Raw genomic sequence first — 268,463 nt, 5'->3', positions numbered from 1 at the left:
CCCTGTGTGTGTGATTGAAAAATGGGTGGGGGACAGTCTAAGCATTCCCTCTCACCCCCTAAGGGTACCCCATCTTATTTCATGTACGTACATTATGGTCCTAAAACCTGCAGGTATTTAGAGAATTGGAATCATTACACATGTGAAAATTCATCTAAATAATGCCCACTAGAAGGTACCTTCAATCTAGATAAGATCATACATCTCAGAGGAGCTTTTAATCACCAAAAAGCCTCTGACACACAATGGGAGCAATTTGTCTATTGAGGAAAGGAACGGGTTAATTTGAAATTCAGCTTGGTCCAGAGATAAAGAGAAAGTTAATCTGTGTTCAAGGTCAAGAATCAATGCAGACCAGGCTAAGTACAAAGAAAAACTGCTTTCGGCCCCAGCTGGCTGTAAAAAAAATATAGACAGAGTCAAACCAAAGGCAATACAAGTTACAGTGCTGAGATTACATTTGCAAAGCTTAACTGTCCAGTGAGATCCAACAGTCTGCCTTTGCGACCCTGGAGCCGGCGTGGTTTGGGGATGCTGAAGAAGCCACAGGCAGCCGGCCTGGACTGGAATCACTGAAAAGACGCCCCAGGAGACCCCAGGGCATAAAAGAACTGCCCTCCCAAGAGAGGAAGCAAGTTGGAGATTGCACAGCGCCTTCTCTGAACGTTATACACAGACGTGGCCAGTCTGGATGTACGTGTGTGAGTATGAAAGTGTGCCTACTCTCAGCCGCAGTAAGTCTGAGAACCGGAGAGGGATTTAGCATTCCTCTCTCCACCCCGGTTGACCGGGAAGGGTGTCAAGTGGATCTACCCCAGTCGTAGCAGAACTGGGCAATAGAGAAGTTGGAGAAAAGGAAGAGTTGTGTACTTGATAACTAGAATTGAGCAATTAAAAGCATAGATCATGAACCAGGCAGCAACTCAAACCTACGCCCAAGGCAAGTTGCAAGCCTTGAGACAGGACTTCCAGGCAGAAAAGGAAGCACTGGCTAAGCAAGTATCGGTTCTTCAGGGACTTGTCAAAATTTAATTATTTGTGCTCAGTATATGCTGTAAGAGCAGTGTGTTTGCCACAAGAGAAAATTGAATAGTTAAACGCCAATGAGCCATGCATTTTGCCCAGGTGGCAAGTCTCATGAGGGAGGACTCGGGTAGCCTTGTGAGTAAGAATGTTTAAGGGAAGAGACCAGGAAGGGTGGGGGCTAGTTGAGAAGCCCACCCTCCTAGCTAAATTGGTAGTGAAAAAGCCAGTGCCCATGGAAGGGACAGTTCAGCGAGAAAAGCAGGATCAGGCCCAAGCGGGCAGGCAACAGATAGAGAGATTGGAAAACAGGTTGGAAACTTTGAGGGCATAGTGGAAGGAAAGGAGTAAGTAATTATAAGCATGGGGATTTCAAATCCCCAGGGTAATAATTGAAATGGTAAAATGTGTGTAAGACAGAGTCTTTGTACCAAGGTGCAAAGCTCTCCTTTCTTCTGCAGAATAAAGCAACTCTTCCTTATCCCTGTCTGGCTGTTATTGGCTCTCAGCTAGGTGGACCCGATATTTCGGTAACAGTTTCTGGCGACTCCGCCGGGACTCTCCTAGCTCGGACATTGGACTCCGGACGGCTGCGGCAAACTGGGAATGGTGCCAACGGGGTGTTTCGCCCCTTTTCTCTGCTTCACCGCAGCCCCTGGGGTTTGTGTTCCGATAAGGTGAGTCCTAATAGGATAAGGAGACACTATCTGGTTCTGGTCTGGTTCTGTTTTGGTTAACCGGTTAATGAATTTCTGTCTTATACATTTGGGGGTTAGGTGTGTGGACGGAACTGAGCCTCTCATTCGTAATTCCTCAGAGTGGAAGCCATTGTGTGCGATAAAGCTCTGAGGTCGAATTGGGATCCTTCTGTCCTGTCTGTACAGGGGATGCCCTGTAGCGGTCAGTATTAGTAGAAATTCCTGTAATAGGATCCTATTAGGCCATAATTCCCTCTGTTCTCTGTGTAATTCTCTGTTAGAGTGTCAGCAGGCAGATGGGTGGGTCTCTGGTAAAACCCTCTAAGGATAGCCCTTTGGATTATATGTTAAGTAAATGGCCTTTACCCGGTGTTCAAAAAAGAATGTCGAAGAGACGCTTGTTGCAGCTTTGCACCCAGGGTTGGCCAGCCCTGGGCACTGATTGGCCCGAATCCGGATCTTTTGACATTCCGACTTACTTAACTCCCTTGCGCCTGGTACTGGAAAACCAGGCACCGGGACAAATAAATTATTGGTTTTTGTGAGATCTGTGTTTTATAAGTTTGAGATAAATTGGTATTGTTTAAAGTTGCAAAAACCAAGAATACTTTTGCCAGACACAGGAAACTAGTGTTGTTTAATATGGTATTTAGCATTTAATCCTTAAGGTGACTTAATGCTTTACAAGATTTAAAATGTTTTAACTAAAGACCAAAGGTTGTGGCTGCAGCAGGGTAGTCAAAGCCAGAAGAATAAAAAATTTGAATTTGTTTTTGGGTAACAAAATAGCAGATAAAAGATCTGGTAAAGAGAAAGAAGGACAGTGCCCCAGGCTCTGTGTGGTCGAGCTGTCACTTTACTAGGGGTGCATGGAGATTTTGTAAGCACAAAACAAATAGTTACACCTTGTATAAAAATTGATGTGGCTAGTGTTGTGGAAATTGAATTGTGGAGAGGATGTGCATTTTCCCCAGAACATGTGCAGTGTATATTGTAGCAGAGGTAAAAGAAATGCAAATCTACCAATATAGGTTGTGTTGTCTCTTTCAGATCACTGTGTGTTTGAAAGCAAAAGTTAGAAGTAAAAGGCAATCAAAAGTCTGGGAAAGTTAATTGTGTCCTTTTTTTTTTTTAAGTAAGAATCTTTAAGCTGTGGATAGCATTGAATCTGGAAGCAAGCCAGAAAGCATCTGTATTAATGCAATTTTCTAACTAATAAGGTAGAAGCCACTGAAACCTGGGCTGCCTATGAAACAAATACAAGGAAATATGGGGTAATTCCTCTGTTTTGTCTAAAATCAACAAGAGTATGTGTATATAAAGGAAATATTTTAAGCAATGACTGACTACCCAAAAGGGGTAGACCTCTGTTCTTTTGTCTTTCAAATCATCAGAGAAAACGGATGCCAGCTGAACAGCATTCAATGTACCATGCATTTACTGGTACAATAGGAATTATTTTTGTGTTCTATGTCCTGTCTTGTGGTGTTTGTCTTGTGGCCAGAATTGTTGGGTTTAATATTTTCATAAGACAGTCTAGTTCAAAATTAAATAGAAGGGTTAAATCAAAAAGCAGATACTTGTTTTATTCAACTTGGAATACAAAGTGTTTGGATAAATCAGGAAAATGTGATATACTCAAGTCTAATACATTTGCTTAAGTAAGAAAAAAAACTTCATTGGCCAGATTTTTTTTAATTGAAAAATTGTTGTTAAAATTTGCATACCAACAGTCTTTGGAAGCAAGGACATGGAAGGTTAACCCACTCCCCATATTGCACATGGGATCCTTCTGGCTACCTCAGATTTCTAGCCAGAGGGCTGGGGAGGGAGGAAAGCTATTGGACACCAGAGGTTGTACCAAGTGAACTCCTCAAAAGTGGGTGTGCTTGTCCTGGTTTGTTGCTCCAAAGCTCTGTAATAAAGTTATTTTACTGGAAGGGTGTATATGGCATACATTGAATAATAAGACTGCCATTATACAGTACATTAATGTGTATGTGTTCATTGTTGGGAAAAGGTGTATGAGTCAAGAGTGGAAGTTTACTTTGTAGGTTAAAAAAAGCCAAAAAGGGGAGAAGAAAAAAGAACAGAACGAGTTAACTAGAAAAAATAGCTAGCAAGCTCAGTCCAAAGATAAGACGCTAGCCCCATTCAAGGACACTGCTACAGCTAAGACTTGGCTGACAACCAAGAAAAGGGGGGGCCTAAATGTGCCCAAGCAACTATGAGATCTACAAAACACTGCCAGGCATTAATAAAATGTGTTAGGTTTCTTTTCTCACAGATAAAAGAAGTGCTACCCAAAGACCCTAGTAGCCCTGCCATTCATTGAAACAAGGAGACTGAGTCTATGTAAAGATCCACCAATAAAAGACTGCTTTGGCTCCATGCTGGAAAGGCCCTTTCCAAGTCCTGTTAACCACCAACACCGCTGTGAAGTGCCAAGGACTACCTGCCTGGACCCATGCTTCTCACTGTAAAAAAAACCCTCCATTTCGGGAGGACTCTCCGACTGATAAGCCTATTTCTCCTTCTAGCTCTGCTGTGCCTTCTGGACAGCAGGAAAACGGAAAAAAAAAACCAAGGTGAAGTGCTAGTAACCTCTTCCTTGTCTACTGACAGACCTACTGTGCCTTTGAATTTTTTTAGAAGACGCAAAACCATTACAGGGTGCTGTTCTAGTAACCTCTCCCCTGTATGATGCTGAACCATAACTGTTTCAGGAAAAGAGAAGAAGGAACACTTGCTCCATTGGAACCACCAAAGTCCAGGGATTCCTACCTACAAGAGACATTAAGAACTGACCCTAGTGAAGAAACAAAGAATTATACACTGGCAGGAAGAAACTTGTGGGACCCATGCTTGGGAACGTGGTATTGATTGGATTTTGGGGTTTATTCTACAGGCTGCGCCCTGTGTTTTGGATAAGTCCTTCAGCATGTATTGCCTTCCCTAATTGGATTTTAAATTATAAGTACCAAAGGCACCTTGTTGCCATTGCCCCTGCCATCTCCTCCATTACACTATTACCCCTGTAACACATCCAAATACAGACAATGCTATATATTTGATAAAACCAATGGCCAAGGCCTTCACACTTTAGTGATTTATTTAAATATTGTTTAAAAAAATATTTTTAAGGTTCAGGATATCTCATATAAGTGAACAATTGAATGGAAAAAAATGGATCAGTGGAGATAAAAGTATATGATATCACTACCAGTGAACCCCAAGAATCTGTAATTGCAATTGATGGGTTCTATAGCGAAGTAGATATGATGGCTGTTCCTGGAATTTGCACTGTGTTAAATGAAAGAGGCCCTTATTGTTATTTGGTCACCCAATTAGTGAACAATCAAATGAATATCCAAAGAATTTGTTCTGCCACTGGAAATTTTACCTGCATAGAAATTATTCCAGTGACTAATAATGTTATCTCCGCCCTTAGTTCTATGACCCAGAAGTTGCTGACAGAGATGGTACTGAATATCACTGAGGCGGGGAAGGCATTGCAGTGGGATCTAGCATGTTCAGAAATTCAGGATTTCCTGAATGACCAGCTAATGGCCATTCGGAATAATCTAGAGCATCAGGCTTGGCCCAGTGCCCTTACAGACACATCAGGAGTACCATCTGATCTGAGGCCATGGAGACATACTTGGAAACTTTCTGGGTGGAAGTGCAGACGTTCTCAGTGCTCCTTCCAAGCATATGGACCGGTTGGGGGGGGTGTGGGCTCCCACATACCGAATCCTGCCGGGTCCATGGGGAGGATGCATGTGGGATTGGGTAATTCACCGCAACATCTGGGAAATTAGACCTCCTGGTATGCCCAATTGATTTTTAGTCAGTGCTCCTGGGATTACACCTGACATTTGAATGGAATTAGGGAGTCAATGGACATTTTGGCCGTTAAAACCCCCACAGCTTCAGTGTATCCGTAAACTGAAGCCAGGAGAAGTTGTTACTCTTCATGACTACGTTTGCTGGGAGGGTAGGGGACAAGGAACTACCCTGACAGGACACTTACTTTTTCAAGCTAATGATAGCTGTGTGTATGTTAAAGCCACCACATTGCAAGACATACATTTTAATCTCATTACCACTGCAGGCAATCATATTATTTAGGCTTGAAATTAGACGAAGGTTTCTGACCGTCAGAGGGGTAAAATTTTGGAACAGCCTTCCGAGGGAAACGGTGGGGGCAAAGGACCTCTCTGGCTTCAAGATTAGGCTTGATAAGTTTATGGAGGGAATGGTTTGATGGGATAATGTGATTTTAGTCAAATAGGCATTAACGGGCCATCGCGGGTAAAATGAGAGTCCGGCTGTAGAATCTTGCCTGTATGCTCGGGGTTCTGCTGATCGCCATATTTGGGGTCGGGAAGGAATTTTCCTCCAGGGTAGATTGGCAGAGGCCCTGGAGGTTTTTCGCCTTCCTCCGCAGCATAGGGCAGGGGTCGCAGGCTGGAAGATTCTGTTGTGGGTGAGTCAGCTTTTGTGGCCTGCATCATGCGGGAGGTCAGACTAGATGACCATATTGGTCCCTTCTGACCTTAAAGTCTATGAGTCTATGAGTCTATTTACTGGCCTGCAGATAGAATTTTCCAAGTAGCCCTTAGGTTCCAGATACCCTTTAATTGGACTAGTTTAGTACCTGATCGATTTCAAAATTTGCTTTCACTGTTACCAGAGGTTCAGAAAATCTCTGAAGTACAAGGGCAAATTCACATGCTTCAAAATATATATCAAGTTGAAAAGTTAAAAAGTATGCTTATAGAGTGTCTATTTTATGTACTAAGTATAATGTATTGTGCTTTATGACTAAAACTGTACAAAAACCCCATCATATTATTGCTATGGGAATGTTATTGCTTGTATTGCTATTAGTTAGTTTTAGGATTATGTTGTTGTTGTTGTAAAGGATGTAATAATAGTAATACCTTTCATGTCCATGCTCATCATGCATTGTCATTACATCCAATCAAAACCCCTAAGGTTGAAGCATCTGAAGTAAAATCTGAATTCCAAGATTTAATGCAAATAGAGATTTGAAAATGCTTGTTGTACTAGTAGTACAAAAGGGGGGGTTGTGGAAGCAGAGAAAGAACTGACAGGAAGGGGATTGCAATGCATGACAGTTTGTTAGCAAGAGTCAGGCTAATTGTAACCCTAATAACGCGAGATTTGTAGAAGCAAGGAATGTGTAAGGCAAGTGGGAAAGAACTGTGTAAGAAGTTGTTGCGACCTTGTGTAGATAATATGGAATGTAGACTAAAAGTCTACATTAGTGAGCAAAACAAGATATCAGAATGACCTATGTATAAACAAAATGCAGCTGTTGCTCATTATTGTCTGTAACAAAAGGTATAAATGCTTGCTGTAATTGTTTACCTGTTGAGAGACCTGTTTAGCTCTCTCCCTCTATGCAATTGATAGAGAGAAAATAAAGTATCTGACTTGCTGTACCCAAACAAAAAGTGAGAACTCTGTTATTCTCCGACAGCATGGATTGATGTCTGGTCCCTCTTAGTCCCAAGAGCGAACAACCCCCAAAACAAAGAGCACAAACAAAAGCCTTCCCCCCACCAAGATTTGAAAGTATCTTGTCCCCTTATTGGTCCTTTGGGTCAGGTGTCAGCCAGGTTACCTGAGCTTCTTAACCCTTTACAGGTGAAAGGATTTTGGAGTCTCTGGCCAGGAGGGATTTTATAGTATTGTACACAGGAGGGCTGTTACCCTTCCCTTTATAGTTATGAGAACCTCTAAGGAAGGAGATTCCACCACCTCCCTAGGTAACCCATTCCAGTGCTTCACCACCCCCCTAGTGAAAAAGTTTTTCCTAATATCCAACCTAAACCTCCCCCACTGCAACTTGAGACCATTACTCCTCATTCTGTCATCTGGTACCCCTGAGAAGAAGAGCCAAGTGCTGTCAAAAGCTGGGTTCACTCATCAACTCTAGTTCCAGGTGTTTAGCCAGTGAGTTCCAGCAGTTTAGTGTGTTCTTTAAAACTGGGCAACAAACATGGATTGCTTAATATTTTTTTTGTATTTAATTTAAATTGTTTTAATAGATTATAATAAATTTAGGCCTTAATATAGGTTGTCATTTCAAATTTAATTTTAAGTAGATTTTTTTTTAAATAAATATTTACCCACCCTGGCTCAGGCTTTGGGGAAATTTCTCAGACCTACTTCCAAAAAAATCTTAGAGCCATTGGTGTGGCCAGGGCTGTCAGGGCCATTAGTCCCATGGCTGCAGTAGTCAAATTCTGGAAAGGTTAGAGGGGGTACTGGAGAGCTCAGTTCTGCCCAGAGAAGCAGAGTAGATGACTGCTCTTGAACTTCTGAGTGTGGATCCTGCCAGAATTCATGTGAAATCATGCACAGATTCCACCCCCCCTCACCCACCCCCGATTTAAAAAAACAAAACCAAAAACATTCTTAGGTACTAATATTTGTTTGACTGGCAGAGAGCTCGGGGTGTGTGTGTAAGGTGCTGGGGACAACCAGGAGAACAGTCCCAGACTTTTTTGTGGGTAGCAAGTAGAGCGCACATTAAACCCCTTCTCTGCCCAAATGCAGGAATTTGGAAACCTGCAGGGTGACAGCCTAGATTCACCAGTCATCATTTCTATGTAGGTTCAGTTGGGAGCCCCAGTTGTTCAGTGAGGTGTGAGGGGAACGGGGGCTGTTTTACAACTTTGAGGAAAAACTGACTGGAGTCTTAGGTGGTATAACCCCTCTCTGAAAGGACCAGGGAAAGGTAGGTTATTGGGGTGTCCCCCACTCAGCATCAGGGGAGATTTGTGTGATTAGAGTCTATTCCTGCTGTGACCCAGGAACTTCTTGAAGCTAACTGGCAGAGGGCACAGGGGATGCATGGAGTTTTACAGGGATCCCCTGGGTCAGTTATATGCATAATTCACTAAAAGGAGGCATATGAGATCTCAGAGTGAGTAAGACACTGGTCATCATAACCATTGTGAAATGTAGGTAAGGATAATATGTAAGGAGCTATGTTCCTAGACTGGAAATTACAACCTTCAGGTCTGAGTTAAAGAAGGTCACTAGGAGATGACAAACACGTTGCTTTTTTCAGACAGGCAGGCAACACTCATCTATCTAATTATATGACAATTTTGTATTTTCTAGTTCACCCTGGATCCATATCTACATCCTAAACCATCTGCTAATCAAGATTAACAAATGAACAAGAAATTAAAAAATCTACAGAAAACACACAGCTGGAGGGTGTCCGGTTTATGAATCAAGATCAAAGGACTGTATGATATATCTGCAGTTGCAAAAGGACACCCTTGTATCTTTAACCTAGAAAGTAAGCTGAGAGCGGATTTGCATCTTGAATGGAAGATCACAGCCAAGCCAGGGTGTAATACGCTGGAAGGCTTTTGGGTGAGCTTTAGCTCTTAGGACATTATGTCCTATTGGTTAAATTTAGGCTGTGTGTGTTATGATTTTATCGTATCCTTTGTTTCCAATATTTATGCTTGCTATCATTTGAATCTCTGTACTTTGTTAAATAAACATAGACTTCTTTATAGAGAAAGGAAGTGTAAGTGCTGTATTAAGCAGAACCACGTTCTGCAATGTAACTGGAAAGACTGGGTGTACTGTCCCTTTGGGAACAGTGGATGTTCTGAGAGTGTCCAGTGGATCAGAGGCTGGAGTCTCCAGACAGATGCTCAGAGGACTCAGATGTTGGAATGTGTCCATCCTTAATCTGTAAAGAGAGCAGGTCTGGCAGAGGCCTGAAGGGCAGTGCTTGTGCTGCCAGAGGCTGGAGGTGTCAGGGACTAGACAAGAATTCCTTACTCTAAGCAGAGGTGAAAGTAAGCCGGTATGGGCCAGTACAGAGGACCGGTAAGAAAAGGTGCAGTCTGAGGGTATGTCTACACTACGAGAGTAGTTCGATTTTAGTTAAATCGAATATGTGGAATCGATATTACAAAGTCGAACGTGTGTGTCCACACTAAGGAAAGTAATTCGACTTTGTCAGTCCACACTAACGGGGCAAGCGTCGACATTGGAAGCGGTGCACTGTGGGCAGCTATCCCACAGTTCCCGCAGTCCCCGCTGCCCATTGGAATTCTGGGTCGAGCCGCCATTGCCTTCTGGGTAAAAAAATTTGTCGAGGGTGCTTCTGGGTAACTGTCCTCATCCGTCCGTCACTACCGCCCTCCCTCCCTCCCTGAAAGCGCCGGCGGGAAATCAGTTCGCGCACTTTTCTGTTCAGTGACAGCGCGGACGCCACAGCACTGCGAGCATGGATCCCGCTGCGACCATCGCTGCAGTTGTGGCTGTTGTCAACGCATCGCAGCTCATCATCGACCTTTCCCAGAGGCAGATAGAGAGAAATGAGGCGAGGAGGCTACGGCAGCGGGGTGAGGACCTGAACTCCGAGAGTAGCACACGCCTGTCTGAAACCACGACACCCAGTGCCGAGGACATCACGGTGGCAATGGGTCTTGTGGATACTGTGGAACGGCGATTCTGGGCCCGTGAAACAAGCACGGACTGGTGGGACCGCATAGTGCTTCAGGTCTGGGATGAATCCCAGTGGCTGCGAAACTTTCGCATGCGGAAGGGGACTTTCCTTGAACTTTGTGAGTTGCTGTCCCCTGCCCTGAAGCGCAATGACACCCAGATGCGAGCAGCCCTGACTGTCCAGAAGCGAGTGGCCATAGCCCTCTGGAAGCTTGCAACGCCGGACAGCTACCGGTCAGTCGCGAACCAGTTTGGCGTGGGCAAATCTACCGTGGGGGTTGTTGTCATGCAAGTAGCCAAGGCAATCGTGAAGGTACTGCTGTCAAAGGTAGTGACCCTGGGAAACGCGCAGGCCATCATAGATGGCTTCGCCGCGATGGGATTCCCAAACTGCGGTGGGGCTATAGATGGGACTCACATCCCTATCCTGGGACCGGACCACCAGGCCAGCCAGTACATCAACCGAAAGGGCTACTTTTCGATGGTGCTGCAAGCACTGGTGGACCATAAGGGACGTTTTACTAACATCAACGTTGGATGGCCGGGCAAGGTTCATGACGCTCGCGTGTTCAGGAACTCTGGTCTGTTTAGACGGCTGCAGGAAGGTATTTACTTCCCGGACCACAAAATAACTCTTGGGGATGTGGAGATGCCTACAGTGATCCTCGGGGACCCAGCATACCCGCTAATGCCCTGGCTCATGAAGCCTTATACTGGCGCCCTGGACACAGAAAAAGAACTGTTCAACTACCGGCTGAGCAAATGCAGAATGGTGGTGGAGTGTGCTTTTGGCCGTCTCAAGGGGAGATGGAGAAGCTTACTGACTCGCTGTGATCTCAGCGAAACCAATATCCCCATTGTTATTGCAGCTTGCTGTGTGCTCCACAATCTCTGTGAGAGCAAGGGGGAGACCTTTATGGCGGGGTGGGAGGTTGAGGCAAATCGCCTGGCTGCTGATTACTCCCAGCCAGACAGCCGGGAGATTAGAAGAGCCCAGCGGGACGCACTGTGCATCCGGGAGGCTTTGAAAGACAGTTTCCAGACTGAGCAGGGTCACCAGTGAATTTTAAGTTTGTGGACACAGAAGCTGAACTTGCCACCGTTTCTTTACCCAGTTACCGTTGACTATCCTCTCCAGTTACATACCCCCTTCACCCCCTTCCCAAAAAATAAAATCTGTTCTGTTTTGTTAATGAACACCGTTGTCTTTATTACTGTTTTCGCGGGAATGTTTTAAACCTGGGACGCAGACTGTGGCGGGGTGCGGGTTTAGTGTTGTGATGCAAATGATGCTTCTAAACTCCAGGAATGACAGGTTCCGCAGTGGTGGACTGGTTGTTTCAACAGAGCCTGCCAGCCCTCCTGGGCGGGACAGCGTGTATGTGTCGGCTATGTGACTGTCTGGCAGGGGGAGGAGGGTTACAGCTCCCCTGCTGCGCGGCTCTGTGATGCATTTGATGTGTAACTGCCCTCCCCCGCCACAAAGTCACAGAGCAACCCCCCCCCCCCCAGAACATGAAAACCACCTCCCAGATTGACCAGGGTCACTAGTCACTGCACTGGGTATGTGTCCTGATGCTGGACCTTACCCCGCCTCTGTACCCTGGTAAAGGTGACTGTCCTGTCCAATTACCAAGCCCCTTCCCCTCCTTCAGACAGACTGTCCTCCAAAAGAAAATCATGGAAACAGTAATTAACAGAAACGAATATTTTATTATGAACCACACAGGAAACGTGGGGGTTGAAACTTGCACGGGGGCTTCTGTGAGGTGTGTAGGAAAGGACTTTTGAAATTTTGGGGAATGAGAGCCTTCTAGTGCTAGAGCAGTCTGCAGGGGTTGACTGAAAGTTTTAACGGCCCTTGCCGCCCCTCCTTCTTTGTACTTTGGGTGAGGGGGGTGTGGGACTTGGTGGCGGGGGAGGGCGGTTAGAGATAGACTGCAGCGGGGCTCTGTCCTCCTGCCTCCGGTCTTGCAGAACATCCACAAGGCGCCGGAGCGTGTCCGTTTGCTCCCTCATTAGTCCAAGCAGCTTTTCAGTAGCCTGCTGGTCCTCCTGACGCCACCTCTCCTCCCGTTCCATGACTGCTCGGTGCATTTGTGACAAGTTCTCCCTCCACTGTGTCTGCTGGGCTGCCTGGGCTCGGGAGCAGCTCATTAGTTCTGAGAACATGTCCTCCCGCGTCTTCTTCTTCCTCCTCCTAATCTGCGCTAGCCTCTGGGAGTGTGCTGACAGGCTGGGTTGGGAGACAGTCGCAGATGTGTCTGTGTGAATGGGAAAAATGGAGTGAATTCCTGAGACAGATAAATGAAGTTGTGTACAAAGAACCTAGTCTTTCTCTGTGAACAAGACCATGCACTGCACCTCTCACATGCGCACTCAGGACAAGGTCGAATTTTCGGCCCTCGCCTTCAGTGCCTGGGGTCTTGCAGTGGTCTTGCAGTTATCTGAGAAGCGTGGCAGGACACCTGAACTTCTGTAGCGTGCAATCATGGTAAGCCGTAGACTTCTGGCTGCTTAACACTGTACTAGTAGCACTGGCCTCCTTTCACATTGAAAGCAATGCCAGTCTCTGCTGCCAGCAATCAGGACAGCATGAACTATGCCCCTGTCCCACCCCCTCGCGGCTGTCCCAGGGAAAGATCCCTGTATGCTGCCCCTCTCCCTCCACCGTGTGGCTGTAAAGCAGTCCCAATACTAACATTCCCCTCCCTAATTCAAAGCAGGGCGTCATGAGCGACATCACCCTGCTGAGGATCTCGGAGTCCCAGAGGGAAAGGATGCTTCGAGAAAGCCTTCAGAAACCAGGGCCGTTTGCCGCCATGTTCTGCAGGGCAATGATACCAGAGTACCTGATGGTGTCGTGGCGCGGAAACGTGTCCTACCACGGAGGGCCCAATAAGATCGCCCTACCCAGGAACCTGATGAACAGGGTGGAAATGTACCTTCATGAGACCTACGAGGAGTTCTCCTATGAGGATTTCGCCTCTAACCCCGGCCATATTGACCGGATTTTCGCGTAGGTGCACTGGGACTAAAGAGTGGAGTGTCTTGGGCAGCAGAATCATGACTTACCGGACATTGTAAAAAAAATTTTAAATACTTGGGACTAAATTGTGAAGAGCCTAAGACAGACAAATCATGAAAAACCCTTTCTTACTATTGTAAATATTCCAGTTTTTTTGCAGATTATTGTTTACATGTTTAAGCACTTTAGGAAAAAGCCATTGTTAATATTATAAATATTTCAGTTCTTGTAAAAATAAATGTTTAGATATTTAAAGCACTTACTGCTTGATCCTTCCCCTGATTCTGTCTCCGGGGTAAGTGATGGGGACGGTTGGTAGGGGATCTCGATAAGGGTGATGAAGAGCTCCTGGCTGTCGGGGAAATCAGCGGTGCCAGCGCTGTCGACTGCCTCGTCCTCTTCATCTCCTTCTTCATCTTCCCCGTCCGCTAACATGTCCGACGAGGAACCTGCCACGGACAATATCCCATCCTCAGAGTCCACGGTCAGTGGTGGGGTAGTGGTGGCGGACGCACCTAGGATGGAATGCAGTGCCTCGTAGAAACGGGATGTGTGGGGATGGGATCCGGAGCGTCCGTTTGCCTCTTTGGTTTTTTGGTAGCCTTGTCTCAGCTCCTTGATTTTCACGCGGCACTGCGTTGCATCCAGGCTGTATCCTCTCTCTGCCATGGCTTTAGAGATCTTCTCGTAGATCTTTGCATTCCGTCTTTTGGAGCGCAGCTCTGAAAGCACGGACTCATCGCCCCACACAGCGATAAGATCCAAGACTTCCCTATCAGTCCATGCTGGGGCCCTCCTTCTATTAGATTGCACGGCCATCTCTGCTGGAGAGCTCTGCATCGTTGCCAGTGCTGCTGAGCTCGCCACGATGTCCAAACAGGAACTGAGATTCAAACTGCCCAGACAGGAAAAGGAATTCAAATTTTCCCGGGGCTTTTCCTGTGTGGCTGGTCAGAGCAGCCGAGCTCGGACTGCTGTCCAGAGCGTCAACAGAGTGGTGCACTTTGGGATAGCTCCCGGAGCTATTACCGTCGATTTCCATCCACACCTAGCCTAATTCGATATGGCCATTTCGAATTTAGCGCTACTCCTCTCGTTGGGGAGGAGTACAGAAGTCGAATTTAAGAGAGCTCTATGTCGAACTAAATAGCCTCGTGGTGTGGACGGGTGCAGGGTTAATTCGATGTAACGGCGCTAAATTCGACATAAAAGCCTAGTGTAGACCAGGCCTGACTCCTCCTCCAGCCAGGCTGACGATGCTAGGCTCCTTGCTTTCCCCCTGCCTGGCTCTCAGCAGTGGCTGCAGGGGCTCCCCTCTAGCTTGCAACAGGGAGACTGGCTGAGAGGGAGAAGCAAGCCTAACCCCTGCATAAGAATAGTTTAAACTCAGCTGTTCCCTGCGCTGTTCAGCCCCTAGGGTTAGGAGCTGTTTCTGGCATCCTTGTTAATTTCACTCCGTTGCTGGAGGTCGGGGGGGGGGGGGGGGGGGGAGGGTGTGTTTGACCATGGCAGGGGCAGTTCTTTTCTGCCCCCGGGCTGAGGGGATCTCTCCCATACTAATATACACAACAAATACAAGCATTTGGCTGCACAGCTTAAATCCTCCCCACCCCCCACTCGGCAGGGGCTCTCCCCTCTAGCTGCCTGCATAAGAACATAGGGCACAATCTCAGATCTCTTTTTGTTTTGTCCTGCCTGCAGAGTGCAGAGGCTGAAATTGACAAAACTTTCTCTAAGTATCTTGTCTATTTCATGAAGGCTATTCCAGTTGTCCTTCATTCACCCCTGCCCTGCCTTCCCCTACTACTAGCCACCCACTGGTGTGCCCCCTGCACTCTTTTATGTGCCTGGGAGATTAAAAAATCCTTGATATCTGACTTGCTAGGAAATAGGGAGGATCTAGGGAAAGCGGGGCACTGGTGGGCATGGTGCAACGCAGTCCCTTGCCCCCCTGGCTCCCACCATGTGGGGGTATGGCACTCAAAAGCTAACTTTGGAACATCCACATGAATGTCTTCCTGGGAAAACAAAATCTTCTTGTCTTGCTTCACAGATCTAAATCTACTCTGATTCAGGTATGTTCTAAATGTATAGGTACAGTATGGATGGATCTCTCAAAAAAGATAGCTCTTCAGTGTAGGAGTTGGACCAACAGCCCCCCGGGGAAGGACGGACTCCATTAAGCAGCACACATTAAGCAGAAGTTCCTGAGGTGTTAGCCCAGAAACACTTGTCTCCCCCCCACCCCTTAAAAGGGCACTGGCACCTTCCCCACAGGACAGTAATACATACAGTATGTATGTGTATGAATGTGTGTGTCACAAACAATGCAGCTGCAGCCTGCCGCTGACTGCCCCAACCCCAGCAACAGGCCCCTACTATTGTATTATAGTAGTATTGGAGATCCCCTCATCCAGGGGGCAGAAAAGAACTGCCCCTGCCATGGTCACACACACCCTTTCCCCCCCCCCCCCCCCAACAACTGTGAGTGAAATTAACAAGGATGCCAGAAATGGCTCCTAAACCCGGGGGCTGAACTGCGCAGGGAAAAGCTGAGTTTAAACTGTTCTTATACAGGGGGTAGGCTTGCTTCTCCCTCTCAGCCAGTCTCCCTGCTCCCTGCTGCAAGCTAGAGGGGAGCCCCTGCAGCCGCTGCTGATTGCCAGGCAGGGGGAAAGCACGGTCTAGCATTGGCAACCTGGCTGGAGGAGGAGGGAAGACATGGAGAAAAATGTGACAGTGTTTATTTCAATATTAAAGTTTTGTTACAGACAGTATTTTTAGTAGTAGTAGCAGCTTTATTTTCTATATCTCTGTAATGCAATGGGAGGGATCCATGAAGTAGGTAGGAGAGGTGGGTTGCTTGCGATTGGACCATATGGGTAAGAAATGTAAATTACTTTCACCCCTGCCTAAACCCCAGGGCTCCCAGCTGCCTCTGCAGCTGGTAGCTCCGGGGGTGATTTAAAGGGCCCGGGGCTCCCAGCTTCAGCCGGATCCCCAAGCCCTTTAAATCCTGATTTAAAAGCCCTGGGATTTAAAGGCCCCACCTCTTCCAGTTGAGGCCCCGCCCCCTCCGCAGGACTCTGGAGTACCGGTAAGTCCTTTAAGTTACTTTCACCCCTGACTCTAAGGCAGTGGTTCTTAACCTATTTACCATTGTGGGTCACATATGTGGCCCACAATGTGTTATGGGCTGCATCCAATACTACCTCTATGGCCTACCTCACATGGGCCGCAGCTCTGTGCTGACTGGGCAGCAAGTGGCCCGTGGCCCGGAGATTGAGAACCACTGCTCTAAGGGCAGGTGGTAGGGAGGTGCCTCACAACCTTGGGTACCCCTGGGAAGTGTCACATCTGCTGCCTCCTCCATTGTGGTTCAGTTTTAGGGAAGTACCAACAGATGTTTATTGACACTATGGAATTTGTCTGTTGTTTCCGTGATGAGCTTTAGCAAGAGGCACATGCACTGCCTACTCCTCCCTCTTCTACAGCAGCTTCTCTCTCTTCAGGCCATAGTGATTAGTATCAACCTTGTGACAATTGCAGCATAGGTATGGAGCTGCTGGGTGCTGCCCTGGGGGAATGCATCTCTTTGTTACATCTGCAGTCATGTAGAGGGAGCAGACAACCTTTTATCCTTAGTAATTTACATGGAGAGAGCAGGGGGTGAAGTGGCAGCAGAAACACATTTAAAAGTTACCCTCTAGGACAGGGATCGGCAACCTACGGCACGCGTGCCAAACACGGCACGCGAGCCGATTCTGAGTGGCACGCTGCCTGCCTGGTGAGAGGAGGAGGAGGGGCAGAGGGGCCGGAAATCGCCACGCTGGGGGAAGAAGCGGGGGAGGAGGGAAGCTTGCCTGCCGCCGGACCAAGCTTCTGCCTCCTGCCCCGGCAGGGGAGAGTGGTGGTGGGGGGGGGTCCCGGCCCCCCGCCCCACTCAGCCCCCCCCCCCCACCGCTCTCCCCTGTGGGGGCAGGAGGCAGAAGTTTGGTCCTGCGGCAGCCAAGCTTCCCCCCTCCCCTGCTTCTTCCCCCAGCATGATGCATTCCGGCCCCTCCTCCTCCTCCTTCCCCTCCCTCTCCCTGCCGGCGATGGCCTTTGCAAGGGGGAGGGGGAGCGGAGCAGAGCCGAGCGGCAGCGTGCTCGCTGCTCCGTAGAGCAGGCAGAGAGAGGTAGGGATGGAGCCTGGGGGAAGGGGGTGGAACAGGGCATATCCCTCCCAGCCCCCTGCCATAAGCCGCTCAGGGCAGGGGGCTGGGAGCACCCCCACAAGCCGAGCACCCCAGCCTTCTGCCCTGCACCCCCCCACACACACACCCAGCCCTCTGCCCTGGCTTCGAGTTGCCCCCAACACCCAGCCTTCTGCCCTGCACCTCCACACACACCCCAGCCCTCTGCCCTGACCTCGAGTCACCCCCAACACCCAGCCTTCTGCCCTGCACCTCCACACACACCCCAGCCCTCTGCCCTGAACCCCCCCACCCAGCCTTCTGCCCTGCACCTCCACACACACCCCAGCCCTCTGCCCTGATCTCGAGTTGCCCACAACACCCAGCCTTCTGCCCTGCACCTCCACACACCCCAGCCCTCTGCCCTGATCTCGAGTCACCCCCAACACCCAGCCTTCTGCCCTGCACCTCCACACACCCCAGCCCTCTGCCCTGAACCCCCCCCACACCCCCAGTCTTCTGCCCTGCACCTCCACACACCCCAGCCCTCTGCCCTGACCTCGAGTCCCCCCAACACCCAGCCTTCTGCCCTGTACCCCCACACACCCCCAGCCCTCTGCCCTTATTCCTGAACCCCCCACACATCCAGCCTTCTGCCCTGCACCCCCACACCCACCAGTCTTCTGCCCTGACCCCTGAATCCCCCCACACCCCCGGCCTTCTGCCCTGAACCCCCTACATCCCCACTGCCCTCTGCCCTGACCTCTGAACCCCCCACACACACCCAGCCTTCTGCCCTGCACCCTCTGCCCTGACTCCTGAACCCCCCGCCCCAGGTCTGGGGTCCCAGCTGCCGGCCCCTTGCCAGCCGGCATCCCGGCCACAGGCCCTGCTCAGCCCGCTGCAGGCCTAGGTGAACAGAACCCCAGGCTGGAAGCGGGCTGAGCAGGCTGGCGGCGTAAGATCAGCATTTTAATTTAATTTTAAATGAAGCTTCTTAAACATTTTGAAAACCTTGTTTACTTTACATACAACAATAGTTTAGTTATATTATATAGACTTAGAGAGAGACACCTTCTAAAAAACGTTAACATGTATTACCGGCACGCGAAACCTTAAATTAAAGTGAATAAATTAAGACTCGGCACACCACTTCTGAAAGGTTGCCTACCCCTGCTCTAGGAGATTGAGCCCCTGAAATACTAGTTCTGGCTGGTTACTGCTAGAAGCAGGTGGTGACAGATGAGACAGCAATGAGAACACAGAATCATGTGCTCCTGATTATGTCACTTGTGCTAATGGAGCACTGTCTCCTGAGAGTTCAGAGGAGACCAAAAAGAGTATGAGTGGGAACAAGACACTGTCATAGGTGGAAGTACTAGCACCCTCATGCCACATTGCCTCCATTGGAACCAACATGGTTGAGTGGGATGGTCAGCTATCCAGGGTATGTTCCAAGAGTTCTGCTTTGCCACATCACACACCACAGGAAAAAGTTACCTGGAAGTCATGCAAGAAACCCAAGACTATATAAAAAAAACCCTGACGATAGCAATCCAACACAAAAAGTGGAGCCATCTACAACTACTCCACAACCCACAGAGCACTACCTCCAGGAGAAACCTTGGCACCAGTACCCACCACATGAACACTACACAACATCAATTTATCAAGTCTGCCCCTCACTGGAACTGAATTATCTGTACTCAAGGGACTGAACGTCTGCCCCACCATACAACCTGATACCATACTAACATGTGGAGAACTAGAAGAATTCATCCGCCGTCTCTGCCTCAAAGAATTCTTTCACAACAATGACACCAATCACAATTACCACATGCCCACTGACAATCATAAGAAAGGACAGTCATCTGACTTGACACTGCAGGGTGGATGAAACCACTCTTGATCATTACATTTATTGCTTCGGGGGGGGGGGGGAAAGTTGAAATCCTTAGCAAATATCACATCCACCATAATCTCTCCACCACCAAGAGGACAGCCACATAGTCCCTGAAATCTAACTACCAGAGTGATCAAACCAGCAGAGAAAGGGGGTGCCATTGTAGTCCTCAACAGTGATGACTACGTTAATGAGGCCAACAACTCCACGACACCTATAAAGAACTCGAAGACTCCACAACACAATTTACCCAGGAATTTAAGATAATAAAATCCTTCCCCAAACAACTCCAAGATAAACTCATCCCCCACAAACTCACCCAGGGATCTTCTACACCATTGGGTCAAACTTTTTTAATGGCAACCCCTTTCACATCACAAGCCTCTGAGTGCGACCCCCCCCCCAATAAATTAAACACACTTTTAAATATATTTAACACCATTATAAAATGCTGCAGGTAAGCGGGGTTTGGGGTGGAGGTTGGCAGCTCACAACCCCCCATGTAATGACCTCGTGATCCCCTCAGGGGTCCTGACCCCCAGTTTGAGAACCCCTGTTCTACACACTTCCCAAGATACACAAACAAGGGAACCCAGGCAGACTCATCATATCTGGCCACGCCACTCTTACTGAAGGAATATTGGGACTCCTAGAACCATCCTCAAATCACTCACCACACCAAGGGCCAGTTTCTTCCAGGACACAACCCACAGGCGCCGACTTTCCAAAGTGCCAGGGGATGCTCAACCCCTGGCTCTGCCCCAGGCCCCGTCCCCACTCCACTCCTTCTCCCAAGGCCCCGCCCTGCCTCTTCCTTCCCACCTCCCCCACCCCTTCCTGCCCCACTTCACCCCTTCCTCCAAGGCCCTGCCCCACCTCTTCCCACCCACTTCTTCCCCCTCCCCTGAGGGCACCGCATCCTCACTCCTCCCCCATCCCTCCCAGCCTCCTGCACACCGCAAAACAGCTGATTGCGGTGGATGGGAGGCACGGGGAGGGAGGTGGAGACCCTGATCCACGGGGCCCACCGGTGGGCGGGATGCGCTAGGGGGCGCTGATAGGAGGGCTGCCGGTAGGTGCTCAGCACCCACCATTTTTTCCCCATGGGTGCTCCAGCCCTGGAGCACCCATGAAGTCGGCGCCTATGAAACAACCAACTTCCTCCACACACTCTACAACATTAACCGCCCCCCTCAGAACATCATTCATGCCACCATGGATGTCACTTCCCCATACAACAACATCCCTCACAATGACAGCATAGCTGCCTGCCTCAAATATTTACAAGACAATGGGCAACACTCAGATATCCTCACCAAACATCACCAATCTCATTCATTTCATCAAAAAGAACAGGAGTACTTGTGGCACCTTGGAGACTAACAAATTTATTAGAGCATAAGCTTTCGTGGGCTACAACCCACTTCTTCGGATGCATATAGAGTGAAACATATGCATATATGCATCCGAAGAAGTGGGTTGTAGCCCACGAAAGCTTATGCTCTAATAAATTTGTTAGTCTCTAAGGTGCCACAAGTACTCCTGTTCTTTTTGCGGATACAGACTAACACGGCTGCTACTCTGAAACCATTCATTTCATCCTCACCAATAACAATTTTACCTTAACAACACACTTTGTTTCCCGTGGTTCGCACAGTCATGGGTACTAGGATGGCTCACCAATATGCCAACATCTTCCTGGGCCACCCTGAAGAAGAATTTCTAGACAAATGCAAAACAAAACCCAACAATATTTGCATCCTCTGGACAGACAACAAACTCGTTCATAGATTTCCACCGCAACTTCAATAATTACCACCCGTCCATTAAACTCTCTCTGGAACACTCCCACACTAGCATCAACTTCCTGGATACCATGATCAGCTTCAACAATGAAACCCTTCAGATAACTATATACACAAGAAACCCAGAGATCATCACACCTGTCTTCATAGATCCAGTAACCACCCCAAACACACCAAGACATCTGTTATCTACAGCCAGGCACTCAGATTCCACAGAATGTGCTTCAAGGGAAAAGTCTGGGATATACACCCCTAACACATTCAAAACTGCCTTCACCAAACAAGGACACTCCACCAGAGTAGATGTAATCATGGAATGGGCCACCCAAATACACCAAGAGAACTTGCTACAATACAGAAATAAACCCCCTTCTGACCAAACACCCCTAATTGTCACCTACCACTCCACACTGGAGCCTATACAGGGTATCAAACAACTACAACCCATTCTCAGTAGGGACACCATCCTGAAAGAAATCTTTCCTGAACCCCCTTCTCTGACCTTCAAACAACGCCCAACCTTTCCAAGCTCATCATCAGAAGCAAGCTCCCCACAGACCAGGACACACCACCTCAAAGTGGCACCAGACCCTGCCAGAACAGGTGAAAAACCTGCAAACATCTCTCTGCTGCTACAGTGATCAACCCTCCCCCATAACCCACTTTCCAAGATACATGGGTACAACACATGCCTATCACAACATGTTGTATACCTCATCCAGTGCACTAAATGCCTCCAATAAACTATGTAAGTGAAATCAGACAATCGCTATCCTTTTGAACAAACTCATACAGGAAAATAATGAGACAAAAACACCCCATCACCTGTGGGTGAACACTTTTCACAAAGTGATCACTCTATGTATCTGACTGATCAGTCCTCGTTTTCAAATGAAACCTGCACAACACTTTCAAAAGACGAGCCTGGGAGCTTAAATCCATAATTTTGGTATATACTAAAAATTATGGACTGAATAGAGACACTGGATTTATAGCTTATTAAAGCATTCTGTAAACCACCACCAAGGCCCCCCAACTACTTTCTCACACACCCCTCTTCCTCCCTATGACTGGAGAGGTGTTAATGGGCCACTTCACTTGAATGGTCCCTTGAATTATGTGTGAACTACTTATGGTACACAATCTGTTCCACCTTGTATTTAGCAGTAACATTCTGAGGGCAGGTCTACACTACAAACTTGTATCAGTGCAGCTTCACTGATGCAGCTGCACTGCTGTAGCGCTTTTGGTGAAGACACGCTTAAGAGATCACTACCATTGGTTTAATAACTCCACCTCCACAACATAGCACTGATTACACCGGGAGGGCGGGGGGTTAGGTCAGTATAACTACCTTGCTCAGGGGTGTGGATTTTTCACACCCCTCAGTGAGGTAGTTATAGCAAAGTGTGTAGTGTAGATCTGGCCTGAGTTAGTTTCCCAGAACTGAAGAAGAGCTCTGTATGAGCTCAAAAACTTGTCTATCTTACTAATAGGGCTTGTCTACACTGGCACTTTACAGCGCTGCAACTGTCTCACTCAGAGGTGTGAAATAACATCGCCCTGAGCGCTGCAAGTTTCAGTGCTGTAACGTGGCAGTGTAGACAGTGCTGCAGCGCTGGTAGCTACGCCCCTCATGGAGGTGGATTTTTAGAGTGCTGGGAGAGCTTTCTCCCAGCGCTGTGCTGCGACTACACAAGCCACATTAAAGCGCTGCCATGTTGCCAGTGAAGATGTGCCCTAACAGAAGTTGGTTCCATAAAAGATATTACCTCCCCCACCTTGTCTCTGTGGCATCTGGAAGGAATTTCCCCCTGCAATATGATGGGTTGTTTCCCTTTCATCCTGAGGAGTTGAGTTCATTTCTAATGCCAATATGGAAACAATATTTCAGAGTAAATACCAATCACAATATTGGTTCAGTTCCCTTCTCAATTCTCATTTGTTTGTGTCAGTTCCTAAAAACTGCAGTTTTATATTAGTAATCAGCTCACACCTTATGCTCCTGGTAGGTTTACTGGTTGCCTTCAAAGGAGTCAGGGAGGAATTTTTTAGGTGGATTTTTCCCCCTTCAGTGGAGGGAATCTACAAAACCTCCACTGCCATTGGCCCTCATTGAAAATCTCAGCAGAAAGGTCAAGATTGGGCAATGGAGAGTGAACTATCCTCATCCCTACGGATCAGGGCTAAACCCTTTGGGGAAGTGTGGGAAGCTTGCACTGCCTTTGCCTATGCTGTGCCTCTTGTGTGCACAGAAGTCAGTGTAAAGCAACCAAAAGCAGATGCTTTGACAGCTGCCTCCTCTTGTGGCTCTAACAAGAATTGCAGCAACTCTTTTAAAAGTTAACCAGACATGAAATTCCGGCCCCTTTGAAGTTAATGGGAGTTTTCCATTGACTTCACTGGACTAGGACTTCACCCCAAGACCAGGTGCAACACTAAACAAAAAACAGCCAACCAAATGCACCATAGACATAGTCAGGTGTGAGGGACACCTGCAGTGATACATGTGTGCCTGGTTAGGACTGAATTGCTGCCTGGCTAACTATACAGTTTCTGCTTACAGGGATTTTTCAGGCACGTAAACAGGAGTTCAAAAAAACATTTCAGGGCTTAAGCTGGGCTGAGAGCCTCACTCTTGAAAGAGCATTTTTTACAAAATTTGAAATATAGCTGGAGAGAAACTAGGATTGTTTATTGAAGTTAAATTCTGAAAAATATGTAAATATACAAATAAGACAGTGGCATCAGATGCCTTTGAATGGATCCTATATAGACTATGGACTCCTCCATAGTAGCCAGTTTGCCTCCACAACACATTTTTCCTTATCTCCCATAATGGAGGCCCTTGGCTCACTGAAACAGCAGCTACAGGAGGTGTAAAGAGACAGCTCTCTGGCTAGGCATCTGTGCTGTGCTGCTGTGCCTCGATCCTTATCTCAACTATGCAGGAAATCCAGACCCCAAGTGTTAGGCTGGGCACCCCAAGCACAATGGCTGGGATTTTAGTACCAGTGCAGCACTAGTTTCTTGTGGCTGGATCCTTCTGAAATGTACATGTGAATTACCGGATTGGCTATGGCAGAGCAGCTAGGTACATTTACTTACTGTCACGAGAACCTAGAGATTAGCGTTTAGATAATCAAAATCCACTTTGTAAAAAGGCCAGAAATATGGACGTAAGTAACTGTCTTGAAGAGGACCATTGCATCTTCTGAGGAAAAAACAATAAGCTCCAGTGGTCTCCTGCCTGGAGCCATCAGGTAAGAGAGCATGGCCTACCTGATCCATCTGGTCACCCTCATTGGACTATCAGAGAGTTGCTCAGGTATGCTCTCCAATACCACATGGCCCTGCAGCAAATATCTTCAGCAGCCTCAAAACCCCAGGGTACAATCCAGCCCTGAAGGTTTCTAAATGTCCTGCAGTATGACCTATGTAATGGCATGGTGCCCTCCTCTCATGAGCACCCCTCTGCTCAAGTGTGTCTGCGATCTTTAGGTAGTCACAGCCCTGGTATTGAGCTGTACCCCCAGGGCTTCTGCCCTGGAGGCAATGGTTTCATCCTTTTGGTCTATTCTGGTATCAGCTCAGCCTCTTAACAGTTCAGATCCCCTTCTTGTGGTGTATCTCTGTCCAAATGTAGGCCACATCCTCAATGGCCTATGAGGGGGGTGGGGAATCAGGCCCACCCACTACTCTAGGTTCCAGCCCAGGGACCCTACAAATAGCAGTCACATGCCACCATGTCCCTTTAACTGCACTACTTTCAGTTCCCTGGGCCACTTCTCCACAGCCCCACCCTTACCCCCAGGGCTCATCTTAAATTCAGGCCCAGCAGCCAGCCAGGAGCTCTTCCTCTCAGCCCTGGTCCCTGCTAGCATTGAGCTGTCCGTGGTGCTGCAGTTCCAGGAGCACCATATGTAGGGTTCTGCCAAATTCACAGCCATGAAAAACATGTCACAGACTGTGAAAACTGGTCTTGTGTACTTTTACCTTAAACTATACAGATTTCACGAGGGAAACCAGTGTTTCTCAAATTGGGGGTCCTGACTCAAAAGAGAGTTGCGGGGGGGAGTCACAAGGTTATTTTAGGGTGTGGTCACAGTATTGCTACCCTTACTTCTGCACTGCCTTCAGAGCTGGGTGGCCGGAGAGGCGTGGCTGCTGGCTGGGTGCCCAGCTCTGAAGACAGCACTCTGCCAGCAGCAGCACAGAAGTAAGGGTAGCAATACCATACTATGCCATCTTTACTTCTGCTCCGCTGCCTTCAGAGCTGGGCGGCCAGAGAGTGGCGGCTGCTGACTGAGAGCCCAGCTCTGCAGGCAGCAGCACAAAAGTAAGGGTGGCAATACCATGCCATACTTACTTTAAAGACAGAGCTGCTGCCAGCAGCAGCGCGGAAGTATGGCATGGTATTGCCACCCTTACTTCTGCGCTGCTGCCTTCAGAACTGGGCTCCTGGCCAGCAGCCGCCACTCTCCAGCTGCCCAGCTCAAAGGCAGCACCAGCAGCAGTGCAGAAGTAAGGTTAGCAGTACTGCAACTCCCCCCATTACAATGACCTTGTAACTAACCCCCTGCCGCCTGTAAAGAACTGAGTCATGCATGGACATGTGACTTGCCCATGTGACTCCAAACTCCATTTTGCTGTAATTTTCCACAGTAAGAACAAAGAGGTGTTCTTACACCTGGAAGAGACTATAAAAGGCAGCTGCCTCATCTCCATCTGGTCTTCCATCCTGCTTCTTGCCTCTGGAGGAACTTTGCTACAAACCGAAGCTCTGAACAAAGGACTGAATGACCCATGCCAGCTGTGGGTGTACTCCAGAGACTTGATTTAAACCTGCAGCTTATTCTATTACTGCCACAAGCCTGAACCAAGAACTTTGCCATTACTGTATGTAATTGATTCCATTTAACCAATTCTAGCTCTCATCTTTTTCCTTTTATGAATAAATCTTTAGATTTTAGATTCTAAAGGATTGGCAACAGTGTGATTTATGAGTAAGATCTAACTTGTATATTGACCTGGGTCTGGGGCTTGGTCCTTTGAGATCGGGTGAACCTTTTTTCTTTTACTGGGGTATTGGTTTTCATAACTATTTGTCCCCATAACGAGTGGCACTGGTGGTGATACTGGGAAACTGGAGTGTCTAAGGGAATTGCTTGTGTGACTGACAGTTGCCAGTGGGGTAAAACCAAAGTCTTTTCTGTTTGGCTGGTGTGGTTTGCCTTGGTGTCTCTGGGTCCCCACCCTCAGAAAAGTACCAGATTTAAGATGGATTTCAGCATCATGTGACATGGTCACATGTCCTGTGAGACCCCCAACCTCCATTTTTCCTGGGCTGGCTTACAGGAACACAGGAAGGCTTGCAAGTAAACAGCCATTTACAACCAATTGTCCTAATCAATGGGAGCCATCAAGATTCTAAACCACCATCAATGGCCCACACTTTGCATAATTACAATAGGACCCCAGAGTTATACTTTATATTTCTAGCTTCAGATACAAGAATGATACATGCATACAAATAGGAGGAATATATTCAGTAGGTTATAACTTTTGGGAGGGGGGGAGCTGATAGGGGGGCTGTAGGTGCTTGTAATGATACTGGCTTTGGTGGGACACTTCATACCCTTGATCATCTTTGTTGCACTTCTCTGAACCTTTTCCAGTTCCACTATATCTTTTTTGAGATGGGGTGATCAGAACTGGACACTATATTCAAGGTGTGGGTGATCATGGATTTGTATAGTGGCATTATGATATTTTGTCTTATTTTTATCCCTTTCATAATAGTTCCTAAGATACTGTTAGCCTTTTTGACCACTGCTGAGCATTGAGCAGAAGTTTTAAGGGAAATATCCAGAGTGCCTCCAAGATCTCTTTCTTGAGTGGTAACAACTAATTTAGAGCCCATCGTTGTATATGTACAGTTGGGATTCTTTTTTCCAACGTGCATTACTTTGCACTTTTCAATGTTGAATTTCATCTGCCATTTTGTTGCCCAGTCAAGTTTTGTAACTTTTCACGGTCTGCTTTGGACTTATCTATCTTGAATGATTTTGTATTGTCTGAGAACTTTGCCAATTCACTATTAACCCCCTTTTCCAGATCATTAATGAATATGTGAAACAGCACAGGTCCAGGACAGCTCCTTGGGGGACCCGCTCATCTGTCTAGCTCACCTTGCCCTGGGTGCAGTCATTCTGGGTGGAAGTCATCCAGGCTTCCAGCTTTCCTGGGACTAGCTTTGCAACTGGCTTCTGCTCCCTGCAATGTTCCTGGCCAGTCCCCTGACAGGTGCACCTTTGTCCCCACCATATATGGTGGTGAGAGAACCCCTCACAGGTAAAGCATGGCTCTATCTATGTGCCCTGCCGATGGGCATTTCCACAGCGGGAGGATCTGGACCTTGGGCTTTCACTGATGTATATTCCTTTTCCCCATGCCTCACGCACCCAGGGTTCCCCCTGCTGACTCATTATTTCCCAGATTTCTGTCTGAATTTCTCTCACCTCCCCCTTGTCCCAGCCTTCCCTTTCCCTCCACCATTGCTCACTCAGCTCTCTCCCCCTCCTGCTCCCCCCAACTGTCACCCCCAGCATTCCATTGCCAGATGCTCCCAGAGCTGGGGAGCTCCATCAGTTGGAGGTGCCAGCAGTGTGGTGAGAGGAGAGGTCCTGGGCACAGGATGGGGTATGGGGGAGCAGCCTGCCCTGGCCCCAAGCCCCTGGCTCCCCCATCTAGGGGGCTGGTGTTTAACTACATGGAGCTTCCTGGCTATGAGGGCTGACCTTGGTCCCACAGCCCATCGCATGGCAGCAGGGCGAGTAGGCCGAACGAGGGGCAGCACCCCCCACTCTGGGTCTGGATCTCAGCAGCCTCCCCGTGGTGAAGCCCCCAGTCAGACAGTGCGAGGCCACGCTCTCAGCGTCGCCCCCTGGCTGTGCTGAGGTGATCAGGGCTGGGCACGACACAGCCTCACTGAGCCAACGGGGCAGCACCCTTCACTTTCTAGGGGCATTCTGAGGTGGGGGAGGCGCACACAGACGATATTGCCACGTTCCTAAGCCCAAGGACCTAAATCTCCTCTCATTGACTCAGGCGTCACACCAGTGTCATCCATTAACTTTACTTTCATGGATGCACTCCTGACTCTCATTACGGGTGAATAAGCGGAGACTCAGCCCTACAGTTCCAGTATCAGTGGGCTTTACCCCACGGCTTTCGATGGGGCCAGGAGTTGACCGTAAATGATGCTGGTTTGAAAGGCCTGATCCGTGGTTTTGTAGGTCCCTGAAGCTACGGAACACAAACTAAACACATTTTCTTTTTGAAAGGGAGGTTTAATGCGGTTTCCCTGGTAACTCTGATTTCCTTGGTAACCTTGTTACTCTTTATATTAAGATGGACACACACAGTCGTGAATTGGTTTGGGGTCCTGACTGCAGCTGTGCTGTTGAGGCCCCTGATGGGAATCTCAGCTTCCCCCACCTTCCCAATAAGCTCACTAGTTGTCTCACTTTTGTTTTGAAGTTCCCTTTCGGTTGCACCCACTGCCTCTTTATTCAGAAGAAACAGGATTCCAGCACTGAGGTACCTGGCGTGTATACATCCTAAAATGACACCATGGGCAAATCCTACTCCCTCCTCTGCACCTGCAGAGGGCCCTGCTGCTGGCCTGCCCTGCATGGGCTCCCCCTGCACAGCAGGGACTGGCAGTGGGCCAGAGGCGAGGCCTGTTGTCCATCAGACATTGCTCCACCCCACCCCCCGGAGAAGGGCCACACAAGGACTATTGCAATCACAGGGCCTGCAGCTGCCACCATGGAGCAGCTTTGCTGTCACTGCAGCCTGGAGGGGAGGATTCCTGCTCCTCTGCCACTCCAGTGTCAAGCCCAGCTACTCAGGCTTAGGTGGGAGTGGGAGATGTGTGAAGAAGGACAGGGAGTGTGGCCTGAAATGAGGATTTGAGGGTCACAGAGCTCAGTTCATGCACAGACACCATCTGTTTTATTGCTGCCTGTACCTGAAGCAGTGGGAAAGAACACAGTAGAACCATGACCTTCTTGATAGAGTTCCCTGATCCTAGGACCACAGAGAGATAAACGTTAGTGCCATTAAATAGTCCAAGGCCAAGGGGAATAATCCAACATACAGTTTGCCTGGGACATCTCAGCAAAGCAAATTACAGAGGCAGGGCTGCGATTAACTCTAATTCGCTGATGGTCAGTGATCGGTGAACCTAAAAGAATCAGATTCCAGGTCTGGTTCTGAATAAAAAAATCTGAATCCAGCTTTTGGAGGCCCTGCTCTCTTAACTGTGTTATCTATCTTCCACTCCCAGCAGGCCTTGCTTCTCCTCTGCATTGTTGTAGGTCTTCTTGGAGGTGAGTCTCAGCAGCCTACTAATCCTTCCAATGCTGGAACTCATCTCCAAGGCACAACTGGGCAGCTACAGTTTGTATGGGATTTTGGAGCTCAGCTACTAGATCCCCTCTATCCTTCTATCTCTAGGAAAATGATCTTCTGGGGAGCAGACAGCTTCCCTTCCACCCCATTCTGAAGCAGCAGGGCCTGGAAATGTTCCCCCAAGTTCTGCTGCTTCCTCCTACATTTTGGCTGATACCCCAGAGTGCAGTGGGGGTTTAAGAAAGGCCTGATGTCTCAGTGTCACAGTGCTTTAAAGAGCAGTGCACAGTCAGGAGTAGCACGACCTGGGGGAGTGTTTCCCAGTCCCACCTCAGAAAACCAGGGATGGTGTGAATTGGAGCTAGGCTGTGGGCCTGCCAACTGGCCTCTGAAAGTTTGAAAGAGGATGCTCACCACTTGACTGTTCAAGTGGACTACAGCACTGAGTTTCACCCAGCCTCCACCATCTAAGAAGTGGGAAGGAGTGTAAAGAGGCCATTTTTTGGATGGATTCCTCTGAAAGGGCTATGGGGCATCCTGAGTCAATTTATTCAAATATTTAGAATGTCAAAAAACACAGATGTTTGATAGGTTCTTACTGTATGCAGTCCCCTTTGCTGTCCCCAGCAGGAGACAACAGTTTTTGCCCTTCGTCACTACTGGTGCTTGGTCGTGCATCCCCACTAGGAGACAGGAGGTCTTCTTGTTAACATTGGCCTAATGGTGTGGAAGCCTAGCGTAAATAAGAACACTTATACCATGCGTTCCACCACCCCAGAATGTTCTCTTCCCGTGAAGAGTGAGCTTATTCTGTTGAAACTTCATCCAAAATGTGCAGATATTTTCTACTAGAGATGGACCCAGGCTGAAAAGATCAGATTTCACTCCTTTCCCCAAAGTTCAAAGTTGACCAAAGTTCTGATTGGAAAACATCTCTTTTACACTGTGCTGGAATGGCTCATTTGGCTTTTCTTATACTCTCCCTTTCGGTCCCGTCTGCACTTTCTGTTTGGAAGTGACCCCCACATCTCTCTCTCTGTCTGTCTCTCTGAAGTACAGAATGAAAGTAAGCCCTGTGTCACAGACAGACCCCCTCCTGTCGAAGGAGTGGTTTCATATGGAACATTTATGTCTGTTCCATTTATGTCTGAACTCATCTAGAATGTTTGGCTTCCTCCAAAAGCAGGGGCTGCAAATTGTCTGCTATCTTGTCATTTCACCAGGGAGCATCCTCCAGGCATCATGGCTTTGTTAACTGATGCTGATAAAAAGAATATCCAACACATCTGGGCAAAGTTATTTGAGAATCCAGAAGAGAATGGCAAAACAGTTGTGATCAAGTAAGTCATGACATTCAAGGGCTTCCTGCTTATCTGGGTTTAGTTCCTGCTTTTGTTTTAATTCAAACTGTAGCGTAAAATATTCTATAAAATGTAGCTTTCTTCTGTGCTTGTTTGTGACATCTGATATCATCACTGTTGTTCCTTCTGTCTCTACTAAACATAGCTGTTGTGAGATCTTTTTTGGACCAATTTCTGTAAGTGAGAGAAACAAGCTTTTGAGCTACACAGCGCTCTTCTTCAGGGCTGGGAAAGGTACTCAAGAGAGTGCCAGTTTAATACAAAGTGGAACAGATCGTTTAGCATAAATAGAATATGTGCGAAGAGACCATTCAAGGTGAAGTGGCCTGGTAATACCCCTGCAGTCATAGGACAAAAAGGGGGGTTAATGGGATACAGATTGTTGTAATAAGCCATAAATCCAGTGACTTTATTAAGATCATGATTGTTAGTGTCTAGTAGCAGAGTTATTTGAATTTAAGCTCCCAGGCTCATCTTTTGAAAATGTTGTGCAGGTTTCCTTTGAGGATGAGGACTCATAGGTCAGATACAGAGTGACTGCTTTGTGAAAAGTGTTCTCCCACAGGTAATGTGGTGTTTTTGTCTTTTATCATTGTCTCCCTAATATTGTGGGACTGACATGGCTACAACAACACTGCATATGCCTGCTGTGAGTGTATTTATATAGTGACTGTGATTGCCCACAAGACAGACTTGCAGATAAAGGTCATAGCAGAGCACTACACATTTGGTTTTGCTTCACTGGAAACTTTTCCCCCTTCTCCTTCCTCATGAAACATCCCTCTCTGTCTCTGTGCTGCTTGAGAGTGAAGTCTTAGGGCATTACCCTGTGACGGGATGAGCAGGTCTGCTCTGCTCTCTGAGCTCCTCTCATCTTCACGTGTGGTTTTGTTTCAGTCGATAAATGAATTCCAGGTTCAGTTCAAATTCTAAGTCCATAGATTCTGAAGCTGGGCCTTTGGACTAAGGGGACGGAGATGCCTGGTGGACAGTGACAACATGCATCCTTCTTGTCTGTTTGGCATGAGGTTCAAGAGGACACATGCTCCCTCATTCTGCCTCTCCCCTTCGCTGTCTGGTCTCTGAGCTGCAGAGGGTTATTCAAACTGGAAATGTGCTTAGAAATAAGGTTCATTACAAATATAACTGCTCCTTTCATTCTGCCCTTTACAATGCTGCTGACTGTGCAGGAGTCCTTTCCCCTCCCACTACATTCACTGGGGACACACTGTTATTCCCTTTAATAGTTGCTGGTCAGATGTGTTCCAGGATAATCTGTTCTTCTAAGAGGTTTTGTTAATGAGTGTGCATCAGGTGATCTACCAAAGGTACTGAACAGCTTTGGGAGTGAATTAGCCAGTTTCTATCCTCTGTCTCTGAGGGGTGATATTGCTGCACATTTAAAAATGCTGGTCTAAGCTACTGAGCATTACTCTTTTGTAAATTCCTTGAAGCCCATCTGTTCACACTTGGACTTTTGTAATGTTGCAGCTGTCACTCTCAAGCACCCTTGGGAATTTGGCTAGCTAAAATAGCGGCTATTACAAATACAGGACAGGAGTCACACTATGAGAGGGGGCTACTTCACTCTGAAAGGGAATGATCTGGATTAAGGGGGTCCTCTTCCTTCAAATATCCTTTGTTTTTTGCCACCTGGACCTACCCCAAGTTTGTCCTTTTGGACACCCCAGTAAACAGTTAAGCAGCTGTCACGATTAAGAGAAGAGGCCATTAAATATATCAGTCTGAAAAATATATAATGAAATAAAATTATTTACTGAACCAAAATACAGGGGTTCTTTTAATGTGTATTTGACAAACTCTATAATAAGAAGCCTCAATTTAATGTTTCACCCTGGCTAGACACCATGCAATTGAACTTACTGGAGGAGTAACTAGACTAAATTCTGTGGCCTGTTTTATGCAAAGAGGTCAGATTAAATGATCTAATAGTGCCTCTGGCCTTAAAAATCTATGAAGCCTCAGCACTGGCCAAATATGTCCCCATTAACCAGAATTGCTGCTGTACTGTCCCAACTAAGAAAAGTCATCACCATTCACTGTCATTAGTACCTGGGGAGAGGGTCCAATGACCTCTTTGACCTGGTAACATAGAGCATAATGTTTCAGGGCAACAATAATTAGCACCAACCAGAAGGGATTAAGAAATCATGATGGGAACTTTTTCTGAACTTTGATATGGAACTCTCAGGAACAGGCCTTGTTGCCAGATTTCCAGTGTTTATGGTCTCAGACCTACTGATGCACCCTGGCGGCCTGAAAGTGGGAGCACCTTTGTTTTGGTGCAAAGCGGCCTTACTGTAACTGGGCACCAAGCCCCAAGACTCTGGTTCAGAGACAACCGGTATCTGCTGATAGCACGAGGGCACAGTGTAAAGGTTCAGCCGCCTCCAGAACAGCTCGAGCCCCTCCCCCTTACCCTCAGTCTGCCCTCCCAGCAAGCAGCGGCTCCTCCCTGCAGCTTCCAGCTGTGGCTCCTGCCTCTCCCCGCGGTCGCAGCTCATGGGCTCTGGAAGTTGCTGCGCAGGAAGGGGGCCCAGCCAGACCATGTGACCAAGTGGGGCTGGCAAACCCTGGCAGAAATCAGGGAGGGGGGAGGCACATGATCTGCGGGTCCCCCACACATGTCACCTTTGAATGGGAGGGAACACATTGTTGAACAGTCACATAGCAAGAAAGGTTTTTCTTGGCATGTATTTCACTGGCTGCTTTTTCCAGATTTAGATCTGGCTCTTCAAACAGTCTTTTTCTTACACTAATATCTTGTATACCCATCGCAATTTGGTCTCTTATCATTAACTCATATTGATTCTGGAAATTACATGTCTGACTTCTTATCTTTAGATCTGTTAAAAATGATTCAAAAATCTCTTCCTCCATTTGATTTCTTGAGTGAAACTGAAATATTTCAAAAATGTTTCATTTCTTGTTTGTAAACAGTATGCCTCAATTTTTTCTAAGACAAACTCATAGTCAGTTTCTTCTCTAACATTAAGCTCAAATGAATTATATAATGAAATTGCTTCAGTGCCTGCGATATTCAAAAAGATGACAATCTTTTTCTGTCTTATAAGTAGATCCCTATGCCCTCAAAAATAAATCAAATATTTGTTTAAACCTTTTCAGCATTTTGCAACATTTTTAGAAATGTAGGAACTCTTAATTGATCCATATTATTTCATTCAAACTTGTTTTTCACTGCTGAGTAACTATTACCTTAGGGTTTGTTTGTTTTTAAACTTCTTCCAGTTCTTTTTATCACTTGCTTCCCTCCTGGTCCCATGTGGTGTTTTATATTCAAGTAATCTACTAAGCTTAATAATAATTCATTGCTAGTAATTTAACAATGGTCTTTATTAGATACATAGTTAACATATAGACAGAGCATCTTAACTCCGGTCAATCTATCAGTCTAACCTAAAACCAACATCCTCCTCCCACAGTCATCTCCCATCCTGGAGATTCTCTTAAAGCCACAGCCACAGTGGGCTTGCTTTGCTAATTTGTGATTTTTCAGTCACTATTGTTTCTTCCCAATACAGACTCTTCAAAGATTATCCTGAGACAAAAGCATACTTCAAGAACATCCCGACTGAAGGCAACCTGCAGGAGGATCCGCTGGTGCGTTTCCATGGCCGGAGAGTCATGGTTGCCCTCAACCAGGTGGTTGAAAACCTGGACAATTGGAAGCAGGCCTGCAGGATTCTGGACCGTCTAGCAGTCAAGCACAAGAATGTGCACCAAGTGCCAGCAGTGAATTTCCAGGTACCGATGCACGCAGACATCAAGGCAACATGCTTTGTTTAGAGATTACAGCTATTTGTTCTGGCACAGGGGACAGATCAGTATCCCAGAGGCATAGTTATGCATGTTCACACATTCTGACATGGTGGTCAAAAAGCAGGAGGTTAGCATAGGCATGTGCAATAAGCATTAGAGTTAATAAAGCACCCATGCCATGCAAGTTCAATTGTTTGTGCGATCAAATGGAAAATGAGATCACAGAAGTTTATTACAATAATCCCCAGAGGCCTCAACCAAGATCAGGGCCTTGTTGTGCTGGACTTTGTACACAAATACAGTAATAAACAGTCCTCGCCCCAAAAAGCTTACAGTCCACACACACAAGATAAACAAAGAAGGGATAGCCCCTATGTTACAGAGAGGTAACTTGGATGATAAGTGACTTTCCCCAAATCACATCACGAGTCTGTGGCAAAGTTAGGAACTGACTCAGATCTCTGGACCCACAGCCAGATCCACACCCACATCATCCTTCCTCTCATCACAAAGTCTTTACAAAGTATTTAACTTCTAATGAAAAAATACCAGAAAAATGCACTTAAATGGGCTTAGATGCAAACACTGACACTTGGTTTGATCCCTGGCCCCAGAAGCCTAAACTAAAGAGAATGACATTGGGAAGGTGCAGATTTGGGGGAGACATCTAATGAGTCCTGCAGAGATCAGTGTTAGGTCCATCCCCCACGATGCTGAAGTGGGAGCAAAGAGCCCATAAGTACAGTTACAGGTTGTAGGTGCAGAAATACGGGCAGGACATAATAAAATGAGGTTCAGCCTCCACTGGTAGTTTTTCAAATGTTTTCATAGAATAGCCCATGTCTCAGTAAAGAGAGCATCCAATGGATGCCTCCACTCCTGTTCCTGGCTGCGGCCCACCTCCCCTCCCCTATGTAATTGTTTGACACCCCGTAACGCCCACAGCAGTAACTTACATGGAGAAAGTCAGGAGCTGTAGAGGGCTAGTAAGGTGACAGGGAGTGCAGTGTCTCCAGGTATAGAAACCCTACCACTAGCTCCAAGCACCCTACCCATAGGAAACCTAACCTACCTCAAAGTACCCTACCCATAGGAACCCTAACCCTAAGGCTGGGAGCTGTACCCATAGGAACCCTAACCTTAGCTCCTAATACCCTATGAATAGGAACCCTAACCCTAGCTCCAAGAACCCTACCCATTGGAACCCTAACCCTATGGCGGGGATCCCTATCCATAAGAACAGTAAACCTAGCTCCAAGTAACCTATCCACAGGAATGCTATCCCTAGCTCTAAGTCCCCTACCCATAGCAACCCTAACTCTAGGGTGGGGACCCTACAAACCCTAACTCTAAGTACCCTTCTCATAGGAACCCTAATCCTGGGGCGGGGAGCCCTACCCATAGGAATCCTAACCCGACCTCCAATTACCCTACCCATAGGAACCCTATCCCTAGGGCAGGGAGCTCTAGCCATAGGACCCCTAAATCTAGCTCCGCATAACCTGCCCACAGGAATCCTAACCCTAACTTCTAGTACCCTACCCATAGGAACCCTAACCCTAGGGCGGGGAGCCCTGGATGACCCTCAGCTCCATGGCTCCCTCACATCTGAGCCAATGTCTGCGCACAAGATCTGCTGCTCTACAAAAGCCACAAGAATTTAACTTTGTGACACAAACAGAGAGGTGAGAGTAGGCAGCCCTAGAGGTGAGGGGAACGGGGCAGTCAGTTTGGGCTCCTGCTCCCAAGGGATGTAAGAGGATTGACAACTGGCAGGCAGTTCTGCCTGTCACTCCAGGGTTACTGCACCACACTACTTGTTCAGAATTGGTTCCTTTCAAGCTGAAGAATTTACCAACCTTAATGCAATTCTGTGTTTGTCTCACTTGCTCTGTGTTCCTTTGACAGAGCATTTTTCAGGTGATCCTGAATGTCTGCAAAGACGTCCTGGGAAATGAATTCAGCACAGAGGTGTCCCTCTCCTGGGAGAAGCTCTTTGCTCTGCTCTCTGAACAAATAAATGCATCTTACGTAAGCACTTCCAAGTCCTGAAGTGGCCACAGTCACTCTATAGCTATGGAAGAGAGGAGACTAGTCTTTGTACTGTTCGTGTTGTTATATAGATACATGAATATATATATGGAAATAGTTCTTGATGTGATGGAATAAAGGGAGACTCAGCAACATTTTTCTTGATCAGTGTTTGATTTCAGAACACAGGAATTGCTAGACTGCAGCAGACCCAGATCCATCTAGTCAGGGTCATGTCTGACAGAGGAAGAAAGGGTGGAAGAGCCCTACAGTAGGCAGATGTGGGATAATCTGCCCTCCACTTTCACAGATTCCAAGGCCAGAAGTGATCCTAGGGCAGATCCTTTAGAAAAACATCCAGAGATTTAAAAATTGTCAGCGATGGAGAATCCCCCACGACCCTTGGTAAGTTGTTCCAATGGTTAATTACTCTCACCATTAAAAATTTACACCTTATTTCCAGTCTGAATTTGTCACTGGTCACCTGTCCATAGTGTGATTGTGTGGTCTGTAGCACACACTGACTAACACCCCATCTTGTGCTTTACCTTCTTCCCACAGCGATTCTCAAACTGTGGGTCAGGACTCCAAAGTGGGTCACAACCCCATTTTAATGTGGTCATCAGGGCTGGTGTTAGACTTGCTGGGGCCCGAGGCCCACCGCCCAGGGTGACAGGGCTCAGGCTTCAGCTCCAGCCCTGTGTGGTATGGCTCAGGTTACGGGCTGAAGCCCTTGGCCTTTGGCTTTGGCTCCTCCGCCTGCCGTCGTGGGGCTCAGGCTTTGGCCCGCCCCCTGGGGCAGTGGGGCTCGGGCGGGTTCAGGCTTTGGTCCCCCCTCCTGTGGTCGTGTAGTAATTTTTGTTGTCAAAAGGGGGTTGCCGTGCAATGAAGTTTGAGAACCACTGCCAGTTAGGACACTGATCAGTAAGTGTTCAAGATCATTTTCTAACAACTATTAGTAACTTGAAAATGGGTAGTTCCATTTTTTATGTAGACTGCCACATCCATTCCCCTTTTGCCCACTGATCCTTCCAAAATAGGTTCTAACCATTGATTTTAACATTCCAATCACGGGAATCATCCCACCAAGTATCAGAAATACCAACTAGGCCAAATTTATGCTAATAAATTAGCAATTCCAATTCCTCTCATTTGTTAACTAGGCTCCTAACATTGGTGTATAGTCAATTCAATAATTTCTTCTCTTCCTGTCCTTTGGGTCCTTAATTAGTTTTGTTCTCAACATCTCCATTTTGTGCGGAGTGCTCATATCTTCCCTCCCTTTACCCTCCCCTTTTGTTTCAGAGAACCATCGTCTGATGACACATCCCAACCTCTGAGCCTCCATCTGACAGCTTGGATGCTCAGTGGTTAACTCCACAGGAAACAGTGTGCTCCCTAGAGGTTCAAAACATTTTCTTTTTTTTGAGTAGCAGGAAGCCATCCACCAGCTATGCTTACCTCATGAAGTGGAGAATATTCTCTGTGTGGTACCAGTAGAGGGGTACTCCTTCTTTGCAGGCTTCTATACAGCTTATTCTGGGACACCTGCTCCACAGAACGGGGACAGTGCTCTCCCTCCATTCCCTGAGAGTTCACTTGGCAGCTAGTTCCACATTCTATCCTCCTGTAGAGGGAAGATCTGGTTTTTTTCATCCAATTACTACTGGATTTTTTAAAGGGTTACAAAGACTTCCCACCTCTAAGAGAGCCCCTGGTTTCATGGAGTCTAAATTTGGGTTTCAGCTATAATAGGCCTGTCTAGGGGTACTGCCCTCCAGCATGCCCCTTTGTGGCCCTACATGTGCTCCCTGTCTCAGTTTCCTTCTCCCCAAGGTGTTCTATCTCTCACAGGGTTCATGTGGTTGAGCCCTCCAGCTGGGTCACTGAGATCAATCCTTTTTCAGGGTAACAAGTCCAAACAATGGTCCCAAAGGTTATTCTGACCTTCAGGACTCCTCAGAAGCCTGTCCTCTGGGCCCTCTTCCCAGTACCTTTCAGTCTCTCTTTCTCTCCTTAAACCAGAGTCCCCAGCTCTCCTCCTTGGAGCTAGGTTGTGAGTTAGCCAGGTGCAGGGCCTCAGCCAGCTTCTTCTCAGCTGGCCCCTTCCGCCCAATTAGTCCTCAGCCTCCGAAAGTTCAGCAGGCAGCATTGTCCTGCTGGTGCCTGCCCTGCTATGAAAGGTGGGGTTGCCAGCTTTGGTAGGACGTATTCCTGGCTGTTTAATCATATAACATAATCTTTAATTAAAGATTAATCTTTAATTCCTGGAGACTCCAAGGTTGGCAACCCTAAAAGGTGTTGGGGGGTGGAGCTTCCTCTATCACTGTCTCCTAAGTCCTTGCATATCATAGAATCATAGAATATCAGGGTTGGAAGGGACCTCAGGAGGTCATCTAGTCCAACCCCCTGCTCAAAGCAGGACCAATCCCCAGACAGATTTTTACCCCAGTTCCCTAAATGGCCCCCTCAAGGATTGAACTCACAACCCTGGGTTTAGCAGGCCAATGCTCAAACCACTGAGCTATCCCTTCCCCCCAATATATATTGGACCTTTCAAAATCTTAAGGGTCACACCACGCGGTGGGAGTGGGTGACCTCTGGGCTCCACTACTCTTAATGGACTGTTCTTCCAGCCCTGCCACAGCCCACAGGCTCTGATAGTCACATGGGGCTTCTACCGGTTCATGCATTGTCAATGGCAATAAAGATACTGCTTTCCATTCCAGCTGTGCACCCTGCTCTCTTTATGTACCCAGGTGTCACTGCATGATCAATTTGGCCCTGGAGTGGGAACTCATCTAATGGCACCTGACTGTGCTGAATGAGTCGGAATAGACCCCAGGTCCCTCTCCCAGAGCTGGGCTGGCTCTGCAGGGGCAGTAGGAATAAGACAGAGCTGTCACTAACATACACAGCTATGGCTGGGAGTAGGGCCCTGTTGCAGGATAGCCAGTCCCTATGGGTAGATCAGGCCAGCGCCCGTGTGTTGGAGCAGGTGGGCCCAACTGAGCCAATTAAAGGGGGGCAGGGCTGAGAGTGAGAACAGTTTTGAACTTGCCAGCAAGTCACATTCAGACATGCCAAACCAGCAAAACAAACAATCAATCAAACAAAAAACGCAGAAATTGGGCTTAGTTTTGGTTTAACTGGCTTGTGAGTTGCTTGTTGGCTAATTTTTGGCTTGTAGCTTGTTGCTTCTTTTTTTTTTTTTTTTTTATTGGCTCCTGGCAAGCAGGGGCAAGGGAGGGGAAGCAGGGGCAACGGGGGTAAGGAGTCGGGATGCACAGCAGGCCCACCACAGTCCCAGACTGCAGGCCGGGGGGATCTAGTCACATAGGGTGTTGGGGTTCTTAGGGACTGGCTTGTTTTGGCCTTGTTTTGAAATGGGATTAGCTTGGTTTTTGGCTTATTGTGAAAGTCGGCATGTTTATTTACCACGTGAAAGTTGGCAACTGGTCAGATTGGATCAGAAATCCCTGAGACAAGGCCACAAAGTCACTCTACAGGGCAGAGCCACACTTCAGAATGGATTGTGTCACCCATTAGTGTGACTCATAGAACCACGAGAACTGGACAGCTTTGTAATGTGCCAGATACTCTATTGCTGGGTAGTAACTGCACGGGTGCTGGGTTAGTTATTAACTGCATGTTATTAACTGCACAGGAGGTGGGATTTTCTGGTTAGGTGTTTGATGCTCACGTAATTTCCTTCTTGCTGGAGCTGGCCTCACTCCAGTTCAAAGCAAAGCTGGTGGCAAAGCCCCCTCAATTCTGGAATGGAGTTCAGAACCTGGGCAGGATCCAGATCCAGCTATTACGGTTGCTCCCTCTTTCTATAATGGGCTGAAACCAAGCCCTGTGTCAGACAGCACTAACCTCCTGGAGGTTCAGACCCAGATCTGTGTCGCAGGCCCATCTCTCGCTTTGGCTGGTTGGGTTGGTACAGTATCTGTTTGGAGTCAGTTGGCACTGTTAGCGGTAGTGGTATGAGTACAAAGCAGGTTGACAGCGCCATCTGGAGGCAGCAGAGGTTTATGGCCACACTGTCATTTTGTGCATCTGTTCTGAGCTCAGCCATACTGATCTTGTCACTCCTGCCAGGGTCACAGTGCAGTGCCCACCGAAGGAAGGCTTCAGCCCTGTCCCCAAGCTCAGCATGCACACAGCTCTCATCCAGGGCAGGCTGTGTTGATATAGGTAGGGTCTGGCCCAACAATGGGTAAGATGTTAATAAATAATAATACCACCAGCTTTTCATCAGCAGACCTCAAAGTGCATTACACAAGAGCTCAGTATTATCCCTATTTTACAGATGGGGAAACCATTAACCATTGAAACAACTTACCAAAGGGGGTGGTGGATTCTCCATCTCTGGCCATTTTTAAATCGAGATTGGAGGTTTTTCTAAAAGAATCATTTATTAATATTTTCTAGGAATGATTTTGGGCCAGTTCTCCAGCCTGTGTTATGCAGGAGGTGAGACTAGATGTTCACAATGGTCCCTTCTGGCCTGGAATCTCTGAATTACACAATGGCAAAAGGAGAGAGATGGAGAAATAAAGTGGGGGGAGGAAAATAATGCACAAGGGATGGGGTAACAGCAGGAACCCACATCTCACATTCCAGGTGGTGTTCAGGATCTAGCTGAAGCTGGGGAAGGGATGGTGTCATTTGGTTCCCTTTCTGGCCTGGTCAGGATATCTGTCAGGAGCAGGACAGTGAAAGCCCAATGCTGTCATCACAGACTCCCAGGAGACAGTGGGGGTGGCTGCCTCCTTCCAGTCCACGCATCCCACCTCTCCCACTAACTGATCCCCAGAAAAAATGGGTGGCAACCTCACAGTGTCACCAACCTCACGAGAGCAAAATTCATGAGATTGACCCAAAAAGATCCAATCGCCTTTCAGAATCGGGGCCGGTGTGCGTGTGATGTGAGAATTGTCAACCTGTAATGCACACACAAATGCACAGCTCTCCGGCTGCTCAGCTCGGGACTCCACGTACCCTCCCCTCACCCCAAGACAGGGGAACTGCCAGTCATTGCCTAGCACTCTCCTGACCCAGCAGCAGCATTTCCTTGCCTCCGGCTGCTCTGGGATCCTCCCACTGCCCTACAGCCACACGTGAAGGCAGGGTCCAGGCCAGAGCAGGGCTGCGTCCTTAGCCCCAAGGCTCTTGCAGAGCTCTGCCCCTATGCCCAGCCCTGCAACTCGCAGAATCGGGACTTGGGAGAGCTCCTCCTGCCAGCTCCAAAATCCTCTGACTCACCACCAGTTCACAAGAGCTGGCAACACTACAATACACCTTCTCCTGGCTGCTCAGAGAGGCCTCCCCTTCCCCACCCCCAGGCTAGGGGAGCTGCCAACCCCTTCCAACACCATCACTGTCCTCTGCCTTCCTCTTTCCCTCCTGCCCCACACCTCTGAACACCATCAGCCTCCCCCACCCAATCTCCCTGAACAACCTCGGCTTCCCATCTCCCTGCCCTCTCAACCTCCCTTCTGCCCCCACCCCCTGTACCATCTCAGCCTCCATCCTGCCCCTCATCCCCCTGTTACCCCACAGCCTGTAGGGAAATGGTGGCATCTTGCTGGCTTCAGCCCCAGTGACAGTAATGGGAGATGGTGGACATTTTGAAATTCATGAATTGGTGCCTTTTGTCATCTTTTCATGAGTCAGGTAAAAAAAAAAAAACCCCAAAAATCGCTAGAGTAACAATAAAATCATGAGAATTGGCCTTACTGATCTCATCCTACTAACATTCACCAATCAAAACATATTCTGGAGATTTCAGCTCTAAACATTTCCTCCCATTTCTAGAATAATTCAGTTCATTGTCATGCCAACCTATGATTTTACCAGGGGCCTGGCAGACCCCTTAGCACAGCTCCTTTTATTTAAACACTCCAGTTTGTACCAGACTATTTGTCTCCCAGCTTTTGCTGACTTTCATAAACCATTTATGGAGCAGACGGAGTGAGAGGTCTGTTATCTAGGACAACTCGGAGCCCAGGCTTCCACTCAGCATTCCCGCTCTGAACCAAATCCACTTAGAAGTCGGTTCATAAATCACACTTATTTTATTTTAAAGTAGAAAAGAAAAAACACGTTCTTAATTATTTGTTAAGGTTTGTACCTTCTGTCTACTGAAACTGGGATTTACAAATTGACAAACTGACTTACAGTTTTTTACAGTTACAAGCTTTCAGATGTTTATAAAGCTAAGACCAGCCTCAAACTGCTGTTTATATGTTTTTAAGATGTTTACAATGATATAAGCTCTTATTATGTCATTGGCTGGACATCCAGAATGGAAAAAGGACCCTTCTTTGTCTTTTTGCCGCTTGCACTTTTAAAGCTGCACATTTATACAGCCCATGAAAATTCCATGCACAAGTGGTTAAACTTGCTTCCTTAGAGAAACAATTAGCCCTTCTGGCTTTTTTACCCAAGTGTATTAACCAAAGCAGTGAGCTGATGGTTTTTTGAACCAGAACCACTTTTGCATTCAAAAGCTATTTGCAACTCCTAAAGGTGATAAAAAAAATGCAGATGTATTTAATCCAGGGCAGACTCTGCCCACCTGTTTGACCACCAGAAATTGTGGCATGGTGATTTAGCCAATCATGGGGATCTAACTTGCAACACTAGCCCCATGCTCTCTCACATCCACAGACCAACAACACTGGAGCACATAAAAAAACAACACAATCAAAATCACACAAAAAAATGTTTGCTGCGGCAACAGTCCTCAGTTCATGTGGTTTGACACTCAATTCTCAGACCATGCAGCAGCAGCCCAAAATCCCACTGGCACTGTGCTAATAAGGGGGTAACACATTATTTGTTTTTACCCTTTCTGGCCTGAGCACTTAGCCAATATTTGGGGATTTGTAGAGCATTGCTGTTAGGAGTAGACCTGTCAAATGTCAGAATTTCCATTCAGTGAGAAATTCCAAAATTCTGAAAAACATTTCATGTTGTCAGCACAAACAGCAGGAGGCAGTTTCTTTGCTCACAATTCCAAATCTCTTTCCAGCCAGCACTCTGCCCAAAAAGCTCTCTCTCTCGACTTTCTCTCAAAGCCACCTTGCCAGTGCTTCTCTTGTGGTCTCCTTGGCTCGCCTGCATTTTTCTCTGGCTGCTTACTGGCTGCTTCTGACTGACACACACAGCTCCACCAAAACAGTGTTTGCATTCAGTCCCCAGGGAAAACCCCTAATCCCACATGGTTCGGCTCCTATTCCGCCTTGCCATGCTGGTCTGTGGTTTGGCTCGTGGCTTCTATTGTTTCAGTTATCATTAAACAAAAAGGCATTTAGCTGCTCCCTTCATTTAGCCTGAATGAAAGGCAGCTATCGTGACTACCAGCTTAAAGGAGGTTTGTGACTGTCCATAGATCAAAGTGACAAGGTGGGTGAGATAACATCTTTTACTGGACCAACTTTGATTGTTGAGAGAGACAAGCTCTTCTCCTTGTCTCTCGCACCAAACAGAAGTTGATCCAATGAAAGATAATACCTCACTCACCTCATCTCTCTAATATCCTGGGGACATTGTATGCAACACTGCATACAAGATCACAGACACACTCCCTGTTATAACATAACACTGGTTTAGTATAAGTCTGCATTAGCAATTTAGGGCCAGATTTTTAAAAGTATTTACATGGCTAGGGAACTGGGCACCTGGGCACTTTTAAAAATCTAGCCTTTAATCTTTAACACTGTCAAACACTTAATTCTTACTGTTTGGGGACGGGGGGTTAAATGCCTTTATATTGACCCATCAAAGTTATTACTAATCACAGAAACTGCAAACCTCAAAGAAAAGGAAAAAGGAAACACAGCTTTGGTAAAAGATGAAAAAATATGAATAACTGTCAGAGACCCGGGGGTTGGCTGGGCTCAGCCACCACCTGTCTCCCTTTGCAATGATGCCAGCAGCACGCTGCGCTCGCTCAGTAACAGAGCCTGGCCATGTCCAGCAGAAGCTGCTGAGTCAGTGTCTTTGCCAGTGGGCTGCCTCTCTCCTTGCCGATGGGAGAGCAGGTTATCTAAATGGGCAAACAAGCAGATCACCCACCCCCTTGCCTGTGTCTCCGCAGCACACCCTGGGACATGGGCTTTCACAGGCAAAGGGAGCCCCTTGGTAAACTATTGGTAGCACATCCCTGGAGAGAGACAGCTCGGAAACCCTAAACCTCCCCCACAGTGGCAGCTCTCTTCCCCCCCAATCCTCTATGTTGATCTTGCCCCTCACAGACCTGACCTGAGCACAGGAGAAGCTGGGTGGTGCCCTGTGGTGTCGGGGTCAATTTGGAGTCTTGCTGCAGCTCCCAGCCTGGCCTTTATACCATTTGGCCCTGGCTCCTCCAGAGCTCATGTGGCTGTCAGCCATGGCCTGGAGCTGCAGTGGAAAGCCTGGGGCATGGGTACAGGGGCACATTTCAAAGCCCCCAATCCCTCTGACACACAGGAGCAGCTCTGCTCTGCTGTGCCCAAGGCACCCAGGGCAGAGCTGGGATCTCATATTGGACAATCAGCAATAATATATTACAAAGAATGGACACATCATAATAATGCAGCGACCTAACCTGCCCCCATACACACTGCCCCTTACAAATACAGATACATATCTCCCTATAAACACACTGCCTGCACCACTCACACATAGTCTCTCCCCTGCTATACACACATGCGCCTTCCTTCCAAGCACAGACACATGCCCGCCTGCACACGCACATGCTTAGCTCCATGGATGCTCTTAGGTTTAATGGGAAGTTATTGGTATGACAAGCTGTTCATACAAGTGTTGGCAGAGTGTGGCCAGAGACAGAGGCCTCAGATGCCTGGCAGAGGGGATTCGACCCATCCTGGACAGGGTCACACACAATGTCTGGGGTTTGATCCCCTGGGTCCCTCTGTCGTTCCTCTCCACTGCTGCCCTGGGGGCAGGTCACTCACTCTGGAGAAGGATGCTGTCTCTGCGATCTCGCGCTGTATCTCACATTCAGGTAGTGGTTTCCTCATTACTCAGTGATGAAATGTTGTCCGTGATCCCTGACACTCTGAGGGAATCCCTCATGTCCTCGCCTCCCCCCACACATACGCTGCTCCTGTCTACACACACTCCCTTCTCCACCAGGCTCACACATACTTCCCCACAAAGCCCAGGATGTGCTGTAATGGGGGATACCAGGATGGGGTAGGATGTCAGAGGTGGATCTTTCTTGCTTTACCCTGCCTGAGTGCCATGGCGAGCTTCCTCCCCTGAGCTCAAGGCCCCGTTTTCCTGATAAAGCATCGCTTTATTACAGACTCGATTTGAGGGACGGTGTGAAGCAGGATTGGAGGGGCCTGAGGGAATCGAGGGGTGTCTCTCACTCTGGCATTACAGTTCCAGGATCTTGTCTGCCTCCCTATGAAATCTGTTCGTAGGGCTGCTGCTGTCCCTGCTCTGTGCTGGGTGCTGTGGCGGGGGGAGGGGGCGGGACTGTCCCAGCTGCAGCTCTGCCTCTGTGGAGCCAAGCCAGGATTTCACACTTGCTGTTCCCTGGGGTCCTGGCAGACTCCCCAAAGCCTCTGCAACCAGTGTGTCCAGTGCAAGCGCCAACACTTGGCTAATCCTCCTCTAGGGTGACCAGATGTCCCGATTTTATAGGGACAATCCCGATTTTTGGGTCTTTTTCTTATATAGGCTCCTATTACCCCCCACCCCATCCCGATTTTTCACACTTGCTGTCTGGTCACCCTATCCTGCTCCCATGGCTCGCAATGGGGGATGTGTCCTCACTGGGAGCAGGACGCAGCCCAGCTGTCTGCTAAGCACCGGGGGAATCTTTGCAGTGTCACGGTTTGGAGAATGTGCACAATCTTACCACCAGCCACGCCAACGTTCTCTCGCCTCTCAGGCGCCATCCTGCTGAGCACTCCCTGGAGGTGCTGAGCACCCTCTACTTCCCTTTGCCCTAGAGGGCGCTCAGCCCAGAGCAGGATCAAGTCCCTGGAGACTATCCGTTGCCAAGGGCTCCTGACCAAACCCAGAAGGCTGGGCAGTGAGCTCTTGCTGCTCCTCTATCGGCCCCTTGCAGTGGGCAAGGCGCTGCACACCCAGAAGACCAGGCACGCCCTGGCTGGCTGCACCGATAACGGGGCTCAGAGCCATGCTGAGTGTTTGTACCTCATTGCCTAGTGCTGCTGATTCAAATTCAGTTACTGCCTGTTTACTGATCTAGGCCTCACAGTGCTTCTGAATGGAGATTCAGAACCAGCATCTCTCCAGCACAACAGTGTTAGATGCTGTGACCCAGGAGCACAGAACCCCTGAGAGCAAGCATCCAGATGGAGATGCTCTGCTGGTGCCTCTTTCCTAGGCATGGTCAGGAACTCAGCATATCTCCTGGACAACAAAGCCCTCGCCATCCCGTCTGTGACCTTTCATGTTTGTCTGTAGTCTCCCTTAGTTCATGGTTTTCAGTGTCACATTTGGGAGCGCGGGAGTGGGGGCAAGTGCATGCTGCATATTGCAGGAGTGGGGACTGGGCTGTTATCAGAAGATGGAAACACTGAAAGTTACACAGTGTAGGCACTGAAAGCTAGAAAGTCATGGTAGCTTCATACACAGCACCTAAGCAATGTGCAAGGATGATGCTGGTTTGGCACATGGCTCCTACCTACCTACCTTCAAACCCCCTGACCCAGAGAATGTCAGAACTACACTTAAAACCAAAGTAACTGAAAGGGGAGCTTCCATGGAGCAGCAGCCTATAGTGGTTTCCTTTAATAGAGAAATTGAAAGAGGACATGGCTGCTTTTAGCAGATTGGGGACCCTGCTCATGCCCAGATATTTCCCCATTCCATCACAATGCCACATTCAACCTCTTTACAAAACTTCTTTACAAAAACTAGAAAGCCTGGCCACCAGGATATTGCTGGACCTACTCCCACGAAAGCTCTCTGCAAACTTTTCCCCTCCCCAGTGGAGGAGCATATAGGTTTAGCTGAAGATAAGGGAGAATAAGGAGCTGGGCTACTTTAAATGTATTTTGCAAAGTTTCTCTCTCTCAAATCTTCCCTCTCTTAAACAGCTGACCACCCTTCCCCAACACAGAGGGTCCTTCTGTCATTCCTTTGGAAGTCTGGGGTCAGTGAATTATGGGACTTAGAAAAATGGATGTTTCTTCTCCGAGATGAGCTTCTGCATCCTCCTGTTCATGAGTCTCATCTCCAGAACTCTGGTTACTTTACAGGCAGGAACCTTCATTTTTTTTAGCACATTTTAAACATTCTGGCACTTTGCTTGGTACCTTGCAAAACCAGCCGGTGGTTCCGACTTCACACTTACTTTATAGATCAGCCTCCAATCAAAGCCATGCACAGGCTTCGTTTTGCTGTTTGGACTCTGTAGGGGTTGATACAGTTAATTATTCTTCTGAATATATTATAACTTCTGAGTTTGCTGCTGCCGAGCTTTCATGGTCTGCGGACTTTGCCTAAGGACCCGAGAGTCCACAGGCAGGACACAACCATTATAAGCTCAGCATGAGAAGAAGAAGAAAAAGCAGCTGGTTATACAGCACTTTCCACTTGATGATCTGGAAGCACATGGAGTGGAAATGTTATTATTCCCATTTTAGAGACAGGGAAAACTGAAGCAAAGGACATTTTCTGATGGACATTTGCATCTCCTGTTGGGTGCAGTGGGAGCTGCTGATTTCCTGTTGCTGGATAGCAAGGCCAAGAGAGGTTAATATGTGACTTGCCCTGGGTCACACAGGCAGGGCACAGCACAGGCTTCCTATGTGCATGCAGGCAAAGATCCCTGCAGTACATGAATACTTGGATAGAAAACTAGATGGCTGACACTCAGATTCTCCATGCTCTGCTGGCTTCCAGGTTTCTTACATAGCCTCCCATTAGGTGCTTCACGCCAGGCACTGAAGTCTTATGCGCTGTGCTTACCATCATGAAGTTTGTAGGTGCGGTTCCTTATGAGCTCCTTGCTCACTGATGCAGTGCTCACAGGGTCTGGAGCTGTTGCAAGGTGCTTAAACTTTCTGCAGGCCCATCCTAACCCCTGTAAGTTCTGGGGTCCTTCCGTGCATACATACTGGAGGGTTGCCTTGTTCTCTATGACACTGCTGGGGGGCGCACCCTGCTGGGCAGTACATGAACTGCTTTCTCGAATAGCAGTTATTCATTATGCCCTTTGAACCCTGACCCTCCTTCTCTGGGCTCTCCCTTGCCTCCCTTGGGATGCAGGAGAGACCTGCTGATCCCCCTGGGCCTGTGCACTGCTCTCATGCCCACCAGCTATGCTGGAGAGAGATCCCAAGCAGAAGCCTCCGGCTCACTGAATAATGGATTTGAAATTGTACCTCTCAATAAAGGAATCTGCTGGAGCTTCATAAGACAGCTGGCTGGTTCCTGCTCGTGAAGGGGCTCACTGGCTCTGGGCACCAGTGACTGGTCTGAAGAGAACTCATTACCCCTTCCTGCGTGCCAGACACAGCCCAGGAAAAGGTGCCCTCTGACATCAGTGGGGCCAGACTAGCAGAGGGCAGCATCCCTTTCACCTCCTAAGCATAGACTTCCAAAGGCCAGGCCTGGGGACAATTCTGAGTTTGCACCCAGGCACCCTCACTGTCTGTCATGGGGTGGGCTCAGGCCATTGCCTTGGGGGGGGGGGGGGGGGGGCTTGGCAGAAGCTTTTGCTTTTTGCTCTAGCTTAAACCTTGTTCCTCCCTGTTTCCAGGCGCCACTCCCCCTTGGCCTGGAGGCTCAGGCTGGGTTTGCCTTAGGTGTGTTTGACCCCTGCCTCCTGCCTGCAATGGAAGGGCCAGGGGATTGGTGCAGGGAGCTCCTGGGCCATGCAGCTGCCCCACAGCCTTCCCCAGGGGCCTGTTCTCCCCTCTCAGCCCTCATTGGCTTCACCTGACCCCAGTGAGTCATAGTGCAGAGGCTCTAGACAGGGCACATGCTGCGCACCTGCCAGCCCACCCCCGGATGGGTTGCCTGTCCCCCCACCAGCCTGCCCCTGGGTGGGATCCCCGTCCCCCGCCAGCCCGCCCCTGGGTGGGGTCCCGGCCTCCCTGACAGCCCACCCCCGGATGGGTTGCCTGTCCCCCCACCAGCCTGCCCCTGGGTGGGGTCCCCGTCCCCTGCCAGCCCGCCCATGGGTGGGGTCCCGGCCTCCCTGACAGCCCACCCCCGGGTGGGGTCCCCGTCCCCCGCCAGCCTGCCCCCCCGTGGGGTCCAGGCCTCCCTGCCAGCCCACCCCCGGGTGGGGTCCCTATCCCTCTGCCAGCCCACCCCTGGGTGGGGTCCCAAGGGTGCAGAAAGCCAGAGAACCCGGTGCCTTGCAAGAAGGGAGAGAGCCCAGGCCCCCAGACAGCTTTTCCTAGGCCCCTCGCCATAGATGCTAGGACTAGGGGAGCTGTCGCACCCCCTGGCTTGAAGTGGTTTCCTTTATATATGGGGTTTACAGTTTGGATCAATGGCTCTCAGCGCCCCCACTATACAAATTGTTCTAGGACCCTGCCCCTCACTGTGTGGCTGCACTGGCCCCAGAAGCTCCGCAGCCCCTCCTGCCCAGCGCTGCCCAGTTCCCATGAACAACCAGCCCCAAGGAGTCCATGGGCTGGTGGGTTGCAGCTGCACCCACAGGCCGCGGGCTGAGGCACAGAGCAGGCAGGGCCCATCTCCGGTACCCTGGGGTCATTAACCAGGTGACAGGCCAAAGGAGGGCCCGATCCTGCACTCCGTGCCACTGGCTGGGCTCATGCAGACTCCGGGGGGAGGGGAGCTAAGGGGGTCCCAGGGCATGTCCTGTCCCCATGGCAGGAGTCTTGGGAAACACTCGCCAAGGCAAAGAACCTGCTTCCCAGCGGGCTCGATCCTGCCGTCCCCCCAGTCCCCTGCCGGGCCCTGCGCGGCTCCGGTACCCCAGGGCGTGGCTGCTCGGTGAAAAGCAGATCAAAACCCAGCGGCACCGCCGAGCCCGGCCCCGGCTGGGGTCAGCCAGAGGCGTGCTGGGCGGGAGCCGCGGGGCTGGGGGCTCCGGGAAAGGTGCAGAAGCTGCGCCGTGCGTACGGGGACGCTGGCTGGGAGCGCAGCAGAGACGTGGCCCTCGCAACACCCAGGTGCGGGTCCCCCGGGACTGGTGTATGGCTGCGCCAAGGGGTCCCCGCCCGGCCGCCCCGGGTGGGGTGCTGCGTCGCAGCGCTGCCGGGTGCGCCACGGGACCCACCCGCTGCTGTCACCCGGCCTAGCTGCCCCCTGCAGCCCGCACCCTCCAGCCCCGCGCGGCGCAAGGAGAGAGCAGGACAGCACACGTGGAGCGCAAGGCAGCGGCTTTTATTTCAGATCATTGGGCTGCTTGGCTGCGCACAGGGGCTGGCGGAGGCCAGCCCGGCCGAGGCCGCCGCCTAACGGTACTTGGAGGTCAGCACAGTGGCCACAGCGCTCAGGAACTTGTCCAGGGAGACGTGGACCTCGGGGGTCAAGACGCCGGGGTGGTGGATAGCCACGACCACCAGGAAGCAGTGGTTCAGAAACTGGAAGACAAGGCACGCAAGTGAGAAAAGCTGGGAACCGGCTGCACAGGAGGGGCCACCCAGCTGCTGCCCGAACCGGCCTCAGCTAGCCCTGCACCGTCCTCCCGGCCCTGTTCAGTCATGGGGCGCCCCTATAACCCAGCAGTCCGCCCCAGGGGCGGGGGCACAGGGACAGCAAGGGCTGCGGGCGCCGCATAGGAGGGAGGTTAGGGAGTGCCCCGGGGGAGGGGGGAGCAGCGGGCTCGGACCCGCGGGGAGCATTTCTCCCGGTTACTCACTTTGAAGTTGACGGGATCCACGCGCAGGTTCTGGGCGTGCATGTCGCTCAGCTTGCTGAGAGCCGAGGCGAGGTCATCGATGTGGTTCACGGCTTCCCCCAGGGCGTTCAGCACCTTCTTGCCGTGGGTCCGGACCTGGGCGGAGCCGTGGTGCAGGTCGAAGTGCGGGAAGTAGGTCTTGGTCTGGGGGTAGACGGTGAACATCCTGCAAAGAACAAGGCGGGTTAAGGGGGGGCCTGGCCGGGCGCAGGCGGGGCGCGGGGCAGGGCGCAGCGGCTGTTACCTCTCCAGGGTCTCGGCGCCATAGTCCTCCACGTGGCCGGCCACCTTGTTCCACACGGCCTTCACGTTGGCCTTGTCACACGCGTTAAGTACCATGGTTCCGGCTCCGCAGCACCAATCCCTCCAGGGTACCCGCCTGCAGCCCCGGCCACCCTTATATCTCGTCCCCGCGGCCCGCCCCACCTCCCCCATTGGTTGGCACCGGGCCTGCCAGGGGCCCGCTGAGCTGCTCTGCCTGCAGGATGCCCAGCAGGAGGCACTGGACCCCCGCGAAGAGAGCTGCTCTGCCTCCCGGGCACTTCACACACCCCTGCGCAAGAAAGAGGGGGCCTGTCCCCTGGGGGCGCACCGGGGAGAGCAAAGCGCAGGGGCAGGCGCATGTCCCTCATGCTGGGGCCACCAGTTGCCCTGGGCTCTGAAAGCCCCAGGAGCTGAACGATTCCGCGGGGAGGCGCCACACTCGGCAGCGATCTCCCCGGCCTGCTGCCTAGTGGGCTAAGGGGAGAGCTGTCCAGAGTGCTGGGCTCCTCCGCCTTAGCCGGTGCCTATGGCTGGGCATCCTGGGGTCGCCCATGGAGCCCGTTGGGGGGCTGTGCCCGTAGAGGCAGCATGAGGCGGCGGGTCTGCTTGGGTGGCCCCGGGCGCCTCCTTGAACTACAGACAAAACGAGAGAAACAATTCTCAGCAGAGAGTATCTTAGCCCACTCCCTGAATCCTACGCCGCCTTTTCCCTGCCAGTGTCTGCTGCGCCCGGCAGAGAACACGGGCTGGGGAGGGGGGGCTCACGCTGCTAAGGAGAAAGTATAAAAAGTAGCATTAGCGCTACTCAGGGGGCAGTTCCCCCACACAGTGCTCCCCATACTGCCCCCTCCTATACACTGACCCCGGAAACACATTACCCCTCCTGGCCCCTTCACACACACTGGCCCCCTGCTAATAACACAAGAATGGCCAGCCCAGTATTTTGTCTTCTGGTAGTGGCCAGTGCCAGAGGGAGTGAATAGAGCAGGGCAATTATTGAGTGATCCATCCCCTGTCCTCCACTCCTGGCCTCTGGCAGTTAGAGGTTTAGGGACACCCAGAGCATGAGGTTGCATCCATGAGCATCTTGGCTAAAAGTGGTTGATGGACCTGTCCTCCATGGAATTCTCTAATTATTTTTTGAACCCAGTTATTGCCTCGGCCTTCACAACATCCCCAGCAAAGAATTCCACGGTTTGATTGTTCCTTATGTGAAGAAGTAATTCCCTTTATTTAGTTTAAACCTGCTGCCTGTTAATTTCATTGGGTGATCCCTGTTTTATGTGTTATGTGAAGGGGTAAATCGCACTTCCTTCTTTACGTTCTCCACACCACTCATGAATTTATGGTGTTCTATCACATCCCCCCCGTTGTCTCTTTTCTAAACTGAAAAGTCCCAGGCTTTTTAATCTCTCCTCATACGGAAGCTGTTCCATATCCCTCATCATTTTTGTTGCCCTTCTCTATACTTTTTCAAATTCTATTTTTTTTAAATGAGGTGACCAGAACTGCCCGCAGTATTCAAGATGTGGGCATATCATAGATTTATATAGAGGCAATATGATCTTTTCTGTCTTATTATCTATCCCTTTGCTAATGGTTCCTAACACTGTTCGCTTTTTTGACTGCTGCTTCACATTGAGCAGTAGCTTTCAGAGAACTATCCACAATGACTCCAAGATCTCTTTCTGCAGTGGTAACAGCTAATGTAGCCCATCATTTTGTATGGATAGTTGGGATTATGTTTTCCAATGTACATTCCTTTGCACTTATTAACATCTGCCATTTTGTTCATCTACCCAGTCACCCAATTTTGTGAGATCCCTTCAGGGAGGCTGGAACAATGTATATCGTGGGGGTGCTGTGAGCCACTGAACCAAACTGTAAACCCTGTGTATGATGAAAACCACTTCAAGCAGGGGGGTGCGGCAGCACCTCCAGCCTCTATGGATCCTTTCCTAACTCTTCACAGCTAGCCTTGGACTTAACTATCTTGAGTAGTTTTGTGTCATCTGCAAACTTTGCCACTTCACTGTTTACTCCTTTTCCCAGATAGTGTATGATTCTGTTGAACAGCACTGGTCCCAGTACAGATCCCTGCCCCCCACCCCATTTACCGCTCTCCATTGTGAAAAATGACCATTTATTCCTACCCTTTGTTTCCTATCTTTTAACCAGTTGCTGATACATGAGAGGACCTTCTCTCTTATTCCACTGTGCCACCCCACACCCACTCCTCACACGCTGCTCCCTCATATAGACTTTCCCCATACACACATCGCCACACTGCCCCTTCATACACACTGCCCCTCCACATACTGTTCCCTCATACATACTCCCCCTCACACACACTGCCCCCAGGCACTGCTGCTTCATACACACTGCCCCCCACACGCTGCCCCCACAGCCCTCGACCCAGACCCTCCACACACACTGCCAACCTGATGCTGCACCATCATATATATTTTACACACATACTGCCCCTTCATATTCACTGCCCCCCACACTACCGCCTCACACACACTGCCCTGTAACACAGACTGTGCTCCTCATACACTGCTGGCTCATACATACTGCCCCCTACACGTGCCCCCCCCCACTGCCCCTTCCTACAAACTGCCCCACGCGCTGCCCCCTCATATACACTCCTTCTCCACTCACTTCCCGTCCACACACTGCCCCCCATGCTGCTCCTTCATACACACTGCCCCCACACATACTTCCCGTTCATACACACTGCCCCCCCACACTTCCAGTTCATACACACTGACCCCTCCACACACACACTGCCCCCTCACATGCTCTGCCCTTTCGTACACACTTCCCCCCCACACACCCTAACCCTACACACACACACTGCCCCCTCACACACACTGCCCTTTCGTACACAAAGCCCCCCACACCCTACCTCTCCACACACACTGCCCTTTCATACACACTGCCCCCCCACACCCTACCCCTCCAAACACACACTGCCTCCTCACACGCTCTGCCCTTTCGTACACACTGCCCCCCACGCCCTACCCCTCCACACACACACTGCCCCTTCACACACACTGCCCTTTCATACACACTGCCTCCCCACACCCTACCTCTCCACAAACACACTGCCCCTTCACACACACTGCCCTTTCATACACACTGCCTCCCCACACCCTAACCCTACACACACACACTGCCCCTTCACACACACTGCCCTTTCATACACAATGCCCCCCCACTCCCTACCTTTCCACAAACACACTGCCCCCTCACACCCTACCCCTTCACACACACACTGCCCCCTCACACACACTGCCCTTTCGTACACAATGCCCCCCCACCCTACCTTTCCACAAACACACTGCCCCCTCACACCCTACCCCTTCACACACACACTGCCCCCTCACACACACTGCCCCCCCACGCCCTACCCCTCCACACACACACTGCCCCCTCACACACTCTGCCCTTTCGTACACACTGCCCCCCCACACCCTACCCCTACACACACACACTGTCCCCTCACACACACTGCCCTTTCATACACAATGCCCCCCACACCCTACCCCTCCACACACACACTGTCCCCTCACACACACTGCCCTTTCATACACACTGCCTCCTCACACCCTAACCCTCCACACACACACTGCCCCCTCACACACTCTACCCTTCCATACACTGCCCCCTCAAACACAGCTCCTCCCCACACACTGCTCCCTCGTATGCACTGCTCCACACACTGCTTCCTCATACACACAGCCCCACAAAGAGCACCACACACACAGTGCCACTCCTACACACTGCCACCACACTGTCCCCTCATATACATGGTCCCCTCACATACATTGCCCCCCACACTGAGCCCCTCCCCACACACTATTCCCTCACACTGCCCCCCAACACTCTGCTTCTTTATACACTCTGCCCCCCACTGCTGCTCCATACAATTTCCCCCCATACACACTGCCCCCCACAATGCCCCTCTACATACTGCCACCTAATACATATTGCCCCCAAACACTGCCACTTCATACACACTGCCCCTTCAGATACATGTCCCCCCACACTGTGCCTTCATACACACTTTACACACAGACACACACACAGCCCTTTCATATACTCTGCCTCCCCAACACATGCCCCTTCATACACACTCCTCCCGCATGCTGCCCCCTCACATACACTCCCCCACACAGCCCATCCTCATGCACTGCTCCCTCATACATACTGCCCCTATGCACACAGCCCCTTCATACACACTGCCCCCCAACATTCTGCTCCTTTATACACCCAGTCCCTTCACTGCTGCACCACACACTGACCCCCATACTGTCCCCTCCTACACAGTGCCCCTCCATGTACTGTCCCCTCAGTCACTGCCCCCTTACAGTGCAGGGTCACACACCGCTCCCCCATGCTCACCATATACAAAACCCACAATCACACTTCATCTACACACAAACACACACTTACAAACACTGCCACCCCAAAAACCCTGTCCTCCATTCACACACGCATCCCCTCCCTCTCTCACAGGCTCACATACATGTTTGGTGATGATAGATAAAGAACACAAAGCATTTCCCTAGGGTTCTGGCTGAGCCAGAGCACCGAAGACTCCCAAACAAAGGGAGAGGCTGGTGTGCACACAGCACACAACTAATGTGGCACGGATTATTTTAAACGGAGATTTAATGCAGGGCATGGGTGCTAAGTGGAGAGCCTTGGGGCTTTTCTTCTAAAAAATGGAAGCCATCCTCCCTCAGTCCAGCTGTCTTGGTTGGAGCAAAAGCGGAGGCTTCAGAGCAGTCATGGTTTGACCCAGGGTAACTAGTCCTGGTTTGTCCCAGACAATCACTAGTCTGAGAACAGTTTGGCCTGCACAGTGGGTAAGATGTCTGAGTCTCTGAATTATGGGACTCAAACTTCCCATGTGGAGCAGCTCCAGTATGGGAAGTTTGGGTCCCACAATTCAGCCCGTTCTGCAGATCTAAAGGCAAGTGCTAAGTGATAGTGACAATTGAAGATAGGCCCTAATTCTGTCCCTAGAAGATAGTATGGCTCAAGGATCTCAAAGTAAAAAATTCAGCCTCCCCACTGCACACCCTCCTCCCCAGCCAAGTAGGTGAGGCATGTTAGTTCTATTTTGAAGATGAAGAAGCAGGAGGCAGAGAGAGATTAGAGAGTCAATGGGAATGTGGCTATAGACTCTAAAGTGTCCAGGACTGGGCCCTTAGTGACTTGCCCCAGGTTGCACAGAAAGTCAGAGTTAGAAGCTCTGTCTCCTGGCCCCGCCCCAGCCCCTGCTTTCACCACAAAGCCTGCTCCCGCTCTCACCTCAGCATGCCCACCAGCTGTGTACATGTTCTGGCTGATAAAAGCACACCCTGCAGCGCGGAGTGCTCCCACACTCTGACATGGCACTGGTGTTCCAGAGTCACTGCCTCTGTATTTTTCTTGTTGATTCTGCCAGTCCCTTTTGGAGTCGAGAAGCCCAAGCCCATGTGTACTTAATCTATTCTCTGCTACTATTGTCCTCCCATTCCTAGGAGTGGCCCTAGCATCTCCCAGGAGAGCTTAGTTATTCTTCTTGACCCTCTTTAGTATTGCAATAAGGACATTGTGCAGCCTCGCCTCTTATATCCACCTCTAGATCATTACTATGAGTCTAACCCTGGTCCACTGGGGCCCAAAGTTGTGGTGGGTGACAGGAGCTGGCAGTCCGGGCCAGGTCCCCACATCAGACCCAGCAGTAGGTAGAAAAAGCTGTTTCCAAGCACCCTTGGAAGTGATGGATTACAAAAACTTTGTAACTTTGTTACAAAAACAGGCCAATTCACCTTGAAAATGTTATCTACATGTGCTAAACAATCTGTTCCACTTATATTTAGCTGGGACACTCTGAGTCCCTTTCCCAGCCTGGAAGAAGAGCTCTTGGTAAGCTCAAAAATGTCTTTCTCTCACCAGCAGAAGTTGGGCCAATAAAAGGTATTACCATACCTCCCCCACCTTGTGTCTCTAAAAACGTTGGCAACGTTTTTTATTGATAAAAACACACGTTAAGAAGTAAAGATTTTATTTTCTGCCCAAAGCTGTATTGGTTTCTTTTCTTGTTTGGTTTCCTTGACTCACACTCACAGCCAATTGTCTAGAGAAAGCCCCCTGTATTGCAAGTCACCCCTCCAGCTCAAAGAGGGGTTGTTTTGCCATAGCTGCCTCACACTTTTCGCACATTCTTTTAGTTTTGCATCAAATGTGTTTGGAGGGAAATGTATGTTTTCCTCTCCCTAAGTAAAGAAGTCACATTTATTGCTCTTTGGAAAGGTGACACCACCCTCTGGAAGCAGAAAACAACAAAATAAAATAATCCCCGCAGTCCCACAGTATTGGGCATTGTTTGCTGGGCCAAGTGGTCATGCTTTCTCCTGGGCTGTAACCCCAGCTCCACTTATCTTTCCTGTGCCACTGTATTCTTTCTCATAGACCTCTGAGGTTAGGGAGGCGATTTTCTTATGACAGTGGGAAGAGTTACTACCCCCGAGTGGCCGCAGCCAGGGCATTTAGGACAGCTGTTAGTTAAACCCTTGGCCAGCGGTGCTGGGAGCCATTGAATCAAACTGTAAACCCTGTACAGGATGGAAACCACTTCAATCCGGGGGTGCAGCAGCACCCCTAGTTCCAGCACCTGTGCCCTTGGCAGGTCTCATTGAGGAGTTTATCAGACCCGGTTGTTTCACAGAATGCAGACCCCAGTGACTTACAGGCAGCGGCAGAGCTGAGTACCCCCCCCCCCCCCAATGAGACGCGGAGACAGAGCTGCGTGGTTGGCATCTTTATTGGGTCAGAGCACAGTAGGGCGCGTGGCTAACCCGCCGGAGCCGCCAGAGCCAGCCGCTCACCGGTACTTCTCGGCCAGCACCGCCGAGACGGCGGCCAGGAACTTGTCATAGGCGACGTGCACCTGCGGGGTGTACTCGTCGGCCAGGTGCACGGCCAGCACCACCTGGAAGCAGTGGGACAGCAGCTGCAAAGCAAAGCGCACCGGGTCAGCGGCAGACCAACCCTCGGCCCCAGGGAGCCCCGAGCCGGCAGTGCCTGGGACAGCCCGCACCCCCGGGAGAGAAGGGAAAGGGGGGGGGCTGATCCCGCACCCCCGGGAAAGAAGGGAAAGGGGGGGCTGATCCCGCACCCCCGGGAAAGAAGGGAAAGGGGGGGGCTGATCCCGCACCCCCGGGAACTCTCCCCGGCCCTGGCCTGTACTTGCCTTGAAGTTGACCGGGTCCACGCGCAGGTTGTAGGCGTGCAGGTTGCTGAGCTCGGAGAGCGCCTCGCTGAGGTTGTCCATGTGCCTCACGGCGTCCCCCAGGGCGGTCACCACCTTCTTGCCGTGGTGGCGGATCTGCTCCGAGTCATGGTGCAGGTCGAAGTGGGGGAAGTAGGTCTTGGTCTGGGGGTAGACGATGAACATCCTGCGGGGGAGGGAGGTCAGAGACAGTGAATCCCAAAGACCCCCACCCCGGGTGCCATGGGAGCCGCGCGCCGGCCGGCAGGGACACCCCGCGCCCTCCCGCCGGGGTGCCAGGGGAGCCCCCCGGCCGCCCTCATCAGCTCGGTCCAGCAGCGCAGCTGGGTCATTTCCAAGTCGTGCCTGCGCTGGTTTCCTCCCTGCCCCCGGCCCTACCTCTCCAGGGCCTCGGCCCCAAAGTCCTCCTGGTGCCCCAGCACCTTCTCCCAGGCGTGTTTGATCAGCTGCTTCTCGTCTGCGTTCAGCATGGCGGCGGCCGGGGGTCTGCGCTGGGCTGGCTGTCCGGGTCCGCTCGCCTCTGCCGCCCTCTTTATAGCTGTGGCAGCCGCCCTCCTTCTAGCTCCGGCTGGGCCGGCCCTGATCTTATCCGGGGCGAGGGGCGTGTGGAGGGGCAGCTATCGCCTTCCCAATGAGACCTGCCCGAGACACGGGGCACAGCCCGGCCTCCAGTCCTGGGACCCCGGAGCAGGCAAGCACATCCCGTGCCACTGTGCCTGGCAGGACAGCAAGGCAGCGGGTCTGGGAACAGCCCCACAGGCACCAAGCCCTCAGGGCAGATCCCACACAAAACATCGAAGCACTCACCGTCCCCTCCCCAACCGCCAGGCCCCCGGCTAGCGCAAGGAAACAGCAGGAGGGCTGTAAAAATCACTAAACTGTAACGTCAAAGGAAATGTTCCAAGGGGCACCCTCCTGAGCCTTTCCTATGGTGGTCAGCCAAAAACCCCAGCTTTGACTGGTCTGCATCTGGGGCAGAACACTCCCTTTGCTGCTCTGGAGCATAACAGAAACTAGCCTCTTTGCCCCCAGAGGGTAGCACACAAGAGTCTCTTAGCACAGTCCACAGGGCCCTCTTATCCTCCCCTCAGTGACACCAGGGTAAACTAGGAAGGATTCCAAGGCACTAGGGTGTAAATGAGGAGAATTTGGCCCATCTCATGCACTTTTGTTTTTCTTCACTTCCCTTGGGTAGTTCCATCCTGCTGGGAGATTTACTGCACTTGAACTTCTCAAGCTGCCCTCTATCTGCTTGTTTAGAAATTTCAATCTCTCATAGATTCCTAGACTGTAAGGCCACTAGGGACCATTTGATCATCTGCCTGACCTCTTGAATTTATCAGGTTTTAACTACCAACTGTTGGTTCTTGTTATGCCTTTCTCTGCTAGATAAAAGACCTCTAGTCAAGGAAGGCCCCATGCTGTTTTGTTACATAAGCATCTTTGGAAAAAGAAAAAACCCATAGTCTTCTAAGGAAAGACTCAATGCAAAATATGAATGTAACATGTCTACTGCTTCTCTCTACTCCCTTCACCCTTTGGGAGTCAACAGGATGTATGTCAAATTCAGTCTGTGTAGGAAGCAAAAATTCATTTTTAATTCTGTTGGCTGGGTTGGGGCTACAAAGTTAGGTCTCTCAGTTTACAGGGGTTCTGCCAGGGATGACCAAGAGAGGTGTGCACAAAGATCAAGGGAAAATGGCCTTTTCATAGTAACTAAACTGTTAGTAAATTTACAGCAGATTTTGGAATCATTTTATGAGGAATACAAGTTGCAGGGCGCTATCAAGAACATTACCATTTCTGCTCTTTCTTTATTTGGCTATTTGCCTATGCAATTACAGTAATTAAACATGCAAATTACAAATATACGATTTGTGTGTACAACAGCCTATGTAAGTTATCAGGAATTCTGGTCTCTAAAGTGTATTTGTTATGCTTCAGAGTCAACAGACCACTTGCTCAAAACTCTCAAAGCTGTTGTCTCCAACATTGGTTCACATTTGTAACATTATTTTCACAACTATAAGGGCTATTAATTGTCTTTCAATGAAAACTTTCATTCTGCAGAATCTGAAGCTGAAGAGGTTATGATGGCCAAAAGTATAACTGGGTTCAAAAAAAGAACTAGATAAGTTCATGGAGGAGAGGTCCATCAATGGCTATTAGCCAAGATGCTCAGGGATGCAACCCCATGCTTTCAGAGTGGAGAGAGGTAAATAGTGGTGTCCCCCAGGGGTCTGTACTGGGACCAGTTCTGTTCAACATATTCATTAATGATTTGGAAAAAAGGGGTAAACAGTGAGATTGCAAAATTTGCAGATGATACAAAACTACTCAAGATAGTTAAGTCCAAAGCAGACTGTGAAGAGTTACAAAGGGACCTCACAAAACTGGGTGTCTGGGCAACAAAATGGCAGATGAAATGCAATGTTGATAAATGCAAAATAATGTACATTGGAAAACGTAATCCCAGCTATACATAAAAAATGATGGGGTCTAAATGAGCTATTACCACTCAAGAAAGATCTTGGAGTTTGTGGATAGTTCTCTGAAAACCTCCACTCAATGTGCAGCAGCAGTCAAAAAAGCTACCAGAATGTTGGGAATCATTAGGAAAGGGATAGATAATAAGACAGAAAATATCAATACCTCTATATAAATCCATGGTACGCCCACATCGTGACTACTGTGTGCAGATGTGGTCATCCCATCTCAAAAAAGATATATTGGAATTGGAAAAGGTACAGAAAAGGGCAACAAAAATGGTTAGGGGTATGGAACAGCTTCTGTATGAGGAGAGATTAATAAGACTGTGACTTTTCATCTTAGAAAAGAGATGACTAACAGATGATATGATAGAGGTCTATAAAATTATGACTGGTGTGGAGAAAGTAAATAAGGAAGTGTTATTTACTCCTCATAACACAAGTACTGGGGTCACCAAATGAAATTAATAGGCAGCAAGTTTAAAACAAAGAAAAGGAAGTACTTCTTAACACAAGGCACAGTCAACTTGTGGAACTCTTTGCCAGAGGATGTTTGTGAAGGCCGAGACTATAACAGGGTTAAAAAAAGAACTAGATAATTTAATCAAGGATGGTGTCCCTATCCTTTGTTTGCCAGAATCTGGGAATGGATGATAGGGGATGGATCAGTTGATGATTACCTGTTCTGTTCATTCCCTCTGAAGCACCTGGCATTAACCACTGTTTGAAGATAGGATACTGGGCTTAATGGACCTTTGGTCTGACCCAGTAGAGCTGTTCTTATGTTCTTATGCTCTGGGCATCCCATAACCTCTGATTACCAGCAGCTGAGAAGGGAAGAGAGGGCAGGATCACTCCATAATTGCCCTGTTCTGTATATTCCCTTCAAAATTCTGGTTCAGGTTATTGTTGGAGACAATAATGGGCAAGAGTGACTATGGTCTGACCTGGTCTGGCAGCTCTTATGTTCTTATATCATGGGATCCACCAGGCCAGGCCAGGAGTTTGTCAAGCCTGGTCCAGAGGAACCACAAGCCACAAAATCAGCTGTCTTGCTTGTAGGGATTTGTGACGGGACTTGTGTGTATAAACCCCACACTGGTAGTGACAGGGCTAAGGGGAGACCAAGAGTCCAATTAGCCTATTCTGACACCTCCAGGCAATAGAAGGAATTAAGGATTAGACCCAGCTGGGAAGAAACAGTCTGAATGATTGCTATAAAGGAAGGGCCAATAGGGGAGGACTGAGAGAGAAGAGCTGCAGTAGGGATTGTATATCTTGGGTCTGGCCCTGAAGGGAGAAGGTGTTCCAGGAGGCTGTGAAGCCACTGAAAGTGACACCCTTCAGCAGCAGAGTGATGAGAAGCAAAGCTGGACCTCTAGGAAGAGAGGATCACAGGACCTGAGTCTGAGGAATCACCTGCAGAGGCCCATGGTAGGAAGCAGGTCAAAAGCAACAAGGGGTCAGAAGAGATTTCAACCACTTCCTACAGGGAGCTGGAACCCAGAGGAGTGAGTGCCCTTGCTCCCCTGCCAAACCCAGCAAACCTTGAAAGAGTGAGCCATATCTGAGGGATTGTTGACCTTTGCTCCAGGTCTGAGGATCATAAAAGGGAAACTGAGTCAGGGTGCTACAATGCTGCATCCTAATGTGAGGTGTTGCTGAGGCGCTGAGCATGCACTGTTTCAGGCCTGATGCAATTGGGATTCTTTTTATTGATTTTAATGAGAACTGGATTGGGTCCCAATGGCTTTCTTTATTTACATCTACCTCTAGGTGTGATAGTTCTTTGCATATCATGATAAAATATGGTTCTTCATCTCTGGCCTCTTCTAGTTCCAGATTACTCTGAAACTGGCACTAGTACAACAGTGAGTATTGTCACTGGACACTCCACTACTCAGGGGAGTCCACACAACTCAGCATTTCCTCAGGGTGTCACAATTAAAATCACAACAGTGGCCATAAATCTTGCCGAAATCCTGCCCTGTGCCCTGCAGCCTTGGAATATTGTATTGCTTGTCTGTATTGGGGAAGTCAGCATGTTGCCCATGGAGCTGGAAAGGAACATGGGGAAAGGGGCTGGATATGGATACAATGCCTGTCACCTCTGTCTCGGGTTCCACTCCAGCCTAGGTCAGGAGCAGGGGTGGCAGGTTTGTAGAAATTTTGATGGTGCCCAGAACCTGACCCCCTGCAAACTCTGCCCCCCCCACCTCTTTCTCCCCTCCCCCCCCCCAACCTGCCTAAGGCTCTGGGAGGGAGCTTGGGTGGGGGAAAGAGGTCGGGTGCAGGCCCTCAGCTGGAGCTGGTGATTAGAATGCAGGAGGGGTGCAGGCTCTGGGAGGGAGTTTGGGTGCAGAAGGGATGAGAGGTTGGGCATTGGGAGGGAGTTTGGGTGGGGACGGGGGTCTGGGCTGCAGGGTCTGGGATGGAGTTTGGGTGCAGGCTCCGAGCTGGGGCAGGGGGTGAGAGATTGTGATGAAGTGGGACTGTTCTTAATGTTTCCTCTGAATACTGTAGGTGTGCCTCAGTTTCCCCTATGCATTTCTTAAGTCTTTAGGTGGTGGGATAAGGGGGTGTAATTGTTGCGGAGCAAAGGGCCAGTGTGCATAAATGGCTGACACTCTGTCTTTTGGCAACTAATGGCCTGGGCCCTTCCCCCCTGCAAGGTGATAGCTAAAGGTGTTGGAGAACAAAGGAATCAGGTGACCGCCTGGCCTGGGAAAGGGACAAAGCCCAGAGGAGGAGGGGCTGGAGAGGGAGAGTTTGGGACTGGCTGGGGACGAGGAGGGAAGTGCAGACATAGGTGTCTGGCTCACTGCCCCCCAAAATGGACCCGGCTAAGGGGTCCTGTTCTCTGTGCCTACAAGCTCTTTTTTGACCGTGTTCCTGTCATCTAATATACCTCTGTTTTACTGGCTGGCTAAGAGTCATGTCTGACTGCAAAGTGGGGGTGCAGGACCCTCTGGCTTCCCCAGGACTTCGCCTGGGTGGACTCGCTGTGGGAAGCGCACGGAGGGGCAGAGGATGCTGAATACTCCAAGGTCAGACCCAGGAAGGTGAAGCTGTGTGAGCTTCTTGCCCTGAAGACCGTCTCCTCACAGAGAGGAGACTTCACCAGAGTCCTGACTGGCTTTGTAGGGAGCAGTTCCAGAGCATTGCCTGGGGACTCCGTGACAGGGGTGCAGACTCTGGGATGGAGTTTGGGTGTAGGCTCTGGGCTGGGGCAAGAGTGGGGGTGCAGGAGGAGGTGAGGGGTGCAGGCTCTGGGAGGGAGTTTGGGGATGGAAGGTGGTGAGGGCTGTGGGGCTGGGGATGAGGGGTTTGGGGTGTGGTAGGGGGCTCAGGGCTAGGGCAGAGGGGTAGTGTGTGGGGTGAGGGCTGTGGGGTTGGGGATGAGGGGTTCATGATGTGGGGGGGCTCAGGGCTGGGGCAGAGGGTTGGGGTGTGGGGGGTTGAGGGTTCTGGCTGGGGGTGCAGGATCTGGGGTGGGGCAGGGCTGGGGATGAGTTTGGGGTGCAGGCAGGCTGCCCTGGGGCTGAGGCCAGAGAGGAGGACTCCCCCCAGCCCTCTCCCTGCCGGCAGCAGTGAGCTCTAGGGGAGGGGCCCCCCTCTGCCCCCCGGCAGCACACTTACCCCGCACCACTGTCACTGCACGTGCTCCTAGGGTCCCTCTTAGGTCCAGGGAGCCCCCTCGCCTCTCCTGTGGTGGGTACTGGGGGGGAGGCTTCCATCACATGTGCCTCTCCTCCCCTGCTGCTGCCCCTCACTGTAGCCTCACTGGGGGTGGGGGATGGGGCTGCCCTTTGCCGGGGATGGGGCAGGAGCGGTGATTGTGGGCTGGGGGGAGGCCCTGTGCTGGTGGAGGGTCACACCAGAAAAGGGAAAGGTCCGAGGCAGAAGTGCAGGGTAAGGGCAGCCTGCCCTGCAACTCTGCGGCAGCAGTTGATGCCGGGAGCTGGCAGAGCAGAGTCAGCGTGGAGCTGCAGGCTCTGGGGGCCCGAGATGAATGGGGGCAGCAAGTGGGGGCTGGGGGATACTTGGGGGAGGAGCGTGGGGGTGGCAGGCAGGGCCAGGGGAGAGACCCGGCCCCAAACATTGGTGGAGCTGGGCCCCCAGGCCCTGAATATTGCTGGAGCCCGGGCACCATGGGGCCCATACAACTCGCTGCCCCTGGTCAGGAGTCTGGCTAGGCATCCTGAGAATGGGAATGTAATACAGAACCTTTCACCTTTGAGTCACCATTGACAAAGTCACTAACCTCTGGCAGCTGTTTGGTGACCTGTGTACAATGAATTAGGACTGGACATAATGGGAACTGTTGCTGGCAATCTGAGACTGAATCATGGAATCCGAATGAGAGTGGCCCATCTAGACCAGGGCAGGGTGGGATGCTGCTGCCCATCTGAAGACAGAGGACTTAATGCTCAAGACTCAGTCTGGCAGCTCCCACCAGCACTGACTTAACTTGAAATATAAATGCATAAAACAGAACCAGGCTTTGAAGTCCTGCTAGAGAACTTTCCTCTGCTTTCACACAGCATTCCAGCTACACTTGCACCACAGTGGCTTTGTCTAGCCAGGCAAATCAGCTGGGGAGGGGGTGTCTCAGAGATACTGCCAGCCTGGCTCAGCCCAGGGTCCTCTTAGCCCAGGATCTTTCCTCTGGCAATGGTCAGCACCAGAATATACAAAGATCCCTGCACTGGCAGTTCTGGTATAGCCTGCCCACACAGGAGTTTCTTCCTAGACCCTTTCATTAGAGGTTGTCTTATTTCCTGAAGTAGGAGGGTCTATGCCTTAAAATGTTGGGTTTGGGGGAATCTTATCTAATGTAACTTCTCTTTATCAAGGATGTATCTAATTATTTGTGAATCTGGGTAAGTTCTTGGCCTCAATGAGATCTCATGGTAATGAGTTCAACAGGCTAATTGTGCAAAAAACACTTCCTTGTATTGGTTTTAAATTTGCTGCCCTTCAGTTCAATGTGTAATGAGAAAAGGGTAAATAGAAGTGGTGTATGTGGATCCCAGATAATTAACCCCTTGGCATCCTATAGGGAATGTCAGAACACCTCCCATTATGAACAATGATGTGTGGCTGGAGCCAGTAAAGATTAAAGCACAGAGATCATGATGGCTAATTGGCATATTTATTGACTTTTTGTTAAGGACAAAACCCATGTGTGGGGATTCATGAAGCATGCATGATGAGGGGTGGGAACTCCACTCCTAGCTGCCATGGCCTCATACTCCAAGGAGACAGTTTATCTATACTTCTCAGTCAGCACCGAAGAAATCTGGGACAGGAACTTGTCCCATGCAGCATGGACTTCTGGGGTGAAGTCGTTGGGAAAGTGGGCAGCAACAGAGCACAGAATGCAATGGGAAAGCAGCTGCAAGAGAAAAGAACAGGAGGAAATCAAATGGAACTGCCTGAAATAACATTCCTCTGGCTGGTGAGACTCTGGCCTTTAAAGAATCAAGCAGGAATCTCCTTGCCAGTTACAGAGTCGCCTCATGTGGATATGAGCTATTGGCTGAGAAATCTGCCTTCTGGACTAGAGAAAAGTCATTGCTCCCTCTTCGCCCCCCCCCCCCCCCCAAAGGGGAATACAAAGTAACTGAATCACCCTTGCATTTATAGAAGGTCTTTCATGCAGGAACCTCAGAGCCCTTGGCCAAGAACTGTCAGTATCATAATCCCCATTTTAGAGGGGGAAGATGAGGCACAGATGTGATGTGACACACCGTATATGGCAGAACCAGGAGCAGAACCAGGTCTACTCATTCCCAGACTGGTGTGCAGACTCCTGGACCACGGCTGCACTCTCAGGATTGACTGTTCCCAGCAAAGGCAGGAGTCTTAGCAAGCACAAGAGGGAACACCCAAGGACTTCCACAGCCACTCTGATTAAAATGAAGCTGCAGCCACACTTCCAAGGCTCAGCATAATAGCTTCACCTCCGAGCTGCAAGGCTTAGTCCCTGCTGCACTCTGCACTACATGGGGAAGTATTCAGTGCTTAAGCTCCCATCAGCTGAAGTGGCCTGGGCCCACTGACTCTCTTCACCCTCTGCACTGCATGTAGGAATTCACTCACCTTGAAGTTCACCGGATCAACTCGGAGGATGTAGGCATGCAGCTCGCTAAGTGTGGCCAAGGCACCTGTAATGTTATCTATGTTCTTGACAGCCTCACCAATAGCACCCAGGACCTTGGAGCCATGGCCATGAAGCTGAGCAGAACCTTGGCTGAGATCGAAATGAGGGAAATAGGTCTTGGTCTGGGGGAAGCTTGAAAAAAGCCTGGAAGAGAACATTAGAAATGGCTTGAGCAATGGAAATTGCACTGAGCAGCTGACACTGAGAAAGGGGGCCCATGACCCTGGATAAACACTCCCTTCTGCTCTTCTAGTCCAAAGCACTAGAACTGATAAAGAATGGATTAGAGAAGATCTGCGATCCTTAGACTGTTAATGTCCTACTGTAACCTGTACTAAACCATGAGCTGAAATGGTGCTGGAATATTCAAATGTTACAGGCCACCAGTTCCACAGAAGCAGTTTGTAATCTTATTTCTTTATTTTAGGAAAAGAATATCAGACCAAATTCATCCCTGGTATAACTGCATAAATCAATGGAGTCCTACCAGGGAGGTTTCTGGCCCACAGTGAATAATCAGATTTAGTGGGAGCCTAGAGGCAAATTTAGATTTACAGGCTGAAAAGTATTTTTAAAGCATTTTAAACTTACTTTCTTTTCTTCTTTGAACTAAATAACCTAATACCTCCACACAGCCACCTGCACCTTCTGTAGTATACCTTCTTCAGCAGAACCAAGTTGTATTTCCTAATGATAGTTAGCAAAATCCATAACCTTACAGTGAATAGTCTATATACAGAGATATTTCATTGTCCAGAATCTTTGCTTTACCTACTATAAGTGGGGCTATACATCCAGAAAGGACTATAAAAAGATTTAAAATTAACTGGCTGAATAACACAAACCTGGGACTATTCTTTGTCTGAAGAAACCAAGCCTGGTTCAATCAGCTTCCAGGTTCTTTCCCTCCCTTTGTGTCAGCTTGTTTAGTTGATTAGTTTTAGATGGATTTCTACTGGAAGGGGCATAAGGTGGGTCATCCCCAAACTTCAGCTGGGTTCATTTGAAATGTTTGGGGGAAAAACATCCTCTTCACTTAACATAAACTTCACTTCACATAAAATATAATTTTCCCAGTTCTACCAATAAAAGGCTATATAGTTGTATTTACAGCAAACCCACCGTGGACCGATGAGTCCATGTGGTTTGAAGTGATATACACTTCTAGGAGATGGTTACTTCTTCTCCTACTAATCTGTTACACATCAAATGGAATGGTGAGACATGTTTCAAGCAATCTGCTTGCATGCCCTGTATATTATCCATTCTCAAGTATTGCTCAGTACTTGCCAATATAAATTGCATCATTCACATAATAAACCCCACATCCATGCCTTTTCTTTTCATGTTCAGCTCATAACAATGATCACCTTTGCATTTGGCAAGGTATTATCTGGGTATTAATGACTATGTGGAGTCACTCTCCTGAACTCTCAGCTGGCATTCATGGAAAGTGCTATACAAGTGAATAGAAAATTACATTCTTTCTTTAGAAACCATCCAGTAGGATTTGATAGCAGGAATATTATTCTCTGATAAATTCTAGAGTTTTAAAGTAATTTCTAGAGAGCTCTACCACATTCTACTAAACTTTCCATGAAGGTTATTCTCCAAGAAAAGCTGAGGTCCTCAATCATCAATGTTTAAATGATACACTTTAAAATCTGCTCACTCAAGGGTGCCCAGTAGCCAACCATCACTGTCTCTGATTTCCCCAGGCCTCTGAATTACAGGCCCAGATTCACCCCTGGCAAAAGCAAGCACAGCTCAATTATTGTCAATATTGCTAAGCCCACTTATACTAGTGGTGAATTTGGCCCACTGACTCTAATGAGAGTCTCAGGGCCTGATTCTGATCTCATTCACACAAGTTTTACACTAGAGTAAGTTCACCAGACTGAGATCAGAGACAGGCCCACAGTATCTAAGCATTGCTTACCTCTCCAGTGACTCGGTCCCAAGGGCATCAGCTTGGGCAGCGATCTTTCCCCAAATGGCAACCACTGCAGCCTTCTCAGCTTGAGTCAGAGTCATCGTTGCTGGAGCTTGTGAGATCAGCCTTCTTACAATGGAAACTCGGACAGGTCTGTGATGATTGCCTTCACAGCCTAAGTTATAAAGGGGAAGGGGAGAGCAGAACTTGGCTACTGTCCATTGTCATTGGTCACTTCTGGGACCCACCCAATGACGTGGGGCTATCTTATCTCCCTATGAAACAATGCCTTGCCCTGCTCTGGATTGTACACTGAGAGGTTTTATCAATTTCTCACATCTTAAGCAGCAATGGGATGGCCTGGGGAAATGAACTGGCCACAGGGGCACAGATGAGCAATCAAACAGTACTGGGGAATCGTAATGACAAAGTGAAAAATGTCAGGCCAAAGAGCATGGAGGGAATCATCATGTTTTACAAACACGCTAAAAGGCTTAGAGAGAGGTGACAGCCGTGACAGATCACTGCTTTCCGTATAATACATGGGACAGATCAGGATGTGCTAAATGCAGACTGTGGGTAAAATTCTGGCCATGCTGAAGTCAGTGGGAGTTCACCCTGTGTTGCTCCTGCAAAGAATTATTTACTAAATTACATAAGGACATTACTACGTAGCACTAGTTAAAAAAAATTACATCACTTTAGATCTAAAAACTTCTCATGAAAGTAGCAGTAGTAATGATACTTTGTACAAACACACACACACACACCTTGCTGAATTAAGTAGGGTTCCACAGAAACGTGTGTGTGTGTGTGTATGTGAAAATTATTATTATACACCACCTCTATATCTACAGAATGCTTCTGATCCCTAGATTTCAAAGTGTCTGAGCCATGCTGCCTTCTTGCAGTAAAATAGCAGGCACCCAGAAATCAGTTTCTGAAACCTATAATTCATTGGCCTATAGGTATCTCTCTGGAGCTCATCGCTGGAGTATTTGATTCTTCAGGTCTTTCATTCCTTGACATATAATTATTACTATTATTTATCCCTTATATTGTGGGATAGCACAGAAGGCCCCAGTCAGGACTGGGAGCCCATTGTGTTGCATGCTGTACCAACTCACAGGAGGACACGGTTCCTCCCTGGAAGAGCTCACAGTCTAAATACACAGAAACAAGCAAGGTGCGGGGGAGTGAATGAGCAAGGGGATGGCTGGCATATGTCTAGAGTCACTAGGCAGCCACGAGGGGCTGGAGGAATTGCCAGGCCCTGTGGTTAGACACAGTGTCAGAGAAATGCTCCTCTGGAGAAGATGCTGACGTGATTGCAAGAAGGAACCCCTTGTCCCAGTGCCTGTGACACAGGCTACAACAGACCCATATGCCACCAAGATGAACTTATAAAAGCAATGCACACAGCTCCCCTCACCCCACCATACTGACAGCAGGCCACAGACAAGAAACTGCCACCATCAGCCAAAATGAATGCCCTTGCACCTTGCCACAACTGCAGTGTGATGCCTCATATACACAAGCCAGCCCAACAACTGTCCTTTCCCCTAGAGGGGATTGGTGATCTGTGAAGATCAATAATTTGTGGAGGGTCAGGAGAGATGCTGTACAATCCACTCCACCTTGTCGGGACATCATGTTTCATTGGGAAACTGTCTGAACCACAAGGTCTTCGAGGAATAGATTTAAACCCAATGGCTGCTGCTTTCTGGAGAAGGTAATTCTGCCTTACAGGGGACACCTTCCAGGGAACTAGTGGTGCTTGGGCCATTTGTGTGTCTCGGAGCTTGTCCAGATTAGGGAAATCTCCACTAACCATAGAACAATAGGGTTATAAGGGCGTGATTCTCCATTAGAGGCGTCCACAGGTGTAGACACTGCACCAGTGCAAAGTGGGGCTTGCCCCAGTGCGACCTGCCCTGCAAGGGCTTGCCTGCACTACAGGCTTTTGCAGTGTGAGGCTGCACCAATGCAACCCCAGTGTGGATGCTCTGCACTGCTGTGAAACCAGAATCAAGCACCCCAGTGTAATGTGTCTACACTGGGGGTTTGTACCATTGCAGATTTCCCCAATCTAGGCAAGCCCTCAGCAGGCTCCATTTGCTCCTCTAGCCAGAGCATTCAGTCCTCCTTTAGCTGTGGTAGATGCAGAGCTGGAAGTGCTTCCCACTAACTGCTCCTGGCTGCTAGCCTCCATGACAGCTAACTGCACAGGGATGCCATGCATCATTATGCAGGGCTCCCTGCCACTGGTGAGGCAGCAGGCTCTGTGCCTATGCTGTGGCAAGCATTGCTACTCAGGCCTGTGTAGGAGCATGGGAGGCACTGCTGCTCCCAGACAGGAGCATACTATTAGCAGGTGTCTTCTGTTAATGGAGAGAGAGGCTGCCCAGCAGCAGGAGGTTTCCCTGTGTGAGTGCTGGAGCCCTAGCAACAGTGACTAGTGCAGTGAAGGCTGGTGGCTCAAGTGTTTCCATTCTGATCAGGCTGCAGTTGACCCTTGACTCTCCAAACCCTTCATTGTTGGAATGGACATTTTCTGGGCCTGGTCTCTGCCTGTGGGTTTTTGTTGTAAGTTTGAGCCCATTATAGTCACCATATTTGACATTGGGAAGGATTTTTTCCCCGGATCAGATTGGTGGAGACCCTAGGGGGTTTTCACCTTCCTCAGCAGTGTGGGGCACAGGTCACTTGCAGGTTTAAACTAGTGTAAATGGTGAATTCTCTGCAATTTGAAGTCTTTAAGCCATGAGTTGAGGAGTTCAGTAACTCAGCCACAGGTTAGGGGTCTATTATGGCCTGCAATGTGCAGGAGATCAGGCTAGATGATCATGATGGTCCCTTCTGACCTCAAAATCTATGAATCTGTAATAATAAAATCTTGCAATATTTTTTTGAACCTTCCTGGTAGGGTAGAGGCCTCATTGAGGAGAAGTGCCTTTGAGTTTTCTGAGGAGAATTGGTTTTGAATGGGCAAAGGTACAAAACTCTGAAAATTGCCCTTTGTGCTTGTGCAGTAGGCTTTGAATGAGGCTTGGCATCATCCAGATGGCTAAGTAAGCAACATCATCAAAAATGCCCTGGACCCTGCCACACACAATGTGCCCCAAGGAGGCTCTTGTGGACCCTTGGCACATTCAGTGCACACTATGTGAAGGAGATGAGCGTTTCCTAGCGGGTCATGCCAAATAAAACCTTATGTGTTAGAGGGTACATCCAGCCCGTCACCATGGAGGAGGCCTTATGTAGCAGCATACTGGGGAGGGGAGGGAAGTGAAACATGGATGAGTGGGGGAGGTGGTGGAGTTGGGGCCAGATGATTGCTGATGCATCCTCACATCTTCCCCAGTGCCCTGTGGGCTGAAGTAGAGAGGATCTGGCCCAGCTACTCAGGCTGGGCACTGGGCTCAGGACTCTGGAAGTGCTGAGCCGCACTGCATAAGTGAATAGTGCTTCCCTTGAAATTTCATTTATTACAGACCTCCTTTCTATGCTTTGTCTTTATTCCTTTCAAAATATTATATACTATGTTAAAATTAGTGCACTCCAAAGCTAGGTCCCCTTAACTCTGCCCACTTGTGCATATGGCATATGACACAGCCCTTAATTACATAATCACATACTCCAGTATCCAGGAGACCTCTGCCTCATATAGCGGGTGAGGAAGGCTGCACACAGTGCAGTTACTAAGAAAACTGGCATTAAAAACCATTTATTTTCTCCATGGAAATTAAATTCTAATTTTAAAATGTTTTTAATAATGACATTATTTGTAAATGGACACAATGTTCATGTATTTGTATCCACGAGTCCCCACTCCACTCGTTGCATGCTACAATCTGCACAGAGGGCCAAATTCTTTTCTCAGTCATAGGATTAATTCCATTTACTTCACTGCAGATGTCACTGGGAACAGAATTGGCCGAGAATGATGCAGGGCTTCTCAGGGTCCCTCCCTCATTCACTGTTCACTGTCCAACCTGAGCATCAAAGAGGCAGGGGCCCTGCAGAAATCATTGTCTGATCACATAACTAAGGACTGTACCATAATGTGCAGGCACTGAGGTCAGGTCTCCAGCGCAACTGTAACTCCGAGTATTGTGTCCATTTACAAGGAAATCTGTATGAAGCAGAGTTTAATTAAAACAAAACACAGCAGACGGTGACTGTTCCAATTAACTCCTGAACACTAGAACTGCAATGAGGCAAGACCTCCAGTCAGCAGAAAAGCAAGGACAATGCTTCATTTGTTCACCTCTCAGATTACAGGTGTGTGTATAAATTTAGGGATTTCCCTTTGTGGGGACCAAGAACTCAATTTTGCCAAAGATCCTGTGGAAGTAAAAAGTGCAGCTGAGCTGTAGAGATAATGCACACCACTTAGCGTGCTAGATCTTCAAAGCACAGTATACATATATTTTCTCCCCATGAGATTCCCACTTAATGACTTATATAAAGATTTCTAGACATGGAAACTTCAAGTAGTCAAATTAGGTATCTTTAAACACTAAGAGTAGTTTGTGTGTGCACATGCGAGTATCGACAGAAAGAATACCTTGTTATGTGTTCTATATATTTTACATATATGTTAACATATTCTTTGTATGTTAGTTCAAGTTTTTATAATTCCTGTACTCATTAATCTTGTACTTGTAAATTACTTGTGTAATCTTGTTAAGATTAGTAATGGCTGTATAATAGGCAGGCAAGAACACATAACAGTCACAGTGTGATATATTTGTGATGCAAGTGCATTGTATGGCACCAAATATATAGTTATAAACAAACAGGATTTTTTTAAGCAAGTCAGTATTGTGAAACCTACTCAGAATGAATCCTGTTTAGAGTGAAGTAGAGTTAGTTTTAGATTGTTCTGGGCATTGCAAGGTATAAATGGCAATTGGTTCCAGCAGGCCTCTCTCAGTCAAGCACTTCTGTGTTAAGAAATAAATAACAGGGTTCCCCTTGCTATTTACAACTAACTACTCCATAACCTGGGTTGGCTGGAAGGAGGTAGCACCAATTTGCAACTAATGCTCTAGTTTAACGCCAGGTGCAAGATTCTGAAAGCATTTTTTCCATCCAGTCACAGTTGCTGGAGGATCTGAGAAATAAATTGAACAAAGCCCACCTAAAGAAACACTGGAGCTGGATGTCAATTTTTAGGAAGTATAGCATTGATTTGGGGTCTCTTGTGCCTCTATGTCAGTGGTTCGCAACCTTTCCAGATTATTGTACCCCTTTCAGGAGTCTGATTTGTCTTGAGTACCCCGAGATGTCATCTCACTTAAAAACTATTTGCTTACAAAATCATACATAAAAATACAAAAAAGCATCACAGCACACTATTACTGAAAAATTGCTGACTCATTTTTAAATATTGTACTTACATTTCAGTGTATAGTATATAAAGCAATATAAACAAGTCATTGTCTGTATGAAATTTTAGTTTGTACTGACTTTGCTAGTGCTTTTTATGTAGCCTGTTGTAAAATGAGGCAAACATCTAGATGAGTTGATGTACCCCCAGAAGACCTCTGAGTACACCCAGGGGTACGCACGTACCCCTGGTTGAGAACCACTGCACTATGTCACTCAACGGGCAGGCTGACCGATAGATAGAAGTGGATCGTCTCACTTTTGCAGACAAAAGCAAGCAATGAGGCTTGGGGATCCACTTCAAAGTGAAGGTTTATCTTCCAAATGCTTTTCACCATAATCTCAGTGACCAATTAATACCAACACAGAACTGGATTTCCAATGCACCGCAGTAGGATCAGGGATAGTAATTCCTCCAGGTCCTCATCTGTGGCACTGTCAGTTGATTCCAATTCATTTCAACTCCAAATAATTTTGGGACCATTATGTTTTGAAAACCAAATCTTGAAAGTGGAAATCAAAGTGTGATGATTTTATGGTGTGGCTTCATGCTCATCCTCAAATTGCTGTGTTATGGCAGGCTCTCACCCCAGAGTTCCCTGCCTCAGCTTCCCCTTATGGACTATCAAGAAGTTCAATGAGGTTCCAATATAGTGAACAGTACCTCTTCAGGGGTCTAGTTTAATTAATCAAAGGCCAAACATGGTATGCAAACAAGCCTTCACTCCTGTATCATAACTGAATGATGGGAAAGAAAATTAGTCTGCATGCCCCCACCTGATTCCTTCCATCCAGGCTCTTCATTAGTCAGGCCCCCTCAACCCAGAATCCTCTTCTGAAGTCAGGTCTCCTGCCATCCACTGGGAAAAGGTTCCATCTCTGGATTCAGGACTGCTACAGAGATCAAACCATTACAGCTCTTCCCTAGAGGAGCACATAGCTCCCCAACAACTTAGATCCCTTGCCACTAGCTGGTAAGATCCTTTCACTGGGACTAGGACTTAGTCCCTCCTAGTCCTTTCAAGACCAGCTCACCCCAGCAGTACATCTCCTGGGTCCCCTTTCCTGGTAAACTCTCTCTAACCAACTCCCCTGCAAATTTCCTCTCCTCAGGAGCTTCTCTGATCTGAGAGCCACTGACTGAGCTTTCATAAGCCTTTATAAGGCCCAGATGTTCCTTAACTAATTAACTGCCACCCAGGCACTAGGCAGTTAACTACTCATGTGGAGCTGAGTTGGCCCATTCTCCTTAGAGGAGCCTATCTCAGGTAGATTGGGTGCCTGAGCCTCTGATGGATCAGCTACCCTGTGACAAGCTTATTAGACTTTTTGCTGTAATTTAACTACAACCTCTCCCAAATGTAAATGACAAGCATCTCTGTAATTTCTTATCTTTTAAAATTAATATTTTGCTTCACAGAAGACAAACTGGGAAATTGTAGCACAGTTAACACAGTTCAGGGCACAAAGAATGCTCTTTGGAGATAATACGCCTGCTCTTTAATCACTCTCAAACAAATATCTCACTTGGGCAATATCTACTCCTGCTACAATCTTTATCATCCGCCTCACAGAGAATGGCAAGGCAGATACAGCATTCAGCAGTGTGTCCATCCATCCCCTGGCCACCCATTTCTCTTTGTATGCAACCTCTGAGAGGGGATCCTGCAGAGCTAAATCCATATTAAGTATGTATTACTTTGTTGCTCAAAGCCTTTTTAGTCTTTGTTAAAGTAGCTGTATATAGCAAATTGATACAGAGGAGTTTTTATGAGAGGTATCCAGATGAAAATACAGGTCCTTTTCAATTGTAATCCCTGATAATGGACATTATCCTAACCCCAATTAAAATTCCTGAATATGAACTGGAAATTGTTTGGCAAACAGAGAACTGAAAATAAACATTAATGGTAAGGGGAGTAGTATCAAGTGACCTACAACAGGCAATAATGTTTTCATTAATGATCTAGAGAAAGGTATAAATTCAACAGGGATTGCGTTTGGTAAGAAAAGCTAAATCAGAGGGTCAGACCCACAGTGCACAGAAACCCAGAGAGATCATAATTGTGGAGTTTGGGCAATAAGATCAGTTCTAATGAATGCTATATCCAAGGAAAGGAAGCATCAGCAGATACTTGTCACATTTTGATAAAGGAAATTCTCCCCCATGGATTTCAGTCTGGAGTATATGAAATGAGTCCCATTGTGAGGGTCACAGGCCTTGTCCTAGGGCAGGGTATCTGGGGGCATTCTCTCCCATGGGTGACTATGTTATCTGTTGGCAAGAGGCAATGACACAGGACTTGAGGAAAGGAGCTGAGGCATGGAGAAAGAACGGGTGATGCTTCTGCTAGTGGTCCCCAACCTTTTTGTGGCCAGTAGCACATTCATGTTTTCAGAAGAGTGTGGCGGGCGCCAACAATTTTTCAAGGCTTATTTTGTATTTGTACATTAAATAATATGAAAAACATCATATTTAATATTACATAATATATGAATCCAGAGAGAAGAGAGAAGCCGCAAGGACAGAGAACACCAGCACCCGCAGCCCTGGAGTACTCTGTCCCCAGCAGGCGCGGGGCCCCGGCTTCTCTCCCCTGTTGGGCACTAGGCGGGCCCCGCGTCTGCCGGGGCAGGGCCGGCTCTAGGTTTTTTGCCGCCCCAAGCAAAAACATTTTTGGCTGCCCCCCACCCCAGCCCTGGGCTCTTCCCCCCCCCACCAGTGCCCTCCCCCACCCGCACATGGAAGGCATAGGGACTAACCCTCAAACCTTGTACCCGGAAAGGGATGGGGATCTATTAAAGAGGGTTCAGGCAGAGGAGCGGGTGTGGGAGTGCTTGGGGGCTCTACACTGGCAGAGAAGTGGAGTGTGATATACTCGCGGAGGAGGGTGGAGGAGGAGAGGGGATATCAGGAGGGTTGCGGGAAAAGAGGTGCAGGGGAAAGGGGAGGTGTGGGAGGAGAAGGCTGGGGGAGGGTACAAGGGTAGAGGTGCAGGTGAAGGGAGAGTACAAGGGGAAGGGGTTCGGCAAAGGAGTGATGGCGGGAGGTACAAGTGAAGAGGCTGCGAGCAGGATGGGGGGTGCAAGGGCTGAGAGGGGCAGGCGCTGACAGCTGCTTCCCCAGCCCCATGCAGGCAGAGCCAAGAGGACGGACACTGACCCCCAGGTGCCCGAGCTGCGGGGGTCCCTCAGCGGGGCAGTATCCCCCGCTGCCCCGCTCAGAGCCGGGCTCTGCCTCTCCCCGCCCCTGGCGCTGTGGGAGCCCGGGGCAAGAGGCGCGGGGCTGAGGCGGGGGAGGTGCACGGCGGGCTGGGTCTGGGGGCAGGAGGGGGCAGCTCCCTGGCAGCACGGGCTGCCCAGCCACTCGCCCTATCAGCATGCGAGCTGGGATCCGCGCCCCCCTGCCCAGCCCGGCGGCGCCCTGCACAGCCCACTCGGGCGGGGAAACGCTGCGCTGCCCTGGGGAGACTCAGAGCAGTAGCAGTGGCAGCAGCAGGACCCCTCCTCCCTCCCGGGCCCCGCTTCCCTCCCTCACCGGCTCCTCACACACTCCGGGAGCCCCTCTCGCTGCCGCAGCCCAGGCTCGGCTCCAGAGGACAATGCTCTGGCTCTCCAGCAGCAGGGCTCTGGCCAGGGCCGGCTCCCGGCTTTTTGCCACCCCAAGCAGCCCCGGAGTTCTCTGTCCCCTGCAGGCTTCTCTCCCCTACTGGGTGCACATAAATGCCCCAGCGGGCACTGCGTTGGGGACCACTGTGCAAGACATTAGTCAGAGAAGTACTGAAATGCTGGCCACATGGGTTTGTGTACTCTGGAAAATCAGTTATAACATATTAATTAGTACAAAGTGAAACACCTAGTGTACACTAGGGCTGGTGTGTTTAAGTTTGTATTTGCTGGCTGTGGTTAACCCCCCAGCTCAGTGTAGAGTCTACAAGGTCTTTTCCTCCAGCCTGGCGTTGCTGCACTGCTGGGTGATGGTGGGAGATGCTGCAGGGCCTGGGCCGGTGAATGGAATTGTGGTGGAGAATCAAACGACTGTTAGAGCAACGAGGGGCGTGAGCACCTGGGAGATCAGCGGGTGAACCAGAGCCAGTGGCCCGGCACGGCTGTAGGGTTCCGCAGGCTGGGCTGGGAGCTGCAGTGGCTGGCAGGTCCCAGGCTCTGAGCGGTAGGCTACGCACAGGCTGCAGAGACAGCGCCACGGGGGGTAACCCCGGGGCCCCAGGCTGCTGTGCACGGGTCTGTGCTGGGCCTGCGTGCGGCAGAGCTCCCCGTCCTGTTCTCGTGCGGGCCCGAGCAGCCCGGGACGCGGCAGAGCCGCGGGGGGAGGGGATCTCATGCCTCACACGAGCGGGCCCAGCCTCGGGGAAAGCGTCGCTCGCTTCTCGCCGGCCCGCGGCAGAGCGCGACCTCTGGACCGGAGCAGCTCGAACCGGCGGCCACTCAGCGCATGCGCGGAACCGGAAGTCCGCCAGGCATTGCTTCTTTAGGGCCCTTCTATGCTACTGAACTGAGGCGTCTCTATAGCCCGCGGCTGCCGCTCGCTCGGGGAGCTGTGAGGGAGGGGGAGTGGTGGCGCCTCCGGCTGCCTCGCGGGGAGCCGGCGCGGGGGGATGGGCGAGAGTACCAGCCCTATCAGCGTGATCCTGGTGAGCTCGGGCAGCCGCGGCAACAAGCTGCTCTTCCGCTTCCCCTTCCAGCGGGGCCCGGAGCACCCGGCCGCCCAGGCCGGTAAGTGACAGCGCGGGGCCACGTGCCGGGCGGCCGGGCGCACGAGGCTGGAGCGGGCCACTAGGCCTCGGGGCTTCGTCCTCTGGGCCTTGTCGCGCGCGCAGAGCGGCCTGAGCCCGCCCCTCCCGCTGTGTGGGATGGTCCCGCGGGTGCCGGCCTGGCAGCGCGGCCAGGAGCCGGACCCCTCCCAGACACACAAGGGCTTGCTTCCAATCCCGGTTGAAGAGCGAGGCTGGGGTTGGGCTCTGGCCCTGGGGAGTAGCCCGGCAGCGCTGAGGGGCAGGGAGCCGAGCTGGAGGGGTGAGGGGGGAGCGGCCAGGCGATGGTGGAGTTCCTGAGGCTAAGGGAAGGAAGGAGGGAGGGAGAGCAGTGGAATAAGGACAGTGGCCTTCATAACAGCAGACAAACTCGGAGAACCAGTGTGTAAGGTCCCGAAGGAAGACAACCTTAGAGGAAAATCTCAGTTCAGGAGAGGTGGGGGCAGTGTTTTCCCCAGGAATTGAAATTAGGAGGGATGTTGGATTATTTGGATGAGGGCTGACGAGGGTTGAGACTGGGAAGGCAAAAGTGGGCTGTATGGCACCACAGTAAAAACTGAAAAATGTTTCATGACCATTTTAGTAGATTTAACTCATGTTTTAAAATCATCACAAAAATTAAAGTTGGCTACTCAAGCCTACTATGAAGAACTACATCTACATCCATCTTGATTTCTTGTTGTAATTTTGCACTCATTGGTGTCTTGTGTGTCTGTTACTTCCAGTCCTTCATGATATGCTCATGATCAGGCAGAAGGCAACGTCTTTCAGAACACAAAATTCTATTCATTGAGGGAAAAGAACACTCAACTGTAGCTGTTGTGACTGGGAGTATCAAGAGATGAATCCTGGGATGAAAGAAGTAGGAAAACATAGCACAAAGGTTGGGTCGAACCACTAGTGATGATAAAAAAAAGTTGAAGTTAATTCTTCATTCGTTCGTCGTACGATATTCCACTCTGTGTTCAAAATTCTCTATTCTGTTCTCAGAGTAGCAGCCGTGTTAGTCTGTATCTGCAAAAATAACAGGAGTACTTGTGGCACCTTAGAGACTAACAAATTTATTAGAGCATAAGCTTTCGTGGGCTACAACCCATTCTGTTCTGATCACATAGCAGCCCTGTTGCTGGTAGTGCCTCATTCCACACAACTGTAAGTGCTTTATAAGACAGGCATCTGTAAAAGCTACGTGGAGGTTGAGTAGAATCCAGAAATCACTGTTGTAGATTTATAAGAATCAAGTCTGTGTACTTTTTCAGCTGGCTTAACAAGCACTTCTTGTCCTCTTCACTGAAGGAGTCAATATAAGTACTTTCATTAGTTAACTTCTAGACTGAAGTCTTTGCTTCTTCCAGTACATTTTCAATGGATATCTCTCTGATTAATCCAAGGGTAGCTTGGACAGAGATCTACTGTTGTAGCAGATGCCTGGATGACATTGTTTAATGATCCAAGTGGTTTCAACAGTAGACATACAAGAGAGAGAATTGCGATAGTCTTCTCTGAACTTAGCAACAAAAGTAGTCCACCAGCCTCGCTACTTAGATCTGTTCTATCTTGGTGGATACTTTCCAAAGCCAGTAATAATGGTTGCAGTAATTTTAAGACAACAGCCAAGAATCGCTCATGAGAAAGCCAGCAGGTTTTCCCAGGTTGGACTCATTTGAACTTCAATCCCAGTGTATCTTCTATTTGTTTCCGAGATGCTCAGTCCTTGTGGACTCTTGCTGACAAAAAGAGTATAAAAAAGCCATTAAATTTGTGGCTTTAATGTCTTTTGAAGATTCTGCAGCTTGTACTAGCGCTACTTGGAGTAGATGGCCTCTGCAGCGTGTATAGGAGAGATTAGGGTTACACTTTTTTCTAGCAAAGCTTGTACTCCACTATGTCTTCCAGAGAAGTTTGTAGCTCCATCAAATGCACAAGCAGCCATCTATTTGGGGTTCAGTTTACAAGCATTTAACTCTTCTAAGATGTCACAGATGCAGCTGATTCGTCTTCTATAACCTGAACATCTAGAATGCATCTACTGGCCTACCACAGACATCAAGATAACATACGTAATGACTTAATACTTGATGCCTATTTGCCTCGGTGCATTCATCATCCATGTATGCACATATTTTGAATATGGTGAGAGAGTTCTTCACTTTTTCAACTGCTGAGTCTTTCACTGTTCACTGCATGCTTCTAGAGAGTCAGCTGAGTTTTTTGCAGAAAGATAGTGAGCATTTACCAGTTTTATTCAAAACCAGTGTCCAACTTCAAGATTAACAAGTGACAATGCACTTAACATTGGCCTCCAGTTTGTAGTGTGTGGTATCTCTTGCTTAAATAGAAAGTATGATGCAACAGCTATGTTGGTTCACATAAACTGAATTAAAACAACGAGGAGTCCTTGTGGCACCTTAGAGACTAACACATTTATTTGGGCATAAGCTTTCGTGTGCTAAAACCCACTTCATCAGATGCATGGAGTGGAAAATACAGTAGGCAGGTATAAATACACAGCACATGAAACTGAGTTGTGTCTCCAGCATTCTTAACAGCCTCATTAAGTTCTTTTAAAATTGGCTTTGATAGTGACTGGCTTATAAGGCTTTCTGCATGTTGATGCAGTCCAGAGGCATGGTGTTTTGGAGCCTTTTCATAAAGATTGTCAGTATTGGCTTAGCTCAGGGGTGGCCAACCTGTGGCTCCGGAGCTGCATGCGGCTCTTCAGAGGTTAATATTTGGCTCCTTACCTAGGCACTGATTCTGGGGCTGGAGCTATGGATGCTAACTTTCCAATGTGCTGGGGGGTGCTCACTGCTCAACCCCCTGCTCTGCCTCAAGCCCTGCCCCCACTCCACTCCTTCCCCTGAACCTTGCATGCCCTCGCTCCTCCCCCTTTCCCCCTATAGCCTCCTGCGTAGGCGCTGATTGGTGTGGGCTGCCGGAAGGCACTGGGGAGCAGATGGGGGGCTGCTGACATATTACTGTGGCTCTTTGGCAATGTACATTGGTAAATTCTGGCTCCTTCTCAGTTTCAGGTTGGCCACCCCTGGCTTAGCTGATCAGTCTGGCAAACCAAGTTCCTCCACTTTTACTATATAAATCCATGATATGCCCACATCTTGAATACTGCATGCAGTTCTGGTCACCTCATCTCAAAAAAGATATATTGGAATTGGAAAAGGTACAGAGAAGGGCAACAAAAATGATTAGGAGTATGGAACAGATTCCATATGAGGAAAGATTAAAAAGACTGGGACTTTTCAGCTTGGAAAAGAGACGGTTAAGAGGGGATATGATAGAGGCTTCTAAAATCTTGACTGGTGTGGAAAAAATGAATAAGGAAGTGTTATTTACCCCTTCACTTAACACAAGAACCAGGGGTCACCCAATGAAATTAATAGGCAGCAAGTTTAAAACAAACAAAAGGAACTATTTCTTCACACAACGCACAGTCACCCGTGGAACTTTTTGCCGGGGATGTTGTGAAGACCAAAATTACAACAGGGTTCAAAAAAGAACTAGATAAGTTCATGGAGGTTAGGTCCATCAATGGCTATTAGCCAGGATGGGCAGGGATGTAACGCCATGCTCTGAGTGTCCCTAGCCTCTGTTTGTCAGAAGCTGGGAGTGGACGACGGGATGGATCACTCGATGATTCCCTATTCTGTTCATTCACTCTGAAGCACCTGGAATAGTCACTGTCAGAAGATAGGATACTGGGATAGATGGACCATTGATCTGACCCCCTATGGCTGTTCTTACATAAAAATAATAATAAAAAAGTTTAGTACAGAAACTCCCCAAGATAATGACCTCTTGAGATAGTGATGATGTGAGATAATGACCTTGGCAAATAATGCATTTTAAAAATCTTGGCCTACTAGGAAATGTATATTTATATAAGTTTCCCAGTCACAAATCTAGCATTCTGGAGAAAAGTCACTAAAACATAGTCCAAAGCTCTGGCCGCTGTTATTTGTCGTGCCACCGTTCACTCTACCGCTCCATCCCCAATGGCCCTGCACTGTCATCTGCTGCCACCTGCCACTGTGACCTCTGCGAGTTGGTCTCTCAAGGTTCCACCCAGCTCTCAGTGATTTCAGCTCTCAGTGGGGGAGCCTCACTGCTAGTGAAGGCTGGGCTGTCTCTTCCACAGAAACACTGTCCCACAGCAGGTCTAAGCACTTAGATCTGATTATCAGTGACTTCAGCTCTAGTGGGCACTTAACAAACCAAAAGACTCTCTATGAAGCCTAATCAGCTCTATCTCTAAACAGGAGAGAGGGGCAGGTCAAATAGTATCTGTGACTCTTAGGTAGCGCCCACACCACCAAGCAAAACACCTGTGCCCCACCCTCTTCACTAGGATATGGCATCCAAACCTCTTGCTTAGGGAGTGCAGTTCAGTTGAGGGTGACCAGTGCTTAATTTGTAATGAAAGAGGTGCTGGGGCTCAAGCAAGTTTGTTACTTTCATAACTGATGTGACAAGCCCAGAGGTCCCAGGGCTATGAACTGCTGAGCCTAGAGGTGCTGTGACTCAGCCCTGGCAAGCCCTAGCACAAATTAAGCACTGAGGGAGACCCCCTCATTCAGCCAGGCTAAGTACAGTTCTGCTGCCCTTTACTCATACAATAATGATAACAACATTTCATGACCCCCACATTTAATATGTAAGTGATTTGTAACCCAACACCAGCCAAAATTGATAACTTGGGCAGCACAGCTCTGTCTGCTGGATACCCAGTCAGGGTAGGTGTGTTCATGTAAATACAGTCTAGTCCTGAAGCCTTTACATCCACCCCGGCTCATCACTAGCTGTCAGGGGAGAGCTCATTCAGACCTCACTTATAAATAATAATTTGAAATTATTAGGTAGGCCAATATAGCCGAAACAAATGTGCCGACATTGTCATAAATAACAGCTGTATGAGGAAGCTAGTCTTTATTCATACTTTTCAAACCCATTATGCTTTCTCAGGTACAAGTATTTTCTCATATACTGTATATGCTTTTAAAGTGTGTATTAATGTTTCAGTTTCAATTCAAATTTCCAGCCAACGACTAAATTGGCAACACTGCATGTAACTGGGGAGGTGTTGGGGAAATTCAGGGGGTTGTACTCCCCCTTGGGTGGGGTCTAGGGAAATCCCTGGCTGGGGATTTTTAGAGACTATTAAATTGAGCACAGCAGACTATTCCGATGTGAAGGAAAGATAGGAGGAGTAAGACTCGAGTGACCTGAAAATCAAAAAGGATTCTTACAAAAAGAGGCAACAGGGACAAATTGCTAAGGAGGAGTACGGAAGTATACTAAGCAGTGGTGTTGTAGCCATGTGGGTTCCAGTATATTAAATGGTCCCTCGAAATATGTGTTAACTATTTATGCTAAACCATCTGTTCCACCTTGTATTTAGCTGTGGTACTCTGAGTACGTTTCCCAGACCTGAAGAACTCTATGTAAGCTTGAAATATTGTCTCTCTCCGAAGTTGGGCCAGTAAAAGATATTACTTGACCCACCTTGACTCTCTCTACAAAAGAATAGCACAGAGGTAAAAACAAAATTAGGCTAAGGCACAAAAGGAATCACACCAAGCAAGGGACATAAAAGACAACAAGAAGAGCAGGAGTTCTCAAACTGGGGGTCGGGACCCCTCAGGGTTGTGAGGTTATTATATGGGGGGTCATGAGCTGTCAGCCTGTACCCCAAACCCCACTTTGCATTCAGCATTTATAATGGTGTTAAATATATAAAAAAGTGATTTTAATTTATAAGGAGGGGGGGTCACATTCAGAGGCTTGCTATATGAAAGGGGTCACCAGTACAAAAGTTTGAGAACCACTGAAGAAGAGTTTATTTAAATACATTCGGAGCAAGAGAAAGACAAAGGAAAGTGTAGGTTTGCTGCTTAGCGAAAAAGAAGAGCTAATGTGACATCAAGAAGGCTGAGGTGTTTAATACCTATACTGCTTAAGTCTTCACTAAAAAGGCTAATGGAGACCAGATACCAAACACAGAAAAGGCCTGCAGCCCCGGAGTTCTCTGTCCCCGGCAGGCGCGGGGCTGTGGCTTCTCTCCCCTGCTGGGCACTAGGCGGGCGCACATAAATGCCCTGGCGGGTGCCATGGTGCCCACGGGCACTGCGTTGGGGACCACTGAGTTAAGTTCTGGGATAATCTGTCAAAGGACATTGTGGAATCCTCATCATTGGAGGTTTTTAAAAGCAGGTTGAACAAGTGCCTGTCAGTGATTATCTAGGTTTACTTGGTTCTGCCACTGTGCAGAGTGCTGAACTTGATGATTTCTCAAGGTCCTTCCAGCCCTCCATTTCTATGATTCTATATGTTGTATGTTTTAAAGCTGCAGGTAGGAGGGCTAGAAACCAACTTTGTTGTTATTATTTGTATTGCAGTAGTGCCTAGGAATCCCAGTTTTGGAGCAGCCCCTGTTGTGCTAGGCACCCAACAGACAGAACAAAAAGACAGTAGTTCCCCTATAAAAATGGGGATAATGATACTGACCTCCTTTGTAAGGTCCTTTGGGATTTATCTACTGATATATAATTCTTTTTAAGAGCTAGGTATTATTTAGTATTTAAATGAAAGATGAGGTTCTCGCCTAATCACATGCCTCCAGGAACTGGGACTTTAAGAAAAATACCAAATATTGTGAGACTCATGATAAAATTTTAAGAGTTGGCAACACCAGGATTTCAAAAGGTTGATGGGAGAAAGACCCAGCAAAATCTCCATTCGCAAAAGTTAAACACTCTTTTTTGTTTTCTCACTTGAATAGATTATCTTTATCCAAAGGGTTCCCAGAAGCCAGTGCAATGAGCATCTGATCTATTCACACAGTTGAATGTAGCTTGGAGAAGCACATATGATGAGTTATATGTTCTAGTAGACTTAGTTCAATTTCCATTCTCTCCTTTCCCAGTTACTCATAATTCTAAAGCAATTCCTTTTTGGGCTGACATTTTGAGTGCCTGGTCTTAATATTCGATCTAAATGTAAAACATTTAAAGGCATAGTCATTTCACCTCTACCCTGATCTGATGCACAGTGTCATTGTGGCCGAAGACAAAAGTTCCCTATGACCTACCCTCAGTCTGTTACCGTAGAATGCTGCTAGTTCATGTTCAAGTTCTGTCTGAGGTAGAAGAAGGCTTCTGATTGCTTTATTCTTTCCGCCAAAGGGTAATGATGGACAGTTGCTTCCTTTTATAGATTCACAGATTCTAATGTCAGAAGGATTTGTGATAATTTAGTCTGACCTCATGTATAACACAGGCCAGAGATCTTCCCCAAAATAATTCCTAGAGCAGGTCTTCTAGAAAATCATCCAACCTTGATTTAAAAATTGTCAGGGATGGAGAATCCACTATGGCTCTTGGTAACTTGTTCCAATGGTAATGACCCCCACCGTCAGAAATTTACCTTATTCCAGTCTGTCTGTCTAGCTTCAACTTCTAGTCATTGGATCGTGTTATACTTTTCTCTACTAGATTTAAGAGCTTATTATTAAATATTTGGTCCTCATGCAGGTCCTTATAGACTGTAATCAAGTCATGCCTTAACCCTTCTCTTTGTTAAACTAAACAGACTGAGCTCCTTGAGTTTATCACCATAAGACATCTTTTCTAATCCTTTAATCCAGGGGTCGTCAACCTTTCAGCAGTGGTGTGCCGAGTCTTCATTTATACACTCTAATTTAAGGCTTCGCGTGCCGGTAATACATTTTAACATTTTTTAGAAGGTCTCTCTATAAGTCTATAATATATAACCAAACTACTGTTATATGTAAACAAGGTTTTCAAAATGTTTCAGAAGCTTTATTTAAAATTAAATTATAATGCAGATCTTATCAGTTTAGTGTGATCCTTGCCCTTGCTTTTCTTTGCTGAGTTTTCCAATGTCTGGCACGTATCTGGATACTTTAAGCTGCACACAGGCTTCTGAGTGATCACTTGTTAACCAGCTCCGAGAGGGACAGAGGACAGATTTCATGTGTGAAAATACCTGTTCACACAGGTATGTGGATCCAAATGCTGAAAGCATTGCAAACGCAATGTTCTTCAAACAGTTAAATTTCACTGGCAGGGACGTTCAGCAGGTCAGAATAGAGGCCCCATGATCTCTCTCGGTAGCGTCAAGTGCGCTCCGCAGATCCACAAACTTTGATGTCCACAATTCTGAGCTTTTTAACTGAATGAGCTGCATTTCGAAATCTTCAACACCCATCCACTGAAATACAGACAAATCCAAGTTGCTTTCATTGAACTTTTCAGGTTTAATTAGGAAAGAAAGCATTGGGCCAAATCGCTGGAAATCTTGAAATCTGTCAGAAAATTCTGATTTCAGTTCTTGCATGTACATTCCAATCTCATTGACACTGACAGTGCAATGTGTCGATAGCTCTTTTATGAGTTGGAAGTAGCGGAAAGTAGAAGTTTGAATATCCCAGGAAAAAACTGCTAGTTTCACAACAAATGCTTTTCAGGCTTCATAAAGATCCAGAACAGTTTGCCCTGCACCCTGGAGACACAGGTTGAGTTCATTTAGGTGAGCGGTGATATCAGTTAGAAACATGAGTTTACACAGCCATTTGTCATCATCCAGTTCGGGGTAGTTTTGTTCTTTTTCCGACAAAAAGGCCTTGATTGCATCAAAACAGTTTACAAAGCGCACCAAAACCTTGCCACGACTTAGCCACCGAATGTTGCTGTGAAGTGGGATGTCGTTATAAGCACTGTCTATCTCTTCTAGCAGTGCTTGAAATTGTCTGTGAGTCAAAGCAGATCGAGCAACAAGGAAATTCACAATTCGCACCACTGTATTCATCACATTATTAAGCTCTGAATTAGAAATTTTAGCACACAGGTTTTCTTGATGGATGAGACAGTGAAATTTGACTGTCGGATGGCCAATTTGATCTTCAAGTAACTTTACAAATCTCTTCTGTTTTCCGACCATGGCAGGAGCACCATCTGATTATATTTTTCTGATGTCAACTCCTCATTCTTCAAAATGGTTTACAAAACTTACCAGTATATCTTCCCCCTTTGTTGTGCCATGCAGGGGTTTTAGGCAACAAAGTTCCTCTTGGATTTCATCGGAAGCACAGTATCTTGCAACAACTGCCAAACGTGGAACGTCGTTTATATCCACGCTCTCATCAACTGCAACACTAAACACTACTGTGTCTTTCAATGCAGTCGTCTGCTTTTCCTTAATGTTTTCTGCCATTTCACTTATGCGTCTCTCAACTGTTCTGGCAGAGATGGGCAGTTCTTTTATTCTAGATATGATTGTATCTTTATTTGGCAAATCATTGAACAAAATTTCCGAACTGCTGAGAAAAACTTTTTATATATTTCCCCCATCTGTAAACGGCTTTCCGTTTTTTGCAATGCACTGTGCAATCTTGTAACTTCCTTCTGTAGCTTGATTTTTACTTACACTTAAGCTTTTAAAAACACTGCTTTGCTTCTCATAGGCTGCTACTGCCTTTTTGATTGATTCAGTCTTGTCTGCTTCATCAAGAAAGGTTTTCTCGTGCTTTGTTTCAAAATGTCGTTGAACACTTGATGTGCGACAAACACTTCCATAACAGAAAGCACAAATAGCACAGTCCTTCTTTTCAGTAAATCCAACTGCGTCTGTCCAAGCAGGCTGAAATGATCGGACATCTAGCTTCACTTTCTTAGGAGCTGCCATTTTGTCAAATGTTCCCTTCAACTCTCAGTGGCAGAAAAAAATGGCAATAGAAGGCAGGCACAAGGTCAAACGCAGTGTGGTCTGATATAAGCAATTTTAAGATGGGGGTGCTGAGCTGCACCCCCTCTTGCCTTGTGTGCAACCCTCACTGTCCCAGGCTGGGGACAGTGGGCCACAGTGGGGAGGCTGCAGAGCACTGATCCAAGGCCAGGAGCAGAGCCCAGGGTGGCCTGCTGGGACTCCAGGCCAGAAAGCAGGCTGAGCAAGGCTGGAGATCCCGACCTGGCTGGCAGGAGGTCAGCGGCTGGAACCCCAGATTGGCAGCTGAGGTGAGTGGAGCTTGCGGCTGGTAGGGCTGAGCAGGGCTGGAGGCCTGGACCCTGTCTGGCAGGGGGCCTGCGCAAGGTGAGTGGGGCTGCGGCAGGGGGGACCCCGGCTGGCAAGGGGCCAGCAGCCGGAACCCCAGAGCAGCTACTAAGCAGCTCAGCCCGCCCGCCCCTCTGGGGTTTCTGCTGCTGGCTCCTGCCAGCCAGGGTCTCCGCCTGCTGCCAGCCTGGGGTTCCTTCACCCAGGCTAGCAGCGGGTGCTGAGTGGGGCTGTGGTGGGGGGAACCCCAGCTGGCAAGGGGCCAGCAGAGGGAACCCCAGACCGGCGGCGGGCTGAGCAGCTCAGCCTGTCCCCGCTCTGGGGTTTCAGCCGCCGGCTCCTGCCAGCTGGGGTCTCAACCTGCTGCCAGCCTGGGGTTCCTTCACCCAGGCCGGCAGCGGGTGCTGAGTGGGACCGGCGGTGGGACCCTGGCTGGCAGGAGCAGGCGGCGGAAAGCCCCAGAGTGGCCGCGGGCTGAGCGTGCCGTAGGTTGCCGACCCCTGCTTTAATCATTCTATGGCTCTTCTCTGAACCCTCTCCAATTTATCAACATCCTTCTTGAACTGTGGACACAAGAACTGGATGCAGTATTCCAGCAACAGTTGCACTAGTGCCAAATACAGAGGTAAAATGACCTCTCTACTCCTACTCAAGATTTCTGTTTTTGCATCCCAGGATTGCATTAGGCCTTTCGGCCACAGTGTTGCACTGGGAGCTCGTGTTCGGCTGATTATCCACCACGATCCCAAAATCTTTTTCAGAATCCGTGTTTCTCAGGGTAGAGTCCCCCATCCTGTAAGTATGGCTTATAGTCTTTGTTCCTAGATGTATACGTTTACATTTAGCTGCATTAAAACTCATAATTTGCTTGCACCTAGTTTAGCAAACGATCCAGATTGCTCTGTATCTGTGATCTGTCCTCTTAATTATTTACCACTCCCCATTTTTTGCATCATCTGCAAACTTCATCAGTAATAATTTTGTTTTCTTCTAGATCGTTAATAAAAATGTTAAATAGCATAGGATCAAGACTTGATCCCTGCAGGTTCCCACTAGAAACACACCCTTCTTAAGAGCACTCACTTATAGTGTTCCTTTATGGGGGCTCAGCCTTGCCCTTAATTAACATCTGTTAGATCTTTAGGGAAGATTTTTCAACTCTCTAGGCTCAAATGCCAACAGTACACACAATGCCCAGCTCTGTGGCCTCCTTTTCACCCCAGCTGGACTGTTGTTTTGAAATTTCCTGGATGTAAAATGTCTGGCTTTAACTACCCCTAGGCAAGATCATGTGATGGATTTGGAAAATCTCGACAAAATCTATTCTATTTAGGCTGAAAATATGTGAGAGAGTCTCCAGTGGCTTCATATGTTCTGAGAATACTTTGATTTCCTAAAGGCTATTATACCTTGGTCTAATTTCAGTTGGGTGTAGTATGTGGGTGCTGGGTGGTGGTGGTGGTAGTGGCCTGTGATATACAGGAGGTCAGACCGCAAAGCACCTAACAAGTAACAGATAGCAAATAAAACTTTAGTTAGTATCAAAAGGTCACATATTTTACCCTTGATCTTTGTGCTAACCTTCCAATGTCATCAAAGGGCATTTAACACCCCATTGTAGGTGTTAAAATGTGATTTGCCAAGAGAGAAGATATTTAAACCCTCTTTTGCATTATTTACCAAGATCAGCTGAAAGTTGTTTGAAAACTGTTTTTGTTTTTTTCCCTTCTTGTTGAAGGCATTAGATTTAAATTTGATTTCCATTCTTGTTGATGGCATTAGATCTTTAGATTTCTTTCTCTGTGTAGGAGGACCCTCTGAAGGGCTAGTCAAGTTGCTGGCTTGTGACATCAGAAACTATGATAATTACACCTGAGCAATAGTAAGGGAAGGGAGTTAATCAAACTTTTAAAAGTTGTTTGTTTGCCGAATACACCTCTACCTCGATATAACACTGTCCTCGGGAGACAAAAAATCTTACCGCGTTATAGGTGAAACCGTGTTATATTGAACTTGCTTTGATCCACCAGAGTGTGCAGCCCTGCCCCCCCGGAGCACTGCTTTACCACGTTATATCTGAATTCGTGTTATATTGGGTCGCATTATATCGGGGTAGAGGTGTACCTATTTAATTCATATTTCTGCCAGATACTTGGGAAATAAGTTCTCTTTGTGAAAGTTTCAGCACCCCTTCATCTTCAGTTGAAGGCTGAGGACACTTCTGGTCCTGTTTCTCAGACTGTCTTGGAGCAAAAACAGAGAAGTCAAGGCTGGATGTTTCTAATATAAAAAAGGAGGGAGAAAGGGCTTTTGTTGTCTTTTTTTAAAGAGAACACTTTTGGGCCTTCCTAGTACATCCTTTAGAAAAAGGCACAAACACACATTTCTTTTTGAAGGTCACTGTTAAGCAATTCGAAATTCTTTTTTTCCATTTGCTTCAGGTAAGCCAAGGAGCCGATATGCTGTGAATAGCACTAATGACAACACAGAAGACCAAGATGGAGACTCCAGGTAAGGAAATTTCCCCTCAACCAAAAGTTTTAAAATAGAGGAGGAGAATGGCCCATTCTCCTTTCTTGCACACTAGTTGAGTAGGCAAATCCTCTTCTACTGTATGAAAGGAGATCTGCAAAGAAAAACTCAGAACTGAGTTAACCTCAGACAGATGTGCTGGATGCACCTACTAACCAGGCACTTCTCATGAGAGTCAGAGTGCTGCTGAAGGTGCTGGTTTTTGGGCAAGATGTAAATCAGACATTCTAATCCCTTCTGGTCATTAAAGAGCCCATGCCACTCTTTGAAAATAGGAGTGTTAATCCATTGGCCTTGGTCATATTTCAGTTCTACCTACCTGCATCTCCAGATGGGAGTTACAGTTGGATGCAGTGTTCTTCACTTGCTGCCTTAACTCTCATGTAGAGTTGTGCGCAAATAAACTGGTGTGTTTCCCCAGAGGTAGCTGCAGTTTTTTGTTGGATGAAGTGATGTCTCATAAGGATACTGAAATTTAAACAATGTTTTTGGGATCCTTGGATGAAAAATGCTCTGGAAGTGCTGAGTGTCCCTGTGTACTATTCAGTTTAAATTGATCTTTTAAACATTCTTCTTACTTCATGCAGAGTCTCCTGCTTTGTTCTGGTTTGTGCATACCACAAAATTTATCACTCTGGGCTGTCACAGATGTTGGTAAAGTCAGCAGGTGTCCTGAGCTCACCCTTAGCTAAGTTGGTGTTCTCTGGGGCATGTTTTTTAAATCTTACGAAATAGTTAAAGGACGGGTTCTGTCACCCTTACTCCTGCTGAGGAGAGTGTTATTTGAAATCAGTTAGACTAATTACAGTGAAAGATACTACTTATCGTGAGAGAAGTTGGCAGAATTGGACCTCAAAAGGGGAAATTTATGTCCCGATCCTGCAAAGATTTAAGCACATGCTTACTTTTACTACCACGAGTAGTCCCATTGAAATCAGTGTAACAGCTCATGGTAATGAAGTTAAGCAAGTACATAAGTCTGGGTGGCATCAGTGCTTTAGTTTTCTACAGATGAGAAAAACACAACGTGCTTGGGACTTGCAATAAATCGGTGTGTTGTCTTTTTTGGTATCTTTAAAAAGCGACAGAGTCCTGTGGCACCTTATAGACTAACAGACGTATTGGAGCATAAGCTTTCGTGGGAGCACTTATTGGCGCACGAAAGCTTATGCTCCAATACGTCTGTTAATCTATAAGGTGCCACAGGGCTCTTTTTGTTGTTTTTTTACAGATCCAGACTAACACAACTACCCCTCTGATATTTGGTATCTTTGGTGTCTTAGAACACTGCAATCTGGGATGTCCTCAGTGAATCCAGTACAAGGCAGCAGACTCCATGGGAACTAAAAACAACTTTTAAAAACTAGTATTTAGTTCTGTGCTAAACCCTCCGCACAGCCAAATTAGTGGAGCCATTCAGTATGTGTTTCTTTGGTTAACTCAGATTGCTTTTGCAAGTCACTGTTAAAAAGTTTGGCCCTAGTATTTTGTAAACTATACTTGTAAAGCAAAGGAGTGCTGTGCTGCTTTTGGCATTTCAAAAAATTCTCAGAATGCCAGGAAAAGAGGAAAGCTATTGGCTCCTACAGATAATGACCAGCATGAGACCCAAAAACAAAGCTCAGAGAACTTGTAATGCCCTTGAAGAGCTGAGTTACCAAAATCTCCTAAATCCCAGTTTTCATTGTATTGTGACCTTGTACATTATTGGTCATTGTAAGGAAAAAACACATACTTAAAGATTCAAACAATTGGAGTTACTGGAATATTGCGTTCAATTCTGGAGTCCACTTCAAATGGATGTTGAAAAATTGGAGAATGTTCAGAAAAGAGCCACCAGAATGATGTAAAGTCTGGAAAACATGCCTTTCAAATACTTATAAGCTACATACATTGAGCTCCTTTGGTCATGGTGTAGAAGTACCTACATATGGAGAAGACTTTTGGATAGTAGAGGTTCTTTAATCTAGCAGACCTGATGAAAGTGCTCTTTGTGTGCTTATGCATCTGCATTCAAATGTGCAGAGGTGGCTCCATTTTAAACCTGCTAGCTGTGACAAAGTCCTTCTCTGAAATTACACTTGAGTCTAATTCTTCCTTTGCAAAAGTCCTTCTCTGGCTCCCAGAATAATCAGTATTTTTCACATTAATCACATTTTTCACAACTTTCCTCTCACATGCTAATGGAAGGAAAGAGATAAGCTCTTGTCTACAGCTGAAGAACTGATACAACGGCTAGACTGATCCCCATCTTCAGAAATAATAGCTCATAGCAACAAGTGACTTCTTCCATCAAATTACTGCACGTGCTGTTAATGTACAACATGATTTCAAATTGTTTCCTGAAATGCACTAACTTTACTTTCTTCAAATATAAAGTCATACAAATGCCTTCTGTTTTGCATTTTTGTCTTGAAATATGATGGCCGGACAGCTCCAGTTTTCAGATCTGTATCTTTCAATAGATTGTGACTCTGATTCTGCTTCTCTTTCCCCTTATGCCATCATCTGGGGTCAAGTCATTGAGCAAGCATGCACTATCTTCGGCTGTCCATGGCAGCACTAAGATCCACCTGCTTAGGTCCCTAATCTTTGATGCGATCCATCCATCACTTCCTCAGCTTTCCACGGGGTTTGTTTACTACCATGCTGTCATCCCATTCGATCTTCGTCTGTTCCTCTTCATTCATCCTCTGCATGTGTCTGAACCAGGGAAGTCACACTTCCTGGGTTTTGTCAGCCATGTCAGACTTTGACTGCCATCCTAATGCTTTCATTTTGAAATCTGTCACTTTGTGTAACTCCTTTTATAGTGCAAAGACATCTTACCTTGAACAGCTGTAGGCATTGAATCTGCTGCCTCTTCACCACCCATGTTTCTGCATCATACAGCATTGCCGGGTGCACTATTGTTCTATAAAGTAGGGCTTTCAGTCTCAGAGGCATATGCTTGTTGTGCACAACACTTGTGTCTCAACAAACATTCAAGCTCACTGTTGAGGTACTTGAACTGGTCAATTTGTTTAATCGTACTTCATTAATCTCTACTGACCCACATGACCCTAATCTTACTCATGTTCATTTTTGTCCGATGCCTGCTTAGCTTGTCATACCACTGGTTTACTATTTTCCCTAAGTCACCTTTTAAGGATGCCCTTACTACTACATCATCTGCATATAGCAGCTTTTCATCTTTTCCCGTTGTCACCAGTTTTTGAACGGATAGTGTGAACAGCTCAGATTGAACAGACACAATGGAATAGACTACTGCTTTTCCTCAGTTAATTCTGTTCTTTTCAAAGTATATACTTTACATTTTCCTTTAAATGAAAAACCAGTGTGATACCTTTAATTGCACTCCAGTGAACATAACTCAGTTATAATCCAGCCCTTGAGCTGGGGAAAAAAATCAAATCTGCATTTAGCAGGAAAAATTTTAATTGGAGCATGAGACAAGTTGCCAGTAGTTTATAGATCGGTACATAATACAATTGCTCCTAAAGTGGAAAGAGGATAGTATTTACTTCATTAGGTTTTAGCAGTAGCAATCCCCACTGTTAGCATTAGCTTTAGTAAGAGATTTGGTGAGGCTGTGAAATAATTGTGTTTGTGGTCACAAATTAGAATAACTTGATTTTGAAGATTAGATTTGCTTTGTAATTTTATTTACTGATGGCATTACTGCAGAGAGAGTTAAGGTGGTTTAGGTGTCTGAACTCTGTATTTCCATACCTTAACATAATTGGATTTTTAAAAAATTTAGACTTATCTCTTGAATTTCCTGGGTTTGTTAATGCTTGTTTTTGAGATAATTACAGCATTCTTGTGATGCTTTCACCCACAGTTACTGATGTATATACTCTCAGCCTGAACTCTATTTTAATATAGCTTTGTCTGGGTTTTCATCTCCTTTTCAGAAGCAACTGGAGTAGCAAAAATACTTGCATTGTATTGTTAGCTTCCTGATAGAAGGCGACTATCTAGTAGGATCAGCCACCTGTAAGAACAAACTTGACCTGACAAACATATCTCCGCTTGCTTCCTCCTAGCCTTCCACTATTCCCCTCTACCCAAATAACCCAGTTAAAACACATCTCCTCTCCAAAGTGTCTTACAAACATTAAATAATAATCACAACTGGTGGAGATTTGTATTGGCTCTTTTGCACAAATGGGAAAACTGAGGTAGACCGGCCTTAAGTGACTTTCCCAAAGCCATAAGGTAAGGCTTGGTCTACACTTAAAAAGTTTTACCAGTGTGGTTATGTCAGTTAGGGAAGTGATTGTGTCTCTTCCCCCCCACCCCCCAACATAGCTGTGATGGTAAAAGTGCTAATGTAGATGCACTTTTATTGGTATAACCTATACTTAAGGCTAGTGATTTTAGGTTTTAATTGATAAAACACTCCCAATTTATCTATATCCATATACAAGTCAGTGTTTATTCAATAAATATTGCGAAAAGCCAGAAATGGTTCGCGTTGACTTCACCACTTTCCCAGTGCAGTTTGTTTATATAGGTGATGTCCCTGCTCCCTGGCTTTCATCTAAGGGCTTGTGTAGACGGACCAATAATGCAGACTGCAGATTGCGATTTCTAAAACGTATTGTGCATTAGTTGGTCTGAGTTGACCCTTCTGATGCATACTAAAATTTCCCTAGTGTGCTTTAACATAGTGTTGTTTGAAGCAATACTGTGTTAAAGCAGACTAGGATACAAACGTGCTACATGCTAAACCAGGGGTTCAACTACAAAGATACAAAGATCAAAGTAAAATACCGGTAAGTCATTTTTATACAGATCATAAAAATTAAAGTAGATCCTGTTTATACAAGAATTTTGGGAAGTACCCAAAAAAATCTTATTACGGTATCAGAGAGAGAGCTCTGGGGGGGAAAAAACATTTTTGGGGCATCTACATAAAACTCAAATTGTTAAGAATAAACCCCCAAGAATGAAATGAATGAAAATCTGAAAAACAGGAACTCTGTTTATCCTATCTGGCATAAACTATACCGGTGTAAGCACTTTTATACCAATATAACTGTAGCTACACTAGGAAAGTTTTTGCCAGTTTAACCATGGTTAAACTGTCAAAAATTTAAGTGTAGAAAAGGCCTAAATTTCTGGCATAGTAGAATTCTGGGCACCAGACTGGGAGTCAGGAATTTCTTCCCAGCTGTTACCAAGCTGATTCAGTTGGGACAACCAGCACATTCAAGGATTGCTGTGTCAGCAACAGGCTTTTGCACAAGTCGGCTCTCAAACCCTTGTAGCATTAAGCAACTACAGTTGCATGTTCCTTCCAGAGGGAAATCCACAGCTGTCTGCTGAGCTGAGGAGTCTGATACAGATAAGGCAATGCTAGTACTGTAGTACCAGGAAACCAGCACCCTCCCTCTCAGGTCCTCATACTCCTTTACCCTCCACCACATGGAGCACAGTCCTCTTGCCCCATACCTGCTGCTTCAGTCTTTGGTTCAATAGTGAGAGCTATAAAAACCCATGAGAATGTCTCCCCAGCTGTTGGGAGCATTCTCCCTATATCAAGGTTTTTCCAGTTGTCGGTCTCATGTATGTACCTTTTGTTAATACACCTATTTTAACAGCTCAGAAACTCGTTAAAGTAAGACACTGCTGAAGAGTGTACTACTGAGCTGCGCTATAACAGTGCATTCTGATGATGAGGCTATGTGGCAGGCCCTCCCCTCCTGATTGTAGGAACCAACTCCTATATGCACTCCCTTATTAGCATTTCCAGTGAGACTCTCTCACCTTCAGAAGTGCATATCTTTCCCTTCCCACTTCCTGACTGGCACCTGCTCCCCTCTGATAACTCCTCCATATACTCTCTCTCTCTTTTCTTTTGTTAAGCACCTACCTGGTACCCCTTACAGGTATTCTTAGGGGCCTCCCTTCAGTGAAGCACCTGGCTTTCCATCCATCCTTTTAGACACCCATCCCATGATTCCACTTCTCCCTCCTTTGGTGACACTTCTCCCATTTGTAGGGTGCCCCTGGTTTTCTTTGCTGTAAAGTGTCCGGCAGGAGACTGAGTTACCTTTCCAGTAGAATCAGAGTTGACATTTTGATTTCAGGTGCAGCTTTTAACATGCATAGTATAAGGCAGCCATGGCTTTATCTGGCCAAATTTTCAATTGCACCTTCCATCTTTGGAAACAATTTTATTCTTGAGAGAGAAGCATTTCTATTTGCTCTGTCCACTGGTATCTGGGAGCCAGTGCAGGAGCATCTGCTGCCATAGTGTACGAATAGCTGCAGTTGAGAGCAGAGTCAGTAAGTGCCTTCTTTTGTTCTCTGCATCAAATGGAGGGCTTCATGTCCTTTACCACAAAACCTTTTTCAGCTTACTCATCTTAAGGCTTTGATTGCTGACTGGTCCTGGGTATGAAATAAGCCAGGGATGGAACTGGCTCTGCCACTGCTGTGAATCTGGCCCGTCTCATATGGGGAGATGTGCTTATTCGGGAATAGCAGCAGTTCCATGTGCAAGACCATCCAAAGGGCCACAAATGTGCATAAAATCCTCAGTGTCCTATGTCTCATCTCTAACCTCTGAGCTACACTGCCAGTGCCTCGCAAGTTGACAAGGAGGGTTTGTGCCATATGATGCTGTGAGCAACTTTAAACAACACAGATGGGTTCTTGTAAACACCAGTAACAATCTGCTCCAGGAAACGAAGTTAAGGAATCTCTTCCTCTGAAATCAGTGTTAGTTTTTCTGCAATTTCTAGGTAAGAATATGCTAGGTAAGCATTAATTATAAAAGATGCACCAGCAATGTCCTTACCATAGGCTTGCTTTTACTCTTGCATGTAGTTATCTCTACTGTACAGAAGTTTAACCCTTAATAGTCCATCTTCATTTTTAATATTGTCACTTTTGTGTATCTTGTGTTACTTTGCCTGGTTTATTCTTTTGCTGTATTTTTTGTTTTGTGTTTATGCCCATGTTCCCATTTCAGAGAGCAATGTCCTCTAACTGATGAGCAATTGGTTTCAGGGTAAGAGCAAACATTCCAAACAATCACATCTGTCTAGAATGGCTTTCTTTTCTCACCATCCTTTAATTGTGCTTTGTTTCTGATTTCCATTTTACACTGAACACTGAGTTAATTTGAACTCTATATTAAATCACAGTGTCCGTAAGAAATGTATTGCCAAGGTTTCTTGCTAGGTGATTTGAAAAAGTCCTGCTAACACTACAGGAAGCACAAAAATGTATCGAGTGGGTGGACCCATACTGTCCTTTCTATGGGTATAGGAAAGTAAGTAATCCTGCAAGAATCCACGCCTGTGTCAATGAAGGTGCTGCAATGCCTCCAGAAAGCTCCATGGGAATTGGGTCTGGGGTCATGTATCACCAAACACACATTTCATCTTAGTATTAATTACCAAACCCTAAATCAGCTTCTTTCTGACTAGCAATTGATCACTTAGAAGTATGGTCCAATGAGTAAAGTTATTTAATTCCATGATAGCCTTACTGTATTAGTCACTGCAGAGTGACCAAGAAAGTGGAAATTGTACACACTGGGGAGAGGCTCCTTCTTCCAACCTGGAAGAGAATAATGTCTGGAGGCTGGAAAAGAGTCTGAAGAAGCTGGATTGGAGTGAGAGGGAATAAATTCCAAGGTTTCCTCACAGACAACTGCAAGTATTCAGAGCAGGAGTGATGCAAAATAGTCTGGCACTCTCTTAGCTGCATAGCCACTATGCACAGGAACCTGAGATTGCTCCCTCAAGAGCTGCAGCTGTATTGTATGCAGTTGTCTTCTTCCTAGACCAAACAATAGCAGGGAAAAGCTAAGAATCTTTCTCCCTGTTCATTTGAACACCTGGCATAAGTCAATCATGGTATAGAATCTCTTCTTGGGCTCAAATGGCTGTGTCTGTTGGAGGGTCTCTTCCACCCCACCAAAAGAAAATAAAACTACTGTTGCTACCACTGGTTCAGTTCCACAGGTGATAGCAATAGTGGCAGCCAGCTAATGCTAGTGCTCCCAGCATTAACCGCTCTATTGTCTACTGTTGATACCACTGATGGAGTTGAACTGGTGGTAGCAGTCGTGAGAGATTTCTGGTTTAAAAAAATCCCAAACCCTAGTGTAGCCAAGGCCTTTGGTTTCTGTGGTTAGATCCTGCTTGTTCTGTGCCATGGTACAATAAGGGTTTGCTCCCCTTTAGAAATCACAGGGCTTTACATGGTCGCACAAGTGCTGGATCTGTCATTGCCTAGGAGTGGAATCTCATCAGCTTCAGACAAAACTTTAGGGCTCTGTCAGTTGAAGTATCAATCCCCATTGACTTTAGGCATTTTTACAAACCTCAATAAAATCCCCAAAATGTTAATATAAATAGTAATTATAGCACTTTGGAGCCCTGGTCCTGGATCTGGATCCCACTGTGTTGTTCATACAAACCAGTCCAGGCTGGAATAATAAAAACTGATAAACGCCTCAGTCCACCTTCTCTGTAAAAGCCCAAGGAAATAGATTAGCTATGCAGTGTGTCGTCAGGGTTAACAAATCCAGTTTGTGTGACTAAGGGGGAGTGGGATCCAGAGTCAAAGACCCCTCATTCCCTTGAAGAGGCCCTGCTACAATACCAGACTCCTCTCTCTGGAACCAGAGGGCTGTGTATCTCGGGTGCTTCAGCTGATCACATCTGTGGTAGTCTCTCAGAGGGAGAAAGAAGTGTCTCTCAGGTAGGCAGTTACAAACCATTGAGGGTTTTATAGTTGAAACCAGCTCCTTGACCTCCACCTGGAAGCCAACCAGAAGCCAGTGCAGATTACAGTGTATTCTGCACCAACTTTACCTTCTGAATGGCCTGGTTGTGTAGCCCCATGTTGAACATGTTGTTGTAGCTTAATCTTGAAGTGACAAAAGCCAGTATAATCGGTCGGGGCCCCACAGTCAAGACTTTTCTCTCCAAGGACAGATAGAAAAAATTCCCACTCATCAGCACCTAGTCCTTTCTGCTCCCAAATTTGCCATCCCTTGTGGCCCAGCCCACTTTAAGATTCTCCCCAGTCCAGTGTGAACCACCTAATTAACACAGACTAGTGATGCAGGGGATTTTTCACAAATGGGCACCTGGAGCTGTAACCTTGTATTTGTTTTTAACAGAAACTGTTTTCAGGGGAGCTCGTTCTAGTCAGTTTAAGGAAACTACGGTTTTTTCCTTATTGAATTCATATGTGTTGTTGAACATACTGGTAGATACACTATTCATGAAATGATGGTTCAGTTGGCTTTGAGGCACCTGGATTAATCCATCTCCTTATGCCAATATCCCAGCTGCATTCAGTAGGAAACTGTCTCCTATAAGCTGCAATACTGTCTGTGATGAGCAGTTATGGGGTTTGAAAATGCAGTGCACACTTGCTCCCTCCAGAAGTGCAAGGGCCATCATGACCCTAGCACACCTAATGTCCAGCAGGGCAAGGGTACTCCGAAATCTCATAGCCAGAGCCATTGGGTCAGCATAGACCTTCAATAAAACCAAGAATATTCTCCTTACTAATAAAAAGAAATGACCAGTGTGCTAACTGAAAGGCAATACAGCTGCCTGTGCATGGGTGAATGTGTATATATTATATGGCTGTAAATTTTTCTCTTAATTCCTTTAATAACTCACCAAAACTAGACCAGAAAGCTTTCTTAAATGAGTAGCTTCCTTGAGCACTAAGGGCTCATTTGCTGACAAGAGATAAAGGGAGTGCAGCACACACCCGTGGTCCGCCCTTTTCTTTAGGTGATACAGTGTTATCTGGGATACTTGCATTGGGAAGGGGGATGGGGGGACATGCGCGCGTGCACACACACGCAAGCAAATGTAAGTACAGGAACTTGTTAAACTCTCCCCAGAGGGTTAGTTTAAATTTCTTCACTTTGGTTGCAGCTGGGCTGCTTCAAAGAGGGCAGTTTTGAGGAAAGACTATACAGTAATAAAACAATAAAGTTTGTACAGTCTCTTAACTGAGGGGGGAAATTTCCTACAATTGCAAAATGAAATCTGTTTTACTTTGGTCTGAGCTCCTCTGTCTCCGACAACATGGTAATGGATGCGATATAAGAACCTAAATAGATTAGAATGGTGTAAGAGCACCCACAGCACTGTCAGTGGAGTTGCAGAGGGGTTCCTTCTAATGGCTTTTTATGGCAGGGGTTTTCAGACTTTTTCATGATGAACAACATGCCTTTACAGTGAGATTCTCTTGTGGACACTTGCCCCCACATTCATAGACTACGTCCTCCCCACTCACAGTACCATTAGATTCCAGTGCTAACAGCAATTGTTTACATTGAGAAGTTTTATTAGGAAAGAGTGTACTGTATTGTTACTTCTTTTAATGCAATTGAATAGCTGGGATGAGGAGAGCCAGTACCATGTGACCAGCCAGCTGTCTGCAGACCACCAGTGGTCTGCTGATCTCAGAGTATCTCTCATGGCAATACATTTGAATCTGACTACTGGATTTAGAAGAGATGGGGGACACAGTGGGAAGAAGATTTTTATTAAAATCCAACAACCCCCCCCCTTCCCCTCCCCCACACACTTGGGTAGTTAAAGATCCTTGTCTGCTTGAGTGAAGATTATTTTGATATCTGCCTGCTTAGTCAGTTCATTAACCTGCAGCTAAATCCAGGCAATGACTAATTTGAGCGGGTTTTATCTTTTTGAAAGCAGATGACATCTAATCTTTCCCAGAGCATGTAATTAAATAAGCATGAACCTTCATTCTTTGCCTTTGATGCTTCTCATTTTATTATTCTGGTGATCTGAGACATAATCTTATGGAATTATTAATTTTCATAATTGGATGCATTCAAGGTGTTCCAGTTTAAATATGTAATTTAAAACACTCTTAAAGCTCCCACAAATGAAATAAATCTGTATTTCAGTTTGGGGAATATTTTTAAGGTGTGGTTTTTTGGTTATCATAGTAACTTGTTTCTACTTTCGAAGATTTTCAGATGTCATCCTGGCAACAATTTTGGCTACCAAATCAGATATGTGTGGCAAAAAATTTGAGCTGAAGATTGATAATGTCCGTTTTGTTGGCCACCCTACCTTGCTGCAGCATGCCCTCGGGCAGGTACGGTAAGAGAGCTGCTGGGGCACTGGGAAACATTTTTCTCCTGAGAATTGATATGGACAGAACAGCAAAAGAGTTATGAAATTTGGAATTCAAAATGTACAGCATTGCTTTGAAACTCTTGTTTTATGCCTGTGGTTTTTTGAAAGCTTTTGTCTTTGCTTATTTGCTGATGTTAATGCCAAATATGTTGTGTCTACTCTGGAAATTTTTCACAAAAAAACTTCCCAGTGGCTCAAACACAGGTGCAACTGAATCAGTGTTAATATTAAATAGAAACCCTAGCGACGATATGGCTCCAGCGGACCATATCTGTGTTTACCACTGTGCTAGTTAAATTGGCTTTTTGGCAGGTTTAACTAAACATAATGGTAAAAATTCTGGAAGCCACCTGAGCCTTGTCAACTCTATGGCTCCCGCCAGTGCTAAGGCTGGTTCTTCAGGATATGGTTTAGAACAGGGGTTCTCAATCTCTTTCTTTCTGAGGGCCCCCCCAGCATGCTATAAAACTCCATGCCCACTGTGCTACAATAACTGTTTTTCGGCATATAAAAGCCAGGCCCAGAGTTAGGGAGTAGCAAGCAGGGGAACTGCCTGGGGCCACATACCACAGGGACCCCTGCAAAGCCATATTGCTCAGGCTTTGGCTTCAGCCCCGCGTGGCAGGGCTTTGGCTTTCTGCCATGGGCCTGAGCGAGTCTAAAGCTGGCCCTGCTTGGCAGACCCCCTGAAATCAGCTCGTGGACCCCTGGTTGAGAACCACTGATTTAGAACATTTGTTTTGTTTTTGGGGTAAGGGGTGGTGAAATTTCCCAGGGTCAGCAAGGCCATATAGGCACTTATGAATTAACATCTCAACTCAGAAGTGCTTCATGCTGAAATGGAGTAGACGTTCAGCCACATGGGCCATGGAAAGGGCTTCTGCATGAGTCTGGGGAAGGATTTGCACTTTCCCTATCCCCTTTTATGGTCTCACTAATAGTGCCTAAAAGTGAATTGGGCTCTGGGAATTTCCGTGATCAGCAACGGTCTATCCATTTCTCAGTGATTTTGGCCTTGTTTACATTAGATTTACTAGATTAATGTGGCTTTCAAAAATTTCCTACTGTCACTAACTGGCTATTCTTCACCAGCATTAGTAATGGTGGGGGAATTAGTGTGAAAAATGCAGGCAGTCTGTGGCTACTGCTTTTGGTTTAAGCACCATGTTTAATAGATTTACCCTGAGTAAGGTGAGAGACCATTGGGTAAACCTTTCAAAAGTGCATAAGTGGCTTGGGAGTCTAATTTCCATTTTCAAAAGTGATCTCAGCTCTCAGGAGCCTACATCTCACTGACACTGCTAGAAACTTACGAGTCAATGAGACCTTAGGTTCCTAAATGCCGACATCACATTTGAAAATGGAATGTAGGTTCCTAAGCCATCTAGGTGCTTTTGAAAATTTTACCCACTGTGCTCAGAACACCAGCAGCCCATGCGTGCTACTGCTCCCAACATTGCCATTGCTGGTGGAGTTGAACCCATATTCATAGCAGTGACACGTTTTAAACAGAGTTCTTTACTGCAGACAAGGCCTTATGACTTTAGCCTTGAGGTATAACAGCAAACTGAGAGGCAGTATTTTGGAGGGAACTTCTAGGTGCAGTTTGCATTTATTTTTTCCAGAATCACTTTTAACCCTTCCCATCCATGCCACTAGAAATTGCTAAGCTGTGACTGCTCATACTGCTGGCAGTTTTTCTCAGATGATCCTGGGGTGAATATTCAGTGGAGACAATGTCATGTAGTGCAATGAATGGCATTAACGTTCATTATACCATATGCCAGAGTGAACACTATGTGTTGTCTAATAGTATCAGATTTGTGCATTTTCCAAGCCTGATCCTAAAGAGCCTGTTTATTAAGGTGTCAGTTGCCCAGTGTATTTGTAAGTGTAATGGCTGAAAATTAAATTGAAAAGCTACCAGAATTGCAGTTGCCTATTTGCGATGGAATGCTGCTCAAATTCTAGTCACTCTCATTCTAGTTTCATTCTAGTTACATAAAGAACATCTTGGTTTTCTATTTTTCTGAATAGAATCACATCTGGGTAGTAAAAGTTACTGAGACCTGTAAACATCTTTTTGTTATTCTATAGAAATTCTATAGAACTATTCAATTGTGTATATTTTATCACTCCTAAAGACCTTTGCATATTCATTAACACAATGTTCTAAACTGACGCAGAAATGGCAGCCAGCTCTGCTAGGTCATTCAGTTCTAAAGCTGGAATTCTCTTTTTGCAAAATTAGAAAGAGGCAAAGGTATTTCCTTCCAATCCCTTTCGATAAAAAGTAAATAAATAAAATTCTGAATTATAAAGTAGCCACAACATTTCTGGCTTGGATCTCATCAGATTTCATAAGCTGCAGTGGGTTAATATCCAGGACACTACAAGAAGTGGTGTTTGTGACTCATTAGCTGTGGCCCAGAATGCAGTGTCAGAACAATGTGCTGTTGCAAGATTCTTGTTCACGTTAGATCCTAGCCTTTTGTGGTTGTTAAAAATCATATGGCAGTCTTTTCACAATAGTTAAAGTATTTAATCCTGTGTCCCTGGTATGACTCCTGTTTGTTTAATGACATTCTGCCTCTTTAAACTCTCCCTATAGTTTATATTGGTAAAGGTACTCCTGTCTTTCTCTCCTGGTTAGAGAACATTGTGAGATCTGACCCAGCTGCCGTTTGAAGTCAATGGCAGCACTCCCTTTAACTTCAGTGGGAACAGGATTGGGCCCTAAGTTTGTAAATGCTTTGAGGCCTCTGAAAGGTGCTTAAAGGTTTCCATAGGAACATTTCTCTAAGTTCCAAGAAACCAAATAACAAGGCTTGTTGTCAAAACTGCAGTGCAAAGTGATCCCTCTCTCCTCCTGTTAACTAGAATCTTATTTGATCCTTTAGAAAACAGATGATTTCCTCTTTCCTTGTAGTTTATCTAGTTTTTTAAGAATACTGATAAATCGTCCCGTTTGTTTCCCTGAACTGTGTGTTACTTGGGGCCCAAAGTCCCTGGGAAGTGAGAGTTTTCCATACTTGTGAGGATTAGGCTTAAGCATTATGGAGCTCTCTGGGAGTACAGACGTGTCGCTTGGATCTCCTGCTCCATCTTGTGGAGACACTTGGTCAGTGGAATAATCGAGATTGAACAGCTCCTAATGAAGGAATTTCACCTGTTTTGTCTTGCTTGATTTTATTTTTTCAAACATCTATATATTTTTTTTGTTAAATGTCAAAAGCCTTTTGTTGTGATGAGAATGGTTTTGGGGAAAAGGCTTCCAAAATTCCATATGTAGGAGACAAATCTACTTTTGTTTTAGAACTGTATAATGTGTGTGCTTGAATATATACATTTCTAAAACATATATTCCCTTCAGTCCTGACAAGTGGAAATATTAAAAACATGATATAGTGGAGTACATTTTAGGAAGGGAAGGTCTGGGATTGTTTGGTTGACGACACCTAGAGGCTTTTACTTGTTATAAAAGAATCAATTTTCCATAAATTTAATTAACTATATGTAGAAATACAGTGAGTCCCTTTTGAAGGAATAAATGTACAGGCAGCCAATGGTGAAATGCAACAGGAAACTAACCTAATAAGACTAGATCTGTTAAATCAAGACCATTTTTTTTAGTAGTCGCATCTATGCTATTTTAAAACTATGTCTGAAGTACTGCCTTCACTCATTTAGATTTTTTTTAAATATATATATAATGTTTTGCAGGTATCCAAAACTGATCCATCACCAAAGAGAGAGATGCCCACCATGATTCTCTTTAATGTTGTATTTGCCTTAAGGGTAAGGACTGTTTTTACCCAAGAATGGATTCTGTATTGTTTTATAAGGACTGTTGATTCAGATGCCAGTAACATTTCAGTAACACACATTCACTGCCTTCTTTCACTATAAACCAGACTTTCTTAATTTGAAATATATATAAAAATGTAAAAACAGTACTGCACGTGACACTAAAGATGCACAGTTAAAATAAAGAAAGATCAAGCAATCATAGAAGTCAAAAGATGGAAGAGCCCTATCTGCTTTTGCAGCCAATCTCTCGGGCCAGGGAATGATTGTTTCCAACAGGACATTTTCTGTCATTCTTTTGCAGGTAAATGCAAAGGTTGAGGTCCTACTTCATAGTGAAGATCAGCCTTATTGCACATCCTGTATATTTGATGGTATACATTTAATAACAGACAGGAATCTTAAAGTATCCCTTTAACAAGAAAAACAAGAATGCAAAAGACTATGTAGGTGCAGCAAGGCCAATGTAATATTGCTGTAGAAACCGCAACTGTTACATATCCTGACTTTTAAGATGTTGTACAATTGTAATCTTGCATTATTGTTTACCTATTGATGATGTACAGACAAGAGAAAAGTTTCCTGCCTCAAAGAATTGAGCACTGTTATATTATTTAAAAGAGTAGCCTTAGATCCTACTGCTAGAGGCACAGGTATGTTTCTTCCAAGCATACCATTGCTGCCTCTGAAATGTGGAGTCATTGATGCATTTACTGTTTAGTGATAGGCATTTCCAGATGACCTTTTCTAAACACCACTGTGAACACACGCCTCACTACGCTACTGATAGGTCAGCTTCCAAAGCTCAGTATTTTTGAATAATCAGTCTCTTTTATGTTAAGCAGGCAGTCTGTTTGTAATAAATGATCAGCAGGAATGTAGCTATTATATTTTGCAGTGAAATTTTTCCACATACACACACAGAACTCAAAAACAGCTGAAGAGACTGTCCTCAAAGTAGAAACAATAATAAAAAGAAACCACATCAGACACAGTCCAAGCATGGAAAATTTCAGCCCAAGAGGATAATTTTTCAAAATTTAGGAGTGAGTGGAAACTGAGATATGAAAACTGTTTTGCAATCTTAAGTATAGCATATACTGAGTAATTCAAATTCTGAAGCAAAAGCAAAGCAAAATTTCCTTGGCTCTGTCATTTACAATACATGACAATTAGCAAATACACTTAGAAATTGAGGGATAATTAATGCACCTATCCCAAGAATCAAAGCACCAAGTTTAGGCTTCTATTTTTAGATGGAAATGGGACTTGGGAGTCCCCTTTCTGTCCCTAACACAGCTTTCTGAAATTAGTCCGGTTGTGTGTCCTTTGCTGCATCAGAGGTTTGTGGTTTCATCTGAACCTGACCTTTTGCTGAAAGTGTTGTTTGATTTGGTGACCAAAATGTGTTCTTTCCCTTCTTGTCACAGTCAGGAGAAATTCCAGGTATGGGGGAGAAGGGCCTTGAATTTCTGTAGGGAAATTACTAGCCCTCTTATAAGTCCTGTAGTGACATTTCAGAACAGCATTCTTTGGAGTCCTAAGTCATGCTGCAGGGTTTTTGAGACAAGGACCCCGGTGGACAATATTTAGGGCTATTTCCTTGAACCTGATAACATCTTAGAAGTGGAATCTTTCTATTAGTGTGAGCCAGGGGAAGGAAGGCACCAGGCAGATGTTGGGTCTCGAGTTCAAAGTGACAGGTAGTGTGTAGAGTTATTAGGCTATAGACTTGTACTGAGTCTCTCATAAGTCACAAAACCTTTTTTGACTCTCTCTTCTGGTCAAGCCTGCTGTATTGTAATTATTTACATAGTGGGGCCCATATTTAGCCCATGCATTCTGGGAGTAGGTTTGCTCAGAACCACTCATTCTGATTTTAACATTGCTGTACAATTGCTTTAGTGTTTAGAGAAGCCTGATTCAGCCACTTTAATGGCATAAAAGCTGCCATATGTGAGATCAGCATTTGATTTCCCAGCTCTGGCTTTCCCTTCCCAATCCATAAGCCTGCGTGTTGTAGAGGTAGCACATTGTTTTGTGTGTGTGTAAGTGTAATGCATGAATATGAGCTAAGAAGCCTTCTAGGAAGGATTAAGGGAGTTATACCTGAGGGAAATAAGCCTTTGTAAAGCAATTGGTTGTGATACGGCTTCTGTTTGGAACTGTGAAGTTCATGTCCTGGCCGTGGTGGCCAAAAGCAGAAATGGAGAAGAGCCTCCTACCCCTCCTTCCCCTCCCCAGTTGTTAAGAGTGCTGTCAGTGAAACAAAGATTTTTCTGTTATACTAATGTGTCCTTTGCTGTTGGCTTTTTTGTGATGACTAAGTTCTCCCTCACTAGGGGGACAGGGTTTTCTGCTTGAGTTTCACAGAGTTAATAGAGAGATGGAATTATCCCAGAATTGAATTCAGAAAATCTAAAACATATAAACATCATTCTGAAGGTGTTTTATGTTGAAAACATTGCTTATTCATTCACATGCTCTGTGCGGCAACTTGGTGATTTGTAGTGAAGCCATCGACTTTGGTATAGTTTGTATTTCTCTAGAATCTAATTTCTAATGGCCCTTGTACAGGGAACAAAAGCAGAAATTCTGGCTTTGTAATTCAGTTGGAGTTTACCTTGCCATCTTTTTAAGCAGCACTGCATTGTATTTACCAAAATGACATTCTCTTCATAAAGAACTGTCTGTGGAACATACTGCATGTAAAGCAAATGGAATTTTGCTAACATAGAGTTACTGCTGCAGATGACCCAAGTTGTGGGTGGAGGTACTCTAAGATAAAGATGAGTCCATCTGCAGCAGACAGACAGAACAGGCTAAGACCCAAATGTTATAATCAGCAGTGATCCTGCTGTGCTAAGTTTCAGCCCTACCAACATATTGTGACTCAGCAAAAATGTTGGCCTGTAAAAATGTTGACTCATGGTTTTCTAGTTTAGATGTCAGGTTATCTGCTGCCTGAACCTTAAATTCCTTTAAATGTCTTAACAGACATAAAACAGCTGCTTACTGCACCCTTCCTGGCTTAGAGCCAGTGAGCCCCACCTTATCAGCTGTCTGTGGCCGATAGGCTTTGCAGCACTTTCATTCTAGAGGGACACCTACAAATGGAATGTTTTAAATAAGCAATATTTATTAGAAGTGTGGAAACCTAAATCCAATTTCATTTTCTTTGGGATTAAAAATGTCATAGCATCTAATTAGTTCTCTAGTGATTAGCATCAAATGTTGTTGAAAATTTTAATGCCAAAAGCCCAGTCATAATGCGTAAGGTCTGAATATTGGGGCATGTGTTTTCACTATGTAGCTCTACCTAAAGTCAGAGCATTTGCATGATTCTTTGTCCCTATTCCTGTGTATGACCAGGCTTTGATTCAGGTGAAGAAAATTAAAATAATGGTGGCTGTGTGATTTGCAGTCAGGTAAATAAGCTACCAAAGGTTTGACAAAAATGAGTAAAACACCAGTGCTCCAATGTGGAGAGATTGGCTTGTGGTAAAAGCTATGTCATCCTTGTACTTCCAGTGCTTTTGTATTGGAATGTATTGATATTTTAAATTTTTCTGTAGTCTGAAGTTTCCCTCTAATGCTCTGAAGGTCTGTTCTATAATCTTTCTTTTATTAAAAGGTCCAGTAACAAATGGGAAGATACACAAGTAAAATGAGTAATCATGCCCTAGGTTATGTTCGTTGTTTTGTACATGCCAACTTGGAGATCCCTCCTCATTGTTTTCATGACTACTTCTTGGCCTAGTTACGTGTGTTTGACTTGCTTTAGTTACGGATCTCTGTCCTTCAGCTTTACTACTGTGTGAGCCAGAGAAATCTCCTTTCTTTTGACAATCGCCAGGGAGGCTGACCTCCAACCTAACTATTAAAGATAATTCATTATCTTTAATGAAAATTATTAAAAATAATTTGTCCAACAGTGCAATACTCATGTTGAGTCTAGTTGCATGTGTTTGGTAGCTACTGAATTAATGACCAGGTCTGTTCCTGTATTGCCTGTAGGCCAACGCAGATCCATCGGTGATCAACTGTTTACACAACCTCTCTCGTCGAATTGCCATAGTTCTACAGCATGAGGAGCGTCGTTGTCAGTACCTGACCAGAGAGGCCAAGCTGATCCTAGCCATTCAGGATGAAGTGTCTGCCATGTCAGAAAGTGAGTTCTGAGCTCAGGGTAATGGGGAGCTTATTTACCAAAGGGAACTTTCGACATTGGATAGTCAGTCAATTACTGGCCAATTTAATGAATAATCCACTTAAATGCAGATTACCATGGTTTGAGAATGTTAGTGTTGTACATACTTCTAGTAACAGCGAGGCAGTAGCAGGAATCCAGGAAGCTGGGTAACAAAGTGACTTAGTGAGCAAACCTTTCACATCTGGAGCCTTGAGTTTCCAACCTGATTGGGGGTCATGGGCAAAATCAGGGTCTCGTCTTAGTCCATTTTTGTACATGTATAAAAGCTGTCTCTTTACTGCTTGGCATAACTTCCAGGTTCTGCTTGAGATAAGTGACTCGGAATGTAATTGCCAGTTTATAGTGCATTTAAACAAACAAGCATGAAAGAATGAGACTAGTTCCAGTTTTGGAATGGAGTTGTTTAAAAAAGGAATACTGCAACAGTGTAAAATGTTATCCTTTTAAAGTTTACATAATTTATTACAATAATTGGATCCCATTGTTAAAGCCAAATAAAAAATGGGGCAAATCTTTGAGAGAGGTGCTTTCATTTTTGGAGGGTGGTGGTATGCTTGAAGTCATCTACAGTATTATGTGCCAGCTACTAACCCAGCAGCCAATGAAACCCTGCTCCTGAGCTGTGGTAGTATGTGCCTAAGTGTGTATTCCCACAAAGTAGGGGTTGTACTGGAAAACCCACAGAGACCTTTTGCTATAATAGTCTTTCTGATTCTCACTATGATTAAATCAGAGAGACAAGGTAGATGAGGTAATATCTTTTATTGGACCAACTTCTGTTGGTCAGAGGCAAGCTTTCAAGCTTACGCAGAGCTCTTTTGTTAAAGATATTACCTCACCCACCTTGTCTCTCTAATATCCTGGGACTGACATGACTACAACAATGCTGCATACAGCGTATGATTCAGTTGGACAAACGGGCCTTCTCAGGCCTTATCTCTGCTTTTCCCTTCCCCTTATAGTCCCTGAGGTTACCTACTCTAATCTCAAGCCCTTGAGGCACTGTCATGGTTCTTCTTTTCTCTGTAATTCCTGCTAAAGACTCCCATGTGTATCCGATCTTTGAAAGAGCTCTCTTACTGCAGAATTTCTGGTGCTTGTCATTTTGTTTTGTTCATTTGTTTTTTAAGAAAACAAAACCCAAACCCTTTTGTGTGTTAAAGGAAGATGTTTCCTTGCAGAGCTGAGAAGAGGTTTGTCACTCTTTTCTGGAGGGGTTTATTATTGCCATTTTGTGGCATGTAGTTATAAACTCAGTATAAAAAAATGTCGCTGAAAATGCTAATGCTGAAAGCCCAATCATAATGCAGCAAGGTCTCAGTGTTGGAGCATGTTTGCACTATGTGGCTTTGCCTACAGTCAGAGCTTGTGCATGATTCTTTGTCATGATTCCTATGCAAGGTGAAGTTCGGATTCAGGTGAAGAGAATTAAAATCCAGTGGTGGCTGCATGAACTGCAGCTGAAGTAAGCTATCATGGTTGACATAGCTGGTAAAGCCTCTAACGCACACTAACCAGTCTGTCAGAGCCCACAGTTGGCGTTTGCAAAGGAGCTTTAGTTTTAGTCTGATATTTTTGAAACACAAATAAAACAGTGAAAACTGCAGTTTGCAGGAGACTAAAGTATTCACTTGAGACAGCTCTTCGGGTATCCCCAGATATCTTGGTGTAGCTGTTCTTTTGCCTTTCTCATGCTTTTGAGTATAAACAAAGGGCACTCTGTGAATGGGGCCAGTTTGAATGGGGTTCTGTGGTTTTTATCATTCTGACTGCCTTTGACTCCACTTTGCCTTATCGTCTCTGAGGTCACCTGTGTTGCATAGAGATCCCCGCTCTACAAGTGAAGTAGCTCAGTTGCTTTTGTGACTAGCTCTGCTCCTGTCATTCGCTAGGGTGGGGATACAAGCGATACAGCTTTGCCCTCTGGTGCATTTGCTATCCAGATGTGGGAAAGCCCTCAGGTAATCACAAATCCAGGTTCCCATTCTGTGACCCTGTATGCCAAGCCCTCTGGCCATCCTCAAGAGGGATCTTTCTATTTCGCATGTAGTTTCCATGACCAGTGTAGATAGTAACATGGCATTGTTTCAACCTGTTATGAAGATATGTCCCTTTTTAAGGTCACTCAGTAAAATTTTCAAAAGCACCTATGTCTCATTTTCAAAAGTGACTTGGACACTTAGGAGCCTGTGGTCTCATTGAAAGTCAGTGGGATTTAGGCACTTTTGAAAGTGTTACTTGCTGTGTTGTAACCTAAGAATCCCAATTCTGTTGAGAGTGAGCCAGTTGCATGAGCTGTTACAGTTAGAGTATGGAGTGAATTTCTGGAGCTTTACTAATAAACCAGCATTAACCTCTTATTTGTGTATGCACCTGGCTTTACTTTCACAGAGGCACAACATGTATTGTCTTGCTACAAGCAAGTAGTAAAGCAAGTAAAGCAAGAAGTAAAAACATAAAGAAGTAGTTGCTCCTCAGATTAGTGAAGATGCCCATATTGCATAAAGTTGGGATTCATGGGATTCAAAAAGAAGTTTGTATCATTGTTACTTAATTAAAAAAACAACCACTGTGAAAGGTGAATGTGGATTAAACAGACTTGAATCTGTCACTGTCTAATCTCTCCACAGAATCTGCTATTACAATTGTGCAAAATTCAGATGACCGTCTGAAAGCAAGGTTTCTCTGCTTTGAAAACAGTTGAATGCTTTCTTGTTTTAATCTTTCCATAGCAGCAGAAGGTCCGCAATCACCTTTCCATCACATTCTACCCAAGTGCAAGCTGGCCAGAGACCTCAAGGAGGCTTATGACAGGTAAGAGGAATCCTCCTGATAGCCCATGCTATTCTTCTTCTTGGTGAAAAGTCTTTGACCTGTATATTATCATTAGCTCATCTGATTTTATAAGTCTCTTCCCATTAGTGATTATTGGATCACTGGAGACACCAGTTCAGAGAGGAGGTTTGCCTCTATTTTTTGTACTGCATTTGATTCAGTCTCATCCCAGTCAGTGAACATGAACAAGTATAGAGCCCAGAAAGTGAGTGGCCCTTTGGGCTTTGAAGTTAAACCAGGTGGAGACTTGTAGCAATATGGCGTTTAGTTGTTAGAGTAAATCAGAAATATTATGGAGACCAAGTTGCTATCTTGGTCTCTCCAGTAGGATATCCCAGGGATTATCTTCTTTGAGGCTTGATAGGAGTCTTTGTCATGGCTATAAGAACTGTGCTACTCTTCCTTGGCTGGCAAGAGGCCTAATGACAACTTATTTGCAAAGTATCCTATCAGCAGCATTTTGGGCAGCAGCTCTCCCAGCAAGCGCCCCAAACATACAATTTTATGCACTGCTCCATGTAACATAGTTGGCAGTTCCACAGGTTGCCCCTACCTCACTTGGTTACACTTTGCGTGCCTGGAAGCCTGAATGAATGAGGCCTTTAGCATCATATAAACTGCAACCTGTCAAAGCCTGACCAGTTAATGGTTCTGGCTGGGATTTCAAAGATGCTTAAAGGAGTTAGAAGTTCAATTCCCGTTGAATCTCAGTGGGAGTTGGGCACCCATCTCCCTTGGGCTCCTTTTGAAAATTCCAGTCTGTGTGTCTTTCTGCTCTGTCATGGCATAGCTAACCCCTTAATGCAGAGCAAAAGGCTGCATTTGGTGTGCTAGCATGTGTTGGTGACAACAGCTACCACAGCAGGGGGAGACAGAACCCTGAACTGGGGGTCTTGGCAGATAAGTAGAGCAGGAAGGTTGATTCAGTGTTTAGGGGCCAGGCTTCAATTCCTTGCTCTGCCACAGACTCCCTGGGTGACTTTGGTTAAATCACTTAATCTCTATGGACCTAAAGTTCCCCATCTGCTGAAAGGGGGTAGTAGCACTTTTCTACCTCACAGGGTTGTTGTGAGGATAAATATATTAAAGACAGATGATTAGATACTACTGTAATTGGGGCCAGAGAAGCATTTTAGATAGGAATGATTGTTAACAATTTTCTATGTTAATTGCTTTTGACCTTAAGCTTCTGGAAGAAATTCAGGCCCCTTTGAAAGAAGCTGCAGAATCTGGATTTGGTGTGAATCCTGTAAAACATACTCTGAGTTTTATTTGAAAACATTTTTCCTGGCCTGGATTTTGAATACCAAACTCTCACCCACTTCTTGTTTTTCTACCTTCCTTCTGGTTTATTTATTTGTGACTCACTGTGGGGTCTGCCCAGTAATACAGTGACATCTAGTGGCTGAGAACAGTGACTGAGAGAATTTTGAATCTAGGACCAAAACTCATGGTAAGGACAGAAAATACATAGTAGTGCCCACACAATTTTCCCAATGTGCTAGCAGCTGCCATCCATTGAGATAGAGGTGTACTGGGGCAGGGACTATCTGGGGAAGTAGGCCACTCCCTCCCAGCCCTCATCCGTGCTGTAGTGGAAACTTCTCCCACATTATCTCATGTTGACATGGAGCATTGCTCAATGGAATCTTGTCTTTAATTATTTTACCTAGCTTATTTCTGATTTGAAGGCGTTACTAGAGACTATCCCAGTTAAAGCTGGAATGAACTTGTTTGATGGTTTCCTCACCAAGTGCTATTTGCTTTATATCTTTAGAATCTGATTTTGTGGCATTGTATTGGCATAACTGTACAATTACAGTTTTTTACAACATTATATGCTATGTATCTGTTTGATTAATCTGAGGTGTGCAAAACAATTAAATAGTTATAAATCTTGATAGTAGCCAATTATTGTCTTAATTGTGTATGAATTTCTGGCAGTTTCCCTCCTGGGAAGCAGCATGGTGCAGTATATGGGGCACATGGAGTTGCGAACCAGGTTCTATTTCTGGTTCTGCCAGTGACTCACTTGGGCAAGTCACTCAAGCAAGTCAGAAACATCCACTGATTTTTGGATGTCCAATTGGAAACATCTTGGTTTTCAGCAGTGCCAAACCTCTGAGTTGACTTTAATTGGCGTTGTGGTGCTGTAACTGAGGGGAATGCAATTGTTTCAAAGTATTTTCCTACAAGGTGCTCCCCACTAGATGGCACTGGAGTATTTCAAGTCAGGTCTGACATATCCCTAGTGCTTCATTCTGTGTCATGAGACGTATACAAATCTGAACCTTTGTCACCGCTCAAAATGCATTGAATGCTCCTATCTTTTAAATTGCAGTATAAATGGGGTGGGCTGTCATGATTACAGGTAGTTATACCACTAATTCCCATGATTTCCTAATGGCTGTAGAAGAGAACCTCAGAAAGCAGGGCTTTTTAATGATTAGTTTAAAAGATTTTAATGCATTTGGGATCCTCAGACATTTTCCACACAACTCTGCCTACAACGTGAACAAAAAGCAATGGCTTGAAGGCCAAAATACCTCAGCTATAGCTCGCTTCTAAGCTGCAAACATGCACCCATCATGAAACCTAAACCCTCCCACTAGTCTAAATTTAGGTAACCGAACAGACTGTTTGCCATAGTTTAAACTGCAGCTGCAGAGAGCGTTTGCTAGGTTTACACCAGTCCACCACTTAGAGGTTTTGAAGAAGAAGAAAATATTATCTGTTTATTTAGTGGGGCTCTACTGTTTCCACCTCTCTCCAGATAGGTTTTTCATACAACAAGAGCAACCACACACTTTCAGCCTGACTGATTTCTTTTAGGGGAAGGGTGACAACCAAAGCAAGAATGAACAAAAATAGGGAAAATCTTCATGAGGGTGGTGTCTCTCTGTTAACATTTTGTTTCAACTTTGTCTCGCAAAATGTCAGATGTCCCCATAAGACAGGCAGGCTTTGTAGAAATTTCAAGGTGGAATACAGAGCAAAAGTGATCGCCATTATTTAGATACATACACCACAAATGGATTTTGAGACAGTGGGCTTGTCTAGATGGCTAGTTTAGTGTGTGGCAGGTTGGAGTGTTTCAAAGCAGAGTAGATCAGCACACTCTAGGGAACTTTTAGTGCACAGTAACAAAGTCCACATGACCAGTTAGTGCGTGACTTGCTAGTATGTTGTAGATTTACAGCCCACCTTGCAGCACACTGACTAGTCATCTAGACAAGCTTATACCCAAGAGACTACTTATACACAAACTGGTCTCCATGGTTCAGTAGAAGAGGCTACTACAAGGTCAATAGAATTATGACATCACCACATGAATAAGGCCGATGTACTAACATAGTAACAGCCATACTGCATAGCAATGCTTGATACAAAAGCCATAAATAACAGATAACAAGTAGTGTACATGCAAAGAGGGGTACGTCTTATTCAAGGCTCCAAATGGCTACTGCTTTGTATTTCAAAGAGAAGGCTACCAACACAAGCCTATAATCCCCTTCCTAGGGTACATTTTGAATAGCATCTAATAAACATGTCTATAGGACACTCTACTTATAGATGAAGTGCTGTAAAAAGGTGAGTAGATACAGATAATTATATCTTGCATATGGAGAAACAGAGATGCAGAAGTTAAGGCCAAAATTTTCATAAGTATCTATCAATTTTCGATGCCCAGTTTGGGACATCTCAGACCTGATTTTCCACAAGTGCTGAGTGCCTGTGTTGAATTTAATTGGAACTGTGGTGCTCATCACCTCTGAAAGTCATGTTCAAGGCGTCACGGTAGGCAACCAAAATTAGTGGACACTTACCGTATATAAACTATTACTCACTCTTTTTAATGTAGATAATTGAATAAATTGAATTTTGGATTCAGATGTTCTTACTTAGCCTTGGTTGACCTAATTATGTCAGTGTACACACTACAGCCTTTCTCCCACTGATGTAAGTGCCCTGCTACACCAACATCATAATTACACCTCCACAAGAGTTGTAGGGCTTATGTCGGTGTTAGGGTGACAGTGTCCTTGTAAACATTGCAGGTTACTTACATCTGCTGTTCGCTGTCATTTTTGTCAATTTCACAGCTTATGTCGACTGTGAAGTCCCTTCGTGGATCCCACCCCTAATAATTTGTTCTGTGCAGTCCATTTTTATTTTCATGTTTCCTTTGAGCATTGTAAATAGTGTGAGTGAATGTTATATCCAGAATACCTTTTGACTGTGCTGTATTTTAAGAGTTCACTCTTGATGGCATGTTACCAAATGTATGTCAATTATGGGTGAATCTGCTGGGTCTTCCTTAGCCAGGATAAACAAGTGTGTTTTAAATTTCATCCTTTAAGTCCAAGAAAAACCAGTTTGTTTGCAGTATTGTGGTGTAACTTTGGATGCTCTTTAAAGGCTTCTGGCTGCAGATTGGATGTGGGATTGAGGAATGTGTGAGAGTGGCTTCCAACTCTCAGTAGCTTCCATATCAAATTTGCTCAATTTACAAGTAATGGATTTTCTAACAACCAGGACTTCAAGTTTAGCCTGGGATCTGAGAGTAAAGCTGTGGTGTTTCTGCAGCTCAAATCATCACCAGTAATAATGATTCTGGGGTGAGATCTTAGCTAACGAGTTTGATGGTGCACAACACAGAACAGAATCCTGTTCTGCTCCACTACTGCTGTGTTATGGGGTGGCACTCTAGCTAAACCTGCGACATAGCTTCAGTTTAAAGCTGACGTTTCAGACTTATGCAAACACTACATACAGTCAGATAAATTTGAAAATTGTTATGCAAATTCATGGCTTGGGGTGGAATATTTGGTAATTTAGGCTATTGTTTACACAGCAATGTAAGCCATGGGTTAGTGGGACTTGAGTTAGCTGACCTGTGTCAGGGAACCCTGGGCTTGAGTGTCTACACTGCATTTTAACCCTAGGTTAAGAATTTTCTGACCCATGCTCAAACCTTGGGTTCTGGTGGCAACACTGCAGTGCACAGACCCGCATCAAAGTAAAGGTATCCTGAAGTGTCTAGCGCCCCACCACCTCCACCCTATGTCGACACTCTAGCCTTAGGAACATGGTGCACTGTGGGGAAACTCTTCTGCCCACCCTGTTTCCTAACAGTGGTGGTGCTATTGATGGGACTCATGTGCCCATAAGGAGCATGTAAGCACATACGCCTCATAATTAGCTCCTTTGGTGGCTGTCTCAGTAGAATGACTGCAATTTGAGAAGGCTTTATACCAGGGATCGGCAACCTTTGGCACACGGACCTCCAGGGAAAGCCCCTGGCGGGCCGGGCCGGTTTGTTTACCTGCCGCGTCCGCAGGTTCGGCCGATCACAGCTCCCACTGGCCACGGTTCGCTGCTCCAGGCCAATGGGGGCTGTGGGAAGCCGCGGCCAGCACATCCCTCGGGCCGCGCTGCTTCCCGCAGCCCCCATTGGCCTGAAGTGGCGAACCGCGGCCAGTGGCAGCTGCGATTGTCCGAACCTGCGGAAGCAGCAGGTAAACAATCTGGCCCGGCCTGCTAGGGGCTTTCCCTGATGGGCTGCGTGCCAAAGGTTGCTGATTCCTGCTTTATACTGAACTATCATCTAATCTGAGAATTGGGCTCGCCAGCTCTAGGTTGAGTCACGTTGGTAGGAAAATGCCCATGTGCACCTGTTCAGAGAATAATTAGGAAATTTATTTAAATGAAACTTTGCGATGCTTAATTTTTAAAATGGGATTTTCAGTGAAGGTGTTCTTGTTTTGTTTTATTTTTGTCTGTTTTGAAGTTTGACATAAAATGAAGGCATCAGAGGAAAAACACACACACCCTCCCAGCCTAGCCACTGCCAAGCAGTGAAGTGCACCCCAGGGCTTTGGGTGCAGTGTGTTTTTGTAATGCTTTTTGCACAGAGATAAGGGGAAATTCTGGGGCCGTTTCTATGTTAAACTTTTATTACTGGACTTGCTTCTGCTGAGAACTAGTGTCTGGCACAAAGAAAAAGCACAGCTCCAAAAACTACTAACAAAGTTATTGGACTTTGGTTTCTGGCTCTGAGAATTGAGAATTGAGAATTAACGTTCTTGTGTTCCTGTTCGTACACTTATCACTGCAAATCTCTCTGGTATACAACACTTTGATTTTAAATTTTTAAACTTAAAAAAAAAAAATTGGCCAAAAATTTCAAAAGTGTAATCTTTGGTATAAAATTTAAAACCATGGATGCTCAGCCATAGGCTAGTGGGAGCCGTAAGTTCCCTGTACGGCTGAAAGTCAGGCCACTTAGGGCTCTGAATGTAGTTAGGTAGCTAATTTTAGGCACCCACTTTTGATTAATAGTTGCTCCTGGCAATAGACTTCCTCTTCTGCTCTGCACTAGCACCCTCAGCAGAGCAGCCTGCAAACCACCAGTTCCCACTGGTCAAAAACCTGGCAACTAGCCAGCAGTCAGGGGATTAGTGTGACCCCTCTTTCACCCTGGTTGGGTAAATTTAAGTTCTTTTTCTAATTTGGTTCTTTTCCACTCTGAAATGTTTTAGAGCAAATGATCAATTCCCGAAGGGGAGCCCTCGATTGGCAGAGGTGGTGCTCCATAGATGCCATTTCCTTTTGGGTTATCTGGAAGTGAGACTTTGGCAAAGACTTTACAACTTTATTCTTAGTGTTTTTGAAAATCCAGGGGAAGGGGGACACTGCCTGCCCTTATCCAAGCCTCTTGAGGTTGATTAACTGCCTCTTTCTTGGCATGTGCAGTGCTTAGCTTGGTCAGTTTTAATAACTTTGTTGGTGAGTGTGCTTTGAACACAGCTTGTCAGAGAAATAATTTAAATATAGAACCTTTTTGAAAATATTGTGTAATGTATTTAAAAAAAAAAAAAAACTTAAATGCAATCCAGAGAGAACTGAGGTTTTTTGGGTGACCGCTGTGGTTCTGAATCCAGATAGTTCTGCAGCTAGAGACAGTGTTTTAGGGCTCCATGTCCTGAATTGATTTTCAGGTTCTGTTTTAGGAACTGTTTAATGTAAATGATGTCAACTGCTGTGGATGGGACATCAGCTTTTTTTTATGGCCTCAACTAGCACATTCGTGTCACGAGAAATGGCTTTTTGAGCAGACATGTTTTCTAATACAGAGGGTGGGGTGTCTTACCCACGTGTGCTTGTACTTGGGTGGTGGAGGAGGTAGTGAATGCCATAAAGATAAGGAGTAAATATGTCACCGTCTAAAAACAAGAACAAAGATCTGTTTGAGTGAAGTTGGCTGCCCCAAACTCCCTGCTTGCTGTGTGTCCTGCTTTCCGGGGTATTAAATAAAAGATACTTAAAGCTGCTTTCCAGCCAAACTCTGAGATCAAACTTCATTATCATTCCTGAAGTGCATATTCTCTCCACTTCAATCCTGTTCTCTTGGGTAAGCTTAAAAGTTTAGTTTTAGACGCTGTGGTTTCCTAGAATGAAGGAACTATTTAACAACAACTTTCATGATTTCCTGTGACAAGCAGGAGCAGGTCAATGGGAAACAAACCACCTAGGTGGAATCTATGGAATCAGTGTTGTGGTGACATGTTGCTCTGTAATGCCTTATGCGTAGTAAGGGAACTTCCCTCCCTCTGTATCGTGCAGTAAAATTACAATGGAAACATTGGGCCCAATTCATCATTGCCCTGTGTGCCATCCAGTCCCACCATATCTCCCCCGGGAACACCACCCACAGGGCCTCTGCATCACATTTACAGGAGATCCTCCTCCCTCCCTAGTGCATTGGTGTGGGGTGAGGGCCAGCTGGAGGAGGGAGGGAGTGTGGTTGGGGCATTCTTATGATTCTGTGACCATGCAATAGCCTATAAGAGACCAATTTAAAGCAGACCTTATGGCAGGGGTGGGCCAACTTTTTGGCCCGAGGGCCACATCTGGGTATGTAAATTGTATGGGGGGCCATGAATGCTCACAAAACTGGGGGTTGGTGTGCAGGAGGGGGTCTGGGCTCCGGCTGGGGGTGCAGGCTCTGGGGTGGGGTCAGAAATGAGGAGTTCAGGGTGTGGGAAGGGGCTCCGGGCTGGGGCAGGGAGGTGGGGGGTGTTTGTGTGTGGGCTCTGGCTAGGGGTGCGGGCACTGGGTTGGGGATGGGAGGTTGGGGGTGCAGGAGGGTGCTCCGGGCTGGGACCGAGGGGTTTGGAGGGCAGGAGGGGGATCAGGGCTGGGGCAGGGGGTTGGGGCGTGGGAGAGGGTCAGGGGTGCAGGGTCCAGGCGGCACTTACCTCAAGCAGCTCCCAGAAGCAGCAGCATGTCCCGCCTCTGTCTCCTATATGGAGCTGCGGCCAAACAGCTCTGCACGCTGCCCCGTCTGCAGGCACCACCCCTGCAGCTCCTGTTGGCCGTGGTTCCTGGCCAATGGGAGCTGCGGCAGCGGTGCTTGGGGTGGGGGCAGCGTGCAGAGCCCCCTGGCTGCCCCTACGTGTAGGAACCAGAGGGGGGACGTGCTGCTGCTTTCGGGAGCTGTGCGGAGTGGGGCAAACTCCCACCCCCGCTCCCCGTCTGGAGCACCGGAGCGGGACAAGCCCCTGATCCTGCTCCCTGGCGGGAGCTCGAGAGCCAGATTAAAACATCTGGAGGGCCAGATGCAGCCCCCGGGCCGTAGTTTGCCCACCCCTGCCTTATGGACTAGAGCAGGGGTGGGCAACTGGGGAGCAGGGTCTGGGGCTTGCCCCGCTTCAGTGCTCCAGCCGGGGGCACCAGGTCGGGGGCCGCACCACGCGGCTTGGACCCGCTCCAGCCAGGGGCGCCATAGCTTGGCCTCGCTCCAGGGCACAGGCTCTGGGGCTGCACCACGCAGCTCCTGGAAGCAGCTGCATGGCCTCGCTCCGGCACTCTAGCAGGGTCGGGGGCTGCTCCACACGTAGGAGCCGGAGAAGGGACATGCCACTGCTTCCGGGAGCCGCTTGAGGTAAGCATCACTCGGAGCCTGCACCCCTGAGCCTCTACCCATGCCCCAATCCTCTACCCCAGCCCTGATCCCCCTCCCGCTCTCCAAACCCCTCGATCCCAGAACCTTCCTGCACCCCAAACTCCTCATCTCCAGCCCCACCCCAGAGCCCACACCCCCAACCAGAGCCCTCACCGCCTCCCGCACCCCAACTCCAATTTTGTGAGCATTCATGGCCCGCCATACAATTTCTATTCCCCGATGTGGCCCCCAGGCCAAAAAGTTTGCCCACCCCTGTACTAGAGTCAAATTGGTCCCTGGCAGCTGCTGAAAGGAGGGAGGTGCAGTCTCTTCTCTTGTTCTGGCATCAGCACAGGTGAATCTGGCCCATTGCTTTTACTCGAGAGAGGCAGCAAATGCTGTATTTATTTTTTTATGTTTTTTAAGTCTTTGTACTACAGGGGTGGTGCGATTGCACATCAACAACTGGCTTGAAGTGAGTTTCTGTCTGCCTCATAAAATCCATTATGTTGCAACAAGCTTTATACCTCCTGAAGCGATTGAAAGAAGCCTGAAAGCTATTAGGTAAATATACCCTGTTCTTCAGTGCCCAAATGTTCTTGTGCCTCTCTAACACTAACATTTAACTTCTCTCCCTTTGTTCCGATTGAACCAAACGTTTTACAGCCTTACTGAAAAATGTTACAGAAAATAATGAAGATTGACTTTTTTCGTTGTGCTCCCAGTTCCTGGAAATGGACTGTGATGTGAAAATTAGAGCCCATTTTGGTTCTCTAAATGGTGATAATGAGCTGAAACCAAGCTCTGCGCCCCAACCTGTTCTCTTGTGCCTAGACTTTTTTTCCTCAGGTATTTGTGGCACTGTTGTTGACTGAACACACTCAGTGGCAATGCTGAGGTTTTAAAGTAATGCAGCAGCCAGCGTCTGCATTATTTACAATTGGAAGATCTTGTCTTAGAGGTTATTGCAAGATATTCCCCATTCAAGGTGCCATCCTTAAAAGCAAACACTTCATTTTAACCATATTCATGTTGAAGTGATTTCTTGTCCATATCACAGTTCCATGAAGTATCTAAATTCGGAAGGATTGGTATTTCCTGTAGATTGGGGGGGGGGGGGGGGGGGCGGTCCCATTTTTGTTTCCCGCTGTTCTATGGAGGTTTAGCTGCAAAAGTCACTGGCTGCGTTACTTTCATTTTTAGTGCCCAGTTCTGATCAGCAGTACACAGTGAGGTGTGTGCATTTCATCCCTGCTCCCTTGGGACCACAATCTGTCCACCTGTCTGGCTAGCTTTTAGGCTTTCCAAATGGTGATAGAGGCTTAAGACTCTTTTTGACAGAAGGCAGCTTGTCTTGACATAAACGAGAATGAACTAACTGTGAACATAGTCCTTAGCTATAGCTATCACAGTATCAGATGGTCTATTTTGCCAGTAGCTTGACCACATGCTCCAGCTCTGTGCCATAGTGAGGGGTAGCTGATCCTTCAAGAAAGAAGCAATTACAGATGACCGTGTTCTTTCTACAGGCCTTACCATGCCTTATTACTACTGAATGATGAGAAATCGTTGCTTAATGAGCTCCCATTGGACTGTTCCCCGGCCCTGGTGAGAGTGATTAAAACTACCTCTGCTGTGAAGAATCTGCAGCAGCTGGCTCAGGATGCTGACCTGGCATTACTACAGGTACAAGGAGCTGACAGTTTTAATTGAAGCTGTTTCAATTCACTTGGCATTTTCCTTCTTTGTGTCTGTGGTGTTTCTATAGTATCCTTTATATGTGCATAGAATGCTCGTCTTAGCGCTAGGGAGAGGATTGGAGAAAGGCATCAGCCCCTCCTGGTGGAGGGAGAAGTTGGTTAGCCCTCGTGCTGTAGCCGATTCAGAATGAACTTTAACTTGGCCTCTAGTAATTCAATCCCCTACACTTTCTTACATTGCTCTTTACTTTGTAAGTATACATTTTAAATGTTGGTGCAACCTAACCTTGCCCAGTCATGGAATATCTGTTACTGTTGCACCTGGGTCTGCTAATTCACAGTGCTGGATTTGGGTTTCCTCCTTCCTGAGAGAGCAGAAATGCTACTTGCTGCTTCAGCATTGTTTAGCTATTCAACCATCTTATACATGTTTAATAATAATAATAATAATGTGCTAACTCCCAAACACCACAATCGGATTGGGCTCCATTGTACAAGGTGCTGTACAAACACACAATAAATCAGTCCTTGCCCCCAAAGATCTGACTGTCTAAAAGTAAAATGGTAAGATGGAACAAATAAGTGGGCTGGGGGTGAGGGGCAGGGAGCAGGGGAGACAGTATAACAGGGTGAGTTCAGCAACACTCAATTCAGTTTAGTGTCTGGACCATGGTTTGGTGGTGGCCTGGGTTTCCACCCTGTGGGAAATGTCAGCTTATTCTTAAATTGTGCTGCTGGGAGGAGAGAATGTCTTAGCCCTGAAACAGGGGCTGCAACAGTACAAAAATGACAGAGTTTATAAGATAGAAACTGAAAAATGTCTACCTGTCTGAGAGGCTGAATTTCTAATGTGTGTCATGTTTTCCTGCTTATCCAACCTTCAGGGAATCTGTCTTCACAAGAATTGCCAGGCTCAATCAGACCTGTGGTGCATATAGTCCAGTATCCTGTCGCTGACAGCAGCCAGACCAGATAGAATCATAGAAATGTCCAACTGGAAGGGACCTCAAGTCCCACCCTCCTGCTGAGGCAGAATATGTAGACCATCCCTGTCTAACCTGCTCCCCTTATTGTGACAGGTTGGATCACAGAAACCCCCTTGGGAACTGCCAACTGATGTGCCAAGATTACTTCTGCCCCTGCTTTCCCTGCCAGATCGGGACTCCAGCACCCTGTCTTGCTGAGACAGACACGCCAGTCTGCTCCAACACAGACCCAGAGTCTGAACCACATGTCCCAAAGCTGCAGACTTAACTGAAAGCAACTTACAGAAGTGTTCCTGTCTTTAACACTCAGATGCCCAATTCCCAATGGGGTCTAAATAAATCTGTTTTACCCTGTATAAAGGTTATACAGGGTAAACTCATAAATTGTTCGCCCTCTATACCACTGATAGAGAGATGCACAGCTGTTTGCCCCCCCCCCCCCCAGGTATTAATACATACTCTGGGTTAATTAATAAGTAAAAAGTGATTTTATTAAATACAGAAAGTAGGTTTTAAGTGGTTCCAAGTAGTAGCAGACAGAACAAAGTGAATTACCAAGCAAAATAAAACAAAACACGCAAGTCTGAGTGTAGTACAATAATAAAACTGAATACAGATAAAATCTCACCCTCAGAGATGTTTCAATACGTTTTTTTCACATACTAGATGTCTTCCTATTCTGGGCACAATCCTTTCCCCTGGTACGGCCCTTGTTCCAGCTCAGGTGGTAGCTAGGGGATTTCTCATGATGGCTCCTCCCCTCTTTGTTCTGTTCCACCCACTTAATATATCTTTTGCATAAGGCGGGAATCCTTTGTCCCTCTCTGGGTTCCCACCCCCTCCTTCTCAATGGAAAAGCACGAGGTTAAAGATGGATTCCAGTTCAGATGACTTGATCACATGTCATTGTAAGACTTCATTACCCACTTGCCAGCACACACGTATCCAGGAAGACTTACAAGTAAAACAGAGCCATCTACAGTCAATTGTCCTGGTTGATGGGAGCCATCAAGATTCCAAACCACAATTAATGGCCCGCACTTTGCATAATTACAATAGGCCCTCAGAGTTATATTTCATACTTCTAGTTTCAGATACAAGAGTGATACATTTATACAAATAGGATGACCACACTCAGTAGATTATAAGCTTTGTAATGATATCTTACAAGAGAGCTTTTGCATGAAGCATATTTCAGTTACATTATATTCAAACTCATTAGCATATTTTCATAAAATCATATAGAGTGCAACGTCACACTTATATTACCCAAAGTCCATTTTCTAGACCTCAAGAGCCAGGAGCCCCTGGTCCCCGGTCCCCCTATTGAGCTCACTAGCTTGTTAACTTGATAGCTTTGTCTGCCGTACATGTAAATGTACTTTCATTGTTCTTTGCCAGTTATCAAGCTAGTCAGGCAGGTAAATACACATTCCTTTGCCTAGGGCAGGCTGGCTTTATGCATTGCCTCCCAAATACATTTTAGGAACACATTTCCAGCACACGCATACGACTCTTTGTACATAATATGTATGTACATCACAAAGTGATTTTTGGGACCAGCATGTCACCAATTTACATATGATACATGACACCTTTTAGATACATATTATGACAAAAGTATGTTGAGGGGTAATGAGTGTGTGAGGTCTGATATGAGTTAAATATGGTGGGCTCTCTGCCAGTTAGCACTGAGGGGCTCCTAGAGTCATACCTCCCCTCTTACAGTGCTGCAGGATGGTCAGCCACAGGCTGAACTGTAAGCAGTGGATCAGAATCCTCTTTCCTGGACAGACCATCTACGACTATATTTTCTTTCCCTTTTAATGTGCACAATTTCCATGTATTCTTGGAGCATCTCTACTCCTTCGCAGCAGTTTGGAATTGGTGTCCTTGGTTCTGTGTAACCAAACTGATGGAGAGTGGTCAGTTAGAACCCTGAATTTTCTGTTAGAGAAAGGGCCTTAATTGCATGATAACCCATACAATGGCATACCACTCTTTTCTATGACAGAGTAATTCTGTTTGGTGGGTGCCGATTTTTTTACTCAAGAAAGCAGTGGACTGCTTTTTGCTACTTTCCCCTGACTGCATTAGAACTGAATCTAAATCAATGTCTGATGCATTCATGCGCATTTTGTCAAAATCTGGACTGGCCACAACAGGCTTTTCTGACAAGATTTTCTTTATCAAAACTCTCTTGACAAGCTTTTGTCCACAGCACTCTGTTTGGCTTTGTCTTCTTGCAGAAGTTTGTGATAGCGGACATAATGTCAATGAACTCATGCATAAATCGGCAGTAATAGTTAACCATGCCTATGAAAGATTGGATCTGCTTTTTGGTCTGGGGCGAATAGCTTCTACTTTCAAGGGATCAGGAGAGATTTGGCCACCATCTTACACAGTGTCCCAAATAAGGAACGTTTGCTGCTCCTATTTTACATTTAAAGGCCTTCACAGTAAGACTTGCATCTCTGAGTTTTGAAAGTACAGCCCTCCAGTGTCTCTTGTGAAGTGACCAAGAGTAGCTGAACATCGCTATGTTATCATGTGAAGTCTTGTAATCTGTTTAGCACTTGGTTGACAAGCCTCTGAAAAGTGGCTCCTGCATTAATTAATCCAAAAGATAACATTTTGAACTCATGAAGTTCAAACCCATATCAGTAATAAAAGTAGATTTCTTCTATGTGTCGTTGTCCAAAGGAATCTGCCAGTACCCTTTTACCAGATCAGTTGTGCTAAGAGATACTTTGGGCAAAGCAAAATATAATATTTTATCAATTCTGGGCATAGGATAGGCATCAGAAACTGTGACAGTATGAAGTTTTCCATAATCAACACAAAACCTTACAGTCTTATTTGTCTTAGGAACCAACACAGGAGATGCCCAGGGACTGTCAGACTCTTTAATTACTCCCATATCCTGAATACTCTGTGTTGCTTTATGGATTTGCTTGTGCACTTTCCCAGTGGTTCAGTATGCCCTGCTAGGTGCAGGTTGGGGATCCACAGAGTCAGTCTTGTGGACCATTTTATGAGTCATCATTGGCATGTTAGAAAATATCTGCTTGTGTTTTTGCAGCCAAGATTTCTACCCTCTCTGTCTGTTAGCTCTTTGCATATCTTAGTGCTTTCAAATGATGAGTCATTGGGGCATTCAGACACTAGATCAATGAAGTGTCAAGTCTGACTGACTCCCTTTCATCACAACAAAGCATATTCACAATTGCTTCTGTATTGTGATAGATTTTAAGTCTATTCACATGCACTGTCTGTGGGCAACCTTGCTGTGGGGTCTTTTTACACTGTACATGACTTAATTTTCTCTCTCCACAACCCATAAGGGCCCCTCCCATGAGTTTTGCATTTTGCTCCCTTTTTACAGAGAACAATTTTAGTAGTATTATCAACCCCGCACCTCAAAACAGCACAACTTCAAGCATTCTTATCATACTATGCTGTTTGTGTGGTCTGGCAATCCATGAGGTTAGTTTGAACCACGTCCAGCATGTCTTTTAACTCCTTTCTGAACTTTTGTACATATTCAATCGCTGGTTCTCCTTCTGGTTCAGTACCCCTCTCCCAGAAGGGCCTGATAAGATCTAGGTGTTCTGTCACTTTTCTCTTATACAAGAGATGAAATAGGGAAAACCCTGTGGACTCTTGGGGCACCTCCCTAAAGACAAATAACGTGGTAATTTTTCATCCCAAGCCCCTTGCCCTTTTGTTTGCATACATTCCCAGCATAGATTTCAGTGTTCCTATGAACCTTTCAACCAAACTGTTTGTCTGTCTCTGGGTGATATGGGGCAGCCTTCAGCTGTTTTAAATCAAACATCCTCCACAATGCACTGAATAGTTGGGATGTGAGATTTTACCCACAATCTGACAAAATCTCCTTAGGAAAACCTACTTGGCTGAAAATAGTGAAATGGGCTCTTGCCACTATGTCAACCTCTAAGTTAAAGCAATTGCTTCTGGATACCTAGTGGCATAATCCATTTTCATCAAAATGTTTTCCCCTTTGGGTTGGCTGGGGCAAAGGGCTCACAATATTTGTTGGCACCCTAAGAAATGCCTCCTTGATTACAAGTGAGGGTTGCAGGGGAGCTTTGTAAAACTGTACTGGCCTCTTCTGATCCTAGCACAAGTCACAAGACCTGCAATAGTCTCTCACCTCATTCTGAATATCTGGTCAATAAAAATTCCTTCTTATCTTTTCATAAGTCCTTTAAGTCCCCAAGTGACCAGCAAAAGGACAATTGTGGGCTAACATAATTAACTCCCCATTATGTTTAACAGGCACAAGTTGCTTGTAAATCTTCTCAGAGCCTGTACAGGAGCTTCCCTGTACAATCTTCCCTCTTCTTCAGAAATCCTTCCCCATTTCCCCTAGCTGGACTCCCCCTGGAGATTATTCTGCTTATGCTTTCTAAGGATGGGTCTGCTCTCTGCTCTGCTGCAAATTCCTGCCTGCCATAGCTTTGAGAGCTGCTTCTTCCACTGGGAGCGGCTCCTTCTTCCTTGTCCCTGGAGACACACTGCTTCCCTCTTCTAAGCTGGGGTTAGGGTAACCAGATGTCCCGATTTTTATAGGGACAATCCCGATTTTTGGTGCTTTTTCTTATATAGACCCCTATTACCCCCCCACCTCCTATCCTGATTTTTCACACTTGCTATCTAGTCATCCTAGCTGGGGTAGGATGTTCCCTCACCCTTTAGCTGTTTCTCTGTCTTCACCGTTCCCTCCTGGGATCACAGAGCAATATTTCTGTCTACAATGGGTACCATATTTAACAGGCTTGGACATAGTAATACAGCATTACCTGCATGAACTCCTGCTGGAATGCAATCCAGCATGCCAACTTTTTAAATGCCTACTATACCTTCCCATTCCAAGTGCACTTCCGCCAAAGGCACAGTAGTTTTAAATTTTCCAAAGGCCAAGAGTTCTACGCTTTCCCCATGGAGCATGCCAGTCTCCCTGACCAGAGAGATCTGGGCAGCCAGTGTCTCTCCATTATAGGCATTCTTTGCCATTCACTTTGGCAACCTTAATAAAGTCAGTAGCAACCTCCCATAGGTCAGATTATACAAAAGTCATCAGGAACTCCTTGGGTACCTCTGTGGGTCTTGTGTTTACAATAGTTATATTCTAAGGAGTGGGTGTGGGCCCTTCGTTTAGGGCATTTATCCCTCAGGTGTTCAGTGGAGTTACATATGGAACATCATCTTAGACTGTCTTCCTGTGAAAGGGGTCTGTGAATGCAATTACCAGGAAGGGGTTGATTCGGGGGAGATGAGAGCCTGGGCTCCCAACCACCCTCCCTTTTCCCAGGGATAAACCAAGCTTCTCTCCTTATACTGGGCTGCCGCCTCTTTCTGTGTCTTTTGCTCACTAGATACTCTGGCTTGTACATAGAAATCAGACAGATTGGCTGCTTTCTATGAAGACCCTAAAGTTTTATCCCAAATGGCTTCTTTGGTCTCTTCAGAGCATATGCTCAGGAAATGTTCTGTGCAAAGAGGTGAAATAACTGGTCATAATCTTCAGCCCCTTTGCCCATTTTTCTCATCAAATCACACATCATCTCTGTGACTAATTTTATCACCTTTTTTGCGGTTTCTAAACCCTATACACATTAGGAGTAATTTGAAACTTGCAAAATATAGAGCCTTTTAAAATTCACCATATCTCAAAGCTTGTTCAGTTTCCATTTCATTAAATACATTTAATGCTTTACCCAAGAGCTTTGCAGTCGCTATGGGGACTTATCTTCTGGAATTTTGTGCAACTGCGAGTCTTTCAGTAGTATACAATCTTTTGTATGCAGGATACAATTTGTCCCAGCTGGGTCTTCCTTGGAGCGAGGGAATGCCTGGAAGCTGGGCGGTCTGTCCAGGCTTTCCCTACCAGCTCAGATTATGCAGCCTTTCCTTCTTCTTTTTCGGGGCTTCCTTCTTTCAGTTCTGTGGTTCATTGATGTGCTTCCTCTTGCTTTTCTGCCTTCCTCTCCTTGACTCTCAGGTCAGTTTCCCACCTCCGGTGCTCTTGTTCCTTTTCTATTTTAGCCATCTCCAACTTTTTGGTTCGCTCTGGTGACTCCAAATTCAGTAACTCTAGCTCAGCCAGTTTGAGTTGTGTGGCTTCCTCACTAAGGTCTGTCTTTGACCTTGTCTACACTACAGGTTACTTTGGTGTAATTTATGTCACTCCGGAATGTGAATAATCCACACCCCTGAGCTACATAAATTATACCGACCTAAGCGCCGGTGTACATTGTGCTGTGTCAGCGGGAGAGCTTGTCAAACCGCTCCCTGGAGGAACAGTCACCATTCCTTATTTGTATAGCCCCAACAGTGTACTATAACTTGCACCCTGGAGGGAGGCAAGGCAAATCTTTGGGCTGGCGTCTTGGAACCACGCAGCTCTTCTCTAATCTGCTTGGTACACAGGGTCTGATGAATACAAGCTGCCTAGAGGACAGCTTCGGCTCAGCAGAGAGTGTACCGTTGGCATCACAAATAGATTTTCTGGCTGTGCATGCACGCCACTAAGTAGCCAAAGTAGACCAATGTAGGTCCCGATAATTGGGCTTTTGGACCTTTGATTGTTAGACCTGATGGCCAGTTTGGGTAGCTGTTAGAGGCAGATAATTCTATGACTCTAGGTAGTTGTTTAGCTCAGACCAGGGAATATATTCAAATGCTCCTTGCTTCTCACAGTGAAGTGCAGCTGCTGCTTCAAAAAACAAAATACAATGTAAAAAAAAAAAAATCCTGACCAGACTTCTCAGCCAACCCTTATTCAAAGGGGAGTGCCTTCTGTTAGAATTCCAGTGTTATTACTGTACATGGTTAACATCAGAAATACTGAAAGTATGGATTGTTTGAAATATCTCTGACCTGCTGGAAATCCCCTGCGGTCTTTGTTGTTCTTATTGTCTTCACTGAAGAAAGGTGAAGTGTATTTGTTAAGACAGGCTGGCTCTTATTTAGTTTAGGTGGTTGTTTTACAACCACTAGAGAGCAGTCACTGACTTTCTTCATGTGCCTGGAATACTTTCTGCAGCTCATCAGTGAAGTAATGCACTGATTTAGCAAAGGCAATATTGACCTTTTCTAGTATGTTTATTAGCAGAGGCTGAAGAAGTGACATGAATTCTTATCCTGGTTAAGGAAGTGACCAAAACATAGTCACTCAGAAATAGTGTACCTATGAATTCATCTCTGAGCTATTCAGGCTGTTCCCACCATGAATAAATGATTTAGTGGAAACAGTTAACGTTTTAGCTCCTCCTCACAAGAACTTTTTAATCTTCCAGCTATTTAGAAATGACAGTGAGTTGTAAATTCCTACTGTAATGGTCTCTCCGATTTGTAGAATGAGGAGTCCACATAGATGCCACCTGTGGAAACCAGAGGCATGATTAATAGAAGACCAAAGAGAGCATTTCCAATGAGCCAGTACCATTCTAGAAAGAATAACTAACATTCCTCAGATTCTGTAGTAGTAGTTGGGATCCACACTGGCCAGCCCATGCAACAGCACTCTGACTGTCAGTGAAGGTACTGGGATGCCCGTAGATTATATTAGTCCATAATGCAGGCAGCTTGGAGATTATTTTTTTTCCTACCAAAAACTGTCCATAAAGAAGGACTTTGAAGTCACTTGTGGGTTGCCAGTTAAGTTTGTTTTTAAATCTGGCTTTGCCAGATCCTGGCTTGAGAGCAGAAAAATGAAGATAATGGGAAAGATGAGGTTTATGGATCCATCTGAAGCTCTTTCTGGGTAGATTGGGGTCTGTGTTTCCCTGGATTTCCTCTGACACATAGTTGTGGACTTTGAGGTGATGATGTATAAGGGAATTTATCTGCTCTTTCCTGAAAATTCCCTTTCAGGTCCACTGATTTAGGTGACTTTGTATGAAAAGGGCTCATCTGGAGTCAGATAAGGATTGAAAACAGGCATCCAGAAAGTTCTTGTATTCATGAGAGTCTTTGCTGCACCTCTGAGAGGAGCAGCACAGAAGTGGCAAGCCAGGGGAGGGTGGCCCTATGGGCTCTAAACCTCCTTTGGACCCTCCCAATTCTGGGCTGCTCCAGAAACCAGAGCATCTCCTGGGGTAATTTAGGCAGCCTTGGGAAGATTTCTAAGTTACAGCCTGGCAGGCTATGCTGGCACTCTCCAACGTGCTACATGCTGTGGCTCTGCCCCCCGTATGTCGGAGCTTGTGAGGCAGCCTTTGGAAAGCCGCCTGTGACTGTCTTCCTCAGTTCCTGCACTGGGTGAACACTGCCCCCCACCTCCTGCCAGGTCTGAGGTTTTCATCCCCCTTTATGCCACTCCAGTCCTTTTACCCAGTGTAGAGGAGTCGGGTAAGGATGTTCTGCAGTAAGATAAGCTATTGTTTGAGGTATATTTTAGATTTATTTTGGGGAAATTAGGTGCAATGATCCTCGCTATGCTAGTTGTCTTACTGATGAGCTCATCAAAGGTTGGGCACTCCCCTCCTGTCAGTGATACAGGCCTGGTTCGGTCCCTAAGCTGCAAGCTAGCTGGAGACCTGTCATAATGGATCTATGGACTTTATTACTTGACGAAAGAACACCTGCAGGTAAACATGGATACATGTTACTATTCGGGCAAGCTGTGCTATCCTGATGAGCCTAACTCACCTTACCCTGGGTTGATGCAGAGTTACCCTCCCACAACCCTACCCCTGTGTATCTTCCAACCTCTGCAGGAGATAAGCTGCCCTCCAAGATATTAGGAAGCATGCTTTAGGGCAACTCCCATCCTGCAGCTCTCAGAAAAACAAGTCAGAAAACGGGAAATGCCCCCACCCAACAAACCTCCTTTGTTTGCCTGTCCCATGGGACTATTTAAGAAACCTAAGGAAAATCCCAAACATGTACTACTTTGTGGTGAAGCTGTAGTTTCAGGTTACCGTCTCTGTGAGCTTCTAGATTTACAAGGAACCAAAACTTTTTTGACAATTGAACTAATTGAATTTCCTGGTTATCCAGCACTTCATCTCTAGCATTCTTAATGATAACCTGCAATCAGAGCACCGCTGTAAGACATGTTAATGTGTCCCCTCCACCTTCTAGCTGTTTGGTTAGTGCTACCTTAACTTCCCCTTAAAGTTTTTAGTGTGGAAATTAATATGTTTTTGATCAGTTACCTTGCAGTTTCTTGCCATCGAGTTCATATGGAGCTTGTTTTCAAAAACTTCCATTAAAAAGCCATTTTTTTGTTGTGGGAATTTGATATGGCCCTTGCTTAGCTGATAATAGCTCCTTTGTTGAGCTGCTGGATACATATGAGCTCAGGTTTCTTACGTAGGCCACTTTCCTGATAGTGGTAGCTTCAGCTTAGAACATACAAGCTTCAGGCTCCAGTGATTGATACTTTACTCCAAATTCATCAGATAAGGAGGTGCTACAAGTGTGCTCTCCTTCTGAAGTTGTCAAATTTCCACTTTACTAATCCTGGTAACACTTTCCTCATGCCTGTATTCCCATGACAGTGATGCCCTTCTCCACAGTTTTATCTGGAGCAGACGATAGCCCATAAAAAGGCTACCTGGGCTTTTTCTTTTTGTTTCATTCAACACTAATAGAGTTCTACTTATCGTAGGACTTGGTTCTGTTACTTAAATGTATTGTTGGAGCATCTCTCACATTAGATTGGTATAACACAACTCCATGAAGCCCATTAGGTCTTTATGCTCTTCTTCCTTCTCTGGTTATGATTCTGTTGTCTTGAATACAACTGTATTTATATGGCTGTGTGACTGCATCTCTCACAGGCTAATTCTGTACACTTTAAGTTTTTGTTATGGCAGCAAACTTCTGATCTGTTTCCACTCTGGAGATACGCAGAGTAGCCACACAAAGTTCTGTGCTCACCCTCACCAATCTTTAAATTATGATCTGTGGACAGGAGTTAACAGCCAGGACCCACAGGCATTCCTTTGTTTTTCAAATTTATGTAAAAATTTCAATGATCCCAGAACAAATGATAACTTAAAATAGAAGACATGACTGGAAACTGTAAAACTGATGGAGAGAATCTTGTTTCTGCCTCAGTGGTGAGTAATAAGCATTAATGACACTACTGCTTCAGTAAACTATAGAATTATAGTGAAGGAAATCAATGCTAAGTACTTTTCTGCAAATGCAGGGGAAATGGCCTATGGAGTTAGACATGACTGTCAGGGAAGAAAAGAGAGAAACAAGTTATATTTTCTGACTGTTTTCTCAAAAGTGCTCAACACCTTGCAGCTGTCACTGGAAATAGTGGGAGCTCCTGGGTTCTGAGTTCCTATGAAAACCTGGCCCTAACTCTGCAGCTTTTTCTCAATGCTTGCTCTCTTTCAACCATGTGGTTTATTGGATGTATATTAATATATTGAAGGCCAAAATTCAGAAATCTAATGGATGTTGCTTTCCTAAGTTTGGTCCTGGTTCAGTGATTCATCTGGTATTTTGTCTTTGCAAAAACGAGCGAAGAATGAAAAGTGTCTATCTGCTGTCCGAAGCTTTAGGATCTTCCTTATTCTTCAGGTCATTGCATTAGGCCAAGAGTTCTCAAACTTCATTGCACTGTGATCCCCTTCTGACAACAAAGGGACCGAAGCATGAACCCGCCCTAGCTCTGCTGCTCTGGAGGTGGGGGTGGGAAGGGGGAGGGTCCAAAGCCCAAGCCCCAATGGCCTGGGCAGGGGGGCCAAAGCCGAAGCCCAAGGGCTTCAGCCCCAGGCAGGGAGCTTGTAACTTAAGCCCCGCCACCCAGGGCGGAAGCCCTCGGGCTTGGGCTTTGGCCCTGGCCCAGGGTGGTGGGGCTCAGGCTTTGGCCCTGGGCCTCAGCAAGTCTAAGCCAAGCCTGGCGACCCCATTAAAATGAAAATCTTTGAAATCTTGATTGCTGTTGCTTTAAAGCCCCTCCTTAACGCTTAGATTTTTCTGCGGTATCTTATGGTGAATGCTTACACACAGGGATATATGGTTTAAACAAAGAATGGATTACTGATGGTCACTTTCATAACAACTGCAAAGTTTCTGAGCTGACCAGTATTTCTGTGCCACTTTGAGTGCTTTTTAATTAATGCATTAATATGATGTGAGCCCATTATTATTCAGTAATATTTCATTCATATACATTCAAAATAAAATATAAATCATCTAATAAGTCATGCATTAAATGTATTTTGAGTAGTGTGTGTGTGTGTGTGTGGAATGCATGTGTAAACCAGTGATGGGTGAAGCATAAAGGAAACTACTCAGTTGTAAAACCCTTTACTGGCACAGTCTAAAGAAATTCCTTTGAAGCAGGAAACATAAAATTTGCTTCGATCTGTGAAGCCAAGCCCTGGAAATGCGTCACTTCTGTTGAAGCTTTGTCAGACTCTTTTTGATGTGCCACATGTTACATCATTTTCTTCTAAGAGAAGAGGACCAATTATTGCCATTGAAGTGATGTGATGGCACAGTGCTAGCTTTCTTCAGATCAAACAAGGCTTTCCTCTCAGCATAAAGGACTCTTTGCTGGGAGTTTGAATGTTGCTGTTTTGCTTTTCTAATAATGATCTTTGGTCTTGTTTCTTTCTCTTTTTTTTTTAAATGCAGGTTTTCCAGCTTGCTGCACATCTGGTTTACTGGGGAAAAGCAATTATTGTCTATCCACTGTGTGAAAACAACGTCTATATGCTGTCCCCCAATGCCAGTGTTTGTCTGTAAGTAGACAGACCATGAGTGCCTGTAGTGGGACTGCTTTGAAAAATGCAGATGTGTTTTCCCTGGGCATTTATTTGGGCAGGGCGGTGATATTTTCTGCTATATTGAAGTTGTTGAGATGTACAAATAGTATAATTTGCTTGAATTTCACGAGCCCTTAAGGGCTGTTCAGTGCAGGGATGAACAAAGGAATTGGGCAGCTCTTCTGTTGCAGTGACAGGTGTGCTTGCCTTCACTTGCACACTTATAGAGTGGGTAGCAAATTTCAGGAGCTCAGTACTGTGTTGTCATCATGAAATTGCTCTGTGAACATAGACCATTTTTAAACCTTTCAATACTCTTGGCTGCTGAGTATGTCCAAGAAGGACTCTTGCATGGAGCCTAAGGGAGTATCTGTCTTAATCAATGCCCTTCCAATGCAGGGGCTTCAGGCATAGGTGTACCTTGTGTGATGGGTTCGGTTGCAGAGACCCCCTTGAGGCTATCACCTGACATGCTGGAATTACCTCTGAGCCCATTTTCCACTGCCAGCTTGGGACTCCAGAACCCTGCCTTGTTGAGCCAGACATGCTAGTCTGCTGCAACGCAGACCCAGGTCTGGTCCATGCCCTCAAAGCTGCAGATTTTAACCAAAAACTGCTCGGCAAGTCACCCATCTCCAGCACCCAGACACCCAGTTCCCAATGGGATCCAAACCCCAAATAAATCCATTTTACTCTGTATAAAGCTTATACAGGGTAAACTCATAAATTGTCCGCCTCTATAACACTGATAGATCTGCACAGCTGTTTGCTCCCCCAGGTATTAATCACTTACTCTGGGTTTATTAATAAACAACAGTGATTTTTATTAAGTATAAAAAGTAAGATTTAAGTGGTTTCAAGTAAAAACAGCCAGAACAAAGTAAATTACCAAGCAAAATAAAACAAAACAAGACGTCTAAGCCTAATATATTAAGAAACTGATACAGGAAATATCTCACTCCCAGAGATGTTCCAATAAGCTTCTTTCACAGACTATACTCCTCCTTAGTCTGGGCCCAATCCTTTCCCCGGTACAGTTCTTGTTAGTTCCAGCTCAGGTGTAACTCGGGAATTGCTCATGTCTGGCAGCCTCCTTTGTTCTGTTCCACACCCTTTATGGCTTTGGCCCAAGGCGGGAATCTTTTGTCTCTCTGGGTCCTCACCCCTCCTTCTAAATGGAAAAGCATCAGGTTTAAGATGGATTCCAGTATCCTGTGACATGGTCACATGTCCTGTGAGACCTCATTCTTCATTACCCACGTCAGGTACACAGGAAGGCTTGCAGGTAAACAGAGCCATTCACAACCAGTTGTCCTGGTTAATGGAAGCTATCAAGATTCCAAGCACTTTGCATAGTTACAATAGGACTTCAGAGTACTACTTCATATTTCTAGCTTCAGATACAAGAATGATACATTCATACAAATAGGATGAACACACTCAGTAGATTATAAGCTTTGTAATGATACCTTACTAATGACCTTTTGCATAAAGCATATTCCACTTACATTATATTTACACTCATAAGCATATTTCCATAAACATATGAAGTGCAACATCATACCTTGGTCTTTCCTATTCTCTGCATGTGGCACATAATTGTTTAGTCTCCTCTGGGCTATAATACTTTGGTCTAATTTCACTTGATGGGTTTAACTTGCGCTGTGCAGGTGCTGGGAGGTATTGATGGCCTGTGATATACAGGAAGTCAGACTAGATCAAGAGTGGGCAAACTTTTTGGCCCGAGGGCCACATCGGGGAATAGAAATTGTATGGCTGACAAAATTGGGGTTGGGTTGCGGGAGTGGGTGCAGACTCTGGGGTGGGGCTGGGGATGAGGAGTTTGGGGTGTAAGAGGGGCTTTGGGCTGGGACCGAGGGGTTTGGAGGGCAGGAGGGGGATCAGGGCAGAGATGTGGGAAGGAGTGCAGGCTCTGGCTGGGGGTGTGGGCTCTGGGGTGGGGCTGGGGATGAGAGGTTGGGGTGCAGGAGGGGGCTGGGACTGAGAGGTTTGAAGGGTGGGAGGGGGATCAGGGTTGGGGCAAGGGGTTGGGGTGTGTGGAGAGGGTCAGGGGGTGCAGGCTCCGAGTGATGCTTACCTCAAGCGGCTCCCGGAAGCAGTGGCATGTCCCTTCTCCAGCTCCTACACGGAGGTTCGGCCAGGCGGCTATGCGCGCTGCCCCATCCGCAGGCACCGCCCCTGCAGCTCCCATTGGAGTGTGTAGGAGCCAGAGTGGGGCCATGCTGCGGCTTCCAGGAGCCGCGTGGTGCAGCCCCCAACCCAGTGCCCCAGCTGGAGTGGGGCTGAGCCACGTGGTGCGGCTCGCGGGCCTGCTTAAAACTGCTTGCGGGCTGAATCCGGTGCGCAGGCCGTAGTTTGCCCTCTCCTGGACTAGATGATCTGGTGGTCCCTTCTAACCTTAAACTTTATGATTCTAAGCAATATGGAAATACTCAAAGCAAGACAAACATCTCAGTAAGTTCCGTGTGGTTAAATCAATGGGTAGCTGCTTTTGATAGGCAGCCTGTCTGCGTGCCTGGCATGTGATATTTCAGTAGCAGGTAACTCAGAAGCATAAACAGCAGCAACATGGTGGGGTCCATTACAGTCACTATTTTCACTGTAATTAATCCTAGTGGTAATTGTGGCTTCTAATCAAGACTGGGGCTTGGATAAAGATGAGCTGCATATAAAGCTCAGCCTGTGCCAGACAGAGACGGTAGTGGGGTGGGGGAAGGATGTTGAGGGTATGTTGGGTAATTCCTGCTCCACTGTTAAAAAGTTGTCCACCTTTTCCCCACTGAACTTGCAGTTGGGGTGCTTTCAAATTCCAGATTAGTTCTGGAACCTCAGGTGGTATTGAGCCCATGAGCACCTTTATGCACTGGTGGCTGTCACATCTGCTTTGGATTACTGCAGTGTGTAATGTACATGTATAACGTGTAATCTACACACAAACTACTTTGAAGTGACAGCTACCATTGGTATTGGCTTTTGGACTGGCAAGTTTAGACCATGGAAACCTATTACACCTGTTCTTCAATAGTTGTGCTGGTTTCCTATTCTTTTCTGAGTACAGTTCAAGATTCTGACATTGATTCATAAACCACAACCTGGCCTAGTTGCTGGCTCTCTGAAAGACTCTCCTCTCCTTGGGATCTGCCGCAGCAATTGAGTGCGGTGGTGTTGTAGCCGTGTTGGTCCCAGGATATTAGAAAGACAAGGTGGGTGAGGTAATATCTTTTATTGGACCAACTTCTGTTGGTGAGAGAGACAAGATTTTGAGCTATACAGAGCTCTTCCTCAGGTCTGGGAAAGGTACTCAGTGTCATAGCTAAATACAAAGTCAAACACCTAATTTAGCATAATTAGTTAGCACATATTCTGAGGGACCATTCAAGGTGAAGTGGCCTGTTAACACCCCTGTAGTCATAGGATAAAAAGTGGGGTTAGTGGGTTACACATTGTAATAATCCATAAATCCAGTGTCTTTATTAAGACCATGATTTTTAGTGTATAGCAAAGTTGTGATTTTAAGCTCCCAGGCTCATCTTTTGAAAATGTTGAGCAGGTTTTCTTTGAGGATGAGAACTGATAGGTTAGATATTGAGTGATCACTTTGTGAAAATTGTTCACCCACAGGCGATGTGGTGTTTTTCTTTTACTGTTTTCCTGTGTTAGCTCATTCAAGAGCGTAGTGATTGTCTGGTTTCACCCACATAGTTGTTGTTGGGGTATTTAGTGCCCTGGATGAGGTACACCACATGTTGTGATAGGCATGTCTAGCACCCATGGATCTTGAAAGGTGTATTTTGTGTGTGTGTATGGGGGGGAGCGGGATGTATTGATCATCGTAGCAGAGGAGGGTTCTGGCAGGGTCTGGTGCTACTTAGAGATAGTGTGTCTTGGTCTGTGGGGAGCTTGCTTCTGATGGTGATCTTGAAGAGTTTGGGGGGTTGTTTGAAGCCAGAAGAAGGGATTAAGGAAAGATTTCTTCACAATAGGGTCCCCATCAAGTATGTGTTTTACTTGTTTGATATCTCGTATGGATTCCAGTGTGGGGTGGTAGGTGACAACTAGGGGTGTAAGATCAGAGGGAGTTTTATTTCTGTGTTGAAGCTGGTTCTCTCTGGGTATTTGGGCGACCTGTCCCATGATTACATTTACTTCTCTGGTGAAGTGTCCTTGTTTGGTGAAAGCAGCTTTGCATGTTTTAAGATGTATAGCCCGGATTTTCTCTTCAGAGTATATTCTGTGGTATCTGAGGGCCTGGCTGTAGATAACAGATTTCTTGGTGAGTTTGGGGTGTGGATCTATGAAGTTAAGTGTGGTGATCTCTGGGTTTCTTATATATAGTTGTCTGTATATAGCTAGTCTGGGAGTGTTCCAGAGAGAGTTTAATGGTAATTATTGAAGTTGTGGTGGAAATCTATGAGGGAGTTTAAGTTGTCTGTCCAGAGGCTGAAAATATCATCTATATATCTCAGGTATATCAATGGTTTTGTGGTATGTTTGTCCAGAAATCCTTCAAGGTGGCCCAGGAAGAGGTTGGCATATTGGGGAGCCATCCTAGTACCCAGGGCTGTTCCCATGGTTTGCACAAAGTGTTTATTGTTGAACGTAAAATTGTTATGGGTGAGGATGAAATGGATGAGTTATGCGATTGTGTTTGGGGTGGATATCTGAGGGTTGTCCATTGTCTTGTAAATATTTGAGGCAGGCAGCTATGCTTTCATTGTGAGGAATGTTGTTGTATGGGGAAGTGACATCTATGGTGGCAAAGATGATGTTCTGAGGGAGGTTGTTAATGTTGTGGAGTTTGTGGAGGAAGTCAGTTGTGTCCTGGAGGAAGCTGGCCCTTTGTGTGGTGAGTGGCTTCAGGATGATTTTTGAGAGTCCCCATATTCTTTCAGTGAGAGTGCTGTGGCCACTCTCTGCCTGGGAGTTGTATCTGCCTGGGTTTCCTTTAATAAAGACACTGGATTTAGGACTTATTACAAAAATCTGTAGCCAACCCTCCTTTTTGTCCTATGACTACAGAGGTGTTAATGGGCCACTTCACCTTGAATGGTCCCTTAGAGACTATGTGCTATTTATGCTAACCTATCTGTTCAACCTTGTATTTAGCTGTGACACTGAATACCTTTCCCAGACCTGTAGAACAGCTCTGTGTAGCTTGAAAGCTTGTCTCTCCCAACAACAAATTTGGTCCAGTAAAAGTTATTACCTCACCCATCTTGTCACAGCAGTTGAGTTCATTTGGGACTATGGAGCTAGCAATTCCTATACTTATTTGTGATGGTCCTGGTCTCTGGGAGTTCTCAGTTGGGGGCTCTTGACTCTGGAATTACCTCATCCATCCACTTTGCAGAGTCAGACTTTATCAGGCACAATGCAAGGCCCATCTTTTCTGGGGGGACTGTTTGTGGGGATCATCCTTTGTACTACCTCTGGAAAATTGTACGTTCCTAATTATGTAAGTTGAGCCTGTGCCCTGAGCAATATGGAAGAACACATTTAAGTCAAGCCTAGGGAGGAGTCTAAGATTTACCTCAGCCAGCTAAGTCCATGTAAAAGGTGCTATCCTGTGTTTAGGCAATAGATGTTGTCTGTTAGCTGACCCCAACCTGATCTTGACCTCTTAGCACATGTAAGGGTTTGTCTAGATTAGGCAAACAGTATAAGTTTGTGCTGAAGCAGAGTGTGATTTGTCTATACTATGCGATAATGTGCACTTATGGGGAGGTGGGGTTTAAAGTGCACTAATGTGTTGCTCATAAATTGGTCTCTGTAGGGTATCTTTAGTGCACACCAGCAGGTCTAGTGTGCTTTAACATAGTGCTGTTTGAAACAGAATTACATTAGCGCGCAGTGGGGAACCTTTAGGGTATGCCTACATCTGGAGCTTGGCTTGTGATTCCTACCTCGAGGAGATGTACTCGTGCTAGATCTTATTGAGCTAGCATGCTAAAAATAGTCATGTAGCCATGGTACAGCAGCGAGCAGTAGGAAGGGCTCGCTCCCCCGAGGACAAACCCACACAGACTCCATGGGTATGTACTTGGGCAGCTAGCTCAAGCCGCTGCCCTTGCTACAGTGACTGCACTACTAACTCACATCCCCAGCTCTAAGTGTAGACAGACCTTTAGTGTACACCAGCAGGGTCTAAGTGGACTAATTAATGTGCAACACGCCACTGTGCTTTAGAAATCCCACCCCCAGAAGTGCACATTACTCCACTGTGTAGACAAACCCGTAGATGATGTTTTGTCCTTCCAACGGAGCTAGGGATAGTGAGATGAAGATATTGCATCTGTTTGTTGAATTTTTTTTAAAAAATCTGTAATAATGGGCCATGGGAAAATAGATCCAATTAATTAATGAGTCTGTGATTAAAATAAAAAAATTGCTGTGGCAAAAGCTAATACCACATTGAATATGTTCATTATTTTCTCACGTAATCAGGATACTAGATGTCATAAACCATAATGGGCTTCTTTATTATTTACCTAAAACATAAAGAATATTTTTGTTGTGAATTGGCACGTCTTGTGCAATGAATGTGTATTAGTAGTTTATGTAAATTCTGTTTAGACAACAGTGCAAGACTAATTTCCTCTTGTACCTCTTTTTCATAGTTACTCCCCTTTGGCAGAGGAATTTTCATGTCAGTTTCCTGGCCATGATTTGCCATCTGTGCTTTCCAAGTTCTCTTTGCCAGTTTCCTTATCAGAGTTCAAGAATCCGCTAGCTCCGCCAGTACAGGAGGTAAGTTATGGGGGAGCATGTAAAAGCTCATGATTGACAGACACCAGACCCCTCATGATTGATCTGTTTAATGTGAGCATGGGGATGAGAATGTCCAACTAGGAGCTTTCAGAGCTCTTGTGGATTCAAAAATCTTTCAATTACTGGGCTTCCTAGCCACCCATTCAAATTACTTTACATCCACGTGATAAAAATCCGTAGGCAGGTCTAGTTGGAACCATTTGAGTGATCTGTGCTGAAAAGCATGTTGCTTAATGAAGTTGCTGAGTGTACTCCCTTGCATCTTATAAAATGCCCTGAGTAAGATGACAAGGAAAAATTGAAAATCAAAATTGGATTGAAAAAAAAACATGTCCTAGTTCAAACAGGTATTATTTAGGGCAAGGTCTATGGCCTGTGTTATACAGGAGGTTAGACTAATCAGAGGTTCTCAAACTTCATTGCACCGCGACCCCCTTCTGACAACAAAAATTGCTACATGACCTCAGGATGGGGGACCGAAGCCTGAGCCTGCCCAAGCTCCGCTGTCGCGGGAAGGGGAGGCAAAGCCAAAGCCTGACGGCTTCAGCCCCAGGTGGGGGGCTTTGGCTTTGGCCCTGGGCGGTGGGGCTCGGGCTTCAGCCCCAGGCCCCAGCAAGTCTAACGCCAGCCCTGGAGACCCCATTAAAACAGGGTCGCAACCCACAGTTTGAGAACCGCTGGGTCACTAGCTGATCATAGTGATGCCTTCTGGCTTTGGAATCTATGAAAAATTCTATTTGCTCTATAGAAAATTGTCCTGATCCCCATGAATCTTTCATCTATAATATGTACATAGAATGTACCTTTCTCAGAAACACAAAGATAAAGAGCTATTTTTATATATTCCAGCTGCTTTAGACTTGCAATCTGGATTTAAAAGCAAGCTGTACTGTGTATTTACTTAGGCTTCTGTATGATGCTGAAGGAGTTTAAAGGCTAATCCAAGAAGTGGACTTCAGCATGTAGTCAACAAAAGTGCATGTGTTACAATATTATAGTATTAAGGTTTTCAGATTTGTGTTTTACTGTTTGTTCAAGCAATTAAGGCTTGGGGAATTTCCTGAGGATTAGTGAAAGGCTGGGAAGAGCGAATGGCCTCAGGCCACCAGCCCTATGAAAATGCTTTAGGCTGAAGTAATTGTTCTTCTTCGAGTGCTGTCCCTGTGGGTGCTCCACTCCAGGTGACGGTGCGTCCTGGCGCCGTTGACCTCTTGGGCCGCAAGGTTTATACCTCCTCCACTCTGCAATTCAGAATTGCAAACTATTCCACTCTACTTGCAAGCTACGACTTCGATAACTACAATAAACTCGTTGATTTTACCTCCCATATCCCAGAGGACAGGAGAGCAGACTTTAAGTCAGTCCTCATCAAGGGCCAATTGGTATCCAGAACGGCCCTACAAGCATCTCTAGACATGGCGGACACAGCAGCCTGCACTACCGCAACTGCAGTGGTTATGTGCAGATCTTCCTGGCACTCTGCATCCAATATCCCCAAAGACCTGCAGACCAAAGTGGAGGACCTCCCCTTTGATAAAGATAAACTCTTTTCCAAGAAAACCGACAAAGTCCTTCACACAATGAAAGACTCTAGAGTGACCCTGCACACCCTGAGCATTTACCCATCCCTTCCCAGGAGACAACGGTATCAACCTTATCAGAGGCCACGCACACAACAGTATCACCGGCCTCAGCCCAGACCATACGATATACCCAGGAATCACGCTAGACCTCCTAGGCGCAGACAAAACCAAGCACAACAGCTACCTCCCACCCATCAGAAAATAAACAACAATTTTGAAGCGTTGGTCGAGGGTCTGCACGACCACCCCTTGACTCCACTGCCTATTTACCCATTTGGCCACCGCCTCCAGGTTTTCCACCAGGCCTGGCAGCAGATTACACAGGACCGTTGGGTCCTGGAAATAGTTCAGTCCGGTTACTCCATCCCTTTTATATCCTATCCTCCTACCCTTCCCCGTCCCTCTTCAGGGACCCCTCTCACGAGCACCTGCTTCACATAGAAGTGGCTCATCTTCTACAGCTAGGTGCAGGGGAACCTGTGCCGACACAACATCGAGGAAAAGGGTTCTACTCCCATTACTTTCTGACCCAGAAAAAGACCGGGGGATGGAGGCCTATACAGTAACTCCTCACTTAACGTTGTAGTTATGTTCCTGAAAAATGCAACTTTAAGCGAAATGATGTTAAACGAATCCAATTTCCCCATAAGAATTAATGTAAATGAGGGGGTTAGGTTCCAGGGAAATTTATTTTCACCAGACAAAAGACACTATCCATCCATCCATCCATCCATCCACACACAGTATAAGTTTTAAACAAACAATTTAATACTGGTACACAGTGATGATGATTGTGAAGCTTGGTTGAGGTGGAGGAGTCAGAGGGTGGGATATTTCCAGGGAATGCCTTACTGCTAAATGATGAACTAGCAATTGGCTGAGCCCTCAAGGGTTAACTCTCACACTGTACTGTACAAGGCAGCAGGAAAAGAGGGAGGGCGGACAGAGACACACAGTGTGTGTGTGTGTGTGTGTGTGTGTGTGTGTGTGTGTGTGTGTGTGTGTGTGTGAGAGAGAGAGAGATGCGCATTTCCCCTTTAAGTATGAAGAGTGGGGTCAGAAGTACACTGCCTTGTTAATTAGATCAGCAAGCTGAGACCAGACCACAGCTGCTGCTGCCTGGAAGCTCCCTCTGTCGTGTGTCCCCCCCGCTCTCTGGAAGATGGGGTAAATGGGGTGCAAGAGCAGGGGGGAGGGGGACACCTTGACATTAGCTCCCCTCTTCCTTCCCCCCCCACACACAGCAAGCAGGAGTCTCGGGGAGCAGCTCCAAGGCAGAGGGCAGGAGCAGCACATGGCAGTGGGGGGAGGGACAGCTGCAATTGCTAGCCTGCTGGGCAGCTGCTGCACAGGGAACTTAGGGGAGCAGGGAGCTGATAGGGAGAGCTGATAGGGGGGCTGTCGGTCCACCCTGGTTCCAACCACCCACCAGCTAGCTCCATTGGGCTGCTCTTCCTGCAAGCAGTGGACAAAGCAGGCGGCTGCCAAACGACGTTAGAAGGGAGCATTGCACAATTTTAAATGAGCATGTTCCCTAATTGATCAGCAACGTAACAACGAAACAACATTAACCGGGACGACCTTAAGTGAGGACTTACTGTACTAGACCTACACCGACTGAACAAATTCGTAAGGGTACAGAAATTCAAGATGGTCACACTGGGCACAATAATACCTGCACTGGAACAAGGGGACTGGTTTACAGCCCTCGACCTACAGGATGCCTATTTTCACATATCCATTCATCCAGCCCAAAGACGCTTCCTACGATTCACACTCGGACACGACCATTTTCAATACCGGGTACTCCCATTCGGACTCTCCACAGCACCGAGAGTATTCTCCAAAACCCTAGCTGTAGTTGTGGCCCACCTCCGCAGACACGGGATCATACTTTTTCCCCTACCTATACTATGCCTCATCAAAGGCAACTCATACGATGAGATGCTACAAGCTACCCATTTCACCATCTCCCTCTTCCACAGCTTAGGTCTGCAAATAAACGTCCAAAAATCCACCCTGACACCTACACAGCAAATCGAATTCATTGGCGCTCACCTGGACTCAGTTCGAACCAGAGCCTCACGCCCACACAATAGATTCCTCGCTATCACACATCTCATACGCATGCGCTCTGTTCGTCCCAGGATAAAGGCAAGAATTTGCCTACAGCTCCTTGGCCACTTGGCAGCCACCACCTTCATGGTCAAGTACGCCAGGCTGCACATGAGATGTCTTCAGGGTTGGCTCAACTCTAACTACAAACCCAGCAGGCACAGCCTCTGCATGCTGCTAACTCCTCCAGCAAACGTACTAGCTTCCCTACAATGGTGGACAAGACCAGAGAACCTCTGCATGGGCGTTCCCTTCCAGCAACGATCCCCCATGCTCATGCTCACCACGGACGCTTCCCTGATCGGTTGGGGAGCGCATCTGGGGGGACACACGGCACAAGGCCACTGATCCGTGCCAGAGACGCGTCTACACACACATCTCCTAGAGCTCAGAGCAGTGAGACAAGCCTGCCTTCACTTTTTTCCCCTCCATAATGAACAAATCTATCCGGGTCCTAACGGACAATATAGCATATATATTTTACATCAACAGACAGGGAGGAGCACGATCACACTCCCTATGTATGGAGGCCATCCAGTTGTGGAATTGGTGCATACAACACCACATACAAATTACTGCTTCGTACCTATCCGGCTGCCACAACACTAGTGCCGACGCACTCAGCAGACATTTCTCCACAGAACACGAATGGGAATTGCACCCCGCGATACTACAACAGCTCTTCTCCCACTGGGGCACCCCGTCAATAGACCTCTTTGCTACAACCCAGAATCGCAAATGCCACCTATTTTGCTCCAGAGCGGGATTTGGGACTGCATCCCTAGGAGACGCGTTCCTTATCCCATGGAACAACTCTCTCATGTATGCCTTTCCACCGATCCCTCAGATACACAGGGTTCTGTGCAAGATCAGAGACAACAAGGCCCGGGTCATACTTATTGCCCCGGCTTGGCCGAGACAGACATAGTATCCTTACCTGCTCCACATGTCCACCCATCCTCCATGGACTCTCCCCTCAGACCAGATCTGCTTTCTCAGGACAACGGGCGGATTCTTCACCCTCAGCTCCAGAAACTCCACCTGACAGCATGGTTCTTTCATGGTTCCAGACCCATGAACTAGTCTGTTCCGAGCAAGTCCGATATGTCCTCCTGCATAGTAGAAAAGACTCCACTCATAAAACTTACCTGCAGAAGTGGAAGCGCTTCTCCCTGTGGTGCTCACATAAACACTTAACACCCCATACTGTAACCCTTCCTAACATCCTAGACTACCTTTTGAAACTAAAACAGGATGGACTCTCGCTCAGCTCCATCAGAGTACACCTCGCAGACCTCACCACCTTCCATGATTTGTTAGATAGCTATTCACTCTTTGCCCACCCCACCGTAAAACACTTTCTCACAGGCCTACAAAATCTGTACCCTGAGATTTATCCATCGGCAGCTGCATGGAATCTCAATGTCGTTCTTCGCGGTCTTATGAAACCTCCATTCGAACCCTTAGCTACCTCATCTCTTCTTCACATGTCCATGAAGGTAGCTTTCTTGGTTGCTATAACATCAGCGAGGAGAGTAGGGGAAATAAGTGCCCTGATGGCCTACCCTCCCTACAAATCTTTTCTAAAGACAAAGTTACCCTGCGACCACACCCTAAATTTCTCTGTAAGGTGATCCACCTTCCACCTTAACCAACCAATATACTTACCTACATTCTATCCCAAACCTCATGAGACTCCGCACGAGGTGACTGTGCATACCTTCGACGTCCGACAAGTAATTGCCTTCTATTTAGACAGGACTAAACCATTTCGTAAGTCCTCGCGACTATTTGTCTCCACTACCAAGAGATCGAAGGGTGTGGCCATCTCTAAGCAATGCCTTTCCAAGTGGATCTCTGACTGCATCAGATCCTGTTACCGCATTCAGAATGCTCAACTGCCTGAAGGCATCAGAACTCATTCTACTCGAGCTATGTCAACATCCTTTGCCTTCCTCCATAACGTACCCATTCCTGATATCTGTAAGGTGGCCACATGGTCATCTGAACACGCATTTACCAAACACTATGCTATCACGCAGGATACCATGGCAGACACCATAGTAGGCCATACAGTACCCTCTACAGTACTCACTGCTGCAACTCCAAAGTCCCACCAGCCATAGTGGGTACTACTTCACATTCACCTGGAGTGGAGCACCCACAGGGACAGCACTTGAAGAGGAGAAAGTTACTCACCTTGCAGTAACTGAAGTTCTTCGAGATGTGTGTCCCTGTGGGTGCTCCACTCCCAGCGCTCCTCCCCTCTACTTTGGAGTACTATTCTGACTTCTCCATGGTAGAGAAGGAACTGAGGGGGGCGTGGGACGCGTGCGCTCAGGCCCACTCTAACGAGACTGCGAGACAGCAGCTGAGCGCGTGCGTCCCGACCAGGCACTGCTACCGAAGATCTCCGATCAAGGGCGTCGGGATGCACCGTCACCTGGAGTGGAGCGCCCACAGGGACACACATCTCGAAGAACCTCAGTTACTGCAGGGTGAGTAACTTTCTCTTGCTATTATAAACTGAACTTTGGCAAAAGCTTCTCTAATTGGGTTCTTTTTGCATTTGCACTCGTCCCCCTACTTTTGTGACTGTCTACACTAGAGACCTTACAGCAGCACAGAGCTCTCCCGTTGACATAAATAAATCCCCCCCCCAATGAGCTGCAGTAGCTATGTCGGCGAGAGAAACTCTTCCACCGACCTAGCACTATGCACACTACCTCTTATGCCGGCGAAACTTATGTTGCTCAAGGGTGTGGTTTTGTTACGTGTGAAATTATATAAATTTTGCCAACATAAGTGGTGGTGTAGACATGACCTCTGCTGCATACATGACATTGGCATTGGCCACTGTCCATATTTACAGAAAAGTAACATCCAGCAGTGTAGCCAGTCAGATTGCAAGAGAAGAACTTATTCTGATTGTGATTTGAGTGAGGTAGGGCTCAAAGTGCACCAATACAAAAATATACTGTGTGTGTAAAGAGTAATCTTAGTAGAACAGGCCTGGTCAGTCCTGGTCTTGGATAGTGACTAAGGGCTAGTCTACACTTACCCGTTAGTTCGACGGCTGCGGATCGAAGTTCCGAGTTCGATTTATCGCGTCTGGTGTGGACGCGATAAATCGAACCAGGAAGTGATCCCCGTCGACTGCGGTACTCCAGCTCGGCGAGAAGAGTACCGCGAAGTCGACGGGGGAGCCTGCCTGCCGCGTGTGGACCGCGGTAAATTCGAAGTAAGGTATGTCGAATTCAGCTACGTTATTCACGTAGCTGAATTTGCGTACCTTACTTCAACTTGGGGGGTAAGTGTAGACCAGGCCTAAGACTAGATACTTCAGAGAGAGAGAGGCATAATTATACCTAACTGTGAAATTTTATATCGTTGATGAAGTTTCTTCCTCATTCTACTTGGTGACTGTTTTGTCCTGAAAATTGAGGACTAGTAGCCCTTGTAATTTTTTCCTAGCTACTTTAACTCCAGACACTATTCTTATTCTCTGTGATGAGTTGGTAGGGATTCCTTGTTTTTGTTTGTATATGCAAAAGCCTCATATTATATGTTTTTAGGAACTTATATTTATAAATCTGTGCTATGTACCATTTTACAGCAATAAAAAAGACATTAAGTTAACTAAACAACCTTAACGTTCTCTTATTAACTTCTTAAAAATCAAAAAATTCCAAACTAAATGTGCATAGTCAGCCTTAACTCTGCCCATTGAGCATATGCAAAATGAAACCATCTTTGACTGCAAATGATTTCCCAAATAAGGTATACTTGTAATGAGCCCAATGGAGCACTGGCATGAATCAAAGCAATAAGGAGGGGCAGAGGCGATCTGAGATAAAACATAATTTGGCCTCTAATCAGTTTGGGGTAAAGTATAAATCAATTAAGTGGGAAATAATCACAAGTAAATCAGTTAGTTGTTTCTACTAAGGCTTATATCATAAACTACTGTGAACTATTATTATCTACTGTATATTAGCTATTCTCTTATTATTTTATAGATAACAATTTACATTTATGAAATAACAGAATTCTAATTAGATAATATAATGCCTTGTAACATAAACCCCATCGTTCTACATTCCCTTTTCAGTTCTTCGGTTTTCAGCATCTGGAAGCCCAGAGGGCGAAGGAGAAGTTCGTAGGATGTTTAGTTATATCTCGAGCAGTCCTCTTGTGCAATCTTTGTTTACAGTTTTGAAGTTCTAGCTTAAATAAAGACATGTATTCCTTGATGCGATGAGTTGGTTTCTTGATTGATCAATTATCATAAGAACAGAAGAATGGCCATACTGGGTCAGACCAGTGGTCCGTCTAGTCCAGTATCCTGTCTTCTGACAGTGGCCAATGCCACATGCTTCAAAGGGAATGAACAGAACAGGGAAATTATCGAGTGATCCATCCCCTGTTGTCCAGTCCCAGCTTCTGGGAGTCAGAGCTCTAGGGACATCCAGCGCATCCCTGACCATCTTGGCTAGTAACCATTCATGGACCTATCCTCTATCAACTTATCTAATTGTTTTTTGTACCCAGTTATACTTTTTGGCCTACACAACATTCCCTGGCAACAAGTTTCTAAGGTTGACTGTACATTGTGTGAAGAAATACATCCTTATGCTCGTTTTAAACCGGTTGACTATTTATTTCAGTGGGTGACCACTGATTCTTCTGTTACGTGAAAGAGTAAATAATACTTCCCAATTCACTTACTCCACACCAGTCATGATTTAATAGACCTCTATCATATTCCCCCCCCAGTTGTCTTTCCTAAACTGAATTGAGCAGTCCCCGTTTTTTTAATCTCTCCCAATGTAGAAGCTGTTTCATCTCACTAACCATTTTTTGTCGTTGTCCTCTTTGCCTTTTCTAATTCTAATATATGTGTATATATGTATATGTGAGATGTGGTGACCAGAACTACATGCAGTATTCAAGGTGTGGGTGTACCATGAATATCTGTAGCGGCATTATGATAGATCCTCCCCTAAGGGATTTCTCTGTCTGAACTGTGTGCTCTTCTGCATCTGTCGGCTATCCCCAGCCCTTAGTTTAACAACTCCTCTACAGCCTTTTTAATTTTACATACCAGCAGTCTGGTTCTGTTTTGGTTTTGGAGCCCATCCTTCCTCTATAGACTCCTCCTTTCTCAAAAAGTTCCCCAGTTCCTAATAAACCTAAATCCCTGTTCCCTACACCACTGTCTCATCTATGTATCCACGCACAGTATGAATTTTCAAAGGCTCATATTCCAATCATATGAAAACTGGTTCTTGCTGGAATACTCGAATGTGCTTCCCAATGAAGGCTATTGCTGTCCCATACCTTAACTTCCTACATCTGGCTATTTCCAAAATGAGGGGAGAGGAATATGGGGCCCCCATACTTCAAAGTGTCTGAACCAGCTGTGTCAGAGGGAGGTGTAAACCCCCCATAAATGGACAACCCTAGAATAACAAGTCCTTGACAGAGATTTCTCCCCATTCCCAGGCAGATGAGTGTATTTTCACCAACTGGGTAAAAACCTCCCCCGTAGACATGTTGTCACTGGCCTCCTCCACTATAGTACGTATTTTTAATAATTCACATTTCCATTACTCTTAGTTATTTGATCCTTCCAGGATAGGACCAGCTTGGCTCTGAAGAAGGCACTGGGTGTAACTGGGGGTGGCTAGCTGTTTCTCACTGAACAAACGATGCTTTTAATTTTTTATTCTGTTTTTTGTTGTTGTTTTTTAACAAAGTGGTTGCTAGGTGAAGCCTCCATTTTGCAGATGAACTGAATTAATTATGGATTGTACAATAGTGCAGTGGAAAATGGGCATGTGAGGGAATAGGAATTGGAGGGGACTGCATGCGTTTGAGAGAATAGCACAAATAGGACTCAGTAAGATCTACAGTGCATCTGGAAGCCATTATGTGGCGAATCAAGGGCAGCTTTTGTTGTGGAGGGTGTGGAAGTACCATTTATATGCAAGTATCAGAGGGGTAGCCGTGTTAGTCTGAATCTGTAAAAAGCAACAGAGGGTCCTGTGGCACCTTTAAGACTAACAGAAGTATTGGGAGCATAAGCTTTCGTGGGTAAGAACCTCACTTCTTCAGATGCAAGTCTGAAGAAGTGAGGTTCTTACCCACGAAAGCTTATGCTCCCAATACTTCTGTTAGTCTTAAAGGTGCCACAGGACCCTCTGTTGCATTTATATGCAGATAGTCAGTTATAGTAAATATAAAATGCATGTTTGCTGTGTGCTGGATTTAAAAATAGTGTTTGCAAGACTTTAAAGAGAAATATTGGGTGAGTGCTGTTCCGTCAACTGAAGTAAAGGTCCAAAGCTAAGCCTGTCACCTGATGATTGGAATGCTGATAAGTTCTAGAGTAATGCATTGATTTGATTTACAGTGATAGCAGAGACCTGAAGTATCTGGTGGGTCTAAAATAAGGAAACGTTTTAATGATGGTTTTGGTTTTTTTGCCATAGTGTGGTGAATGTTTGAGCAGGCTCATTTAATTGGACTAACAACCGTTTATTTTTGCCAATATAAATGCAGTACACCCTCGCTATAATGAACCTGTTGGGACCCAAGCCTTTTGTTTGTTATAGCCAGGAGTTCATTATAGTGAAAGGACAATGAAAATGAATGGGCGGCGGAGCAGCAGCCCTGAGCGGTGGAGCTGCCAGCCCCATGTGATGGAGCGGCAGAGTGGGATAAAAACTGCATGCATGTGCAACCTTCCTTTTTTTTTTTTTTTTTTTTTAACATTACAGTACTGTACTGTAGTTGGGATACAGGTACTATGTTCATTATAATGAAGGGCATTATAGCGAGGGTGTACTGTATGCTATCATCTTTTCTTCACTTTTGAACCAAAAGCTTCCCCAGTAGCTATTCTGTTTTTTCAAATGTAATCCTGAAGAGCGTGTGTGTCAGTTAGGTTAAATTAGACTAGTTCCAGACTGCTCCACTGGCTATATTTTTTTATTAAAACCAGAAAATATATATGACCAAACCAGGATTGGACCTTTCTTGTCCACTTTGTCCCAGCCTCTAGCTAGTCCCAGTTTTCTTGACATTTTCCTTTTTCATGGAAAAAAACAGCTCTGGGGATCTGATCACAGGAAACAGGTTTCTAAAAATCCATGTGTTAAATAAAGAATTTTACAAATGCTCTCTGTTTCCAGGAAGACAAAGAATATTGAAGGGCTCAGTCTTGCCCTTGCAGAGTTCAGTGGGCTGTGTTCTGTATTGTGTCCCCAGATGGGGTGATGCATAAAGTCTTTGTTTTTCAGAACCAAAATGTCTGTTGTGTGCTTATTTGTCAATAAATACAATGCCCTGTATTGTTACCAGCTTCTTGCATACAGTGTGTCACACAGCCGTACACTACGCTACACAGCTGGAGCTTGGCCTACAGCAGTGATGGGAAATGGCATCATAGGGATGGAGAGGGGGGAAAGGGGTGTTAAAATGTACTAGTGGAAACAATGTAAATGTTGTTGCAGACCAGATAACAGACTGGAAGGAGGCGGGGGTGGGGATGAGGAGGCAGAGTGAAGGCAGGGATAGTGGGATGTGGGGAGGAGGAGAGTGGAGTGAAGGAGCCATGAGAATGGGGTTAAAATTTAGACTTAATCATAGATTAAAACAAAGCAAAATGTTTCATCCTTGTATTTGCTGCATGGCTCCAGTATTTCAGCCAAAGAAGGCTGGACATAACTCCCTACAGCACCGGCTGATGACTAAGCTTTATGAGCAGTCCCCCATGGCTAAACATGCCATTGCCTACTCAGCTGTCCAAGCTCTTTCTGGCATCAGGAAAGAGGCCATCTGATTGGTAAGGTTTTGAGACCAGATGTGAAGATGAAGAGACTCCCATGGCTCAGAGGAAACCAGTGAGTTTCAGATCTAGATCAGGAAAAGGGGTAGGGAGGGAATGCACCTCTGAGACAGCTCTATCTGGAATGTCCATTTCCTCTCCAAAGCAAAGAGATGCTCACTTGATGGAGATGAGGCCAGGAAGTTCAAAATGGCCATGTTCAAACGAACTGTCTGCAGAGCCTAGTACCAAAATCTCAGCCAGGTCTCGTTTCTGAAACGGCTTGTGTAGTAATCTTCACCTTGGCACTAGCACCTGCTGCAGATGTGATGCAGCAGCACAGAATGCTGTCCTGGGAGAGAGACAGACTGCCAAGGAGAGGAAAAGGGAGGGGGGTTGGAATCCACCCAAAGGGGCAGCTGGAAAAAGCTGTTAGAGGCGGAGAAGAAACGAGGTGCTGAGCTAGAGGATAAACTGGGGCCTGGGTCGAAGGTAAGGTGATAAAATAAAAGAACAGGAGAATAAAAGTATGGGACTGGGAAGTGAGGAGGAAAAAGAAAACAGGAAAGGTTTCATGTCAGGACAAGCAGAAAAAATAGACCCGGGTATGTGACCAGGTGCTGTTGGAGAAGGAGAGTAGAGGGGGGGAAAAATATACAGATTTACCAGAGAGTGAGTCTCGAGAAAAAATTGAAAGGAAATATAATTGGTGAAAGAGGAAATTGATCAAAAAGCTGTATTAGATGGAAACAGATCCTGGAAGCAGTAAAGAGAAGCACACCCACGAAGGACCTAAAGTACATGAACAGAGAGAGTGACTGTTGGAACATCTGTTGATGGAATACAGTTCAAAGGTGCCTAATGGACGAGCAAGGGCCCCCTAGGTGAAGAAACCCCACTTGTGGATAAACGGTGAAAAGAGGTACAGCCACAGGAATATCGAATCTGAGGAGCACTTCAGGCTGAAGAGAGGAAAAGAACAGGACAGCAAGAGTGGAGCTGGACTTACATCCAAGGAGAAGAAAATTTGATTCTTCTCTGAAGTGACACAGTATATTGTAGAGCAATCTCTTTTGTTCATAATAACAATGCATTTGGTATTAACTGTACAGCATGTAAAAGCTCACAAAGATTAATGAGTTGGTATCCTATAGTTTATTAGTATACATAGTAAGTCTTTGGTAATGGTCTATATTATTTATGCTCCTGGTACAGTTTTGGAGTTTTCCCTTAGAAAATTCTAAAAATTTTAAATTTATCCTTTTTGTCTTAGTTTTCCTCTGCTTCTCCTCATAGTTCGCATAGCCTAGTCAGGTCACCACATTTGCTCTGCTGTGTAAGTATTGATGTAAACTTGAGAGTAGCCCTCTGTATGATGCATAACACAGGAGAAATGTAACAAGGCTGCAAGGATGGCATGACTTTTCAGGGCTGTGCAGATTGTGCATATCAGAAGTGACTGTAATGATTGTGTTTTTACTTAGTCTGTATTACTGATTAATATCCTCAGTTCAACAATCCTGTCTTCCTGCCTTGAAAGGGAAGCTGAAGTCTCATTCAGATCTGACTTGAAAGGTGGTTAAATTTCATGGTAGCTTCTGTATTCCCCATTGAAATGCAACTTCTTATAGCTGTTTAGTGATTGACAAATGATATCCCTTGTGACCGAGTGAACTGAAATATGCCCAATATCTCAGAAGAAGAAATCTATTAACTTTTTATTAAGATCCCCCTGAAGAAGCTGCTACTTTTATAGTCAGTAGTGCCACCAAACTGTTACCAAAGAGGGGAGGGCATTAACTACAGAATTTTGTTTAGATTCCTTGTCTCCAGTAGCTGCTTATTTATATTGTTATGTTCACAATGTGCTGGGTGATGTCCAAACATAAGAACACTGGTTCCTGCCCCAGCTAGCTTTCTGAAATACAGCAACTTTCTGTGAGCTACATCATCCACCTTCAACAAAAAGAGGAGATATTTGCTGTTAAGCAAAACCAAGCTAAAATTTCATTAAAGTTGCCACAGCAGTTGCTCCATTCAGGTAGTACTTTAATGCTGGCTCTTTTAAAATATTGGTTAGTATCCCATTACTAAATGAGGCAGAAAGAAGGCATGTGCAGTGGCTGTGATGTGACACATGGCATTTGAGGTTTGGAGTTTTTGTTCCCTTTAAACAGAATTCCTCTGAACACGTCCAAGGTCAAGACGAGAGTGAAAGACTTCAAGGGTGGGTGTGTGTTTGGGTATACATACCTCCCCACAGCCAGCCTGGCAAGAATGATATTAAAAGCCTGCATGGAGAGAAATGGTCCTGCCCCATGAAACTGCTTGAGCTGTCAATCCTGGTCCTGCATCGGGAATTCATGAAGGGATAGAAATAAGATCTAGGGGAAGGCATAGTCTGCCAGTGGGGCAGCACAAAACCTCTCTCCACTCTGCCAAGGAGAGGAACTGGTTTGTGACACCTGCCAGGAAAGGGTTCATATTCCCCTTCTAAAATAAGGGACCCACTCTGTTCCCCAGAGCACAAGGAGCTACACTGCACATCCAGAGACAAAAGGTATGTCTACACTGCAATTAGACACTGGCCTGTGCCAGCTGACTCAGGCTTGCAGGGCTTGAGCTAAGGGGTTGTTTAAGTGCGGTGTAGATGTTTGTGCTCAGGCTGCAGCCTGAGCTTGGGGACCTTCCCACCTCACAGGGTTCTAGAGCCCAGGCTCCAGCCTGATCCTGAATGTGTACACCGCAATTCAACAGCCCCTTAGCCTGAGCCCAAGTCAGCTGGAACGGGCCAGCCACAGGTTTTTAATTGCAGTATAGACGTATGCAAAGGGACTGCTTCGAGTAGATCTGAAACAAGGGACTGCTTTTTCTGTCCAAAGTCAGGTAAACTGTTGTGATGAGGAGGTATAGGCACTGGCCTGTGTCATGCCCAAAAATCTGATAAATCTTGCTGACATCTGAAAGTGCCCCCAACAGCTTAATAATTCCCACCATAAGAGTGTGACAGAAGGGGCAGGAGGAAGATGACTTTAGCAGTAGTGTTTCAGATGGGTTGGATGGAGTAAAAGGAAGAGGAAATAACTTTCACTTCATTAGTTTGGAACATCGTAAATATGAGCCAAACTCTGCTTTTGGATATTTAAACATTAATGTGACTGGGAGTTGTGTGTGGATATGTGTGCAGAATTTGGCTCATGGTTTGGAAATGTATGCTAATGTGTCTGTGCAAAGATTGATCCTGCCTATACGAATGTCTCAAATGCCTAGACATGTAAGTGTTAGGTGCATGGAATCTGGTAAAAAGAAGTGTGTGTTGGTCTGTCCATCTCTACAGATCATGTGGCTGCATAACACTTCATGCAACTAAAATAAACTTTGGGGTGACCGCTTTATTAACAAAATAAGATATGCTGACTACTTTTTTGGCAAAAGTTTTCAAAAGAAAATAGACTTGTGTGAAATGCACATATTGATCCATATTGCTTGAGAGAGAGACTGTTAACTGTTAATGACTCTGGAGGGAGCGCTAGCATCTTGACATAATTGTTAGGCGAAATTTCTTGTAGGTTTGTTTCAGTTGTTGGCAAAGTCGATCTATAATGTATGATACCTACAGTATTGGTTTATTGTACACCTTTGAGTTGTCTCACTCTCTGTTCTCTGAGTAGATTATTGTATAATTAAAATTAATAACAGATTTTCTTACAAAGAGGTGTTTGAGGGAGATCTCCAAATTATATGTCCAGCAGCCCCAAGAGGCAGGAATTCCTGAAGAGACACTGGGTGTGTGCCAGGCAGCAAAAGGCACGTGTGCTTTGGGGCTTGGTAGAAGACAAGGCCGGGAGGGTAGAGCCAGGCTGAAGTTTGCTCAGCTTTTAGCAAAATGAGAATTGTGTGGGCCGAAAAGTTTCATTTGGGGACTTTTACTGAGGTTTGGCCCATTTACCATAATGATTAATACAGCAGATTTAGTTTCCTTCAGAGGGTCTGAGCTCATTCTGCCTGTGTTTCTCACCAAAACACTGCTGGTTGCTATGAAGTCCTTGAGCAGCTTTTGTCAGTGAATCAATGTTTTCAGTACCTACAAGTTAATACTTGGGGGCCTGCAATATTTTGTGAAATGAAAAGGCTGTTCATGTGAGATTCAGCCAGGAAGATGATGCATTCTCCAAACCCTCTGGAAACAGGTCACCCCCAAGTCCACAAACAGCTCTTGCTCACTCTGTCTGCTGCTTTCGGCATCCGTTGGGGGATGTTCTGTACTTGGTTTTTTGGATGCTGTAACACAAAGAATGTGTTTGCACTAGGAAGGTGGGGCTGAATTGAGGCAACCTAATGCCCTATGCGCACAACCACATGCTAGTGAACATTTCAATAATTAAAGCTATATTAAGGTTAAAATAGCTCAAGACAAAAGAAGATCTTGAAAAAATCAAGGTAATTCAAGGAACTAGAAAAGCAGACTTCACTGTCTAGCCAGTGGAACTTGCCAGGTGTGAGATGACTCAGACTAACCCTCCCCCATTGCCTGAGAAGCAGCTAGCCCAAGAGCCTCATGGCCAGATTTTTAAAGTTGTTTAGGTCCTAGTGGGATTTTCAGACACTCCCAGGTTCCTGTCTCCCATTGATTTCAATGGGGGTTAGGAACCGTGGTATTTCTGAAAATCCCACTATGTGCCTACTCTGTATCTTATGATGCTTAAATACCTTTAAAAATCTGGTTCTCTATTCTGTACAATTGCCTCTTAATGACAGATGCCCTATCCATCTGTCTAGGTTCTTGTATTGTCCCCCAATACCCTAGTATCTGAGCGCCTCACAATATCTAATGTATTTATCCTCACAACACCCCTGTGATGCTAGACCATACTATTGTCCCCATGTTACAGATGAGGAACTGAAGCACAGAGAGATTAGTGGCTTGCACAAAGTCACACATGAAGTCTGTGGCAGAGCCCAGAATTGCAGCCAGGTCTCCATAGTCCCAGGCAGTGTCCTAACCACTGGGCCATCTTCCTCTACTATGTCCACATGTACTCACACCATGATAATGGCAGGGCGGTCTACCCTCCCCCTTCTCTTTGGGTAGGCTGGGTTCAGATGGGCTGGGATGTTTCCTAGAAGAGCTTGGGTTCAGCTGCTATCTTCCTGTGCTGGGAGCCTTCTTTGTGACCATTGATCTATGATAACAGCTGTGCAGTGAACTCAGGCACCTACAGTTAAGGAACAAATTGCTACTAGAAGAACACTTACATAGTAAACATGCATTGCCGTTGAGAAATTTTAATTTAAATATGGGGTGTATGTCTATAGATCCATTTCCAATAAAGCACTGTAATTTATTGTAATGCAAAGCATTACATTAAAGTCTTCAGCCTGCCTTCAGAATTACTTTTAAAAAAAAACAAAAAAAAACCCAGTATTCTGTCCTGTAGACGATCTAAAGTGCCTTGAACTTTGCTATCAAGTTGACCTACTAGAACTGTACACTGATTCTGTAGGTTTAAACTCCAGGGCATATTCTTATACCTGTTCCAGTAAATGTTTTCCAAAATACATGCTGTGCTGGATTCTTAAATCTTTGGTCATTGCTCTTAGCTTGAGTCCAGGAAGAGCGCTGTCAAAGTTTAATAGTTCTTCCATAGATTTTAAGGCCAGGAGAGACCTTTCTGATCATGTGAGCACAGGCCATACATTTTCACCTGAAAATTTCTGCATCAGGCCCATAACTTCTGGTATCTTTAAATCGACTGGATGTTTGTTTTCAAAAGTGATGGAGAACCCACCATCTCTCAAGGTAAATTGTTTCTAGGTAGCTTAATTACCCTCACCGTTTAAATTTATCTCTTAGATATGCCAAATAGATTGAGATTCCTAAGTCTCATTGCCAGGCACGTTTTCCAGACCTCAAATCATTTTCTGAACCCTCTCCATATTTTCAACATCCTTTTTCCAGTGTGGACACCAGAACTGGACACAGTATCCAGTAATGGTTGCATCAATGCCATGTATAGAGGTAATGCCACCTACTTATTCCTGCTCAGTATTCACCTGCTTCTAGCAATAGATCTGCATTGTTGGGTCTAGAAGGTTATTGAGCCCTGACCTCTAGCCCCACCCCTCTAGCACCTACCAGAGTCAGATCCTTTCTGATTGCAAATGGTAGTGCTCCCTGTGGGAGTTTGTCTTCTTGGCTGCCTCAGTTGTGCTGAGTCACCGAGCTTTCTCAGTGGCTTTCCAAGAAAGTCTGGGCCAAAATCTGACTACTTTGGTCAAATTAATCTCTTTTCCATAGTTACTCTTTCTTGCTGGCATTTGCACAGGAAACAGAATGTTAGTTGTTTAATTGATCTCAGGGTTGGTGGCATTATGCTGAGGCCTCCAAGACTAATGTTTGTCTGAGGTTTATTTTATCCCTCAGAGTTAAGGGTGATCCAACCCGATTTTATTAGCTCTCTGTTCAAATGTGTATATAATTTTCTCCTTTTTGCTGGAAGGACCGGGACTGCAGTAGATGCTAGGGTTGCTGTGACCGCAGCATGGGGAAGGCAGGGATTTCCTTGCTGGAATGCCTCAGTCTATTTTGGAGCTGTGGGATTTCTTTGCCTGCTCTCACATTTGGAATAGGGACAAGCTCATCTTAGAGGGTCAGCTTGTCTACACAAAAGCTTAGTTTGTTGCAAGCTGGGATGTAAATCTACCTCACACTAGCCTGCCATGTACTAAACATGTGTGTGGACCCTGCTGCCACACACTCGAAGTTCCCTAGTGCACTTTGATATACATCTGTTTCAAAGAGGGGTATATCAAAGTGTACTAGGGAACTTTTAGGGCATAGCAACGGGGTCCAGCTAGACCCTTAGTGCGCTATGTAGACGAGCCCTAGTCCACACCAAGGGGGTGTAAATTTCTAATGCACACCAGCATGTTGCTAACTGAAAGTTCTTCAAGTTACTGTTTCTATGGGTGCTCCACCACAGGATGTGCCCACACCATTGTGCTGTCAGTCAGAGATTATAGTCAGCAGTGCCTGCGGGTCCAGGCCTATGGTTTATCATCAGCACAGAGCCATTACTTATACCATGTTCTTCCCTTTTGGTTTTTCAACTGCCCCAAGAGTCTTTACAAAGCTCCTCTTTGTCATCACAGCTCACTTATGTCAACAGAGAATAAGTTTTCCCCCTCTCTGGACGATCGGCTCCTTAAGGGTCACTCCTTCCTCAAGGTCCAGTCAGCAACCAACAAGGCCTTGTTTCATTCCCTGGACCTTCCTCTGAACATGGACATGTCCTACCCTAACACTGGTACAGCTCATAGACTTTATCAGAGTCACTCTGGACTCCTCAACTGTCAGGGCTACCTACTTGCAGACAGATTCACTACAATGACCTACCTGTGGACAGGTTCACCACAGTCTCATCTCCACACTGCAGCAGAGCCCACAATCTAAAGCATACCTCCGAGAGTTCTCGACTCTCTCAGTTGGTGGAAGGACCCTCTCAAGGTCTGTGTGAAAGTTCTGTTTTTGCATCCGCCCCCTTCAAGGGTGATCACTGTGGGTGCATCCCTGCTGGCTAGGGGGGAGGCCAATCTCCAGGGCAAATGGTCTACCCCAGGAACATCCCTCCACATCAGCATTCTTGAACTCAGGGCAGTTTGCCTCACATGCCAGTACTTCCTTCACAACATCATGGGCCTCTCAGTCAAGGTAATGTTGGACAACAGAGCGGTAATGTACTAGATAAATGGTCAAGGGAAGCAAGATCTCAGTCCTTATGTACAGAATCACTAAAACTGTGGATCTGGTACATATCCCATCTCATACACATTTCTGCGGTCTACTTGCCAGGCCTGCAAAACACTGCAGCGGATTCCCTGAGCAGGCACTTCCACCAGGACCATAAGTGGGAACTCAGCAACTCAGTCTTTTTCAGAATATTTACCAGGCCTGGGGCCTTCTGCAAGTGGATCTCTTTGCAACACCATCCGATGCAAAGTGCCAACACCTCTCCTTGAGGAAGGGGTATGCTTGCTACTCCATAGGGGATGCTCTCCTAGTGCTTTCCTAGTGCCATTGTGCCTGAGGCAAGTGGTGTGGTTCCTGGATCTGCTTCGCCTCTCCCTACTAACTGCTATAGGCCTTCCTCTCACAGTGGATCTCCTGACACTGTGGGCATAACCCATCCCAATCTTTCATCTCTGCATGTCAAGGCCTGGCTCCTTGATGGTTCCTGGACAAAGAATTGGGCAGTTCTCCTGAAGTTCAGTCTGTACTCTTGAACAGCAGGAAACCTGCCATGAGAAAACTGCAGAAGTGGAGGTGTTTCCACATCTGGTGTACTCATTGATCTGTATCTGCCTCTGAATTTCTCCTCATGGATGTTGTTGATTAACTGTTAGATTTAAAAACACAAGGTTGTCACTGAGCTCCGTTAGGGTTCACTGGGCAGCAATTACAGCCTTTCTTCCACCAGTGGAAGGATTTATGGGCTTTGCTTACCCTACCATAGTCATGTTCCTCAAGGGTTTGTTGTATCTGTTTCCTCATGTCAAGGACTCCATGCCACCCTAGGATCTTCATCTGGTTCTCAGTGTTTTAAAGAACCCTCTGTTTGAACCCATGGGTACTGTTTACTTCTCCACCTGGCCTTCAAGACTTTATTCCAGTTAGCCATAACCTCAGCCAGAAAGGTAGGAGAGCTAGGGGCGCTCATGGCAAACCCTCTTTATACTACCTTTTACTGTGATAAGGTGACCTTATGCCCCCATCCTTGTTTCCTGCCTCAGATCTCTTCAGAATTCCATATCAATCAGTATATTAGTCTACCAATATTTTACCCCCACACTTAATTCCTCGAGGGAGGAGGTTGTCCTCCATTCTCTGGATGTGAGAAGGGCCCTTGCCTTCCACCTCAACAGAATAAGACCTTTCAGGGTTTCCAATAGGCTTTTTATCGCCTTTGCCAAGAGAATGAAGGAGCAGCCAGTTTCCATTCAGACTACTGAAGTCGGTTTCTGGGTACACTCTAGCTTGTTGCAAAGCTGCTGGAGTGCATCCCCCACCTTGAATGACTGCCCATTCCACCAGGGCCTGTTCCACCTCTTTAGCCCTTCTTAAGTTCATACTCACATTGTGGACATCTGCAGCAGCAACCTGGTCCTACAACCACACGTTTGCCAGGCACTGTGATATCTTAGTTGCTTCCAGATATGGCCTTTTGTCATGCTGTCCTCAGAACTGTGCTGGATCTGCCTCCTCAGCTCCTGCCTCTGTTGCATTACTGCTTGGGAGTGGAGCACCCTGAGGGACAATAACTTGAAAAGGAGAAGTTACTTACCTGTATAGTAACTTGAGTACTTTGAGATGTATTGTCCCTATGGGTGCTTCACCTCCCACCTTCTTTCCACTCTGCTGCAGAGTCTTCTGGGCTACATAGTTGAGAAGGAACTGGAGCGGCTGCAGGTCTACATCTCCCTGTATACCCTCACACTGGAGCACAAGGATGTATGGTGCATAGGCACAGACCCGTGGGCACTGCTGACTAAAATCTTTGATCAAGAGTGCATAGGCATGTGCACATCATACAGTGGAGCACCCATAAAAACAAAACCGCTCAAAGAACTCATTATTGTGCTAGTAAATAACCTCTCTTTCCTTAGTGCATGTTAATGTAGTACTGTTTGAAATGGGACTACATTAATGCACACTAGCAGGGTCCACATAGGCCAGTTAGTGCGCAACATGCTCATGTGCATTAGAATTTACGCCCCTCTGATACAAACTAACGTAGCATGTAGTCAGGCCCTTACTGCATTGGAGGCTAGTGCAGCACAGACTCATACCCCAGTTTGCTGTGAACTAAACATGGGTAGACAAGTCTGAGTCTGTCAGAGTCTCCGGGTCAGCAACAGTTCAGTAACACTGCTTAGAGTTTATGCCTTACATATCCATGAACATACTATCTTAGTGGCCTTAGTAGACTCTCTTGTTTTATTGGAGATGTGCAACAAAATGCATTGAAGTAGGGTTACAAGAACCCAGGGCATGTTTTCAAGTGCTCAACCAAGTGCTAAGGAGAGAACCTGCTTCTATGTTTGAACATTTCTTTAGTGTGCATCCCCACAGGGCCTTAGAGTGCCTTGTGCATTGTCTCCCTCTTGCTTTTGAACTGTACTGTGCTCTGAGTGCTTGTCTGAAATGCTAGCTTTTTCTTTGCAGACTCAGCTCATACAGATGGTGATATGGATGCTCCAGCATCGGCTTCTCATCCAGCTCCACACATATGTCTGTTTGATGGTGCCCCCGAATGAGGAAGATTTCCGAGCTCAAGATGAAGACATGCCCTTCACTGCCAGAGTTGGAAGCAGAAGTCTAAGCACTCCCAATGCTCTCAGTTTCGGCTCCCCAAGTATGAATACACTTTCTTTTTCTACTGTAAACAAGTCTGTATTGTCTTTTAGAGATTAACATAGGCCATATCTAGAGTAGGAGAATAGGTAGTGTTATATAATGTGATCGTCAATGTGCCTTAGCTAACATGATTTTAAACAGACTTTGCAGTAAGTCTAGGTAGGGCAAGTCATATTTAACAGTGTGTTAGCTGATCAAGGTCAGCCCTGGGCTGGAGAACCAGGAATTGGTGAACATCTTGGCTGCCATTAAAGCTCTCTTATCAAATGCCTGCAGGCCATTCTAGTCACCCAGTTCTTGATCACCCTCTTCCTATCTGCTTAGTGCTGACTGTCTCTTCCCATTCATTCTGTCAAGAAGTCCTTTTATGCATCCTTCGCAAGTGACCCAGGTGTTCTTCCAGATAGACAGCTGGTATCTCCATGGACGTCCATAATCGGAAACAGAATAGGGGGAGTTTTAAACAAAATGCTTGCGAGAAAACATGTTCCAAACAGCAGTGGAATCGTTGGGTTATAGGCGATTGTCTTTAAGGAAACACACACGGATACTGTGGCTGACAAATGTTTACAATTGCCAACTCCCTCTCTTCTCACTTGACTCCCCCAGCTCCTCCCATTGCCATGGTTTGAGGTCAGCTCTGGGAAAGTATTCTAACCAAAGCCAAAATGTTGTGCTGAAGTCCCAAATTGCTCAAAAACCTTGTCAAGGAAACTGAAGTGTGTGTCTTCAGCTGCCTGTGTCCTGCGGTATTCCCAGAAGCATGGTTGTTAATTATGGGGCATTCTGCAGGACATTATTTCTCTGTGTTATAGCTTTCTCTGGGTTGGGATAATGGATCTTATCAAAAAGGACTTCCCTGAAGTGTTTGGAGTTAAATAGGTATTAAACTTAACCCAAAGCAGAGATTTAAACAGTCTGAATAAATATAGTTTCTTAGGTTTCACTTGCATGGCTTGTTTAATGCCATAATCCTGGTTCTCCAGTTGTCAATAGTCATCTGGGAAAAACAAAAGGCGACAAGTGAATTTTTAGTGTGGGAGTAGGAGGAAGTTTTGAGGCCTTCTTTGCCCCTTTTTCCCCCTTTATAATGATGGATAAACTCACAATTTTTCTTTTTTGTTTGCTAGGCATCTTTGACAGTCATATATAATTGTTGTATTTATAACTCCTCCCAGCAGGTAGTTCTGTGATTACAGCATAGCTTCCTTGGCCTTCTCTTTTGCCCGTACCTACCCTCCCAACTGCTCTACTTTTTCTCATTGTCGCTTCATGTTGTTTAAACTAGAGCTGTCTGGGAGTTTTCTGGCCAAGTTTTTCAGGGAAAGTGTGGTTTCTCCAGAATTGAAATTTTCCACAGGAGAAATGTTGATTTTGTTGAAATGTTTCTATTTTCCACCAGGGAAAATCAAAACAAAATGTTTCCGCTCTGTTTAACGTTAATCTCTGTGTCTGCCTAAGCCATCACAGTGCCCCATGAGAGTAGTTCACATACCTCATGTCCCCAAATCTCCTTATGGACTGGTCTCTCTGCATCATGATCATGGGAGGCTTAGTCTGGGGCTTGGAAGCCTGGCCCATAGGGGAAAATGGGGGCATGAGGCACTAGCTCTGGGGTTTTCCCAATGGTAAAGAAGGAATGCAAACCCTGTCCCAGCAGTTCCCATTCGTAACTTCCCAATGCCAGTGCCAGCACTGTTTATTATTTGTAGTCTCGTGTATTTATTTCCCACTCCTCCACATGTTGCTGTTTCATCTTGTTTGCTATACATCACCAGTTTATAAAGCTCATTAGATATGTTGTTTCTGCCTCTGTATTTAATCACGCTCATAGTCCTATCAGATCATAAGAATGGCTCTACTGGGTCAGACCAATGGTCCATCTAGCCTAGATGACAGTGGGGTGTGCCAGGTGCTTCAGAGGAATGAACAGAACAGGGCAATTATAGATTGATCCATCCGCTGTCATCTGGTCCCAGCTTTTGTCAGTCAGAGGTGTAGGGATACCCACAGCTTGAGGTTGCGTCCCTGACCCTCTTGGCTAATAGCTATTCCTCCATGAACTTATCTCCTTTTTTTAAACCTAGTTACACTTTTGGTCTTCACAACATCCCCCAGGCAACAAGTTCCATAGATTGACTGTATGTTGTGTGAAGTATTTCCTTATGTTTGTTTTAAATGTGCTTCCTGTTAATTTTATCGGGTGACCCTTGGTTCTTGTGTTGTGTGAAGGAGTAAATAACACTTCGCTATTCACTTTCTCTGCACCATTCATGAGTTTGTAGACTTCTCTCATATCCCCCTTTAGATCATACTGTTATTCCCAGAAACTGAAACTTACCTCCTAGACAGCATGCCTTGGATGCATTTGCAAGGAGTCCACCATCTGGCCAGGAAATGTGCAGATAGCTGTGCAGTCCCCATTTTCAAGAAAATCCTGATGTCCCAATAATATTTTGTATGTTGCCCCAGATTACCCATCACTTGTCTGCAAACTCAACAAATTGGCCAAGAGAACCAGATTTCCTGTCCTCGTCTAATTGTTTGCAGGCAGTTCCCATGTCATGTTTCCAAGCCCCCTTTCTTTGCTATACTAAGCTGATTAGTTTGCTTGGATGGAGGGGCAGAAAGAGCCTGCTAGTTTGCACTCTTCACAGCATCATATTATTTCCGAATTTACAGCCAGTAGTGATGATATGACTCTCACAAGCCCTAGTATGGATAATTCCAGTGCTGAGCTGATACCTGGTGGTGACTCTCCATTGAATAAACGGATGACTGAGAACCTGCTAGCGAGCTTGTCTGAACACGAGCGGGAAGCTATCCTCAATGTCCCTGCTGCACAGAATCCAGAGGATCTACGCATGTTTGCAAGGTAGGGAGAATGTAACCTCCTTTCTCATTCCCCCTTTGCAATTCATCTCTGCATTAGCACTTTAGGGAGGGCGGGGTCAGGGTGCATCTTGGAAGATTAAATTTCTGGCTCTTATTCCCACGGTGACCTCTTCACCAGTGCTTGTTGGTGTCTGACACTAGCTACTGGCCGGGTTTTTAATTAGTTCCCCAAGAATATTTTGTTAATAAGCTCTGGATGTATGTAAAGGCTCTGAGGCCCTCTGATGGGCAGTGCAGTCTCAGGTCTGACTGCCCACCAGTTGTGTCTTGTTGTGTGGTTCTGAGAGTGTCTCACTCTTGAGAACACAAAATAGAATTTGCATAGCCTGAAAACAAGCTAAAGAGAGCCTCAAAGCAGAGGCCCTGGTGTGTGCATGCACATGCTGTAGTTACAGGCCTGTTAGCATGTCCAGAGATCTGTAAGTAATGGTTTTTAAAAGCATTTGAAAATACAGTGGCATCACAGGAATTTAGCGTTCACTGGGTTTCATACTTGTGGAGAAAAGAATGGCCCAGGGGAAGTGTTACAGCTCCTCTTATACATTCTAGATCACCCAGTCACCCCCCAACTAGATCTCCCCTGGCATGTCTAGCTAGGAGAGTAGTACTCAAGTATCCCAAAGAGACCACTGTGGGAATAAAATAGTTGCTTTCTATGCTGCAGAGTTCTCTGCAACTGGACCAGTGGAGATCATGGATGTTTTGTAGGGAATTCCTGAATCCTGCAGATGTATTTACTGCCCTGCACTAAAGTATGCCTCTGCTGCTCCTTTTGTGTAACTGGGAGATGGCAGCATCCCACTGATTCAGAGGATGTGGATTCTCTGAGATGTCCACTCAGATGGAAATATCGTGGCCATTTGAGAACTCTCTGTCCCCATCCGTGGCTAGGTGTCTGCAAAACCTACGCAAAAAGAAAAATCTAGTGTCTTCTGATAGAGTACTTTTTTGAAAATTCTGTGAAATTGGGTCTGGACTATTATTGTTCTGCTCTGATTAAATAAAGCTCCTTAACCTATCATCATTCTTATAATGAAACCCCTTATCTTTCTGGTTGTCCATCTAGAACCCTTTTGGCCTGCTGAACTGGTCTTGTGGGGGGACAGCTCTTTGATAGCTCATGATTTGCAGATGCCAAAAGCAATTTTGGTTTCTTCAGGAAGTCAGAGGGTATGACTAACAGGTCACGCAGATGTTTGATGAGGAGGAGAGTTTGGTTATATTTCAGTTTGCTTGTACATCAGATTCCCTAGCAAAGCAATCGATTGCAGTAAATGGAGTTTCCATTTTTCCTTCCATTATCAATATGGGCAGAAACGCACAATTTTATATCCCAGAATAACCACTCCTAAATCATTGCTGAGGAGATGAGAAGGTACAACAGAGACATACTTTCTTGACTGTCTGGATGCTGAAGTGTTAAAATATGACTTGTCTTGCAGAATGATCACAACTGTCATGTGATTTACTGATTACACACCGTCAGTGAGTCTGTAAATGACATCACTCAGAGTTCTTTGTTGTTCAATTCCCCTCTTCCAATTGCAAATCAGGAGACCAAAATAATCGTTATGTGATTCCCTGTACACAATTCTGTACCCACCACTGAGTGCATAAATATAGGACATCAGAGAGAAGCTGAGGCAGTGAGCAAAGCGATACTTCCGTTTACTCCACACATGCTTCCTCTTTCAGGGGTCTTGGATCAGCTCTGCTTTTCACTTAACTTTTAACTGTGGGTGGTGCATGAAGATGAATCTCATGCTGTGGGAAATAGAACTCTGCTGTATTTGTCAGTATCTCAGCATGAGCTCCTACTGTAACTGCATAGTTAGTTGCATACCAAATGTACTGTAGTTAGTAGCATACTAAATGTACTGTAACTGCCCTCCTGAGAATAGTTCAGTGTGCATACAAAGAGAGTGCCTATTTTTAGAAGAGCAATAAATTGTGGTCCTGATAAATTTTCCTATGACAATTGTCTCTGAACTACTTGCTGCTCTCTGCTTAATACATCACAGAACTTGTGCCTGTCTGTTACTATGCACAGCCAGTACTTGGATTTCTCTAGTGAAGGCAGACACCTTAAACAGAATGTGGAATAACATAGCTTGACAGAGGTTAGCCACATGGGCGTTGGATGAGGATTAAGATCCAAATTCTTTTCCTAAGTATTGAGTGGGTGAGAGATGGAAGGTTATTCCAAGAGTAAAGTTCAGATACAGAGGAGCTTTTTTTGAGTTAGGTCTGTAATGTATTAGGGACAAACATTCTTTCCTTGAACATCAGGTAGTGCTTTCTAAGGGCATGGCTACACTTGCAGATGTAGAGCGCTGTGAGTTAAACACACCTTCAGAGAGCGCAGTAGGGAAAGTGCTGCAGTTTGTCCACACTGACAGCTGCTTGCGCACTGGCGTGGCCACATTTGCGGCACTTGCAGCGGCATTGGGAGCGGTGCATTATGGGCAGCTATCCCAGCATGCAAGTGACTGCAACGTGCTTTTCAAATGGGGGGAGGTGGAGTGTGACAGGGAGTGTGTTGTATGTATGTGGGGGGAGAGAGCATGTCAGCATGCTATCTTGTAAATTCAGACAGCAGCAGACCCCCCCCATTCCTCCCCGCCCCTCTCTCTCTCTCTCTCTCTCAGCATTCCACACTAATGGCTTGCATGCCGGCTGTCAGAAACGGAGCTTTGAAAGGGCATTTCCGCATTCCTACAGGAGTTCAAAACAATGACAAGAGTGGTCACTTGACTTACGGGGATTATGGGACGTTTCCGGAGGCCGATCAGAGCGCACCTCGTTCACAGTGTGAACACCTCGTTCACACTGACGCCCGTGCGTTGTAGCCAAGGCGCAGCGAACGTTATTCCTCTCGCCGAGGTGAAGTACCAGCAGCGCTGTAGCTGCAGAGACAGAGCGCTCTACGTGTCTTGCCAGTGTGGACGGGGAGTGAGCTAGGGCATCCGGGGCTCATTTATTGTGCTGTAACTCACAAGTGTAGCCAAGCCCTAAGCCAGATTAATGCTTTACTGTCAGTTCACTGCCTCTAGCAAGCCACTTAGCAGAGTCATTTCCAAGAATTTGCTCCCTAGAATGGAGAGATGAGGAGAGGAGGTGGAAGCCTTTTTGCTATGCTGTAGTCCTGTTCTATTATTTATACACCACCATCAATGTACAGCTGCTTAGAGACAAAAGACAAGATTGCTGCCCCAGGAACTTCGAGCCTAGGTTCTATATGGGCCCCATAAATGTACTCCGTGCTTTACAAAGCCAGGACAGGAGGGTCTTGTCTGCATTGAGTTTTAGGCCATGAATGTAGCTGCACTGATGGAACCTGTGCTGTGGACTGGTGCAGCATTGCCTGCTTTCAAACTGGATTATGCTGCACTGGTGCAAGTTGCTGTTTACTCTGGTGCACTGACTGCACTAGGAGTTTGCATCCGAGCAAGACAGAGCTGATGCTGGTGGGCAAAGGAAAGTACTTTTGAAGAGCTTGCAGCCATAGTGCAGTCTCCATTGGTTGAAGATACACACCCACAATTGGTCAATTCAGTCCATAGTCTAGGAGTACTCTTGGATTCCTCACTAATGCTGAACTCTCACATGGCAGCATCCACTAGCAACGCTTTCTACCATCTCCGTTTGACCAGCAACTCTGTCCCACCCTGCCAAACAAAGACCTGGCCTCAGTTATTCATGTTGTCTTCACCTCTCTACTGGATTACAACAATGCAGTATACCTGTACACGAAGCCTTCAGCACTTAAGAAACTCTAGTTTAGAATGCTGCAGCACGTCTCCTCAGCAACACAAGGTACCGTGAACATAGGAGACCTGTCCTCCATTCCCTGCACTGCTTCCCATAGAATTTCTATCAAGTTCAATGTCTTGGTCCTTATCTTCAAAGCTCTCTGTGGCCTGGGTCTAGTGTGTCTAAAACACCATCTAAAGCTCTGGGATGAAGACCCGGTCAACAACTCAGTTCCTCTGGCACAATGGTAAGAGTGAAACTTGTCTGTACAGGAGACAGAGTCTTCTTCAGGGGTGGTCCGAGACTGTGGAATAAACTCCCCCAGGAACTAAGGATAATCACAAACCTCATCGTGTTCTGCTCCATTTCTTTGATCTTGCCTTCTGTAATATAAACACATAGCTACCTTACCAAAACAAGCCACTCCACTGCATACTGTTCTCCCCCTGGGGAGAGGGTGAAAAAACAAACATGACAGATGTATAGCTACGTTGCTGAATGCACTACTAGAAGGCATTCAGATACTCCGTTTAATCACTTTCCTCTTCTCCAGGAGAGGCTGCAACATGCTTTAGCAGGTGTGAGCTGTCGGCAGGCACATGTATAGGAATCTGAGAGTTTTAGGCTCTGAATGTGTGTGGATAACGCTAGGAGTGCTACGTACTAAATATGGAAATAAAGAACAGTGAGGAAATTTAAAATAGAATCTACAATCAGCTGAGCTTTGCAGGGTAGATGAGGGCAGCAAAAAAGGAGAACGGCTGACTAAATACACTGATCTACAATTTTTGAGAAGTCGTCTGCTTCAGAGATAAAATGTGCTATTTATTATGTATTTTGATGTGCTGAATTCAAATATGACAATTAAAACAACTGATTGGCTACTGTTTCTAAGATATTTAAGTTTTTACATTTTATGTCTATGTATATTGTGTAGATAGTAGAGTTTGAATCATAAATTGTAAACCTAGGTCTTTTCATGTGTTTATGGTTGCTTTACATGATAATATTTCACCTGTCCTGTTTATGTAACACTTTAAAAATCAGCAAAAGGGTTATATAAATAAAATTTATTATGAAACAAAAGGCAAAAAGCTATTATGTACATAGTTTAGTCCTATTCAGTGTCTACTCGGCGCTTCTTGGCTTGTCTCTTGTATTCATTAAATGGAGCATCTCTTGTCACTGTCCAGCAATAGTCTGCAAGCATTGATGGGCTCCATTTGCCCTGATAGCATTTCTCCATTGTTGCAATGTCCTGGTGAAATCGCTCGCCGTGCTCGTTGCTCACTGCTCCGCAGTTCGGTGGAAAAAAATCTAGATGAGAGTGCAAAAAAATGTATCTTTAGTGACATGTTGCAACCAAGGCTTTTGTATGCCTTGAGGAGGTTTTCCACCAACAACCTGTAGTTGTCTGCCTTGTTGTTTCCGAGAAAATTTATTGCCACTAACTGGAAGGCTTTCCATGCCATCTTTTCCTTGCCACGCAGTGCATGGTCAAATGCATCATCTCGAAGAAGTTCACGAACCTGAGGACCAACAAAGACACCTTCCTTTATCTTAGCTTCACTTAACCTTGGAAATTTTCCGCGGAGGTACTTGAAAGCTGCTTGTGTTTTGTCAATGGCCTTGGCAAAGTTCTTCATCAGACCCAGCTTGATGTGTAAGGGTGGTAACAAAATCTTCCTTGATTCAACAAGTGGTGGATGCTGAATACTTTTCCTCCCAGGCTCCAATGACTGTCGGAGTGGCCAATCTTTCTTGATGTAGTGGGAATCTCTTGCACGACTATCCCATTCGCAGAGAAAACAGCAGTACTTTGTGTATCCAGTCTGCAGAGCAAGCAAGAGAGCAACAACCTTCAAATCGCCACAAAGCTGCCACTGATGTTGGTCACAGTTTATGCACCTCAAAAGTTGTTTCATGTTGTCATAGGTTTCCTTCATATGGACTGCATGACCAACTGGAATTGATGGCAAAACATTGCCATTATGCAGTAAAACAGCTTTAAGACTCGTCTTCGATGAATCAATGAACAGTCTCCACTCATCTGGATCGTGAACGATGTTGAGGGCTGCTATCACACCATCGATGTTGTTGCAGGCTACAAGATCACCTTCCATGAAGAAGAATGGGACAAGATCCTTTTGACGGTCACGGAACATGGAAACCCTAACATCACCTGCCAGGAGATTCCACTGCTGTAGTCTGGAGCCCAACAGCTCTGCCTTACTCTTGGGTAGTTCCAAATCCCTGACAAGGTCATTCAGTTCACCTTGTGTTATGAGGTGTGGTTCAGAGGAGGAGGATGGGAGAAAATGTGGGTCCTGTGACATTGATGGTTCAGGACCAGAAGTTTCATCCTCTTCCTCGTCTGACTCAAGTGAGAATGATTCTGGTGCATCAGGAACCGGCAGTCCTTCTCCGTGGGGTACTGGGCGTATAGCTGATGGAATGTTTGGATAATGCACAGTCCACTTTTTCTTCTTTGACACACCTTTCCCAACTGGAGGCACCATGCAGAAGTAACAATTGCTGGTATGGTCTGTTGGCTCTCTCCAAATCATTGGCACTGCAAAAGGCATAGATTTCCTTTTCCTGTTCAACCACTGGCGAAGATTTGTTGCACAAGTGTTGCAGCATATGTGTGGGGCCCACCTCTTGTCCTGATCTCCAATTTTGCAGCCAAAATAAAGGTGATAGGCTTTCTTAACCATAGTGGTTATACTGCGCTTTTGTGATGCAAAAGTCACTTCACCACAAACATAGCAGAAGTTATCTGCACTGTTCACACAAGTACGAGGCATCTCTGCTCACTTTGGCTAAACAGAAATGTGTCCCTTTGCAAAATCAAACACTGACAAATAAGAGAGCACGACACTGTATGATTTCTAGAGCTGATATAGGGCAATTTGTTCAGCAGAGTGATGTAAGCTTCGTTATGATTGCATCATCCATGACTTATAGGAATAACATGATGCAATTCATATAATGTATGACGCAATACCAGCTTCAGATTGCATCATTCATTGTTTTGCCTAAAAAAAAGCAAGTACTGTCCAAACCCAGTCATAGATTTATTCATAGATCCAGTCAAAGATGTATTTTAGTCATTTCTGGTTTAAATTGAGATCCCTTCCCTTTATAACTCACTTATCCTCCGCCATTCCCAAGTCAAGGGTCGTATATACTGACCCAATAGCATATCTTGAAAACTAGAGCCAATCAACAATTTTAAGCATCATTTTCGTTCTCAGTGACCCAGAATTAGTAAAGTTTGACTACATTTATTTCAGAAGCATTTTGGCTGTAGAACAGTGATATCAGTACCTTTCTCAGAATTTAAGCCAGGAAGGACCATTATCATAATCTGGTCTGACTTCTTACGTAACAAGCCAGAATTTCAACCAGTGATTCCTACATGAAGCCCAGAATTTACTGTTGAGCTAGAGGATGTTTTTTAAATCAAGACTCTTTCCAAAAGATATGAAGTGATGGAGAATCCATCACATCCTTTGGTAATTTGTTCCAATGGCTAGTTACCTTCATTGCTAAAAATTCACACCTTATATCCAGTTTGAATTTGTGTAGCTTCAGCTTCCAGCCATTGGATCTTGTTCTGCCTTTTTTTGGCTAGAATAGAGTCCTCTAGTTTCAGAAATCTTCTTGCTGAGTAAGTACTTATAGGGTATGTCTACACTATGAAATTAGGTCGATTTTATAGAAGTCAATTGTGTATGTCCACACTAAGCGCATTAAGTCGGCGGAGTGCGTCCTCAATACCGTGGCTAGCATTGACTCACGGAGCAGTGCACTGTGGGTAGCTATCCCACAGTTCCCGCAGTCTCCGCTGCCCATTGGAATTCTGGGTTAAGCTCCCAATGCCTGATGGGGCAAAAACATTGTTGCAGGTGGTTTTGGGTACATATCGTCAATCTCCCCTCCCTCCCTCCCTTCCTCCGTGAAAGCAACGGCAGACAATCATTTCGCACCTTTTTTCCTGGGTTACCTGTGCAGACGCCATAGCAAGGCAAGCATGGAGCCCGCTCAGCTCACCGCTGCTGTTGTGAGCATTGTAAACACCTTGCACGTTATACTGCAGTATGTGCAAAACCTGGCTAGGAGACGCCAGCACGAGGACGATTGTGAGGAGGACATGGACACAGACGTTCCTGAAAGCACGGGCTGTGGCAGTTGGGACATCATGGCGGCAGTGGGGCAGGTTGGTACAGTGGAACGCCGATTCTGGGCCCGGCAAACAAGCACAGGCTGGTGGGACCGCATAGTGTTGCAGGTATGGGATGATTCCCAGTGGCTGCGAAACTTTCACATGCGTAAAGCCACTCTCCTGAAACTTTGTGAGTTGCTTTTCCCCACCCTGAAGTGCAGGAATACCAAGATGAGAGCTGCCCTGACAGTTGAGAAGCGAGAGCCCTGTGGAAGCTTGCAGCACCTGACTGCTACCGGTCAGTCGGGAATCAATTTGGAGTGGGCAAATCTACTGTGAGGGCTGCTATGATCCAAGTAGCCAATGCAGTCACTAACCTTCTGCTATCAAGGGTAGTGACTCTGGGAAATGTGCAGGTCATAGTGGATGGCTTTGCTGCAGTGGGATTCCCTAACTGTGGTGGGGTGATAGACGGAACGCATATCCCTATCTTGGCACCGGACCACCTTGCCAACCAGTACATAAACCGCAAGGGGTACTTCTCAATGGTGCTGCAAGCACTGGTGGATCACAAGGGACATTTCACCCACATCAATGTGGGATGGCCAGGAAAGGTGCATGACACTCGCATCTTTAGGACTGTTCGAGTAGCTGCAAGAAGGGACTTACTTCTTCGTCGAGTGATTGCTCATGTGTATTCCACAATAGGTGTGCATGCTCGCCACGTGCACTGGTGCCGGAAGTTTTTCCCCTAGTAGTACCCGTAGGGGGGAGCGCCCCCCGCAACCCCTGGAGTGGTGCCTGCCTGGCGTTGTATAAGGGGATCTGCGCACTCCCCCCACCCTCAGTTCCTTCTTGCCGCCAGTGAAGGTGCGTCGGAACTGCTCTGCTCCAACTTTGCTGTAGTTTGTCCCCAGAACTGTTCGTTCGTTCAGTGTTAGCTGTAGTTCGTTAGCAGTTTAGTTAGTCAGTGAGCCCAGGCCAGGGCATGCCGCGTGCCCCGGGGTTTAAGTCGTGCGGCTCTTGCAGGCGTTCTATGCCAAGAAGTGACCCGCACACGGACTGTTTGCGCTGCTTGGGAGAAACCCATATCAGTGAAAGGTGCAAGATTTGCAAGTTGTTTAAGCCTCGGACCAAAAGAGAAAGGGACATTAGGCTCCGGGCCATCCTAATGGAGTCGGCACTGACCCCCAACCCCGGCACGCCGCTCCGAACCAGTATCCGGCACCGCGACATCGGTATGCGACGACCCTCCGGTACCATTGACCAGTTGGCACCGCTCCCCTTCCACGGGGCATGCCAAGAGGGCCAAGAAGACTCCCTCTTTGCAGCGGCACAGAGGGAAATCTGGGACAGAGGCTAGGCCCATGTCGGGCAATCCTTGATCCCCACCGGGCCCCAGGCCTCTCCAGATGTCCGGATGCCTTCTATGCCTGAAGCCCTCCAGGCGGCCCGGGACGTCATGTCCAGGCCAGTGCCTGGAGCGCTGCCGATGTTGGCCCCGCGTTCCAGAGGCAAGCCGCCGCTGGGATCTCTGCAGCCGCCTCCAGCCCAGTCTTGGTCAAGGGAACGTTCCCAACGCCGATTGCCGCCCAGCGACCACTCAGGGCAGAGTCCAGGTGGATCGCCCTCAACGCCGACCAGACTGTCTGGCTGGGTTCCAGCCAGCCGGGACTCGTGGCACTGCTCGTCCTCAAGGAGCGAACATTGATGGGACTGCAGCAGGCGTCGCCGTCGGCCCTCATCTCGGAGAAGGTACCGCAGTCGGTCATGGCATGATCATCGATGCCATTCCCGCTCGGACTCCCGCTCCAAGTCTCCATCAAGACATCGCAGCGCTAGGCATCTGACCATCACGGGTCCGCCTGTCGAGGCCGTTCGCGGAACAGCTATTACCATCGGTACCAGTCCGCCACGTCGAGATCACGGTCCTGTGGCCTTCGTAGATCCCGGCACCGCCACTCCTCCCGGTCCAGGGACAGCAGCGGATTGTATGCCAGCCGGGTCTCCATCCACAGCCGTCCTTCGATGGGCCAGGCCAGCCAACCCAGACAGCCGGTCCCGCCGGTGCCACAGCAGGTGCAGTGGCACCGAGCGTTGTGGCCGGCTGAATGGTACCAGTGGGCACCCTGGCCTCCGGCGCAGCCCCCAGTGGGAACTCGCTCGGTGGCCGGAGTTTCGGAAGCACCGTCGGCCTCCCTCTCCAGACCCCCGAGAAAGGAGTCAGTGGGGCGTACGTCCTCGGCACCATGCCTGGAGTCCAACCAGGTGGTGGACCCTCCAGTGCCGGCCGACACCCAGAGCACAGCACTGGCCTCTTCGCCCCGCCTGGAGGAAGCGATTGCGGCCCCACCCCCCTCCGTCCTGCAGGAGGACTCTAGGGCCCACCAAGAACTCTTAAAGAGGGTGGCAGCAAGCCTACACCTCCAGGCAGAGGAGATGGAGGAGCCCTCGGACTCCCTGTTTAACATGTTGTCCTCATCTGCACCGGGAAGGGTGGCCTTGCCTTTCCACGAAGGGGTGGCTAAGATTTCAAATGCCCTGTGGCAAACACTGGCCTCGTTGGCCCCCATCTCTAAAAAGGCTGAATGTAAGTACTTTGTACCCACTAAAGGGCATGAGTACTTACATACCCACCCAGCAGCCGATTTTGAGCAGCCAGACACCAGGGCGATTAGAAGAGCACAGCTAGGCGCGCTGCGCATCAGAGAGGCTTTGAAAACCAGTTTCATGACTGGCCAGGCTTCGGTGTGACAGTTGTGTGTGTTTCTCCTTGATGCAAACCCGCCCCCTTTGTTGATTTTAATCCCCTGTAAGCCAACCACCCTCCCCCCTTCGAAATAAAGTAACTATTGTTTTGAAACCATGCATTCTTTCTTTATTAATTTAGAAAAAAAAAGAGAGATAACGGACAAGGTAGCCCGGCTGGGGTAGGGGAGGAGGGAAGGACAAGGTCACATTGCTTATTGTAGCCACACTACAAATCAAAACTGTTTGAATGACAGCCTTCTGTTGCTTGGGCCATCCCCTGGAGTTGAGTGGCTGGGTGCCCGGAGCCTCTCCTGCCCCCCCCTCCCCCCCCCCCCCCGCGCTCTTGGGCATCTAGGTGAGGAGGATATGGAACATGGGGAGGAGGGCAGGCAGTTATACAGTGGATGCAGTGGCGGTCTGTGTTCTTGTTGGCTTTCCTGCAGCTCCACCAGACGCCTCATCATGTCCGTTTGCTCCCCCATTAGCCTCAGCATTGCCTCCTGCCTCTTCTCATCGTGCTCACTTAATGCTTTCCTGGCCTCTGCCACTGATGCCTCCATGCATTCAGCTGTGCCCTATGAGTGCGGGAGGACTGCATGAGCTTGGAAAACATGTCATCGCGAGTGCGGTTTTTTTTCGCCTTCTAATCTGCAATAACCTCAGGGACGGAAATGATAGGGGGAGCGTAGAAACATTTCCTCCTGCAGGGGGATAAAAAGGGAGAGTAAAATTTAAGATGATACATTTCTGAGAACAGAAGGGAGATTCTTTCACAGTGAATCAAGCAATTTACAGCAGACAGTACATGTGCTTGAAGTACAAGGTCGCATTTTGCCTTTTATATTGAGTGCCTGCCAGTATGGTGACACATCACACGCAGCTGGGCAACAGAATTTGGTTTCCAGGCAGCCATGGTAAGACAAAGGGTACACGGGGTTGGCTTCTTCTGCCTTCATAACATGTGGGAATGGTTTCAAACTGCAGCGCCCTCCTTTCCCATAGCAACCAATGCCGGTTGGGTTTGCCATTTAAAAGGAGGGGCTGCAGTTTTCGGGTGGATGTGCAGCACACACCTCCCCACTGCGTGGCTATTCTCTGGGATGATCCCTTCACCTCTCCCCCCACCACATGGCTATTCTCAAGGATGATTCCTTTTAGCCAAGCGCAAACAGCCCAGCATGAACGGGGTCCTTTTACTGTTCCTTACAAAAATTCCCCTATTTCAACCAGGTGACCATCAATGATATCACTCTCCTGAGGTTAACACAGAAAGATATAGACCGAATGTTGCTTGAATGCGACCAAAACCCAGGACCATTTGCTGCCATGCTTTGTGCTGCAATGATTCCAGACTACTTGCTACTGGCTTGGCGTGGTAAAGTGCCCTACCGTGGAGGATGAAATAAGGCAGCCCTCCCCAGAAACCTTCTGCAAAAGCTTTCAGAGTGTCTCCAGGAGAGCTTCAAGGAGATGTCCCTGGAGGATTCCTGCTCCATCCCCAGACACATTAACAGACTTTTCCAGTAGCTGTACTGGCCGCGAATGCATCCCAATTCTTCAGGGCAAATCAAACATTAAACACAATTGCTTTTAAACCCTGTACTGTAGTTACAAATGTGCACTCACCAGAGGTGCCTTCTCCAGCTTCAAGGTCGGGGATCCTGCCTTGGGAGGGTATTGGCTCCAGGGTGATGAAAAGATCCTGGCTGCCGGGGAGAACGGATTCACCGCTTGCCTGCTGCGCATTCTTCTCCTCCTCCTCCTCATCCACAAAATCCTTCTCCCTGTTGCGTGAGACTACCCTCTTGCAGACAGTGGTGGGGTAGTGGTAAGGTCCCCCCTAGAATGCCATGCAGCTGATCATAGAAGCGGCATGTATGGGTCTCTGACCCGGAGCAACCGTTTGCCTCCTTTGTCTTTTGGTAGGCTTGCCTGAGCACCTTAACTTTCATGCAGCACTGCTGTGTCTCCCTGTTGTAGCCTCTGTCCACCATGCCCTGTGCAATTTTAGCATTTCTTCTTTTTGATTGGAGTTCGGCCTGCACAGATTCTTCTCCCCATACAGCAATCAGATCCAGTGTTTCCCGTTCGGTCCATGCTGGAGCTCGTTTGTGATTCTGGGGGGGACTGCATGGTCACCTGTGCTGCTGAGCTCGCCACGCTGACCAAACAGGAAATGAAATTCAAAATTTCCCGGGGCTTTTCCTGTGTATCTGTCTAGTGCATCGGAGTTGAAAGTGCTGTCCAGAGCAGTCACACTGGAGCACTCTGAGAGAGCCCCCGGAGGCCAATACCATCGAATTGCATCTGCACTACCCCAAATTTGACCCAGCAAGGTTGATTTTAGCACTACTCCCCTCGCCAGGGAGGAGTAAAGCAGTTGATTTTAAGAGCCCTTTAGGTCGACGGAACGGGGTTGATTGTGTAAATGCATTGCTTATAAAATCGACCTAACGCGGCTAAATTTGACCTAACCTCGTAGTGTAGACCAGGGCTTAGACTGTGATCTAGTCACTTCTTTTCCCCTCTCTTTGGCAAGCTAAGCAAATAGAGCTGCTTACATCTTTCACTGTCAGGTATGTTTTCTAGACTTCAAATCATTCTTGTGGCTTTTTCTTTAAACCCTTTCCCATGTTTCAACATTCTTTTTAAAATGTGGACACAGAACTGGCGCAGTATCCGGTAAAGGTCTCACCAATGCTGCATACAATGGTAATGCCACCTCTCTACTTTTACCTGATATTCCTTTTTTTATATCCAGGGATCACATTTGCTGTCTTAGCTGCAGCATCACATTACACTGTGTGGAGTTTGGTTTCTATCATAACTCTTTAATCCTTTCCAGAACTGCTGCTTTCCAGGATACTTTACTCCATCTTACAAGTGTGGCCTGCATTCTTTGTTCATAAATGTATGATCCTGCTCTGTATCTGTGACCTGTTGTCCTCATCATTTACCACCCCACCAGTCTTTTCATCATCTGCAAACTTCATTAGCAATGGTTTTATATTTTCTTTCAGTTCATTGATTAAAATAATGAATAGCATTGGACTGAGAGCTGATCCCTGCAGGACCCCCCCCCCCCAACCACCGCCCATGGATGATTCCCCAGAATATGAGCTATATTGATTTAATATCATACTAATGTTTTAATAAGAATATTGTGAAGTATTCAGACTCCTTACAGAACTCCAAATATATTATGTCAGTAATTACCTTTATCAACCAACCTTGTAATTTCATCAAACATTAGGTTTAACATTTTTTCCATAAAACCATGTTGATTGGTATTAATTATGCTCCATATTAGCTATTTTTTATTTTTCTTTCTTTCCCCAAGAATAACATCAGGCTAACAAGCCTATAAATTACCTGAGTTATCCTGCTTTTGTTTTTCAATACCATAATAACATCAGCTTCTCTACAGTCCTCTGGAACTTCCTCATTATTCCAAAATTTATTAAATATTAACATCAACTGTCCAGAAAGCTCTTTGGCTAATGCTTTTAAAACTCTTTTTGATGTGACTTATTTGGACTTGCTGATTTATAAAAATATTTAACTTTAGTTGATACTGTTTAACATCCTCCATAATTACTATTGGAATGGAAAGTATTTCATCATTATCTGATATGAAAACATCATCCAATTGCAAAAAAGGCAAATGTCATTCTGGGATGTATTCACAGGAGTGTCGTACGTAAGACACGGGAGCTAATTGTTTTATTCTCTTCTGTACTGGTGAGGCCCTAGCTGGAGTACTGGGTCCAGTTTTGGGTGCCACACTTTCAGAAATATGTGAACAAATTCGAGTCCAGGGGAGAGCAACAAAAATAAGTAGTTTAGAAAATATGAGGAAAGGTTTCAGTCTAGAGAAGAGAAGGCTGAGGGGGGACGTAAGTCTTCAAATATGTAGAAGGTTGTTAAAGAGGACGGTGATCAATTGTTCTCCATGTCCACTGAGGGTCGGACAAGAAATAATCAACTTAGTTTGCAGCAAGGGAGATTTAGGTTGGTTATTAGGAAAAACTTTCTAACTCTAAGGAGTTGAGCACTGGAACAAGCTACCTAGAGAGGTTGTGGAAACCCCAACATTGGATGTTTTAAAGAACAGGTTAGACAGATATCTGTCAGGGATGGTCTAGGTTTGCTTAATCCAGCCTCAATGTGGGGGGAAAGAGGAATGGACAAGATGGCCTCTTGAGCTCCCTTCCAACCCTGCCTTTCCATGATTCTTTCCAAATGCAGAATGAATGTGTGTATTGAACATTCCCGCTTTGGCTGCATCATTGACAATCCTGTCATAATCACTTGTGCCCAAGAAGCTATTTTAAATATACTGATGGGAATACTGCCCACTGCAGTAAGCAGTCTTGCACTGGCAGGAGATGGGGAGGTAGTAGAATAGATCATTTAATAAGTTGTCTATTTTTTTACTACTTTGATGCCAGTTAGGAGTGCTTCCAAACCGCAGTGCAGAAAGATAATACAAAGGGCTCTGCCATGATTAGACATAGCGTGGTTCAGCTTGGAAGAATGTAGCTAGCAGTTGTGGGGGGAAATAATTGGAAGCTCAGGCAGGCGTGATACTGGATGAAGCTTATGCCACACTATCTGAGCAAGTTGGCTCTACAGTGAGGACTTGTTTAAATTGAGCCTTAAAAAACCCCAGGACCAATAAACATGTTACCATGTTTTTTTAAAAATGTCAAGGGAACAATATTTTTTAACAAATTTTAAACTGCTGTGCTAGCAGCCCAAACGCTGAAGTACTGGCCAGCACCTCAGGGTGAAATTGAAAGTGAAATTAACTAATCTAGTTTCATTGCCGGACAAGAAAGAATGCAAAAAGTGATTGCAGAGCATAAATAGTGGGAAGGTAAATCAGATTGATGACATTTTCTTTTTGGCAATGTCTGTTTTAGTGGATATAAGGAAACTTGTTTTTCATTATGTTTTATGTAAGCATGCCTGCTTAAGGGATGAAGATGAACATCAAAGTAGAGATGAGTTTGCAATGTGATATGCTGGAATGGAAGCCAGTTTAATTGTGCCTCCTCAGACACAGGCTTCGGGTATGTCTACACTACAGGATTAATTCGAATTTATATAATTCGAATTTAGGAAACCGATTTTATAAATTCGAATGTATTCGGCCACACTAGGCACCATTAATTCGGTGGTTTGCGTCCAAGCTACCATAGTAGCATCGATTTCCAGAGCGTTGCATTGTGGGTAGCTTTTACATAGCTATCCCATAGTTCCCGCAGTCTCCACCCCCCTTGGAATTCTGGGTTGAGACCCCAGTGCATGATGGGGCAAAAAACATTGTCGCAGGTAGTTCTGGGTACAGCCTCCCCCTCCCTCCCTGAAAGCAACGGCAGACAACCATTTCGCGCCTTTTTTCCTGAGTGAACTCTGCAGACTCCATTCTGCATCAAGCATGGATCCCGTTGTGCTCCAGAACGCAGTCTTGAACATTATAAACACCTCGCGCTTTCTCGTGGAGTTTATGCTTACACAGGACCAGAAAAAAGAGGCGAGGAGGAGGAGGCGGCGATTGCAGCGCAGCGACCAGCGTGATGAGGACATGGACACGGACACAGAATTCTCTGAGACCGCGGGCCCCGGTGCTTTGGAGATTATGATGTTAATGGGCCAGGTTATAGGCTTGGAACGCCGATTCTGGGCCCGGGAAACAAGCACAGACTGGTGGGACCGCATAGTGTTGCAGGTGTGGGACGATTCCCAATGGCTGAGAAACTTTCGCATGCGTAAGGGCACTTTCATGGAACTTTGTGACTTGCTTTCCCCTGCCCTGAAGCGCCAGAATACCAAGATGAGAGCAGCCCTCACAGTTGAGAAGCGAGTGGCGATAGCCCTGTGGAAGCTTGCAACGCCAGACAGCTACCGGTCAGTCGGGAATCAATTTGGAGTGGGCAAATCTACTGTGGGGGCTGCTGTGATGCAAGTAGCCAAAGCAATCACGGAGGTGCTGCTACGAAAGGTAGTGACTCTGGGAAATGTGCAGGTCATAGTGGATGGCTTTGCTGCAATGGGATTCCCTAACTGTGGTGGGGCAATAGATGGAACCCATATTCCTATCTTGGCACCGGAGCACCAGGGTACCCAGTACATAAACCGCAAGGGGTACTTCTCAATGGTGCTGCAAGCACTTGTGGATCACAAGGGACGTTTCACCAACATCCATGTGGGCTGGCCGGGAAGGGTTCATGACGCTCGCGTCTTCAGGAACACCAATCTGTTTAAACGGCTGCAGCAAGGGACTTACTTTCCGGACCAGAAAATAACCGTGGGGGATGTTGAAATGCCAATTGTTATTCTTGGGGACCCAGCCTACCCCTTAATGCCATGGCTCATGAAGCCATACACAGGCAGCCTGGACAGGAGTCAGGAGTTGTTCAACTACAGGCTGAGCAAGTGCAGAATGGTGGTAGAATGTGCATTTGGCCGTTTAAAAGGTCGCTGGCGATCCTTATTGACTCGCTCAGACCTCAGCCAAACCAATATCCCCATTGTTATTACTGCTTGCTGTGTGCTTCACAATCTCTGTGAGAGCAAGGGGGAGACCTTTATGGCAGGGTGGGAGGCTGAGGCAAATCGCCTGGCTGCTGATTACTCGCAGCCAGACACCAGGGCGATTAGAAGAGCACACGATGAAGCGCTGCGCATTAGGGAAGCTTTGAAAACCAGTTTCATGACTGGCCAGGCTACAGTGTGAAATTTATGTTTGTTTATCCTTCCTGAAAACCCGCTCCCTTTATTGACTCATTCTCTGTAAGGAACCCACCCTCCCCCTTCCCCCAGCTTGCTTTCAAAGGAAATAAAGTCACCATTGTTTAAAAATCATTTATTCTTTATTAATTGATTATAAAAAGAGGGAGAGAACCTGAGTGGGGTTTGGGAGGAGGATCAGCGGGAAGGAAAAGCCCAGTAAAAAAAGGTTAAGAAAATGGCAGCCTTTTGCTTGGGCTGTCCACTGGGGTGGAATGGGAGGGTGTACGGAGCCTCCCCCCCGTGTTCTTACACATCTGGGTGTGGAGGCTATGGAACATGGTGAGGAGGTAGGGGGGTTATACAGGGGCTGTAGCGGCACAGAACCTGAGTGGGGTTTGGGAGGAGGATCTGCGGGAAGGAAAAGCCCAGTAAAAAAAGGTTAAAAAAATGGCAGCCTTTTGCTTGGGCTGTCCACTGGGGTGGAATGGGAGGGTGTACGGAGCCTCCCCCCCCGTGTTCTTACACGTCTGGGTGTGGAGGCTATGGGACATGGTGAGGAGGTAGGGGGGTTATACAGGGGCTGTAGCGGCACTCTGTTCTCCAGCAGCCGTTCCTGAAGCTCCACCAGACGCCGGAGCATGTCTGTTTGCTCACGCAGCAGCCCCAGCGTTGCTTCCCGACTCCTCTGATCTTCCTGCCGCCACCTCTCATCTCGAGCGTCTCTCCTCTCCTCACGTTGGTCCCTTCTGTCCTCACGTTGGTCCCTCATGTCCTCACGTTGGTCCCTCCTGTCCTCACGGTCACTGGCTTCTTTCCTATACTTGCAAACCGTCTCCTTCCACTCATTCAGATGAGCTCTTTCATTCCTGGTGGATTGCATGATTTCGGAAAACATCTCTTCTCTCGTCTTTTTTTTACGACGCCTTATCTGGGATAGCCTTCGGGAAGGAGGAGGGAGGCTTGAAACATTTGCACCTGCTGGAGGGAGTGAAAAAAGGAGAGAATTTTTTTAAAAGATACATTTTTCAGAACAATGCTTATACTCTTTCACGGTGTATACTATTCACATTACATAGCACATGTGATTTCTGTGCAAGGTCGCATTTTGCCTCTTAATATTGAGTGCCTGTGGCTTTGCTGCTAGAGATCACAGACGCAGGTCGGGGCAACAGAATTCACCTTGCATGCTGCCATGGTAAGCCACTGTCTTTAGGCTTCTGCGCCCTGCTTTCCCACATACCAAGCAAAGCCCGTTGTGCTGCAGTTTTCCTGTTAGCTTGTTTTCTGCTGCTGAAGGTTAACACCCCCCCCCCCCCATCCAATTCTCTGGGATGAGTGCTTTCTCCCTCCCCCCACCGCGTGGCTGGTATCAGGGAAGATCCCTGCAGGAACCAAACTAACAACACCCCCCCCAAACCCGCCATGAATTCTCTGGGATGAGTGCTTTCTCCCTCCCCCCACCGCCTGGCTGGTATCAGGGAAGATCCCTGCAGGAACCAAACTAACAACCCCCCCCCCCCCCCACCCGCCATGAATTCTCTGGGATGAGTGCTTTCTCCCTCCCCCCACCGCCTGGCTGGTATCAGGGAAGATCCCTGCAGGAACCAAACTAACAACCCCCCCCCCCACCCGCCATGAATTCTCTGGGATGAGTGCTTTCTCCCTCCCCCCACCGCCTGGCTGGTATCAGGGAAGATCCCTGCAGGAACCAAACTAACACCCCCCCCCCCCACCCGCCATGAATTCTCTGGGATGAGTGCTTTCTCCCTCCCCCCACCGCGTGGCTGGTATGAGGGAAGATCCCTGCAGGAACCAAACTAACCCCCCCCCCCAACCGCTATGAATTCTCTGGGATGAGTGCTTTCTCCCTCCCCCCACCGCGTGGCTGGTATCAGGGAAGATCCCTGCAGGAACCAAACTAACACCCCCCCCCCCACCCGCCATGAATTCTCTGGGATGAGTGCTTTCTCCCTCCCCCCACCGCGTGGCTGGTATCAGGGAAGATCCCTGCAGGAACCAAACTAACACCCCCCCCCCACCCGCCATGAATTCTCTGGGATGAGTGCTTTCTCCCTCCCCCCACCGCGTGGCTGGTATCAGGGAAGATCCCTGCAGGAACCAAACTAACACCCCCCCCCCCACCCGCCATGAATTCTCTGGGATGAGTGCTTTCTCCCTCCCCCCACCGCCTGGCTGGTATCAGGGAAGATCCCTGCTAGCAAAACGCGAAAAGCTCTGGGCCAATCCTCCCCCCCCCCTTTGCACTTGGCTAAATGCAGGGAAGGATTTCTTTTCAGCCACAGGCAAACAGCCCAGTAGGAACGGCCACCTCAGTCCCCTTAATTAAATTCCCTTATTTCAACCAGGTTACCCTAAGCGATATCACTCTCCTGAGGATTACACAGCAAGATAAAGAACGGATGTTGCTTGAATGCCAGCAAACACCGGGACCATACGCTGCCAGGCTCTGTCAGGCAATGATACCAGATTACTTGCTACTAGCATGGCGTGGTCAAGTGTCCTACCATGGAGGACGGAATAAGGCTGCACTGCCCAGAAACCTTGTGGCAAGGCTTTTGGAGTACCTCCAGGAGAGCTTCATGGAGATGTCCCTGGAGGATTTCCGCTCCATCCCCAGACATGTTAACAGACTTTTCCAGTAGCTGTACTGGCTGCGAATGCATCCCAAGTGCTCAGGGCAAATTAATCATTAAAAATGCTTGCTTTTAAACCATGTTTTCTATTTTAAAAGGTAAACTCACCTGAGGTCCCTTCCATGGGGTCATGGTCTTGGGTGCTGGCTTGGGAGGCTTGGGAGGGTACTTCAGTCAGGGTGAGAAACAGTTCCTGGCTGTTAGGGAGAACGGAGAGCTGGGTGCTCTCTGCCAGCTCGTCCTCCTCCTCCTCCTCTTCCCCTTCCACGGAATCATCAGGTGTACCTGATGAGATTATCCCCAGCTCGGAATCCACAGTCAGAGGTGGGGTAGTGGTGGCGGCCCCCCCTAGAAATGCATTTAGCTCAGCGTAGAAGCGGCATGTCCGCGGCTCTGACCCGGAGCGACCGTTTGCCTCCTTTGCTTTTTGATAGGCTTGTCTGAGCTCCTTGACTTTCACGCGGCACTGATCTGTGTCCCTATTGTGGCCTCTCTCCATCATGCCCTTGGAAATTTTTTCATAAGTTTTGGCATTTCGTCTTTTCGAACGCAGTTCAGCTAGCACTGAATCCTCTCCCCATATAGAGATCAAATCCAGTACCTCCTGTACGGTCCATGCTGGTGCTCTTTTTCGATTATCAGCCTGCATGGTTACCTGTGCTGATGAGCTCTCTGTGGTCACCTGTGCTCTCCACGCTGTGCAAACAGGAAATGAAATTCAAATGTTCCCGGGGCTTTTCCTGTCCACCTGGCCAGTGCATGCGAGTTCAGATTGCTGGCCAGAGCGGTCACAATGGTGCACTGTGGGATAGCTCCTGGAGGCCAATAACATCGAATTGCGGCCACACTAACGCTAATTCGAATTGACAAATTCGATTTTGGCGCTACTCCGCTCGTCGGGGTGGAGTACAGAAATCGAATTAAAGGGCCCTTTAATTCGAATTAAATGGCTTCGTTGTGTGGACGGGTCAAGCGTTAATTCGAATTAAGGCAGCTAAATCCGAATTAAAGTCGTAGTGTAGACCAGGCCTTCATCTCAGGGACAAGGGAGATGCTAGTTCCTCTTTATGTGACTGGTGAGATTGCAGCATTCAGGACTGGGCACCTGCAGAGGGCAATAGAACAAAGACAACAAACTGTAAAGAATTTGCAGCAGAGTGACACAAATGACTCAGGGCTGGAGGGGATGACTCATAAGGGACAGCCAAGGATCTGGAATGTGCAGGAGGGCGTATTGTTACACAGCTATTCCTCCCCGATAGTTCACTAGGGGCAATGGGATGAGAGTGGTATTTTGGGTGAATCAGGGCCGGATTAACCTTTTGTGGGCCGCCATGGGAGGCAAAGTAGCGTGGCGTGGGGAGGGCGGTCCCTAAAGCAAGGGAACAGCTAGGAGCATTGGGGCATAGCATGGTGGGGCCGGCCCCGCTCCACCCAGCCCAGTGCAAGGGCTCTGTATACAAACCGGCAGTTGCCAGATGCACACTGAGCCGCCCAGCCCTGTGCTGCCAGCGTGCCCCTTCCCCTCGGGGGTGGGCCTGTGCCGTGCCACACAGCCCCTACTCCCTATGCCCAGCATCCCCCAGAGCTGCTATGCCCAGCAGCCCCCCACACAAACCCTCCACTACAAATGCACAGTGGCCTGCACACCACCACCCCTGCTCAGCACCCCCCCCCCAGCCACACCACTACTGCCCAATGCACTTCCCCACAGCCCACCACCGCAACTACACAGCACCCCACTCAGACCCCCCACTGCCCAGCATCACAACACACAGACCTCCCCCACTACCCCCCAAGACACCCCGCACTGGCCAGCAGCCCCCCTACACACCTCCAGAGACCCACTCCCTCACACCCTGTCCCCTGGCCACACTCACCGGCCCTGCTGGAAGGTGACGGCGTCTGCCAGGTTGAGCTGGCAGCGCGGCCGGGGCCGGTCCAGTGCCAGGGCAGGGAATCACTCTGGCCTCCCGGGAGTGGCGCAGTTAGCCAGGCCAGGGTCTGCCCCCACCCTGGCTGGACTCCCTCAGGACCCACTTGCCTGGAGATAGGGTGGCCGGGACAGTTCCCTTTTTAAGCTCGGTCCCAGCCATCCTGACTTTTTTGACAAAAACGGGCATTTATCCCGTTTGCTCTTGCCAACTGCTCAGCTGGCAAGAACAAACTAACAAATGCCCTGTTTACCAAAAAAGTCTGGCGCGCCCCCCTAGCGGGACGTGGAGGAATGTGTGTGTGGGGGTGACGACGCAAGGGGTCAGGCAACAGGGTTTGGGGGTCAGCCCCTGCCCCAGCCAGAATGGAGCTTGGGGGGTTAGGGGTCAGCCCCAGCCCCTGGCAGCAGTGTGGGGAGGGTGTCAGCCCCAGCTCCTGGCAGTGGTGTGGGGAGCTGGGGCGAGGGAGGGGTCAGTCCCTGACCTGGCAGCAGCATGTGGATCTCGGGGAGTAAGGGGTCAGCCCCTGGCTGTGGCATGGGGAGCTGTGGGGGAGGGGTCAGTCCCCATGGCAGATTTAGAGTTAGTGGGGCCCTGTGCTCAGCTTCATTTTTGGGGCCCCTCCTTGGGACCCAGCCAAGAAAAATAACATTCTCTCTTATCTCCCCCCCCCGTCCCCGTTTTTCATTCTTTTTTTCTTCCTCCTCCTATAAGTAATAGCAAGTAAATGAAAATAAAGTGAGGTACCTTGATTGTTTTTGTAGTCTAACTTATTTTTCCATAGACCACTTGAAAATTGCCACGGGTCTCAGCGGACCATTTAATGATCTTTCCAAATATTGTTTGTACTGTTAGCTAACTATTGTAAAGCGCTTTGGATAAGAGCACTTTATTTTTAAAAAATGTAAAAAAAAAGTTAGGGTGCGGGGTCTGGCCAGGAGTTAGGGTGAGGGAGGGAGCTCAGGGCTGGGGGTGCAGGGTCTGGGAGTGAGTTAGGGTGCAGGAGCAGGCTAGGGGTTGGGGTGCAAGAGTCAGGGAGGGCAGGGGGCTGGGTGTGTGTGAGAGGGGTGCAGGAGTCAGGGTGGGCAGGAGGCTGGGTGTGTGTGAGAGGGGTGCAGGAGTCAGGGTGGGCAGGGAGCTGGCAGGGTGTGAGGGGGTGCAGGGTCTGGGAGGGAGTTAGGGTGCAGGAGCAGGCTGGTGGTTGGGGTGCAGGAGTCAGGGAGGACAGGGGGCTGGGTATGTGTGTGGGGGGTGCAGGAGTCAGGGCTGGGGTCATGGGGGTATGTGAGGGGGTGCAGGGGTCAGGGCAGGGGGCTGGGTGTGTGTGAGGGGGGTGCAGGAGTCAGGGCTGGGGGTGTGGGTTGGGGTCATGGGGGTGCTACCAGCCCACTGCCTGAGTGGTTCATGGCAGGGGGCTGAAGGGGATACATGTAGGGGAGTGCGGGGGCCCTGCCTTTGCCCCACCCCCTTCCCCAAGGCCCCACCCCTGCCTCTTCTCCGCCTCCTCCCCCAAGCGTGCTGCGGCCCTGCTCCTCCCTCTCCCTTGCGCCGGCAAACAGCTGTTAGGCGGCAGGGGAAGCACTGGGAGGGGGAGGGGTGGGAATGCGGCGCGCTCGGGGGAAGAGGAAGGGGCGAGCTTAGCTGCCAGTGGGTGTGGGTGGAGCCTGCCCTGCAGCAGGAGCCCCAGGATGAAGCTTCTGCCTCCGCAGGAGAGGGCAGGGGGGCAGAGAAGAGCTAGCGGGGCCTTACTGCAGCCCAAGCAGAGCAGGTCGGGGCCCCTTTGGAGCCTGGGTCTGGAGCCATGGTGCCATGGTAAAACTGGTACTGAGGTGAATATCCGGAGAAGTAGGGCAACAGGGAGATTACAAAACTGCAGCCGAGAACAAAGTGTTTCCACAGGGCCAGTCCTGTCCTGGAACAGAAGGATTGAATGGTATTTTCCATCCCCAGTGTTTTAACATCAGTGGGTAGGTTTAGGGTATGACAGTGTTAACAATGCTTGACGCAGCCCGGAATATGTATGTACTCATCTGGTGAAGTGAATCTGGGCCGCTATGTGCAGGCACTGATGAGTTGGACCATTTTCCAATAGCGTATGCAAAGCACAGGGAAGATACTGCGTAGACTAAACGGTTCAGCAGAGAACAGTGAGTACGAATGATCATTTGGAGGGCTAGCTAGGCAGTTCTGCTCTGGAAAGTGACCTTGTGCCTCAGTGTTTACTGGCTCTCAGTGACTCTGTATGCAGCAAGAGGGACTCCAGCGCTCTCATCTTGCCTCTGCCACTGATTCATTGTGTGGCCAAATCTGGAAGGCTCTAATTCAGTCTGTGCCTCCCCATCAAGGGTGTAAGCCAGGGAGTGAGCATGGAACATGTGTTGTGTAGCTAGGCACTCTGTCTCTAGTCCCCATTTCTGAGTGGGAATAATCCCCCTTTGTGCACCCGGGGCACTGAGGCAAAATTAGCTACTTGTGCAGTGCTTTGGGGGAAGAGTGAGCCCGTCATAGTGCTAATCCCGAGTCAAACTCCAGCAGAGTAGGCTCAGTGGTTTTCTTTCTATGGAAGATAAATGGAATTTGCTACAATCTGTGTGTCTTCTGGATGAAACCTCACAAACCAAGGCCCTGCCTGCTTTCTATGGACATTAAAGCTACCCGATGGTTGCCCTGGTACCTCAGCCAGAATTTCCGTGCTCCCCGCTAAGAACAAACTTCAGTTACTTGGCATTTTATGCAAAACGAGGGACTTAACCAAATCTTCCTCTCTTGCATTTCTGATCTGGTTTCCTGGTTTGAGTTGGAAATTTGAGAGCTAGAGAGCAGTCGAAAATCCACAGGCAGGGCCTGGCTGTTCTCTGGGGCTGTGGATGTTTGTTCTGTATTATTAGCAGGTTTAGAAAGTAAGTCATGCAAGTGTCAGGAGGAGAAAAGGTGAGTTCTTCTGGGCCAGGAAGGTTCCTAGGCTGATGTCCTGGAGGCTGAATGAAACTGTGGCAACATGGGAGAGGCAGAACAGGTGAAGAATTGGAAGGGAACCAGGGTTTGTGGCTTTTCAGTGTGATTGCTGCATTCTGTCCTCTTCCATTTTTACCCCAGGATTGCATCACATGCACAGTGTGTGGGGGCCTGGGCTCCTCTCCCCACAAGTGGGATTAGAGCAGCAAACTACCTGTACTGTGTCCAAAGGTTTTCTTTGAGGTTCCTGCTCCCATTTATAGGAAACCTGTGTTTGTGCCCTAGCATTGGTGTGTTTCTCATGATAGCAATCTAGTGCCAATACATACACACTGTGGAAGCATGGTGTGGCGTGGCTGGGCTGAGAAGCAGCGCATGAGGAATGATGATGGTTTGGGAGAAGTGGTTTGGCTTGGTGCCTTATATTTCAATAGCACATTAACTGCCAAGTAACCAATGCTCTGTGGACTGCTGGACCTACACATAAAAGCTAGAAGAATGCTTGTGAGAAGCTTTATCTTGATCAGTGTTTATACAAAGAAAGCCACTTAAAATGAGTTAGTGTAGATATTAAAAAAAAGTAAATCATCATGTTAACTGTAAACAATACCCCTGTGCGTTTCTGAGTTAGTTATTCTGTGATAAGTCTTTAGTAGTATTTTAGTAGTGCCTGAGAGTCCTCTCTGGGATCAGGACCCCATAGGATTATTTGGGGTACAGTTTACTGATAAGCATCCCAGCCCCAAAGATCTGGCAATCCATGCAACAAGTGGCACAGGGAGTTTAACTTCAAGGCTGCAGGAGTTGCAAACCTCTGGTTGGTGTCTTGCTCTGCCCTAATACAGATCACACGTGTTGCAGGCACATGGGGAGGTTGGGATGCTGCTACAGCCTAGCACTGGTCATCTTTTAGTGTGGACTGATCTCAGCCAATGTATTTTCTAAACCAGAACTTCTTGTGCATTATTGGAGTTTAGGGGGAAATGGATAACCGTTGGGCAGGCACCGTAGCTGATTCCCAGTGACCACATGGCAGGACCTTGGATAGTAGATTGGGCCAAACTGTGTTTGGAGGTTGTAAAATGGAGTTGCCCAAGTTTTAGTCTGTGAAACCTCTCTTTTATGGGCTCATGTTCAGTGAAATGCGCTGGTGGCCAGGTTGCTGTAGCACTCAGACTTGGCTGTTAATCCACTGCTTGAAAAGATCTGCTCAGTCTCCAGCTTGTTCCAAGGGCTGAAGCGTTGTTTTGTAATGGGGGTGCAGAACCTCTGTCCTGGGCACATAGTGGAGGGACAAGTGCAAGCTCACCTTCTCCTCTCCTTGCCTTGCAGGCTGCTGCACTATTTCCGAGGACGGCACCATTTGGAGGAGATCATGTATAACGAGAACATGCGCCGCTCCCAGCTAGTCATGCTCTTTGACAAGTTTCGCAGCGTGCTGGTTGTGACCAATCATGAGGACCCTGTGATTTCAGTCTTCCAGTCCCTCTTGAAGTGACTGTGTGGAGTGTGGGAGGGGAACTGCTCCTCTGTTTTCAGCTCCTTCAATCTTAATATTTTGTTTATATAAATGTTAATACAGGAGCAGGGTAGCAGCAGCCAGAGGTTCTACCTTTGCCATTGACCTTACCAGCGACCCTCAGCAAGTCACCCCTTCTCCCTCCCTTTCACCATCTGGCTGGGGGATGTAAACCCTGACCTGCTTGTGGACAGAGCTCTGCCCTCAAGATGCATGAGAGTGGGGATAGAGAGGCACACACAAGTGAAGCTGTTCAGTCCAGCTAATTCCAGTGTGCTGTGTCTTCCTGAAGTCCCTGCCACTGGGCTGGGGTTCCTTGCTCCCGGCGCAGGCTGTGTGGGTGGAGTTGAAGGAAGGTTTTACCTTGGTGTCGCTGAATAAACAACACTCACTTTGACTGGACATTGGTGCAGCAGAAACTGGTTGCCTCTATTCAAGTAGCAGAGCAGTGGTTTAAAAAATGTCAATGGCATCTCCAGCCTAGGCTTCACTAGAATTGCTACAGCAGCACAGCTATAGTGCTGCTAGTATAGATGCTCTATGCTGCCGAGAGAGCTGTCCTGACAGTAGCTATGTCCACACCAGCACTTAAGTCAGTGTATCTTGCAGTGCACAGGGGGGTAGCTTTTTCACTTCCGAGTAACTTAAATTATACTGAAGTAAGTGCTAGTTGTGTACAAGCCTTCAGTGTTGGCCTGAGGCATGTAACTGCATCCTGAGGTGCTTAAGTACCCTTGTGAATCTGTCCTTTAGCCCTTTAACTCTTTCCTGTACCTCTTGTAGGCTCTGCGTGCTTCACAGTGGTTTTGATACCTCTCTTTACCAGTTCTCTCTGTGCTGCCCCTGTTGCTGGTGTGCCGCTAGCTCAGTGTGGAGTTTGATGCTGAGGGCAGCTAGTACCTGTGCTGCCACAGCTGCAAGAGTGTCCTTGTACCTAAAGGGGATATGCCTCCCCACCTTCACAGACTGTCTGGGCTTTCTTTCCGCTCAGGAACCTGGGTGGCTGCTGGCTTAGCAACTGCAGAAATCAAACAGGAGCATTTTTGGGTGGGGTGGCTGGGGACAACTGGCAGGGAAGCAGAAGAATGAGTCAGGCTGGGTAGGAGATGGAATTGTCCATATACTTAACAGCCTCTCTCCCTCCCCTCCCACAGTTGAAGGGTTCTAGCCATGTGGAATCTCATTGCTTTCACCTCGGAGTTAAGAGCCCTACCCTAAATGCCCACAAAACAAATCCAGTGTCATTTGGAAACCCCAGAGGAGCGTGGCACTGCTGGGAGTGAGCCTGGCTCTCTCAGGCTAACTACTGACCAGACATCCCACCTTACTCATATCATTGTAACAAAGCACATTTATTATTAAAACAGCTTCCAAACCAGCACCGCACCACCCCCCTGGCCCAGTTCCATTAGGTCAGAGTCTGGGGCTGATAGTTAATGAAAGCACCCACACCTCTAGTCTGCAGCACCTTGCTCTTTCTCCACCTTCTTGTCCACAACACTCACGCATTTGTTCCCTCGTATATAAAACCTCAGTGGTTTCTGTGCCCACTCTCCACCGTAGCTGACACCAATTCTGGCTGCAGTCACCACAGCCTGCTCTCCCGGTGCTTCTGAGCCAGGCTCCATCCAGACTGCTGTGTCACGAGCCAGGTCCTTTTGGTCAAAGCTCTTGTTAATAGCAAGTGCTTGACAGAGCTTGGAGGGCCCATTGCACAGCTGCCAGTCCTTCAGTGGTTTGGCTGATCCTTTCCTCTGAGTTCTTCGCAGCTGCCTCATGGTGTCCAGGCCCTGCAGAGGTTCCAAGGACCGGAGCAGGACTGCAGCCCCTTCCCCTGTGGAACAATAAGAACTTGCATGAGCATGGGCTCCTCTACGGGTGCCTCTCACCACTGGCTGGCTGGGCTACATGTTACTCTGTGCAGGGGGTTGAGAGCAATACAGAATTAATTACAACCCTCACAGAAATCCTACACACCTCCCCTCCCTTCTATCAACTGGTACCCATTGGTCAGCAGATCAACTCAAGGGACAATAGTCTATCAATGGTACTGCATTCCAGTATAGCATGCCTCACACTCTTCAGTGTATTCACCCCCAACACACCCTGCGAGTGCCGTTAGCCCTGTTTTACACATGGGAACTGAGGAGCCAAGGACCAGATTTTTAAAGGAATTTAGGTGCCTACATGGAGTGGGGCCTGTCTCCATTGAAATCAATGGATGTATGAAAATCACTAGGAGTTTAAAACCCTTTAAACATCTGATCTTTAGTGACTTCCCCAAGGTCACACAGGAAGTCTGTGGCGGAGCAGGGATGTGAACTACTGGCTGCCAAATGTCAGGCTCGTGCTCAGATCACGAGACTAACCTTCTCAGACTCCAAGGCTGAAGTGATCTCAGGTCAGATTTGTCACAGTCATGGATAGCAGGAGTCAGCCAGTAAATGGGGAGAGAGGAAAGGGCAGTGAACCCCTTCCCCTGCTCTGACTGGCCAAACTCTCCTTGGCTCAGTCTGTTTCATCCGTAACCATGAATTTCAATCTCCAGTCAGCTTTTCCCTGACCTCCTTCCTAGCATTAGTGTTTAAGGGAGTGTCATGGGCTGAGCTCCCTCCAGGAGGCGCTCAGAGGTCCAGAGGTTTTCCTGTCAGCACAGCACTCTGGAACAACTGCCACATGTGAGTTCAAGGGTGGGGTACCTGGAGCAGCTCCCCAAACTCTACAGATTTGTATTCACACACCATGGGCTCAGTGCACCACCTCCAACCAGCTCTGGAGCAGGCGGATCAAGACATGGCAAACTGCAAGGGGGGGCGCTAATACCCCTGACCAAGGGCCCTAGTCCATAGAACTAGCTTAGAGGTATTTTACTGAGCAGTAACGCAAGAAGCCTACAAGGTCTATACCCTGTGAGCTATTTGGCTTAAGCAGTTAGCATAAGGCTTTGAGGCCTACCAGCCTTCGCATAAGTGAATTGCCCAACAGTGACAAGTTTGATTTAGGGGATTTTTGTATAAAATAACACCAGGTACCCATAGACAATCAGACTGAGCCAAACTTTGGATATTTTAGGACAGGACATCTGCAAATGCACAACCACAAACTTGTCTTGGCAATGAAACTGACATATATGATATTAATATTAATGAGATCATTCATATACTAACCTACAGAATAAGAACACCAGACATTATTAGGGTTAAGAAGTCAGTTATGGACTAAGTGGGCCTGGCCTTTATATGAATATTCATGGCAGCCTCCAGACTTATAATAGGCCCAGTCACCATGTAAACCTCAAGATCTTGACCACTGGACTCACTTGGCATGGAACACCACTTGTCTCCTACCACTAGGCCTCCATGAGAAGGTGTGAGTATGTGTCAGGGATGGTATTGGAAATGAGCTTGGTTTTAAATTACAGCTACTTTCTCATTTGGTTCAGAACATTTGTATTTTTACTAATTGTGCTAATACAAATATTTAAAGCTTTGGTTTGCCCTTAGTGTGTCGTTGTGCACATCGAGGTTCCCAACCAGACACAACTAAACCTGAACTCTGTTGTGCCTGGTTCTGGGACTAGAACCTTTCAACACTCAGACAGTTCATCAGTGACTAACTGGAAATTCTTAACAGTCTGTCAATAACCAGCCAACACATTAGGAATTACTGTGGAAAGTAAATGCAGCCTGCCCAAAATGGGGCCTTCATCATGGGGCAGAGGAAGGCTCTAACTCCCCACAGGATTTCTGCAGCTCCAACTTGGGTGCTGCCCTCCAGTCCATACCCTGCAAAAGAGAGGCACAGAGAACTGGCTGGTCCTCCTGCCCCTCACTAGTGCAGGGAGCTGTAAACACATAACACTCCCTGTACTGCTGGCCACCCAGGGCCCCCTCATCTCCAACATCTGCAAAGCCAGTAATGCTGACTCCACAAGAATCCTCTCCCCTCATACACACTCAAGGCAGCCAGAACCATCTAGAGCCAGTCAGGGCCAGTCCTCAAGCAACTACTCTCACAGACGCAGGAACACCTTCTCCCTCACGAGGCCCAGAAGGGCCTCAGATTGCTGTTCTAAATATAATACTGTGTGCTCAGATCCCTAAGACAGTAACACTGGCATAACAATGATGTGTCCCAGGAATATTGTCCATGCCAGAACTTGCAACTACTACTATCAGTTATGAGGCAGTTTACTGACCCACCCAGGAGCACAGCAGCATACAGAGCAAAGCCGTGGAGCCTGGAACCAGTTGTCAAAAAACAATTTCATCTTCTCCACCTCAAAATAGGATTAATGGCAAATTGCTCAGAGTCCATTTATACCCCACTCTTCCCACCCTACATGCTCATCCCCAGACCTGCTGCTCAGAGCTTTGGACTGATGAATCACTCTGGCACTAAGTGTGAGTCAACAATGTGATGCTGTTGTAAAAAAAGCAAATACAAATGTAGGTTGCATTAAAGGAGGCAGAGCATGCAAGTCACAGGAGGTGATAGTACAGCTCTACTCGACACTGGTTAGGCCTCAGCTGGAGTGCTGTGTCCAATTTTGGTCACCAATAGAAAGGATGTAGAGAAACTGGAAAGGGTCCAGAGGCGAGCAACAAAGATGATCAAAGAGATGGAATGCAGGCCATATGAGCAAAGGCTGAAGGAACTAGGTATGTTTAGTTTGGAAAAGAGGAGACCTGGGGGGACATGATAGCAGTCTTCAAATATTTGAAAGGCTGCCATAAAAAAGATGGAGAAAAGTTGTTCTCTCTTGTGACAGAGGGTAGCAATGGGTTCAAACTACAGAGGAGCAGATTTAGATTGAATCTCAGGAAAAACTTCCTAATTGTAGGAACAGTAGGCCAATGGAACAGACTGCCTAGGGAGGTTGTGGAATCTCCTTCACTGGAGGTTTTCATCTGTCTTTGATGGTTTAGATGACAAATCCTGCATCTTGCGGGGGGTTAGACTAGATGACCCTTGCAGTCCCTTCTAACCCTATGGTTCTGATTCTAAGTACTGCAGGAATTTTCCACACTCTTCCTTGTTTCCATTCAGACTCAGACACAGTGGCTCCCCTGTCCTTCATGGGGCAAAAGTGTGACCTGAGGAGTCATTGGGTCAGGTTCCCCGTTGCCCTGCACATTGCACAGAGTGAGTGTGAACCCACTCTGCACTAGTGTGAATGACACGCATGGTGCAAAGCGAGAGGCAAACCCAGTGCTGTGCATGGAGTAGCTTCTGTACTTGAGGATTACGTCTGAGGCCCCGCAGGGCAGATCACAAGCTGACTCCTGCACCGGCCACTGCAGAAAACAGAGCCAATGGAAATAAATGTGTTGGCCCATGAGAAAGGTGTGTGAACAGGGCAGGATCCTGAGGTGGGGAATGGCGGCCTAGCCCTGCACCACCAGCAGATTTTGGCAATAAAGCTAGCATAAGTGGCCACAGGAGCTTCACACCAGCACACAAAACCCCTTCAACATATGGATGGCAGGAGAGAATTCTTCAAAACTCAAATCATCCGGGAAATGTAGTCACTGATCTTTTGGCATCTTAGTCCATTCTCAGGGTATTCTGGGAAATCTCATTCTTTACAGCCTTTGTATCAAACACATTTTCCTGAACTCCTGCAGCTCTTCCCAAAACAGCCCTGAACAAAGCAGTCTTCCCCAGATACATAACCCAACCCTGAGTGGAAACGAAAGTGCTACCCGGATGTTTTCCATTTTGATGGTAAGGAAGGTTCTGTCTGTGACCCTGAGTGGGCGAGCGGAGAGCTTGGTAGACCAGTTGTGTGTGCGATTCCTACACATAACACTCCCTGTGCTGCTGGCCACCCACAGAATTCTGTATCTCCAACATATGCATGTTCAGTAACGCCAGCTCCATGATAATCTCTCCCTCACACACTCCAATCAGCTTGAAACATCTAGAGCCATTCAGGGCCTAGTCCTCAATGCCTAGGTCTCACAGCCCAGCAAAGGCTTCTCTATGGCACTTCATAGCTTCATAATAGTCTCTGATTTCTCTTCATGCTCTACATGAGTCTAACAGAGCGCCCCCCTAAAATTTCTGTCCACAGCACAGCGGGGTGTGTTTAGCAGAGAACACAATTTGCTGAGTTGTGGTATGTGTTGGACTTGTAATGTCTCTGTTGTTCTCCATCAAGCTGGGTAAAGTCAGCAAAGTGATTTCTGACAGACATTAGCAATTTGTTGCGTTTCCAGCAGCTCCCTTCGGTGATGGGGGTGCCTAGGACATGCTGGTCTTGCAGCACAATCCCTGAAAGCTGAGCATTTAGATGGGAGCTTTCCTAGCTGTACCCTCAGACACACTCAGAGATAGAAATCCAAGCAAAGGAATTCCAAGCAAATACTAATTACACCAGCTCCTTTTGTTCCTTGTTAGTGACTGTGGTCACCATCTGGAATCAATCTACATTCCTTAGGGATTTTCTTAAAAGTGATACTGCTTTTACACAGAGATTACTGAGGCTCAGGTCATCTCCTCCACTAACGTGAACAATGGGGTTCGAACCACATGGCGCTCCCTTAGGGCAGAGCAGGGGCGTGCTGCCTCCGAGAGACCCCCCTGGAAGACCATCTATGGCTGTACCCCATTGGGACCAGCACCCACGGGCTGCAGTGGCAGATGAGAGGGGGAAATGATGAGAGCCAAGCACTGTCCCTGGCCGACATTATGGGTACCCTGCTGGAAGTTCATGCTGCAGGTCTCTCCCCCATTGTGAGTCAACAGCTACTGAAGGCTCAGACAATGGCAAGAGAGCTCCTACAGAAGAGGCCAGAAGGCAGCAGGTGGGGGCCGTGTGGCTGACGTCTGCCTCCTCCCACCTTTCTTGTGGATCCCTAGGATCTGGGCAACTGGGAATCCATATCCCGAGTCCTCACTGCACCCAGCGGCTGCTTTCCTGGACATGCAGGATGCTCTCGCCCCCAAGCACGTGTACTTCCCCCCACAACAACAGATAAACCCTTCGAGGCTCAGTCCAGGCTGATGCTGTGCCTGCCAGAGAGCTGGAATCTCCCCTCCCTAACCCCACGGCCACCTCAGCCCACACACCCTGGAGCCCTGGCTCAAGCAGCTGGCTTTGGTATTCCCTTGGAATCCATTAGTAGAATAAGAACGGCCATACTGGGTCAGACCAATGGTCCATCTAGCCCCGTATCCTGTCTTCCGACAGTGGCTGGTGCCTGATGCTTCAGACGGAATGAACAGAATGGGACAGTTATGAAGTGATGCAGTCAGAGGTTTAAAGACACCTAGAGCATGGGGTTGCATCCCTGACTATCTTGGCCAGTAGCTATTGATGGACCTCTCCTCCATGAAATTATCTAGTTCTTTTTTTAAACCCAGTTATACTTTTAACCTTCACAACATCCCTGGCAAAGAATTCCACAGGTTGCCTGTGCATTGTGTGAAGTACTTCCTTATGTTTGTTTTAAACCTGCTGCCTATTAATTTCATTGGGTGACCCCTGGTACTTGTATTACATGAAGGGGTAAATAACAGTTCCCTATGCACTTTCTCCACACCATTCATGATTTTATAGACCTCTATCATATCCCCCCTTAGTCATCCCTTTTCCAAGATGAACAGTCCCAGGCTTCTTAATCTTTCCTCATATGGAAGCTGTTCCTTACCCCAATTCACTTTTGTTGCCCTTCTCTGTATCTTGTCCAATTCTGATATGTCTGTTTTGAGCTGGGGCAACCAGAACTGCACACAGTATTCAAGGTGTGGACGTACTATGGATTTATATAGAATGAGAGCAGGCCATCTACGCTGCATGTTCATCAGTGGTGCAGGCCAGAGCAGCTCGCTCCAGTATGGAGGTGCTAGCTATTTACATCACATGCCTAAGCAAAAAGCCCAACCCTCAACACAGGGAGTAGAGTCAAAGACCAAGATAAAGCCTGGAATCCCAAAGCAGTGAAGATGCCAGTTCTCTTTCTGAATAGTAGAAGACCAGGAAGCCGTAGTGCAGGCCAAAACCCCCAGGAAGCAGCTAACTGCGCTTTCCCCGGAATAGCTCCAGCTGTCATTCATGGAAACAGCTTTTGGCTGCTGCAAGAATAAAATACTCCTTCCCTGATGATGCTCTGACTCACCGCTCCCAAAATGTCTCCTTCTATGTGCTTGTCTGCAATACGAAAGCTACAGGGCAATCCATGCATAGTGACACAGAGTGTCTGGGCGGGGAAATACTGGTGCCCTGGATTTTATCGCATATTCATCCAGATCTGGCAGCAGGGCAGCTACACAGGCAAGTTCAGGAAAAACAAGATGCAGGAAAGCCAAGGAAAAGCTGGATGCAGCATCTAGGATAAGACGAGAGCCCAGTGTAACTCCTCTGGGCACAGGGAAGGCTGTTTGTATTAGGGTTATTTTGCTGTTGCCAGGATGTATTGTATACTCATGCATGTTAACAGACATCTGCTAGACTTTTCAATAAACTTCCTCCCGCTCCCTGCCTATAATTTCTCCAGCAGCAGCTGTGCACCCCCATCAGAACACAGACTAACTAGTTCCTGGGATGGGCTCCATAAGTTGCTGGAACCTAGCCCAGTGACGTGCAGGCCATAAACTGGTAAAGCCCCATATGGAGCAGATTTAGAGTGGTAAAGTCCACAGAGGCTTTCATTCTCTCATCAGAGTGATAAAGAGCATCTACAAATCCCCAATGACTAGTTATGTTTTTATGAATCTAAAGATATAATCAAGATACATGAAAGCACCAAAATTTGAGCTCATCTGAACAAAGCCGTCGGCAGTTCCAGCATCCTATACCGTGACTTCTTGTTCCAAGGGACAAAATGGCAAAGCATCAAAGAATCCAACGCTGCCACTCACATGCTTACAAAGCTTCTTGTCTCCAGCCTCCCACTGGCCTGAGCAGCCATTGCCAACATTCTGCCTCTGAGCTGACAGCAAACACTGATGTCATCAAAATACCAGCGAGCTGGAGGAACCGTACTAACTCATGAGAGTTATGGGGATGAATGTAACAAACAACAAACCTACAACTGCCATTTGAGTGACTACTGTACCTCAGTGGAAGGGGCTGGGACACTTCCACTGATTCATTTAAGCTCCATAACTCTCCATACGAATATATATAATTGCTGTTAGACCAGGGAAAAAAAAAGAGATCCCACTGGAAGCTCGGGACCCTGCCTGGACAGAAAGTCCACAGAAAGTCATCATGTCAAATGCTCTCCTGTCCTTGTCCATTTAAAGAACGTTGCTGGTTCAACTATACCATGATAACTTGCTATAGGCATAATGGTAAACTAGATCAGCAAAGCGCTTCTATTGTGGAGTAAAGCTGTACTTCTGCAGGTACGGCTCACTATAGCCTCATCCCAACCCCCTGAGCAAAACAAGCTATACCAGTAAAAGCGCCATTTTGCTGCTATAACTGTGTCCACACAAGGGGTTTTTGCAGGCACAGCGCTGTTGGTCGGGGGTGTAATCGCTGACCAACAGAACTGCGCAAGCAGAAGCCCAGGGTAAACACCCTTATACCGGCATGACTGACTTTTACCAGTACACCTACTTTTCACAGAATCACAGAAATGTAGTGAATGGTCCTCAAGAGGTCGTCTAGTCCAGCCCCCTGCGCTGAGGCAGGACCCAGTAAACCTAGACCATCCCTGACAGCTGTTTATCCAACCTGTTCTTAAAAACCTCCAAGGACCTGAATTCCACAATCTCCCTTTGAAACCTATTACGCTTAACTGCCCTTAGAATTAGAAAGGTTTTCCTCTTATCTAACCTAAACCTCCCTTGCTGCAGATTAAGACAATTACTTCTTGTCCATCCTTCGGTGGACAGCACTTAACATATCTGAAGACTGTTATCAGGTCACCCCTCAGTCTTTTCTCAAGACTAAACATGACCAGTTTTTTTAACCTTTCCTCATAGGTCAGATTTTCTAAACTTTTATCATTTTTGTTGCTTTCCTCTGGACTCTCCAGTTTGTCCACATCTTTCTTAAAGTGTGGCACTCAGAAATGCACACAATGCTCCACCTGGGGCCTCCCCAGTTACCTCCCGTGTCTTACACATGGCATTCCTGCTAATATATCTCACACTGATATTAGCCTTTTTTGCAACTGCATCACTCTGCTGATTCATATTCAATTTGTCCCCCAAGATTCTCTTCAGCAGTACTACCACCTAATCGCTTATTCCCTATTTTCTAGTTGTGCATTAGATTTTTCCTTCCTAAATGTAGTACCTTGCACTTGTCTTGAACTTCATCTTGTTGATTTTAAATATTGCCCGCCCCCCCAAGCAATTTAGGGGCTGTGTGAAATTACATTTGCTGCAGCGATCCCACGGGGCCTGCTCTGCCACTGGGGTCAGTCAGAGTGCCCTACTGTCCCAAGCCCCTCCCCAACCCAACATATGCCCTATCTGGAGGGGGCTTTGAGGGAACAGGTGACACAGGATCACCACAGCATCTTGCCCCCTGCCCAACAAAGCTGCACCCCATTCTCACTGTGCCAAAAACTCCATATTGGGACTGCTATTCATCCAGTCCAACGGGACCTCCATCATGGCCTGTATAGCAGCACCAATACCTGGAGTAACCGCTGCCTGTTGGCAAAGGTCACCCTGGACACACTGAACTGCCTTCTCCTCCTTTTCAGCGGCACAGGCACAATGAGATAGGCTAACAGTGCATTTGGGGTGTTCCTGGGAATAGCTGCCTGCAGTTTAAGCAACAGAGTGACGGCTTGTCTACACTAGACAGTAGTCCTGCTTTTGCTGTACTGGCCTAGTTAAAGCAGTATAGCCCTCATACTGTGAGCACATTATATCAGTATAAAGGTGCTTTACTGCAGTACAGCTATTCCAATACAGGAAGGGGAAGAACTTTACCAGGATAAAAGTCTCAGTGAGCAGTTACACTGCTCACTGTCCACTCTACGGTTGTTACCAGTGTAACTATTTGGTTAAATAAATCCATCATTCCAACCAGAAATAGTTCTATAAGTGCAGCGTTCAAGGGCAGACCAGGCCTGAGAGGCTGAGATAGCAAGGTGGTGACATCCCTAAAGGGGATGAGTTAAGGTTGTGTGTGAAGCAGCAACTTAACTAGGTGTCTCCTGGCTTCTTCGCACAGGAGTATGGGAATAGGAAGAGCACAGAGAACAGGAGGCACTGTTATGCAGCAACAGCCTTAACTGCACCTTAGCAAAGTTCTTTGTAAGCGATTTCCATATTGTACTTCCAGTTAGCTTAGAGAAACTGAGCATTTGTTCCCATATTGCCCAGCTCCTTGCCAGACTTTCCTGTCAGTTCAACTTCCCATGACTCTCTGCAGTTAGAGATTAGGTCATTCTAACTGTTATGAGTCACGCTGTGTCAGACACAACAAGATCACTGTATGAGCATTTCATGAGATTTTTGTTGTCAGTGGAATGGCTCCAAGAAGTCCTCCCACTGCTCTCATTCAGATGCACCCTTGACACAAAGCGGAACGTTACTGAACCCATTAGTCTTTTATCATAAAAGTTTGATGCTAGGGGATGGGGAGCTGAAAGTACTTCTGACTCATTGTTTCAAACTGACCTCTCTACACCTCAGTTTTCCTCATCATCAATTGGAGATGATGAGACTTCCCCACCGGACAGGGAGCTAGGAGCTGGAGTTCATCTTGCTTTGTAAAGCAATTGATGTCTTCAGAAGGAAGGAAGGAAGGAAAGAAAGAACTCAATGAACAATAAGTTATTGTTTTTATAATAATCATCTCTTTGTTTCATTTCATCAAGCTCTCTGTCCTGGCCACTCCCTGAATTAACAGAAAAAGGAGTCTGATAACATTTTGGGAGAGTCTTTTCCTAGGATGAAAATATGCTGCACTGAAAAGTTTGTTTTATTTTTCACCTCCCTCACAGAGCCTTGATAAAGTCAGAGATTTCAACTTTGGCAAACTCCCAGACAGACACAGCCCAAACAGGTTTGGTTTATGATTGTTTCACTTCAGATGGAGATACAGCATCCTCATTAGCAGTAACCACAGAGATGGTTGAGAGATTCCAGAGTTTTCTCTGAAGAAGCTGTGACAGCCGTTCTCTCTGTACAATGTAGATAGGAAAGCCCTAGGTCTTTGCTTAGGATTCTAGTCCACTGCAGTTTGTTACATATGTTTGAAGTTTTCAGAAATCTCGATGAGGTTAGCAGAAGGGGCAAATCCATGACAGAAAGAGCTGAGGAACAAGAAAGGAAGGAAAATCCCAGCAGGGTCATCCCTCTCCTAATTCAGAAATTGACCCAAGATATCCTCCAGTGCCACAGAAGAACACCCCAAGAGGTGCACTGTATAATACTTTGTTTTGGAACAAGTACATGCAGCGATGGGAGACAGTCTGCTTAATAAATCTTTACCGTAACTCATAAGATCTAATGCCAACTCCATAAACTGGTTTGAGGAGTCTCCATCTTGGAAACTGCAGGCCGAAAATTTGCCTCTTTTTCCCCCAATTGCTCCCATTGCAGTTGGCAAAGACTGGTTCTTCTCCCCTGTCTGTAGTGTTTGTGATGTACACCGGCTCATGTGAGCCCTGCATGCATTTTGGAAAGAGAAGAAAATCCCAAGAAAATGAAGAAAGTCCATGCAAGTACTGATATACAAACAAAGAGGTGACATGCATGACTGTTCAAAGTACCAAGGAATCAATATGCTGTCCCACTGCATGAGAACGTTAGCTGCATTCACTAAACAGCGGAGCCCATTTTAGGAAAGGAGCAGTTTGACAGATGGTATGCTCATCTCTAGACAGTGGATTGAAAAGAAACTGGAGGGAATAGTCGAGCATGGTTGAGCTTTCCTTGATTTGGAGAAAGCAGTCAAAGTACCTAGGAGACTGCAGGTGTCTTTGCTACAATTCTACGGGGTGCTAGAGGACCCTGTCTACACAGGGTGATGGGCTCGCATGAGGGTTCCATGACAAAAGTGCGGACACCTTTCAGTGTAACAGAGAGTTTTGAGGTGAAGATTTGGTTCCACAAGGGATCAGCACTTAGTCCTTTACTATCCATAATTGTGATGGACTTTATAAGTAAGCAAATCCAAATGGAAGATGGAAAGGAGTTGATATATGTAGATGATACTGTGCTGCTGGCTGATAGTGAGGAAGATTTGGTCCAGGCAACTGATGCCTGGAACAAGAAACTAAAACTATGGCTTCAAAATGGGTAAAGAAAAGACTGAAGTCACATGGGTGACTCACATGGAACCAAGACAGATGAATATTGTGATCGAAGGCCAGTGCCTAAGTCAGGTTTCTGCATTAAGTATGTTAAGGGCTGGTTAGCGGCAGCTGGAAAAAACTGATCCAGTGCCGGACTCCAGCTAGCTGGGAAAAGGGGAAGAAGAAGAAGACGACTCTACATCAATTTGTGATGTCATATTCCTCTTCCATTATTGTCTCTGGTGGAGAAAGGGATTAGAGTAAAGGAAAAATACCCCAGTCTAACATTCTTAAGTTTTTCTTTTATGCCTTCATTTGTCTCCATTAAGAAGGAAATGCTTCTGAGAAGCCATTTGTGGTTATTATTTGGTGCTAAATTTAATAAGATTCCCAAAGTCTCTAGAGATCTTGGTTAATGCAAGGGCATGCTCACATAAGGGATAATTCAGAAACAAAAACCTTGGTCAAAAATGAACCAAGGTGGAAAGTGGGTTTCAGTGCAGTCTAGCTAGCAGCCTAGACACCCAAACACACCCAGGCAGCCCTTTCAAGGAAAAGACAGTGGGAGAAAGTCTGGAAATGAGCATGATATAATAATTCAGAAAATGCCATATAATACATGGCGCTCGTCTCCTGAAATCCCCCTTCATTTCTCACCCCATCTGATCCACATGCCCCCCCAAACCCAACTCTGTAAATACTTATGTGATGGTCCCAGTAACAAATTACTAGGGATGAGATTATTCCAGCCCTTTTCCAGCTGCACAGGGGACTAACAGAAAGGAAGCCCACCTCCTTAGTGCCCTGCTCAGACTGTGACTCCAACTGCTGGGCTCCTCACCTGGCAATCCCAGCTGTGACCCCTCCCTTCACTCAGTGCCAAGGTAACTGCCCAGGTATACAAGGGGAGTAACTTACTTCCCACCCAGTGCATGGGAGGAGCAGAGGAGGGAATGGGACTGAGTCACAACTCATTCTCTGCTGTTCTGCTCCTGGGGTGGTGCAGCTTACCCAGAGGAGGAAGTAAAGTTACAATTTAGCCCTGAAAGATTACTGGCAATGGAACCCTTGAACAGAAAAAAGGATTTTGTGATCTCCTAGTAATTTACCACCAAAAACACATGCATCTACCACTCAGCAATAAGGTGAATGCAATGTTTCATCGCTTCCAAGGCCAGAAGGGACCATTGTAATCACCTAGTCTGACCCCCTGTATAACACAGGCCAGAGAATTTCCCCAAAATAATTCCTACAGCAGATCTTTTAGAAAAAATCCAACCTTGATTTAAAAATTGTCAGTGATGGAGACTTCACCACCATCCTTGGTAAACTGTTCCAGTGGTTAATAACGCTCACTGTTAAAAAGGTCTGTCTTAATTCCAGTCTGCATTTGTCTAGTTTCCACATCTAGTCATTGGATCATGTTATACCATTCTCTGCCAGACTGAAAAGCCGATTATTAAATATTTGCTCCCCATGTAGATACTTACAGACTAATCAAGGCATCCCTTAACCATCTAGATTGAGCTCCTTGAGTCTATCACTATAAACCATGTGTTCTAATCATTTAATGCTTCCTTTCTAAGTAAAGTGCATAATTGTGATGATGTACAAACGTAACAGGAGAAATGATGTATTAGAAATAAGGCAGCTGTGGACAGGTGGAGACGAAATAGCCCACTGAGGCTCTTGTACATAAGAGGTGAGATTTCACTCCCAACAGTACTGAAGTGGCCAGTTAAACGACCATGTCTGATGTGACATTTCACAGCTGGCTTTTGCCAAAGGACAAATGTGTTTTACTTTAGATCCCATGAATCACACATTATGTAATTTGCTGAATTGATATTGTTTCATTTAATACTTTAAACAAACACTGTAATTATTCCACAAATTACATTTTTTAGATTGGGTTGTCAACCCTTTCTGAGAACATAAGGCAAACGCCGAACGTGACAATGAAAAAAATGCACACAGCTCACCAAAGAACTGTCTGTATTGTTTCTTCTGGTTTTCCACTGACCTACTGCCTGTTTTTCTAGTCATGCATCTTAGCAGCTGCTTGGCTCCCAAATGTGCTTCAGCTTTAACAGTAACAAAGACATGATGTTGAAACAGCTGAGTGGATTTAAGGTTACTGACATTTTTAGGACTCTCTTAGCAATGCTGCTTTCCCTCTACAGCTGATCATGAAAGTCCTGCATGATCTGAGTTACATTTGTTTTGTTATTTCAGCTCTTGTTCTGTCTCCAGATACTATATTTGTATGTATTTTAGCACAGAGGCAGAAGTGTGACTCGCTGTCTGCATACACATCCCTGAATCTGTCAATTCAAAGGTTGTCTACTGTGTCAATGTCAAGAGCTTAGCACTCTGAATTGTTTCAGGATGGGAAAAACTTGAGCCCTGCTGAGCAAGTGTAGACCTCAAGGCAATCTTTCTGAGTGAAAATTAGCTAAACGAACATGCCCAACGACCCTAGCCCTTGCTGGAAAATGTTACGATGCTAAAGACTGACCAACCAAGGGACTTTAATCAGGGCACACGTATCCTTCCTGCATGAGGGTGTCATGCCAGAAGCTGTGACAGATAGGACAGTCACATAGAGACACCACCTCCAGAGGTTACGTACAAGGACAAGATGGGGAGTTGGATTGATCAGCTTTCCCTTCAAAAAGACTTCATAAAGCAGGGGACACCGCTCACTGTTCTATTCCAAACTCAGCCACTAACTTGCTGTGCAACCCTGGGCAAGTTCCTTCCCCCCTCTGCACCCGTTTCCCTTTCCACACTTTATCTGTCTGGTTTGTCTTTGGAGCAGGGAGAATCTCAGTGTCGGTACAGCACCCAGCACAATGGGGTCCTGCTCTTGATTGAGGCCTTTGGCTGCTGCTGTAATTCAAAGAATAACAAAATTTATAATTCCCGCAATAGCAACCCTTGCTGTTATGGGAATTACGAGTAGCATACAAAATCATGCCCTATTGCTACAGTCCCCTAGTTATTCTATACCAGTGGTCCCCAAACTTTTGAGGGGCCATGCCCCCCCTTACCCTTGTTCATTCCCCCTGCCCCTCCTGGGGCCAGGAGTGGGGCCGCAGCTCTGGGGAAGTGGGGGTGGGGTGTGGACAGAGTTAAGGGGGCCGAGGCTGGGGCCACAGCTGGGGCCACAGCTGAAGGTGGGGCTAGGGCTGGGAGCGGGACAGGGAATGGAGCCGCGACCAGCGGCCAAGGCTGGGGGCAGGGCTGGCAGCAGAGCAGCAGCTGGGCTAGCGGCCGGATGCAGAGCCGTGCCGAGGCTGGGCATGGGGTCAGGCACAGGACCGGGAGCTGGGGAAGCAGCTGTGGGCCGGACTGGAGCAGAGTTGGGGGCAGGGAGGGGCTGGGTAGTGCTCTCTCCCTGCCCCCCGTGGGGGCTGGCCCAGGCCCTGCCACACCCCTGCCCCAAAGGTTCCTCTGTGCCTCCCTAGGGGGCATGCCCCACAGTTTGGTGACCTCTGTTCTATGAGTTCAGATATCAGTGTCTATGATCCCTGCTTGCCTTTGCAGAAAAAAAGTACTGAACTCCCTGGAAATGTGCTCTGTAATGGGCTGGAGTGCCAAATTGTGAAGTCATGTGGATTTGGCTTTCTGCATGGCTGATTTAGAGCCTGCCTGCACTGCCAGATCTATCACATGAGGGGATCACATCAAAACAGTTTGGTCCCATCTTCCCAGGCAAGACCTGCTAGAAGTCTAAATAATAAGATGGGTGAACTAGAGTGTCTCGTGATAAAGGAGGATATTGATATAATAGGCATCACAGAAACCTGGTGGACTGAGGACAATCAATGGGACACAATAATTCCGGGGTACAAAATATATCGGAAGGACAGAACAGGTCGTGCAGGTGGGGGAGTGGCACTATATGTGAAAGAAAATGTAGAATCAAATGAAGTAAAAATCTTAAGTGAATCCACATGTTCCATAGAATCTCTATGGATAGTAATTTCATGCTCTAATAAGAATATAACATTAGGGATCTATTATCGACCACCTGACCAGGACAGTGATAGTGATGATGATATGCTAAGGGAAATTAGAGAGGCTATCAAAATTAAGAACTCAATAATAGTGGGGGATTTCAATTATCCCCATATTGACTGGGAACATGTCACCTCAGGACGAAATGCATAGACAAAATTTCTCGATACTTTAAATGACTGCTTCTTGGAGCAGCTGGTACGGGAACCCACAAGGGGAGAGGCAACTCTAGATTTAGTCCTGAGTGGAGCGCAGGAGCTGGTCCAAGAGGCAATAATAACAGGACCGCTTGGAAATAGTGACCATAATATAATAACATTTAACATCCCAGTGGTGGGAAGAACATCTCAACAGCCCAACACTGTGGCATTTAATTTCAAAAAGGGGAACTATGCAAAAATGAGGAGGTTAGTTAAACAGAAATTAAAAGGTAGTGACTAAAGTGAAATCCCTGCAAGCTGCATGGGTGCTTTTTAAAGACACCATAATAGAGGCTCAACTTAAATGTATACCCCAAATTAAGAAACACGGTAAAAAAAAACTAAAAAAGAGCCACCATTGCTTAACAACCATGTAAAAGAAGCAGTAAGAGATAAAAAGACTTCCTTTAAAAAGTGGAAGTCAAATCCTAGCGAGGTAAATAGAAAGGAGCATAAACACTGCCAAATTAAGTGTAAAAATGTAATAAGAAAAGGCAAAGAGGAGTTTGAAGAACGGCTAGCCAAAAACTCAAAAGGTAATAACAAAATGTTTTTTAAGTACATCAGAAGCAGGAAGCCTGCTAAACAACCAGTGGGGCCCCTTGATGATAGAGATAGAAAAGGAGCACTTAAAGACGATAAAGTCATTGCGGAGACACTAAACGAATTCTTTGCTTCAGTCTTCACAGCTGAGGATGTTAGGGAGATTCCCAAACCTGAGCAATCCTTTGTAGGTGACAAATCTGAGGAACTGTCACAGATTGAAGTGTCACGAGAGGAGGTTTTGGAATTAATTGATAAACTTAACAGTAACAAGTCACCGGGACCAGATGGCATTCACCCAAGAGTTCTGAAAGAACTCAAATGTGAAATTGCGGAACTATTAACTAGGGATTGTAACCTGTCCTTTAAATCGGCTTCTGTACCCAACGACTGGAAGATAGCTAATGTAACTCCAATATTTAAAAAGGGCGCTAGAGGTGATCCCGGCAATTACAGACCGGTAAGTCTAACGTCAGTACCGGGCAAATTAGTCGAAACAATAGTAAAGAATAAAATTGTCAGACACATAGAAGAACATAAATTGTTGGGCGAAAGTCAACATGGTTTCTGTAAAGGGAAATCGTGTCTTACTAATCTATTAGAGTTCTTTGAAGGGGTCAACAAACGTGGACAAGGGGGATCCAGTGGACATAGTGTATTTAGATTTCCAGAAAGCCTTTGACAAGGTCCCTCACCAAAGGCTCATACGTAAATTAAGTTGTCATGGGATAAAAGGGAAGGTCCTTTCATGGATTGAGAACTGGTTAAAAGACAGGGAACAAAGGGTAGGAATTAATGGTAAATTCTCAGAATGGAGAGGGGTAACTAGTGGTGTTCCCCAAGGGTCATTCCTAGTACCAATCCTCAGGGCCGCCCAGAGGGGGGGGCAAGTGGGGCAATTTGCCCCAGGCCCCGGGTCCCACAGGGGCCCCCACGAGAATATAGTATTCTATGGTATTGCAACTTTTTTTTTATGGAAGGGGCCCCCAAAATTGCTTTGCCCCAGGCCCCCCGAATTCTCTGGGCGGCCCTGCCAATCCTATTCAACTTATTCATAAATGATTTGGAGAAAGGGGTAAACAGTGAGGTGGCAAAGTTTGCAGATGATACTAAACTGCTCAAGATAGTTAAGACCAAAGCAGACTGTGAAGAACTTCAAAAAGATCTCACAAAACTAGTGATTGGACAACAAAATGGCAAATGAAATGTAATGTGGATAAATGTAAAGTAATGCACATTGGAAAAAATAACCCCAACTATACATACAACATGATGGGGGCTAATTTAGCTACAACAAATCAGGAAAAAGATCTTGGAGTCATCGTGGATAGTTCTCTGAAGATGTCCACCCAGTGTGCTGAGGCGGTCAAAAAAGCAAACAGGATGTTAGGAATCATTAAAAAGGGGATAGAGAATAAGACGGAAAATATATTATTGCCCTTATATAAATCAATGGTACACCCACATCTTGAATACTGCGTACAGATGTGGTCTCCTCATCTCAAAAAAGATATATTGGCACTAGAAAAGGTTCAGAGAGGAGCAACTAAAATGATTAGGGGTTTGGAGAGGGTCCCATATGAGGAGAGATTAAAGAGGCTAGGACTTTTCAGCTTGGAAAAGAGGAGACTAAGGGGGGATATGATAGAGGTATATAAAATTATGAGTGATGTAGAGAAAGTAGATAAGGAAAAGTTATTTACTTATTTCCATAATACAAGAACTAGGGGTAACCAAATGAAATTAATAGGCAGCAGGTTTAAAACAAATAAAAGGAAGTTCTTCTTTACACAACGCACAGTTAACTTGTGGAACTCCTTACCTGAGGAGGTTGTGAAGGCTAGGTCTATAACAGCGTTTATAAGAGAACTGGATAAATTCATGGAGGTTAAGTCCATTAATGGCTATTAGCCACGATGGGTAAGGAATGGTGTCCCTAGCCTCTGTTTGTCAGAGGGTGGAGATGGATGGCAGGAGAGAGATCACTTGATCATTACCTGTTAGGTTCACTCCCTCTGGGGCACCTGGCATTGGCCACTGTCGGTAGACAGGATACTGGGCTAGATGGACCGTTGGTCTGACCCAGTACGGCCATTCTTATGTTCTTATGTCCAATATAGGACATCAATGACTGAAGCATTATCAAGTTGTAGGACGATTCTCCCATGTGGTAGAGTTGGCAATGTAAAAAGACCATACTTCATCTACCGCTCTGTGATGGATTATTTTCTCACTGCTTTTTCTTTATTGCATGGTCACAGTGAAGGTCACAGGAAAAGCAGTACCAAGTCCTGTCATGTATCCAGGAAACTCAATGCATCTGCCCTGTGTCTTAGCAGGCAATTCTCCCTATAAAAGGGGACTTCCTCCACCATCTTATGGCTGGCTGAAGGCGGGAAGGCCAGAATGTTTGAGACACTGGATTCTTGCTGCACCAGTTTAGCACACTGATGTAGTAACACTGGTGCAAGCCCCTAATGACATCGATGCACGTGCCGACACAAAATGGAGGTTACAGACCTGTAACTGGAGGTTCATTGAGATCTGTGTTCCCTGTAAGCTGTGCGCTTGGGCGGCCACGCAGCAGAGATTTAAGTGCCGCCCAGCTGATTAGCTGGGCGTGCACAGCCGGCAGCCTGTGATCAGGTGCCCCTCCCCCCATGTTGCTCTGTCCTGCAGCTGCTCTTGAGACCTTCCTGCTGGCTGTGCAGAGTGGGGGGTGGAGGGTTGGGAGGGAGGGGGTGCTAATGTCAGGGTGTCCCCCTTTCCCCGCCCCGTACCCCATCTCCGCAGAGCAGGGCAGAGTGGACAGCCTGGCTCAGGAGGACTCAGAGCTACTGAGGTCTGAACGGTGAGTGACTGAGTGCCCTTCTTAAAGAGACAGTGCACTGTCTGAGATTTCCCCAGCAGCCAACTCTCTCAGTCTCTCTCTCTCACCCCCTCTCCATGTACCCCATCTCCGCAGAGTGGGGGAGGGGAGATAACAGGGCTTGGGACAGAGGAGGAGAGCTTTCAGTGAGTGTCTTAAAGAGACAGCGCATGGCGTACCTCAGAAACATCCCCAGCAGCCAGCACACACCCTGTCTGTCTCTCTCTCTCTCTCTCACACACAGTCTCTTTCACACTCACCTCCCAACACATACTTGTATTTATTGTTATTACTTCTTGTTACTTCCTGCAATGCACATATATTCTCTGTAATTTTATTCTTTCAAGGTGTGTTATTTTAGTGTTTTGACTGGTCACTGCATTTCATAATTTTTATTTCTCTTACACTTACCGGTAATTTTATTTCTTTGAGTAGTGAGTTCTAAAATACCTAACCTGTCCTGGCTGGAGTAATTATCCCTATGGTAACTTTTAAAAAATATATATTATATCTAGGTTTTTTGTTTCTACTGGTGGCGCACATCCCTCGGTGCACATAACAAAATTTATTCTGCACATGGATGGAAAAAATTAGAGGGAACATTGATTGAGATGTGTGGTCTCTATCTATATTCCACATGTGAGTACCCACATGCATCATGTGCCTGAGATCAGAGATTTCTAGCAAGTAGTGTCCATTGGTCCACGCCTGTGCAGCTGTTCTCCTTGAGCGCTGAACTGAGGATATAAGGGCAGAGCAGACTCTCCAGTTCCTCTCTTACCGCAAATCAGAAGAATTCAAAGCAGAGGGGATGGAGGGCGAGTAGTGGAATACAGATAGGGAACACACATCTCAAAAGACCCTCCAGTTACAGGTCAGCAACCTCTATTTCTTCTTTGAGTGCTGGTCCCTATGTGTATTCCACATTTGGGTGATTGATAAGGAGGGGGTGGTGAGGATGCAGTTGGTATAGATACTTGTAATACTGCAGTCCTAACAGCTGCATCTGCAGAGAAGGCTTGAACTAAAACATAAAATGTTTCATGAATGTAGGGATGGAGCTTCAAGTAGTCGCTCTACAGCCCCGGAGCCCCCACGGAAAAAAATAGTGGGTGCTCAGCACCCACCAGCCATCTGCCCATCAGCTGTTCAGCAGCGGTCAGGAGGTGCTGGGGGAAGGAAGAGGCAGAGCAAGGGCAGGGCACGCTTAGGGGAGGGGGCGGAGCGGGGGTGAGAAGAGGCAAGGCAGGGTGGGTCCTTGGGGGAGGGGATGAAATGGGGGCAGCAAGAGGCAGGCAAGGGTGGGGCCTTGGGCGAAGGGGTGGAGTGGGGGTGGAGCACCTATCCAGACAGAAGAAAGTCAGCACCTGTGATCAGAATAGGTACCTCTCAGAGAGAGATGCTGCTGAAGTGGCTTGTGCTCTAGTGGACTGGGCTCTCACCCCAGCCAGGGGAGGAATACGCACTAATTGGTAACACAGAATGATGCAACTCGAGATCCACTTAGATAGTCTCCAAGCAGATAATACCTGTCCTCGCAACCACTCCACTACAGCAACAATTAACCCTGGGGATTTTCTATCCATTTTGTCCTTTGCAGGTAGAATGCCAGAGCTCATCTGACATCCAGAGAGTGAAGTCTCCTTTCCTCACTGGAAACAGGAGGTTTTGGGAAGAATACTGGTAAGTCGATAGATTGATTTATGTGTAACTCGGAAATTATTTTTGGGATGAATTGCAGGTGAAGGGAAACCTCCTTATGAAAAATAGTGTAAGACAGATCAGCCATGAGTGTTTTTGGTTCACTCTCCTACTAGCATAACTATTCAGAATTTTGATTTGCAAATAAAAATGTTTAATTGCCAAAGGTCGAGAATGGGTCTCCATCCTCCGTTTTTCTTGGGGACTAGGAAGCATGGGCAATAAAAGTTTCTCATGGTGTTGAGATGGCATTTGTTCTATGGCCCCTCATTAGAGGAGAGAATCTGCCTCCTGACAGAAAATCTACTTGAAAAGTCCAAGATCTTCAAGTAATTGGCAGTGGTCCCTGAAGAGGAGCCAAGAGCTCTCTAGAGTCTCTTCAGTAGAGGATTTCTAGTACCCACTTGTCTGGTGTAATTGCCCTCCAGTTGTGTATGAAGACTGAGGTAGCCACCAAAGATTGGGGGGACAGTAGTGATGACACCAATAGGTGTAGGCAGTGCCTGCTCATCACTTAGATGGTGGATGGGTTGAGTAGTTGCAGTTCTGGTAGAATCTGGTAGCATCTAGGCCTCTGCACCCTCTGGCTTGTGGGTGGTGGGTCGAATGAGCGCTGGTGCAGAATGGTTGAGGAGGCAGTCTTGGCTTGTATATCTGTTTATGAGGTTTTCTGTTCAGGACTGGGATGTAAATGTGCAGGGAGCAGAGGGTTGTTCTAGAGGCTTTCAAGGAGCATTGAGACTTGTCAGTTTTCTTGTTAAATAAATTAGATTAATCAAAAGGCATGTCCTCTGCGGTGTTCTGAACCTTCCTGGGCAGGGCTGTCCTTAGGCATACGCAGCATACGCGGCTGCGTAGGGCACCCAAAAATTTGGGGCACCACCAGGACAGCAGGTAAGAGCGGGTCGGCTCCCGCACACCCAGCACGTGCTGCAGTCTCCTTAGGCAGGGGCCGTATTCACAGAGCCGAATGCGCCAGCACCGGGCATTCTGCGTGAGGGAGAGGGTACAGGAGTCTCTGCGGGGAACTGTGACTCTCCGCCGCCATGAGGTGGGCCAGGCGGCTCGGTGTCCTTTGCTGCCTCCCCCACCTCCACCCCCGGCCTGCGAGCCAGGGCTGCTGCAGCATCTGCTGCGTACAAAGCTCGGTGTGTGTCAGCAATGGTGGTGGGGTTATTCTGGGGCTCCGCAGGCGGGGTGGTGGCTGTGCCCCAAGTTGGGCATAGGGGCACCAGTTTAATAATACTGCATAGGGCCCCATAAATCCAAAGGATGGCCCTGTTCCTGGGGAACCCCAAGGTGTGCAGCCACGATTATGCCCATGGCTACCCCTTTAGATGCAGTGTCAACTGCACCCACTGCAGCTTGATGGAAGGTTTTGGCCACCAGTCTGCTTTCCTCAATAAGGGCCTGGAATTGGGTCCTGTCCTCTAAGGTTTTTGTCCTTGAAGTCCAAGATCTTCAAGTAATTGCTGAAATGATATTTTGCTAAAAAGTCTTGGTAGTTAGCAACATGGAACTGAAGACTTGTAGAAGAAACACCTTCCTCCCTAGAAGGACAAATTGTTCAGAGCCCTTGTCTGCCGGTGTAGCCTTGGGGTGTTGTGACCTAGATCTTTCTTGCACCACCAACGGAGCTGGGTGCTCGGTGTGTGAAGACGACCTCCGCTCCTTTGGCTGGTACAAAATGGTGCCTCTCAGCCTTTTCAGCGTGGAGGTGCAGGCAGCCAGAGTGTGCCAAACTACCCTCATTGGTTCCATGATGCCCTTGCTTACTGGAAGGATCACTCTACTGGGCCATAAGGTTGTAAAATTTTAAGGAGTCATTGTTGAGTATCCTGCACCTCTTCTAGTGGAATCTGGAGGTCATTCGCCACTCTGCAGAAGTCTGTAGTCAACAGGTGGTGATGGCAAAGATGGGGCAATTGCCTCATCTGCTGAGGACGAAGACACACCCATCTGTGCTGGTGGGACCTGCAGATCCAGTTCAATCTCTTCTCCCTCATACTCTGATGGAGCCAACAGGTGTTGCATGGGAGAGGTGTGGTGGGACAGACAGATGGAACTGGAATGTCTGCCATATGGATCCCATGGGCCCCAACATAAAAGATCGACTGGTTGAGGAGGACCCCACAGCACTGGGTACCTTCAGTCCCTTGAATAGTCATATGTAGGTGGAGGACAGATCCCTGATTTTCTTGCGTCCCTGTCTGGAGTCACCGCCCTATCTGGGGGTTAAGGAACTTTTGGAGCCTCCAAAGAGAAAGTTGGTTCCAGCTCAACAGGCAGAGCCATTGGTACCAGTGGCTGAAAGCTCCAGCCTATGGAATGAAGAGAGAAACATTCCCCTCTTTTCGAGGTAGTTCCTTCTCCATGTCATAATGTCTCTGGTCAGACCCGAAAGAAGAGGAGACTAAGGATAAAGTAGGGTGAAGTTATCCTCCGGTGAGGTGAAAGTTTCAGTTTGTCCCAGAGTCCATGATGTGAAAGTAGTCGTGAACGATAGATCTTGTGCATTCACAATCATTGTAGATGGCAGGTCTTTACAGTGATGGGTCGGTACCATCGAAGAGTCTACTTGGAAGCTCTTAGATGGTGTAAGTATATGCCAATCCTTAGGCTTAAGAATCAGAGCTGAAATTGGTTCCATCAGAACTCTTCTCTTTCGATCCTTGCCCACATCTGAGGACTCACCCGGCTTGGATGCAGACCTGGAAGGAGATCTGTCCTTATGCTTACAGGAGCACCCCTTACTCTCATGAGAAGTCCTAGATGATGACTTCTTAGGCTTACAGCTCTGGCTTCTGCTCTCTATCTCGTGCTCGGAGGCATGCTGCTCGTCAGTTGAGGCTGATGTATGGGGGAGTCTCCCTGGCCTGGATCAGACTGAGGTCTCATAGCCTTCTCCATAGGATGTTTTCTTAGCCGCAGCTCTTGTGCCTCACAGGTTTGAGGGGGAAATGAACAGCAAATATTGCCCTTAGCTGAGATATGCACGTCTCCCAGACAACAGAGGCAGTGTTGATGCTCATTGCTCACAGAGAAGGAATGGGCACAGGAGACGCAGTTCTTAAACCTTGGACTCTGGGCCTAATCTTTGTCCATAAGGAGAGACTCCATGAGGCAGGGAGAAACTAAGGGTTGGTCTACACTACAAAGTTAGGTCCCTTAACTACATCACTCAGGGGTGTGAAAAATTTCACACTCTGCAATGTAATTAAGCTGACCTAAGCCCCATATAGATTCCTGTAGGTTGATGGAAGATGGTTACCGCATCTCAGAGAGGTGAATTTACTACTGAGATGGAAGAACTCCCCTGTCACTGTAGTAAGGGTCTGCACTGCAGCTGTGCTGCTGTAGTGTTTTTAGTGTAGACATACCCTAACTATACTATATATTTACAGGTTTGAAGCAGAAGTCTGGAGAAATCTGTGGACATAGAGGATTCTGACTCAGGCCACGTGGCAGTAAGAAGGAACTGAAGAGGCATAAGTCCCACCAACACTTATACCCTTGGTTCAGAGCACAACAAGAACAACTAAACAGGCACGGACCAACGGACACTACTTGCTAGAAATCTCAGGCACATGGTGCGTGTGTGTACCCACTTGTGGAATACACATGTAAGGACCAGCACTCGAAGAAGCGGGTATTACGCCAGTCCTGCTCCCTTTGGTAAATTACTGGATTGAGCTGCTGCAATACAGAAGCCCAGCGGTGCCAACTGGCAAAGGATTCACTACTCTGTCGGCAACTCCTATCAGGCCTGACAAACTCACTACTGTTAACACATTGCTTTCATGGTATTTATCTATAAATAATGACTTGTAAGGTATCAAATGAAAGCTGGTGACACACTGGCCATAAGTGATGAAAGCTGTACATACAGATGGTGTGTAAGCAGTTATGTGTACCTACTAAAATATGTTTTAAACTATTTAAAAAGGTAAAGTTGACAAACAGGTTTTCTGCCAGACAAACTATCTATATCCATTCACCTATCCCTGTCTCTGATGTAAATTAAGCATTGTAAGACAAACACATAGTAGCTACATTTGCATTCCAAGTCAACATGAGGCTGAGAAGTCCCCATGAGGGTCGGCACACTGAAGAACAAATGGAGGGCATTTCCAACCTTTACTGGTCTGTAACTGGGGGTCAAGACAGATATTTTGGTTGTCCATCACTGAGGGAGCAAAAAGGACAGCGCCTTTTGCATTCATGAATGGTGGATCCTAGCCATGTAGGTTGGTGAAACTAGGTAGAAGCTTTAGGTGAGACACTGCTTTAGACACAGATTTCAGCCCATTAAAGGTAAACGCAGGCTCTAAGAACCGTGTTATACCTTTTGTTTTACATGTAACCATTTCTGTTTCCATTATCCTTTCTCAGTATCTCTTAAATCTTTATCTCTGACAATAAACTTACAATTGTTTCACTATAAATACAACTCTGTGCTATGATGTCCTACAAACCCTGATCCTGAGCTGTACCAATGAAGCTGTGTGTATATACTGTTCCTTTGGGAATAGCAAATCTGGTAATTACTGAGAGCATCCAGTGACAGGGGCTGAACACTACAGGGGGATGCTCCAGAGGAGCTCAGGGACTGGGGTACATCCAGTGTTAACTTGCAAGGCAAAGCAGGGGCTGCTAGATCCCTGAGGAATTTGTTTGGGTGACTAACAGACTGGGGGTGTCAGGGACCTGACACAGTGTTTAGCACAGACAAGTCTCTCTCTCACGGAGGCACGGGGGGGTAACAGTGACTCTCAGCTCTGGGCACCCCAAGAAAGAATCACAGCTATTTCTGCACCAATGCCAGATGTCTGCCGCAGCACAATGACATCAGTGTAGTTCCAAGGGGACAGATTTCCTAAATGTAGGCAGGTCCTTGGAAGCTACTACAAGGGCAAGGCAATCTGTATCAACAGACTCTGCCTAGCTGTTCTTTACCTGTCCTGACATGTATCTGTATAAATGCCTCACCAACCTACCTGACGCTCTCAGCTCCAATACAAGACTCAGATGTACAATGGAAGAGCAGCCCACAAGAGGCAAATCTCCTGTAGGGCTACTGATGAGGACAGGTTTTTATCTTAAAACAAAAACAACCCAGTGAATATATGAACAGACCACACACAGAGATCAGCCCTTCTAATAAGCCTGAACACAGGTATCTGAGGAAAAGCTGCTGACAGAGCCAATTTCTATCATGTCAAGGGACTCAATTTAAGCACAAAAGATGGTGGTTGTTGTTTTTTAACAGAAGATTATTATTTACAATATTTCAAGCTGTATAATCCCCAACCCAGCAGAGAAAGCTATCTGCCTTTTATTATTTGGACAGATTCGACAGAGACATCTTAATGAAATTCACATGTGCTGGTCCAACACAATCCAGACTCCTCCATTCAGGAACACAAGATTCCTCCTGGAACAGCCATGGGAGATATACTAGTTCTTCCCTATGGTTTTAACCTGACACTGACTGGCTGGGCTCCAAAGACTGACATTTGGAGATTCATGGTCACTTGTACTACAAACATTTGCTTCCTACTTAGGAAAATGCCAAGTGATTTTTTTTTTTTAAATACCTCCTTTGCACAGATGCAAAACCATTAAAAAATATCATCTGAAAATTCCAAAATAAAATAAATAGTTCCTCTAAGAATAGCCTATTGCAATATTAGGATGTCTTTAGTAACCCATAACTTTATTCCAAGCAAACTGTGCAGGAAGTGAGACAAAGTAGGACTGAAGGAAAGTCAGTGAATAAGACAGTGGCATGCTTGGAAGGATATTTTCAGATAAGTTTCAATATAACTTGAAGTCCTTCACACCAACTGCAGTCCCAGCTCCCCGATGAAGGCTTCCTAATATTATCACCACAGTGCAGGAAGTTTACTTCAGTCAATCTGTAGTGATTCTTCCCAAACGAGCAGCTTTCAGATGCCTTATTAATTTTTCTTTGTGTGCATAAATTGTTTAGAAGACTGAGAGTTTAATTATCTTTAAAAACAACAACAACAATGAAACAAGTTTGAAGTTCTTCAAAAATAACAGAATTTTCTTTTAAGGTAAATCAAGGCACAGACTCTGAAATTTCACAGTCCTTTTCCAACAGCGGTAACCCCTCATGATTTGGGCAGGAGACACCAAATTTTCCCATCATTCCACCAGATATGAGGACTTGTTATAGCCCATACGGCTAGCCTGCCTTGGGGCGGGAGGGATAGCTCAGTGGTTTGAGCATTGGCCTGATAAAACCCAGGGTTGTGAGCTCAATCCTTGAGGGAGCCATTTAGGAATCTGGGGCAAAAATCTGTCTGGAGATTGGTCCTGCTTTGAGCAGGGGGTTGGGACTAGATGACCTCCTGAGGTCCCTTCCAACCCTGATATTCTATTATCTATTTATTATATTCATTGCCTTGCCTTCATTATATTCTGCCTATATTCAGCAGTAAATATAAGGAACCTACAAGCCTGTATCCTGTAAGACATTGGCTTCAGCAGTTAGCATAAGACTTGAGGCCTAGGAACTTTGGCACAGATCAATGACCTAATGGTCACCCCTAAGTTTTGGGGAACTGGAACTAAGAGTGAGAGGGGAAATTTTGTCCATAATGACATCAGCCAACCACAGGAACATGAACTAACACCAGCTTTTGGATAGAACGTCCACAAATATCTGACCACAAGAGTGCCATGGCAACAGATTGACCTACATGATAATAAGTTGAGATCATTAATATGCTAACCTATAGGAGAATGACACGCCAACTTTGGTAGGTGAGGAAATACAAATAAGGAAGAGGGGAGAAACCCCACCGCATTAGACATAGTGGCGTTAGTGTAACCTATTATAAAAGCTGTATCCCAGCCTGTGTGCGGGAGGAGAGAGAGAGAGAGATGTAGCCCTTGGGAGGTGCCAGAATAATGGCCACTGGTGATGATGAGGAAGGTGATGGTGATGAGGAAGATGATGGCTAACATTTCAGGTTGTTCTGCAAGGGATGATGTGAATATATGGATATTCAGATGTACATTCTGTATTCTCTCTATCTACCTTACTGAGTTAGAGTGTTTGTGACTGTGCTAAATGTATTAATAAATTATTGTAAATGTAGAAGAGTTCTGCCTGCCCGCCTAGCCAGTGGGATGGCTTGAAGTTAACAGCTAAAACAACATGAGTAAATGGGTTTTAGTTCCCTGCACGTTATCGAACCGTTCTACGGTGGTGGAGCAGAAATTGAGCGAAGAGAGGCTGCTAAAAATGTCAAGTGCTAGGCTAACATGGAAAAGGACAACCCTAGCTGTGTGTACTTACAATTGTAGGTCGCTGGCAAGGGAAGAAATGTTAAACCATCTGATGGAGGAGAAGAAAAGGATAAAATGCGATAGCCTTGGTGTCAGCAAAACCCGACGAAAGAAGGAGTTGGAAGTCAACCGGAAGGATGGAAGCACTGTGAGGCTCAGAAAGGGAGATGGAACTAGAAATGTTGGAGGAGTCGGATTTATCATCAGTAAGGATTGGTCTTTGAAAGGTCATACCATGCCAGCTAATATCATCACGTATTGGTGTGTTGCATCTTCAGATGGAGTCAAAAGCTACCCTTAAGGTCATCCAGGCCTACACTCCCACAAGTGCAAGTGAGGACGAAGAAGTGGAAGAATTCTACTGAGAGCTCGAAAGAGCCCTCACGCAAAAGTCCACTTACACTGTCACGCTGGGAGATTTTAACGCCAAGGTCGGGCGAGGGAAATCTGGTGAAAAGTTCACAGGGAGATATGGCAGTGGCAAAAGGAATGAAAGAGGAGAAAGGCTGGTAGCGATGGCAGAAACGAAAGAACTGTACGTGGCAAACACCTGGTACAAAAAGACCACAAGAAGGTGGACGTGGATCATGCCAAACGTGAAGAGCAAGAATGAAATCGACTATATTTTAGTCAATAAAAGGCGCATCGTTCAAGACGTCTCTGTGGTGCAGCCTTTCAACACCAGCAGTGACCATCGCCTGCTTAGAGCGAAGTTGATTTTCGACAAAGCGGTGGAAAAGAAGGCGTTACAGATGGCAAAAAGGAAACAGCGGCCGAAGACATTCGATGAAGCAAAGCTGAAGAAAGTGATTTCTGGGTTTGACTGGAGCCAGACGGAAAAGTGTGATGAGGACTATAGCATCTTTGCTGACAAGCTGAGACGTTGCATAAAAGCAGCTGAAATTGAAAAGCTGAAGTAGACGAAGGGAAGAATCTCGAATGAAACGAAAAGCTTGTTGGAGAAGCGGAGAAACATGAAAAGGAGCTCAGATAACAACCTCAAGTACTCCATTCTGTGCAAACTTATACGGCGAAAACTGAAGGATGACTTTGAGAACTTCCGGAAAGAAAAGCTCCTCAAAACAGCTGAATTATGCAAGAGCCTCAAGACATGCAAGCGGGAATTGACACAGTATAGATTGAGCGTAACAGCATTGAAGAACAAGGACGGAGAGACAGTAATCGACACAGCAGGGATGGAGAAGGTCTGCAAGGACTTCTATACAGAACTGTTCAAATCAAGAATCAACGTCCCTCTCCCAACGCTCCAAGAGTCACAAGAACGCGTCCTCCCAATAATCGTCGGCGAAGTCTGAAGCGCACTACACCAGATGAAGAAGGGAAAAGCTCCAGGCAAAGATGGAATAACGTCAGAAATTATTTCTGCAGGAGGCGAAAAACTTTGGAAGGCCCTCGCTTTAAGATTCAGTCAATATCTTGAAGAAGGAAAAATACCATCAAGCTGGAAGGAGTCGAATACCATCTTGTTGCACAAGAAGGGCGATTGAGAAAATCTTAAGAACTACTGCCCTATATGCCTGCTCTCTCACATCTACAAGCTCTTTACAAAGGTGATAACAAACCAACTCTCGCAGAGTCTGGATGAACAACAGCTGAGAGAGCAGGCAGGGTTTTGAAGAAATTTTAGCACGATCGACCATATATTTACCCTTAGCCAGCTCCTATAAAGAGCGAGGGAATACAAATTCCTGCTGTGCATTGCATTCGTCGACTGTGAAAAGGCCTTTGATAGCATCGAGTTTAACACATTATTAAAGGCGCTCACAGAGCAGGGCATTAACACGCAGTACATCAGTTTGTTGAAGGAAGAGAATACTGGATGTACAACAGACGTTATTCTCCTCGAAACCCCCCTCCGCATCCCAAACGAAAAAGGCATAAAGAAAGGAGATACGATTTCACCGAAATTATTCACCGCCTGCCTCGAAATGGTTATGAACAAGATCAATTGGAGGAGTGGTGTCAACATAAACGGAGAACGATTATCTCTTCTCAGATTCACGGACAACATCGTACTAATTGCCGAAAGCACCAATCAACTGCAGAACATGCTACGAAGACTTGACAAGAAAAGCAGTCAGGTCGGCCTGAAAATGAAATACATGCGATCATACGTCTTACGAAAAGCCCAAATAACGATAACAGGAGAAGAAATCAAAGAAGTGGAACAGTACATATATTTGGGACAAGAAGTTAATATGCGCCAAGATCTGAACGGAGAACTCTCGCGAAGGATTCGGGCAGGATGGTATGCATTTAATTCCATCAAGGACGTCCTCAAAGGAAAAATCAACAAGACCACACGTACAAATATCTTCAATTCAACAGTGCTGCCAGCCATGCTGTATGGCAGTGAAACGTGGGCACTGACGAAGAGAGAAGAGCAGTGGCTGTTGGTGGCTGAAAGGGCAATGGAACGAGCTATGTTGGGAATTTCCCTTATGGATCCCAAATGAAATGATCAGAGAACGCACCGGTGTGAAAGATATTGTCGTGGAAAGCAGATATAACAAGATGCGATGGGTGGGCCACACAGCACGGTTCACGGACAACAGGTGGACCACAATCATTGCTGAGTGGTACCCGCAAGAACAGAAAAGACCACCCGGTCGGCCTCCAAGAAGATGGGAAGATGACATTGTTAAACATCTCGGACGAACATGGAGAAGAAAGGCAAGAGTGCAAGAAGAATGGCAGACGTGTTGTGATCGGCGCAGTCTTAACAACAGCTGAAGACCGATCAATCCAGGTGATCCAGGTGATAGAGTTCCTATAGTGCGAGTGTTGCAACTGTGCACATCGCGGTTCCCAAATATATAGTAATTTTAATAATACTGAGCCTGATCATGGGACAAGAACCTGTCAACCCTCAAAGTGATAACAGAGAATTCTTAATTAATCAATATAATTAATACATAATCTATAGATCAGGCTACATTGTGTCCTTGAAAGAGTGTAAACAAATTTACCAAGAACCACCATCAGTGTTGTCTAGCACAAAGGTTGCACATATGAGGCAGCATCTCAGGATAACAACACTGAGAATTTTTTTTAATTCATCCTAAGAAAAGTTTGGCAAATACAGATTCTACCTTAGAGACTCAAATCTTATTATATGTATTCCAGTACTGCCTAGAGGCCTCATCTGAGTTCGGGTCCCCATTGTGCTAAATCCTGTACATACACGTGGTCAGAGACAGGCCCTGCCTGCAACGTGTGTGTAATACTCACCAGTTGACAATGGCAACATTAAATTTAAAGAGGGCCAAGTCTTCCGGGGTTGTTTTTAGCTAGAGGTCCATGGGCAGAAGCACTAAGTCATGAGTGTCAAGTATCAGAGGGGTAGCCGTGTTAGTCTGAATCTGTAAAAAGCAACAGAGGGTCCTGTGGCACCTTTAAGACTAACAGAAGTATTGGAGCATAAGCTTTTGTGGGTGAATGCCCACTTGCGTCTGATGAAGTGGGCATTCACCCATGAAAGCTTATGCTCCAATACTTCTGTTAGTCTTAAAGGTGCCACAGGACCCTAAGTCATGAGGGGAGGCAAAGGTGGTGGTAGCAACTGTCTTTGCAGACTAAGAATCTGTATGAAGCTCATAAATGACTGAGACATGGCAAGTATGAATATCTGCACTATGGAAGCACCTCATGCCATAATCATTATAACTCTTGAGTCACCACTTACCCTGGCTGGAAACATTCATGCAGAAATAAATCCCATAGATCTGGTACACGTACAAGGTTCCCGGTTTCATGAACATTGCTGCATTTCTTGCAGTTTGTTTCCCTCCCTTTGAATGGGAAGCTGCATCTTCCCCACCCAGATATGCTTCCGTTTCCACAATCTTTCCCCGGAGTTCTCTGCCATCGGGAAGTTTATGAACTAAAATCTGAAACACAGGTCAAAAGTGTGTGTTAGTGAGTCCCAAGGTAAGGAACCCTTTAGTTAGGTCAACGTAGCTACATCAGTCAGCGGTGTGAAGAAAACTCAACCCCCTGACCCATGCAACTATGCCGACCTAACCCTCAGTGTAGGCGCAGCTATGTTGACAGAAGCTAACTGTGTGTTAGCTAACAGTGTTCCTACAACAAGTGAAAAACCCCTTCCATTGGTGTAGGCTGCACTTACACTACAAGGCTCTGCTGGCACAGCTACGTCAACATAACTATGGCAGAATAGTCCCTGGAGCGTAGACACAGCCTTGGTCACGGGAAAAAGCATGAGAAGTACAGAAATGTAAAGAGTCATGGATTATCACACAGCATAATGGGTGCTTCTCCATCATCTCCCATAGAATACTCTGCAACCCAATGTGAGCTCTTCCAGCTCCCATCCGGTGCCACACCTCAGTCCAAGGATCCAGACACTTACCTATCAAAATGCTGGAGGGAACAAAAGTTCCATTTTTCTCAATGTGACTGTATCATGCAGTAAAAATTTATGGTGTTACAGCATAAAATAAGGTCATTTTTTCCAGCCTGCCCACTTGTTTTTTGTTCCATCCAACATGTTTATTGGCTGAAGCAAAGAGTGCCACCTGTTAAGTCACTGACACTGACTCTAAATCACAACTTTAGCACATCATTACATGCGTATTATTTAATTCAGAGGAAAATATGACAACAAATATGATGAAATAATTTCCTCATTGGACACAGTCTTACCAAGACTAGTACCAAGTCCTGGTCCCAAGCTGGGCACGTAATCATAATCAGGGTATTAATAATGCTTTTGTAGTTTCCACAGTACATAACATGCAGCGGAGAGACTCTCGGCAACATCCTGACAAAACTTCGCTATTGAAACAGGCTCCCTGCTGCTGGCACTTAGGTAAATAATTAAATGTAGGTGGAGAAATAGAGAATGGTGAAAATAATTTTAAAACAAGAGAAAGAGAGAAACAAAACATAAGCAAAATCCATACAAACTGTTTTTTGTGGTTTGACCTAATGTTGTTTCCAGACATCTTGTTTTATTTAATGTGTTTATGAAATACTTCAACGTAGCCTCGTTTGGGCACAAACTCTCTGTTCAATTATACTACATTCTGCACTCCCATATTTAAAAACAAGTGGTTTTGGAATGACCCTCACGAAGCAGAGAGCTTAATTCCTGCCAGATGCTTGCACTGGATTGCTAAAGCAATTGTTGGCCTGATCCAGTAATGGATTTGCCAGAAGTCTGCATCAAACACTACAACTGTTGCATTTTAGAATTTGTTTTTAACAACTCTCGAGTTCTCAACGGTATCAGAGAAATTACTGAGTTTACCATTTTCAATCATGAAATATGCACAGAGAGGCTTCAGAAGCATACTAATTTTTTGGCCAGTCTGAAGTCATGATCTGTGAATAATGACAGTCAGCTTTTATGCTCCAAAAGCATCAGACACACATGGCTGACTTTCTCTTTTTAACAGAAAAAATGCTGAGGATCGAATTGTGGTTTTAAGATTCACACAGCCATTTCCTTGATTTCTCAGCTACCCCAAATGTGCACAAAGGAAGCCACTCAAGACACACATCTCTCTTCCACTGATGATTAGTAAACTCCGTCTGTATTTTGTCCTCCATTACAGCAAAAACAATTCACTGAAGTAGAATAAAGACAAGGGTTTCTCCTAGTGGAAAAATAAGCAAATGCCCTTAACTATCCTCATTCACTAGTACATATGCAAAATATCCTACGATGTATTCTATTCTGTTTAGGTTTCTGTGTCCTATTGACGGTGCATGCTAATATGACCAAATGCATTTTAAAGAGAGTTACTGTCAGGCCAAGTATGACCCAAAATTTAGGTTTGGTAAGACAAAATCCAAAACTTTTATCAAATCTAAGACTGACAGAAACATTTCCATGACAACTTTTTAAAACAAAATTCCAAGAGGGATAGCAGGCACAACACAGGACAATACAGAGCAGGAATGCACAAGTTTGAGACCTTTGGAGTGCTTCAAGAGTGTGTGGGTGGGGTTTTACAGATTTAAGGGCTAATTCCTGGCTAAAGTACACAATTCATTTAACTGAACTATGTAATCAGGATTTCTTGTCCCTGGGGAGGGGGGGGGGGAGGCTGTGAAGATACTATGCAGCTGCTATCACAGCCTCAGGGCTCCTGTGGCTCCCCGCCTACGGGTAGGCAGAGAATGTCTGATGGATGTGCACAGTCAAAGATCCAACAGCCCCACCCCTGTGACACCCACGGCCTGCCCCGCAAAACACATTGTGTTCTAGTGCAAAGGGATCCCCGATGGAACACAGTTAAGTAGTGTACAAGGAAGGGTGAAATCATGCACCTTGTCTTTTCTGTAGGATCGACCCATGCTGATTCAGCTGCAGTCAAGAAAGAAGCAATATTTGCCTCCTAAGAGGATAGAGCTTGGTGTATATTAAGTGAGAGGCTGTCCAAGCATACAAGCAGGAAAGAAGGCACGAAGTCTAGAGAGGTAGATTGGGTTTTCAGAGAGAAGTAACTATTCCAACATATTATAGCATAATAATAATAATAATCCATAGCCCTTATAAACTGCTATTCATCCATAGATCTCACAGCGCTTTACAAAGGAGGCCAGAAGCACTATCCCCGTTTCACAAATACAGAAACTGAGACACAGGAAGGGAAATCATAGAATATTAGGGTTGGAAGGGACCTCAGGAGGTCATCTAGTCCAACCCCCTGCTCAAAGCAGGACCAATCCCCAGACAGATTTTTACCCCAGTTCCCTAAATGGCCCCCTCAAGGATTAAACTCACAACCCTGGGTTTAGCAGGCCAATGGTCAAACCACTGAGCTATCCCAAATAACTGACCCAAGATCACCCAGCAAGGTAGAGCAGGGAATAGAACTCATGTTTCCTGAGTCCCGGTCCAGTAACCTATCCACTAGGCCACCCAGCCAAAGAAAATACAAAGCCAACATACAGGAATACCTGTTACAAGAATAATGGCCCTGGATCAGTCACCAATCCCATTTCAGTGAGTAAACTGGATTAAAAAAAATAAAGTTTCAAGATAAGCTTAATGCGAAATGCAACAGAAAATTGATCTGATAAGAGACTGGTTCTGCTCATGCAACCAAAATGGGCCCAACCCTGTTCCCGAAAGTCCCAATGATTTCACCAAGAACAAGAGTGAGTCAATATTTCCTGTAACAGCAGAGAGCTTTGGAATTAAAACTCAGTAAAAGGATGCGATTATGGTCCAACAACTTATGTTGTTGCTGTGTGCTGTACCACAAAGTGAACCTGTTGGCATGGACATGAGTCCTTGTGTCAATTACCTGTCCTAGAAATGATTTAGCCAGGCTGATGCAGGATTGGTTGAAAAAATCTGTCCCTAGCCGGGAAGATGTCCTCTTCTCTTCACTGAAGTATTTGCTGCTTACTGGAGAGGAATTCCCATCAAGAACAACTGTCAGGCTCCCAGAGGTGTCAGCTGGAGAGAAGCTGGGTTTACTTTGGACAGCATTTAATGGAGTTAACCGCTTTCTTTTTCTTGGCATCATTCTGGAAAACTGTCATTTAAAAAAAAAAATGAAATAAGCTCTTTGTATGTATTTACAGGAACTAATTTCCATGATGGTGAGCTTTTACATATATCCTTTTATCCAAATGATTACAAAAGCTCTAATTTATTGAACAAACTAGACACAGTCTACAACCAGGTTACACACTTATAGGCAGCTAAATCAGGCAATGCAAAGTTGGCCTCTGCTCTGACAAGTGTTTGTAAAAAAGCAGCACAGGGCTCCACAGTTTTATCTTTTAAGGAATCTAAATCAAATCAAATCTGCTAAATTTACAAGTAACAATAAATTTCTAATTGCCAGCCCTAAAAGCAACCTGTAACAAAGATTATGCAATTCTGTTAAGTGATACACAAGCCAAAGAAGACTCTAAGAGCCATTTCAAGACCTGTGCTGGCTCAGTAGGACTCACAGCAGCAAAGAGAAACAAACAGTTCAGACAGCAAAGTGAGCAGAAAAGGCTCTGAACATACACAGAGCACATATTTATGTACACTTCACCAATCTCTGAAATGCAGCCACCTCTAGATGAATGCTTGCCATGTTCCAAGCAACACTGCTCAACAGGAAGTGAAGAAGAATCCTGTACCAACTGAAACTGCAGAGGAAAGAATTACATAATAAGAATGTAATTGCCTACATTGATCTGTGGCAAGAACACCTATATACTTCTAAAAATGCCATTGCTGCTAAAAGCCATTTGTACCGACATTTTGAGTCTCTCTTGACCGATGGCCCCTCCAGCAGCACAGTGCCCCTAGGACCAGTTCAGTACTGACTCAGATAAACTAGTGCCACCTACTGAATCACCAATACTATTTCCTGTAGCACCACTTTCTGCTCCAGAAGGATCCATTAAAGTACATGTTAGGGTGCATAGCAGGAAATCGCCCAAACACAGCACAGAGACAGCCCGTTTGATTCGTTTTTTTTCTAAATACCTAAGTTGAGAAGTAAAACAATCCTTAAGTGCAATTATCCAATGATGCTAGAGACTTAAGTGGAAAGGCCGGCTGCATGCTAAACTCTAAATCACAGCCTTCATTTATATTTGTGGGAATCTTTAAAAATCCCACTTGAGGTCACTGCATTAGTCTCACATACATGGCACACCTGCAAATGAGTGTCCCCATTCAAACGCACAGGGCGGCGGGTATGTGAGGAGGAACACTTCTGGACCTCACATTGACCTCTAAAGTTCAATCAAAGGAATGACTCCCATTCAAAACGGCACTGCCCTGAAAGGTTAACTGGAACTTCCAGTTCACTAGCCATACATAAAGACATGCTGAAAATATGACCAATCTGCATGGTGCATTAACTCATTTGGCAACCACTGCTCTTGTGGAATGCAAGATCAGAAAGAGGCTCGGAATCATTCAGCATCTATTGTCTTTCAAATTAAAGTAATTCATAAAAATTGCATGTGTGTCATGTAAACATTTCAGTACACTGTTACCACAGTTTTAGCACCTTTGGGGAGTATATCTCTGCTCTTCTCCTAGAAATCTGTGGGCTAATCCAGCAAGGCACTCAGCACCCTCAACTCTCACTGAAACAAATGGCAGCCAAGGATGCTAGAATACTCAATGGCCAGGAAAGAACACTATGGCAAACTTGTCTTATGTGAATTGCTTGTTATAAACAAGTATTTGATGGCGCCTGTGTACTGCATCTATAAAGAAAAGGGATTAATGGAATGTTGATCCTGTTTAAGAGGCCTTGGAAAAAAGAAAAAAAGAAGAAAAAAAAACTCCTTCCCTTTATCTTTCTGCTTGTTGGTGCCTATGTACTGCGGGGAAACATGCATTGAACACAGACTAGAATATGTGTCAGGTCACTCCAAGTCCATCAGTTACCAAGCAATTGTTTGGCAAGTAAAGGACACCATCTTCTCTAATGCGAGTCTGTAGGCGACTCCAGGGATTGTAGTCAAAGTAGGGTTTTTCATTTGCATGTATATATTAAATAATCTAAACAAGAAAATTCTATCTCTGTTTGTTATGTGCCTTTGAAAAACCCTAAAACCTGTAAAAGGCAAGCTACCCACCACTCTAAGGCTAGCTCCACACTACCCGCCTGATTTGGCGGGTAGAGATCGATCTTCTGGGATCGATTTATCGCGTCTCATCTGGACGCGATAAATCGATCCCAGAAGCGCTCCCCCGTCGACTGCGGAACTCCTGCTCGCCGAGAGGAGGAAGCGCTGTCGACGGGGGAGCTTGCCTGCGCCACGTGGACCCGCAGTAAGTAAACTTAATTCGATCTAGGAAATGTCGACTTCAGCTACGCTATTCTCGTAGCTGAAGTTGCGTTTCCTAGATCGATCCCCCGCCCCAGTGTGGACCAAGCCTGAGAGTAGCAAATGAGAATTAAACAGTGTTTCAATGTATTTCTAACACAGATTTTACTGCAAGAAGTCAAGTTAATTACAAATTGTTGAAGATGCTGAAAAAAGATCAGTTACGAAATTGCAGAGTCCGAGCTGGGAGAAGAGAGAACAAAAAGAATCAAGGGGTAAATGACAGCACACTGACCCCAGAGAGTGTGCTGGGGTCTCTCTTCACAGGGGCTGCTGTGCTATAAATAAGAAGATATTTAGCATGCTTTCAGCTGTAATGACAGACAGGTCAATAGCACATATATAAAAGGTTTTGATGCTGCTCAGCACTTGACATGCCCCGTGCAGCCCAAGTTCTGAAAACACACTGCTGCTGCTCAGGCACACCCAGCCTTCTCTAGTTATTCTAACCAGAATGCATTCATTGGCGGTTCCTGCCAGAGTATTTATAAAGGAGGAGAGGGCATGAAGGTCTTCACCAACTACAGAGCCAGAAGATTCCTTTCAGCCACTTCACATGGCAGTGGCTCACCAGTGCAGATTGCAGCAGCTAGAGCAGGCTTCTTGCCCACTCCTGTATGTGCCTTTAGTAGAGACCAAACATGAAATGGTTAAAAGCCTGCTGCTGCTCTCGCTGCTTCTGGAGAAGCAGATGGCTCCAAGGGGAGGTCCCCAACTGCCCAGGCTTCTGATAACCAGGAGAAACACATAGCAAATTGCTTGCCAGATACGAAGGTTGCAGATCTCTCAAGACAGATAGACAGACTTATGTGCAGTGCTGGCAAGAGATTCAAGTCCAGGACCTCCATGGTAGCATTCTCTGAAATGCTTCTAGTTCCACACGCAGAGCCAGTTAGACGGGCAGAAATGCAGCATTTCAATGGGTGGCTGAGACAGTGGTGTTGGGAGGAGGGATTTAGGTTTATTAGGAATGGAGGAACCTTTTGGGAAAGGAGGAGCCTATACAGGAAGGATGGGCTCCACCTAAACCAAAATGGAACCACATGTTAAAAACACCTTCACCACAGATTTGACAAAACTGAATGACTGGACAATTAAATGGCAGGTGAAATTCAATGTTGATAAATGCAAAGTAATGCACATGGGAAAACATAATCCCAACTATACATACAAAATGATGGGGACTAAATTAGCTGTCACCACTCAAGAAAGATCTTGGCGTCATTGTGGATAGTGCTCTGAAAACATCCACTCAATGTGCAGCAGCAGTCAAAAAAGCTAACCAAATATTAGGAACCATTAGGAAATGGACAGATAAGACAGAAAACATCACAATATCACTATGTAAATCCATCCCTTGAATACTGCATGCAGTTCTGGGCACCCTGTCTCTGCAGAAATATATTAGAATTGGAACAGGCACAGAGAAGGGCAACAAAAATGATCAGGAATATGGAAGAGCTGTTATACAAGAAGAGATTAAAAAGAGAGAATTTTCAGCTTGGAAAAGAGATGACTAAGGGGCGGTATGATAGAGGTATATAAAATCACGAACGATGTGGAGAAAGTGAATAGGGAAGTGTTATTTACCCCTTCACATAACGTAAGAAACAGGGGTCATCCAATGAAATTAACAGGCAGCAGGTTTAAAACAAACAAAAGGAAGTACTTCACTCAACATACAGTCAACCTGTGGAACTCGTTGCCAAGGGATGCTGTGAAGGCCAAAAATAAAACTGGGTTCAAAAAGGAATTGGATAAGTTCATGGAGGATAGGTCCACCAATGGCTATTAGCCCAGATGGCCAGGGACCCAACCCCATTCCCCAGATGTCCCTAAGCCTCTGACTGAGAGAAGCTGGGACTGGATAACAAGGGATGGATCACTCAGTAATTGCTCTGTTCAGTCCCTTTGAACCACCTGGCAGTGGCTGCTGCTGGAAGATGGGATACTGGGCTAGAAGGACCATTGGTCTTACCCACTATGGCCCTCCTTATGTTCCTCTCCCATCATGGATTCAGCTGCTCAAGCAAAATCAATCACCCTCTTTCCCACCTAACATACAAAATCAGGCTCTCACCTATAGCCCAGGACCTGAGGGGTCAGGCAGTATCTCAGCTCCTCTATGCAACAGCTAGACCTGCCTCTCCCTCTCACAGCTCTCCAGAGAGAGAGGAGGCTTCTGCTAACATTTCTTTGCCAGCCAGGTCACAGAAGGGTGCCCTAGCGCTATAGCAGGAGGAGACAAGTTGAGAGGTAAAGATCCCCACAGTATGGTTACCATTAGGACTCTTGCCAATCCTACAGCAGTCAGGAGGTACAGAAAATTTAAAGCAACAATTCTAGCAAGTAGGCAGACAGAAATCTGGATGTGGCAGGGGGCTGGCTGGCTGAAACACGAGCCGAGTTGATCTCTAATGACATCTGGACAGGACAGCACAGAGTACCAATCACTATGCTGGAATGCTGCACAAGGTAAAGGTAAATTCCCCTCCCTCTTCCTCTCCTGTCTCGACCAAACTCCACCCTAGGAAGGTGAAACAGACAGATGACTTATTCAAGCGGAGAGGCTCTTCTTGAGTGCTGCAGACAGAGTAAAGTAAGGCAGGTCTGTCTTTTACGTGTGACTCTCCAGAAGCAGATGCCAAGCCTGTCAGCTGTCAAGTCCCTCCCCTCAGATGAGCCATCTCCTGGACTTTTGGCATAGAGTGTAGTGTCCAGCCCCCACTGCACCCTACAGTGTGACATCCCAACCTTGTACAGCATTCCAGCATAGCAACTGGGACACTGTCTGCTCTGTCCTGTCATCAGAGATTATCCCAGTCCCTGCTCCCAAGAAGGGAGTGGAGGCAGAGGCTAGCCAATTATAACTATAAGTGAACTATTTAGTCTTATTAAAAAAAAAAAAAAAAAAGAAAGAAAAAGACCTTGATTGTGGGTTTACGCCTACACTCCTACCAATACTTTAAAAGTCTGGCAAAATGAATGAAGGTTACACCCACTTTTAGTGACTGCTGGGGATGTTCGTTTCCTGTAAGAAAGAACTCCCGGTACGTTCCCATCCATCTGGCTGCCACATGTGATGCAACAGCTGACCAGACATCTTAGTTGTTTTGAAATAAAACATTTATCCCGCTGCAAAGAACAGGCGAAGATTAAGGGGGAAGAGGAGAACTGATGAAAATTCACAGCTTCAAAATCTACACACAGTTGTTTTTTTTGACTGAAGCCATTCCAGGCTCTTTTCAACATTCAAACACATAGCACATACCTGAAATGCCAAAATTACATATTAAACGTGAAAAATAAACAGAAGTTAAGACTAAAACTGACAACAAATGTCACCCAGCTCAACATCCTGAGATTTTAATCAACTGAACTGATATCAATTATCATTTAGAAAGATGTCTAGGGAACGGAGAAAGGGAGTGAGGGTCATGACTTCTAACCTAAAGGAAGGAAAAAACTAAGTTGAGGTGACAGCACAGATCGCCAAAACTACGGTACTTAGGAGGCTAGCAGAGCACAGACCCATGTGGGCATGAGGAAAGCTTAAGTGTGTGAGGCATCACTGACATTCCAGCAAAAGATAGTCCCTTCCATAGCAGAGTGGCCTAGTTTCCAGTCTCTCCTTGTGAGCAGTCTCTATTTTCCAAAATAAACTTGCATCACATTTCTGATAGGCCTTGGACCAGGCTTCTTCCTTCCCCTCCCCGAAGACAAAGTATATACTATTTCTAGGAGATCTCATGCAGGTCACATTTCTCCACAGCAGTTGCTCCTCCAGGCATTAGCTGTGTCATTACACCATCTACCCCAGAGACCGTATGGCATTCAATACCCTATCTATATAACTGAATTCCTGGCCAATCTATTTACATTTTTATGTACAAAAATAACTATGTTAAATGAAGGTTATTTAGGTTAATAAATCAACTCAAAAGTTAGGAAATGGCAGAATGTAAGTATCTGTGCAATCTTAATGCGCCCCATTGTGCATATGCATTATACATTCTTTATTTACATAATCACATACTGTTTTCCCCGCACTGGACAGCCTTACTCAATGCACAGGCTGGATGGTGCTCAGGAAATGAGGAAACTGTATTTCTTTCTATCTTGAACATTTAATATAATATTTACTTCCCACCATCTATAGCCAATAATGTTAAGACCAATCAGAAGTGTTTTTTTTTTTAAATATTAGGAACAAAAGAAATACTAACAATATATGGGTCCATGATGCATGGAGATGGTGATTACATCATTAATGATGCAGACAAGACAAGAGTGTTCAATCAACATTTCTGTTCTTAATTTGGAAAGAAGCTGGATGATATATTGGTATCACATGATAGTGAAATCCTTTCGGTGCCAACAATAACTAAGAAGGACATTAAACGGACTCAACAAAAGATACATATTTTTAGAATGGCAAATCAGGATAATTGGCACCTGTTTTAAAAGAGTAGGCCGAGGACATCTCTGGAGCACTGATATTAATATTTAATAACTCTTGTCATACTTGGGAAGTTCCAGAGGGCTGGAAGGAAGGAAAAGTTGTGCCAATATTTAAAAAGAGTAAATGGGATCATAAAGGTAATTATAGGCCAGACTGACAGTGATCCTGGGTAAAATAATGGAATGGCTGATACAAGGCTCAATCAATAAAGAATAAAAGGATGGTAGAATTAATGCCTGATGAGATGCTTTTTTACAGAAAATAGGTCCTGTCAAATAAGCTTGATTTTTAAAGTGCTGACACAATATGCTTTGACTTCTGCAAGACTTTTACCTCATGATATGTTAATTAAAATAGTATCATTCAGAAATCAATATAGCACATAGTAAATGGATTAGAAACTATCTGAGATCTCAAAACGTCATTGCTAATAGAGACTCATCATCACGCTGGGGGTTTCTAGTGGGGACCCAAGAGGATCAGCTTTCATTACAATGATACTGAATATCTTTATCAACCATCTGGAAGACAATATAAAATCCAATGATCTGATAAATGTTGCAGATGGACACAAAAAATGTTGGGTTGTAAATAAGGATGAAGACATGTCACCCCAGCAGAGCAATCTGGACAGCATGGCAACTTTGGGGTGATCAAAGTATTTTAATACAGTCAAATGCAAGATCATATATTTAGGAATGAAGAATGCAGTCCACACTTACAGAATGGGGAACTGTATCCTTGAATGCAGAGATTGTGAAAAGGACTTAGGGGCCACAATGAAAACTGGCTGAACATGTGCGCTCGGGGCAATGCTGCTGCCAAAATCAACCCTTGGATGTATAAGCAGGAGAATATTAGGTAGAAATAGGGAGATGTTGTTACCTCTGTATTTGACACTGGTGAGACCATTAATGGAATACTATGTCCAATCGCATGTATTTGTAAAGAAATATGCTCTAGTTAGTTATTGGGCTTAATGAGGACTATACAGGGTGAAATTCTCTGGCCTGTGTGACACAGGAGGTCAGACTAGGTGATCATAATGGTCCCTTCTGGCCTTAACATGTATGAATTTACAAGTCTTGCATTTCCTGTTTTTGCTGAAGACTCCTTGGAGGAGCCAATAACTCCAGTGGTAACTATGACAACGCTTAACTGAAGGAACAGGATTGTTACTCTTTGATTCTTTCCTCCAAAACTGTCAGGCAATTGAGTTTAGCTAGGCGTTAACAAATAAACAAAGCACCAAGAGTATAAACAGACAGAATAAAAATCCCTCTCTTCACTCAAGTTCCACTTCCTTTGGTACCTGTAAGATAATTTCCCTACTAGTTCTTCAGTCATCCACACAGTCTTCAAAGTAGACAATACCTGAATTTCTAATGTAAATTCCAACTCCCTTAAGGTTTTTCCCCAGGACTTCTTTACATATTGTAAAGAATTAAACAAAACAACCCTGTTATTACCTCTGCAGATTCCTTTAAAGCAGGGATGTCAGAACTCACAAGTTAGCAGCCCCAGGCCAAGTGGACATTGCACTGGGAGGTTTCTCTAAGGAAGCAACAAGTTATTCTGTCACTATGCCCTCTGATGCAGTACTAACTCAATGCCCCAGCAAGGTGTTAAGGGGCACTGCGATGATAGAGACCCCTTCTTTTAGATGAGACATAAAAGGGAGGCACTGATTACCGGTAGCCCAGTGATACCCATACCTCAGTGGTTCAGGAGCCAAATTACCAATCAATATTACCCAAATAGCCACAGTAGTGTGAATTCATTGTTTCATTCACTATAGTACTATTCATATTTAAACAGCATGATGGGAAATATTTAGTTTATATATATTATATAATTCTCACAGCAAATAAGTTAATAACTTGATGCAAGTTGACAACTGATTAACAACATAGTAAAAGCATCCTGATTGGTTAATAACTTAGGTTGGTTAACAATTAAATCACACACTGTATTAATATCATGTGCTTCAAAGATCTGCAGGAGACATTAAAGAGCCACTTGCAGCTTGTGAGCCACAGTTTGAGTATCACTGCTGTAGCCATTCAAGATCCTGAGGCACTATTTATTCTATTTACTGATGTTTATCTTGGTGTCTTCAGCATGATTAACAACCTTGGCACTAACCTGCCCCAAACCTGTGAAAATTTAAACACTCAAGTAGTCTCAGGGAATCAAAGTCCAATGAGACTTAAGCATGTCAGTTTTTGCAGGACCAAACTCCTCAGGTGGTTTCAAATTAATACGGCATTAAGCTTTGCTGACAGTCCTAGACTGTTTGTGCAAGACTGCTGTTAGATGGTAGCTGCATTTCAGCTTGTACAGCACACACTTAGCTGAAGTGAAAAATGCAAGCAGAACTTTAAGTTCTTGCTAGTGCATCTGTACCCTCAACTGCTGGAAGATCAGCACTTTCCCAGCAACACAGACGTAACTTTTATGGCTGTCAATTAATCGCAGTTAAACTCACGCAATTAACTCAAAAAATTTATCACGATTAATCACAATTTTAATTGCACTGTTAAACAACAGAATATCAATTGAAATTTATTAAATATTCTTGGATGTTTTTCTACATTTTCAAATATATTGATTTCAATTACAACACAGAACACAGTGTACAGTGCTCACTTTATATTATTTTTATTACAAATACTTGCTCTGTAAAAATGATAAACAAAAGAAATAGTATTTTTCAATTCACCTCATACAAGTACTGTAGTGCAATTTACAAATATAGATTTCTTTTTTGTTACATAACTGCACTCCAAAACAAAACAATGTAAAACTTCAGTCCTACTTATTCAGCCAATCGCTAAGACAAACAATTTTGTTTACATTTACAGGAAATAATGCTGCCCCCTTCTTATTTACAATGTCACCTGAAAGTGAGAACAGGCGCTCGTGTAGCAATTTTGTAGCTGCCATTGCAAGGTATTTACACGCCAGATATGCTAAACATTCGTTGCCCCATCATGCTTTGGCCACTTTTCCAGAGGACATGCTTCCATGCTGAGAACACTCGTTAAAAAAATAATGCGTTAATTAAATTTGTGACTGAACTCCTTTGGGGAGAATTGTATGTCTCCTGCTCTGTTTTAGCCACATTCTGCCATATATTTCATGTTATAGCAATTTCTGATGATGACCCAGCACATGTTGTTCCTTTTAAAAACACCTTCACCACAGATTTGACAAAACGCAAAGAAGGAACCAATGTGAAATTTCTAAAGATAGCTACAGCACTCAACCCAAGGTTTAAGAATCTGAAGTGCCTTCCAAAATCTGAGAGGGATGAGGTGTGGAGCATGCTTTCAGACTCCGATGTGGAAACTACACAACCCAAACCACCAAAAAAGAAAATCCACCTTCTGTTGGTGGCATCTAACTCAGATGATGAAAATGAACATTTGTCCGTCCGCACTGCTTTGGATTGTTATCGAGCAAAACCCGTCATCAGCATGGACACATGTCCTCTGGAGCGGTGGTTGAAGCATCAAGGGACATATGAATCTTTAGCACATCTGGCACGTAAATATCTTGTGATGCGGGCGACAACAGTGCCATGCGAGCACCTGTTCTCGCTTTCAGGTGACACTGTAAAGAAGAAGCAGGCAGCATTATCTCCTGCAAATGTAAACAAACTTGTTTGTCTGAGCGATTGGCTGAACAAGAAGTAGGACTGAGTGGACTCGCAGGCTCTAAAATTTTACATTGTTTTATTTTTGAATGCAGATTTTTTGGTACATAAGTCTACATTTGTAAGTTCAACTTTCATGATAAAGAGATTGCACTACAGTACTTGTATTAGGTGAATTGAAAAATACTATTTCTTTTGTTTTTTACAGTGCAAATATTTGTAATAAAAATAAAAGTGAGCATTGTACACTTTGTATTCTGTGTTGTAATTCAAATCAATATATTTGTAGAATATGTAGAAAACATCCAAAATATTTAAATAAATGGTATTCTATTATTAACTGCATGATTAATAGTGCAATTAATTTTTTTTTAATTGCTTGATAGCCCTAATAATTTTGCATTGCCCTGTTCCCACTTCCCAGTCTGAGAAGTCAGCTGCCTTCAGAGAAAGGCAATACGTAGCGATCCTTACTTAGTGCTGTGCACATAGGGACAGGTGACCCCCAGGAAGGGCGTAGGGTATATCCCATTTACAGACCGAGTACTGTCTTAAGGCAGAGGAAGGTACAACCAAACCCTCATCTTCTGAAGAGCTGGGAGAGAGGCTATAGCTGGCCTGCACCCCGTGCCCCTCCTCCCCCAACTGCCGGGGGGGCTCCCGGGAAGGGGGAGCTGTACCCCGTGCCCCTCCTCCCCCAACTGCCGGGGGGGCTCCGGGAAGGGGGGCTGTACCCCGTGCCCCTCCTCCCCCAACTGCCGGGGGGGCTCCCGGGAAGGGGGGGCTGCACCCCGTGCCCCTCCGCCCCCAACTGTTGGGGGGGCTCCGGGAAGGGGGGCTGTACCCCGTGCCCCTCCGCCCCCAACTGCCGGGGGGGCTCCCGGGAAGGGGGGGCTGCACCCCGTGCCCCTCCGCCCCCAACTGCCGGGGGGGCTCCCGGGAAGGGGGAGCTGTACCCCGTGCCCCTCCTCCCCCAACTGCCGGGGGGGCTCCAGGAAGGGGGGCTGTACCCCGTGCCCCTCCTCCCCCAACTGCCGGGGGGGCTCCGGGAAGGGGGGCTGTACCCCGTGCCCCTCCTCCCCCAACTGCCGGGGGGGCTCCGGGAAGGGGGGCTGTACCCCGTGCCCCTCCGCCCCCAACTGCCGGGGGGGCTCCGGGAAGGGGGGCTGTACCCCGTGCCCCTCCGCCCCCAACTGCCGGGGGGCTCCCGGGAAGGGGGGGCTGTACCCCGTGCCCCTCCGCCCCCAACTGCCGGGGGGCTCCGGGAAGGGGGGCTGTACCCCGTACCCCTCCTCCCCCAACTGCCGGGGGGCTCCGGGAAGGGGGGGCTGCACCCCGTGCCCCTCCTCCCCCAACTGCCGGGGGGGCTCCGGGAAGGGGGGCTGTACCCCGTGCCCCTCCTCCCCCAACTGCCGGGGGGGCTCCGGGAAGGGGGGCTGTACCCCGTGCCCCTCCTCCCCCAACTGCCGGGGGGGCTCCGGGAAGGGGGGCTGTACCCCGTGCCCCTCCTCCCCCAACTGCCGGGGGGCTCCGGGAAGGGGGGCTGTACCCCGTGCCCCTCCTCCCCCAACTGCCGGGGGGCTCCGGGAAGGGGGGGCTGCACCCCGTGCCCCTCCTCCCCCAACTGTTGGGGGGGCTCCCGGGAAGGGGGGGCTGCACCCCGTGCCCCTCCTCCCCCAACTGTTGGGGGGCTCCCGGGAAGGGGGGCTGTACCCCGTGCCCCTCCTCCCCCAACTGCCGGGGGGGCTCCGCACCCTGTTCCCCTCCTCCCCCAACTGTTGGGGGGGCTGCAGCCAAACCCACCATTGGGGTTTCTCGATGGCCGCGGCCCGGGGGGGAGGGGCAGTCCGTGCTGCTCACCTGGGCCCGGCCGCCTCCAGCCGGCGCTGTAAGGAGGGGCGAGGCCGAGCTCGGGGAGAGCCGAGGGAGCCCCGCCTCACCGGAAGGACCGCGGGCTCCCGGCTCCGGAGTCCCGCCCCGGAGCGACTTTCCGCCCTCCCGTTTCCCTGGCCCGAGCGCCCCCTGCACCCTCCGGACAAAGGCCGCGTCGGGAGCTTCAGGCCGGGCCCTGCGCTTCCCTCAGGGAGACACCCCTTCCCCCTCATGGCCTCTCCCCGTGCAGGGCTCCCCGGCACAGGCCCCACTTCTGCTCTCCTGGGCTCGCCCTTCCCCCTGGACACCCGCATCCTTTGTTACTATGGGCCTGAGTGCGGGGGGGCACAGGCCGGCCTTGGAGAGTGCAGGTTGGGGGGGCTCTCAGATAATGGGGGGCACAGGCCTGCCCAGGAGAGTGCAGTCTGACGGCATGCGCAGCTACAACACAAATAAGATCCTTCAGTTATTGGCAGTTGCTTGCCTATCATGATCCTTCCATTAAATGCATGTGTAGGTGCATACACTCCCCCCAGTCATGGGCAGCCCTGCATGTGCACACCATTAAGATACCAATCTCCACACGTTAGGCATGTTAATTATCTTATTTTTATTGTATAAAATCCAAGGTACTTGCCCCTCCCTCTCCCTGTCAGAGCCTGATTTATCTGAGTCCGGGCATAGCTTCCCACTCACCTTTCTGTTCTATGCAGAGCTCTGCTTCCCTCACGCTCTGCTGGGTCCTGGCAGAACCCTGCTTCCTCCTGCAGAACTTCCTACCCCTCACCCCATCCTGGGCAAAGCAATTCTCCCCACATCCCTCCCTCTTGGGATGAGCCTCCCACACCACGGATCAGAGGTGGCCAACCTGTGGCTCTTCAGAAGTTAATATGCGGCTCCTTGCATAGGTGCTGACTCTGGGGCTGGAGCTAAAGGTGCCAACTTTCCACTGCTCAACCCCAGGCCCTGCCACCCCTTACCCCAAGGCCCCTGCCCCCTCCCCTGAGCCTGTTGCACCCTTATTCCTCCTACCTCCATCCCAGAGTCTACTGTACACTGCAAAACAGCTGATCACGGTGGGCAGGAGATGGGGGGGAGGGACAGGTGCTGATCAGCAGGGCTGCCAGCAGGCAGGAGGTGCTGTGGGGGGAGCTGATGGGGGCTGCTGATGTATTACTGTGGCTCTTTAGCAATGTACATTGGTAAATTCTAGCTCCTTCTCAGGCTCAGGTTGGCCACCCCTGCCACAGATCATTTTCTACCAGATGTATTAGCTGCAGTTTTCCCAGCTGAATCTCATTGCTATTTTCTGCCCATGTTTCTAATCTGCAGGAGGGGACTGTGATGGGGTGTCTACCTCACAACTGGCCTGAATAGGTAGAAAGGGCCTATTAACCCTTTGACAGACTGTACCTGGAGAAGAGTCAGGGCTGCCAAGCTCTAACTGACGATGAAGCACAGCTGGGCAGGGCCATGCTGAGTTCATATAAAACCAGGAAGTGGGGCAGCAAGATGGGGGCTACAGGGAGGAATGTGATAGTTGCCCCCAGGGAGGAGGGGTGTTGATAAAAGACAAAAATAAATAAGTCTTGGGATCCTACCTGGGAATAGAGATACTGGCAAGAACTTGAGAGAGAGTGAAGTAGTCACATAGAACAGAGGATGTTCTCTTGGTAACTAAGGGTGGGCTAGCAGAGAGAGAGAGAGACAGGTAGGTAGGTGGGAAACAGCAACAGGGTCTGAGATTGGATACTGTGTGGTTTTGGGGCTGGAACCTACAGGAGAGGGTAGGCCTAGGTTCCCCTACCAGCTACTAAAAAAGTGACACCATCTCTAGATAGAGTAACAAAAGACTGCCTGAGACCATGGGACTTTGATACCCCAGAAGGGGAAAACTATAGTAACCTGGCTAGAGGGCCAAGCCATGAAGAGGGAGTACCTGAATCCAATGAAAGAGATGGGGTGAGAAACCAAGGAAGGTGCATTGGACTGGTTGAAAACTAGTTGGCCACAAGGAGGTGCCATAGCAGTGAGTAGTAAACTCTGTGACAGGGATGTTGGGAGGAAGCTTGCATGCTAGGACTTCTGGTAGCTATATTTCTCCAGCCTAGCATCTGTAAAGAAAATGTCTGTTTAGTGGCTAACCACCTACCTTATTTTCTAGACAGCCTGTTATAGGCTTTTCAATTGATCTGAGCCAGAGTCCTCTTCTGCAAAAATCTACAGCTAGTTGGTCAGCTTTTGCTTATAACCTTCCATCTTTCTGAGTTGATTGGGATTCTTGACTAGCCTTAAAGATGAGGCCCATCTTGTGATGGAGCTGGTTGGAAGCCAAGTTCTCGAAGGGCTGGCTAGCTTGGACACCGGAATCTCTCTGGGAAATAGTTACGTGGTCAGGAATCAAAGATTTCTTCTTGTACAGTGTATTCATGAAAGGCACTATTATGTGCCAGAGCAGTGAATGTTGTAAGTTGAGTTTCCAAATCCAGATAATTCAATGGCTTCTTCTAACCACACAGATTCATGCAGCCACTCTCTGAATCTGTATGTAATAGTTCACAGATGGACTTTAAAGATTATGGGATTTGGTCCAGTGTAAGAATTAAAGTCAATGGCGAAACTCCAAAGGGTGCTCAGACACTACAGTAATGGAAGCTGTATAAGAACCTAAGGAAATATGTGAACATCAATGGAATAAGGATTTCACCATAAGCATTTAAATGCTATGTGGAATGAAGAGGTGAGTCCATCTAGTGACATGAAGAAATGGAGAACCTGGTTAAACCAAGCACCTTTTGCATAGGTGTCTTCTAGTAACCCACTTCCCTTGCTGTAAGTCTTGATGTAAAGATGTGACATGAATGATAGAGAATTTACTACATCCCTTGGCAATCTGTTCCAATCATTAATTACCCTCACTGTTGAAAATGTGACATTGCTGGTTTGAACACTGCTGATCTCAATGTCCACCAATTGGATCTTGTTATACCTTTTTGTCTTATCCAATACAAGAGGCTCTTTAGTCTATATCTTCTCCCTCAGTAGATAATTATGGTCCATGATTAAGTTGACTCTTAACCTTCTCTTCAATAAATTTAAAAAGATTGTAATCATTGTTTTCCAAACCACAAATTATTCCTGTAGCTCTTTTCTGAAGCCTCTTCAATTTTCAACATCGCCTGTGAAGCATTCTGCTGTTTTTGTATCAACAGCATGACACAAACACAAAATATGGAGATAAATGTATTTAATTTCCTATGAGTAGATCTGATCCCAAATAGTGATTATTTTTTTTTTTGAATTTTGTTTTTTAATATAGAGAGTGCTGAATTCAATAGTCCCTTCATTCTGTGAGTAAGTTTACTTCTGGCCAGTATGGAAGAGATTCTTGGTTTAGTTTTTACTTAGCTTGGTCATGTTATAATGGAGTAATTTTTTTTAATAGATTCCCCCCCCCCCCCCCCTTAGAGAACATCCTCTCTGTTTGGATAATTCCTTGTGCGTGAGGCCTGCAAAGTTTCCTCCTTAGTTTAATTGACCTAATAGGTAGAAAGCCATTCCTGATGGCCACCCTTGCTTCACTCACTTTCCTCTTTTGGTTTCTGTTGGCCCTTCTAAAAGAATTTTCCTTAATCTTGGGATTGCTGTTATTAGCATAGGTGGAGCTGGCAGCAACACCTACAGTTAAGATTGCCTAACACTTTCCATTATAAAACCCTATTTTTAGTTGTTTATAACTGGCAAACTAACTCTGGGGGCTAAAACTTTCCATGCTGGGTGCCTGTCTCAGGCTGAATTATATTTTAAAAATTTAAGCAAAAAAAAAAAATTCACCTATTTCCAAGAATGAATTGAGGGGGAGGGGGAGGAGGGAATGTTTTGCTAATATGAAATTCTTACAATTCTTGAGAAGCTTTAATGCAAATATGCTGTGGAGCTGGGACTCTAAACTTAGCGGGAGGGTTGCCCTCTGGTCAAAAAGGGCTTTTTGCTGTCCCCATTAAAAATCTCCTCCCCTCCTCTCCCATCCCATCCCATGGCTCAGTTGTAAGCCTCTGAAATTGCTGTTTGCAGATGCTCAGTGGAGGTTTGCTAAAAGTCTGGCAGCTAAATTCTCTGAAGATTCTGTCTGCACTGAGCATGCTCAAGCCCAGTTTTTCCCTGCAATTGCTCCTGTTTGTTGAAGTAGAGGCTACTCTGCCACACTGACTACTGGAACTGAAAGCAGGGAGACTCTGTCCTGTGCTCTCAAGGGAGGAGAAGGAAGAAGCAACCTGACTGCAGTGCAGGCAGCTGAGGAGCTGGAGGTACAGGGATAGGCTAGGCGGAGCAGAAGTAGAGATGGAAGGGAAATGGGGACAGGCTGATGGGGGCACAAGCTAGGGAACAGGAGCAGAGGGGGCATAGATGGGTAGAAGAATCCCTAGCTACTATGGAACACTGCTGCAGAACCTGGAATTGAACCCCAATTTGCGAGCCTCGGCATTCCTCTGCTGTCTAGCTATAAAACCTACTGGCAAAGTGGACCAGCCAATAGAAGGGAGTGGAACACACAGAGGCTAGAACCTCCTCCCGCTATCAGTTAATCCATTAGTTCAAGTGGCCGGGTTCTGTGCTGTGAATCTTTAAGGATATAACCCACTGGGGGGAGGGTGTTCAAAATCCTTCCTCATGATGGAATTTCTATTTTTTCAGCTTCAATTTTTAAAAGTTTGGGAAATTACATGTAAAATAAATTCCATTAAAAGTATGTTAAAGTCGCAGAGTTAAACACTCAGAAGTTAGAAAATGCAAAATGTAAGATGGCCTGTTCAACTTTAATTTGTTCCCTTTGTGCAACTGGCTCCACTTCCCCTTACTCGTGTCCACCCCAAATCCCCTCAGCATTCCCCATCCTCAGCCTGCTCAGAAACACCTTCTCACCCTAACCCTCCAGGCCTACCCTGGCTAAGAATCCCCCTCCCACCTGTCCCCCCAGACTGAGACCCCCCTCTTTTCATCTAACCTCACCACAGCTCTGGAATTTCTCCCACAATGCAAACACAGCCTGCCCCCCACCCGCCCACAACTCAGTCTCAGAACTCTTCCTCCTGAAACCCTTCCCTCTGCACCAGCTCAGAAAGCTTCTACTGATCTGACTTGGCCCCACAGAGGTATGTACCCCTGTTTTGCATTTCTTCCTTACACTGCATGGAAGCTGTGAGCTGGATCTTGGGGAGCCCCTGGGCCACTGCCTCTGGTGGGGGGGGGGGGGGGGGGCTCATGCAACCTTTTTCTGATAGATTGAAGAGCCCAGGCCATTATCAAATATTTGTTCTCCATTGTAGATACTTACAGACTATGATCAAGTCACCTCAACCCTTGAATTCATAACTGAAAGGAATGTTTTCTAATCCTTTCTTTAATCATTCTTGTATCTCTTCTCTGGATCCTCTGCACTTTACCAACATGCTTCTTGAATTGTGGACACCAGACCTGGACACAATATTCCAAGGAGCAGTCACATGAGTGCCAAATATAGAGGTAAAAACCTCTTCTCTTACCCCAGATCCCCTTGTTTATTGATCCAAGGATTGTGTTAGTCCTTCTGGCCACAGCATCACAGGAGGAGGAGGAGCTCATGTTTAGCTGATTATCCACCACGGCCCCAAAATCTTTTCCACAGTCACTGCTTCCCAGGATACAGCCCCCCATCCTGTAAGTGTGGCCTACATTCTTTGTTCCTAGATGTTCACATTTAGCCATATTAAAAGACACCTTATTTGCTAGTGCCCAGCTTACCAAGCAATCAAGATCACTCTGTATCAGTGACCTGTCCTGGGAAGTGGTAAATAATGAAGAGATTATGGGGTTAGCTGCAAACTTGATCAGTGATGATTTTGTTTTCTTCCAGGTCATTAATAAAAATGCTAAATAGAGTAAAGGACCCCAATAGAAACACACCTGTTTGATTTTAATTCCCCAGTTACAGTTACATTCTGAGACCTATCATTTAGCCAGTTTTAATCCATAGCTGCCATGTTAATTTTATGTCTTTCTAGTTTTTTAATCAAAATGTCTGTGGTACCAAGTCAAATACTTCACAGAAGTCTAAGTATACTATGTCAACACTACTACCTTTATCAGCCAAACTTCTCCTTCAAAAAAGAAGTCAAGTTAGTCTGAGAAAATCTATTTCTCATAAACCCATGTTGATTGGCATTAATTATATTACCCTCCTTTAATTCTTTATTAATCTAATCCTGCCTCAACCATTCCCTTATCTCACTCTGAATCAATGTCAGACTCACTGGCCTATAATTAATTATCAAGTTTAGCTTTTTTAAAATATTGGCACAATATTTGCTTTTTCCCAGTCTTCTGGAATTCCCCCAGTGTTCCAAGACTTATTGAAAATCCGCCTTAACTGTCCAGTGAGCTCCTCAGCCAGCTCTTTTAAAATTCTTTGATGCAAGTTATCCAGACCTGTTTGATTTTAGTAGCTGGTGTTTAATATCCTCCTGAGATATTAGTGGAATGGAAGGAGTGTTGTCATATGACTGTCACGGAGTGTGGGGGAGTCAGGGCCCTGCACCCCCCCACTTCCTGCGATTCACCGTGACTCTCAGCCAGCCAGTAAAACAGAAGGTTTATTAGACGACCGGAACACAGTTTCCCCAGCCAGCTCCAAACTGAAACCCACTCCAGCAGTCTCCCACCAGCCACACACCCCGGCTCCTCCTCCAGCCTTTGTCCAGTTTCCCTGGTAGAAGGTGTCACCTGACCCCAACCCCCTCCTGGGTTCAGGTTATGTGCTCAAGTATCATCCCTCAAGTGAAGTCACTCCCTGATATCTCACCACCATCCAGCACCAATGCAGACAGTAAACCAGTAAAACTCCCACGCAGCATTACCAGGTCAATACTTCCCACTCCCTACTCTGTCACAATGACATAACTACATCATCTGTTTTTCTCCAAATACAGAACAGAAATATTTATTTAACAGCTCTGCCTTTTCTACATCATAATTCTACCATTTCCATTTAGTAATGGACCAATATAATTGTTGGGATTCTTCTTGTTAGGAGTCTGCAGAATGGGCATTGTGGGAAATGTTGGTCTCCTAGGAGGCAGATCTATTTCATGCTCAAAGGAAGCATTTTGAATACTAGCACCAGAGGAATGTGAACTGCTCCAAGCTGCAGTATGTGCCATACACTTCATCCATTCAATAATGTCCCTATTATAGCATCATGGTTTAAAATAGCCCCTTGTAAAAGTTGATCTGTTAGGCCTCCTTCCCTACTGGACAAATAGACATTTTACTTTATCCATATGAGGAATGACTTGAAATTTGCTCCTAGTGAAACACCCTGTCTTCGACTATGGCAATCTGCCTTCACTGAGGGTAGTCAGCATTTTCGAGGAGAAAAAGCCATGTGGGAAAGCTGATCCTCCAGAGCCCCCAGGAAACGCAAACCTCATGCTTTCTGACCTACAGGCCCTTTCTAGTGGGCAAAGCAGATTGTTGTGAGAAATAAGGGGCAGATTTTCCCAGCAATGGGCTGAAGTATTCTCTAAGATCCCAAATCAAGCTCTAGTGATGTTACCTGAAGGCCTCCACTAGCAGGGCCGGCTCCAGGCAACCAAGCTGGTGCTTGGGGCGGCACCTGGAGGGGGGCGGCACGGCGCTCGGGCCGCCGGGGAGAGCGGGGCCCCAGCCGGGGCTCGCCGCCCTGCCCCCGCCGGGGCTCGCCGCTCTGCCCCCAGCGCTCTGGCCGCCGGGGGGGGGGGGGGGAGCCCTCCTCCCAGGGCTCCGGCCGCCCTCCCCCCCGGCGCCCTGCCCCCGGCCGCCGGGGGGAGAGCGGAGCCCCCGCCGGGGCTCGCCACCCTCGCCCCGGGGCTCCGGCCGCCCTCCCCCCGGCGGGAGAGCGGAGCCCCCGCCGGGGCTCGCCGCCCCCCCCCCCCCCGTGGGGGGGGGGGGGGGGCGGCGGAGGCTTTTTTGCCTGGGGCGGCAAAAAAGCCAGAGCCGGCCCTGTCCACTAGTCAGTTTGAGGATGTCTTCACTACCAATGTTAAAACGCTGTAAAAAAAAACAAAACAAAACAAAAAAAACCACACCCCCACAAGGGGAGTGTGGCTCCCAGCACTGGTGCACTGTCTGCACTGCCCCTTTACAGCACTGAAACTTGCATCGCTCGGGGGGGTGCTTCTTCACATCCCTGAGCAAGAAAGTATCAGCGCTGTAAAGTGGCAGTGTAGACACGGCCAGAGGCTGTGTCTACACTGCCACTTTCAGCTCTAAAACTTTAATCATTCAGGGGTGTGAAAAAACACCCCCCTGAGCGACAAAAGTTTTAGCACTGAAAAGCGCCAGTATAGACAGTGCTTTATAAAGCTACCACCACTCATTAGGGGTGGGTTTTTTTTATTGCTGGGAGAGCTCTCCCCCGGCGATAAAGCATGTCTACACTGCCCACGTCACAGCACTGCCTTGGCAGTTCTGCTGCGGCCGTGCTGTAACGTGGGTAGTGTAGACATACCCTGAGATAAAGCCACTGGGCCAGATCGTGACCCCACTGTGGCCACTTTGTCCCCTTTCCTGCAAAGCTTGCTTAACCAGCTACCTCAGGATTCCCCTACATGAGTTACCTACCTCCAGGTATAGGGCCCTTACAGATGCTCCTATGGTACCCACTCCTGGTGCCTTTGGTGAAGAGGATGAGCCTGATGAGAAGGGGATGCAGATGGTACAGATCCCCAGCTACTGGAATGTCCCATTAGAAGCCATTACTAGTCAGCATAGTTTAGAGACACCTGGAGGCTGCTCTTAATTGCACATCATGTTCTGACTGACTGCCAGAGGGTCATGTGTGCGTGCACTTTGTTTTAGAAACACAAAGCTGGGGTGGGGGTTACAACCACCTTTATTTCCCTCAAACTTGAGATGTACCAGGCACCAAATCATCTAATCCTGCAGACCGAACCTATTCAGCTCATTATCACCTAAACATAGTGTGGTTGGGGTTTTTTTGTTAATCCTTCCAGATCCTGTGACTTCCATCCCTGAGACAGCCAGGTGACTCACACCCCTCCTTACACCTGCAGTGATGTCGTTTGAATTACAGCTAAGCCTAGGGAGCTTTAGACAGGTGCATTGTATAACCATAGTGATTAAATGAACAAACTCCCTGCGAGCCCTAGCTGGAACCTGGGTCTAGCCCACAGCAGCCAGGCAAGTCTCGCTTTGTAGTACATTTATGGATTGTTTCTGCAAACTCTTTTCCCTTTTTTATTATTTATTTTGTCATTTGAGGAGCAATTTTCTCCGTCAGCGAGGCAGGAACACACAGCTGTATGGCATCACTCACTGGGGAGAGAGAGCTACAAAAACCAGGTAGGCATTGGAATAATTAGAACAGGATTAACTCCATTGTCCTGTGTGACCAGACTCAGCTGGGATCCAGTAGGATCACCAGAAGTGCTTAATTTGTAACGAAAGAGGTGCCAGGGCTCAAGCAATTTTTTTACTTTCATAACTGACACAGCAAGCCCAGACATGCCGGGGCTATGAACTGCCAAGCCTAGAGGTGCCAGGGCTGCCCTGGCACTAATTAAGCAGTGGTCACCAGTGAAAATAAGGCTCCCTCATTGCTGTTCCCTTGTTAACAAATGTAAATCAGGGTCAAATAGTCAGTCAGCCAGGCATAGAAGCCACAAATCAGTCTCATGGAACAGGGCTACCCAAAGAACGGACTAGCTGCTTCCATGCACCAAAGCTGTTCCCACCTTTATAGGCTGCAGAGATTAATCACATAGGGTTGCCAACACTGACTTTCAAAAATACCTACATGACAGAGGGGCTGGCCAGGCCAAATCTGAATGGCGTTGTGACCCCGTGCACCAGGTAGCAACACCACTCAAATTTGGCCCTGCCACCCCTCTGTCAGCATTCTAAATCAGTATGGAAAGCCTTTCATCCAGTCTTCATTTTAGCAGCACTACAGCCCTTGTTGATATGTGGGATAAAATTTTGTATTTAAATAAGAGACGTCCCTTATACTCCAGCACTGTTGGCAACCCCAGTGAGTCACATGAGGTCTCCACTATAATGATGTTGCTTCTTAACTGCTGCTCTGCTATTGATGACATTATGTCCCAAGTGTTGCAGACATCTGCATTTAGGATATAAATGGGCATATTTAAAGATATATTTACTTGTTGCTAAAATTGACATGAAGTTGTTTGCCTTGTAGAATGAGGTAAGGAAACTTGGCTTGAATATCACAGACTAAGGTTACAGTATGCAGTGTAGTTGCAGCCATGTCGGTCCCAGTATATTAGAGACACAAGGTGGGTGAGGTAATATCTTTTATTGGACCAATTTCTGTTGGTGAGAGAGACAAGTTTTCAAGCCCCACAGAGCTGTTCATCTTATTTAAGCGCCTGGCTGTAGATAACAGATTTCTTGGTGTGTTTGGGGTCACAGGCGCTGACTTTCCAATGTGCTGGGGGGTGCTCGACCCCAAGCCCGTCTCCACTCCACCCTTTCCTCCAAGTCCCCACCCCGCCTCTTTCCACCCCCACTGCATTCTGCCCCCTCCCCCAAGTGCACTGAGTCCTCTCTCTTCCCCCTCCCCCCCAGATCCTCCTGCATGCCTCAAAACAGCTGATCGGCAGGGCCCACCAGCAGGCGGGAGGCACTGGGGGAGGGAGGACTGATGGGGGGCTGCCGGTGGGTGCTTAGCACCTACCATTTTTCACCCATGGGTGCTCCAGCCCCGGAGCAACCTCGGAGTCGGTGCCTATGTTTGGGGTGGTTACTGGATCTATGAAGAAATCTGTTATCTACAGCCAGGCACTCAGATAGCACAGAATATGCTCCAAGGAGAAAATCTGTGATATGCACTTTCACATACTTAAAAACTGCCTCGACCAAACAAGGACACTACACCAGAGAAGTAGATTGAGTGGCCCGTTCCATGATGCAAATACCCTGAAAAAACCTGCTTCAATACAGAAATAAAACCCCCTCTAACTGCACACCCCTAGTTGCACCTACCACCTCACACTGGAACCCCTATGAGGTATCGAACAACTACAACCCATACTCAATGGGGACCCCCTCCTGAAAGAAATATTTCCTGAACCCCCTCTTGTAGCCTTCAAACAACTCCCCCAACCTCTCCATGCTCATCATCAGAAGCGAACTCCCCACCGATTGGGACACCACCTCAAAGTGGCACCAGACCCTGCCAGAACAACAGATGCAAAACTTGCCGACATCTCTGCTGCTACACTGATCAACACCCTCCACATAGACCTTTCAAGATCCATGGGTCCTACACATGCCTATCACAACATGTGATATATCTCATCCAGTGCACTAAATGACCCAATAACTATGTGGCTGAAAGCAGACACTGAATTCGCACAGGAAAATGGTATAAGACAAAAATACCCTGTCACCTGTGGGTGAACACTTTTCACAAAATGATCACTCTATATGTGACCTATCAGTCCTCATCCTCAAAGGAAATGTGCACAACACCTTCAAAAGACGAGCCTGGGAGCTTAAATTAATAACTTTGCTAGACACTAAAAATTATGGGTTTCAGAGTAGCAGCCGTGTTAGTATGTATCCGCAAAAAGAACAGGAGTACTTGTGGCACCTTATAGACTAACAAATTTATTAGAGCATAAGCTTTCGTGGGCTACAGCCCACTTCTTCGGATGCATATAGAATGGAACATATATTGAGGAGATATATATACACACATACAGAGAGCATGAACAGGTGGGAGTTGTCTTACCAACTCTGAGAGGCCAATTAAGTAAGAGAAAAAAAACTTTTGAAGTGATAATCAAGATAGCCCAGTACAGACAGTTTGATAGGAAGTGTGAGAATACTTACAAGGGGAGATAGATTCAATATTTGTAATGGCTCAGCCATTCCCAGTCCTTATTCAATCCTAAGTTGATTGTATCTAGTTTGCATATCAATTCCAGCTCAGCAGTCTCTCGTTGGAGTCTGTTTTTGAAGTTTTTCTGTTGTAAAATAGCCACCCGCAGGTCTGTCATTGAATGACCAGACAGGTTAAAGTGTTCTCCCACTGGTTTTTGAGTATTATGATTCCTGTTCATGCTCTCTGTATGTGTGTATATATATCTCCTCAATATATGTTCCATTCTATATGCATCCGAAGAAGTGGGCTGTAGCCCACAAAAGCTTATGCTCTAATAAATTTGTTAGTCTCTAAGGTGCCACAAGTACTCCTGTTCTTTTTACTAAAAATTATGGACTGAACAGACACAGTGGATTTTTGGCTTCTTATTACAACAATCTGTATCCCATTAACTCCCTCTTTTTTGTCCTATGAAGGGCAGCAGTGTTAATAGGCCACTCTACCTTAAATGATATGTGCTAAATACTTATGCTAAACAATCTGCATTTTGCTGTGATGCTGGAAGTACCTTTCCCAGACCTGTAGAAGAGCTCTGTATTGCTCGAAACTTAAGCTTGTCTCTCTCACCAACAGAAGTTGGTCCAATAAGAGATATTGCCTCACCCACCTTGTCTCTCTGAGGATACGTCTACACTACCCGCTGAATCGGTGGGTAGCAATCGATCTATCAGGGATCGATTTATCGCGTCTAATGTAGACGTGATAAAATCGATCCCCGATCGCTCTGCCGTCGACTCCAGAACTCCACCGCGGCGAGAGGCGGAAGCGGAGTCGACGGGGGAGCGGCAGCGGTCGACTCACCGCCGTCCTCATGGCCAGGTAAGTCGAATAGCGTAGCTGAAGTCGGCGTATCTTAGGTCGACCCCCCCAACTAGTGTAGACCTAGCCTAAGGTTACGGTAGTTAAGCCGAAATAGCAGAACTTGACAGCATTCTGGAGGTAAACAGGCAAACAGAGCACAGCAAAGGCTTTGGCTACCTCAGCTCCATTATCGGCACAATTTTGCAAGGGTATAAGGCACTATAGCTGCCACTGAGGGATGCTTGTGCCCTTGTTATTTGGAAGCAAGCAGGTACAAAAGCTCTGGGTTTGGGAGTTTCCTGGCCTATGTAGCAGTGATGGCAGCAAAGTGATTAGGTCAAACGTATTTAGCTAACATTGCATTCTAATTACAATCGTATTGTTTCCCCTTTTGACCTGAGTGGATAGACAATTGGGTGGGGCTAATGGATTGTTTCCATTAGGAGGAGAAATTGATGAAGTCAGGTATTTCTTCAGTGTGATCTGTTTATTGACAAAGAATGTGCAAAGTCCTCTTGCCCTGAGCCCAGGAGGAATCAAAGAGCAGGGGACAGTTTCTTTGCTCACAGCTCCAAGCCTGTTTCCAGACAGCCCTTTACTCAAAAGTTCTCTCTTAGCTTTTTCTCAGGGTCATACTCACAACCTTCTCTGACTGTCTGGGTCTTCCAAGCTGCCTTCTCTGTAAGCATCCATGGTATTTCTGCTTCTAAAGCACACATACACAGCTGCAATCCAATCAATCCCCTGCCTCAGCATTTGATATCAGATTCCCAGGAAACCCCTTGGGCCACATGACCCATCTACTGTCTAGGCTTGCAGGTGATCTTGTCCTTGAGTGGTGTTTTTTTCCACTGTTTCAGCTGTCATTTAACAAAGGGGCACTTAATTTGGACCCTCATTTTGTCTGAATGGAAGGTAGCTATCACGCCCAACACGCGGGGTGTGATTGTCCATAGATCAAAGACACCTTTGTTGGGAGTCGCCCACCCTCCAGCATAACAGTATATTCTAATTATTATGCAGGCAGCAGCAGAGGTATGCATGGCACTGTACAGACACCACCATGGAAGGCATGGGTCCCTCCCTGCCCAGGAGCTTAGAAGCCAAGTTTAGACATGGTGCAACCATCTTTCCTTGCTGGTTTTTCCGTTTTTAACAGAAAAGCTCCAGTTGCTGTTTGGATCTGAGGTTCTTGGAAAAGAAAAGGGCTCTTGAACTCTGAATTTCCTCTTAAGAAACACCAAACAACAACATTCCACTTGATGTGATCCTCACTGCAGCAGGATCCTCCCAGAGAATCCAAGCCATCTGAGCTCACTGATGGGATGCCTTATCTAACTGGCAAACAATAGTGTGATTTTTCCCCCCCTCCCTCACCAAGGGCCCAGGTTAGTGCACATGTTGCATTTAGCAGTGCTGTTGGTTAGTAATGCAGTTCCAAATGGTGCAACTAAAACCTCCCTTTTCATGGATATTCGTGCACTAGAGCACTCAAACATTCACCCTGAGCAAATCCTAAAGGGGTCCTGTAGTGGGGCGGCTCCCCCACTCCAGCAGAAAAAGGGTTAAAGTCAGCCCTGGGAGTAGGTTGTGGCTGAGAGCTGCTAAGCTGGGCTGATTGGGGAAGCAGCCGCAGCTGGGCCACGCCCAGTAGCGTAGCTAGGGGAGAGCGGGGCAGCGGCTGCTCCCCCACTGAGCACAAGTGGTGCCTTGTCAATTTCTTGGCGCCTTTGTACTCCCCCCGGGGAGCGATTTTTAAAAAAAAAAAAAAGGCACCACCCACTGTGGCGCTTTTATTTTACTCACCCGGCCGTGCTCCGGGTCTTCGGCGGCACTTCGGCGGCGGGTCCTTCAGTGCCGCCAAAGACACCCGGAGCGAGTGAAGGGCCCGCTGCCGCCGAAGACCCGGAGCGCCGCCGGGTGAGTAAAAGCGCCGCAGCAGGTGGCGCCTTTTTTTTTTAATCGCTCCCCCTGTTCCCTCCACCTGGCTACGCCACTGGCATGCCCCAATCAGGCCACAGCTGGCCTGTATAAAAAGGCTGTGAGCCAGAGGCCCAGGAGGAGTCTCTCTCTAGGCTGGGAGAGAGCAGGGCCTGGCTGCTTGTAGAAAGGGTACTGGGAGTGAAGCAGGGCTGGGGAGGAGCAGGGGAGCTCCAGGCTGGCAACTCCCCAGGCTGCAGGGCCTGGTCCAAGGCCCATAGAGGTACTGGGAGGCAGAGGAAGGCAGCAGGTCCAAACCCCCTTGCCTATGATGAGTGGCTTTTACACTGCAGTCTGCCCCAGGGAGCGGGGACTTAGGCTTGGTCTACACTAAACCCCCAAATCGAACTAAGGTACGCAACTTCAGCTACGTGAATAACGTAGCTGAAGTTTGAAGTACCTTAGTTCGAACTTACCTCGGTCCACACGCGGCAGGCAGGCTCCCCCGTCGACTCCGCGGTACTCCTCTCGTCTAGCTGGAGTACCGCAGTCGACGGCGAGCACTTCCTGGTTCGACTTATCGCGTCCAGACAAGACGCAATAAGTCGAACCCAGAACTTCGATTGCCAGCCGCCGAACTAGTGGCTGGGTGTAGACATACCCTTAGTGATGACTGGCAGTAGCCCAGACTGAGGCAAGGTGGGGATTAGAGGGTTGGGGGTTTCCCAGAGAGGGGAGACCCATAGAGACTGGTGGGGGTGTTGCCAGGGGGCAGCCCCCAGGTAAAAGGGCACTGGGGCGGGGGAGGGACATGGGGGCCAGCGGCAAGCGGGACACCGGCCTGCAGAGGGTGCTTCAAGGCTGGAAAAAGAGCTAATTCCCAATGACCAGCAGGAGGCGCCGCATGGGGTGAGTCCCGCACGTTTACAGGTCCAAATACAGCTGAACTGAGATTTGCTTTTGAATGCGGTTTAGGTTTGCGGTATTCATCCAGCTCTAACATCTCTATGTCTCAGGTTGGCCTACACCACATGGTTAAGTCGACGCAAGGCAGCTTACGTTGACGTAGCTGTGTATACATCTGCATTTACATTTTGCTTCCACTGTGTAACTACCTCATTACACTGACTTAATAACAGCATCTCCCTGAGCTTTGTAGAGTCAAGGTCGATGTAGTTAGGTCAATGCCATATCAGTGTAGACACTGCATTACTTATATCAACTGATACTGGCCTCCAGGAGGTGTCCCACAACTCCCCACCCTGACTACTCTGGGAGAAGAGGCTGTTTAGGCACAACTCCACTCCAGCTGTAGAAACGTCAACATCTTTGAGCAGATTGTTTGGGGCATGGAGGAGAAGGGCTACAACCAGGGGCAATGGATTTTGACCTCCCAAGGTGCCTTCCAGTTCTATGATTCTTCCTAGTAGTGGGGGGGAGTGCATGAGGCCCTGCCCCCTCTGTAACCCCTTCCCTGCCCACCTCTTCCCCCCAAGGCTCCATTCCACCTTCCAACTGGGCCGGGGAGCCCGGGCCCCTCCACCTGCTTGGGGTGAAGGGACCCAAGAGCAGCCCCCAAGGCCCATGTCCCTGGGCCTCCCACCCAGGGGGGGTGGAGGATATGAAGGTCCCCATAGCTGCACGCATGGCTCTTACTCAGGCCAGGCTCCTGAGTAATCCCCCACCCTACACAAACCCACCTTAGACCCTTAGACACCTGCTTTAGGCAATAAGTCTACCACAGCAGTAAGATGAAAACAGGGAACATTTATTAACAACACAACTTATAACAAAACTCTATGCACAGTACACTACACACTGTGTCTTATGCTCAGGTTAACTCACAAGGCCTAAGCCTGGACCCAGATTACCCTACAAGTGGGCCACCATACAGCATACAACAATAATAAGGTTTCCTTCCACATTATCTGCGCAGGATACCAGGAACACTGCTGGACAGGGAACCAGGATCACAGGAACCGAACCCTCACAGGGCCAGGAACACGGGAACTGCCAAGAGGAGCCACCAGCCAGGAGCCACCAATGGGAATGGAGAGCTTTAGGAACAGGTAAGTCGTCTTCTTCTCTCTCTTGATCCGACGAATAGCGGTGATGCACAGACACTGGCTGCCACTAGAACAGACAGCACGGAGCAACCTGTGTTGAGTCCTTATATGCACTTTTGTTACAAGGCAGATTTTACACTTGGATCACCTGATATTTCCCACCTTCTGGGTAACTGGGCAGATTACAACTGTCACTGAGCATCTTTCAAAAACTCTTAACCACTAGCACCAAAAAGGCACCAGCTAGGGGCAGAAAGAAGGAAGCCCAAGATGGAAGCTGAACCGGGGGTAGCCTAAACAAAATGTATCATGGGCAATTGCCACAATTTATGGGCTGCAGTAAAGAATCACAATTTCAACTAAAACATGTTGTACCTCAGCAGAATTCAGAACTAGCAATCTGTCCTGCCTAGTAGATCTGTAAGGTGACACGTGTTTTAAATCTTTACTGTAGGATTTTCCTGGAGAGCCATACCTGCAATGGCCTCACTAATGACAGGTGCGGCTCGCCAGGAAAATCTTCCCTATTGAGCTTTTAGCTACATTTAGACTCTCTTCCCAAAATAGTTGCAGACTTGGATGTAGCCACATCAGAGACAGGAACTTTCCAACCTGACCACCCCTCCCTAAGGGCTTACAACTGCATTCAACAGGCATACTGAGCCATGTGCTTACACCAGTGTGGACAGAAGCCAACCTGTATTGTAGCCACACAGCTGACAGAATTATGAGTTGCAAACAATTTATTTGCCCCATTTAGCCCTTTTTTCCATTTGCAAATTGTTCCCCCCAAAAGCTTGATTTTTACAAATACACCTCTACCCCGATATAACGCTGTCCTCGGGAGCCAAAAAATCTTACCGTGTTATAGGTGAAACCGCGTTATATTGAACTTGCTTTGATCTGCCGGAGTGCACAGTCCCACCCCCACCCCCCCGGAGCGCTGCTTTACCGCGTTATATCCGAATTCGTGTTATATCTGGTTGCGTTATATCGGGGTAGAGGTTTAGTTATCCAGAGTTGTTCAGCATCTAGAATCTTTGTTGTTAAAATGAAAGTCTTACATTTCAAATGCTTTTACTGTTTTTGCTTCTTTTTCTGTATCTTTAATAAAAGGTTAAAAAAGATTTTTAATGGTGTTGTTGCCATGGTACTAAACAGGCTGAGATCTCTGTACAGCAAGCCTTGAACCTTGCTTAACACTGTTTAATGCTGGACAGTGACAGGGTCATGTCAACACCTTTAACACTTTGGCCACCAAGTATCAGTCATCCGCACTAGCAAAAGGTTAATTGGCTCCAATTAAGCCTGCAGCCTTCTCTGTGCTGCAGCAACCTCAGTGACCTGGGTGCTACACCCAGCTCTCTGTCAAGAGGCACCAATGGCCTCCGTTCTGCCCCAATAACAGCCCTACCCCTATCTAGAGAGTGGCCTGTGAAAGAAGACTGACGACCCTTCCAGCAGGATCAGCCAGGAGATAAACGCACAGCACGGACTAGCCAGGCGGAAGAGACAGAAAGGGAAAGGGGAACCTATAAGATAATAGCCTGTGCTTACAGAGAGAGGGTTATATTTAGTTAAGTATACTTTGTGTGTGTGTGTGTGTGTGTGTATTTGAATCATTATTTATATATATATATATATATATATATATATATATATATATATATATATATATATATATATATATATATATTCTTCATCTATTTAATGTTATTGTAGGTAGGTGGAATCCAGTTCCATTTGTTCCAGTTTAAATGGAACACCCCCCATGATGATAATGATGTTATTTTTGACAACCAGTTGTATTATCTTGGCTATCATAAAATAACCTTTTATCACACTGTAAAACACATACACCCCCAACACCCGCAACTCTCTCCTGCCAGGTAAATTACACCACCATAATGATGGACCATTACTAAATCTTGGTTGGTGGTTTTGGGATCAGGTGACCCTCTGATATATTTCAAATTATACCACAATAACCCTACTCTGAGAGGTCGGTTTACATAAGTTTCCATTAAATCATCCCTTGATGGCTCTGGGATTAGCTTCTTCCAACAAGGACAGTGTCATGTACACGGTAGGTTGCAGGGCTGCCAAGAGCAGGTCAGCCTTTTATACCAGATAGGGACTGGCTACAAGGCTTCCTTCCCACAGAGTTGTGTTCACCTTAATACACTGTCTTGTATGTTCAGATAAGGCATGTTACATATGGCTCCACCTAGTGGTTGAACAATATAATACAGTTTAGCTTTCCATTACATCTCCCCTTTTAAGTTTTATTTTCCCACCATTTTCAGAATTTTACAATATTTACACTATCATTCTATCTTTAAAGTTCAGTACATTAACAGTCTGTTAGGTGTCTCTGAATCACACTGTTTTTTTAATTACATGACAACTTTGGTCATCTGTCTATTAGTTGCAATGAGTGTTTCCGGTCGGTTTGGAGTCTTTGAGTCTTCTTGTTGTAGTTTTGCATCCCTCATCTGTACAGTTTGCTCTGCTGATTGTTCTTTATGAGGAACAAACTGTAGATGTTGATGGTTTGTTGAATTCTACACTATTGGTCTTGATCCCACATTATTTAGGCAATGAATTCTTTTTTTTTTTTTAATCACTGGTGGAGTTTTCCATCCTTTTTTTCTATCCAGTTTGACACAAATATGGTCATCAGGGTTCTATGCCGAGCCGTTTTCTAACTTAGTAATGTCTGTTATAAAAGTGTTCGTAAGCTCTTTTTGCCTTTTTATCCAATTTAGCTACTCTCTTCCTGTCTGGCCACTTTAGAGATTGGAAAAGAACCTAAGTCAGAACAGCAGTTCTGAGCTGTCTTCCCATCACAAGTTGTTCTGGACTATATCCAGTAGCTGTTATTGTGGTTGATCTGTAACTCAGAAGAGCAAGGAATGGATCTTCCTGGTGTAGGAATTTCTTGGCTGTCTGTACAGCTCTCCATTTGCTTGGGGGTAATGTGGGCTGCTAGTAATATGCTCAAGATCATATTTCATTTGGAATGACTTAAATTCCACTGCAGTGAAGTGTGGTTTTTAGTCCGTCACTAATTGTTCAGGAGTACCAAAGTGAGCAAAAATGTACTTTGAGTTTCTCGATAACACTGCAACATGTTATGCCTTTTGCGCACATTATTTCTACATGCCTGGAAAAATAGTCCACTATAAACATAGTCCTCTGAATTTGCATAAATCTGCAGCTAGTCTCTTCCACAGTCCTGCTTTTAGAAGTGGTGTTATTCTGTATGGTTCAGCACTCTCTCTTAAGGTTATTTGTACTGGATCTCCTTTCAAAATTCCAATATAATCAAATCCTTTGTCGCGTTCTCCCACCTTTCTCGCTAGGCCCATCATGACTGCCACACAGTGGCTCAGAAGACTGTTGGTCTGTGGTCCTATGATCACATACAAAGACAAAAGCTTTGCATTCAGAGTGTAAGTGGTTTCTGTGTGAACTGGCTCTCCAGGGCTAGTCAGAGCCATGTCAGGTGACTTCAGCTCTAGAAGGAGTTGACAGTGATTGTAAGCCCCTTCTGAGATGGTCTCATCTGCTCCTGACTCAATTTTAATGTCAATAGTCTGTATGAATGCTCAGTTTCATTCTCCAGGCACATCACACGATAGATACTAGAAACAATGGCTCTTGATTGTTTAGAATTGTAGTTAGCGCTCCCACTGCCTTAGTGCAGCACTGCAGCAAACAGCTGCAAAATGTCTATATTTTGTGCGTTTATTACATATTTCATCTTTAGCTAGACACATCTCTTGAGCTATGAAATTTTCCACATCTTGTACATTTATTCTGAAAGGCTTTGAAGTTTGCCTGGAATTTGCTCATGGCTTTTATGGTTATGATTTTTAGCACTCAAGGTGCATCTGTTTACAGCTTCTAAGCTAGTTTCTTGTTTTTCAGGTTTATTGAGTTTGTTTTGCTGTTTCAGTTCAGTCTGGATAGCTGTGTTTAGGATTAAGTCTGTATTCAAATGTAGTTGCTATGAAGGTTCTTGTCTGCAAGACCTATTTTTAGCATATCTCTAATATTTTCATGTTTTGCTCTCCCAAAAATCAGTTTTCTGACAATGCATAGTTAGCTCTTATACACATTTTCTCTTGGTTCCTGAATTCTCTGGTGAAAAGGTGCTTTCATAAACCACATTTCTCTGAGATATAAAGTATGAATCAAACATAGCCAGAACTCTTTCATAGTCATCTTTGTAATTGTCTTAGTAAAGGTAAAAGATTTAAAGATCTGCTCTGCCTGCTTCCTCATAACATAAATTAAAGATGATTCCTGAATATCTTGTTTCCTTATGGAGTTTTATAGCAATACAAAATCTTGCAAAATGTTGCTTCCATTCTGTCCATTCTCCCCCATGCACATTGTGACGGTTAGATTTGCTAAGCACAGGGATGACAAGGCTGGGAGCAGAGGGCATGCATCCCCTCCCCAAACTGCAGCTGCTTGCATTCTCTCCACTTGGTATTAGTGTAGCTGTATATTAATTAAGGTGTGTGGCCTGCTGAAGGACAGGAGGCATCCTCTCAGGGAAAATCTCTGGAGCTTATATTGTACCCTACCATCTGAACTGATGATGGTCATTAACCCACCCCACTATGGTTTCTATGCAACAGGGGAGGAAGCACATGCTCCATCTGCAGGGAGCAAGCCCTGGGTCCCCAGTGCTGAAAGGAGAAGGAACCAGAGAGGCATATGGTCTAATTTTGGTTGATGAGTTTAGTGTGCGGGTACTGGTGGCCTGTGACACACAGGAGCAGGGCCGCCCAGAGGATTCAGGGGGCCTGGGGCAAAGCAATTTTGGGGGCCCCTTCCATAAAAAAAAGTTGCAATACTATAGTAACATGTATTTGGAAATGTAAAAAATAACCAGTGAAATACATTCAAAAATTAATTTTTAATAATTTGAAAATACACGAAATACATTATTTAAAAACATTAAATGCTTTAATGGTATGTATACATTTGCAATTACATAATGGGCTGTCGCTGGGTGATGGTGATGGTTGGTGCCAATGGGCTGTCGCTGCCTGGGGGTAGCACTGCTGTTGCCCAGGGCTGGGTGGGGAGCTGGGCTCTGGGTCGGGGGGTGCGCGGCTCAGAGGGGCTGGGCTCGGAGCTGGGAGTCAGGGCTGGCGGGGGGGGATGGGGTTGGGGGAGTGTCCGGTTCAGAGGGGCTGGGCTCGGAGCTGGGGGTCAGGGATGGGGGGGGGATGGGGTCGGGGGGTGTCCGGCTCAGAGGGGCTGGGCTCAGAGCTAGGGGTCAGGGCTGCGGGGGGAAGGGGGGTGCCCAGCTCAGAGGGGCTGGGCTCGGAGCTGGGGGTCAGGGCTGTGGGGGAATGGGGTCGGGGTATGTCCAGCTTAGAGGGGCTGGGCTCGGAGCTAGGGGTCAGGGCTGCGGGGGGAAGGGGGGTGCCCGGCTCAGAGGGGCTGGGCTCGGAGCTGGGGGTCAGGGCTGTGGGGGGATGGGGTCGGGGGGTGTCTGGTTCAGAGGGGCTGGGCTCGGAGCTGGGGGTCAGGGCTGTGAGGGGATGGGGTCAGGGGGGTGTCTGGTTCAGAGGGGCTGGGCTCGGAGCTGGGGGTCAGGGCGCGGGGGATGGGGTTGGGGGTGCCCGGCTCAGAGGGGCTGGGCTCAGAGCTGGAGGTCAGGGCTGTGGAGGGAGTGGGGTCAGTGGGGTCAGGGGGGTGTCCGGTTCAGAGGGGCTGGGCTCGGAGCTGGGGGTCAGGGCGGCAGGGGATGGGGTCGGGGGGTGCCCGGCTCAGAGGGGCTAGGCTCGGAACTGGGGGTCAGGTGGCGGGGGATGGGGTGAGGGGTGCCCAGCTGGGGGTCAGGGCTGGGGGGGATGGGGTGAGGGGTGCCCAACTCAGAGGGGCTTACCATGCTGCCTCCCCCCTCTCCCAGAGCC

At 46.6% G+C, this 268,463-nt stretch overlaps 6 protein-coding genes across 9 annotated transcripts; 2 read left to right on the top strand and 4 right to left on the bottom strand.

Annotated features, from left to right (window-relative positions):
* Positions 1-30,806: 30,806 nt before the first annotated feature.
* Positions 30,807-36,778, top strand: LOC135884259 (cytoglobin-1-like). The gene is made up of 3 exons (XM_065411530.1): positions 30,807-30,904; positions 34,489-34,711; positions 36,635-36,778. The coding sequence occupies exons 1-3, from the start codon at positions 30,807-30,809 to the stop codon at positions 36,776-36,778; spliced, it is 465 nt and encodes a 154-aa protein (XP_065267602.1).
* A 14,319-nt stretch (positions 36,779-51,097) lies between these two features.
* LOC135884305 (hemoglobin subunit alpha-A) lies at positions 51,098-52,039 on the bottom strand. Its single transcript, XM_065411593.1, has 3 exons — positions 51,880-52,039; positions 51,597-51,801; positions 51,098-51,318 (listed from the first exon to the last, which is right to left on the bottom strand). The coding sequence occupies exons 1-3, from the start codon at positions 51,972-51,974 to the stop codon at positions 51,190-51,192; spliced, it is 429 nt and encodes a 142-aa protein (XP_065267665.1). The 5' UTR covers positions 51,975-52,039; the 3' UTR covers positions 51,098-51,189.
* A 6,662-nt stretch (positions 52,040-58,701) lies between these two features.
* Positions 58,702-59,720, bottom strand: LOC135884306 (hemoglobin subunit alpha-D). Its single transcript, XM_065411594.1, has 3 exons — positions 59,566-59,720; positions 59,149-59,353; positions 58,702-58,908 (listed from the first exon to the last, which is right to left on the bottom strand). Exons 1-3 carry the CDS (start codon positions 59,655-59,657, stop codon positions 58,780-58,782), a joined length of 426 nt encoding a protein of 141 aa, XP_065267666.1. The 5' UTR covers positions 59,658-59,720; the 3' UTR covers positions 58,702-58,779.
* A 7,225-nt stretch (positions 59,721-66,945) lies between these two features.
* LOC135885027 (hemoglobin subunit pi) lies at positions 66,946-69,876 on the bottom strand. Its single transcript, XM_065412667.1, has 3 exons — positions 69,782-69,876; positions 67,782-67,986; positions 66,946-67,074 (listed from the first exon to the last, which is right to left on the bottom strand). Exons 1-3 carry the CDS (start codon positions 69,874-69,876, stop codon positions 66,946-66,948), a joined length of 429 nt encoding a protein of 142 aa, XP_065268739.1.
* A 9,909-nt stretch (positions 69,877-79,785) lies between these two features.
* On the top strand, positions 79,786-196,474 carry NPRL3 (NPR3 like, GATOR1 complex subunit). Of its 3 annotated transcripts, none has more exons than XM_065411686.1 (13): positions 79,786-79,903; positions 92,466-92,535; positions 103,551-103,680; positions 107,445-107,519; positions 111,546-111,699; positions 114,477-114,555; positions 123,950-124,087; positions 125,053-125,209; positions 137,844-137,950; positions 144,613-144,742; positions 166,515-166,704; positions 169,389-169,581; positions 195,887-196,474. In XM_065411686.1, the coding sequence occupies exons 1-13, from the start codon at positions 79,786-79,788 to the stop codon at positions 196,050-196,052; spliced, it is 1,707 nt and encodes a 568-aa protein (XP_065267758.1). In that variant the 3' UTR covers positions 196,053-196,474. The 3 variants fall into 3 exon arrangements, with proteins under 3 accessions (XP_065267758.1, XP_065267757.1, XP_065267759.1); XM_065411685.1 differs by having other exon boundaries at positions 114,474-114,555; XM_065411687.1 differs by lacking the exons at positions 79,786-79,903; positions 92,466-92,535 and adding an exon at positions 102,387-102,416 and having other exon boundaries at positions 114,474-114,555.
* A 935-nt stretch (positions 196,475-197,409) lies between these two features.
* Positions 197,410-238,876, bottom strand: MPG (N-methylpurine DNA glycosylase). 2 transcript variants are annotated; one of them, XM_065411689.1, is made up of 5 exons: positions 238,798-238,876; positions 233,248-233,481; positions 229,653-229,857; positions 211,273-211,374; positions 197,410-197,907 (listed from the first exon to the last, which is right to left on the bottom strand). In XM_065411689.1, exons 1-5 carry the CDS (start codon positions 238,855-238,857, stop codon positions 197,528-197,530), a joined length of 981 nt encoding a protein of 326 aa, XP_065267761.1. In that variant the 5' UTR covers positions 238,858-238,876; the 3' UTR covers positions 197,410-197,527. The 2 variants fall into 2 exon arrangements, with proteins under 2 accessions (XP_065267761.1, XP_065267760.1); XM_065411688.1 differs by lacking the exon at positions 211,273-211,374.
* Positions 238,877-268,463: the final 29,587 nt, after the last annotated feature.

Source organism: Emys orbicularis, chromosome 10, assembly GCF_028017835.1.
Source record: "Emys orbicularis isolate rEmyOrb1 chromosome 10, rEmyOrb1.hap1, whole genome shotgun sequence".
In the NCBI taxonomy this organism is placed as follows: Eukaryota; Metazoa; Chordata; order Testudines; family Emydidae; genus Emys; species Emys orbicularis.
Note: the sequence above shows the minus strand (reverse complement) of the source record. Positions and strands in the feature narration are given on the sequence as shown.

What these genes read in the sequence shown, in the direction of transcription:
- LOC135885027 (XM_065412667.1), bottom strand. Translation starts at nt 69,876, where the DNA reads ATGACTCTGACTCAAGCTGAGAAGGCTGCAGTGGTTGCCATTTGGGGA. An exon ending in GGGACCGAGTCACTGGAGAG is followed by an intron (nt 67,987 to 69,781) that starts GTAAGCAATGCT and finishes GTTCTCTTCCAG; the next exon opens with GCTTTTTTCAAGCTTCCCCC. An exon ending in TTGATCCGGTGAACTTCAAG is followed by an intron (nt 67,075 to 67,781) that starts GTGAGTGAATTC and finishes TTTCTCTTGCAG; the next exon opens with CTGCTTTCCCATTGCATTCT.
- LOC135884259 (XM_065411530.1), top strand. Translation starts at nt 30,807, where the DNA reads ATGGCTTTGTTAACTGATGCTGATAAAAAGAATATCCAACACATCTGG. An exon ending in GGCAAAACAGTTGTGATCAA is followed by an intron (nt 30,905 to 34,488) that starts GTAAGTCATGAC and finishes TTCCCAATACAG; the next exon opens with ACTCTTCAAAGATTATCCTG. An exon ending in TGCCAGCAGTGAATTTCCAG is followed by an intron (nt 34,712 to 36,634) that starts GTACCGATGCAC and finishes TTCCTTTGACAG; the next exon opens with AGCATTTTTCAGGTGATCCT.
- MPG (XM_065411689.1), bottom strand. Translation starts at nt 238,857, where the DNA reads ATGGGAACGTACCGGGAGTTCTTTCTTACAGGAAACGAACATCCCCAG. An exon ending in ATCCCCAGCAGTCACTAAAA is followed by an intron (nt 233,482 to 238,797) that starts GTGGGTGTAACC and finishes TTTAAATGACAG; the next exon opens with TTTTCCAGAATGATGCCAAG. An exon ending in CATGAATGTTTCCAGCCAGG is followed by an intron (nt 211,375 to 229,652) that starts GTAAGTGGTGAC and finishes TTACTGTTAAAG; the next exon opens with CTGAAGCACATTTGGGAGCC.
- NPRL3 (XM_065411685.1), top strand. Translation starts at nt 79,786, where the DNA reads ATGGGCGAGAGTACCAGCCCTATCAGCGTGATCCTGGTGAGCTCGGGC. An exon ending in AGTGTCTGCCATGTCAGAAA is followed by an intron (nt 111,700 to 114,473) that starts GTGAGTTCTGAG and finishes ATCTTTCCATAG; the next exon opens with CAGCAGAAGGTCCGCAATCA. An exon ending in CTGACCTGGCATTACTACAG is followed by an intron (nt 125,210 to 137,843) that starts GTACAAGGAGCT and finishes TTTTAAATGCAG; the next exon opens with GTTTTCCAGCTTGCTGCACA.
- LOC135884305 (XM_065411593.1), bottom strand. Translation starts at nt 51,974, where the DNA reads ATGGTACTTAACGCGTGTGACAAGGCCAACGTGAAGGCCGTGTGGAAC. An exon ending in GGCGCCGAGACCCTGGAGAG is followed by an intron (nt 51,802 to 51,879) that starts GTAACAGCCGCT and finishes TGTTCTTTGCAG; the next exon opens with GATGTTCACCGTCTACCCCC. An exon ending in TGGATCCCGTCAACTTCAAA is followed by an intron (nt 51,319 to 51,596) that starts GTGAGTAACCGG and finishes CTTGTCTTCCAG; the next exon opens with TTTCTGAACCACTGCTTCCT.
- LOC135884306 (XM_065411594.1), bottom strand. Translation starts at nt 59,657, where the DNA reads ATGCTGAACGCAGACGAGAAGCAGCTGATCAAACACGCCTGGGAGAAG. An exon ending in GGGGCCGAGGCCCTGGAGAG is followed by an intron (nt 59,354 to 59,565) that starts GTAGGGCCGGGG and finishes CCTCCCCCGCAG; the next exon opens with GATGTTCATCGTCTACCCCC. An exon ending in TGGACCCGGTCAACTTCAAG is followed by an intron (nt 58,909 to 59,148) that starts GCAAGTACAGGC and finishes TTTGCTTTGCAG; the next exon opens with CTGCTGTCCCACTGCTTCCA.